General features: G+C 38.4%; 4 protein-coding genes and 1 pseudogene across 5 annotated transcripts; 4 read left to right on the forward strand and 1 right to left on the reverse strand.

Moving 5' to 3' along the window:
- Positions 1–6697: 6697 nt before the first annotated feature.
- On the forward strand, positions 6698–11902 carry LOC119787318 (patched domain-containing protein 3-like). The gene is made up of 4 exons (XM_038291112.1): positions 6698–7427; positions 8329–8450; positions 9998–10143; positions 10224–11902. The coding sequence occupies exons 1-4, from the start codon at positions 6708–6710 to the stop codon at positions 11792–11794; spliced, it is 2559 nt and encodes an 852-aa protein (XP_038147040.1). The 5' UTR covers positions 6698–6707; the 3' UTR covers positions 11795–11902.
- An 18038-nt stretch (positions 11903–29940) lies between these two features.
- gpr158a (G protein-coupled receptor 158a) lies at positions 29941–136386 on the forward strand. 2 transcript variants are annotated; one of them, XM_038291105.1, is made up of 12 exons: positions 30154–30983; positions 49695–49800; positions 80940–81042; positions 90227–90453; positions 92609–92677; positions 115237–115346; positions 116326–116564; positions 124595–124733; positions 130511–130616; positions 132751–132897; positions 132995–133078; positions 133525–136386. In XM_038291105.1, the coding sequence occupies exons 1-12, from the start codon at positions 30154–30156 to the stop codon at positions 135373–135375; spliced, it is 4011 nt and encodes a 1336-aa protein (XP_038147033.1). In that variant the 3' UTR covers positions 135376–136386. The 2 variants fall into 2 exon arrangements, with proteins under 2 accessions (XP_038147034.1, XP_038147033.1); XM_038291106.1 differs by lacking the exon at positions 132995–133078 and having other exon boundaries at positions 29941–30983.
- Positions 136387–166365: 29979 nt separating this feature from the next.
- anxa13 (annexin A13) lies at positions 166366–178611 on the forward strand. Its single transcript, XM_038291130.1, has 11 exons — positions 166366–166522; positions 169225–169300; positions 171426–171520; positions 171633–171803; positions 172889–172922; positions 174892–174971; positions 175115–175183; positions 175254–175355; positions 176887–176962; positions 177054–177166; positions 177530–178611. Exons 1-11 carry the CDS (start codon positions 166508–166510, stop codon positions 177647–177649), a joined length of 951 nt encoding a protein of 316 aa, XP_038147058.1. The 5' UTR covers positions 166366–166507; the 3' UTR covers positions 177650–178611.
- Positions 178612–185868: 7257 nt separating this feature from the next.
- On the forward strand, positions 185869–194855 carry LOC119787312 (annotated as a pseudogene).
- A 6260-nt stretch (positions 194856–201115) lies between these two features.
- LOC119787313 (toll-like receptor 13) lies at positions 201116–205735 on the reverse strand. Its single transcript, XM_038291103.1, has 3 exons — positions 203209–205735; positions 202297–202414; positions 201116–202054 (listed from the first exon to the last, which is right to left on the reverse strand). The coding sequence occupies exons 1-3, from the start codon at positions 205709–205711 to the stop codon at positions 201817–201819; spliced, it is 2859 nt and encodes a 952-aa protein (XP_038147031.1). The 5' UTR covers positions 205712–205735; the 3' UTR covers positions 201116–201816.
- Positions 205736–221089: the final 15354 nt, after the last annotated feature.

The following is a 221089-nucleotide window of genomic DNA, read 5'->3' on the forward strand; positions in this document are numbered from 1 at the left end:
ATAAGTATTCATTAATAATTTAACTGAGATGTTGAGCATTCTTCGCCCCATCAGGGATCTCCGGTCTGCTGATCAAATGGTTCTGGATGTCCCTAAGTCTCGGTATAAACAGTGGGCCGATCGTTCCTTTGTGGTTACTGCTCTTAAACTGTGGAACAACCGGCCCCACGGTCTGCAGGTTCTCACTGATCTGCACCTTTTTATGTCCAGATTAAAGACTCTTTTAAAAAAAACAAAAATGGCTTTTAATACTTAGGACACATTGTTTTATTCTTATGACTTGTTTTTTTTGCAATGTTTTTAATCTTTCTGTGAATTACTTTCGTCCTCCTGGTGTTGTAAATTTTTATTTGATTTGATGTGAAGTACAGTAAATAAACTGAAACATTGGGGAATGTAAAACAGAACTAGAACTCATTATATAAAGTCCTGTTTGAATAAAGCTCTATTCACACAGGATAAACATTTAAAGTGGACCCCATGTACACTGCAAAAACAATCCAGAAATAAGTAAAAAATGGCTTAAATTAAGTATATTTAGCCTTAATTTGAGCAGGTAAATAAGATGATTTGCCAATGGAATGAGTATTTTCACTCTTAAAATAAGATAGTTAGATAATATTTACTTGAAATAAGACGATAAAATATTTTTTTCTTATTTTAAAAGGAAATTGTCTTGTTCCATTGGCAAAGTGTCTTACTTATCTCCTCAAATCAAGGAAAAACACACTTATTTTAAGAAAAAATAACTTATTGAGATTTATATTTTTTGCAGTGTAACAAATAAAGCACTCCTCTATGTCTGCTTTGTATGTGTTGGATTGCTTTGGAATAATACAAGCCTGAATTATTTTTAAAGATTCTGGGACATTTCCTGGAGATGATGTCAACATGCTGCATATTCAATTATAAACCACAAGGCTTTAAATCCCGTATTTCAGTGGAAAGGGGGCTAATGTTGGTAAAAGAGCAGCAGCCTGCAATGCAGGAAGCCTGTAGAGGGAGCCAACAGGATATAAGGAGATTCAGCATCCTTTAAAAGTATTAGAAAAACCTAGTATGGATAAATCGTCTTTACATGCCGTCTGTTTTTGTTGTTTTTCTGATTTAAAACACAAGGTGTCATTGTTACTTACTGCTCCTTTAACAAGCTAAACAGTGTTTTAACATGCTACATACTGTACATAACATGACATACAGACGGATGGACGGACAGACACAGATTTCTGAAAGACATAGAAGATAATCCAGGAAATGTAAACATAATGTGCACTAAAGGCTGCCATAACTAATCAGCTCGGCAAAATACGAGGAAGATGCAAAGAAGCAGGAGGAAACTAAGCCTTTAGTTTTTCTGTCTTGTTGAAGAAATTTGTTAGTTAATTGAAATCAAGTAATTTATCAGTTGCCAGTTCACAAAACGTCATCTCAAGGCATCTTACAGTGACAATTCATTCAGCCAGATGGTAAATTTTCTTACACACTTATCCCAAGTGGGGTCGCAAGGGGTGCTGGTGCCTATCTCCCGCTGTCTACAGGCAAGAGGCAGGGTACACCCTGGACACCATCGCAGGGCAACACAGAGACAAACAACCACCTAAGGGGACTTTAGAGAAGCCAATTAACCTAACAGTGATGTTTTTGGACTGTGGGAGGAAGCCAGAGTACCCAGTGAAAACCCATGCATGCTCAGGGAGAACATGCAAACTCCATGCAGAAAGACCCCAGGCCAGGAATCAAACCCAGAACCTTCTTGCTGCAAGGCAGCAGTGCTACCCACTGCACCACTGAGCAGCCCTTTTAGGCAAACCAATTGCATGAATTAAGTTATGGACTTTTTTAGGACACTCCTTCTGGGTGAGATTGCATGACAGTAGAAATTTGTCTGCATTTTGTTTTTGACTCTACAGCAGTTCATCACTCCTGAGCACACATGCAGCCGCGATAGAGAGGGAAAAATTCCCCTTTAACAGGAAGAAACCTCCTACAGAACCCGAGTGGAAGTGGCCTTTGACCGAGGCTGACTGGGGGTTCAAAGAAAGAGAAGCAGGCATGAAAAAGGAACATAGAAGCGCTGATCCATGAATATTTTCAATGTTGGAAAAGGTATTGGTGTAATACAGTCCATTGCAAAAGTATTCAGTCCCCTTGAACTTTTTGACCTTTTGCTCCATTTCAGGCTTCAAACATAAAAATATAAAATATAACTTTTTTGTGAAGTGAGACACAATCATGGAGTGGAATGGAATTTATTGGATATTTCAATCTTTTTTTAACAACTAAAAAACTGAAAAGGGGGGCCTGCAAAATTAATCAGCCCCTTTCCTTTCAGATCAGTAAACTCTCTCCAGAAGTTCAGCTTTAATCTCTGAATGGTCCAATGTTGACCTAAATGATTGGTGATGATAAATAGAATCCACCTGTGCGCAATCAAGTCTCTGTAAATGCACCTCTTATAGTCTCAGAGGAACACAGCAGAAAGGTCTAAGATACTTTTGTGGTGAAGTTTAAAGCCAGATTAGGATAAAAAAAAGTAGTTTCCCAAGCTTTAAACATCCCAAGGAGCACTGTGTAAGTGATAATATTAAAATGGATAGATAATAAAATCAGACCACTGAAAATCTAGGAAGACCCGACTGTCCCTCTAAATTGTCAGACTGATCAGAAATGCAGCCAGGAGGCCCATGATCACTCTGGATGAACTAGATCTACAGTTAAGAGGGGAGACTGTCCATATGACTACAATCAGTTGTAAACTGGATAAATCTGGCCTTTATTTAAGAAAGCCATTTCTTAAAGATGTCCATACATGTCTTGTTTAAAGTTTGCCACAAGCCACCTTGGAGACAAACAGAACATGTGAAAGAAGGTTCTCTGGTCAGATCAAACCAAAATCTAACTTTCTGGCACAAGGCAAAACTTTATGTTTGGTGTAAAAGCAACACAGCTCATTACCCTGAATACATCATCCTCACTGTCAAACATGGTGGTGGCAGCATCATGGTTTGGGCCTGCTTTTATTCAGCACAGACAGTGAAGATAGGAGCCAAATACAGGAGCATTCTGGAAGAAAACATGTTGGAGTCTGTAAAAGACCTCAGACTGGGATGGAGATTCATCTTCCAACAAGATAATCATCCAAAGTCCAAGTCCAGACCTGCATCTAATCAAAAATCTGTGGAAAGAACTGTTTTTTTTCACAAACGCTCTACATGCAACCTCACCAAGTTCCAGTTTCAGTCTCTTGATGTGGAAAACTGATAGAGACGTACAGCCCGACCGACATGCAGCTGCAATATCAGCAACAGTTGGGTCTACAAAGTATTAACTGAAGGCCGCTGAATGATTTAGCTCAACCAATTTTTCTGTTTTTATTTGTTGAAAAAGTTTAAAATGTCCAAAACTTTTCCTTCCACTCCATGATTTTCTCCCACTTGTTGATTCTTCACAAATAACTAGCATTTTATATCTTTATGTTTGAAGCCTGAAATGTGTCAAAAGGTTAAAAAAAGGGGGCCGAACGCCTTTGCAGGGCACTGTCCCTCCACATGTGTCTCTGTCTATGGGTAAGACAAGCTCTGAGCCAGTTTTCATATCAAAGTCATTAAAGAGAGCACATAAAGTTAGTCACAGTAAAGTAAGTCTGTAATTAAATCTAGCAGAGAAACAGGACTACTGCGATGGCAAAACCTATGGCCACACCTTAAAAGTCTGCACCATACATGCCCCTTCACCTTTATTTATTTATAAGTAGACATGTACTTTAGTTAGCAATAAAATTTTATTGTTAGTTACGAATGTTGTATTTGTAAGCACGCACATTTAGTTCACTATATTTGTACCCACTTATTCATATTTTCTTTATGTTTTTTTTCATCACTAATCTTTGTTTTCTACCTCCCATGGTTCCTAGGAGTTAAACCAGACAAATGGTGGCAGTAAGGGCTCAGATCAGCTAAATTCAGGGAGGGGAAAGTGGACTGTTCCACAGGCTGCTGCTAGAAAGGGGAATTTACATTTTTCTTTATTTTACTTTTTTGCATTTTTTTTGCACTTTTTTGCATTTCACTTAGGATTTATAGATGTAGATTAGTTTATTGCCAAACCTGACTGTACTGATTGTTTGATTAGTTTTGATTACCTCTATTGTGTTATACATGTAGGTCTAATCAGCCAGTGTATATATACCCTGTTGTGTCATTTTTTTGTTAGGTCAGTTATGTTTGCTTTAGCAGTCAGTTAGTTCGGGTTCAGTTTGCTTGAGTTAAATTTTGTTTTTCTATTTTTACTTCTTTTATGACTCCGGAAAATATGTTGCTTTTAAGTTTGGCCTTTTGGGTTAAAAACAACACCCAACCTTTGAATGAATCCCTGTAACTCTTCATGCTCCTTACATTGGTCCTTCACTACTGGACTGCAAAACAGGCCCAACTCAATCGTCTGTAATGAAAAGTGTTGATGGCAGCTGCCTGCCTGATAGTTCTCTCCAGAATGGTGTCACCGCCAGAGAGGAACAGAACAAAAGAAGCTACTATGACAAGACAAAGCAGAGAGAATAAACAACTTAGGTGTTAAACTAACAAATACTGCAGAATAAGAGAATAGAGATGGAATGAAGCAGAATAATGAAAAGTAGTCTCCATGTCCTCCAGCAGTCTAACGTTACAGCAGCATAACTATAGAGATGCTCAGGATATCACGAACCACTCTTAACTATGAACTTTTTCAAAAAGGACAGTTTTAAGCCTTGCCTTACAAGTAGACAGGGTGTCTGCCTCACGTACTAAAACTGGGAGTTGGTTTCACAGGAGAGGAGACTGATAAAGACTAAATTTCCTTTTTAACTTTTTAACATTTGGCCTCAAGTTTATATGTGATTTCGCAAGCTTTAATAAACGTGAAAAATCCACATCCAAACTTGAGGCCAGATGTTAAAAAGGTAAAAATCGAAATGTATACCCGTAGGACAGATTATCCTGGATTTACAGCCTTCCAGTAACTGATTCTCTACTGTGTCACATGCCACAGTTTTACATGTTTATATTGCTTTAATCAGAGAGATGATTGACTCACCGTTCAGCAATTTAGCGATTTGCACAGCCCAGAATCCTTTTAACGACAGAACAAGCAAGAAACTTTAAACTATATTAAAGTGACCAAATCCACTTTAACTTATGGAAGTAAAGTTCGGGTAAGTCTTCAAAAAAACAAGCAAACAAATTCAAATAAAACGAAATAGGTTTTCTGTCTAGAAGGAGTCTAGATTTATTCTTTGATATATAATGAAAATAGGGGCAAAGGTCAGATTAGATTAAATGCCTCAACATGTATAGTTCAGAGTAATAAAAATGGTTTGAACTGATAAGACAGCTTCTAAGGTTTGACATGGCAAACAGGGTGGAGAAATTCACACCAATATTTGTTGGGAAATTATGTTTCCCAAGGATATTAGCAGATATCAGAATTTGGAGGGTGGTGTGAAGCATAGGCATAAACAACTTCCTTTAAAGTAACACAATCAGTTGCTTAAACATTTGTTTCCTCCTTAATTTCTGTTATATTGTTTGTTGTTGTTAAAACCTTTGAACATGGTTAAGAGAAAGCATACTGTAAGATAAAGCTTAGAAAAAAAATTAGAATGTGCAACATAAGCATATTTTCAATTTCAGGGAACTAGTAATATTCCTTCATTGTGGATTTTCAGTTTAAAAAATTTAAATCTAGACATTTTTTGGAAATATTTGTGCTAATACCAAATACACCTCTAGGTAGGAACTTTTGCGAAAACAGTGTTACACCTGTGTGAAACTATTCCGGAAAGAATAATGTACATTTTTTCTTTATCTTGTTGAAAAAAATAAAATCAAAAGTTACAGAAAAAGGAGTAACATTTGGTTTGTATTTTTAGGTACTTTATATACCATTTTTAGTTTTTATTACAAAAAAATAAATAAAGACAACACTATATATATTCAGCTGTTTCAGTTAAAAGAAGGTAAAACAAAAATTGCTTATATGAATTGAATATGTAGTAATAATTAAAACTATTGCATGCAAAGCATTTAAACTTGATGTAAAAATGTGTCATAAATGCATTTATGTATAATAAAGCAGTAGCTCCTTACTTTAACAAATTTGAAAGTGCTCAATCTCCAAGATTTCCCTTTATTTCTAACTCCAAGAAAGCCTGAGTCATGTGGTACAAGGAATCACATTAAAAAAGTACATTTTCTGTTAAATATGTAAATACAGCCTTTAAAATGTGTAACTTGTAAACTCATATACAGTAAATGCATTGCTCAAGAACTTTTGAAATTCTTTTACAGCTTTCTCTACATTAATCATCATCTCTAACAGCAAATTTCACATCACAGTAGAACAACCACTGCACACTAATTTCTGAAAACAACACAATGATACCACTCCTCTATGTGTTTACATTGTAAAATTAAAAAATTGGATGTAGGTCAGATACAACTTGTCATAATAGGTTTAGCATGTGCTTTGGGTATTGTCTTGGTGCTGTTTAATCTTTTTATGGTGCTTTTTTATTATTTTTACGATTAGAGGCATAATCCAGGGCAATACGCTCCCTATCTTTTGACTTCCTGGAAAGATAGTTAAATGAACTGCTGGCTCTTACGAATCAGCTGTCAGACTATAAAAGGGATGATGTTCCTTCCTGTTTGAGTCCAGTCAGGTTAAGGATGGGTTGCAGACGCACAGACTGCCTCTCTCGGCCTCTGTCAAACTTCTTTGAAAAACTCGGATCAACAGTTGGCTCCTATCCATTTTACTTTTTTGTTATTCCAATTTTGATCACAGCGTCACTTAGCGGGGGCTTTTTTTTCCTCAAAGATAGAGAAGATAATGATCTTGAACGCCAGTTTACCCCCAAAAAAGGACCCTCGAAGGCAACTAGAGCTTTTGTTAGGGAGAACTTTCCTTACAATGCTTCCATGTTTTCTGAGAAAAGATTGTATGACAGTGGGAACTTTGCATCTCTCATTGCTGTGTCAAAGAACAGCAACAATATTCTGGAAAGCCCTGCCTTGGAGGACATCATCAGACTCAATGAGAAGATTCAGAACATCACTGTGAACAGCAAGAGGCTGGGATTCAGTCAGGCCTGTGCCAAAGCCAATGAGAAGTGTGTCTCAAACGTCATCCTGGAAATCCTCAGCTACAATGAGACCAGCAGAAACAGCATCACCTACCCAGAGCATCGACATGGGTCCAGCTTGGTCTTCCTTGGCTCTGCGCTCGGTGGAGTTCTAACAGATGCAAACGGCAACATCCAGAGGGCTCAAGCTTTGAAGTTATTCTACTACTTAAACAACCAAGAATCTGCAGCCGAGACTTCCAAGTTGTGGCTAAGAGGATTTAAAGCGCTGCTGTCAGATGAGACAGACAGGAAACACATTGACGTATGTAATCCCTTTGTTTTATTCTTTGACAATAAATCTAGCACACACACACAGTGAGGATGTGAACTGAAATCTAACTGCCCTTCTGTAAGTTACTTAAAATGTTGAAGCAGATGCATTGGTTTAGTCATAAAACTAATTTTGCTTAATCAATAAATCTGAAACCTTTACAATGGTATGGTTTTCATATAAAAAATTATCAAGGGGGGGAAAAACAGTCTAAACTTACCTGCTGCTAAGTAAAAAAGTTATCCAATCCTCATCAGATCGGGTTATTAAGGAACCGTGACAAGCCACATTTTTCCAGACCTCTGGCCTAAATTTAAAAAATGCTACACCTGTCAAGAATTACAGGCTCAAAAAGCAATACCTTATCTAAAAAGTACCATAATCAGAGGAATTCAAGCATCTCTGCACCTGACAGCAGTTTAAAAAATATTTTAAAGCTATAATGTTAAAACAATTATTAATAATTTGAGAAAAAGTGGGACATTGGCAAAGCATCCCAATATGGCGGCCAACCAAAACTACTGCAAAATATCAGCATTAGTTCACAGTAATTACATGTAGTTTAATATTGCTGGTATTTATCTACTGTTGGTTGGGGTTAAAGGCAGTAGCAGATTTGATTTTTTTTTCTTCTTTGGTCTCCTAGCTGTTCACTATTTTAATTTCTTTAGGCTCAAACTGGACAATATGCTTTGATGAGTAAAAATGAGACAACCTTCAGGAAGCCTGGCGAGCCACTAAAAGGGACTTCTTTTTTAATTGCTCAAAGGAAACCTGCAGCCAATTCCTTGTTAGAGAAAATCTACAGTCCATCCCATGTTCTCATTCTGCTGCAGATTAAATCGTAAGACTCATTAAAAGCATGATTTTTTTCTGCTGTGCTGCTTTGCAGGTCTCTTACTACACCTCTAAATCCAAGCAGGAGGAGATCGACAGCCACACCATAGATGGATTCCCTTTGTTCCTCATCACTTATGCCTGTGCTATAAGCTTCTCTGTGATTTCCTGCCTAAGGTAAGAAGTCATCAGCGAATGTCACACAGAGCGCTTGACATCAATTCATGTAGAGGATACAGAGAGATATTATTCATCCGTTTGAGCGATGTTAAAATGACAGACCACACAGAAAACATTAAATAATTTTGAAACAAAATTAATACAGAAATAAAAGTTGTAGCTTTCAGAAACTTAATATACATTTCTCACACCGAATTAATGTAGTTTCAAATTATATGCATTGGTTAGAAAATTTATTTCACTGTGGAAATAAAAGAAGAAAAAAAGAAAGAAAACGAATTTAACTAAAATTCCTCCGCTCACATGCGGCAACAGAAGTTTAACCTGTTTTGAAATGTAAATCTGTCAATCTGAGTTTTTTTACTCTGTGGATAAAGGGTGTATGTCTATGATATAAAAAAATAGCTTTATTATTTGCTTCATTTGAGATGTGTTTAATATTTTTTAACCTGTTATTTTCGATGTTTTGTAATGTGCATGAGAAGTCAAAATGTCTCAAGCATTTGAGTCAAAATGTCTCAAGCTCTTTACAATCTTTCTCAACTTGAAAAAAGTCAAATCTCTGGCTTAATGAGTCATGTGACCTACACCGCCGCTTTAAATCAGTCTGAGCTCCATTTAAACATGAGCTAAAAAAGCAAAACGTTGTTGTTTGGCATCAAAACAGATATGACAATTAGCTGATCACCTATTTTATTTTCTTATTTTTTATTTTTGGTTCTCTGATGTAGAATTTAACACTTGAAAAACGATCTAGACATAAGTAAAATTTCTTAAATTAAGTGTATTTACCCTTAATTTGAGTGGGAAAATGAGATAATTTGCCAATGGAATGAGTATTTTTACCCTTAAAATAAGATAATTAGATAATATGCTCTTGAAATAAGACAATGCAATTGTATTTTCTTATTTTAAATGTACATAGTCTTTTTCCATTATGAAAATGTCTCTTTAACCTCCCAATCCAAGAGCAAATGCACTTATTTTAAGAAAAAATGACTTCTCTCGATTTTTTCCAGTGAATCTAGAGGGGTGAATGTAGCTTTGTCTTAACTGACTTTTAACTTGTTGGGAAAAAATGGTCTGCAATCAGATTCCAAAACACGACGGGAGCCTGTTTAGTTGTGTGACTATTCAGTGTTTACATTGTCTTTCAGGGGCACCAAACCTGGTGGTTACAGGTCAAGCACCCCTAAGGGCTAAAAGTTACACACTGATGCCACTCTAATTGATTTACAACTTACAGTGAATTAATTTACAAATTCTTGTCTATAGAGGACTTACACACAGGAATGCATAAATCTATGATTAATGTACTTTAAAGCATTTGTGCTTAGGGCACTCAAATGGTTGCACCGCCCTTGAACTTGCCACAGTTGCTTTTAATTCTTAACCAAGCGTGTTTCATTAACAATATTTTTCATAAGCAGAAGTTATCTTACATCTTGTATTCTTGAATGGCACCATGTTTGTTCTTATTGGCCATTTTGTGTGTTAATAGTCTGAAATAAACATGCATATATATTTTTTCACCTCCTTTCCAGATCCGACCATGTCAGAAATAAAATTTGGGTGGCTGTATTTGGTGTTTTATCCTCTGGGCTGGCAGTTATCTCCTCCTTTGGCTTACTGCTTTACATTGGGGTGCCATTTGTCATAACTGTTGCCAACTCTCCTTTTTTAATATTAGGTAAGAAAAAAATCAAACATTTTAAAATGCAACATAAAATCAGCAGATGCTAATGAAACCATTTTTTTTTCTCCTTTCAGGAATTGGTCTGAACAACATGTTTATAATAGTTTCCGACTGGCAGCACACCCATGTAATGGACCCTGTACCGAAGCGGATGGCTCACACTTACAAAGAGGCAGTGATGTCTATCACCATCACCGCCTTAACAGATGTCCTGAAGTTCTCCATCGGCGTCATGTCTGATTTCCCGTCAGTGCAGTCTTTCTGTCTGTACACCGCCATCTCCATCATATTCTGTTATGTCTACACCATCACCTTCTTCGGTGCGTTTGTGGCTTTGAACGGCCGGCGGGAGGCTAGCAACAGGCACTGGTTGACCTGCATGAAAATACCATCAGAGAAATCAATTGACCAGACTCAGATATATGACTTCTGCTGCATGGGAGGCAGTTATGATGAGCAGACAGGAGCAGAGAAAAAAACAGTTGTAAGTAATTTCTTCAAGGATTACTACGGACCGTTCTTGATGAAACCATGGGTCAAATGTGTTGTACTTATTATTTATCTGGCGTATTTAGCAACAAGCATCTTTGGATGTTTCCATATTCGGCAGGGAACTGAACTGTATGATCTGGCTGCTGATAAGTCTCATGTTACGAGATTCAACATTAAGGAGAGGCAGTATTTCTATGAATATGGCCCATCCGTCATGGTCATTGTAAAAGATGATATGGCGTATTGGGATAAGAGCAAAAGATCTCAACTTCAGGGATGTCTAGAAGATTTTAAGGAGCTCCACTTTGTTGACAGGGAGTTTTATACATCCTGGCTTGACTCTTACATATCCTACAGTCAAGAAAAAAACCTAAACATTGACGATAAGAATGTTTTTCTCTCAAATCTGCCTCCATTTTTTGAACGTTATCCTTATTTTAAGCAAGATTTGAACCTAAGTGGGGATGCTGTCCATGCATCCCGGTTTTTCATACAGATTGTTAATACCACTAATGCCAGTGAGGAAATTGAAATGCTGAAAGTCCTTAAATCTGTTGCAGGCAGATGCAAGGTAGCTTCATTATTGTTCTACCACCACGAGTTTATTTACTTTGATCAGTACGACGTTGTGGTGAAGAGCACCATTAAAAACGTCTTAGTTATTACCGCCGTGATGTTCGTTGTCTCTCTCCTGCTGATTCCCCACCCGGTTTGCTCCTTGATGGTCACTTGTTCGATTGGTTCGGTGACTGCTGGAGTCAATGGTTTCATGGCTCTTTGGGACATCAGTCTGGACTCCATTTCAATGATCATTTTCACTGTCTGCATAGGATTCACTGTGGACTTCTCTGCTCATGTGTCCTATGCCTTTGTCTCAAGTGAGAAGCCCCATCCAAACAACAAGGCAATAGACGCTCTGTCCAGTCTGGGTTACCCCATCATTCAAGGTGCCTTGTCCACCATATTAGGGGTGTCAGTGTTAGCCATGTCAGAATTCTACACCTTTAGGACCTTTTTCAGGATTTTTCTCCTGGTCATGTTGATTGGGATGGTCCATGGTCTCGTTTTCATGCCAGTCTTCCTGACAGCCTCTGGATGCGGCACAGATAAAAAGAAAAGTCGAGATAAGGAATTGAAAACTACAAAACTTTGACATTTGCAGGAATACTTGAACATTTTAGGCACACCTTTCTACTTTTATGTATTAAAATGTATAAAAAAAACAATGTTTCTAATAAAAGTTTATTGTGTAAAACCTATATACTACATATTTGAAGTTATTTTTATGTATTAACTCTTTTCCACTGAAAACCCTGCGATTTAAAGCTGCAAGATTTGTATTATCAAGGTAACAGAAAGTCTGGGTTACTTTTTCCTATTACTCTGTCTGCCCTGTTACAATCAACCTGAGAAAAACTATACTACATATTTAGTCCTTCGTTTGTGGTTATACGAGCATTAAAGGTGTTCTTGCTTTACATCCAGTGCTGACTAACTATAAGTAAATCCCTAAGCTTAAAAACTTTAAAATTTAGTATTTTATCAACTCACATTTGGCCAAAACTGATTTTTTTATGATTGAAAATAACCACTTATTCTCTTTTGTAATAACTAGGTAAATTTAAAAAATCTGTAGCACAAACATTAAATGTTTTTAGTCAAAAGGTTTGTTTTTTTAAGTTAAAGTCCAATGTCTACATAAGTATATATATATATTTATATCAACTAAAAGCTCTAAACAGTGAATTTGATGATAGGACCCCCACAAGCCAACAGAGAGCATACAACTGGAGATCTCTCTTGCAGCCCTGTCAGCATAGAACAGTGACGAAAAAGAAATATAAATGAGTGTTTCTAAATGTGTATACCTGGTTACACTTTCCTATATTTGGCTTATAGTATCTTTTTAATTTTTACTGTGGCAAAACAGTGTAGAATTAATACCTGCATTAACCTACAATTTCAAAACATTGCAAAACAAAGTAAAACCTTAGCAAACTGAATCCACTTAGGTAAAAGTATATGGAAATCTACCTGGGCTTTCAAAAGCAACTGGCTTTTGTGTGGCAATGGGGAAGGGGTTTACTGATAATCAATTTCCACTGCTCTAAATATTTTAATACTATTTCATTTATTTGTGTCAGTCAGTGTTTCTAAGGTATATATATACTGTATTAAATATAAATAAAATATTTATTTTACACATACAGTACATCCATATTGCATGCATGCTTAACCAAGGGGGTGATTGTTGGATGCACCTAATATCAGGTCATTACAAGTACTTCCAACAGACAATAATAACCAAATGTAAACCTACTGAATTTCAAGCCTTTAATATCAGATGAAGGCTGAGTACATAGAAAAATACTGTACCGTTGATACATGCTTTATAAAGAAAACAAATAAATAATTATAATATGAATCCAGCCACCCTTTTAGTGTTTGTTAACTAGCCCTAACCTTTTATACACATGTTTTTAATTTCTAAAAGAATTTCAACTTACCCTTGGTCAAGGGGATCATCAAGAAATACGTATGTCGGGGTCCTTATATTCTTTTCGGTAAGCTATGTTTTAACCCAGAATCTTTACCATGGATGCAATTTTGCCCAGTCTGTTGTTGTTCAGTCATGGACACTGACTTGAGCTGAGAGATGTGAGGCCATCTGTACTAAAATGTCAGTTAGGGTGTTTCTAAATTGAAAAACAGAGTAGAAGAAAATGTGATTAATTTGTTGAGGAATGCAGCAACGTTATGCAGTACTACTGTCCTGAAGCAAACAGAAAGACAACATCGTCATCCTACCTGTAGGTAGCTAAAAGCTGCTGAATTTGAAATATTAATTCAGGATATAGTAAATAACTATTACAGTAGTGGATTATAAACAGTACAAGAGTAGCCTGCGATGCGGCTTGCTATTAATTGGCAAAACAACAGCCAAAAAGAAATCTGTTGGTGCTGACTTGCAAAACATGTCCTCCTTTGACACAGCTCACAGGTCAGGTCCAAACTCTGTCATCCCCCGTCATGCCTGTCTTCTCTCACCTCTGGAAGAAATGCTTTTGGTCCAGACAACACGATGTGACAGGCCCAAACACCCCGGAGGAAAAAGGCAAGATAGATAAGATATACGTAAGAGCTGAACCTTGGCAGCAAATATAAGGCTGATAAAGTGCAGAATCTTCTTTATTCGGCTTCTTAATAATTTATTCATAATTAATAATTATCACAAAACATTAAAATTATGATTTAGCTTTCTGTCTTGTGAATTAGATTAAAATGGGTTATTTGATTTAAACAAATATAATTGACGGGCAACTTCATCAAGAATTGCAACACAAATTTAAATGCATGTTACTTAGCTTACATTAGCAGCACTATTAATCAGCTCAGATGTTCTTCTTTTTACTATACTTGAACTAAATGGCTGGGATGGACTTGCATCCTGTCCATGGCGTACCCCACCTATAAAGGTACAAGCCTCAAGTGACTCTGACTGATGAAGCAGGAGAAGTTGAATGGAAGTACTTAATGGCCAAACTATAAAATAGACCTGATAAGTATTTGCTCACTTTTCGCAGTAATGAAAAAAATGGCCTGGGTGCACAGGGTTGAGGCTCCCAAACGATGTACTTTAGATTACTTATTACTGGTGGACCATGCTCATAGAGCTCTGCGAAGGCACAAAACACAGAGCTGCATTTAACAGAGCTAGGGCATCGTTTCAGAGCCCCTATAAACTAATAGTGACCTTCAGAGGAAGATCTGTTTATTTGCACTAACCTAAAAAACAGTTCTCAGGCACAATTCTGTTTTTGAACAGTTTAAGTGTTATTTTTATGCTTGGATTACATGTTTTTGTGGTAAGAGAAGAGATGTAAGGGTGTGTTTGTTATGCAATTGTTTTTGCTTTTAGTTTTGTTCTTTTTAAAGCTTTTTTCCTAAGATTGGCTCTTGCACATTTTTATTAGTATAGGTGAGACATCAAGGTTTTGTGTGTAAGTGTAGTTAAAGCTTGATATGATATAAAGTTGAGTCTTACACACTTATGGAGGTTTCTATGGCCTTATATACTTATGAAGGATAGGACACTTAACCAGTAACCCATTAAAACCCACCTTAAAATGGATAAATGTGTGAAAAATGGATGCAGTTGAACAGGTTGAGCCTATCTTGCCATTAGTGCAAATAGAGCCAGAGGAGTGGTCATACTATTCAAGAAGGGCATGCCTTTTGCCCATAAATCATACATATCAGACAGGGAGGTTTGATATACAAGTAAGGTAATTGTATTTTATGCCTGTTACACTTGTTGACATAGACTTTATACTACAATCGTGTTATGACTGAAGTCCCTGACATTTCCTGACCTAAATAACTGTTTAGATAGATCTAATCTTTGACCAGTCACCTCATAGTTTATGGTTCCATTTTAGTTAACAAATTAATAAGCCCTATGAATTTAAATCTGCTTTTACCCCTGACCAGCAGAAACCAAGTGGAGAATTTTTTCAAAAAAGCCAAATTTACAAAACTGTAAAGAAAATTGTTTTGTATTCAAGGTGTATTCAAGGTAAAATATTTTTTAAAACAAAAACAGACAGAACAGAAGTGCACAATTGTGGTACTGTGACCGCAGCGACTGCAGGTGCGGGCGCAAGCCATCACTGATTCTGTAGAGGGAAACACAGGTAAGTGACCACGATCATCTAAACAGAAGATTCAATCCTTGAATCCAGTCTGTGTGGGATTATCCAGAGAATAAGGGACATGTTGGAGAGTGGACAGGTAGACAAACGTTGTACCCGGAGGAGTAATGGAGTGGATTGTCACTCGGATTTCAAATGGGAACTTGAACGGATCATGTGTAGGTTTTCCCCTGCTCAGTGTGAACTCAGTCTTTCCTTCCAGGGGGAGAAGGTTCAGGTATCCAGTTATACAAAAGGCCTCCTTCCGAAGAACAAAGACAAAAGGAACATAAGTCTCAGAGACGCAAAACTCAGTTTGACTCAGCTAAACCCAGCTTGGCTAGAGTACCCCAAACTGTCAAATTCTCTGGCGTCGAGGTAGTGACAGCCCACTGCTCAAATACTCCTCCAGATAATGATCCAGTCAGCTGCAGGTGTGCAGGGAGGCCCAACGAGAAGGAAACACACAAACAGACCACACAAACTGGATTCCTAACACAAATTTACCTTTGTGTTGACATGCTGGAAGCTATAAGCGACAAAAAATTATAAAACTAAAAAATTATATAAAACGACTAAATGCACATATAGATAAATAAATTGACATTTAATTGTATCAATGAATAAATTTATATGGAATAAATAAATACATATATAAATGTATAAACCCTTAATCAATAATACATGCATTTGCCATGAAAAAGGCTAATTATTTGGGGGGGGGTTCTTGATTCTCTCTATTTATCTATTTGTTTATGTTCTTCTTTGTGTTTTTATACCTGTATCAACAAATTCATTTATTTGTTCATGCATTTTTTTTTCCTACATTTATTTATTTCTGGATTTATTTCTGTATTTCTACATTTTTGTCTCCCTATCTTAATGAGGTGGGTGGTTTCTAACATTGGTCTTCAGCAAGATTGGTTTATTGGGGGAAATACACAGAAGTAAAGTACCAGTTTCATCATTCTAAACTTTATTTAATCTTTTAGGTGATGATCCGGATCACCATCTAGATCCAGGATTATTTTGAATGATATTGTGAATACTGGTATTAACTTAAGGTAGAAGTCATAAAATGTCAGGGGAAATGACCTACTTTTTACATATAACAACATTTCTAAAGTAGTGGAAAGTAACAAAGTACATTTAATTGATAACTCTATTTAAGTACCTCTTTTTGGGTATCTTTACTTGAGTTATTTTGTGGTGGGGTACATAGAACTTTCACTTCACAACATTTCCAACATTTCTCACTGATGTTATGGGTGCTAATAACTTTTCCGAGGAGTTTCAACAGCAGTCCCCACACTGCAGATATATCAAACTCTTTCCTTAAATGACAGCCAGACCTATTTAAACAGGGAAAGATAAAAAGCTTTCAATAAACCAAACATCATCTGCCACATATTTGACTAAATAACAATTTAAAAAACAATTTTCATTCATTTCATTCAGATGGAACTGTTCACATGCTTGGATTATATTAAACTGCACTTCCAATATTCACCACTGTTCCACGCCAAGTACCTTTTTCCTCTGAGCACGGAGCAGCTGGCTTGCTTGGACTCTCAATGAATCATGGGATACCTAAGGCTACATAGAATACAAGGGACTCGTCCTTCAAAATGGGCAAAAAAATGCTTGAAGTCAGACCTGTCCAGTCGGTCGCATAATGAGGAGTCTTGGAATCTGAACAGACCTTGGTGCTGCTCTTTGACGTAATCAGACAGCAAATCTAACCTTTTACGGACACAGCCCCTGAATTCGAACTCAGTTATTATGTCATTTACTCTTAGCAGACGACTTGATGTCATCCATGTAAAGGAGTTGGCTGATAGTGGCCCCAGTTCTGAGTCGGTATCCATGGCCAGTCTTTTTGATTATCCGGCTGAGGGTGTTCATGCCTGTGCAAAACAGCGGGGGCATCTCCATGGTATATTCCAGATTTGATGGAGATTTTTGCGAGTGGCTTTAAGTTGGCCTCAAGTGTGGTTTTCCACGACCCTATGGAGCATGCAATGAAGGCTCTTAGAGTGCTGTTGATCTTGTTGAGCTTCAGGCATTGAGTGATCCATGTGTGTGGCATTAACAGAACAGTTGCCAGAGACTGCAAAACAATACAAACAAACATGTGCAATATATACATCCAGTTCCTGGATTGTATGTATAACACTGTATATACACTCAGCAGCCACTTTATTAGGTACCCCATGCTAGTGACGGGTTGGACCCCCTTTTGCCTTCAGAACTGCCTCAATTCTTCGTGGCATAGATTCAACAAGGTGCTGGAAGCATTCCTCAGGGAGTTTGGTCCATATTGACATGATGGCATCACACAGTTGCCGCAGATTTGTCGGCTGCACATCCATGATGCGAATCTCCCGTTCCACCACATCCCAAAGATGCTCTATTGGATTGAGATCTGGTGACTGTGGAGGCCATTTGAGTACAGGGAACTCATTGTCATGTTCAAGAAACCAGTCTGAGATGATTCCAGCTTTATGACATGGCGCATTATCCTGCTGAAAGTAGCCATCAGAAGTTGGGTACATTGTGGTCATAAAGGGATGGACATGGTCAGCAACAATACTCAGGTAGGCTGTGGCGTTACAACGATGCTCAATTGGTACCAAGGGGCCCAAAGAGTGCCAAGAAAATATTCCCCACACCATGACACCACCACCACCAGCCTGAACCGTTGATACAAGGCAGGATGGATCCATGCTTTCATGTTGTATACGCCAAATTCTGACCCTACCATCCGAATGTCGCAGCAGAAATCGAGACTCATCAGACCAGGCAACGTTTTTCCAATCTTCTATTGTCCAATTTTGATGAGCTTGTGCAAATTGTAGCCTCAGTTTCCTGTTCTTAGCTGAAAGGAGTGGCACCCAGTGTGGTCTTCTGCTGCTGTAGCCCATCTGCCTCAAAGTTCGACGTACTGTGTGTTCAGAGATGCTCTTCTGCCCACCTTGGTTGTAACGGGTGGTTATTTGAGTCGCTGTTGCCCTTCTATCAGCTCGAACCAGTCTGGCCATTCTTCTCTGACCTCTGGCATCAACAAGGCATTTCCGCCCACAGAACTGCTGCTCACTGGATGTTTTTTCTTTTTTCGGACCATTCTCTGTAAACCCTAGAGATGGTTGTGCGTGAAAATCCCAGTAGATCAGCAGTTTCTGAAATACTCAGACCAGCCCTTCTGGCACCAACAATCATGCCACGTTCAAAGTCACTCAAATCACCTTTCTTCCCCATACTGATGCTCGGTTTGAACTGCAGGAGATTGTCTTGACCATGTCTGCATGCCTAAATGCACTGAGTTGCCGCCATGTGATTGGTTGCTTAGAAATTAAGTGTTAACGAGCAGTTGGACAGGTGTACCTAATAAAGTGGCCGGTGAGTGTATATCTTTTGTTTTTTAAGGTTGAGAGACTAGCTTTTCCTCTTCTATATCTGTTATTTTCAAAGCAGGATGAGCAAATGCTGCATTAGCTGTTGTTATGAGCATAAATAAAATTAAAATATTATACAGAGGTGCACATATTTATGCGTTGTAGCTATTCTCTTCTGTCATCAAGAGTACTGCTCCATGCTAGTCTTTTTTTTCCATCAGTTTTTCTTTTCTTTCTGAAAGCCAATTGAAATAATAATTTGGGAAACATTTTTGCTCACTTAAGCTTCGCAGAATATTAGCCCAGGCACTGATTTTCACCTTATGTGCCTCCACAAAGAAAGATACAGAGGAATGGGAGGGGGTAATGAAGGTGTTAGTAGGAGCTTCTTAACTTAAGATGATTACTGTTGGTGTTAGGATTGAATTCATTTACATTTTGATACACACTCAAGGCTATTAAGTCTTAATGAGTCTGCAGGCAGTAATTTAAGACAATGATTCAATTAAAGGTGTGCTGAATAAAGTTGTGATCTTAAAAGAAAATGCATTAACCCAATGTCTTCATCAAGATTCTTGCCAGACTCCTGATTTGCTCCCTTTGATAGAAGTTGGAGATGCTATTTAAATGTGACAGAATAATAAATCAATGACCCTGACAAAGATCATATACTGTATATGTGTGAACTAAGACAAAAATGTCACCTAGGGGGACTTGGGATGCCTGAAAATAACCAAGGACCGAAAAGCATTCCAACCTTCCAGGGCTGGAAAATCGTTAACATCTTTAATATTCATTGTAAATAATCAGCTGTGAAGCTAAATGGTAAAATGACAAATATTAGGTTGATAACTTATTGTAACCTACTGGTGTATTCCTGAATTTACAACATCTTCCAAGATCTGATTCCTTATTGAGTAGCATATCCCATTAGCTTTATGACATATTTATATTGCTTTACTTTGCAGTTTAAGCAATGGGACAGCCGTGAATAATTTTAAAGACCGACTCTATATAAACCTATGGTAGTGAACTTAGGGTTACCCTACAAAAGAGCAAGTTTTGAAATTTGAAACATTAAAAGTGCATTTTCTTGTAAGATGCCCAGATTTATTTTCTGATAATGTGTGATTCTGTCAGAATATATAATAATAATAATAATAATAAAAAAAAAAAAAAACAACATCTCAAACCAGTAAACAGTGGTTTGTGTCAAGGCTCAGAACAGAGGACCCAGAATTGGGAGTAAACTGACATTTATTTAGAAACATCGGAACTATAATTCAGCAGCTAGGGTGCCAAAGGCAGGAATCTCTGTAGAGGGAAAACTGAGGTTAGTGACCACGTAAATCCGAAGGACGATGACGAGTGCGTGAGTCACTAACCTGGTCTTAGAGTTCAGTCTGTGCCCAGAAGAAGGAGTGGAATATAGCCGAATGGCTACAAGCAGCATATGGCGAACACTTAAAGAGTTCCTGGAGCTGACGCCTTAAAGACTGTTGAACTGGCTGATGAGCAGATCCAAGCAGACGAAGGAAGGCAGGACTTTCCAGAATGCAAAGCCAAATCCGATTTCGAAGAGGTTCACAGGAGTCCAGCCCAGAAGATCAGAGATTGGAAGCAATTCCAAGGGGATATCGAAATTCGAAGTCAGGAGGTAGATCCAGGTTTCAGTCCACAGGCAGAAACCTGTAAAGACAGGTCAGGAAAACAGAACAGGTAGGCTCAAAGGTCTGCAGACAAAACGGGTAGGGATTAGGCAATCAAAAACACAAACAGGTACGCTAGAGAACTCTCACCGAAGGCTCAAATAATCTGGCACTGATGACTGGGAGCAAGCAATGTAAAGTCGTAGGGAATTCATATTCAAATGTCAAATAATTCTGCCTTGAACACGTATATAAATGTACGCTTTATCAGACTATATTGTCCCAAAAGTTACAAAATTTCTATTTAAAAAAAATCCAGTCTTAAAATCTGTTTTTTTTCTCTCGTTATTTTATGCAGGCCAGTTAGTCGTTAGTCAGCTTGTACACCTAAATTCAGCCAATCATATATCATATAATTGAGAGAAAAAGCATGAACTGCTGTTATTAGAACAAATAATATAATCATTAACTGACTGTAACACCAACTCAAACATGTCTCGATAAAAGTATCAAAATGGTATTTATTCAAGTTTATTTGCCAACATAAACCCACAGTTTTAGGGTAGTAATGGGTAACATGCTAATATTACAGATAGTTTATCACTACATGTGCTTCTTTGCATAACACCAACTTGCCCGGTGGCTGCGGTTACCTACAGCACCAGTCATGTCAGTCGTGAGTCTCATTTCCTCATTCTGCCTGTAGTTCCTTTAAACCAGAACAGATAGATGATTTAAATATATTAAACATATTATAGGAAATATGTTTAAAGAAAAATAAAATGGCAATAAAGCCTTGGGAATGGTTTATGAAAGTACTGGGTGAAGTAGTGAGAGGTGATTCTGGGAGAGCAATCTGTGGATTTTTTCTTTATTTTTTTCTTATTTTCTTTATTGACAGGGGCATGTGAAAGGCTGCACATGTGTCCTGCACTGTCCCTCATTGTTTAGTTTTTTTAAAAGGCTCAAAGAGGATCATTGTGTTATTTGATCTGTTTCTATCCCTCTGAACTCCTATTATAGGGAAGGTATTATCTTTTTGAAAAAGTTTTATTGATTGTTTGTTTGCCGGTCTGCCCCGCCTGTGTGCTGTGATTTTAAAAAGGGCAAACCTGGCTGTGTCTTTCTTCCTGTCACACCCATGAAATTGCTGCTAAACTGCTGCAGAGTCACCCTAAAATAGACCTGGGTCTATCTCCGTCGGAGCTCCCTGCAGAAAATCGTGTCAGTATGTTTCCATCCCCTTTGACTATCAATGAACGCTAAACACTGTGATCTCATTCCCACACGATTTTTTGTTGGATAATGTTGGGTGTGTTCAGGGCTTAACTTTTGTTGAGATGTCAGGATTGCAATGCAAAATGGGATTGGAATGTATGAGCAATGGATCTTTCCCATGGATGCAACTTTTCCCGTCTCGTTTGTATATTTGAATCATAAACACTGACATTGCTGAGATGGGACCTGCAGTGTTTTGGTTAATGTTCTGACTGTCTTTGTGTTTTTCTGGATAGTTCATTAAGTTTTGTATTAAGCTGCCTCTGGGAAAGTTTGGTTGCACTGACTTTGTTTTACATTGTGAGTCATCAAAATATAAAATCTTCCTACGTGTGGCTCGTTACCCTCTTTCAGCCAACTTCATTCTACAGGTTGGTAGTGACCAACTCTGATTGTCGTGGCCTGAAAGTTTACTTAAAAAATGTGCTTTTCATAGTTAATTTATGTTTAACAAAGAGCTAACTGGTGGAGTGATGGATTATTATCTTTATTTTCTTTTTAAGTTATTACATTATCAACATTAGTTTGAAGATCTAAACCACAGAACTAACCTTTAGGTTTCTGTTAGTCTGTATTGTGAAGTGTAAGGGCCCCTAATTATAAGATGTATAGCTTTAAAACGGCCCTTTTACAAACAGTTCATTCCTAATTGTACAATATAAATATTTAAATAACCCATGTTTGTAAAAAAAATAAGAGAAGAAGAAATTAAAAGCGAAGAGCGTATATAAAAAAAAACTGTATTTTATATAGTCTTAAAATAAACTGATTTAAAATCAAAATGTCTGCGCCTATGTGATATATAAGGAGCTGGCTGTTGATCATTCTTCATCTGAGTCTCAACCTAAGTGGTACTGTGAGATCCCTTAACTTCAGAGTATTTTTATTTGTTTTTTTACCCGGTGCTTACAGTTATTGATCATCTCTGTGTTTTCTTCTAGTGCTCCCTTGGGGGATATTTCCCTTGTGTCAAGACCCTTCTCTCCCTCAAAGCCATTTCAGTACAAGAATATATTTCCTATCATCTGAATTAAGGACTTCATGTCCATCTGCCCTCCAACACTACCAACTGCCACCCTTCATTGTCTCCTCCCTGTCCTTCCAAGTAAGAAGTTTTCTGCTTTCTATATCTACGATAATTTTCCCTGAACCACTTCCTGACTAATATTCTCCCTGCAGTGAGTCGCCCCGATTCTGTGAATCTTTTGCATCTTCTTTTTGCAATGATGTTTTTCAAACTGGTTCTGGTCTCCTGTGTGATTTCCTGCATATGGACCATAATGACCCTCGCAACATGACAGTCGGATCTTAAATACTGATATTAATCCAAATTTGACAAGTGCTTGTCTTCTATGTTAATAATGGGACTTAACTTTATATGTGTCATCCATACAGAACCTAAACAAAGACAGCAAAAGTCCAGCTTGGTTAGTCGAGTTAATTACCCTCAACATCTTTCAGCAAGATTTGGACGTATAAGGTAATTTTGTTTTAGCCTCCTTTACAGTTCTTGACACCTTTATTCCTTTTTCATATCTGCTCCTTAATGTTTTCATGCATGTTTTGCTTGTGAGGAAACAAGAAGCAACACAAGAGAGAGCATAATGGGAGGTATAAAAAACAATGAACTAGTATTCCAGTGGCTGAAGGGAAAGGGGAAAATATTGCGGAGCAGAAAACTAGAACTAGAATACTAGAACAACGACTAGAGTATTTTGACTAATGTGAAGCAGATGCAGAGATAAGGTACTGGAGGGCAACTGAGGGTAGAGAGATAGTGGCAGTAGGGGCAGACAGATAGCAACAGGGAAATAAAAAAGGTATTAAATAAGAACAAACTGAGATAGAATTAAAGAAAGCAGACGAGAAAAGGACAATACAAATGATAAAAATCAGCAGAGACACAGAATGACAAAGGTAAAACTGGACATAAAGGGAAAAGAACAAATATAAAGCCATAATCTAAAGATAACTGTAAACACCAAAGAGGCAAAAGAAACATAAAAGCTGACTCTAAATTAATAAACTTTAAAATAAACTTAAAACGATAAGTGAAAAACACAAAGGAAAAGGTACACTACTGTAGGTTATCAATCAAAGTAAGATAAATCATAAATAAAAACATAGATTAACATAAATATAAGAGTAATTGAAAAGCACAAATTAAAAACAGAACAAAAAAATCCAAAACAACGGACCGTGACACAATCCATTAACGTTAACTATTGACTATTGTCCTGATTCTGAACGTTTTTGTGTAATTGAAATAAAAAAGGAAACTACGGAGCCCCTCTGATGACATGGTCAAAAACATTTTTTAATTGTGGCCACGAAGTAATATTTCGTGGCCACGCAATAAGTATAACGTGCGCACGAAATACTACTTCGTGGCCACGCAATAAGTTTAATGTGCGCACAAAATACTATTTCGTGGCCACGCAATAAGTTTAATATGCGCACAAAATACTTATTAATAATATTAACATCATTCCTGGACAACTGGGTAAGCAAATCGAGCGCGCCTTCTCTAAGGTCTAAGGCGCGCTCGATTTGCTTACCCAGTCGGTCTCCGCCAGTCACGTGACATTTGTTGCTAAGACGCCATTTTAGGTGGAAAAGGCGTAATGTAAACAACCGCAGCATAGCTAAACGAAGGACTAAAGGCCCGTTTACATAGCAGCCTGTCCAACATAAGTCATTACAGTTAACATAAGCCTGAAAACAGGGGCTGATTTATTGATATTATTGATAAGTATTTCGTGCGCATGTTAAACTTATTGCATGGCCACGAAGTAGTATTTCGTGCGCACGTTATACTTATTGCGTGGCCGCGAAATACTACTTCGTGCGCACGAAATACTACTTCGTGGTCACAATAAAAAATTTTTTTTGACCATGTCATCAGAGGGGCTCCGTAGGAAACAAATCCACACTACAGTAAAACCTTTCTCACTTGTAGGAGACGTTTTCCTGGTGCTAGTTTGAGGTCACACTTCCTCCCCATTTTATGGACACTACTGTAGTTGCCCTCTTGCTAGTTTCTATACAAAAAACAAAAACAAATGAAAAGTTCAAAAGAGAGGGGGAAAGAGTCATTTTTGGTATGAATTGAAGATGAACTTTGCAATATCCAGAACCTGAGAGGCTAAGGAACACAGAAACTATATCAGCCTGATTCTATTGGTGATTAAAAACAGTGGCCCAACAGCTATACTTGAAGAAACTATAAAAATAAATATGAGAGAAGCCAAATGTTGTTCGAGAAAGAAAAGCTAAGAGAAAACTGTTCAGACTTTCAGAATCTTTCATCCTTCAGCCCAGCTCTAAGGTTGGCTCTAAACTCTGTCACCCTCTGCCACACCTGTCTTCTCTTACCACTGGAAAATATGTAATGCCACATGATGTGAAAGCTCCAAACACCCTGGATGTACACGGAAAGACAGATACAATTCAAGAATGGAACCTTAAAAGCAAATAAGTTTATGATAAAATGAACAAAACTGCTTCATTAAGCTCCTGATAGATTAATTTATAAAGCATATGAATTAATTTGGGTAAGAAATTGAATTAACAGACTGATTAGCATTTTATTTTTATTTATTCCATGCTAAGCAAAGGTAAAAATAAACAATCTCACATTTCTATTATCTTACTTTTAAATTAATTTCTAAAGTTTCTAACTGTTGATCTGCTGACCTACTATATGGCAGCTACTAGTAAGATCTAGTTTGTACTTTGAAAAAATGTTGCATTTTGATTAATTTTTTTATTTTTTTTTGTATTTCGATACAAGTGCGTACCAAACTCTGTAAGTCATTTAATCTTTTTTAAAATAAAGTCTAGAGGGATTTTTACTACCTCATATACTTCTAACCCCTTGTGAAAGCTGGCAGTATCCCAGAACTGAAGTCAGCTTTCACATAAACAAAACCAACTTGTAACTGTGTTGAGAAGCGACATGCTCTTTTTTTTTACTGCATTAGTGTTCTGCTGATAACATTTTTGTTAAAGAACTGTTTCCTGTCTGCATTTGTATATCTAATAGCCCCTGGTCCCAGTCCTCAAGGCCTACTCACGCATGTTTGTAATGTTTCTCTAATTAAACTACATCATGGTATTATTTCCATAGAACTTGATGGTATGCTGAGAAGTTAATGCAGTTATTTGAATCAGTTATGCTGGATCGAGGGCCCAATTGATGGGATTTAGGTGTTTAAATGTGTGTGTGAGAATAGGTGGATGACGGAATGTTGCGTAAAGTGCTGATTCCCCTGACTTGAAAAGGTGCTATATACTGTAAGTATAGGCCATTTACCATGTTTGCAAATTCAATTTCTTATTGCAAACAAGTGTATGGTTACCACAAATTCTCTAAAGAAAAGAGATTGCTGCAGGGTCAGTAAATCGATACAATCAAGCATGCACTGCTGCCACATGCACAATTAGGAGGAGGAACTGATGAAAAATCATGAAATCAATTCAACCAATTGTATACTATGAGCATTGTCTTGTTGTCTGAGGAGGGATTTATAATTAATAATATGTCATTGTTTAGATGCATTAAGTAATTAAAAGCTGCCTCTAACTTACCCAGAATAGAGATTGCTGCAAACTAAACTACTGGATGCAACAGTGCCTATTGTTTTTTATATGCTCACTTAGGGGGGGAGAGACTGCTGCAAGGTTACCAACTCAATGAAGTCACTGTTCACTATTGCCATATGCTTGCTCAGGTAGAGGGATTGTTGCAAAGTCAACCAGTCGATGTAACCGTCTGTCCACTTTTAACAACATGCCAAGGAAGAGAGATTAGTAAGTGAAAGGATAGAGAAATTTAATCGTCCAGTGTTGTCACATGTTTACTCATGTAAGGGATTGCTGCAAGTCAACAACTTGTTGCAATCACTAAAGCAGCAGCAGTTGAATGCAATGACTTGATATAGTCAATAAGCCACTGTCATAATATTCTTATTCTGGTAAGGGATTGCTGAAAAGTTAGCACCTCAATGCAATCATTAAAGACTGGTCAGTTGATTGCAATGACTTGATAAATTATTAATTAGCCACTGTTGCCATGTTTTCATTCGAAAGGGGAATGTTTTCAAGTCAGAGACTTCATGCTATGGCCACTAACTTCTAAATCTTATGGTGTTTTATCGGAACTAAGGACATATTTGGATGATTGTAAATGAATTACAATAATTAAATGTGCCTATATAACAGATTTCAATGCAATTTCCTCCACTAAGGAGGTCATTAATTGGCAGCATTGGTTGGTTTGTCAGTTTTGCAAGATTCTGTAAAAAAAAATGAAGTCATTGGCGAACTGCTTAGAAATTTCTACCACGTCTATCTTACCTTACTTTAAATGCATTACATTGTTGTGGTGATCTGGATCACAATCGCAATGAATGATTCTTTTCAGAGTAAAGGCTTTTTATAGTGTAAGGCATGTCTCTCTAGGGGCACCAGGGCACTATAAAAGGTAACTTAAATTTTGGATAATGTTGACAAATGGCCATACTGATTTATAAATTGACCAGGATTGAAGATGATGAAGCTGGCTCTGCATAATTGTACTTCCTATAGTAATTTTAAGAAATTACATTTTTGGAAATTTTTATATTTGTAACTGTTTTTTTCTGTATGTTTTTAATGTGGACCCCAGGAAGACTAGCTGTTTGCCATGGCAACAGCTAATGGGGATCCTTAATAAAATTACAAAATTACAAATTATAACCAAACTTCAACTTCTGCAAACCTCTTCTCACCTGACACTCCGACAGGGGACATGTGCTCCTTCCCCATGGTGCTTTAGGACAACACAATCAACACAAAGATGCTTTAAAGGAAGTTTAAGGTGCCAAAAACAGGAGAAGTTAAACATTTCAGAACAAAAAAAACATGCTTTGGGCCTGACATGCTGCTGAATACTAGAGACAACTGTGATTTACTGCACAGGAAGTGTTGCATTTCTTTCTTTCTTTTTTATTTTTTGCTAGAGATCAGCAGAGGTTTGGCTTTTTGATGATTTTTGAACGTTTCATGTGTTTACTGTTGTGTAACACAGATTAAGAATTTGGGTCACATGGTACGCTATGCTCACATAGTTTAAACACTAATATAACATTTATGTTTTTTCTCATATGCTCATTAAACCAGAATATGACCAAAGAGTCCTTTAAGAGGAGTCCCTCCATGTCTAGCGGCTGCTAGTGTCATAGTTCTGGTTCTGTTATGTTTTCTTTTGAGTTTTCACTTTTACTTTTCTCCATATTTTCTTGTTTTAGTGGTTTAAATCTTATTTTGTTGTGTTTTCTGGTTGTTTTCAGGGTTTTTTTCCCCCTCTGCTGCCCTCTTGTGTTCTTCTCTTTCTCTAGCTCTTTTTCTGTCTGCTCTCTTCACACCTGCTCCTAATTTGCTTGTTACTCCTTTCTTTGTTTCAGTCTCCCATAAATACACTCTCTGTTCAGTTCCTCTGTGCTGGTTCCTTATCAAACTTCCTCCAACTCCATCTCCCTGAGTCTTCCTCCTCGTGATAGTCTTCCCCCTGATGTCTCCACGGTTCCTGGTTTGTTTGAATTTGTTTTTCATGTTTTGATTTTTGGATTCTTGGATTTCCTGCCTCCATGTTAAGTTGTTTGTTTATTCATCATTAAATCATCAAGAAACTCACCTCTGCCTCCCTGCCTCTGCATTTGGGTCCACAAACCTCAACCAAATCCTGACAGCTAGCTCAATCACAGAAGTTTAAGAATAATTTAACTAAAGGTTATTGGTTTCTGATAAATCATATTATTTAAACATTATCTTGCCAAATGTTTATTTGCCTCTTGTATTTGCATTGTGAATTAATTTAACCACATTGCAAACTCTTTGAGATAAACTTTGGTTCTCTGACATAAAATCCATGATTAAATGTGATATCATCGCCTTACTTTATTGATTATGGTTTTTAGCCACATGTTTTTCTTCTTCTTTGTGCACATAGTAAATTAGTTTAAGTTTTATAACATGAACATGTTTGACTTGAGGCTCCATGATTTTTTTTGATAAACTGTTACATTTTGAATAGAAGTCATGGTAAAATTATTCAACACGTGCAGAGTTATTCATTTGACCATAATTTGTGCTTGATTTACTCTTTCAAATGTGTTCAAAGAAGAAATGTGATACCCTAAATATATTTTGATTTAATAAAATATTTGCCGATAAACATTATTACATAACACGACCTTCATCTACATATGAGTTTAAATATTCTTCTCTAATAGCCCATTATTAATTACACCAAGAACGTAATTTATTTTTTTCCTTTCATGGCTCACAAGTTGGTGATCCGGATTATGATCCGGAGAAAGCCTTTCTGAAAAATATTTGTAACATTGTGAGATACTAAGTTAATTGGTTGAGGTCTGTGAGTGCTTTTTACCTAGCCTATATCCACAAATCTTATCCTTGAGATGACATTTGTTGTGCATATCGTTACATACTTTAGGTAAGTTAGGTTAAGTTACCTAGAAAAAAATTCTAGATTTTTTTGGCACTATTATTTCCAAGATATCCCATAACAGGTTTCTATAGAGACTTTCCGAATTGTACCGTCAGTTTCAGGTTCCTTGGCAACCTTAGATGTGAGCCCCGCCATCTAAAATGAACAGAAATAAATGTTTGGGATGTCACGATGCGTGTAATAAACCTTAATAATCTCTTCAATGAATCAAGCATCTAAATTGATAAAAATGTGCCTTATTTTGTCCTGTATTTCCTTGGTTATATCTAAATAGTCTGTTTTATCAGAAGCCATTTAGATAAAAAAAAAAAAAAAAAAAAAAATAGAGGTTTCCTGGTGAATTTCACCGAACCGTCTCTGCCATGGAGCTGTCCATGGTCCTGAAGCGTCTGCTTCAGGACCATGGACAGCTCCTTCTCCCCGCTCCACCGAACGCGGCTGGTTGATTGACAGAAGAGGCGACCAAAGGCGGATCGATGCCGCTCCCGGAGCCCCCTATGAGGGGCTGGGGAAGACGGGTCTTGGAGGGGGCGCTCCGATCCTTACGCGTCTCTCCCTGGTTTCTATAGGTCCGCTCGGTATTTGCCGCGGTCGGAAGAGGGCGGAGTGCGTTTTGTTCACCCAAGTGAGGAGCTCCCTGACTCTTGAAAAAATATATAAATATAATAACTACAAGGCTCTTTTCCCCTCCCTTCCGCGTCGTTTTGATTCAGTGTATGTAGCCCACACGCAGGGGGAGAACATCCACCGCACAGCAGAACGAAGACTGAACAAGCTGTAGGAGGTACCTGTGAAAAGAAAAACAAGGAATATCTCTCTGATTTCATCAACAGAAGTGTGTGGGTTTCCGAAATATCCTACAAGTGGTGATGCGATGGTTTAGAGGAGCAGTTTTGGTTGATTCTTCACATCACGCCCGCCTGACGACGCTGTAATATCCTCCGCGCCTCATCTTCAGACAGCTGTGGACGCTTTCTGCAGGGGAGATGGCTGTTTTCCGGCTCTCGTTGCTGCTGCATGTGGGCTTTGTGATCGGGTCGAACCGCTTAGACGCTGACCGGTCAACCATCGGGGCATCACCGGCGGAAAAGATCCCAGGCGCTCGGCTGGCGCGTCTCCGCGCACCTCGCCTTGCTCCCGGAGAGAAATCAGAAGATCATCTGCCCCGGGTGGTCACGGCTTTCTTACATACGGGGGATTCGACCACCTTAAAGCACGCCAACTGCTCAAGAAAGTACGAGCTCACCTCTCTGATGCGGGGAAGGTCACACGAAACCCCGCATTACTCCATGAGCGGCGTGCTGGAGACGGTGCTGCACGCCACTAACTTCCTTAACATGATCCTACAAGCCAACAGGTCCAAGGAGCACAACCTGCGGAGGGACATCGAGTGGTACCATGCACTGGTGAGGAGCATCCTGGAAGGGGACGCTAAGATCCACCGGGCGGTGGTCACTTTTGGTGGGGAAGCGTCGCTCGCGGGGCCCCCGGTGCTTCTCCAAGCCACCAGGGCCGACGGGGAGATTGTGCTCCAAGACCTCTCCCGCATGGCGCACCGTCATCTGCACAACCGCACCGCAGATACGGAGTGGTACCACGGGATGAAGGAAAAGAAGGAGCCTATGTTCCACAGAAGGGTTCTGAACAAGCGAGGCAGATCTCCAGAAATTGCAGAGAGTTTCATCCCGGACAGAACGCACGTCAAGTGGTCTGCGCCTTTTCTGGAGTGCGAGAATGGGAATTTTGTTCCCCGCTGGCTTCTGACCTTATCAGCTGCTTTTTACGGTCTAAAGTCCAACTTGGATCCAGAGTTCAGGTAGGAACGCAGGAAAAAAGACTCAATGTTGGTTGTTTATTGTCAAAATCTAACACATCATTTGTAGGTAACACACAACATCAACAGGTCCAATTTATATAGACATGGTTTAATCAATTTATCCCAGTCAGCTTTCTACTCATTTTGAAAAAAGTCAGGGCTTGTATTTATTGTTAAAGTTAGATATATGTGTTTCTAGACCCATCCATCCATCATCCTGAATATAATCCAATCATATAGTTAGTCAGATCGAAGCACATAATGGCCATTTCACACAAAATTATATAAAGAATAACTGAATATGTAATTTAGACTGGTATGAAGAGGCCCTGATGATTAAAGAAATCACAAAATTAGTCTTTTTTATGTAACAGGTATAAATACAAAGCTTCACCATTGTCCATTGAAAAAAAATAATAATATGAACCAAAATATTAATTCAGGTCCACTATCCGGCTGTTCATATCCAAATGTGTACACTCTTCTCTAGGCCAAACATGTAGCCTCTCGCTAACTTCCCTCTTCCTACAAAAGGGGGTTTCTCCTCTTCTCCTGTCTGACAAGGCATGCTAAAAATAACCCTGATGTTACTGGATGTAGCTGCGGTGGAAAACCTCTGGCTGCAGGCCCTGATTCATTTTTCAGACTCAGTCGTCTAGATGCTTTACTGCACAGGAAGTGTTGCGTGTCATTTCTTTTTTTCTTTCTCCTCGATGAAAAACGGCTTCTAAAATCTGCTTCATGACAAGTATAGATGAGGCAACACTAAAAATGTAAAGCTGTCTGGCTTCCTTTGCTGCACCTTTTTTATTAGTAAGATGCTTTTTTTTAAGCAACCGTATGTCTCTGTGATTTGCAAACATTGAGACTCCATAGGATGAGTTATAGTTGTGTTTACTTCCCTTACGTGATATTATTTAAACACTCTAGTTGCTCACATGCAACCATTAACAGCAAATACCTGTAGTGATTATGCTGTAATAGGCTATCAAAGAAGCTCCGCGTGTTAAGACTAAGACAATTTGACATTGATATGCAGCATTTGAGGTAATGAATATTATCCCATCCTTTTTGTTTGGATCTTTGTCTATAACTTAAATTTACCCAGTAAAAAACAAGTTTTTCTTTTTGTGTCCAACTACATTCAAACATTAATTAGCACTGGAATGTTGTAGGTTGAAGGCTAAGAAAGAAAACTGGCTTAGAAAGGTTGCACTTACCTGGTGTTCCTAATTGCTCTGCAGAGGCACCAGCCATGTCTAACCACACAAAGATGGTATTTAAAACAATTAAACAGGAGCTTAATGTTGGAGTTCTACAGTGGATCATCTAAATTAGCAGAGTTTTACCATAAAAGTGAATTTACCTTTGGAGCTTTACGCAGGTTAATGCTACCAACAAGGATATTATACAATATTCATTTCAAAAATTACAAAATATTCAAATTTTTTTGCAAGTTTTAAGACATAAATACAGAACGCAGCTAAGAAGATACGGTAGGTCTATATATGGATGGATTGATCGGTGAATGGCTTACATGTGTATAAAGTATATTTAGAAATGCACAGTTGGTGTAAGAAATATTCAAAACTCAATAAACTTAATCTTACAGTATTATATTGAGAAAATTCAAGACCACTATTTCTATTGCTGGTATTAAATAGTATGCATTGCCCCCTTCCATGTCCGATGGAGCTGATGCATGTGTTGGCATTTTCCTGCACTGAAACCCTTCACAGCTTGGTGTAATGCTCAGCTTTGTAATTTAAATCACAGCTTCTTCAAATTGGTTTCAATTCTTCCCTTAATAATAGTGCAGGATTTGAGGCCACAAAGAAAGCCTTTGTTCTGTCCTGTCACATCTCATTTTTCTGTCTGCTTGTCAGCCATCCTTCAGATGCATCAGTCTTCCAGATAAGACGCCATGCAGGGAGGGAAAGCTGGTTGTTGTAGCCTATAGCTTCCTCAGACACCCCCCTCCCCCTTAGATAAATACACAATCGATATGAAGAATTAATTAATAATGAATGATGTAGAACAACAGCTCTGCACGAGCGATGTGTATTTCCAGCCTTTTAATGCTTCCTGTTTCAGGTGATGAAGTCGTAACAACCAAGGTGACTTTTTCAGGGTATTTGACCTTTTACCCTGATTGCATGTCTTTTTTTTTGACTATTTCTATCTGTCTGTACTGCTAGGATGCCATTGGGATTCTTGAATCAATGCACTCATTTAAGAGGAAGAAACTTTCACAGGCTCCATCCTCAGGATAGATGTTAATCTTCATTGATCCCTTAGGACAGAGACATTAGGCCAGAAAACCCGCAACAAGAAATAAAAAAAAACCCATATTACTGAAAAGACAAAGGCTCAATAAACTGAAGAAAAAAATTGTCTTTGTTCTGCTGGTCTTATGCTTGAAACAGATTTAAGAATCTACTTCAAATTTAAAAAGTGATCATAATCATTTGTTTTTCAGTCTTTCCTAAGCATTTCCAATTTTTAATGTATAATAACAAGTCAAAGTTTCTCAGAACAATTTAAAAACTAGAAAGTTCGAATATAATGAATATATGTGGGACATAGAGAGACCAATTATTTCATTATTGTCAAGTTAAAGATGGAGGATTTTCGTTTTTCCGGGTGGATCACCAATAAGTTAATCCTCCTAATTGTCAATCATCCTGGCGATATGATGATATAAGGTTGTCCCATGTGCTCGTCCCCATTTTCACATATCGGTGGTGAGTTTGACATAGTGGAAAAATGGCAAATCTTCTTTCTTGTTTGAGCGAAACAGCAGCTTTTAAACAGAGGATGCACGAGGAGAATTGGCCTTGTGCACACTCTCGCACGCTCTGTACGTCCAAGCTTATAGAGCGTACCCTCTGGGGAGCGGGCACAGGGTTGTGCTTGTGCATTCTTTTTAAAAGGGGAGAGGGTTGGTCTTTTCAAAAATTTGCGAAAATCCTCCACTATATCTTTAACAAAAGGTAAAGTAAAAAAATCCAATGAAATCCTGTCCAGAGGTCATGGGTTAGCTTACCGTGTAACTGTTCTTTAGGTGATGGTCTGCTATATGGAAGCTTGAGCTTTTTTGCTCTTTTTGGGGCGACTTTCCAGTCATGTAAGAACTTTTCGATCGGCCCGACTTTCAGCCTGACCGTGGGTCATGTAGTGTACAGGGGGTAACGAGTGGCGATCGGCCTCTCATGACCACCTCCCAATCAGGAATCATAAGGTCCAGAGAAAATCAAACATGTCTGATTTTCTCTGGACCTTATGATTCCAGTTGATTGTCTTGGGCAAATCGCTCAGTCGGCATGAACAAACAAGGACTCTTCTTCTTCCTCTCAGATGAAAACACAGAAGCATGGCGGCGGTGTGAGGGAAATGGAGTTCTTTCTGTAAAATGACAGACCGTAGTAGCTAGTAGAGTATGTTTGCTCATCCATGTCTTTGTCCAAATACGTTGTCGGCTTTTCTTTTTAGGGCTTTCAGCACAAAATTGCCAAGGCAGAGCGTTTCACTCTAGTGAGCTTCATATTCCACTTCTACTGGTTTGGCTTCCAGATAGATGAGTCCCAGTAGTGCCATTCTTCTCCGGGGCTGAGTCCAATGTGGTTTTTAGACGTGCGCTGTGAGCAGGTAGATCGGATCAGAGCGTCGGGCCACACACAAGCTGTGAACTCACACTGTATGTTGAAACCCTCGTCGTACAGTGTGAGCTGCAGCTGCGTGCAATGACTGAAAAAAATCGTACACTGTACGCCTGGCTTTATACAACATATTGTTGACGCTGAACAGTCGTTTCCTAAAACTTCCTTCAACACAAAAATCCCACAAAAAGGTTGATGTGAGGCTGGTCTTTCGTCACCTGCAACAAGTCTTCACCAAAGGAAACTTATATCCCTTTTCTTAGCAGAAATGCATTAAGCAAAGCCAAATGGATGTTTTCAGTATTTTCTGGTAGAGAGCAGAATTCATTGTACCTTTAATCGTGAAAAGTTGCCCGGTTCCTGAAACATCAGACAATCATAGCCCCACACCCACAAAGTTTGGCTGATGAAGTAGTTCTTCTATGAAAAAGCCCACTGGATCATCATGATCATCATGCTCTTTAGAAAATGTGGGGCAGTCGTTCTTTATGGCTGTGAACTCAACCTGTTATTGATGAATCACAAGGACTGACCTTAACTGATGAAAGTGAGACCTGTGGAGCTTTAGATGCTGTTTTGTGTTGTATTTTTCCTAAATGAAACTATGATGTCTTGGAATTACCTTTGTTAGGCCATCAGCTCATCAGTTTCAGAGTTGTCAAGTAATGAAGTACAAATACTTTGTTACTGAACTTAAGTACACTTTTTAGGTATCTATACTTTACTCCATTACTTATTTTTCTTCCTATTTCTGACGTCTATTCATTACATTTTCACACAACTATCTGTACTTTCTATTTCTTACATTTCTAAAACAAATGTTACTCGTTACTCTTGGCTTCAGTTTAATGTTTATAAATATTTATTTTACATCATGTGCGCCATCCAATGCAGATCATAGGGTATGAAATATGTTGAAATGTCTGAAAGGTCGGACACAGGCGAGAGCGTATTGGGAGATGGAGACCAACAAGACCTCCCTCATCCTTTGGCCCTATCTCAAAGAATTTTTCAAAATAGTCGAAAATTGTAGCTTTCAATTCATATATTGGCATCTGCTTGTTTTTTTTTTAAAGGTTACTTTATAATTTTATACTTTAAGTAGTTTTTGGAGCAAATACTTTTTATTTTTACTTGAGTAAAGAGGTCAAGTTGATACTTCAACTTTTACCAGAGTGTTTTTAAACTGCAGTATCTATACTTCTACTTAACTAACAAATGTGTGAACTTTTGACACCACTGCTCAGTTTATAGTAGCTCTCACTCTAAATTTCTTCAGTTCCCAATCTTAAAAAAATGGACTTGCAGAACTTTTCAGGGTAATAGATGTCAATGATTATACTTCCCATCTGATCTTGAACTTCTAGTACATAATGTGATGCGTTTTAGGATCTTTTAGCCTACATCTTTTTGTCAGACAGGGTTGTGTTGAACTCATTTTTTTGCCCAAAATCAATATACACTATATTGCCAAAAGTATTTGCTCACCCGCCTTGACTCACATATGAGCTTAAGTGACATCCCGTTCCTAATCCATAGGGTTCAATATGACGTCGGTCCACCCTTTGCAGCTAGAACAGCTTCAACTCTTCTGGGAAGGCTGTCCACAAGGTTTAGGAGTGTGTTTATGGGAATTTTTGACCATTCTTCCAGAAGCGCATTTGTGAGGTCGCACACTGATGTTGGACGAGAAGGCCTGGCTCTCAGTCTCCGCTCTAATTCATCCCAAAGGTGTTCTATCGGGTTGAGGTCAGGACTCTGTGCAGGCCAGTCAAGTTCATCCACACCAGACTCTGTCATCCATGTCTTTATGGACCTTGCTTTGTGCACTGGTGCACAGTCATGTTGGAAGAGGAAGGGGCCAGCTCCAAACTGTTCCCACAAAGTTGGGAGCATGGAATTGTCCAAAATGTCTTGGTATGCTGAAGCATTCAGAGTTCCTTTCACTGGAACTAAGGGGCCAAGCCCAGCTCCTGAAAAACAACCCCACACCATAATCCCCCCTCCACCAAACTTTACACTTGGCACAATGCAGTCAGACAAGTACCGTTCTCCTGGCAACCGCCAAACCCAGACCCGTCCATCAGATTGCCAGATGGAGAAGCGCGATTCGTCACTCCAGAGAACGCGTCTCCACTGCTCTAGAGTCCAGTGGCGGCGTGCTTTACACCACCGCATCCGACGCTTTGCATTGCACTTGGTGATGTATGGCTTGGATGCAGCTGCTCGACCATGGAAACCCATTCCATGAAGCTCTCTGCGCACTGTTCTTGAGCTAATCTGAAGGCCACATGAAGTTTGGAGGTCTGTAGTGATTGACTCTGCAGAAAGTTGGCGACCTCTTCGCACTATGCGCGTCAGCATCCGCTGACCCCGCTCCGTCAGTTTACGTGGCCTACCACTTCGTGGCTGAGTTGCTGTCGTTCCCAAACACTTCCATTTTCTTATAATACAGCTGACAGTTGACTGTGGAATATTTAGGAGCGAGGAAATTTCACGACTGGATTTGTTGCACAGGTGGCATCCTATCACAGTTCCACGCTGGAATTCACTGAGCTCCTGAGAGCGACCCATTCTTTCACAAATGTTTGTAAAAACAGTCTGCATGCCTAGGTGCTTGAATTTATACACCTGTGGCCATGGAAGTGATTGGAACACCTGATTCCAATAATTTGGATGGGTGAGCAAATACTTTTGGCAATATAGTGTATTTCAGTCTTTAATGTCTATATTAAGCTGTGTGGGAAAGAGATGAGTTTGAAAGGATGGGCGTTGTCAGAGAAGTCTGTTTTGTGGTGAGTGGCGACAGTAGAAAGAGGGCCGTGTCTGGGGTCACTGCAGGTTCAGTCTTTTAGTTTTAGGGAATTTATATTTAATGACTCACATATCAGAATGCAGTGACTGAAATTATTTGGGAGCAGAGAGACGAAAGATAATCCTTCTCAAAGAACTGTTGATCAGGTCCACATTAAAAGAACAGAATGTGAAACATAAAGAAGTAAGCACTGCATGTTTTTTCTATAGTTTAGATCAACCTGCTGTTTCTGAAGTTGTAAGATATCACACTGCTCATGCTTCATCTCTTCTTCTCGCTAACCTCCCACAAAACTGCTTCTGTTATCAAGCTGTAAGTGCATATGTGTGCTGATGGCATTGTTGGAGTTTCAGACATTCTGTAGGAACCGAATTGGCAGATCCCTCTTAGCTCAGATGTAATGCAGACGACACAAAGTGAAGATGCACAGGCAGAAAAATGAGTCAGCGGGTGGTGAACAGGCTTCAAACTCACCTTTCAAAGCAGAAGCGGTAATTGCTTTAGAGGGGAAGCTCAAACAGAGGCAACAGCAGAGGGAAAATAAAAGAAACTCATCGATTTCAACTGAGAAATGCACACATTTGGTGGAGATTTTTCAAAAAGGCCAAATGTGCTCTAATCAGAGAACAGATTTCTCATTATTAGGGCTTCACTTTGCTTGTAAATGTGTCTGTGAAACCAGCTGTAGTGTTGGACGCCTTGACTTCGATGGGAGGCCATGAGCTCCATGAGGACCTGGCAGCATCTGCTTCCATGGACACCATCCAGAAACAAATAGGAAGAAACTCCCAGCAGTTCCCGAGGCTAAACGTGATCATGCTTGATGCTAAACTGAGCTGAAACAGCGTAGGCGTTAAAAATAAAAACTCATTCAGGATGAGGACCAGTGAATATCTACAGCTAATCTATAGCAACAAGAGCCTGTCTGAAATACTTTACTGAGGCTTTCTGACTCAATGAGGACATAAGGAAATAAGAAGAGAAGTTGAAATGAGTGTAACCTCAGAGCAAGCGGGGGTTGCAGATCCCCAAGGTGATCCTCCTGACGTCAGTGGGGCTCCACGGCGCAGTCAGGTGGCCTGTCAATACGATGCTCTCAGCCTGTAAATGTCAAACTTACAGAAAATAGAAGCACTCAGGCTTTCTGCTGCGCTGCAAATACAAAGATCACACATGCTTGATGATGCTGGAGTCATTTGAGATATTTTTAGATTTATTATGACACATCTGTGAATTATCAGCAGTTTTCTTAAGTGATTGACATTACTTTCTGTAAGGTAGCTCAGCTCAGTCAAACTGGTTGAATAAAATCTGCAAAAACATTTAAAATGTTCCCAGTGTTTCTCATTTGACCTTAGGTCTGCACCAGAGCTGAAACAGCTGATTGGATTAATTGTGATTAATCGATTATTGTTATAATTGTCAACTAATTTAGCAATGAATTAATAGTTAACTGTGGTATAGAGACTCTTAAACATGCATTTAGCTGACAGAACAACCCACTTAGAGCAGCAATTATATCAAAATTGTAAAAAAAAATATATATAAACATTTTGCATTTATGATTTTTCGTCTGTGAATAAGCTCTATCCAGAAGTCCTCGGGTGGAAACGTTTTAGTTTCACATTGTTTAATTTTCTAAAAAGTCTTCTTTAAGGAACTGTTTGCTTTCCGATTATTATTCGATTAATCAACAGATTAATCAATTTGCAAAATAATCGTTAGCTGCAGCCCTAGTCTTTACTTACTTAACACACTGACATGACTATACTGTAGGTTTTGAGAAGGACCCAAGTGTACTGTAGACTGGAAAGAGTTAACTACTGTAACAGTAAAAATGGAGACTTAGTAAATGATGTGTCAAAAACAAAAAACAAAACAGACTAACAAAAAATAGCAAGGCACTGTGGAATTTATCAGCGAACAAGGAAAAATCAGGAGCTTAAATAATGAGGCAGGCTGGAGGATAAGGTAAGGCTTATGGTAAAAGCTGGGTGTAAATAAGGAGATATTAAGGCAGGAGAGTACGGTGCTGACAGAGGTAGACTAATTAACCCAGGGAAATGAAGAAAACAGAGAAACACAACACATCACAACAGAAACTCAGTTGGTCTTTTTCAGCCTCTAAAAATGTACACTCAGCTTTGACCCCCTTTTGCTCCATCCATCTCTGGTCAGCTTCTCTGTCCCTAATGAAGGAAACTAATCCCCACAGCATGATGCTGCCACCCACATCCCTCCCCATCGGCTTGGTGTGTTAAAGTAGACTTGGGTGTACATTTTGCATCTTGGCCAAAAAAACCCTCCATTCTGGAGTCATCTGATGAGTTCACCTTCTTCCACACTTTAGGTGACATATATAATTCTTCCCACCACCCTTCCATGAATCCCAGACTTGTGTATAAAACCCTAACAGCTGTTCTCTTATCAAATTTGGTTACCCGAATGTCAGTTTCTTCTTCCAGAGTTACCTCGTACATCTTTATTGATTCTTCGACTAATTCCCCAGCCTGTCAGTCAGGGGACAGCCGTTTCTTTTCTAGTTATCAGGTACTTTACAATACTGGTTCCATTTTGGATTATTGAAATTTCATGAAAGATATTTAAACCTTAGGGTATTGTTTAACCTAAGTCTGATTTAAAGTTTTGTTGTCTGTATGCTTCTGTTTACACTTTACTCTGAAATCTCTGTGTATTCAGAGGTATCAAAGTAAATGGGGCTGAATGCAAATATATGCAACACTTTGTAGATCTTTTGGAACAACAAATCATTTTCCTTTTACTACACAAAGTGTGCTCAAGTATTGTAGGTATATCACATAAAATCCTAATAATACATTAAAGATTGTGGCTGTAATGTTTTTGAGTACTTTTGCATTTTCCTGTAGAGTCTCAGTCTTTTCCGATCAACAAACCAGTGTGAAGAAGGGTGTAAACATAGACACTTTGCTAAAGCCGTACGTACCTCCTTTTTATTCAAATATTGAACATATCACATAAAAAAAAAAAAAAAAAAAACAAGCTTCTCACTAACTTAAATCACCACTTTGTTGCCTTTTTGATACCAGGAGTGCAAGAAAGTGGGATGCAAAAAAAACCGCAAAACAAAATGGATTTTTTAAATTTTTCATCCAGTCACAGCTCCTTCCCCACGGGGGCCGCATCAATTTTGACGCTCGGCGACAAAACTCAATAAAATGACCCGGACTGCACTGAAATGCTCGTAGACAAGCAGCAGTGTGCCCAGCGGCTTGACTTTGCATTAGCTTCATCGCGTCCTGCCGGCTTAATGCATATCCATCACTGAGATGACGGAGAAGACGTTTTCATTGGGAAGGCCCAGCCGGCTCTCGCATTTTGAATGTTGCGTGACATAATCTAGAAAGCGGCCATTTCCCAAAGGGCAGACGTGTTTTCCTATTAGGATATAGAGTGGGTTTCAGGTTCATGTGGGTTTGCAACTTTTTCACAGACATGCAGGTTTAAATAAGGTGATCTTGGGGATCATTTTCGGCTTATATTTTTTCTTATTAAAACTTCATAAAAATTTACTTTTTTGCACCAGCATTACTTGGAAATATTGTCCCAATACAGGTCTCTAATTAAAAGATATATTTTTTAGATATCTTCTGCAACTTTCTATGTATAACAATAGGATCTCAGTGTTGTTACACATAGAATAGATTAAAATATAAAACATAGATTGTCTATCAGTAGCTCACGTTTTCCTTGAAATACATATAGTTTTTCCTCGGTTCTTGGGTTAGATAATATAACCTTGTTATATTTACTAAAAGTTTGAGCTTTTAGCCTTTATCAAATTAGTCTTGATCAATTGTCTGGCTTTCTTAAGGGCTTTCCAAGTTTTTCCTTGAACTTTCTTTGCTTTTTTCTACTATTTGTTTGTGAAAATCTACAAAATAATTGAGATTTTGTTTTTGAAGCGATAAATCTATCTGGTTCTGAGTCAGACCTTAGCTGGATTTCTTTCAGCTTTTTTTCCCCCTTCCATGACTTTCAGATACTGGTTGTCTGTGGACCGCTGGCTATTGCTTCCAATTTAAAGTTGCTCATCGGTTTTAAGCACAATTATACAATATGCTGTTGGTCTGGAGTTAGAAAGAAAATCATCCAAAAAGCAGCAAATCTCTGAAGATAAGCATTGGAAGACCTTTAGGACCTTGTGGCATTAACAATAAACAAAGAAACCAGAATAGTTTTCTATAGAGTAATTACCTCCCTGCATTGCTATTAAATTTACCTTTAAAACTATCATTATTTGATGTTGAATTGGATTCAAATGCAAAGATAAAGACAGGAAAAAAATCTATGAATAATAGTTCAAATGAATCAAGACTTGGGGAAATCAGTAAAGGTTGGATTAACGAGATAATATAACAAGATGGAGATGCAGTGTCTGAAACAGTTAACTTTTACCTTACAAAAAAGATATGCAAATATCTCCTTGCGATCCTGTTCACCTCTCAATATATATATTTTTGAATTAAACGGTTAATTTAAGACTTTATTTTCGCACAGTTAGAGACACTGTTGCCTTGCAGGAAGAAAATTCCTGGGTTCAGATCTTGAACTGCGCTGTTTATATTCACACCATGAGTAGATGTTTGTCTTTCGTGTCTGAGTTGCCTTTTGATGGACCATTCAGGTGATCCATCAAATGGTGATCCATTCAGGGTTTGTGCCACCTTTTTAACATTTACCTCTGCAGAAAAACCACGGATGGGTGCATATTGTTATCCATTTATATTTGTAAAGTTATATAACACCACACTAAGGGAAAATTCTGCTGTTTTCTGACCTGCAACCAGAAAACTCACCAGGGAGGCGACTTTAATCTGACTTCTCTCACCTTGAAAGTGTGATTACAAGGACATCCTTGTCACTCTATACTGGTTCTAAAGTCTAATTACTGACCTAATAATTTCCTGAAGAATTGTTTTACTAAATTCTGCTATTAATTTACCCCGTCCTATGTCAGCTTCTTAGTAAGACCTGAGACCATCCACTAACATCTGCTGTGCTCCTCATTGGAAATACAAACATCTGTCTGAGTAAATGAAAGTCTTGAGAAGTTTAAAGCTTCTTCTATGACAACAGTGTATATTTATAGATGTAGCTAGATTATAAATTAGTTCTAGTAGAGACAAGTACAGACACAAAGCTCGTTGGTTAGACACATTTATTTATTAAAGATAAACAGGAAATATGTTTTTATGAATATGTATTTGCAGCCTGGATATATCCACCGTTAAGTACAGATGTCAGTTGAAGCATCTGGACACAAAGTGAGAAAAACCAGAGCCCCCGCAGGCGGGATGCCCCTCTCTCTTAACCAGGCTGGCCTTTAAATTCACAAAGAATGGTGGATAAAAGGAGTGAGCTCTCTGTTTCCTGGGGCACCTCTATCTCTTACTCTCTGTGGTAATGCCACCTTTATGTCTATGGGCCTGAATGGCTAGCATGATGCCGCTGCTCGTACTCCTCATCGCCACTCTCAAATTACGTCCCGGCTCCTTTGCCACACACTCTCAGCCATTATCCTCGTGTTCTGCCCGGCAGACATTCTCTTTTATTTTTCTCCTCTCTCTCAGAAGCTATTTTACACGCTGTATGTATTTATTGGCTGAGAAGTGGAAGAAGAGTAGGAGACTGCAGAAACAAGAGAGAAAGACATAAGGTTGTTGACCATAATACTGAGCCCGGAAATCACATTTTGAAAAGTTTTTTATAGTTTAAAAAATTTAAATAGTCCTGCACTGAGTTTGTGTTTATTATACAGCAGGAAAATTGGAGGTAATTTCTTAGCCAAACCATCAGCGAAGCAGAAAATACTGAGGTCAGTTTGCCCCAAGGAAGGACCAAACCAGCACTTATTATGAAGAGAAGTACAGGCAGAAAGAGTCTTGCACTCGCCTAGTGCGTCCACTGGGAGCTGCACACAGTAAACCGACTCCTTGATACCTGGAGAACATGCAACAGCAGCATTATTTGTGGAAGTGTGTGTTTGTGTGTGTGTGTGTCTGTATGCATGAAAAGGAAAAGAATCCAAAGCCGTACTGGATTAATTTCATTTCATATAAATGAATATGTTTGTATTTCTACTCAAGACCAGGATCAGGCTGAGATAAGAGGCACTTGTTTATGTGTTTAAAGACATTTAAATATTACAGGGTCATGGGAACTCTAATTGAATTTAATGTAAACAAATAAACATTTTTACAAAATCTGCTAGGATGGATGCATGTTGGATGGATGGATGGATGGATGGATGGATGGATGGATGGATGGATGGATGGATGGATGGATTGGATAGGTGGAGAGACGATGTATGGATTGAAATATGGATATATGCATGGATGGATGGGTGGATGGATGGATGGAAAGATGGGTGGGTGGAAGGATGGAAGGATGGAACGATGGATGGATGGATGGATGGATGGATGGATGGATGGATGGATGGATGGATGGATGGATGGATGGATGGATGGATGGAAGGTTGGAAGGATGGATATATGAATGGATGGATGGATGGATGGATGGATGGAAGGATGGAAGGATGGAACGATGAATGGATGGAAGGATGGAACGATGGATGGATGGATGGATGGATGGATGGATGGAAAGATGGAACGATGGATGGATGGATGGATGGATGGAAAGATGGAACGATGGATGGATGGATGGATGGATGGAAGGATGGATGGATGGATGGATGGATGGATGGAAGGATGGAACGATGGATGGATCGATGGATGGATGGATGGATGGATGGAAGGATGGAACGATGGATGGATGGATGGATGGATGGATGGATGGAAAGATGGGTGGGTGGAAGGATGGGAGGATGGAACGATGGATGGATGGATATATGAATGGATGGATGGATGGATGGATGGATGGATGGATGGATGGATGGATGGATGGATTGATGGACGGATGGATGGATGGATGGATGGATGGATGGATTGATGGATGGATAGATGGATGGATGGATGGATGGATTGATGGAAGGATGGAGAGATGATGTATGTATGGATGGATATATGAATGGATGGATGGATGGATGGATGGATGGATATATGAATGGATGGATGGATGGATGGATGGATGGATATATGAATGGATGGATGGATGGATGGATGGAAGGATTGATGGATGGATGGGTGGATGGATGGATGGATGGATGGAAGGATGGATGGATGGGTGGATGGATGAATGCATGGATGGATGGATGTGTGGGTGGAAAGATGGATGGATGGAAGGATGGATGGATGGATGGATGGATTGATGGAAGGATGGAGAGATGATGGATGGATGGATGGATATATGAATGGATGGATGGATGGATGGATGGATGGATGGATGGATATATGAATGGATGGATGGATGGATGGATGGATTGATGGATGGATAGATGAATTGATGGATGGCTGGATGGGTGGATGGATGGATGGCTGGATGGAAGGATGGATGGATGGAAGGATGGATGGATGGATGGATGGGTGATGGATGGAAGGGTGGGTGGAAGGATGGATGGATGGAAGGATGGATATATGAATGGATGGATGGATGGATGGAAGGATGGATGGATGGATGGATGAAGGGATGGATGTATGGCTAGATGGATGGGTGGATGGATGGAGAGAAGATGGATGGATGGGAGGATGGAAGGATGGATGGATGGACTGTTGGATGGATGAAGGGATGGATGTATGGCAGAATGGATGGGTGGATGGATGGAGAGAAGATTGATGGAAGGAAGGATGGATGGATTGATGGACGGGTGGATGGATGAAGGGATGGATGGATGAAGGGATGGATGGAAGGATGAACAAAATAGCACTGCTAGAAGTGAACAAGAGTAGCTGTTTGTTGAACAGTTGTGAGGATGAGTCTTTCACATGCTGGTTCTTTATGCATGGGTGCTGGCTGCAAAACATATATCAAAGTGCTTGGAGCAATAATGAAAATGTAAATTCAACTGAAACCAAAGCTTAATCTGTTTCTGTCATTTAAATGCTAGATACCACAGAAAATTTGAAAAGCAGTTTTAAAACAGACAGCAGTCATAACTTCAAACTTCACTGAGAAAATTCATTTTATTCATTTTTTATTCATTTTAAAGTTCTTTCTTTTTGACACTGTAGGAAAATAATAAGTTAATTTCCACTTTTATTGACAGCTATATGAATTTTACTATCAGTCTGCTCTGAAGAAAACATTGCGCGGGATTGTTGTTTATGTAATTATGTACTGATTTTATTTAATATTTAATGTGTATCTGTTTTAACAGGCTGTTTTTTTTTAATTAAAACATTTGAATATAAGCCACAAACATTACAAAAGCTGAGATTCTGAGGTGAAACAGTCACATTCATTCTCTTCTCCAAAGCGTTTTGCTCGTCTTTATTGGTGGGTAATAGAGGGCTATGTTGCTGATTCAGCAAATGGTGCTTAATGGTCCTCGAAGGAGTACAAGCAATTGGTGCAGATGAACAAAGAAACATGACAGTACAATATTATATGAGATATAATACAGGGCCTATACAGATAAATGTAATCACTATTAGCTCTAAGAGTACCTTGGTGAAAACTACCAATCATCTTTCTTTTTATGAGTTTTAGTTTCTGTAAGTAACTTGGAAAATTTCACCTGTCATGACACCGTGACTCCTGGTAGTTTTATATCCTCTAAGTTTGCCAAAGCTTTGAGTTTCTAGATATTTTATATCTACATTCGCCTCCAGCTGTGCTTTATTTCAAAGTTTACCATAAAGGGTACTAGTGTGCGTGGGCTGAGGTTATAGGGTTACATTATGCAGCCTCTGCTTGTATCTAAATTAAATCTAGTGAAAAAAAAGGCAAAATAAAGTAGCTTTTTCTTTTACTTAACTTACAGCTAGAGGATAACAGTTTAATAGAGAGATTGCACAAAAAGGTTTATCAGATATAAATGGTTTACCTCTTTTACAGAAGGAGGTTTAGGTCAGCAGAAAGTCTGGTTTAATCTCCCTTCTAATGGTGACCATGTTTTTATTTGGTCTAATTAGAAATGTATGTTGGTCTTATGCAGGGATGAAAGTAGTTTTCATTTCTTGCCAGTGCTATTGCTTTAGACATCACTGCCTCATGTTGCCCCCTCTCGATCCTTATTCATTTAAATAAAGATTAAAACAGTTTTGTATTTATTATTCCTCTTGTAACAGCTGTGTTTTTTTTCAGACAGTGAATTCAATGAAACACGCTGATTCTCTTAGTCACATATATTGTGGAGTAGGTTGGCATGCTCACGCCAGTACTACTAAGGGTAGTTTGTCCTTTTGCTCCTGAGAAGATTTTTCAAGGTGTTCCTTATTTCTTAAACGTAAAAAAAGACAGCACGAGAGACAACTATTAATTTTTCTAATGGTTGTAGATGAAAAGTGAATGCGATGACTGGAAAGAGATCAAATATGGAGGTCCACATTTGGAAGACTGACCTCTGTTAAGATTCCCTTACTCTGAAAGCAGGAGAAAGAAAGAAAATACTAATTAGGCTCCAAAAATATAGCCCTGATAGTTCAGAGACTATTTTTTAATGAGTGTAAAAAGCATATTATAAACAAACAGAGTAGTTTTTCAGACTGCATGTTACTTACACATCTATTTGCTGACCTAACGTGCAGAAATAACTGATTATCTCAGACAGCCACTGTCTTCCCAGTACTGTGTACCTTGGCTGATTCTCTCAGAGGTTAGTGATTAACAGTACTGGATCATACTGGTCCAATCCTTGTCTTGTCCTTCTTGGTCTGAAAAAGAAATCTCCAACAGCTTTTGTTCTGTTTATTTAAACTTATAAACCACACATATGACTTGCTTTTATGGAACATCCATCCATCCATTTTCTGTCACATTTATCCCTGCTTGGGTTGGAAGGGGTTCCTATCTCCAGCTTTCTATGGCGAGAGGATAACACCCTGGACAGGTCGCCAGTCTTATCACAGGACAACATAAAGACAAACAAGACAAACAACCATCCACAAACACAATCACTCTTATGGAGAATTTAGAGAAGCCATTTAACAAAACAGTCATGTTTTTAAACTGTGGGAGTTTCTATGGACACTCTAGGGGAGAAACACAGGTAAGTGACCACGATCATCTGACTGAAGATGATGTTCCCAGTGAGTCACTTACCTGGTTTAACAGTCCAGACCAAGAATGTCCCCAAGTGCTGCAGTCCCAGAGGTCATGCTGGAAGCCGATCCTGGTCAGGGATGCAGAACAGGCAGGAACAGACAGAACAGGTTGCAGATCAGGCAGGAACAGAAACAGGTGGTAGGATCCAGACTTCCAGGCATCCACAGGCTCCCAGGAGGGTTCAGAGTCTGACTGGGACCAGAAGCATGACCAGGTGGTCACGCACAGGATCAGACGGGATCAGGTGCAGACAGGCAGGCTCAGTGGAAGAGTGTAGCCGAGACAGGACGTAGAACCGGAACTTGAAGCAGGACTTTAAACTGGTCTCCTCCCTGGAGCCAGGCTTACTGAATAAAAACTGAACATCCCCACATATTGAGCCAAAAACCCAGAGGACTCCGCAGGGGAGGAACAGTGGACGAGCAGGAGACGAGACAAACACAAAAACCCTCTTTCCACTGGCTGCCAGTATCCAGGACACGAACCACGGAACAAAACTAACAGACAGGCTAACAGAAAGACAAGCAATGATCTGGCCCTGAATGCTCAGGCTGAACTGAATATAAACCACATGAAACAGGTGAGAGGAATAAATTATAATTGAGGCAGGGAGAGAAAACCACAGGTGAAAGGGATTACTAATTAAGGAGCAAACAGGCCAGATCATGACACAAACAACAATTCAAGCACACACTTTTCTATCAAACATGTAAGATAAAAAATGTCTCAATAATCCAATAATATTGAATGTTCTAAAATGAAGATACTCACTGTCTGTGTCTGTCCTGAGGAGTAATTGAATCAGTCTGTGTGTCATCACCATCATTAGTGTTAGGACTGTCCTGATACAATATTGATAGTGGAAATCAGTTGGATATCAGCCAAAATATGAATATTGCAATATAGTAGCCTAAACCTAAAATCTTCGACATTAGAAAGCTCATAAAAACACTTTGCTTCTGTTTCTGTGCAGAGTATTTAGCTTCTGTCTAGCTAGTGGCTGGCTAGCTCAAGTGGTAAGTCACCCGTCATGCAAACAGGAAGCGTGGGTTCCCTAACCCTCTCCCATGGACAGCCACTCTGGGTCCCTGACCAAAAGACCCCACACTGCTCTCCGGGCGCTGCACAATGGCAGCCCACTGCTCCCCAAGGGAGGAGGAAGTGACTTTCATTGCACTGTACTTGTGACGTCTAATAACAAGAAAACGCTGGGAAAAAAAAAAAAAGCTAATTAACTCTTTGGTGGATAACAAAATGGGCCACTGTTCTCATACCTGTTGTTGTTGATTATTGTTCTCTGTTTGAGATTAATCACTTGACCAAGCCTCATGTCACAATATAAAATAGGCAATAAAAGATTGTATGATTCCGGCTGATATGATATTGAGAAATTAAAAGTTGTATACGGATTTCTCTCATTTGTTCATGTTGTGGTGTCTCTTTAAAGTCCCCAGACTTGAACATGGGCTGTATAAGCACATGCCAATTAACATATTTCACTCACCTCAGCATGCTTAATGCTTAGAGCAGTTCCCACATGAGGGGATGGGATCCATTCATTGTCTTATTTAATAATTACTGATTTCATATCTCTGTGTACTTAATTTGGCTATTCTGATCATGAAAATGAGTTTCATGTAAAGCATGCTAAAGTGGTTGCATTTTGGCCTAAAGACTCCACATTTAAAGGACGTTGTCCGTCTCCATACAGAAAGAAAAAACACATTTTAAATAATTTGGTGTTGTTACATTGTGGTACTTTGTTCTTGAATATATGTTACCCCAGCTGCAGCATAGCGGGATGGTATATGGGAGCTGGAAGAGTAAATAAGAGTATCCTCTTCTTATTCAGAACCACTATAGAAACAAGAGTTTGGACCCTACACCTCAGCTGCCCTGAATCATTACTCATTTGAATCTTTTAAAAATTCTGGGAAAATTGTGTCTGGTTATGTTACTAATATTTATCCTGTGAAATGAAAATGAACAGCTCACCAGCTGCATCTCTAAGCCTCATGTCCTCCTGGCTTTTAGGGGTGTGGTGCGGGTGGACGTTAATCTACAGGATGTTGATATCGACCAGTGCTCCACTGACGGTTGGTTTGCTGGAACCCATCGATGCAACCTGACCACTATGGAGGTAAGTGTGCCGGACGTGAGGCTCAGACAGGGATCGATTGACTTTGGAAAAATGAACTGTAATATACCCCCTGCCTCCCCATTTCCCTACCCCATTGCCATGAAGCTCTGAAAGAAAAATCAGTACTCAGCATGACTTGTGACAAAATGGACGGTGTTCTGACTGCTACTAGTGCTGCTGGCCGACACTGTTTTTTAAAATGTATCAACATTAAAGTACCTTGATCCGCGTTTTCCATGCAGACTGCAGCATTCACCTGCAAAGCACCAGGAATACAGAGAAGAGAGACGTCATGTTCCCACATGAAGTTTTATTAAAGGCACCTACCACATGTCTTGGTTATTACCTCCATCAAGGCTGCTCTGAGATGAAAAATACTGTGTTTTTATCTGTTGACACTTAGTCCACCACCACCTGGTATGAAACAAGGTCTGAAAGACAGGTATTGTAAGTTTGGTTAGCCAACAAAAAGAGGTGCACCACATAGAGGGTCAGCTCAAGTCTGGAGAGTCTGTTTCCAGGGTCAGAACAAACACATTTAGCAAATAGGGACTGAGATATAAGGTTAGAAGGAATATGTTTTACACCAGCAGAGAGAAAACAGATGGTTGTTTTTCTTCTGACTAAATTGCCCTGTCTCAGTGCGCCTGAGCATGAAGCTCTTACGAGCTCTTAGAGAGGGTAATAAAACTATAAGCAGATATTTCTAGGTGGATGTCAGACATCCAGTCCAGTATGATGCTGAAAATCCTTCACATTAATTTGATTTTAATTTGAATTAATCAGTTTATTTATATAGTAGCAATTCACAACACATGTCATCTCAAGGCACATTATAGAGAGAATTCAACCACATCATAGTCAGATTGGTTCAGTTTTATATCGAAGGAAATCCAGTCAGAGAAACAGGATAACACTGAAAAACAGGTCAAGCTAAAACATCTATAAACAAATATTCTGCTGGCAGAAGCAAAGCTGATATTTCTCTCCAGAATGGTGTCACAGACAAACAGGAACAGGCCAGATGAAGCTACTACTACTACAAGCAAAGCCAAGGATGTTGATTATGTTATAATCATATGTACTGCTTTTACTTGTCCATTTATCGTAGCATGAAACAAAACTACAGTTTAAATTTGGTACCTGGTGACTGGTAGAATATTATAATAGCAATACAAATAAAAAACAAATAATTTATTTAGACTACGACTGTAAAGTTGAACATATATACATGGGGAAAAAGATCAGGCAGCTACTTTAAACATATAGGTCCACAAATTTCCTTCAATTTCTAGTCCCGTTTTGTACTTATCATTTGAAAGTGAAGGGATTTATTACATTGCCACCCTCAGGCTGCCAAGGGTTTCAGGTCAGGATTTTTTTAGTATAACACAGTAAATCCAACAGCTCCCAGTGGTTAGACATATTTATGTTTATTAAAACTTTAAGTTGAGGTGAACCAATGTAAGATATCACAGACATGCTGCAAATGAAACTGTTCCATAATGCATGCGATGTAATGTATGGCGGTGAGCCTCTTTAAATAATTAAACACTCTTTGTCTGAGTACTACCACCCCTCCCTTTGAGAGTGCCAGCGACTTTTGACCGCGTCTGTGTGTGTAAAGATGAAAACCTATGGCAGCAACGTTCGCTTGTTCCATGAGTGCAGCAGTGTATCCGAACTTTGCTTTGACTGATGAGACGCCGTTGAGGTTGTAGCTTGTTGCAGCATGTGTTCGTCCTTGTATGACAGCTTTTTTGTGTGCAAGTGCTAATTAGTGTCCTGCCTCTTTGATAAACAGATAAATTACACATCTCTGCAAATAGGAATTACAGTAAGCTATAGCCATATCTGTTGCAGCATTGTGGTTGGTAGAAATTTAGCTATATAGGTTAGAAAGATTAAGGAATGCTTCACCTACTTGAAAAAAATGCCATTTAGATTTGTTTTTTTTCCCCACTAATTCAAATCTCCAGCCTCTAATAAACTGCTATAGGAGTCTTAATCATACAACTGATGTTACGTACTTTTGTCAACATAAAAAGTAGCTGGAGAGTTATTCCTGCAGCTGAATTTGAGCCAAAGCAGCTGCTCTGCCATTTGACCGACTTTACCTACAATTCAGCAAGACTCAGGCAGAGGCTAATGCTATGGCTCATCAAAGAGTTACTTGTAGGATCTATTTGAGAACCCACGTATTATGTGTGGTTTTATTTTTTGTCCATTTCTTTCAACTTACCGTATTTTCTGGACTATAGGGTGCACCTTAATATAAGCCATGCCAACTAAATTTGAAATTAAAAACTGGAAACCTACATATATAAGTCGCACCAGGCTATAAACTGCTGATAGCTATTGAACTGTTTCCCACCAAACCTGAAGGGGGAGATCTATATATAGCCCCTGGAGAATGGTGGGAGAAGAATGTTAGCTCCAGTTAACTTGTTGGCTCGCAGCAATATTACTCTTTAAATTGTACCAATAGTACCATCAGCTCATTTGCACTTGCACATAAAAAATAGTAAGCGTACTAAACTCTAATGTTTTAAAGGTTATTAATGTATTACTGAGAAAATAAATGCCTTAAAATCCTTCCTGTGTTATCACTCGTCTGTGCCTGATCTGCACCGGAGTTAAACATAAATCTAGTCTTTTTGAGTTTTATGTTTTCCTTTCGTGTTACCATTATTGTATATAGTGCATAACCTAAAGAAAGAAACAACTATAATGCAGATAAACATGGTTAATTATATTTTGCCAGACTACTCTGAGCATGTCCCATGATGACCTCAGGCAAGCAGTTTAAGGGAGAAAATGTAGAAAGCATTTAAATTGTCTCAGAAAAGTCATAAAAAAAATTTAAGATATGTATTAGCATTCTTTAGTGAGTTTAGGATAAAAATAAGTAATTCTAGTACCATAATTATATTATTTATGGATACCCAAATGTGTATCTGGTTGCACACGTGCAAATGGGCTTATGGTATGGATCATGCTTAAAGGACGGATCGGGTAGTGACAAAGCAAAAGCTGTTGCACTCATCTTTTAGCCGACCGACTGGCAGTGCAAAGCGACATGAAGGGAAGGGTCACACTTTTTCTTGCATCATAGTGAAAAGATTTTTAAGCTGTAAGAATAACATTAACATAAAAAACGCATATGTTGATGCTGGTGTGTTTATTTATCATCTTAAATTTTTTTTTTTTTATTCTAGGATAAGATAGGATGGAAGTTATTTTAAATGAAATAGGTTTGATTTGTCTAGGAAGCTGGGGTTTGTCCTGCTCTAGTTTTGAAATCAGAACTCAATTGCTTTGGTGCGACTATAATTAATAAAACAAGTAACAAAGTACAAAATTTAGTCTTAATTGTAGAGTTTTACATTGTTAAAACTATATGCTCAACGTCACAACTGTCCTCAATGCTAATAAATATAGATTACAATCGTTATTTAAATTGGATGTTGAATTTGTGGTTGCCCCTTTGCCGTTTCATATGAAATTTGGACTTTAGGAGGCATTCAAGTTGTATTACCATCTGGAAAATTAAGAAAAGATAGTCTTACTTGGTTATGTAGAATTATTGCTTCTTCCTTTAAAGCTCATAACATGAATTTGATGCAATAATCAGGGCTTTATCACTTGACTGGAAATAAGTCGAAAAAATTACAAAAGTTCAGGGAAAACTTTTAAAGGCATTCAAGCTATTGATCAACAAACTTTAATGTTCCAAATATTTCTGATTTTCTTTAAATTAAACGAAACTGGAGTGGTTTATATTTTTTTTCTTGGTGCTGCATGTTATGGTTTTCATACAGAGGTTTCCAAACTTTAGCTTCAGACCGACAAAATAGTGTCAGCATGGACTCCTTACCCAAACTATAAGTTGGATCACGAACAATATAAAAAAAATGTGCTGGTGAAGCTTCTTAGTCATCCAGGTCAAAGTCATTCCGAAAAAGTAAAAAAAAAATCAATCCAATGGACTTGGTTTTCAAGACGTTTTGAAGACGTTTGGCTTCCCATCCAGGAAGCTTTTTTGCAGCAATAGAGTTCATTCCTCCGTGCTATCATTTCAACCCCCCCGCCCCCCACCCCCATGCAGTGACAAAACATTTCGCCTGGGCAGCCAAGCCAACAATTCCCCCTAAAGACTCCCCTTTCAGAGGCATAGATCATTATCGGGTATTGCAGGCTAACAAAGAGCCCAAATGACTTCCCATTCCTAAAGGGGGAGACCAGTTCAATTTAAATGTTTTCTAAGCCAAAACAAGTTTTTGAGTTACTATATAAAGCTTTGAACTCAATGCTAATTCTGACATTTTGAATTGAAACCAAGTCCAGTGGATTCTTTTTTAACATGTTTGTAATAAAAACAGCATGAAAACCTAGTCTGCATGTATTTGGTTTTGTCTATGTTTAATGTTGTCATATATTTTCACATATAAAATGCTTTATCATTATTATATTTGTTGTTTAGTTTAATTTCTGTAGAGAATCCCAAGACCTCAGACCGTAAGTGGGGTCACAACCCCAACAGGGAATCAATGCTTTAGCATCACCTCCATCATTGGAAATAAATGATAAATCATGTTTGATTTACAGAAATGTACAAGTCAAGATTCTGCTGTCAAAAGCAATATATTGTAATTAATTTAGCTTGGCTGACTACATTTATTTAGTCAAGTGCAAACATGGCAATCCCTTTGATTACGGTTGTAAGTCTGTGTCATAGTGGCTTGCATAAAACTACTGAATCATGTAGCAAACCAATAAAGATGGTCAGCTGCAACTACAAATTAATTTCCTGTTTGAGAAGCGAACATGTGCCGTTGAAGATAAATATTTCCCCCATCTTTCAACGATGGCCCTTTCATTAGTGCTTTTTGTCGTTCTTTGGGACATCATCCCCCCCTTGGGGCAGGTCTCATGGCAGAACGTGGTGCTGGATGATGATGAATGTTTCAATCAATTAGCTTATTGCTCAGAACAAGTGGTGAGGCCCTGGGGACCGCAGCCAGTGAAAGGCAGTGACACATAACTTAAATGATTACTGCGGCCTGCAAAAAAAACAACTGCCAAATGAAAAGAGCAGAAACCACCAAAATGATTGACTATTTAAGCCTACAAAGGAAATTAACATTAGATTTCCGTTTTTCACCAGCAAAGTTTTTTTTCCACAAATGCATTTTCTCACACATTTAAAAAAATATATTTATTCTGACTATTTTTAAATCAGACTACTGTAAACTCTTTCACTGTTGCCGGTCTGTTACTGTATATTGCCAAGAGATGTTTCAATGCTTAAATGCTCTTGAAGGAATTTCAATCAGTTTCCACGCTTTGTAAAATGTATTCTAAAAAATCTTTAAAAAATACAGATTTTGATACAAGAATTTTATAAGCACCTTGGAAATAAGTCTAAAAGATTTTTAGAAAAATAAAGGCACACTTCTGGATGTAAGGCACAGTTCTACTGTAACCTGAAAACCTGAGGATTAGCCAGACTTGAGAGTGAGTTTAAAAAGGCTTAATTTAGACCGTTTTTTATAAAGGTTCGTGAATGCAGGGAGATAAACACAAGAAAAGGCAAATAAACCAGAAACGCAGGCTGAACTGACTGATTGCAGACCTGAGGAGGCAGACGATGATGGAAAGAGTGGAGGCGGGTAGAATAAAATGGAGACTGGCAGAAACAGTCCAGATGAGAGAATCCAGTGAGAGCAGGCCGAGCACAGGAGGGCTGGCAATGCACAATTACACTGAAAAGAGTCTTATGTAGTATAGGAGGAGACATTCTGGCAGAGACTGGCACAGAGAGTCACATAGAAGTAGGCACAATGACAACTGTGTGGGTTAAGGGTACTTAGGAGACTTTCAGATGCATCTGCTAACTTTTTTTTTTGCAGGGCAGAGGGTAGAGTAAGGCAGGAAGAGGCACAAACACACACACTAAAAAATATCGGTAAGAGAATTAATGACCTCCAGAAGTCTGGTTGGCCCTAGCCTATCCAGACACTTTAAGGTGCTGCATACATCTATTAATACAATTTAAACAAGCATAAAAGTCATGGTAAAGTTCAGCAATATTACAGTTCTTTTAGGAGATGCGTTCTGTATCCCAGAGATGTCTGTGGTTTGGGTTGAAATGTGCCTACCCACCTCAGAGCAAAAGTAAAACACCTAGTGTTGATGCTGCCCAAAGCTGATAAGAGGGCATTGTTACCCATAGGGAAATGAGTCTTAAATGAGCTGAAAGGCCACTTAATGAGAAGAAGTTACTCAGGAAAAAACATGAATGAAGAGCTTGAATGCAATTTCCCAATTCACCGAGAGACACACTTTTAAATTAAAAGTGCTTTGCTTTAGTATAAAACTGGTGGCATTTGGAAGAAGATGCCACTTGTGAAGTATGAAGCTGGCAGTATCATGTATTGGGATCTATTGAGTAAAGATATTTAAGCAACTTTCAAAACATCATCTGGGGAGGTAAAGCTTGGGTGTAAATTGGTTAGCTGACATTGAGATCAAAATTCGGCCAAATTAATTAGATTGGTTGTGAGTGTTTTGATTCGAAATCCCTAATGAAATATGTTGTCAAACCTAAAATGATATGTTTGAACAAGACAAATTATAAACTTGTTCTGTTAGGAGGAATGGGCCAAACTCCCCTCAAACTACTGTTAAATAGCTTATGACTAGTGTAGTTTTAAAGGCACACTATGCAACATTTTTCAGTTAATTAATGTGTTCCATAACGGTATGGATGATTAAATGAGTCATTTCAGGTTGAACAAAGGTATTCTCGGCCGCCCTGGTGGTCTGTAGGGGAAATACCGCACCTGCAATTGCAGGAGCACCGACCCGCACCCACAGGCTCAGAAGTCTCGCGAGAGTCAGTCTTGCTTTACGGCGAGAACTGCTAGACGCCCCCAGTTAAAAGCATTCTCGTTACTAGCACAGTGGCGATCTTTGTGCAGTTATGCTACGTTCACATCGGACGCAGCAAAATCGTGTCTGCTGCTTCATTTTTGCTGCTTGTACCAGTTAGTTCTGATGCGTGGCTGAAGCAGCTTTGCTGCTCTGGCTGTGCGGTGCAAAAGTGGGTCTGACGCGCGATGGGCGGAGCTTCACTATCCTTTCTCTGCCTTGCAGCTATATTTGCTGTGATCAGTGGGAATAAAGTAGTTTTAATATGAGTTAAAGTGAGAAAATACACCTGAAAACATAATCAGTGCCGTCAGTTCATTCAGATTATTATCCTGCCTTCAATATTTTTTCTGTCGGAGCCGCTCAGACCCCCACATACCACCGGTGCGCCGACAGTAGGGATCCCTTCATCAGCAGCCTCTGCCCTGGTCGCCTCCTCGCGGTTCACCGCGGCAGCTGGTAGGCGTTTTTCATCTAAATAATCCAAACTGCATATTCTGCCGGCAGATTTCTGCATTTTAAGTTAATTTAGGCGTCAATAAACTGTTTAAGAGGAGTGATCATCAGCGCTGTGTCTCTCTCCCTGCGTCAGATGCTTAAACGCGCCCGACGCACTGCTTCAGCTGCTCAGACGTGCTGCGCCTGCTGCTCAAAACGCGCCGCGGGACCTTTTGCTGCGCCTTGACGTTACGTTGCATGTAAACTCGCTGCTTCTGTCGCCCCAGCTGCGGTGTGAACGCAGCATTAGTCATTCGTTGCGTTCGCCTGTCTGCTAAACTCAAAACAACAGCGCCTGGCTTGACGGAGAAACCAGGAGAACGGCTGTGCATATTTACGACAGTGCACTTTTACTTTCGCCCTCTGGGGGGAGCCTCGCTGGAAAATCAACACCGGTTGCATAGTGTACCTTTAAACAAGGTCCTTTAACGGAGCCTTACAGTTTTATTCTGGTCACAGTATTGGTCAACTGGATACTGAGAAACGTCAAATATACACATTAATGTATCAGTTTACAGCACAGACCCCTCACATCATGCACTACATCTGTGATTAACTGTACTTTTCATTGTGCTCCAATCTCTACCTGCAGGCTCCCCATGTCCTACAGGATCAAACGCATCACACAATGGCCTTGTGTTGTATGGGCCACTGTGATAACAAAACCTTTGTCTGCATTGCCAGAGCTGCAAGAGGACATGTGGAACACTTCAATAAAAGCATAAAGATACTGCCTGCTCATCGCTCAGATAACCTGACAAGAAAAAAAAAATGACCTAAGTGATCATATTTAGTTAATTTGGAAGCTTAAATAAGTACCATTAACAACAATTAAAATTGACTGCTCTTCTTGTAATATATAAGAGTATTTCCCATTCTCTGATAAAGAGCCTGTTAAAAACATTAACAAAGATTAATCAAATTTCAAATCTATTCTATGTGGTTTTAAAGCTGGTCCCCATTTACAGTACAGAACATAAGATGCTCTCTGGGCCCTAAGCATCCTTCCAAAAAACTTTAGATGCTTTCATTTAAGTTTCAAATGAAAAACCTATTATACAAATGTTTACAAGTTTTCCAAACTACATCTTTTTTGTTTTTTTTAAATGACCAAATTTGTCCAAATAAGAGATGTCTATTTACCGATTGTTAGCTTCAACTGACAATACATGCGAACTGTATATTTATATAATTATTAAGCAATCAATGTGCTTCTTTATGCACGGCTTCTCTCACAGCTTCTCTGTCCCTGGTTTTCCCTCTTTCAATTCTGAAACATTCAGAATAAAAAAAATACTCACCACTTCATCTGTAGACGAGATCCAGTTTTTTTAGAATAAAAATAGCATCTGCTTTGGTGTCTTGAGAGTTCCCTTGCATCAGAAACACAGCTCGGTTATGGGGCAGGGCCCTTCTTAAGGGACCCTTGTGGATCAGAGGGTCACAGCAGGACAGGGCCTTTTTAACCTCCTGATCTCATCGTTAGAGTTTGTGTGAAAAGAGATGACTTGAAGCATCCTAATTAGATACATCCTTGCTCTTCCTCCAGGACCCTTTAAGTAGGGTAATTGCTTATCATCAACTGTGATCCAAGCAGAGCTGTGATTACGTGCCAGAGCTGATAACAGTATTTGATATAAAGGCAGCAAAACATTGCCCAAACAGAACCACCCATTAACTTGAGTAAATCCAGATGTATTATTTTGGTCTGAAGAAACAGCAACAGTTTCAGTATATATTTTCAAAGAGGCACAACTTGGAATAGCCTTTGTTTTAAGCTGTAGATCTTTGCTGATATTGGTTTGGTTTGAACTTGTTCAGTTGAGAAAGAGGTCTTCATCTGTTTTGCAGAGATGGATTTTCAGAGATGTTAAAAGTGGAGAAATACTTTAAAAATAAACCAAAGCAGGGTGAGGGTAATTTGCAACCTGAAGAGACGGCGTCAGGAGCATTTAGAAGTTTAGAGAGTCACATTAGTTTCCTAAGGATTTATTTTAAATCTTGTTTTCTGAGGATGGAAAGATTGGTTTTACAATCCAAATTTATTGAGTTTTATTTTAAATTATGCGTATAAGCTCAAATAAATGGTTGCATTCACCTTTGAAAAGAATGACAGCATCACATTTCCGGTCAAACAATTCCCTGAAAGTCTTCTGTAAACTGAACAGAACATTGTGGCTTTATTTTGATGTTCTAGATGTGCTTTTGCTTCTTTAGAACCAGGAAAACCCGCCTTAAACACGGAAATCTGGCCTTAAGGAGAGAATCCTGGAAGCGAACATCCACATCCGTTTTTGACCTTCTGTGCCTTTAGGTTACTCTCTAAGCGAGCAGCACTATCACTGACTGACCCAACAAGCAAGCAAATGAAAGAATTTCATGCGAATTTCAATTTAAAGCCTAAATTATCCTCTTAAAGGTGGTCATAAACTCACCTTGGTGGTTTTGTTCAACAAGGTGAGCATAACTAGTAAATTTTTTTGGGTACAACTGTTTTTTTTTAACTTAGTGACACAATTACAAGAAGAAAAAAAAATGCCTCTCATGCTCACCCACAGAACAGAACCAGCTCCACTCATTCAAACCTCCTCCACATTCCCAGAACCAGACTCAGGGCATTTTGTGCTGCTGCCCCACATCTGTGGAATGCCCTCCCTGACACCTTGAGGGCCCCTCAATCCACCAAGTGTTTTAAAAAAGGCCTGAAAACATTTCTTTTTGGCAAAGCTTTTTGTCCCCTTTAAATGTTTTTCTCTCTTTAAGAATAGCCTTTTTAAGCTTTTATCTTTTTTACCTTTTGTAATTTGAGATGTTTTGATGGGAAGTCTAGTATAAATTAACATATTATTATTATTTTTTTAAATCGGTTAATGTAATAATTACAGAGATTTACTGACAGTAATGTAATATATTATCCATACCTATGTCATTTGTTATCATCTATGAACTGAAAATCTCAATCTAAATGTTTGCATTGCCTTAGAAACTACTATTTATAATAACAGGAGCAGGTCACACATATAAGGAGGCAAACATCCTTTTTGCTTCAGCAGCACAGCTGACAAACTATTGATTGTAGAGATCGCCATTAGTCCTATGCTCACTATTCCAATACTATTTTTAAAATAACCTATTTAAACAACCTTGTAATACCTTGAATAGAAAATTGATATAACAATGTGGGGGCCATTTCACACCATGACAGCCTCCGTATCGTTGGCGGGGGACAAACGGTGTAGGGAGTGGTTCATGCCGCTGCAGTCTGACCATTAGATCCAAATTACACATTATGGCTTTCAGGATGAAAAACCCCTTAGAGAGCAGAAACAGAGAAAAATCAGAACTGTTAAAAAAAGAGAGATTCATAATAGACACAAACTTAATCATCCCAGCTCAAAAAGTAGATTTCAAGTTCAAAATGATCGAAGCTTTGTTTGTTAGAGAACTTAAAGAGTTAAGTTGGCGTTACAACCCAGAATCCAGTCTAAATAGTTATTATAAGGAATGTGTCTTTAGTTGAAAACCATCCAGGTAATTTCTAATTGCCAATCAACAGAAATAAGACATCATGCTAAACATCATGATAAAAAAAAATCAGCCTGAATCTGCCTTTTTTAGGCACCTTTAAGATCCTTTTTTTTATCCAATAATTCATCCATCCAGCATTAATGGTGCTTATCTCCTTGGAGTCCATCCCAGACAGGTCACCAGTCCATCTATTTTTATTCCTAACAATTAACTTCTATGCTATATACTTTATAACATTTTATCTCTGCTGACAGTAGAATAATGTGTGTGTGTATATTTGAAGGAACTCTTTGCCGTTTCACTGTGAAACTGCCTGATCGGTTCACTGTGACACTTCCTTAAGCTGTGAACGTGATTATGAAAGCGATGTCCCACAGAGTGTGTTGTGTGCACGGAGGAGCTGTTTGTGCGTTTTCTCACCTCAGCCTGATGGCAGCGTTAAGCTCTCTTGGCCGGAGAGCTTATCTTGCTGGTGTTTGGGATTTGCTATTTGGACTGCGCCCAAAGCGAAGCCCCCATGCCTCTCTGTTCGGGGTAACCTCTGTTAGTTGACCTCTTTTAAAGGCCTGGATGGCTGCTAGCTATCCCTCTGAACCACATTCATCCAACCCTCTGAAATGTCTCAGAGAACTTCATGCATGTGTGTTTGTACATCTGAGGTGCAAACACACAAAACTGGAGCAAATAATTTAGCCTTATGAGGAAAAAAATGGAAATTTGATACAATCCCAGCCTCAAGCAAACATTTTGACGTCAAAACATTCTCTGTTTGCCCTCTCTGTCTCATTTACTATCTATCAACACACACACACAAAATCCCTGCTGTATAAAAATAAAAATCCACTTCAGTTTCTTATCTATATAGAAAACTGCCTTGCAAAAGTATTCATACTGTTAAGAGTTTTTTAGATGTGCAATTAGGAATTTATGTAATGATCCAGCAGAAATTAGGTGCGCAAAAATGAAGGATTTTAAACCTTATTACCAAACAGAAATCAGAAAATAAACATACATTTACATTCAGCAACCCCCTAAGTTAATAGGTAGGCAGTGTTGCCAAGGAAACAGCCCTTTGGCTCTACAGAGATATAGAAAGGTGAACAATAAAAAAATGTCCCAGCATTCCTGCAGTGTTTAAAGGATTATTACCAATTTTTCATGCAGGTGAAAGATTTGGGTATCATCATTGGAAATGTTTGGTGTTACCCTTATATTGCTTGTTGAAAAATGCAAACAGAACCTCATGTGTGTTTTTTGCTACTCACCTTTCAAGATCTGATGTTTACGTTAAATATACATTAATATATTATATTTTGAACAATTTAAACATTGCTTTTATGTGGGGCATCAAAGGAAGGGAGGCTGTGCTACAATTTGATGCCAGACTTCTGTTATTTTATTTTTTTTATTGTAATGCTTTTATAAACCATGAAAGGTTTTTGTTTTTCTAACCAGCTTTGTTCTACTTTTTACTGTTTAATCAAATTTGATCTCAAATGAACACCCTGAATTTTATGATCTTAACCATGACAAATGTTTTTTTAGAGTCAGGGGGGATGAGAATTTTGCATATCAACATTTTCCAAGATTTTTCTTCCAAATTTTCTTTTAAAGGGTTCATAGAATGATTATATAGGGTATTTGGTGCTGGTCCTTAAGGTCTCTGAATAGGGTGTGTAACATTGGTTGTTTGGGCTGAAAATGGCAAATTTGCTGTTCTATGAGCCCTAATGTAAGTCTGGTTGAAAGCCCTAGAAGGAAACGACAGGTTTTCTTCCTTTTATGGTATGCTCATGAATATTTAGATGAGCTGTGCGCTGATTGGTTGGTTTACAACGATTGAAGCTTCTCAGCAAAGACGCATCGTTGCAACAAGCACTCACTCACTGAAACATCAAATTGTTGATATGGTTGGGTGACCAGACGTCCTCTTTCTCCGGACATGTCCTACTTTTCATACCTAACAAAATATCCGGGGGGAATTTTCAAAATCATTCAGGATTTTGGTCGACTACAGTGCAGCACGGAGTCAAAACACACCGGGCACCGAACCAAGCCATCAGCTCCGGGGCTGGTCCGGGAACCCCGGCGGACGTTGGCAGGGAGCCAGCGGGGCACAGAGCGACCGAACCCAACCTGGTGACGGTTGCCTGGACACGGGCAGCCCCATGCTTTCCCCCGCCATCCTTACCGGCCCCCAGCCCCCCTCCTGTGGTCCAGTCAGCGTCCCAGCAGTCAACTCTTCATACCCCCCCTCCCTTGGGCCAGTGAACCAGTGGGCTGGCCTGTATGTCAGTTTCTGGGTGTGACAAAAGTACCGGCCAGAACCAAATAAGGCAGCATCCCCGAGTTTGGACCCGTAAATTTGGTGCTTCGTTTGAATTCACCCGTTTTATGGTGGACGTTTAGAATTGTGAGATATGCAAAGAAAGGAGGTGTAGATGGGGTTTGAACTTCTCTGTACATTCATTTCATCCACTGAACTAAACTCGGTTTTGCATTCTATGACCCCTTTAAAATCTATGAAAGGTGTCAAACTTAATAGATTCATGAGGCGTCTTAGAGGTATTTCAAAGCTTTCTTATTGCTTTTGTTACTTTTCCTATTATTTTCTGTCCAGTCAGTGTATTTGACCAGGACAACATAACGGGTAGTGGAGGACAAAACAAGAAATAGATATTTGCAGCAGATCAACAACCCCTTGTAAACATTTCATGTCCTACAATGTAACTCCTAAACTCCTATACCCTCCTCTGTATGTTTGCACACATTTCACTCTGCAACTCATTTAGTATGTACACATTTATGATTATGGAAATTAGTCTCAATCCCCAACCCTATTTGTGTTTCTAGCCTGCAGAAGTTTCATCTCAACTTCACTCAGACATCATAAACCCCCTATATGCTACAAAATGGAAAATATTAAGGTGAATTACTCATACAAGAAAATATTAATATTTTCCTCTCTATTCTGTGAATATAAACATTCATTTTTTTCATTCTGCAGCATCTGTAACTAGAAAGAGTGTGGAAATGTTCTTAGGTTCAGGGATATGCAAATATGAAGATGTTTGGACCAAAGTTTCATACCCTCCATTGGTCGAGAACTTTTGTGCAGATGTGAATACAAACAAACCAACCCTGGATCAAAACACCAAAAACACTTAATGTGGTGATCTCAGTTTGCTTCCAAATGAGCTCTGATTGATTCAAGAAAGCAATAGTCTTTATTCTCATTCAGTAAGAATAATACATTTTTGGTGAGATACCTGCTCAAAAGGCATATGTAATACACACACACCAGTTTGAATCACTTTTTTTAAGAAATTAAGATTAGCCTTACATGTAACTCTTAAAAATGTAAAATAAATAAATAAATAAGCTCAAAACCACCAACAACTATTTAAAAACCCTTTGAATAATAATAATATATAATAGTAAAGATAAATGAAAGTCTTGATGATGTAGTGGCAATGAGAAAAATTAATGTACTATTGTTTTTTTTTTCTTTCTTGTTTTCTGTGTTAACATTGGGTGATATTTTGTATGTGGTGGAATTATCTTGAGTTTTAAATAATACTTTTTCTTTCTTTTCCTTGTTTATTAATGTAGACAGACATCTTTTTTACTCCTTACTGCTCTCTTTTATTTAGGATTTTACATGGATGAGTTATGTTCAGTTTTAATGAATACAATAAAAAAGATAAACTATAATGAAGATTACAACCTGGGGAGAAAAAATATGTTCACAGAAATTTGGCATTTAGCATTTACATGGAGAACAGCTTGGACCTGAAAATGTATGAAATCAGCATGTTTGATGGTCAGCAGGGATGTTTATGTATAAATGTGGTCCTATGATGTGTGTCTGAGGATGGGTATGAGTGCCTCTGTGTAAAGGTGTGATGAGATGTGTGTCTCATTGCAAAGGAATTGTTGCCTTCACAGCTTTAGAAAAGAAACAGTTTCTGAGTATTGTTTTAGATTTAATGTTCCTGTATTGTTTAAATGATAGAAGCGAGACATCCGGTACATTCATCCGGTCGGTTGGGATCTGTAGCAATGAATCTGTCCCTTTGCTGGACTCATGCAGCATAAACCGAGTCCAGATCTGGTTTACAGTATCCCACAATCCCCTGTGCTCTTCTTAGCACCTTACCTCTTAGTTCATTTATTCAGTTATTTTATTTAAATGATTAAAGTTTGTAAGCAGGTGAATTAAGAGTTCAGTCCCTTGCAGCTTTCTGAAAAATGGTGGACCTTGTTCACCAGGAGGTAGGTGCTCTCAGTCCTGGAAAAGGTTAGAGAAAATATGAACACACAGTAGTGAATGCCATCTTAAAGCTCCACCCTCTTTCTAAGCAGAGATGAATGTGTTAAACCTCCTGCTGTTCACTTCTTCTCTGAATATAAAGTGATTTGAACCCAACTAAGGCAACAAACCTCTCTTTGGACTTAAGAAACCAGCATAGCATTGAACTAAGTAGTGAAATCCCACCTGATCCGCCATCTTGTTGCTTAGCAACAATGCTGCCAGCATCCCCTGGGTCTTACAACTTGCCAGATCTATTGTCTGATATTCTAAAACTGCTCCATTTCTGGTTCTGCAGAAATGTCTCTGTCCTACCAGAGTCATTTCCCTCAAGGAAAGCAAATATCATCACATACTTTGCTACAACTTGAAGGTCAACTACAAAAAGTGCTGTGTGAAAATAAATTGCAGCAAACAAGAAAATAAAATTATGTCCACTTATGATCAAGACCAAGCATAGGAACAAACTACTTTGTGGAGTGAAACGAAGAAAGACAAATGTTGATGCTAATTGTCATACATGTATTAACACACATAGTTAGCGCTAAAGGCCTGGAACCCTAAGTAGGGAACAACCATGTGGTTCCATGGAGGGTATCTAGTGATTGAGATTTGTAAAATTTATGGTAACTGAAACAATGCTGAGTAAAAACTGATTGCCATAATGATAGCTTCAGTCATAATATGGACTTCTGTCTCCTGCTACATCTTCCATTTTATGAAGTTACTGTATGCTATTAAAACCATAAGAAACTATTTTGCACATTTCTAGGTTAGCTTTGCTTTACAAGACAAGTTGCAAGGATTTAAAAAGCTTTTCTCTCAAAATCAATCAAAAAATTTTAGAGAAAGTGTTCTCCAAACAAATAAAACCTTAAATAATACACTTTTTCCAACACCTTTTGCTGCTAGAAATCAGTCACCTGTGTACCTTACAATCCCTACATGGTTTTCCTCCAGTTAACAGAAAAAGGTCGATTTTAGTTTTCTTTATACATTTTTGTGACTCTGAACCGACTGTTTTAATCAAAATTAATATGTTATATATATATATATATATATATATATATATATATATATATATATATATATATATATATATATATATATATATATATATATATATATATATATATATATATATATATATATATATATATATATATATATATATATATATATATATATATAATAACTACAATAAAATATTAAATAACCATTAATAATCCAAACACTGTAAACACATATTAAATAAATAATCAACACTAGTACATGTGTATTAGATTTTCATACATTGAAAACCTTACAACAAAAGTTAGAAATATTACAAGGATAATTGTAAGGATAATTATGACCAATATTTTTCATTTATATATAAAAATCATTCTTCACATTTTTATTTATAACACAGCCATGAAATAGGAATCTATGTTTATTATCATTTAACAAACGAATTACAGGTTACCTCTTTTTTCTTGATGTTTGAATCAAAGCCTCATATAAAAAATCACAAGCGTGTATTTTCAAGTTTAACAGACTAACCCTGCCTCTTTATTTACTCTGCTTTCTAAACGAGAACAAGATATGCCTATCTTCTTATTTCCCTCGTGCCTAAATAAACACGCTGTGCTGAGCTGGTAATTTGCAGCATACCTGCGAGCATTCCTGCAAACCACCACTGAACTCTACGTGCAGAATGGATTGCCCTTTTTCCTCCTATTACCTTCCTGTCTCTGTATTCTATAGTTTGGTCTGTAATCACTTCATGATAAGCTTTCTGCAGGCTTCATGTTGTACTCTGCAGGGTCATTACAAATATCTGCCGAGTCCTATTAGTGCTTGATTAGACGCTGTGCAGAGCGTGGGCTTCTTTTAAAGAGAGAGGAAGAGGATTCAGCCGGCTCCAATTAGGCGGCAGAATTATAAGCAAGTTTCTGGTTTCCTGATCAGGTGGAAGATCCCTGGCCTTAGCAGCAATTAGTGCTCCACTTTAAGTTGTTTCACTTTTTCATTTTACTTCATTCCCCTGATTTATGTCATATCAAGGCGAAGGAGGAGAAATGTGTTTGATTTATGTGAACATTTAGGTGGAGAAAATGGAGCAAATAGACATACTGTATGACAAATAATCTAAAAAGTTATTTTGCTGTAATGAGCAGCGCTTTCTTTTTTTTCCTACTGAAATTTCAAAACATAAAATTAAAAAGAGCATCATGTTGTTTATATCTATGAGGACTTTTTCCTATGTTAATACCATCCAAATAGTTTGATTGATAAAAAAGTAGCCTTTGAAAAGTAGGCTAATGTATGTAGGCACCACCATCGCTAGAGTTTATGGATTTAAATTTTTTGGGGGGGAGAACCATAAGTGCAAGAATGCTATCCATCAATTAAAGTGTGTTATTGTTATTAAAGGTCTTTCATACCTTTAATAACAGTTTCTATTCAGTAAAAAACACCCATCGGCTTTATCCGGGGCCGGATAGCGGAGGTAGCAGTCTAAGTAGAGATGCCCAGACTTCCCGATCCACACACACCACCTCCAGCTGCTCTGGGGGGACCCCGAGGCAACACTCAGCCAGCTTAGAGATATAGGCCCTCCAGCATGTCCTGGGCCTTCCACGAGGGCTCCTCGGAAAACCTCCCGAAGGAGGCGACCAGGAGGCATCCGGAATAGATAATAATAATTATTGATGCCCGAGTCTCCTCAGATGGCTCCTGTCGACGTAGAGGAGCAACGACTCTACTCCGAGCTCCTACGGGTTAACTAAGCTCCTCAACCAATCCCGAAGCGTGCGCCCAGCCACCCTGCGCAGGAAACTCATTTTGGGTTGGAGCTCACATGCGAGTGCCTGGTGGCCGGGTCTATGCCCATGGGGCCCGATTGGAAAACCTGAATGGATAACAATACCCTCCTGTGGACCCACCACCCGCAGAAGCACCAGTAGGGGTCAGGTGCAGAGAGGGCTGGGTGGCGGTCAAGACGGGGTGCCTCGACAACCCGGTCAATGCATGCTTTTCTGGCTTTTATCAGTTTAATTTATGACTCAATTAATTAGAGGGCATTTTATTTACATTGCAGCACATTGAATTTGGCTTTTAAGCTTTCACAGTGTTGGTCTTTGTCCCTTTCTTCCAACATTAAGAAAGAGAAAACATCAGTGTTATCCGCAATTAAGAAGATTTAAGTAGCAGAACAAGTAAAACAATATGAGGATGAATATGGAGCAAAAGCTAATTTAGAATGGTATCCTTGTGTATCCTGAGAAAGAATGCAAAATGAATTACATGTTGCATTGATTTCTTGAAAACCTTTATTCTGCACCAAGTGATAAAAATAGATGAGTGAAATATTGGTTCTCCAACACATATGGCCTTTGTCATTGTGTTTCTCCTTTACCTACTCAAGCTTTGTCATTTTTTTTCCCCTGATTCATCTGTAAATTGTGGTATTTAATTCCTGAATAACATTTTATCATCTCTTTTACTTAGTATTTAGATTTGATTTATTTTTTAAAGAGATTACATTAGGTTCAATTAAGAAAAAGTAAATGCATAAATCCGATATGCCTGTGTTTAAAGTACAGCAAGTTTATTTATAAAACACAATTCATTATAAAGAAATTCAAACAATAAAATATTGAATTAAACAATAAAATAGAAGAAAAATAAAAGCATAAAAAAGGAGGTAAAGATAAAAACATGATAAAATCAGGTAGTAAAAGAAATAAAACAGTTAAAATAGTTGGACCACAAACGTAAACTAATAATATCTCAACAGTCAAAGGCAGCTCTAAACAAATGGGTTTCTAACTTTGACTTCAAAGAACTCAGGCTTTCAGTACTTTTACAGTCTTCGGAGAGTTTGTTTCCGATAATTGGAGCAAAGGAACTAAATGCTGCTTCTCCATGTTTGGTTCTAGTTCTGGGTGAACAGAGTAGGTCTGAACTATAGGATCTGAGTTGTCTGGGAGGTTGACACACTGAAAACAGTTCTGTTATGTATCGAGGTGCGGATCCATTCAGTGATTTATAGACTAACAGAAGGATTTTAAAGTCTATTCTCTGAGATATAGGGAGCCAGTGTAAGGACTTTAGAACTGAGCTGATGTGCTCTACTTTCTTAGTTCTAGTGAGAACACAGGCAGTGGCGTTTTGTATCAGCTGCAGCTGTCTGATGGATGGTTTAGGCAAACCTATGAAGAGACTGTTGCAGTAATCAATTCTACTAAAGGTAAATGCATGAATGAGTTTTTCTAGATCCTTCTTAGACATTAGTCCTTTAATCCTGGAGCCTATAGAAAGCTGACTCATCTTGACATCTGACTGACCCGTATTTCTGCTCCTTGTCTGGGTCAGCTGACTAAAATATGACAGAATATACAGAAAACGTATAAAAGTCATACCATTATCTTACTTTGGAAAACAAAGCAGCTTTACTTCATTGCAGACAACATTGGGTCAAAATATGGATGAACTTAAAATGTAATTGAAGTTAATGAATACAAGCCTAAAAATAAAACTAATTTTAATTTACTTTTGTTTAGATATATTGTTTCAAAGAAAGGTCAACCACCTCTGAACAAAAGCAGGATCTATTTGACTTGTATATTTTGTTATAACAACTAATACGCATCTAATTTACAAAAGGGAAACCTGTTTTATCAAATAAAAAGCTAAAGCTTATCTAAACAGTGCTCTAAATAAATTAAATCAAGTTTATGATAAACTTTACCAAAAACAACATGTTTTCTAGATAAATGCTTCAGTTTAATTTATTTTATTGTAAGAATTGTACAACCAGGGATTTTGGTCCAAACAGGTATTTCTCTTACCGGACCTTTTTGTAACAGTGCTGCAGAAAAATCAACTTTTCTATTAATAAAATGGTATGGTCTTTTAAACTAGAAGCAGCTTTGTTATAACACAGGTACAGCTTAGTAGTGCTGTGCTGGATGCAGCCACTTCCCTTCTCATCAACACAAGCAAAACATATGCTGATTGAAGAAATATAACCTATATTTTGATTGCATGTTTGCAATGCACTCTAAAATGCAGCTTTCTTTTTTTTTGCTTTTTTTCCCTCACGGTTAATCATGAAGCGAGTGTTGATATCGCACAGACCTAACCAGAGAAAATGCAAAATATATTTTTTTAATTTGATGATGTTATTTTTTAAGCACCATATATGAGGAGAAGTCACCCTCCAAACAAATTAACCTTCAGATTCTGAAGCATCAAAGCAGCCCATAACTATAACATGGAGGAAGTATAATGTTGGTCTTTGAAATGCTTTGTTAGGTGTACAAGGTTTAAAGAGATGCACAAACAATGCCTCTTTTTAAAAATATGTTTTGGCAAAGTTGAGACTTTTTAGTGTTTGGCTTCCATAAACTCTATCCTGGATTAGTGGTCAGTTTGCTACTAGCGGCTAAACCATCCTGGGAAGGTTCGCTATTCCTCTGTTTCCTCAGTTTTTGGATAGTGGCACTCTTTGTGTTTCACTTATTGCTCAGTCTTAAAATGATCCAGTAACTCTCTATACTCTGGTAGATGTAATTTAAAATGGGACTTATCCTCTGATTTTGTTTAGGAACTTAGATGCATGGAAGATACATGAAGTACAAACCAACATACACGTTTACATTAACACTTAAAGGAATAGTACACCCAAAACATGATTAGCCTTCATTTTCTACTCACCCCCATGCTGAACAACACCCTGGAGTACTTTTTTGATATCTCAAATGCATCTGGAGATCTGGGAGGCTTCTTGCTGTCTGCTGACATTCAAATAATGGAGGTCTATGGTGCCTGAGACAGAAAGGTCCATAAAAGTCCACAAAAAACGTGTCAATATTCCTCCATACTGGTCGTCCAATGTATTCCAAGTGTCCTGAGTGGGTAGCATCCAGAATTTACTCGAAACGAAGTCATTTAAAAATGTTTTTAGAGCATAAACAGTAGTGTATAGGATTTCCTGAAAGCGCGCACATGCGCGATCACGACGCTACGGAAGCCGGCAGACCAAACCAGATGAAAGTGCGCATTCAGCGTCTGCTCTTCCAATAATGCAAGCGTAGAAGAAGAAATGTGCCGTTTACCTGTGCAAAGAAAGAAACAATGAAAGAAAAATGTCTGAGGACTTCAGTGTTGAGGAAGAGCATGAGTTCTTTGCCGAGCTGAATGCGCTGGTTTGGTCTGCCGGCTTCCGTAGCGTCGTGATCGCGCATGTGCGCGCTTTCAGGAAATCCTATACACTACTGTTTATGCTCTAAAAACATTCTAAATGACTTTGTTTCGAGTAGTAGTATTAAATTAAAAGTTCTCTTTTCTGTTGCCGTTGTTCTATAAAAGTACGTTTTAAGATCATTTGATTGGAGAAAATGACGCTTATACTTTTAAGCGTCACTATATGGCCCATTTACTGATTTAGTGTGTTATTTAAAAAAAGTTCCGATGCTGAGAGGACTGTGGCAACCAGCAGACCTCCGAGACTAACTGCAGCCAGGGCTAACCTTAGCCCGTCTGCAGCCCTCTCTCGACATAGCTCTGGCTCTGATGGTGTTTTTTTTTTGTTTAATTTGGCAAAATGTTCATTTGATTTGTGTTTATCTGACTGTGTTCATTGTTATTCCCCCACTAAATGAAAAAAGTAAGAATTTATTATTATCTAGAGACTATTAATAACAGGCGGTGAAATGTAGCTCCATACGAGCCGAGCGTGTGGTGACGTCACAAATATGCTTCAGCTCCATTTGACCCATATTTATGCTGGGTGCTCCCATTATCCCTCAGTCCACACTTTCTTGCGTTCTTCTCAAGAACATAGTAAGTAAGGACACAAGTTCGTACTCGCGTTCTTGTGAATTGACAGCCCCAGACTCACCATCAGATTTCCAGATGAATAAGCGTGATTTGTTACTCCTCAGAACACCTCTTCACTGCTCTGCATGCCAGTGGAGGCGTGCTGTACACCACTGCATCAAATATTTGCATTGCACTTGATGATGTATGTTTGGAGGTGTGTAGTTATCAGCTCTGAAGGAAGTCAGTGACCTCTTTGCACTATGCGCTTCAGCATCTGCTGACCCCACTCAGTTAATATGGCCTAACACTTGGGGGATGAGTTTCTGTCAGTCCCAATCACTTCCATTTTCTTATCATATGGGTAAAGGAATACTTAGCAGCGAGGAAATTTGATTACTGGATTTGTTGCATAGGTGGCATGCTTCCAGTTCCAGTGCGGGAATTCAATATACTCCTGAAAGCGACTCATTCTTTCTCAAAGGTTTGTAACAGCAGTTTGCATGCCTACTGTAGGTGCTTGATTTTATTCAGCTGTTGCCATGGAAGTAGTTGGAACACCTGATTCCTATCCTTTCGGCAGGTGAGCAAATACTTACGGCAATATAGTGTATCTAAAGATATCTCACAGTAGGTAAGATTCTGACTGCTTACAGTATAAACTGTGCTTTTGAATTCAGTTCAGTGACTGTAAAGCTCTGGGTGTGTTTTTCATGTTTCTGAATGCTGTTATGAGAGCTTTGTCGTTGGCTGGTCTGACAGCATGATGCATCCCAGTAAAAAGGTCCTCCCCGGTGGCCATGCACACATCCCTATGGCAATTAGCTTGTCACAGTATGGGTGATTGACAGCTGCCACAGCTGGGATGCTAACTGCTATGAGCATAGCCACGGGGGGAGCCTGAGGTTCAACCACACAACATGCAACAATCTGTGGGTGTTTCTCAGACATGTGACTTTCACGCAGAGTTAATGAGATGGGTTGTATTTGCTTATCTCTGCAGGTAATGAAGATGTCAGCTCTGTAACAGACACTGTTTTGTTTTTTTATCATTAGAAAAGCTGTCAGCGACTCACAAAGTAAGCGCCTTATCACAAACAGCAGAAGATTCAGTAACCATATACTGCAGACCTCATTATTTCAAGCATTGTTTTTGCCTTCAGCTTTTTGTGAAAAAAAAAAAAACAATTTGATTTAATTTCACTAACATTAAGAGTGCCATCCCTGCACATACAGCTGAGCCTGTGCTCTGTTTTAATAAGTGTACCAGTATTATGAATGTTCTACTACAAGTTTAGATTTTATATGGTTTAAGAATTATAAAATAAAAATACTAATATAATGTTTTTAAATTATATTCTTCTTATTTAAATTATAGTAGATTTACATACAGAGTAACATTGAAAATTTAAATTTTTTTCTTTTTGTCATATTAAATAATAGGATAGGCATTCCTCAACATGGGATTGTAATGATGTGATAACACCCTCGACAGTCAAGCTGCATTGATACTCCTTCATGCATTTCAGTTTGAAGTTTGATTTAAATTTCGTTTATTAACCTCTGCATATAAAAACCTCTTTGAAGTTTCAACTTCCATCAGGATCAGATTCTGCATTTGTGAAAGTTGGATATAAAGGATAATCCATATGATTAATTTGAAAGTTGCAGCATCCCCATTGTGTTATTAAATCCAGAAATACAGCTTCTCACTTAGAACCCCTGACCCCATAACCCTTAGGTTTCAGCAGAGGTTTTTTTTTTCCCTGCAGTCTGCTATAGCAAATGATCTATGGTTTTGAAGTGCTACCTGGTTCTGGCGTTTACCTAATCACAAATACAGTCTTGGAAAAAAAATCCTTGTTAACCATTTCCTTTAAGTGTGGTCTAATAATGTTTTCCATGATGTGAGAGGTTACTTCCAGATACTTCAGGAACAGTTCATTTTTAGAGATAATAATCTTTATTAGAAGGAAACATACTTTTTTTTTATAAGAGTTCAGTCTGAGTAAACTCATTTCAGCTAGGAAGCAGTAACAAAGGAACAGTAGATATAGATTTAGAGCAGAGTTTCTAAATGAATTTATTTATATCAATATAACTTGTAGTTTGTGCATTTTCAATTAGTGATACAAATTATTTGGATATTTAGCCATTGTCTTAAAATTAAGCTTTTTTTTTTTTTACTGTTCCTTGTATCCTTGCGTAGCATCCGTTTCTGATGCCTTTAGCTGTTATCAGTCCTATAGAATGGCTTCAAACTGTGTCAGACTATATTTGGGCTAAAGGTAGAGCTACCTTTAGCTTATTTTCACATGAGAGTAAAATACAGGAAGGTTAACAAAAGCCATTGAAGGGCTTAAAAAGTGGTAACCTCTATATAAATGTATAAATCTTTATCTGTCAATGCTTATGATATGAAGGTACATAGTTTCAGAAAGTAAGCTTAAAAGGAGATGCCATAAGGGAAAAGACAGGCAGTCTAAGGTAAAGGTTTTCAATTGTTTTTGAACTGATTTGTAAGAGCTCAGCAAAGAATGAGGTTCCATACTTTAGAGCCTCGGTATAAAATACCAAACCTTCTAGTAGGTTTTGTATGGCTGATAATATGCGCCTTATAGATAACAGCCGATTCAGCTGTGTCTAAAACAGGAAGGTTTAGTTACAATTGGCCTACTTTATACTTTTAATCTATGTTTTAAAGCCGCATTTTAAAGCTTTGCTTTGGATGAATTCCACTTTTCAATTCAATTCAATTCAATTCAGTTTATTTATATAGCACCAAATTCACAACACATGTCATCTCAAGGCACTTTACAGTTCAACCAGATCATACAGTCAAATTGATACAAAGTTTTCTATCTAAGGAAAACCAGTTGATTGCATCGACTCAATGACTCAAATACAATCCCCCACACTAAGCATGGTTGTGGCGACAGTGGAGAGGAAAAACTCCCTTTTAACAGGAAGAAACCTCCAGCAGAACCAGGCTCAGTGTGAGCGGCCATCTGCCGAGGCCGACTGGGGTTCAAGGAGACAGACTTTTCACTCAAACAGATTTAATCTGGTGAATAAAAATTTGTTGATGAGGGACATTGGGGTCATTTTATATACAATGGATGAAGAACTACTAAAATCATGCACAGTTTACACATATATACATCAGTTAATTACATGGGCATAACCTACTGAGCCTACTTGAAGGTGGGAGGCACAGTCTGAAGCCGTTCTATAGGACTGATACCCGCAAATAACAGCTGTTTAATGGGCTGAACATGAGTCTATAAAATAGATGTAAAAGTCATAACAAACACTGTAATATTAAGCGAATGTTGACCAGTTTGTTTGCAAGCAGAACGACTAAAGCTGAACAACTAAGGTTTGTTTGAAAGGGATAAAAGAGGAAGCCTCTTTTTTGCACCAACATAATTATAAATATTGTAAATTGAAGAAATACAAGAATTAAAGGGGTAGGAGCACATAAGTTTTACTTCTTCCTACTCCTTTTCGCACATGTAATAGAGGTATATTAACTCAGGAAAGAAGGGTAGCCTACCTTGTTTGTTGTTTTTCTCTTGCAAGTTCAAAATAAAGAATAAAAAAAAAAAGCTGCATTATACTGTATCAAAGGACTGGTGGAACGATAGATTTGGGGTTGAGGATACCAGATATAGAGTTATATCACCACATTGAACAGGATCTGAAACACAGAACAAACACATGTTAAAGGTATAGAGGACAATCTTTTATTTCAGAGTGGATCATCAAAATAAGTGGTCCTCCATATTGTCAATCATTCTGGTGATATGTTTATGTAAGGCCGTCCTACGTGTTCACCTCGTTAGCTATCTTTTTCAACACATGCGCATTTTCGGCCACATATCTGTGGTGAGCTACGGTTTCATCCAATCATTGAAGCTCACCTTTCTCACTGCGGTTCTTTGAAAATGGCTGAGGGTCTTAAGAGAAAGCGTCTACAAAGTGTATGAGAAGGAAAGAAAGGCCTCATAAGAGGCAGATACTGCATATCCCGGGACGATTTACCTGGAGAGCTCTTCTCGCAAAGCATTATGGGATTTGCTGTCATTGCGGCCCGCTGTCGCCATAGGGCGACTAATAACAAAGATGGCACATGCACTGTGTGGTGGAGGAGGAGTCATGGGACCAATGGAGCAAAAAGCAGTGATCATCTGTCCAAATGGTCAGTTAACTGAGTTTGCTATACCTAAAATCCACTATATAGTCCCCGCTGTATGTGGACACAGTAAGCTTGTATGAGCTATAAGAACAGCACATTTTAAACAGAGTGTGCACGAGGAAAAATTGGCTTTTTTTTCAAATTGGAGAGTCTTTTAAAAAATCCTTCACAATACCTTTAATAGCTATAAAGCACAGAGATGTAGCGGTCTTATTTGGGCTTTGTTTTGCAGCCCCTGTGATCTAAGCAACTGGCTGTTAGTCAATCATGAGCTTCACTGTTTTATAAAATAGTGAAGTGTGATGCAATTTTTCTGTTGATTGAAGCATATCAATTGACAGAAATGTCATTGCCATCTTGAAGCAAACATACAATTTAATGATCCCCTAAGCATCTGCAAACATAAAGGAGAATGAGTTATGCTTTATAGCCTGTTTATTCTCACCTGAAACAAATAGAATTGTCAAAACATAAATATGCAGTAGGTGTTTTTATTAATGACAGAGGAAAAACATAGATCCTGTCAAAATATCTCTGGTTCATGGTTGAGATCACATGTGACTGATGGCAGGTGGCTAGAAGGTGGGCTTCTTTCCCATTGAGCAAACTCCACATCCCAACCCTTCATCTGTCTCTGTGGCAGGCAGGACTGCGATGTACTGCCAGAGCTATTCCTGGCTCTCCTGTCACACATACTACAAATATGCAAAGTCACACAAACACACACAAATACACCTGTCTCTGGTCATTTCCTCTCATGTCTTCATGAGCTGGGTACACTAACAATGTCAGGCAGTTGCTGTAGCATGCACCAGCTGTCCCAAGGAGACGGCTTCAGGGCAATCAAAGATAAAATCAGGTTCCTGACTGATGTTACACCGGAGCTACACCAGGAGGATTTTAATGAAGGTATCTGCAGCTCCACAGACAAAATAAGGATGAAACACTCTGAGCTGGTGCATCATCTATTGGCACATCTTCTAACTGTGATACCCACAGGATGTGCAACCACCAAAAAATCAAACCCTTTCCTTAGCAGTGACTAAGCACTTCATTAAAGCGCTCCTTCAATCCACCTCCGCTTGGTTTAATTAAACATATAGAACCTTAGTGTCACTGTTTCCCCCAGCTTCTATTAGAAAACCAAAAAAAAAAAGAATTTTTCTGTAGAAATGTTGAAGCTGCACTTAATTCTGCCTTAAATTGTGGGGAAATGAAACCCAGCATATCCTCTGGAGTTTAAAGATCAAAATCTTTATTTCTTTATTTTGATCAAGATTTTGATCTTGATCAAAATAAAGAAATAAAGATTTTGAGAGTAAACAGTACGAACATTTTATTTCTATCAACTGGGTTCCAAAAAGTATGAATTTCCCACTTCAATTTAAACTAAAAAGTACTGAAAACCCTTTTTTTTAAACTCCATCCATCCATCCATCCATCCATCCATCCATCCATCCATCCATCCATCCATCCATCCATCCATCCATCCATCCATCCATCCATCCATCCATCCATCCATCCATCCATTACCCTTGGAACTGATAGACCACCTCTCATGCTGATAATAAAGATGTTGCAGTATCTCATGAAATTGAGAAAAAACAAGAAACAAAAAATCAGCTCTCACAGCTTCTATTCAACAAATATATTTCCACTTGTTAATTGACTGAAACAATATTTTAGGCTGATATTGGCTATTAGTTATCATTATCGAAGCTTGGTGTCAATGGTGAAAAGTTATTGTTCAGTCATTATTCATTGATTGCAACCTAATAAATGATCAATAAGTCTTTTGTTATATTTTGTTATAAATATGATGTGAAATTGGAAAGTTTCGTACTAAACAGCTTTTATGGGGCTGAATAACCCTATACTCAAGGGATCTTGATCAGCAGTTCTCTGGATCACTGAAACATATTAAGAGTTTTTTTTTTCTTCTGGTACTGAAAACAACATGGCTTGGGAGAGCACTATTTTTTGTTTGAACTAATAAATCTTGTTGAATCACTTTATTGATGATAAAAAATAAAAAAATAAACTTTCCTCTGTTTCTCAAGCAAGACATTTTCTTGCTTACCAAGAAGCCCAAATATAGAAAATTTGGCTGGTCTTCTGCTGTCTGTTGCAATCAGACTCAGTATATTTCTATATTTAAGATTTATTTAGGTTATTCGGGTTAATTGTTTAGATTTACTGAAGTAAATGATAATTTTTTTTTTTAATATGGCCAGATACTGAACAGAATAATCTAACCAGAAAAGCCTCTGCCAATCTGCACATTTTGCCCCATATTGAGACATAGCTAAAACCTGAACATGATCTGGATCATTACTAAATTCTAATGAATTCTTTCTTGGCATGAAGCAAAATCATAAAACATCATAAACATCAATCTGATAAGTACTTTTCAAGAAGTCCTGCTTACAAACAAGAACTCTATTTTGTTCTTTGATCAGCAGATTGAGACTTCAAGCAAGGCATGAATCTCTTTTCTTGTGTCTTTTTGTATTTCTTTCTTCAGTACAACGCTTCCAGACTTTCTATCCTTTGCTGAAGCTATCAATAGTGCTGTCATCCTCTGGTTTAGGGGGAGATGCTTGTTCCAAGAAAATATCCCTATCTCACAATGTTAAAGAATTCTTAAAAAAAAAATCCTGTATCTAGATTATGATCTGGATCATCACTAACATAATTGTCTCTTGGCTTGAGGTGCACTTCTGGTAATATTTTCATTGAAATCTGTTCATAACCTTTCAAGAAATCCTGCTAACAAACCAACAAACACATGGCTACGTTCACACTGCAGGCCTTAATGCTCAATTCCGATTTTTTTGTGAAATCGGATTTTTTTGCGTGTCCGTTCACACTTCCAAGTATATGCGACTTGTATGTGATCTACTGTGTGAACTGAATGCGTCCAACCGAAGTGTCCCGCATGCGCACTCGAGGACGCGATGACGTCACACGTAGCAAGCGTCCTCAGTGTTTGCGGAAGTAAACATGACTCGTAATACCGCAGCGTATATTGCGTTCTTTAAGTTCTTCTCCAACAGGAGCAGGCACATTACGAACGAAATCTTTTTAAGAAGATCAAAAAGAAAGACCCTCCCCCGGTTCCGGTAAGACCCTTCGAGTTTGGTCTGAATCGAGCTTTCTAAATATGAATTAAGTCAGCAACCTCACTTTCTCTCCATTGACTGCTCTCTGTGTTATCTTCCGCCATGGTTGTTAGTTTTTCCCGCCTCCGCTTAGTAGGACGCAGATTAGTAACGTTTAGTAATATTTGTCAAGTATCAATGACGTGTAGGTCGGATGAATGCGACCTGGCCGTACAGACACAGGTCGCATTTGAAAAGATCAGATACGTATCGGATTCAGGACCACATATCCAAGTGGCCTGGGTCGCATTTGAAAAAATCCGATCTGTGTCGTTCAGACTGTCATAAAAAGATCAGATACAGGTCACATATGGGCAAAAAAATCGGAATTGGGTCACTTCAGGCTGCGGTGTGAACGTAGCATAATCTCCTCGGTAGAGGTACCGGTAATTATGGCTAACTTAAGATCTTTATATACTACCTCATAACTGTATTGCGTTCACATAACACAAAATCACCTTTAACATTTAGGAGCCAACTTTACCATCTTCAGTGGAGTTTATTCACTTAATACTGACCTAGTAATAATTCTGTCTTTCTGTCTCAGCCGACCACTCAGAGAGACCTAAACACTGAGAAACCACTGGGGAGCTTGATCAACTATTAGAAATAGCTGCAGCTTCAGACATGCAGAGCTTGGTCCAAAGTGATGCTGCATTTAGACACCAGAGATGGTGTTTTTTCCAAGTACAGTACTAGAGCTATTTGATTCATCCATTTTGAAGGATTATACTATTTTTATTGCTTTTTAATGAAAATCTTTTGAAAATGAGGGCTGAGGGATGGAACTAAATGTGAGTAACTCCCTGCAATTTACAATTGTTGGTACAAAAATCTTATCTTTAAACTCTACCCTCTAACAGTAATTTTCCACAGCATTCACTCTCTTTGTGTTTGTGAAGATAAAGGTATATCTATGACCAGTGGCGGCTGGTGGAATTTTCTCCAGGGGGGGCTATAACTTCAAAATATACCAAAACCCAATGAAATGTAAATGAAGGTATCAAACCCGTATATATACATTAATGCAACAACAAAACTGCTTCAACACATTCATACCTGTCATGCTGTGTCAGATCCTGACATTTGAAAGAAGAGCTAGGAAAACAGTATAAAGCATTAGCCTTGCTGCATGCAGTTAGCCAAGCCTTGTAGCTAAATAATTATATAAACCTGTTAGTTACCCACACTTTATGAAAGATAAATGTTATGTCAGCTGTGGTGCGAGGTGGTGTGCAAATAGATATGCTTTCAGCTCTGGGCACAGGAGAGCTGCGCCCCAGGATGGTCCTATCTGTTGCATTGCAGAGGAGCTACTGCGCATGTACAACTTTTAGTCTATGGGTAACTCATCATTAAAGATTAAATGTTGAGCTTGCACGTCTAAAAAATAGACAAATATATTTCTAAATACTATAATTTTATAACTTAATAATTTTTTTTTATTTATTTCTTAATCAAGGTTATTGGGTAAGTGGGACGTCGCCCTCTGTTGGTCAGCTTTACACTGTCTATCACTCAAACTTTAGAAAAACTAAGTTGGAAAGAACGAGGAAAAGTACATTTTAAAAATTTGGATTCCTGCCCTTACTGCAGGATCTTTGGTCTCCGAGTATTCACCAAAAAATAACGCATAAAGCCTTGGATAGAGCTGACATGTTATAAACATAGAGACTGAGTGCATGTGCTCTTCTCTTCACAGTGTCTGCCCCTCCGTGGTCATGGGTTCGTCCTGGACAAGTACCAGTGTCAGTGTAAGAGAGGATTCTACCACCCCAACAGAGTGGCAGTCAATGGTTTCACAAGTAAGTTGTGATAAATATAACTATCAATAAAATAAATATTTTGCACATAAAGATTTTTTTTCTATTTTAATGGAGGCAACCAGATGGATTTGATATATTACATTGCATTTTTAGAGAGATTAGTGATAACCTAGAACAGCTACAACATCTTTGGTAGTACAAAGTATGTGCCACTACTCAAATGTTACCTCTACATTACTTTGGTAATTTTTCGGTTAAGATAATTTAGTGTTGATTTAGTTTAGAGGCCAATTTTGCCATACTCCCCTTTCTCGTAAAAATGTATATCATCACAAGATTCTGTATAAAAGTATACATTTTCTAGTCTCCTTGCTAAGTGGTTATTTGTCATATGTGTGAAACAATGTTTCATAACATTTAAACAAAGACCGTCATGTTTTGAGAGTTGCATGCAGGACCAGAATGCAGAAGGGACAATTGAAGCAGTGTTACAAGCATTAAATGAGCACTTTTAATGATAAGCTATGCTACAAGATTCTTGAGGGAAAGGACATAACGCTTAGAGAGAAGTCCAGCAAGTGTACCATAAGGATCCAGAGGAGAAACAATGAGAACAGGAAGGCTTATATACTGAACCAGTGAAGGGAGAAAGACAAAATAAACTAATTAGAGGCAATGTGGATCAGCTAAGGCAAAGTCAAGGAAAGCCACTCAGGTGAGATGTGGAGCATCTGCTAGAATAACCTCCTGAATTTTCTTTCCCTAGAGCAGGCATCCCCAGCCTTGGTCCTCGAGACCCGCTGTCCTGCAGGTTTTAGAGGTGTTACTGCTTTAGCACAGCTGATTATAACGATTGCAGTAGACCAAAAGCCTGTCAATCAGCTTTCAATTAAAATCAGCTGTGCTGGAGCAAGGAAACCTCTAAAACAGGCATCCCCAAAGTCGGTCCTTGAGGGCCGCTGTCCTGCAGGTTTCAAATGTTTCCATGCTCCAGCACAGCTGATTTTAATTGAAAGCTGATTAACAGGCTTTTCCTTAACTGCAATCATCATAATCAACTGTGCTAAAGAAGGGAAACCTCTAAAACCTGCAGGACAGTGGGCCTCGAGGACCGAGGTTGGGGAGGCCTGCCCTAGAGGACATTCTAGTCGCCATAGTAATGGCCACTGGTTTTCTGGCACTGCAGTTTGACAGAAAGCCATCCTTAGCATAGCAAAACTCATCGATCTCTAAAAATCTCATGAACCAGACAGGAATTCAGAAACAGGATGAGTAAAGTGGTTCTAATAATTCCTAATTCAGATGAGAGGTTGTGTGGATGGTGGAATAGATCCAAGTGCTCAATGCTGCACATCACGTTTTGCCTCAGATGACTGAGAAACATTTGCATATACTCAAGCTATTAACTCTAAAGAGTGTGCAGCAATAGCACAATCACAGCAATAGCACAATCACAGTTACAAAGCCCAAAGTTTACTAAACAAATAATTCCATGCAACAAGCAATTATTCTATTCTATAATAAAACAAGATTACACTTATCTACCAGAAGAAGAAACACAAAATATAAGAAAATCATCAAAAATGATTCATCTGGATAGCAGCAATTTAAACAGTTAATTAAGCCTTGCTTAAAGACTCCATAAAGTGGATATAAATATATGTTCCCAGACCCCAAGGTAACAAAACTAGCAGCAACTACCTGTTGTAAACCACAGAGTTGTCAAGTAACAAAGTACAATTACTTTGTTAACTTATGTAGAAATTTTGGCTATCTATACTTTACTGAAGTAATTATTTTTTAAACAACTTTTTACTTCTTCTCCTTACTTTTTTTTTTGGGCAATTTTTTACACTTTCTTCCCCTAACATTTTAAAACAGACTTCTTAGTTTTATTTCATTTCAGCTGATTTTCTTCATGGCATATTGGTATTTAAAAAAGAAAAAAACTCATTAAAATAATTTGTTTTTTCCAGACAATTAATGTCTATGTGGTTGAAATCGTTGCTGAACCAACTTATTCGCCATGTACAAAAATAAATAGTTTTTCCCAGATGAAAATCTTCCTTTAATAGGGTAGTGCAGTATAAGGTTTAAAGCATCTGTCCTTTTACTCCTGCATTACTTTTACTTTTATTCTTGAAGTTGTTTTAGAAAAGGAACTTTTACATATTTCCTTGGGTAATAAGCTTTAGTTGATACTCTAACTTCTACACAAGTGTTTTTAAACAGCAGGATTTATACCTCTACTTGAGTAAAAATCATTAATACTTTTGACACCTCTGGTAAGCCCATGCACAGAGTAAAACATATGAGGAGAAGACAAAGTAAACATTGGGATTGGTAGAGAGGAAAAAGACAAAAGTAGAGAGAAAGAGTGTGAAATGGTAACAAATAGCTTACTGGTGACACAGTTTTTCAACTAGCTGAACAACAGCTGTATGCTTATCACACGACTTAATTTACACGATCCAACAGAAAGTTTAAGAAAACCCTTCTAGAGCAAATATCAGTATTAAAACCTTTTTCTAACTAGTCTGCCCAGAACAGATCATCTACTTTAAACGGCCCTTATGGTGTTTTTAAGGATTGGACACAAAAATGTTTTTGAATCTCCAACTTACTAGACCAGGGATATTAAAGCTAAAGGGTTTTTTATTGTATTCGTAATGCATTTTAATGAGGTATAAGATATTATTAACTTACAACTTAAAACTGATATCTGAAAAAGATCAGCAGCAAATGCATGTTCAAAACCTTTACAGAAATGTACTGATGTTAAAAAAAACTCTTTAGTAGAGCTTTTGTTAAACAGTAAATTCTGATGGGAAAATAAATCTCTTTAAAAATTATTTTGAGCCGTTTTTAGCTTCTCACATTTTACAGACTCAGAAGATTTTGAAGATTGAGCTCCTGTTTAGTTGGGGTTTACCTGATTTGTACAGATCTTCACTTCCTTTTGTGCAAATTGGATCTGTTTATGATATACCGTACCCTTGTCTTTTTGTTGCAAAAATATAGTTAAACATTAAACACGAAGCACATTTTCCCTTTCATTGGAGTTTATGATGGGTGTTTATCTGTCTTGTCTGAAAATGGATGCAGCCTCACCACCTTGGAAGCCTAATCCAGTTTGAGATGGGAAATGTCTTTTTAATGATAGTTTCTATCTTCAGTTTATTCTGTCTGTGGTGAGTTAATTAAAAAGGAGGCTTTTTGCAAACACAGACCCCTGGTGATTTCCACCTGCCCTCTTTCAATTTCACTGCCATGCTTGAATTTTAGTCATACTTCTGTTCTGCTTCATCTCACTTAAATTCCCTCCAGGCACCTTTATTGCCATATTTTTCACCAACTTTTTGCAAAGAGTTTATGAACTCATAATTACCTTAAGATGTCTTATTTCATACCTGAGAAAAGGCAAAAACATGTAATTTTGATGTCTGTTGCGTGTTGTTATGGATGTGTTGAATTCTGCTTGAGCGTTGCTACAATAGAGGAAAGGAGAACCTTTTGGAGAGCTATAATGTGCACTATGGCCCAACATAGAGGGAACATGAAGCCTTTTAATCCACAAAGGAACATCCTTGACACTAATTTGAAGTGCAAGTCATTCCTACTCAATTCAGTGTATATAAAGTTATTGTATTCAAGCTTCCTATGACCATTACTCAAGCATAGTAGCATCAAATCAATGATGCAATGGGTGAGTCATTGCTATGGAGATAAGTAGTCCCTTTGAAGCGATCAGTGATGGGCTTTGAAAAAAAATAGGACAGTTCTTTTTAAAGGCAAAATCCCTCCAAATCTTTAAGACAATAGATTCTTCAAACAAAGCCCCCATCAAAGCTCCATAAGTCTAAAATCTGTTATCTATCCAACCATATGGGCATCTCAAGGGATTTTTATACAAACCAAACTGTTCTCTTTTTTTTACTTCAGTTTATTTTTAAACAATTTCTTCTATTTCCTATAGTGTTAGCAGTTATAATCAGGCATTCCAGCTTCCAGTTGCATTCTGTCTAAGTTCTACCTATCTGGAACTGATAAATACAAAAACTTGGGGCCATTTATTTAACCAGGTAAAGTAGTTTTGACTAAAGGGCAGATTATACTTCTGCAACCGTACACATCAAATGTCGCTTGGGTCTGGTCGCAAACCAGTTTTGCTGGTATGCTTCTGAACCGGGGGTCTGGAATTTCTAGGGACACACAGCAGTTTCCCACCAAAGCGCAAGGGGGACCCTATTCGAAAACTCTAAGGAACTTTGGCAGATGGTCACGAGAACTTTGTTTTGGCACACACCATGTAATTTGTCTGAGGCATCGTACAAGTGGTTGTACTTCCAAACCTCCTTAATGAATCTTTTCGTCGTAGTTGTTCATTGTAATTGTTCATCGGTTTTTATAAATGGCACGTCCCGGCACCGAATCAAGAACGATGACCACACAGATAGCGGGAAAGGCATACCAAGGACCAATCACAGCTGCTATTTGTCTGCACAGTTCCGCATGAGGTCTGACACATAGAGATAGATTTGATGGCTGCAGAGGCTATGCGTCAAAAGCATAAATTTGGCCTTTAGGGTTATCTAGAGAAACATATTTTTACAAGGCTTGTTGCTTTCGTCAAGGCATACCAAAGTTGCAAATACACTGTCTCCATAGTGTATCAGCCAAAAAGATAACAAAGAAATCCACACATTAGTCTTATGAAGTCACATTAAAACAACAGTAGATAAGCTAAGAGGAGCAGACAATTACAGGATGGCTGCAAATGTGAACAGTGGGGTGAAGAAATGTTTTATCTCTTACAAATTATTGCTTTATAAAGAGTTTCATTGTTAAATCATTTACAAATCTGGCTTACTTTTGATGGCCACACCAAGGCCTGATCACACATCTTTAATCAAGAAACTGTTAACATAATCTCTAAAAGAAAAACATTACAACACTTTAGAGCGATTCAAGAAAAGACGAGAACCAAATACCCGGAACCAATCTGACTTAAAGTAGGGTGACCAAACGTCCGTATTTCCCGGGACATATCCGTATTTCACGTCCTGTCCCGGGCGTCCCGGGTTTTTTTTAGAAAGTGAGGAAATGTCCTGATTTCACTGCGCACGACGCTCCGTGTGACGTAATCCCTGAGCCGCGTCAGTGCGGGCAGCCCTGCTCTTAATCAGAGGCTCTGTTCGAAAACCTAGGACGCATCCTCCAAGGACGCGGTCTACCTGGACTGAATCCTTCGAAGTCTTTGAAAATAAGGAGGCCGGAAGAGTTTTGGCTGTAAATTCGAACCGGTCCTCCCTTCGGCGGGTTTTACCAGCGTATGCTCTGTTGCTTAGCAACCGTGAAAGGTGACACACAAAGCAGGAAAAGAATGAATACCGAGGTTTTCAAAACTGTTTGTTTATTTATTTATTTTTTAAAAAGTTAAAGCAAACAAAGACTACACTCACAAGAATCCAGAGTGGAATAAATGTTCCAACCACCGGCAGCAGGAACAAATAAAATCAAATGTAAATATCCATTACTGTAAAAATGTCCATATCTGCATATTGGTTATTAATTCTCCAGTTTTATATTGTTAAAACACTTTACAGTATTTTATTGTTTATATTTTAACTCTTAACTTCTTATACATTTTTCTAAGGTCCTCATTTGTGTGACTATTTTCAATAATCTTTCTGCTGCTGTAAATTTGCCCATTGTGGGACAATAAAGGGATTTTCTATACTATAAAAGGGTTAGAAATACATAAGTAAATCTAAACAATGTATGTATAAAAATATATCTGCAAAATCTCTAATATTCAACAACAAAAAATACTTAGTTAAGCATATTGTGCAAAACAGCAATAAAAAGATAAAAATCCTATCAGATTTATAGTTCCCACTCTGCAGATCTATTAGAATCTGTCCTTAAATTACAGCCAAACCCATTTACACAGTAACAGATAAAAACCTTTAGATAAATCAAACATTACCGCCACATTTCTGACTCAGTAACCATTAAAACTATTTTCATTAATCTCAGACGGAACTATTCACAGAGTTGTATTATATTAAAGTGAACTTCCAATTTTCACCACTGTTCTGCGCCAAGTAACATTTCCTCTGATCACGGAGCAAATCCCGATGATGAGACATTTGTTCTTTCAATCAACCAACCCCCCCCCCAAAATAAAAAAAAAAACTGGTGTCCTGGTTTTCCCAAATGAAAATATGGTCACCCTACTTAAAACATTTAAAGCACCTTTTTAGTATTGAGCTTTCCAGGTGCAGCCATACTGTCAAAATAACTGCAAGAGTGCTTTCAGTGATATAGACTGAAGGTCAATGGAAAACCGAAAAAAACATCTATATTATCGACGGCCTCACCTGCTTCACTTTGGGTCAGAGTTTATGATTAAACCATGGCAAAGACACCAGGCAGAAAAAAACATTTATGGGAGACTCCAAGGTCTTAGACTTTAGACTTGGACAGCTTTTATTGGCCTTTTTGTATACACAGAGTGTACATTTCGTTTTGTATACGCTCAGAACAAGAACCAAATTACCTTCTCTAAACTTTGACTTAGAATGTCTCATCGATCCTCAATACCTTTAGGAACACAACTCTAGTCTTTTTGAAGCCAATGTGGCGCGTGTGAAAAATGTAGCATTTTACATATTGAACAGTATTTGGACCCATGCAGGATACAAAGCAAGATAGTGGTAAAGAGCCATTTTAAAAGTGCTCCACTTCAGGATCTGGTTTTAAAAATGATTGTCTATGGTCTCCCACAATGCTGGATCACTGCGGACACACTACCTTAACAACAAAATAAATATGCAGATACCTCTAATCTCACATCTGTGTAGACTGGGCCTGAGGCTCAACTAAACCTAATTTTGCAGCTATATAATCGTTGAAAGGATATAACACTAGAGGGCCAAAACAAAAGAAATCTAACATACTATTTCCACTGCATATTACTTTAGCAGCAGCAGGATATTTCTTTTCTGTTCTAAATAACGGCAATTTGATCATTTTCAATGTATCCATATCAAGCCCCCATATAGTCTCCAAAAAATTAACCCTTTGTCCCCAAATCTCACTGTGGAAACCTCATAAAGGAGCTTATCATATTGTGCAACTGCATGTTAACTGCTCATGTTCACGCATATGGATCAGCTTCTCCTGTGTTGACATATTGTCAATGACTCCTTCTAAGGTCGAAGAAGGATAATCGTATTTATTCAGTGATGCTTTGCTAGTCTACAGCAGGAGAGTCAATAAATAACAAGGGGAAATTAAAAACAGCTGTTGCCCCAGTTTGTATTCCCTGGGAAAAAATCCAAAAGAAATACAAGCAGTTAAACTCTGGCAATACTGTACATAACTTTAAAATATTTTTTAAAGGAATAAGCACTTTTTGCTAAGGTGATACAAATCAAATTTTGGACAGGTAGCAAAAAATGGGGGAGGCTGTGTCTGAACGTACGCCTTACCCCTGACCCCTATTCCCTCAATCACTATCTATAGTGGTGACTATATAGTAGACTTTATAATGACTTTATAGTGTCATTTACCATTTGGAAGGATGGTCACTATTTTTCTCCCATTGGTTACAGAACTCCTAAACGTCCCTTGAAAAACGGAATCGTTCGGTATTTAGAAAGAGAAGTCCCGTATTTAGTGGAAAAGGAACACACTTTGTCCCATGTAACTCTGAGAGTAACACAACAGTCAGTAAAAAGCTAATGGAAAATGAAGAAGAAGGGCACGTTAGATACAAAACATATTGTAAACTTAAAATAAAAGGAGCACAGCTATAAGCCACGTATTTCTGTCCATGCTAGTGATAGTAATGAAGCACAATAGGCTATGTAAAACATGAGTGTGCACTTGATGTGTCCTAATTTAGAGGCTGGACCGTTTGAAGGCCATATTTATAGTCCAAATATGTCACAACACTTCCCCAAATGCCATTCAAATACACAACTTCTCCTAAGACTCCTTCAAATACACCAAGTTAATTTAGAGTTTCTTTCTTGGCCCACAATTTCCAATGATTCAGTGTGGGTATAGTGGATTAATCAAACTTGGGCAGCAATGGGGGGTATCTATAGCATTTTTATTTGTTTGCAATGGAAATTACAATGGTAGGCACTAACCTTTGTGTGACCCCAAAAATAATCATTTAGGATTCTTTTTCTTGAGACTGCAGGTGTTAAACTCAAATATCTACTTGGATTTAAACACTCCAATTCAGCTTTCAAAATGTGGGTGTTTCTCAATGCCAGCTTGTTCAGGCATCTGTCAGCCAACAAGGCAGTCATCCTTCACTCTCCTGCTGAAGCCATTTCACTGCGTTGAACCTACCGCTGGGATTAACTACTGGGTGGAAGTTAAACATGCATCTCATTGAGATAATATTGAAATGTTCCTGCTTGGCATATTGTAGTCTTTTTGTTTGTGCTCAGTTAATCTTGGCCTACCAAGGCTATTATCTTTAAATGGTGACCTTAACCAATTAACCTCTTTAGAATGCATATTCTAATTTATTGAATATCACCCTTTTTGGTAAATAGTTTTCCGGTGATGAAGCTGTATGAAGACAAATTGCCACAGCTGATGCTATCAGTAACATAACCTTAGTAGAGTGTCTTCCATATTTTTTCATCAAACCTCATTTGAGTACTGAAAGTATAAGACTGAGAGGTAAAAATTTGTTTTCTATGTCTGCATTAAGATGTGGTCAGCTCTGATGCTTTATGACATTAAGGTATTAGGTCGGATCCTTGCGTGGCGATTCTATGTACTTGATGTACATGCATTGGTTTGCTCTGTTCATTCAGTCTAGAACATGAATTTTAGGTTCATCCAAAGGTTTATCTTGCAGTGGAGGAGTCTACATGCATGATTTATTAGTCTCTACTGTCTCTGTGTAGACCTTACTATAAACTGTCAACCTGTCAAAGCACATACTCCGCTCCTCATTTTTCACCACTGGAAATTGGCCCAAGACACTCACAAGCTTTAGTATGATTCAAAGAGCAAACATTTTCACCTAAAAGTTTTACAAGTTTCCTACTTTATATACATTTCCTAAGGCAACTGTGACTATTCTAGTAAATGGACACTTCATAAATACGTGAAAAAAAATGGTGTTGTTACTTTTTGGATTTACTTCTTATTGTTTGTGCAAATGTTATCTTTCCTTCTCCTTTGTTAGAGCCTAGGAGAAAAGGAAAAGCTGAAGATGGTGGTCCTGGTGAAGATGAAGGATCCCCTAGTGACTGCTTGCCTTGCCAGCAGGGCTGTACCTTCTGTAAAGACAACTCTCCCTGTGTGGCATTAGAGGACGGTGCTCTTCGCTTGGCTGTGCTGTCCTTTCAGTGTCTCTGCATGCTGATTGTCTTCATCAGCATGGTCCTCGTGTACCACTTTCGCAGGAATAAGGTAGGCGTTATACTCTGGGCACAGCCAAGTACATTTCTCTTTAATATTCCTTTGCTGTACTGTCTATTCTTAACTTTTTGTTCCTTTTATATTTTATAGTCTTGTGTGTACCCGTATGCTTCCTTTGCCTATTTACTTTGTTTCTAACACACCTAAATTCAAAGTTGGACAATAAAGGAGATTTCTATTCTCTTCTAAGAGAAAAACACACCACGTGTTCTAGCAAAATAAAAAATAAAAAAGACCTACCGGTACATTGAGTAAGCCTTCTTCCCACAATGATGCCTTCTACTATAAAAAGTGTTGTTTTCTTTTGTAGTCTGTTTTAATTTAAGTTTAGTATTAAACTAAAAACTTTGAACCTCACCTTCAAAGATTCTAAATAAGAGGCACTAAATCACATGTACAATTTCCTTTGGTATGTGCAATACTATTACAATTAAATACGGATGGACATTTTACAATGTAATGTTAAACCTCCTTACAGACTATGAAATTAAGATCTTTGTATTTTTTATTTTGATTTAACATCATACAAACATCCCTAATCTGTTTCAATTTCTTTAGTATATATTTTCAATTTAGTTGCATGGCCGTTTGTTACTTCCTGGAAAACCCCTAAGGCGTCCTGTCAATTAGAGGATGCAGTGTTGCAAAAAGTAAGAAATGGTGACCCCGGCAATGACAAAAAAAATAAATGAAATAAAAGAAGAGATCTTTCTAAACTTTGTTTTTATTCATGAAAAAAATCAAAAAGGCATAAAGTCAATTTTTCCTATCTTTTATCTTACTTTTGCAAATGAACATTCCAGCATATGTTAGAAGAAATTGTTTTTTTAAATCTTGCTTGCAGTTTTTGTTTAATGCAAAACACATTTCTTATTGAAGATTAATTGTATACTTGGATTTGGAATCAATTTTCTAGTCTGAATTGGCAGTTTGTCCATATTTCAGAGAACTTTATCTTTTAGAGATTTCTAAGAAGTTGAATAGAACACAAACATTTTTTATAATGACTTTTCAGTCTAATTTGACAAACTTTACCTGATGTCTTGTGGTTCTAAAGGTGGTTAATCTTTTTATATAAACCATGGGTTCAGATATTTTCAAAATGAGCTGAGAGGAATCTTTTTTTTTTTTATTAGTGCTTCACTGCTACAGTAGCTTTTGGTTGACTTTTAGCCATTTTTATGTCAATGTTATTCATCAGTGTGAAATCACATCTATGGAGTACAAACATCCACCTCATTTTGGGAAATTGTCGCCCATTTTGCATACCCAAATGGAAAAGCAAATAATTTAGGAACTGTAAGCCCAAATTACATGTGTGATACATTATTTGAAAGCTAAGACTTTCTAGTTTCTGAATATATATGTAAATATGTTTTTTTAATCGTGAAAATAACTGGTCCTTTTTAAACAGCAGTAGTAAAGACATGCTTGCTTGTTGTGGCTGCTTTGTCATGTTTACATTTTGACATGCTGCTATATCTGTGTTAATTGTGCCTCGATGCTTGTGTGCCCATAAAATTAACTTGGTGGTTGAATTGTGGAGAATCTAAGCTTTCCAACCATGTGTAACATGTCTATATTTGTAAAATTTTACCAGTGTAATTTTCATGCATTCTGAATTATTAGATGTAAATGCTTTAAAACGTGTCACAGACGACCCAGTGGGTTCAAAAACCACAGTGACTAGCAACAATGTGATAACACTGAATAACAAAGCCCATCATTTATAGAAATGGAGATGATTTTTGGATTTACAGTGAATCCTGAAAGAATTCACTCCATTAAAAAAAGCACAGTGTAGTGAACACTGTCCAGATGCAATGTAATTTGTATATATTATAATAGCACTGCTCTACATGACTTATCTGATTCCACAATACTACAGATTGTTACCAAACCAAACATCTAGTTTTTATCAATCTAATAATGTTTTGTTGCTGCATTCTCAAAGTAAAACGTGGTATATATGTTTTTCCTGATCTGTTTAAATTAAAATTAATATCAAACTCCATCGGAGAGAAGTGTCCCAACAGATTTTTCCTTTTCACTGTAGTTCCACGGGTACAGCCAAATAAATGCTGTTGCTTAAGTATTTTTATTGTACTTACTTTCAAAAACCTGCATCATCTTTTTGTTTTGGCAGAGCATCAGAGCGTCAGGTCTCGTCCTGCTGGAGGCAATTCTCTGTGGAGCCATCCTTCTCTACTTCCCGGTAAGTTACTCTGTGCTGATAAGTTGTATTTTGAATTCAGCTAATTGATGTTTGTATTAATTTTTAATCAAGATTATTAACATGTGGATAGCTGCAATGGTGGTACCTGAAAACAATTTAAATTGAACAGAGATTTACAAAATAAACCAATGAGCATAACAGAATGGTGTTATGGATGCCAGAATAAAAACATTTTATACCAGAATACTGAGCAATTGTGTTTTATGATTAGATTCCGTTTACAGCTTTCTGCCTTCCTCCCATCTGTGTTTGAATCCTGCAGCATACCACATTATGAACGGCATTTGCCATTAGTGTGCCACGTAATTACCACAACAAAGTTAATTCATAAATGCTATTAGGAAATTAATCCACAATTTTATTTTTTACCACTGTTTAATGTAATGTTTGAATTTAATTCTGACTGGAATCAAAATTACAAATTCGGGGAGGCTTCGATTTGGAAACCAGGTATGAATGTGATATACAGTCTGTGAAGGGAGCTAAATGTTAGGATGATGGTAAGGACTTCTTAAAAAGTTTTGGTTGTAATGCCAACTAAGACTTTTCCAATAGTTATAGAGAAGGACATACAAGATTTTCACCATATCACTAAAAAGTACATTACTTTCTATGCACTTTTTTGTTGTATTCAGAGAGTTGTCTGTTTGATATTCGATAAAGAACAAAGAGACTTTTTTGGAGGTCACTGCAACCTCAGCAACACAAACTATTTCTGACTTTTCTGACCACTTGTACAGTGTGATTCATCTTATAACTCAGGTTTTTAATTCATGTCTGATTCTATTTACAAGCGGCGACAGAGTATGAGAAAACAGAAGAGTCAAAAGCAAACATCCTGCAGCTTGTTGGTGACCCCCTGCCAAATTTACACCATTAAGTCGCCATCTGTCCGAGAGCCTCACATGCTGCTCCGCAGTTAATCACACTGTTTCTTTCCCTCTGTGTATTTTGATACATTAGAAACTCTTTAATCCAGGAGGTGTTTTAATTATTTAAGTATAGCCACAGCATGTCAGCCACACCCAATTATTCTCTCTCGCTATTCTAGAAGGTCAGCAATGGGTGTAACCCAAGGAGAAACAAGTATTTGGTAAAAAAGAATCTGCTTTTTCCCAGCTTTATATGTTTTCTAGTTCATGCTGAGGGGTTGTTGGTTGCATTGCATTGATAAAACACCAATGATTTTAAAAGCATCTTTTGCAAATTCTTCAGCTTTAATTCAGATTATTTACATGGTACCAGTTTTTACAGGACATTGACCCCAAAACATCAAAATGGAGGAAGGAGGCCAATGTTAAACTTATGGAGTAAAACTGCTAAAGGCCTGATTAAACCTAAGCAAAATGTAATAGTTCATGTTTTAAAACCTGATCTATGGATAGGCTGTCTGTTGCATATCAGTCACCGCACAGACTCAAATCAATTTGTGTTAGTCAGTTATATTTCCAGCTGAAGTTCTGTGTAACTTTATCACTCCTTTAGATGATTAGGCTCCCCCAGAACACCCACGAACCCATTGATTTACCTTGAGCCACCAATATATCCTCCTCTTTGGTGCTCAGGGAAATGGATAATTGCAATTTAGTTGCAATCATGCAGAGCTGTACGCCTTGTGAAGCGATACAAAGTAAACTTAATTAAAGCCAGCTGATTTAGAGCTAATCAATGCAATTTGCTGCGACAAGGTCCTGGAAAGTAATAATGTTTTAAGATTTGCAGGATGAAAGTGAGCCTAGAAACCAGGTTATTGCTCAGCAAATGAATGAAAAGTAGATATTTCTGTACCCAGCTGGTGTAGTGATGGCAGCAGCTGCTAAAAATAGAAAGCTTGTAAAGGGTTGTGCTTGACTTTGTAGATTAAGTCAGATCTGTGGAGTGAGCACGTCGGGATTCGGTTTGATCTGTTCTGCAGTAATGGTCTCCATGACTGATCTCGTTTTGATAATTTAATGTCTCTGCTCGATGATGCAGGAGAGAAAGCATCTTCTTGCACGGTGCTATGCAGCAACACCAGACTGATCTCCACCCTGGTACATTTGCATGCATCCCCTGTGCATCGCACACAAGCCGAGGCTGTTAGGTTGAGGAGCTTCACTCTGGGGTCTAAATATAGATCCTGAAATATTCCTCCAACCCTGCTGCTGCTTCTACTTTGAATAATTTGGCTGTTATTAAGCAGCTGGACATGCACCATACTATGGTCCCATGGCATCTTTGGTGGAGGAATAATGCATTTCCTCACGGAATAGGTTTCAGAGAAAACCTTCGGACCTTGTAGGCATAGTTCAGACTGAAGCCCTTAAGAAGCATAAGGCCCCATTGTCGAGACTTTACACATAACCTGGAATTTTGTAAAGTTCTGGGTGTATCTAATTATTACTGAGCATATTCAACGTTAAGGTCCACACTCCTGTAAATGAAAGGTCCTGCTGTGGGTGAAGGTGAAAGTCATATTTTTTCTTTATGTCAGTGTTTCATTTGTCACTGAGCTAATTGGTTTGGCTGAGATTGAGTATAAGCTTTATAAAGGGATAATCTTATTTAACCCAAATGCCTTACAAGACAGCCGGAGCCTATATTCGGAAATGAATGATCCACTAATGTTTCACGTATGATGGCGGGGCAACTGTTAGAGGTCCTCAAGAAATAAAATCAATAATAATCAAATGGCCTAAGAGTTTTACTGTCTATTTGCATAGGTTAAGAGCCCAGTGTTTCACACTGTCGTGGTTCCTAGGACGTAATGATGCCGGGGCAAGAGAGGAAACAGCTAGTGATACATTAGGTTTCCTTTTTACCATCACCCACCAGACTAGAGGTGTAATGCATTTTTTATTCACAACTTCAAATTTTATCATTTGACTTAAGTATTCCTTTGTAACTCAGAACTATGGAAACAGAAGGCTTTATATGGCATAGAAATCCAATCTATAATCATGAAATATTGTCACTCTCCTGATTTTGCTGATTTTTTATCTAGACCTATGATTGTTGAGGCATTTAAATGGAGACTTGTGAAGGTCAAAATGCCAAACATGTATATATACATAGAATTAAGAAATATTAACTAATTTAGCTTTGTAGTAAGCTCTTATATTCATGCATTATAAATATAATGTATATGGTATATCCCAGAGTTATTCATACTTCTGGCAGAAACATATTGAACTGCTCTGTGCACATTTTCCGTCATGTGGGTCATGGCAACCACAAAACAGGCTTCAATTGGTTGCTTACAGTAAATGCAGATTGCTCTGGTGCGAGGTGACAGAATAGAATAAATACTCCTGGATAGGAGTCGAAAAGTCTTTAAAAACACTGAGGGGAATGTCTGGCTGCCATCCATTTTAAGCCTCGTTTGCTGTTGCACTTGTCTTCCCTGACCACAGGTCATGTTTTGGTGATTAATACCAACTTTAATACTTTAATCTTTTAAAGTAAAACGATGAAGCCATAAGTAGATATAAAAAACACATAATCATAAAATATTTTCAAGTAAATTGTGAAAAACAGTTCAAAATGAATTGAAATACTGAAATTAATGCTTTAAATATAACTGTGTGGAATCAGTTTATAGACATTTTGCTGGCTTTGAGAATATTTGTGCAGTTGCTATGCTGAGGTTGTCAAATATTTTGCATGGTCTTTTTGAAACCACCAGCTAGAGCTGGGTGATTAATGTATCAATAAATGTATTTTTCCATTTATGTGGATTTAGATTTTTGGAAAATCTAGATTCTTTTCCACCTATGCAATTCTTTCAGCTTCCATAGCTCTTAGTGGAATCCGTTCAACACTCTTTGTTCTTAAACATGAACTCAGATTTGGTAGTAAAAAGAAATCACAGATTAGGTTTTTAAGCCGTATTGCTCAGCCTTATAGTCAGCCTTGCATTAAATTCTGATTTTAATCAGACAATTCTTGTCAGTGTGGTTATGTCAAGTACTCATGTTTATTTGTACCAATACACACAGTCCGCAGATCAGTAGGACTGCAGCAATGACTGCCATTTTGGGATCACTGTGACTACCTTATCTATAAGCCAACTAGGTTTTTGTGTACAGCATTACAAATATAAGTTCAATGATATTGTTAAACTCTACTGGGACTGTCCCTGGAAGCAAATAGTTTGATTTGATAAGTTACGCTTTAGTCATTAAACTCTAAGAGAATATAAAATAAGGACATGTGGAAAGTCTTAGGAACATAGTTAAGAGTACACAGTGTCATAAAATAAAGAAATTCAAGATAGAAATTTTATGTATTTTTCCAAAAGTCTGAAATTGGGTGTTCTGTTGGTCCTCCAGCAGGGTAGCGCTCAAAACCATGTGAAAATCAATGTAGGAAAAGTTGAAGAGACATATAACAAACGTTTTTTAGTAATCACAACTTCCAGACAATCTCTCCAAACAAAGATAATGTCCTTTTAAAATCAACCAGTCCATGTCTTTATTACAGTAAGCCAAGAGAAATAGATAGAAAATTATCCATATTTGTCAAGGTTTGGTGGAAGTTGTTTGAGGACCCAAATGCAGAGATGAGTTTTGCTAATTTAATGAAAGATCAAAAGGCAAAAAGGAGCAAGAATAAAAAATACTGAAAGACAAAAAATCAGAAGATGCCAGGGAGAAACACACACAGGGAGCCAAGTAACAACAAAGCAACAAAAAAACAAGAAACCAGCAATGAGGAACTGCAGAGGTGGTGTATATATGGGGAACAGAGGAAAGAATGGAATAATGAGCTGATATGGAGCAGATGTGGAAAGAAGTAACTAGAAGGGTGCCAAGGAGAAAGGAAACCGGCACAAGGGGGAAACAGAGAGTAACCAGAAAACACAACACTGCCAGAAAACAACTACAAAGACACGGAATTACAAAGAGACTAAAAATAAACCTAAACAGAGGGCAGAACCCTGACAATATTAACCTACAGGTCCAAACAATAAAAGCTGGCCATTGTTGGCCCATTTGATCAGCCCTAGCCAACTAATTACATAGAAAAAACAAAACAGTTGCATTTAACCAGCCTTAATATGGAAGTCTTTTAGCTTTCACTATTCAATGAAAGAGTTTTGCCAACCTTATCATTGTTCATTTTTATGTCTATACAGCTTAATATTAGTATTACTCAGGAAGATGTTGGGAATTTTTTTCATGCCACACTTGTACAAATGGTCAGCTTAGCCTTAATAAAAGGGCTTCCCATTAGTGGCATGTTGCAGGGTTCTCCAGCTCATCAGGGGGGCTGATGAGCAACAGTGTGGGCAGAAGATAATGTATCCTGATGTGATAGGCCATGAAACAGACTGTCAACTGTTCCTCCAGCTTTCATTCAAGCTGCTCTGATGCTTTCAATCTGATATACTGTAAGTAGTAAGAACAGTGCATTTTTTAGTCTCCACTTTCTCCTTCACCTCTCCCCAGAGAGCCAAAAAACACAGTAACTACTTGGAAGGTGAAGCTGCATGGTTATTTTAACTTGAACAGAGCAATTGAAGATATAGGAGATTAGAAGAAAAAAACAAAGATAGCAATGGCGAACGTAGGCCTGCTGCTCCGCCTTAGATGTCTTTCTGTGTCCTGGCATGATGGAAATATCTCAGAATCTAAGCAGTGATGAGGAGTGAGGGGAATTGTGAGAGGCGGGTGTGACTCGGCTCCAGTCTTGCCTTGAGCAGAGGCCAAGCTGGATGTAATTTACACTCAGCCCACCTCAGGGAACAGCAGGAGAAGAAACCATTACCTCCCTCCAGAAAGGCCTTCCCATGCGGCAGGGAGTGTCAGCTTTCATATAAAAATGGATCCATTGCTATTACAAAATCCCACCTATCCTTAGTGACATTCCTTCCCTCTCAATCACACTGGTGGTGCTTAGGGAAAGAAAAGTAATGAGTGGGAGATGATGACCACTTAAACCGGGTCCATCTGGTTCCAGGAGCAAGGGTGAACCAGAAAGCAGTCTTCTTCATGTCAAAACATCAAACTAGCATGAAATCTTTGTTATGACAGAATAATTCCCAGGGCTGCAGTATCCCATTTTTATTGTCAGAAGGAGACAGACACTATAAATGTCTTGGAGTAATACCCCCCTCGTTTAGCTGGTAACAGTTTTGAAAGGAGCTGTCGTCACAGAAGGCTGAAATTCAGCACTTTTGACTGGTGCTGGCTAATCTATTTTAGCTGTTATTGCAAACAAAAGCAATGTGTTTACATGCATCACCGACAGATGACTCATGGATACATTTTTTTTTTATTTTGACATTTTTATTTCAATAAGTGCTTTATTGTGAAGTTGCTCTTCTGCTCATCATACTCAACTGCCAAGAGAGACAATAACTCCATTCAGGCCGTAATTTTCAATATTCACACTGATTGACTGGCTGAATTTGGTTTACCAAAGTTAGACGCTATTACACTAGAAATAATAAACATCCAGACTGAGGACAGAGGAGTATTTTTACCTTCATGTAAGAGGTATATGATTACATGGCATGGAGATAGAGGCCTGACATCTTTGAGATCAATATTGTGAGACAATGACCTTCACAGGAAGCTAAATGGGTCTCAGAACCTTTCGTATGTCATGCTCATGTACATAAACATTTTTAACTTCTACATCTTGCAACTCTATTAGACACTTATACTTATTTTATTCTCTGTTCCTAATAGCATGATTATGCTAAAAGAATCCACCAGCTTCCTTCCTGAAGTGCTATATTTTTAAATATCTCTTTTTTTTTCCTTGCCTGACAGCAAAAGCTAATTATCTAAAGAGTCCTGGCACAAAACACTTGGTGATATTCTCTGAGGTGTTTTCGGTCATGTCTGGGTGTTTTACCATTTTTACATGAAACCCTTCAGGCTTTGTTTCTGTTTGGCTCTAACCCTGGTTCTGTTTATATTATTGCTTTAATTATGGCCTTAGTTGAGGGTCGCACTTACAGTAAGGTCACTGTTCCCTGGAGGACTGGTAAATTTCTAACCCAGTAAAGACAGTGAGAGGCAGTAATTAAGATACTAAGTATATAGGGATTTTATGTTATTTAATATCTAATTAAGTAACTCTTGGACTCAAATGTGTTGTTCTATAAATACATATCAAACAGAATTCATCATAAATGAAATTGTCATTGGTCAAACTTTCAAGACAAATTTAATTCAAAATGTCATATTTTGGGCTTGTACAGTAGGTGGCGCTGTGGTTAGCGCGCACAAGCCATGTACGGAGGCCTTAGTGCTCGACATGGCCGACCCGGATTTGAGTCCGACCTGTGGTCCTTTGCTGCATGTTTCTCCCTCTTTCCTGTCAGCCTACTGTCAAAATAACGGACCACTAGTGCGGAAAAAATAAATACAGTTTAATCCGCTTATAGTGGTCACAGATATGGTAATCAACCGCTTATACAGATCAAAAGGCTTGGGACAGAGTAATTTCTATACAAATGCGGTTTAAATAATTTGTATATAGTAATCAAGAAATCTGCTTATAATGTTAATTTTTGGCCATTTTATGAATGTAAAATATATGCCAAAATAATTAATAAGTGGATCGAAAGTGATGACAGCACTCCGTCGTCAGAGCCCGTGACTGATGAGGACATCATGGCGGAGGTACAAGAGCGCTTTGGTGCGAGTACCAGTGCTGCGCGCAGCAAGGAGAGGATGATGATGAAGAAGAGGAGACTGTATTACATTCCAGAGCTGAGATAAGGAATGCAGTTTGCATTTCAAAGACTGATCTCCTGCATGTTGGTTTAAAAAACTCTGACAGCAGATCCGCAACATAAAACAGACATAGGCTAGCTTTAATTTTCTGTAGCCTATGCAGTTATCTTCCATGTTGTTCTATGAAACCGTTCAAACTTTATTTTCAGACTTGTTAAAATAAATGCACCGGCGGCACAGCAGAGCCGACGCTCAGCACATGATAAGTTACGTAGGCTACCGGAGTTATGTTTGCGCACAGCGCAGTATACTGTACTTAAACTTGCATGGTACTGTAATAAAATTCAATAAATGAGGAAGCTATCTGTTTCATTCCATTTTTCTCATTGAAAAACAATACACATGGCATTTAGATGATATTCTGCATAAAAGATAAGTGAAATAACGGTAAATTCAGTTTTAGTAATCAACCGCTTATAGTGTTGAAATTGGCTCTGGACCAGTGTGACCACTATAAGCGGATTCCACTGTAAATAAAAAAATATATATATATTTTTATATATATATAATAGTTTATTAAGAAAAACATTAAACTCCAGGTCAAACAATTTTGGTTAAAACTCTTAACTAATTAAGAGAACTCAACTTAAACTAAGTAGCTGCTATGTGTGCATCAAGGGCGTAGGTTTGATTTGAACTTTGGTAGGGACACTATTGGTCTGGTGTCATTGGTGCTATGCAATATGCATGCCCTTTTTTATGCTCGATGTGAGTATCCGTACTGATAAGAGGAATTCATTGTTAAAAGAGAAAAGCAACATTTTGCTCCATTAATAAAAATGTTATAAGCTCTACCCTCATTAGATGCTGTTTATAAATGTTTGAAGTATCACCGGCTCTGATGAATGTGGAATTAGGACTGTTTTCCACTTTGAAAACGGTTTCCTTTGAACGACTAAGAGAGAAGGTAAATACAGTATTTTCTTTTGAAGATACAGAATTGTGCAGAGTTAAACCCCACTCTAGTATTTGTACCTACTATTCTCTCTCTGTATCAAGCAAAATAATACATTCATTAAGATATTAACTTCACTATAAAAGTTGAACATCTGGGCTGTAGTTACTCTGTGTAGCCAATTTCATGTATTTCATCAGGGGAAAAAAATGAATCATATTGATTATTTCAATAATCGTCAACTAATTTAGTAAGTGATTCATCATTAAGTGGAGTATAGAGACTTTAAAACACACAGTAATATAAATGTAAAATGTGCCTTTCCCCACAGAGCAACCCACTTAGATCAGTTATTATATCAAAATTGTAAAAATAAAAACAAAAAAATTAAAACAGTAATATCAACTTAATATCGGTAAAAAGGAAACCCTCACATTTTCTTTCTTAATTGGCTGTGGCTAAGAATCAGAAATGTTGATGGCTTACAGCCTTTATTTGCCCATTTTTCCAGCAGTCATCAGAACTCCTGGCTGACTCAGAATATTTTGTTTTATAAAAAAAAAAAAAAAAAGGTTTTTGTTTTTTAGTGTACATGATATTAATTTTTTTTTTTTATCGGGACTAGTTTTGCAGCCTAATATTAGTAGTATAGTATAGTAGTAACCGCTTCATTCTAGTGTGAATAAATTTTCAATGTTGCGCTCCAAGCACACGCGTATGAGGTGCCCCCAGGGACATAAATCAGAATTAACTTGCATATACACATATTAAATTACACTCTTCCATATAATATACTGAAAACCTCACACAAACACTAGTAAAAAGCTCTCACATAAACTAGTGAAAACATTGACCTCTTATATAATCTACTCAAAAGCTCTCATACAAAGTAGTGAGAACTGTTCATATAAACTGGTGAAAAGCTTTACCTTTCATACACACTACTAGAAAGCTTTCATATACACTATTAAAAAGCTCTCATATACACTACTAGAACGCTCTCATATACACTATTAGAAAGCTCTCATATACACTATTAGAACGCTCTCATAAACACTAATAGAAAGCTCTCATATACACTATTAGAACGCTCTCATATACACTATTAGAAAGCTCTCATATACACTATTAGAACGCTCTCATAAACACTATTAGAAAGCTCTCATATACACTATTAGAAAGCTCTCATAAACACTATTAGAAAGCTCTCATATACACTATTAGAATGCTCTCATATACACTATTAGAACGCTCTCATAAACACTATTAGAACGCTCTCATATACACTATTAGAACGCTCTCATATACACTATTAGAACGCTCTCATAAACACTATTAGAACGCTCTCATAAACACTATTAGAACGCTCTCATATACACTATTAGAACGCTCTCATACACACTATTAGAAAGCTCTCATATACACTATTAGAACGCTCTCATATACAATATTAGAAAGCTCTCATATACACTACTAGAACGCTCTCATATACACTATTAGAACGCTCTCATAAACACTATTAGAACGCTCTCATAAACACTATTAGAACGCTCTCATAAACACTATTAGAATGCTCTCATAAACACTATTAGAACGCTCTCATATACACTATTAGAACGCTCTCATACACACTATTAGAAAGCTCTCATAAACACTATTAGAAAGCTCTCATAAACACTATTAGAACGCTCTCATAAACACTATTAGAACGCTCTCATAAACACTTTTAGAACGCTCTCATATACACTATTAGAACGCTCTCATACACACTATTAGAAAGCTCTCATATACACTATTAGAACGCTCTCATATACACTATTAGAAAGCTCTCATATACACTACTAGAACGCTCTCATATACACTATTAGAACGCTCTCATAAACACTATTAGAACGCTCTCATAAACACTATTAGAACGCTCTCATAAACACTATTAGAATGCTCTCATAAACACTATTAGAACGCTCTCATATACACTATTAGAACGCTCTCATACACACTATTAGAACGCTCTCATAAACACTATTAGAACGCTCTCATATACACTATTAGAAAGCTCTCATATACACTACTAGAACGCTCTCATAAACACTACTAGAACGCTCTCATAAACACTATTAGAAAGCTCTCATAAACACTATTAGAACGCTCTCATATACACTATTAGAAAGCTCTCATATACACTACTAGAACGCTCTCATAAACACTATTAGAACGCTCTCATAAACACTATTAGAACGCTCTCATATACACTATTAGAACGCTCTCATATACACTATTAGAAAGCTCTCATATACACTACTAGAACGCTCTCATAAACACTATTAGAACGCTCTCATATACACTATTAGAACGCTCTCATACACGCTACTAGAAAGCTCTCATACACACTACTGAAAAGCTATTAGCGGATTTCAGTTGAAACGGAAGGTGTTTCAGTTGAAACGGAAGGCGTTTCAGTGAAACAGGAAGGACCGTCATTACACCAGAAGTTGTTTTAAACGGATGTCATTCTGGCTAGCTCCGTACATTTTGTGCTATCTCCGGCCGAAATTGTATCAAATAAAATTATTGATTCATGCTCAGCTATCCGCTAAACAACTCACAGAAGCATGGGCATTACTCGACTTTATTTTTTATGTTTTTGCTTCAACAGAGATCCTTTTCCGGTGTTGTGCGAAATTCTGTTCCCATGTGAAAATCTGTTCCACCTGTGTCGGGAGTGCGCCGCGCGTTGAAGCCACATAAGCGGATCTGATCATTTCCCAGGCCTTTCGGATCATTTCTTGGTTAAATAAAAAGTCGTAAAATTATACAAGGTGAGAAATTTAGTTTAATCAGCCGCTGTTGTTTACAAAATTGTAAAATAAAAAAAATAAATGCGGTTTTCTTATGCTGTTTTGTGTTGTTATTTTAAACGCCAAGAGAATCAGTCTCTTTCCAAGTTTTTTCACTTCAGCCTGACAGAAATAAAAGTCAAGTCACCAAATACCAAATTTGTATTTATAATTTTTTATTACTGATATAAGATGATGGGAAGTGCCTGATAGCAGTTCCATAATATAGAAACAAATTAATTTAGCTGCAAATCTTAAACTGTGTTTATTCCTCTCTTCATCAACAACAAACCATCTGGATTCGGTGATATTTGAGCAATGTTTGCCTAAATTAAAGGAGGGGGACCATATATTTTAGCTTTCTAATAGTGTGTATGAAAGCTTTCTAGTAGCGTGTATGAGAGCGTTCTAATAGTGTATATGAGAGCGTTCTAATAGTGTTTATGAGAGCGTTCTAATAGTGTTTATGAGAGCGTTCTAGTAGTGTATATGAGAGCTTTCTAATAGTGTATATGAGAGCGTTCTAATAGTGTTTATGAGAGCTTTCTAATAGTGTATATGAGAGCGTTCTAATAGTGTATATGAGAGCATTCTAATAGTGTATATGAGAGCGTTCTAATAGTGTTTATGAGAGCGTTCTAATAGTGTTTATGAGAGCGTTCTAATAGTGTTTATGAGAGCGTTCTAATAGTGTTTATGAGAGCGTTCTAATAGTGTTTATGAGAGCGTTCTAATAGTGTATATGAGAGCGTTCTAATAGTGTTAATGAGAGCGTTCTAATAGTGTATATGAGAGCGTTCTAATAGTGTTTATGAGAGTGTTCTAATAGTGTATATGAGAGCTTTCTAATAGTGTATATGAGAGCGTTCTAATAGTGTTAATGAGAGCGTTCTAATAGTGTATATGAGAGCGTTCTAATAGTGTTTATGAGAGCGTTCTAATAGTGTATATGAGAGCGTTCTAATAGTGTATATGAGAGCTTTCTAATAGTGTATATGAGAGCGTTGTAGTAGTGTATATGAGAGCTTTTTAATAGTGTATATGAGAGCTTTCTAATAGTGTATATGAGAGCGTTGTAGTAGTGTATATGAGAGCTTTTTAATAGTGTATATGAAAGCTTTCTAGTAGTGTGTATGAAAGGTAAAGCTTTTCACCAGTTTATATGAACAGTTCTCACTACTTTGTATGAGAGCTTTTGAGTAGATTATATAAGAGGACAATGTTTTCACTAGTTTATGTGAGAGCTTTTTACTAGTGTTTGTGTGAGGTTTTCAGTATATTATATGCAAGAGTGTAATTTAATATGTGTATATGCAAGTTAATTCTGATTTATGTCCCTGGGGGCACCTCATACACGCGGACTAGAAAACAGCCAATCAGAGAGAGAGAAGGCGGAACTTAAGGCATAACAACCAATGAGAGTTGAGTTAAACAGCGCAGCACAGTTCCATGCGCTGCTACATGAAAGGGACAGGAGAGACCAGGCAGAGGAGCTGCGAGAGGAAAAGAAGCCACTGCTGCAACAACTACTGCTGGAAATTATAAACATGTTGCTCACATCCAATTATTGGTAGGGACAATTAGGTCGGTTCAAAATGTTGGTAGGGACATGTCCCTATGGTCCCTATGCAAACCTACGCCCATGGTGTGCATAGAAGAAAAAGGCAAAAGAAAACTTTTGAAAACTGTTAATAAAATTATACATGGATATTATTGTTTAGCATGAATTTAATGCTTGAGAATCAAATTTTATCCTGAAGAGTTTTGAATGAGGTAATATGAATTGATAAAGTAAATTGAAGCAATTGGAATGTTTTCAAATCAATAAAAAAGTGCAAATTTTAGAGGTAAATAAATCTTTTGTGCAAGCATATTTTATTTAAGTATTTGCCTACTAAAATCACAAACCATTTCAATTATTAATTCTTAACCTTCTGTGATTGTTCCCCAGGGAATAACCGTGGGTGGATCCCTTTAGGTTCATCAAGACAAAGGAGCTAATAGCTAGCAGACAAAAGGGGACACATTTAAAAGGACTCTTCAGTCATATTTTAGCAATCAAATGTAATAAGCGGTTCAGGAAATGCATATATGTTAACATCATACCAATCCTTAAGGCCTTATTGATATAAAGTTTGTTATATTGTTTGATAGACAATAGCTCAAAACATTTTAGCATCGGGTCACAGAAGTAGCATGTGGTCACCATTAATTTTTTCTGGTTCAATTTTCAAACATATTAATGAACTAAATGATCATAAATCATAAAAAACCCAAATTGTTTAGCGGGAAATGCTTGCCCTGTGTTTTGTCTGACTTGATGCCTTTGTTGATGTTTGGTTTGGTAAGCTGAGGCATCTCTGAGTTCAGGTAAATTCAGCATTTCCATACAGTGTTCTCTGTGATTGGATAACCTTGAATGGGAGGTTAGTTGTGGCCTTTTTAAACATTTTTTCTTTGAGTTTTTATGCACTAGGGGCTCCTTTTTACGGCCTCCGTACATGGGTTGTGCACACTAACCGCTGCTCCTTCTGCATGCCCAGTTGTGTCCTTTTTTTTGAGGCCTCATGATTCCTCTAGTAGGGACCCTTTAGGCCTCTTATTCAGATGGTTCTTTATGTCAGAGAATGTTGAAGAGAGTCTGTTTTACGGCAAGTTAGGTCTTTAAGTAGCCTGCAGCTCTACTTCACTTTTAACAGTCTGAAGAGTGTAGTTCCCAGTCTGCAGGGACAACCATTCAGGAGAGCTCCCAAATATGGCTTCCTCTGCTGAGTCCAAAGAAAGGGGGTGACTGGTGGTGGACCTAAAGCTTTGCACCAAGCACGACATGGATCACATATTTCTGAGAGGGGGCTTTAGACCTTATAATTTGCAAAGAAAACCTTCATGAACCTGGTTCCACTAATGTTTCAAATAATCATACTTCCTTAAGACACTTACAAGAACAATTTGATAAGTCATGCAACTGGTGATAATGCAGTGTGAAAACTAAATTGTTGGGAGCTGGAGAAGTACCACCTTTCTCCAGCAGAGTCCGCCGTGGGTCCTCCTGAGTTGAGCCTCCTGCACAGCTGCAGCCCATCCCATCATCAGAGGATCCACAGTACTTAAGCTGTCTTCAGACCTTGCCTCAACGCCGCAGTGTTGATCCAGTTGGAAACCAGTTTTTCCCCTGTGAAGCTCAGGAAGAGCTTAACCTGCCGAGCCTGCCCTCTGAGCCAAACCTGAAGCCTCTCTCTGGACTTCCATGCAGCTCTGGACCAAGAGCTGGAAACTCTAAGCCAAGGTCTGCTCATTCTTAAGAAGTAAGACGCTGAAGCAGCTTACTGACTCTGCTGATCAAATCCTCTCCAGATCCAACAGTTTCCCTCTCAAGGCTTTCATCCAGAACCCTCAAGGTATAACTCAGAGACTGTCAAGAATCAAACTCCTATGCGCAACGCTAACTGAACTGTTTCTCACGCAGACTCCGGTGAACCAGTTTCCCAGGCCTGAACCAGAACCAGTCATAATCTCAGTGCTTGTGAAAATAAACTCTGTTAAACCTTTTACTCCTGTTTCCGTCTCAGTGGTGTTCTGCATAATTGGATCACACCAATGAACCCATCATGACATAAATAAGAAGCCGTCAGCAATGATAAGACAGAACCTGACGTACTGTAGTCTACCAGAATAGTGACATTTCTTGAAATATCTGGACTTGGAAACAGATATTTTTTTCCTAAAGTCTGTTAAAAAAAAAAAAAAAAAAAGGGTAAAAATGCTTTTGATTGTTTTCTTGTGTCTATTGATTATGTCATTAAGAGAAATTGTGTTAGCTAACAACAGTGCTGGAAAGAAAACACTTTAATACAAAAATGATTATTTGAACCTTTGCTGTCTGCTATTTAGCTATTTACCAAATATAGACCTGAAATCTTTAAACTCACAACCCACTCAACTGATTGTACGGCCTTCTTATAGCTGCAGAGGACCGCTAATCATGCATTTATTTAAGTCAGGTGGAGTTTTTAATCTTTTAAAAATTTCAATGAATGTACCCAATCTATCAAATTTTGAGAACATTTGAGAAAATTCATGCCTCCATGCCAGTTTTTGATTTTTGTTTTTATCAAAGAGAAGAAGGTGCTGAGCTAAAACAACATTTTTTTTTAAAAATCCTAAACAAGAGGGGACTCTACCAGCCCCTGAAACTATAAAGTATGTAAGCCAGCTGGTGGGTGTTGAAATTAAATGTGATTTTGGTGAAAAGATTATCACAAGTAAGTAAAGGAGCAAATCAGAAACCCTGTTTCTTGTCCTATCATGCCTTATTTAGCAACACCCAATTAACAGCTGGAGATAAATTTGTGTATGATAATTTAAATTCTGTGAAACTTGACTCACTCTGTATTCTCATCATTCAGTGTTTTACATTTTATTCACTTTTATGTAATCATATATTTAATTGGTGTGTCTTGATACATTTTGTCAGCCATTAAGTTTCAAATATGTGTATGGTTTGCTCTTTACAAGAAAATAGCATTGCTGTTGTGTTTTTTTTTGTTGTTGTTTTTTTAAACATAAATGCAAAAATGTAATATTGAGCTAATTAAAATGTACTGTTTAATATTTTTATTTTTATCTTGCAAGCCAGATGAATCTTGTGAGCGTTTTGCATTTTATTTCAGGAGCAGATGCTTTAGCCCCGCTACAGAAATGTTTGTGACCAATGAAATTCAGTGACTTTTTAGATGTCAACCAGAGGTGGATAGCTGAAAGAAAAAAAAACATGGCTTAGTGTGTTTTAGCTGTGATACTCTTTTATTTCTTTGTGGAAAATGAGCGCAAAGACGCATTCTTTGCCGTTCTAGATTGGGGAGATGTTTACTCCTTCCTCTCAACCGGATTTGGTAAGAGTTTAATTTCTCCGCTAGTTGTGAAACAAATCAAGCTGCTTCTGTGATTGGTTGAAACTCCTCCTGGGAGGCAGGTACCCATCTGCTAGAAGAAATGTACTGAATGTCCCTCCCATCTGGGAACACTTTCAACATGAGGCTTTTCGGATTGATACCATGTAGTTCCATTTGAATTCTACACAATCAATCTTGCTTATGCCAGGTATGTTTTATTTAGCTATCTAAATCCCCAAAAATATATATATATATTTGGCTGTTATAAGTTTTTACTGGTGTTATACCAGAAATTAAGGAGATTGAATGAAGAAAGAATTAATGGAAGTAAACAAAAAAAAGTATTTTACGTGTACATATTATTAAACATGGTAGGAATTAAAATAATTAATAAAATATAGAGTAAAGAAAATGGGGTATTTGACTTTAGAAGAGATTACAGCAACATAGCAATGCACTTCCAACCTGTTTTTGACAGACCATCACTTTTTGGAAAAGCGATTGCCATATTTCGGTGGGTAGCCTGCAGAAATCGATAAATCCTTCACACACTGGCATTTAAACCATGATTGCACAACTTTATGAAAGTGCAAAAACCCAATACGTCCGTGCTTTGCCTCATTATGGAACTCCACATTTCTTTGTTCATAAGGTTTTGCATGTAGCACAACTTACAAAGAAGCAACCCTCTGCAATGTTTACAACATTTAGTGCATGCTTTTACTTTGAAGCCCAGATATGAGGTGAACACTCTGTGGTTACCAGGGTAACGACAGCTGGAAACCAGAGAGGGCACTGATTGCAGCACAGAATTTAATACATTTAACATTGAAACAGATATATATATGTATATGTATATATATATATATATATATATATATATATATATATATATATATATATATATATATATATATATATATATATATATATATATATATATATATATATATATATACATATATATATTGTATCTACAAGATCTTTTAAATACGACAAACATCTATGGTGAGACAGTCGCCTTTTTTAGCAGATTCAGATCATGATTTCTGGTTCCACTAGAAGATATAAAAAGGTCCATGTCCAAAATATGCAGCATGTCTTTCTTATCTTTTTTTATTATAGGCATTGGTTGTTTATAATTCAATTTTAATACAAAGAAACAACAATGTTACCTATTGTCTAAAGTAGAAATTTTATTGCATTCACAAAAGAGGTACTGTAACTGGTCAGATAAAACACCCTAATATGCAAACCTGTTCAGGTTTCAGTAAAAGATTCAAAGCTAATTGTCTTCTAAGGGTGTATGTTAATAAGATCTTTCACTTTTACAGCCTCATATACATAGACACAGTCTGAGTACTGTTTGATCCCTTTGCTTAGACGCTCCTGCACCCTTTATGCCCAGCACTTAGCATCGATTTTTAATGGGAGGTTTAAGAAGTGAAGGGGGGCAGAAACTGATCTCACTCTTTATGCAAGCTGACGTTAGGAGAAACCTATCTAAAGATCGAGGGCCAGCTGTTTCCCAGAAAGTCTCCTAATGCAAAGGGCATCACTAGAAAAGCTTGGGTAATGAATTTCTAAGCAGCATGGGGAGACCTCAGGACCAAGATGAAGTTTGAGGACAAAGACTGTGCTCATATTCTATGAAATGATTTATTATTTCAGTGCCTTTTTTCACTTATGTTAGACCTAATGGATTTTTTTATATTTGATGTGTAGCTCATTTGGTTTAATCAATCTCTGAGATCGAAGAATATCTCTTCTTTTTTTTGGAATTTGCTGTTTTGCATCTCCCTACAGTCTTGTTAAATTTTTTTCAAAGGGGAATGCACATTGTGTTTTTTTTTAGGTCACATAATTGATAGAATTTGCTGGGTTTTACACTCATTGATAAAAACCAGACCAGAAATAGCATAAAAAGCCTTATAATTTCCATGGAGTTGGACTTAATCTTAATTTTTACTTTTTTTCACACTAAATTATCTCAGATCATCAAAAATAATTTTAATATGAAGTGAGTGAAAAAGTGAAAGTGAAAAACAAAACAAAAAAATCCAAACCAACTTGGCCCTTAATGAAAATGCAACCCTCCAACTATTAACTGTGTTTAACTATATTATTTCTTCTTATTCCAACAGGCACAACCAGTCCGATTAATGCCACTCAGATTCAATAAACCTTTTAAATAGAACCTGACTGTTGACATGAAGTAGACAAAAAGCAACTCATTGTTGCCTGAATTTTTCAGTTTCATAGACATCATTGTGCTATTCAAACATAAACTCCCGACTGAAGATGAGCAAAACACATATTTTCTTTATTTAGATAAACCTTGTTTTTCAGGGAGAATTGTATTCAATGTCCCCTTAACTCACCAATAATAATACCTACCTTAAATAACACGCAGCTTCTGTTTGGAAGGTAACTTAAAGGAGTCATCACCTCTCTCCTATTTTCCCAGTTGCATTTTTACTCAGTTTTCCTGCAACCTCTTGTGTCCCAGTGGGCTCAAATGTGCGTCAGCATGTTGCACAGTACCTGTCCAGGTTGCAATCCGTTAATCAGCTTTTGATCTCTGTTTTAAAAAGGAGCCAAAAGGTTTATATACATTAGAATATGAATTAAAGCACCTGGTAAGTAAAATTAAAACGTCAGCATTCATTATTTGCCAAATGCCCCCATCCCTCTAGAGAAGCTGAGTCAACCATGAGGCACTCGGATTGAGTCAGAGGTTTCCGTTCTGTTGGCTGGAGGGTGAAGATCCACGCTCTTCTGTTGGTTCCTCCGTGTCCCTCTACTGACTCAAACTCAGTGAGCGCTAATATTCGCATGCCTGCGTCTTTGCCACTGCCAGAGGGAACGTATTAATGCCTCAGCTAATCCGATTACCATTAACAATCCCACAGGGGAAATCACTGCACATCTGCAGCGGACAGATAATTATGTCGCCTCAGATGTTTGTTTCTTTCTTTCTTCATTCTCGCTCTTTTAATGTCGCTGGAAGACCATCGGTGTTTAGTTTTCTCTTTTAATTTTTTTTTTATTTGGCAGCATGAATTGGCCAAATTCCAGAGTGTTTGTGGGCCTTGTGCAGAACATATGGGTTGATGCCCTCCTCTGGGTCTCAAAGGTAAAGTTTTGTGTGATATCGAAACCCTTCAGATGTTCTGTTCAAATAATGCCAAGAACCACGGCTGGGCCAAGACTACTTGAAACCCTTAGCAAAATGTAGTTTCTGCTGTTTATTTTAACCAATGATATCCATTGTTTTCCATTGATCTGAACATCATGCCATAATAGTCAGATCATTCACACACCTTAGTAATTTTAAGTTGTATACAATGCCAGCCCATGGAACAGCGTGATAATCTATTTTATGCATTTATGTGGTATAATATTTGATCAAATAACCTTTGGAATGTCATGTATTGTATTATGGACACACGTTCATCTGGCTGAGTTAGGATAAAAGAAGAAGGTGTTATTCAAGCTAAAATGCCAGACGGTTTACGCTGCACACATTAAAAAATATAAGAAATAAACAACACAACTAATTAATCTCCAGGTCAAGAATATTTTTGATAGAACCTCTTAGCTAAGTTAGTGAAACTCAACTTTAATTAATAACTGCTTTATACACATAGAAGAAAAAGGCAAATTAAAATAAAAAGGCTGCAATTATATCACAGTTAATTGGGTTCATGTTTTAAAGTCTATCTTTAAGAATTTCCAATTAGGTTAAATTAGCTTTGAATTCTAATTTAAAGCAACTGTTGTTTTTTAACCAATTCACAAAGCAAATCCCAGGGGTCAATTAAACAATATATGGTTAAATAATATTTTACTAAATGATTTGTTTGATCAGAAACAGTTAGATCTGATTCTTAACCATTGCTTATTCCTGAGGAAATAACAAAACAAAATGGCTGTGTCCGAACATCCGCCCTAACCCCTAGATCCCTCAATCACTATGTAGAGTGAGGACTATATAGTGGACTTTATACAACAACAACAATTACAGTACATTTATAAAAGTAACAAATCTAATTATACGAAATCAGACGTAGTTAAATCTGACAAATATTGAAATATTAGGCATGTTAGTTAACTGTGGTAATAAAATAGTTATCTGAAACCAGATAGAAAAATAATTAGCTCTATGTTAATTTGCCACAAGACCAATATCCTTTTTATCTATGTAAGAGTAATGGTTTCTGCATTTTAAAGTTATACTAATGTAAAAATGAATAGTTTTATAGACTTGTTTAGTTAACTGTATTTATATAGTATTTCAGGGTGACTTTCCAGTCGTGTGAAATGTTTTAGATAGGGCCAAGTTTCAGCCTCATCATGCGTCCTGCTTCATGTAGTATACAGTGGCTAACAAGGAGCAATTAGCCTCTCATGACCACCTCCCAATCAGGAATCAGGAATCATAATGCTGGGAAAAAAAAACATGTTTGAAATTCAGTCAGCCTTCATAAGCTGTCGTGAGAAAATCCTGCTGTTGGAGCAGAGCTACGGGCATCTACGAGCCGATTCACCAGAACCTCATGCAGTGCACTTGTGCAAACAAGTGAATTCTACTTCTAATGTCCACATTTGACTTCCATATTGACGAGTCCGACCAGCGCCATCACTCGGTACTGAGCCTGACGTGTGGTTTTTGGACATACAATGTGAGCAGTTAGATCGTATCAGAGCGTCGGGCTTTTCAGTGTAAGAACATACATTGTGAGCTGTAAACTTTTACGGACAATCCTGCGGTTTAGTTGCAACGTTTGAGCTGTAGCTGAGTAGAACGATTGAAAATATTGTACATTGTATGCCCGCCTTAGCAGTCACTTAGTATCCTTATGCCTTGGGCCATTCCTGCCATGAATGGTTATGAATTGCCAGTGAATGTTTTAACTGAGTAGGGCCAATTATGAACTTCTCTTTAGGAACACCCTGCTTGACTTCTTGTTTCACTGATCCTATCAAAAGTTGTGACATAGACATTTTAGTTGCATTATTAATAATATGCATTTCTTTAAATGGGAGTAATGAGTGGCATTCTTGTACAAAAAATAGGAAAAAGTGTTAAGTCAACTGAGTGTCAACTGACTCTAAGAATTAGGGAGAGATTCAAAGACCTTGGAGGATATTGAGAATGGCTGTCCAAAGAAGAGTCTGGGGCCATTTTGTGGCCTCTGATTTATTGTTTGTGGCTCCTGCAAACAGTTCAATCCTTCATGGGGAGATTGTCACTTTTTTGGAGCAAGGTTCGCCGATTAAAACATCTTACATTGGCAGTGGTCCGGTAAAACATAAAGTTACTTGATTTTATAAAGAAAAGTTTGGGTTTTATTTGGTTTTATTTCAGCTACATCGTTAATAGGACCATAAGCATTCAATCTTGTTTACTCAATAGAAAGTTTAAAATAAAATAAAAAGCTTCCTTGGGTTTAAACTTTAAAATCTCAGTGTAAATACCACTGATCTAAAGTGATTGGGGAAAGAAGAATGGTGAAAGATGTCTCTCGTCAGGCTGTAACTATGTGAAATACCATAGAAAAACACTGAGTGTTGTCTGTCTCACTGGCACAGGGATGGGTGGGGGGGTAGAGAGTATTTATAGCGGGGGTGTCAATAATTGTGGCCGGTGCTGCGTTTCTTATTAGAGCAGAGAAATAAGCTTTGGTTGAGTTAGATGCTACATCTGCCTTCCCTGCATGATAGCTGAAGCATGAACAGATTCCATCTGCTGGTTTGTCTGAAAAAGTCTGAATCTCAGGAGGCTATTCAACTTCATGATAAAAGTTTTATTCTCCTTGTTTATCGAGTCAGAGATGATTAATTTTACAGCCCTACAACTTTAGCTTTGATAGCATAGGAGTGTAAGAATGAATGCAATCTGTTTTGAATGATGTGGGAGAACATGCAACCAGCAAAAAGGGTGTTAATGAGCAGCAAGGTCAGGCAGTAAATGAAACTGCCAGAAACCCTGCAGTGTTGCATGTGATGCTACATCAGAACGGTTTGAACAAACATTTGAATAAAATTATCTGTGTTTATAGAGTGGTTTACTGAGATTGCAGTGAAGCTCCAGCTTCCTGTGAGAGAATTTAATTTCCCAACAACAGAGCGTCCTTTATCTTTCACATGGTAACCCTCAATCATTTTCATTTCTTTTAAGGTTGGGATTCTCTACTTCCATCCGAGTATTTTCCGCTGCATCCTGCTGCGTTGGGTTCGACTTCTGGGCTTTGCCACCGTCTACGGAACACTCACTCTCAAGCTCTACAGGTATTGTCCATTATTCACCGCTACAATCACCTCCCGGACAATATTGACTTTATCCAGAGCAATTACCTTGAATCTTACATTTTAAATTCCGAGAAAAGCGAGAGTCAAGAGATTGGGTATTTCTCAGCCACTTCATCACCAGACTTTACAGTGGATCCTCTGCCAAGATAAAACAATTAGGAAAATGCAGGACTCTCTGGATCTGGCTGACCTCTAAGAAATATAGAGGACTTACCGGTAGAGATGAACATGTGAGAGAAAAAAGGAACTAGCTGTGCTATTCGGCAGTGATTAGCAGTATAAAACAAAAGGAAAAAAAACAAACATCAGCATTTGAGTTGTGTTTAAAGAGGAAAACCTGTTGTCTGGGTCTTTTTTTCTTTGAAATATGGATTTGTCAAAAGTGGAAATGGAGATTAAGGGAATGAGGGTAAGTGATGCCTTATAAGTGGACACTAACGTACTGTGTGGATCAATTTTTGATGGGGGGCTCATTAGTGGGGAGCGCTGTGGAAATTACATCAATGTTGCTTTGAAGGGCAGAGTCTAAGAATAGCAGGGTGGTCATGTGTTTTAATGTATCTTGCACAATCATGTGTTTGTACTTAGAGACCCTTTTCAGTGCAACTCAGTGAATATGCTGGATCAAAATGTGTTTCTGGAAGCTGGGAGCATAGGTGCAACATTCTCTAATTGGGATTTTCTAAGGCTTTTCCCAATCTTCCCTTAGGAAACAATAAGCATGAAAAGGGTTCAATAAAATAAGAGATGTTTAAATCTCAGTATTTTACTGGGAAATGTGGGAAATTGAAATAAACCAAAACAAAAAAGGAAAATAAGAAATAAGGAAAGAATTAAACCATATTATGTAAATAATCATCAAGTATTAGATTAGACATGGGAAAATTGACATTCTGGCGCCACACATGGTTATCCTTTTTTTCTGCAGAATCTTTAATGTGAGTCTCCTCCTCCGCAGGGTGCTGAAGGTTTTCCTATCCCGGACAGCTCAGAGGATCCCCTATATGACCAGCTGGCGAGTGATGCGCCTGCTGGCCATCATCCTGCTCATCGTCTGTTGGTTCCTGGTGGCTTGGACATCTGCCGTCTGTCAGAACCCAGACAGGAAGTTGGCCCTCATTGATGTAGGCTACACGCCCGATGGTAGTCAGTTCGGCATGTGCCTCCTGGACCGCTGGGACTACATGATGGCTGTTGGTAAGTCTGTAGTCCGCCCTCTGCGTTTGCAGGGTGCATGAGTACAGTACAGGTGCTGGTCATAAAATTAGAATATCATGAAAAAGTAGATTGATTTCAGTAATTCCATTTAAAAAGTGAAACTTGTATATTATATTCATACATTACATACAAACTCATATATTTCAGATGTTTATTTTGTTTAATTTTGATGATTACAAATGACAACAAATGAAAATCTCAAATTCATCATATCAGAAAATTAGAATATTGTGAAAAGGTTCAAAATTGATGGCCCCTGGTGCCACACTCTAATCAGCTAATTAACTCAAACCACCTGCAAAAGCCTTTAAATGGTCTTTCAGTCTAGTTCTATAGGCTACACAATCATGGGGAAGACTGCTGACTTGACAGTTGTCCAAAAGACGACCATCGACACCTTGCACAAGGAGGGCAAGACACAAAAGGTCATCGCTAAAGAGGCTGGCTGTTCACAGAGCTCAGTGTCCAAGCACATTAATAGAGAGGCGAAGGGAAGGAAAAGATGTGGTCGAAAAAAGTGTACAAGCAAGAGAGATAACCGCACCCTGGAGAGGATTGTGAAACAAAACCCATTCAAAAATGTGGGGGAGATTCACAAAGAGTGGACTGCAGCTGGAGTGAGTGCTTCAAGAACCACCACACACAGACGTATGAAAGACATGGGTTTCTGCTGTCGCATTCCTTGTGTCAAGCCACTCTTGAACCACAGACAGCGTCAGAAGCGTCTTGCCTGGGCTAAAGAGAAACAGGACTGGACTGCTGGTGAGTGGTCCAAAGTCATGTTCTCTGATGAAAGTAAATTTTTGCATTTCCTTTGGAAATCAAGGTCCCAGAGTCTGGAGGAAAAGAAGAGAGGCACTTCATCCACGTTGCTTGAAGTCCAGTGTAAAGTTTCCACAGTCAGTGATGGTTTGGGGTGCCATGTCATCTGCTGGTGTTGGTCCATTGTGTTTTCTGAGGTCCAGGGTCAACGCAGCCACATACCAGGAAGTTTTAGAGCACTTCATGCTTCCTGCAGCTGACCAACTTTTTGGAGATGCAGATTTCATTTTCCAACAGGACTTGGCACCTGCACACAGTGCCAAAGCTACCAGTACCTGGTTGAAGGACCATGGTATCCCTGTTCTTAATTGGCCAGCAAACTCTCCTGACCTTAACCCCATAGAAAATCTATGGGGTATTGTGAAGAAGAAGATGCAATACACCAGACCCAACAATTCAAAAGAGCTAAAAGCCACTATTAGAGCAACCTGGGCTATCATAACACCTGAGCAGTGCCACAGACTGATCGACTCCATGCCACGCCGCATTGCTGCAGTAATACAGGCCAAAGGAGGCCCAACTAAATACTGAGTGCTGTACATGCTCATACTTTTCATGTTCATACTTTTCAGTTTGCCAACATTTCTATAAATCCTTTGTTTTTATTGGTCTTCAGTAATATTCTAATTTTCTGATATGATGAATTTGAGATTTTCATTGGTTGTCATTTGTAATCATCAAAATTAAACAAAATAAACATCTGAAATATATGAGTTTGTATGTAATGTATGAATATAATATACAAGTTTCACTTTTTAAATGGAATTACTGAAATCAATCTACTTTTTCATGATATTCTAATTTTATGACCAGCACCTGTAGAACATGAGTTCTCAGAGATTTGGCCTTTAGAGTCATGTTATTAAGTCTGGGTATTTTTGCCTGGTCATCAAGGAATATCTTATATCAGAGATTGCCTCTTAAACCTAATAGCTGTTTGAGCAAGACTTGGTGACAATAACTGCCTGTCAATTAATCTGGGAGACATATTGGCCAAATATATTTTGCAGAACTGTTTTTACTCTGATTTAAATATATAACTCAAGAATTTGGAGATGTACTTGCTGGTGTTGGATTGATGACTTGTGGCATGACCCAAGTGAACTCTTTCTTGAGGTCATGAACTAATGGATGGACATTCTCTTGCAGGTCCTTAAAGGCACACTGTTGGTTTTGTGATCTAAAGAGTTAAAGCATATCAGGTCAATATAAAGCACTTCACACTATCGATGCTAACAGCGGGGCTCTCGTCTTGAATTACCGACTATGTTAGTTGGGAGATGATGGAACGTCATTGACCAGGTCATGTGACTTAGAAGAACGTATGGCTTTACTTCTATCGTCATGGAGCTCATGTTTTTGCCCTATTATTTTTCCGCCTGCTTGACTACTAGTCATGGCTGGAGCAAGGAAAATTTTAAACCTTCCGAGGAGCCTCAAAATAGAAAACATGAAAGGGGTCATGGCTGAGTATAAATAAGAGTCGATTATGGAAAAGAGTTTCTTCGTTGGCACAGGCTGAAAGAAGAAGCTGGATGTAAAACTATTTTCTCAATTTTATTATTAGACTTTGCTCCTATAATACAGTCCTATATCTTTGTTATTATTTTCGATTTTTAGTAGAAGCAAAATACGGGCAGATAAAGCAGGCAGGGCATAAACTAAATCTAAGCGACCCAGGGGCTCTTCACTTTACCTGCACCGCTATTCTTCCCTACATCACAGTCTGATCTGCCTCGACGGTGCTCTCCAGAGAGCAGCAGCATTTCTCACGCCCTTCTTGCTGAACGCAGATGCCTAACGCGGCCCCCAATCAAAAGACTTGGGAGGTTGGCTGATTGTTTGTTGCATTTTGTGACAGTGCTGCGGCACTTGTGGCCACTAGGGGGCGCTAGACATGAAGGTTAAAGGGTCTATTGCCCCTAGTGGCCAAAGGTTACACAACGTACCTTTAAGAAAAAAAACGAAAAACAGCCACGGACCATCACACCACAAACACCATGTAAGAGGGCTGGAATGTAGTTTTAGTTTTGTGATGATGATCAGTGATACACAGATGTACAGTAAGACAAAATCTTTCAAAGAAGTTAGTCTTTGGTTGCATGATGTTTTTGGCAAACATGGGTTAAAATTTTTTTATCCTTGTTTTTTTTTTTACTTGATTTATTCTCCCATTATGTTCAGTCCTTGTCTTATAGCTCAATCTTAAACTCTGGCCTTAAAGGGATAGTTCGGGATTTTTGACATGAATCTGTATGGCATCCCCATCACCAGTGTCATGCAATCACACTGACTTACCCCTGGCAGCATCCTGTGAGCAGAGTTCTCGTCCAGTTTTGGTCAAGCCGAAAGTAGTCCGGCAGGTTTGCTAGACTCAGCGAAATAAAACGTTTCTCTTCCCAAAACATTATGTGTTCAAAAGAGTGATATTTTTGCATCCCAAAAACATTGTAGTGGAAAAAGTCACACGTCGTTATCACTTGGTCCTATTTTCTCTCTGTTCGTATCAGTGCGCGCCGTCATTCTGACAGCGAGCTCAACTTCTAGGAGGGCAGGGAAGTCGCTGTTGTTTGTGATGCAGACAGCAGCTGCTGCAACTCCGACATCCTCATCAATGGAAAGGTTCTGTATCTCGGGCATTACTAAATCCCACTCGTGGCAACAGTAGCATCCACCTCTGTCTGCATTAATTCGCACTTGAAACAAGTGCACCATGATTTGTCGGCCACCCTGGATATCGCAGCTCCAGCTGAGGCTCCTGCGGCTCCGGCTTCAGCTTCCATCACTTCTCTGTCCACCCTCTCTCTTTCTGCCCGATCTAACTCCATTTGTCGAAGTTCATCGTCAGTGTACTCGGGTTCATAAAGATATCCCTTTGGCTCTAAGTGGAAGTCGATGTTTTCCTCGTCGCTCTCGTAGTCAGACATCTTCCCCAGTAGTAAACAATCGCGAATCAAACAGGTAGGCCCTTAACCTGACAACAGCCAGATGCATGCCTCGCTCCGCCTAGCTCTGGCTGTTGTCAGGTTAGTAGGCCCTAGCTGTCAGGTCATGGTGTCGGGCGCACTGATACGAACAGAGAGAAAATAGGACCAAGTGATAACGACGTGTGACTTTTTCCACTACAATGTTTTTGGGATGCAAAAATATCACTCTTTTGAACACATAATGTTTTGGGATGAGAAACGTTTTATTTCGCTGGGTCTAGCAAACCTGCCGGACTACTTTCGGCTTGACCAAAGCTGGACGAGAACTCTGCTCACAGGACGCTGCCAGGGGTAAGTCAGTGTGATTGCATGACACTGGTGATGGGGATGCCATACAGATTCATGTCAAAAATCCCGAACTATCCCTTTAAGTGACACAGTCAACGTCTGCACTTTTTTTTGGTAATCGGTCTTTAATGCTTGCATGGACTAATCTTTTTCACATGACCATCTTTGGACCATCTTTCTGCAATTAGTTTAACTTGGGGTGTGATGTTTACTTTTTGAGATATTATAGCCTGCTTCAGCTCATCAGACTGGCTCTGTTTTGAGGGATTCCAAAAGTTTGTTAATAATTAAAGTCTTGACCTGGATAGTAACGTTGGAAGCAGATGTCCAAAGATGTTTTATTGTCATAATAAATGGAGTCATCCTTTACAATTTTTTTTTTATTAGGGCTCTCTTTGATATTTAAATCTATTTAATGATGTGAACCACTTAAGACAAATAATTAGAAAAAGAGGAGACGTAATTTTGTGCTATGTACGAAAATCCAGCTGCAAAGTATCAAGATATGTGTTATTTTTGCAACGCTGAGTTGCAAACTTTTTATACAGGTACAAAATATCTATAACCGCAACTTTTTTCACTGCTTTGGTTGAGAGGAAGACAGCAGAGGAAGGAATATGAGAAATCAAATACCCTCATCTGTTGTCTCCCGTGCTTCATGCCTGCTAGCCAAGTCTTTATATGACAGAAAAGTAGCTTCTCACAAACAGATGGGCCACAAGCAGAGACACCATGCTGTGCTACTGTATACTGAGCATGCACTCTCATTCTGTTCATTAGGCGGTAAAAATAGGATTTGCAAGTCAGCTCTGTCTCTGCCTGAACACCAGCGCAAACACACAGGGAAACAATAAATCTTTCAGATTTTATGAAATACACCTGCTATGGCTCACAGTCTAAAGTCTAATACTGCTGCAGTGCTGTGGGTTTAATTTTCTGTCTTGCTTTGAAATAATAGGGTAAATTTAAGGGAGCCTACAGCAAAGGGAAACTAACTGAGTGGGCTAACAAATACAGCAGAAAACTGCTCTTTCAGCAATAATATTCTTTGAGTACAGAAAAAAGAACTACATGGAATACTGCTGACCTTTCGGAAACGGTTAGAATTTAGTGTTTTGGCATTATCAATAATTTAAACATGCTCTATGACACTACAAAGAAATAAAATCACTCCCTTAAATCTAAAAAAGAACCTATGGCTTTCATCAGTTCTCAATTTATCTGTTTTCTTCAAGTGGACTCAGCTCTAACCCCCAGGTGATTTGATAAGTGATATTCTTTTTTTTTTTTTTTGAAATTAAATTTTTTTATTTAAGGAATCAAACAAATACGGAACAAAGCTTACATGGTATAATATGCAGAAAATAAAAGCTTACAACACACGGTCAGCCAATTTAGGTAAAAATACAAGGTAAAAAAGTACCCGTTTCTTTTTTACACTTCCAGACAACATTGCTATTTAATAATCTTATTCTAAACAGTCTGCATGGGGTCCTGTAGAACCTATGTAGAATTTTGTATTGAATAAATTTACACCGTACTTCTTTGATGTATTTACCATTATTGACCAATATTTGTTCCCAAGTGTCCTTGTCTATATCACATTCAATGTCTCTTTGCCAGATAACTCTTAGGTTTTCACATGAGCTACGGGTTCAAAAAGCTGTTTTATTGTAAAACACTGAAGCCCTGTGATTAACTGGCCATTGCAGAAGCTGCACAATTACATTGTCTTCTTCTGTTGTTAGATTTATTTTCAATATGCACTGTCTAATCTGCAAGTACTTCCAGAAGTCACTGTTTTCTTGCAGATTATACTCCTGAACAAGATCAGCAAATTATTAGATAATACCCTCACTGAAAAAAATCGCCAATTGTGTGGATTCCATTTTCTAACCACTTTCTCCAAAACACAGTGCGTTTACCTTAATTGCATTTATTTTAATTTTGGGATTGAGCCACAGAGAGAAATACTGCTGTTTGTAATGTTAGAGTTTGTGTAGCTTGTGGATCCTTGCCCACACTTCCTTAGAGTGTTGGATGACTGGATTTCTGTCCTCTTCTAAGCCAGTTACCTGTTGGAATAACAGCTGTCTGTGGTGAAATGGTGTGGCAAGAGTCTGTTCTATAATAATTTACAGATTTAAAAGATCGATTTTATTGCAATATTGTGGGACCAACTAACTGTTCAAATTATAAATGAAGTTTAAAAAATATTCAAACAATAAACTGAGTTTTTCATATCTCATAAGTTATCAGTGTCTTGAAGCTAGTGCCTTAGTGAAACAGCATTCGCTCAAAAGATTATATGTATAACAGAATCCGACAAAAAAAGAAAAAACTTTTCTTTCAGAGTCCACTCAGTGTGTTCGAGTGTTAAATATTTGCAAACCTAACTCTGTGTTATCTCTTTTAAACTAGATGGAAGTGCAAATTTTGAGATAGCCTTAGCAAGTAAAAATTTAAGAGGGCTTCTGCTTCCTGTTTGTATAAAAATCTTTGTGTTGTCTCTTCTTTTTTGAATGATGCAATCTCCATGCATTAGAGGGCAGTCAACCCTTTTATATTTCTGCAAATTACAGAAAAACACAATAAATTTGGGGACGCAAAGAACAAAGCTTTATGTATGACACAGATTTACAGGAAGAAAAAAAAAAGCACCTGCTTAAAGTTTGTGGTAATATTTGCCACATGATGAGACAACAATAAAATGGATCAGGGGTATTATAAAAGATATAGCTAAACTTTCATCTAAGCTGGACTTGCCTGGCAGTTGTTTAAAATATCAATTCTATTTCAAATTGTGTTTACAAAAAAAAAACTGAATACAAAATTTTGATTAGAAAACAGACAAAAATATGCTTACTATGCAATAATTAACGATAATGATTAACCTTTCGTTAGGAAACATAGTTCTGATCAGCTGTTGAGCTAAGTGTAAAAATATTTACAGCAGGGGGTTTTAACATCAAATTATATTGTAAAAGTTGCAGCGGCATGTGTTATCCTGCTTCTAGGGATTGAAATCCTACTCTTTAGTTATTAGTTATTATTATTATTACTATTTTGTTGGCCGTTCAATCTGCCCTAGAGCTGTTAGTATATGCTAAAAGTTGTTTTAAAGCGCTTTTTTGTTTTAGAAAGTTTACAAAATTATTCATCAGTTTTTGTTTGCTGCGTCTCAACTTGGAACTGAAGGTCAAATGCTCAAGATGGATGGGCGTGGGCCCTGCAGCGGATAGTGAGGGCAGCTGAAAGGATCTTTGGTTTCTTAATTTTCTTGGTTTCAGCGCTGCTGCAGATGACAATAATCAATAATCAAGCAAAGACACAAGCAAAATGCTGTCTTATTTCATTTTTTGCCATTATGCAGTTAAACCCCAATAACTAGGTGTAACTCTGAACAGGTTTGCATTAAAAACCTCCCAACAATGTGTTAATGTGAGTCAAATGGTTCCAAATGGATAGTTTAAAAAAAAAACTTTTTTCTCTAACTGTGTTCTACCGCTCTATATTGGCAACTAATGCGCCTCTTTAATAAGAAAGAAAATCAATTTGAGCAATTCCAGCTAAATGAAGCTGTGTGTAGTGACGCTGTGCCTCACAAGTGGTTCAGCTGCACAGTTGAAACAGGTCGCAGCAGGTTGTTTACCTCAGTTGGGCTTTGGTATCTTAGAAACATATAAACTGCGCCATAACGAAGGAGCTCAGGGATTTATTTATTGTCAAGAGAATAAAACCACAGCTGCAACCAAAAGGTTTGTTGAGCATGTGTGTGTGTGTGTAGTCTGTGGAGTATGGGGATTGAACTGGGAAAGTCTCTGGTTGTTGAACTTTGATAAGGATTGATGGCTAGCCTGTTGACGATGCTTATGATGACTTTTATTTTCCTTTTATGCTTTCCTTTTACAGCTGAATTCCTCTTCCTGCTGTGGGGCGTGTACCTTTGTTACGCCGTGAGGACCGTGCCCTCGGCGTTCCATGAGCCTCGATACATGGCCATTGCTATTCACAACGAACTTGTGCTTTCATCTATCTTCCACGTAATCAGGTAACTACACCCAATCATCTGGCCACATTAGCTCATATGGTTAAAATAAGTTACTTGCATACCCCACACAAGAAGACACATTATAATTTAGGGGTTGCGTCCTTTGAAGTTAGTTACATAGCCCTGTTTGCCTAGAAAACAAAAAAAACATGAAGCAAAGCGATCATCTGTGAACTGAGACCACCTAACTTTCCCCGACTGTCTCCACCCTCATGTCAGTGTCACTCCTGTTGCCTAGCAACATTCTTTGGTTTAATGATTTGCAGAAAAACTATTTTCTTTTTCATAATATAAAAACTTCCGGGAATCTAGAGGAACTGCATGGAGTTTGCATGTTCTCCTTGAGCATGTGTGGGTTCCCTCTGGGTACTCCGGCTTCCTCCCACAGGCCAAAAACATGACTGTTAGGTTAATTGGTTTCTCTAAATTGTCCTTAGGTGTGAGTCTGTGTGAATGGTTGTTTGTCTCTGTGTTGCCCAGCCGGGCTGGCAACCTGTCCAGGGTGGACCCCACCTCTCACCCGTAGACAGCTGGAGATAGGCACCAGCACCCCTCGACGCAAAATGGATGGCAAAAACCATCAGGCTGTTAATGATAAAGTCAAATTTCAAATCTTCAAAATTGAGGAACATCTTTAAATTGCTTTCTAGATCCAAAGTTTTTGCACCAATATTTGTGAACAGCACAAAATATCAAAAGTTAAAACAATATGTGCAAACATTAAAGCATTGTCAAATTAAAAATTGGGGACAAATAGATTGTCTAAATAAACAATGATCCTAATTACATCCCATTATAGGTAAAAAAAAAAAAAAAGGATTATGGAGAAAAGATAGTGTTTGGTAGTGGCCCTCATGAAACTCTAAAATCATACAAGGTTTGTATCAGCAAGTTAATCAGCCAAAAGGAATGGACAAAAAAGTAAAAAAAAAAATAACTGTGAAAGGTTTGTGAAAACCCATATAACTCTTTTTAAAATACAACTTTATGAAACTAAGAATATTTGTTTTTTTACAGAAATTTAGTAAATCTAAATAATTCTGGGATATTTTAACTGGCTCTAAAACCCTTTTTACCTCTAAATATTTTTTTATTTTGCTGCCAAACTGTACAAACAGATTTTGTATATCATTATCTACATATGCAAGATATTATTATGAGGATTTACAGCACATTTGTTGAATTGCTGCTTATGCGTCTAAAAACCATCTGTTTGGCGTCCTCTCCAGGTATATTTCTTTAGCCTGAGGTGTGACCTCACCAAGGGAGAACTGATGTACGCAGCTGCTCTCTGCTGACTCATGCCTGAGTTTTTAATTATAAAAAATTAATATAAATCATGATGTTCTTGAATATAGCGCAAGAGTTCATAAAAGAAAAATAAATGCTTTCAAATTGTATAAAAAGAAGTTTGTATTATCTATAGATTCTATACCAGGAGTGGTTAATTCCAGTTCCTGAGGGCCGGTACCCTGCAACTTTTAGAAGTGTGCTAAGTCCAACTCACCTGAAACAAGTATTAAGATGATTAACAGAACACTGCAGAAATTGACTCCATATTGACGGAGTATTTCAGCCATTTGATTCTGGTATGTTAGACTAAATACAGAGCTAAATCTTGTTAGATATGGGTCCTCCAGCACTACAGGTGTGATCTATCCAGTCTAATATTATGATTTAACCCTGGTTTTGTGAGTGAATGTCACATTACCTTAAAGTGATTGGAAATAAAATCAATGTTAAAGAAAATGTTTTTAAAACATTAAAAAAAAGCACGTTCAATACTTTAAACGTGTTGTTTAAAGTATTGATTTGGCTTTTATTTTTTATCAACTGATCACAAAACATGAAAGTTATTCATTTTTAGTTTATCTAGAATGATTGGTTTATTATTGATTTCCCTTCAAGAACCACCATATGAGGCAGGAGAGAACAGCTATGCAGAATCTCTGAGCCACTGGCTCAAACCGCTACAGTTCAGGGCTGCTTGTCTCTTCCACAGACCCTTCCTCCAGTTCCTCTTTCTCTGTTTAAGATGGCGGAGGGGAATCCGACCACTCTGTCATAAAACTATGATCGTTTGGATTGCTCTGTTTGTCATGTTTGTGCTGCTGTAAGTGCCAGTGTGCCCCTCTCAATCACAGCTGAGACCGGACCAAGATCTCCCCCCACTGTACGCCCCCTGCACCTTTGGGTTACGCCTTTCAGGCAGCAGGGTTATAAATATTACAAGTGCTACAAGTATGGCTTTGGAGTTAAAATATATTGATCTTATTTGCGCAATCAGCTCCAAAAACAGCAAAATTAGTGTTTACATGGATCCCCAAAGTATAGGGGCTAGACCATATCCAATGAAGCAGTTCTGTATTTTTTCAACCATCCTTCTGTATGTATATATCTTGATTTAACTATATAAACTAACAATGAGACAGTAGGTTTCATTTCTTACTCGTTCAAAACTGCGCTCTAATTTTCTTTTAAAAAATAACTCTTAAGAAATGTTTTGGAGCAACTGTAATTTTTTTACTTGGTGAACCTGAAAAAGATCCAATAAATCCCAGCTCACATATATTACATTAGCTCAGTGAACAGCTTATTAGTATCGACTCTAGATGCAGCCTGTTTCTCCTCTTACCATTTTTTTAGCTGCTGCCCAGAAAGTTAGGAGCCGTGATTACTCACCCAGACATTAAACTTCAAAAGACAGAGACAGAATGGAAAGATAAAAAAATAGAGAAATATTAAGAGGTCAGACATACACAGCTGCAACGTCACGCTCATGCAGGTCTTTAAAACTTTATTTTCTCTCTGATAAAAGAAAATTTGTCAAATACAGTAAAATAAAAACATTTTTAGTTTAAGTATACTCCACCCTCTAATTTGAGCAAGTTTAGTCAATTGATGCTCCCTCTAACCACCCCAGGAAAACAAATATGCCACGATTTGGATAAGGTTTGTTGACCCAACAGCAGAGGCAGGGAGGCAAATTTCTTGTGGATTTAATGATGAGATAACTGAGAACAGAGGCAGGTTATCCAAAAAATCCAAATATGAAAACAAAGTCCAAAAACAAAGAGGAAACCAGGAATCCAAAAATCCCCCCAAAAAACTAAGCCCAAATTAACATGAAACCAGGAGTCCAAAAATCCAAAATCAAAACAAGAAAACGAGTCAAGACAAACCAGAAACCATGGAGACATCAGGGGGATCACAATCACAAAGAGGTAGGCTCAGAGAGACAGAGTTGGTGGAAGTTTGAGGAGGACCCAGCAAAGAAGAACTGAAAAGAGAGGGTATTTAAGGGAGACTGAGACAAATAGAGAGCTAATGAGGAGATTGGGAACAGGTGTGCATAGAGCAGAACAGAAAAGGAGCTAGGGAAAAAGAAGAACATAAGAGGGCAGTACTTGACTGTCGGTACTCGTATTTGTATCGGAAGCACAATCTGTACCATCAGCTTAAACTGCCTAGATGCAACAGCTGTTTTCACAGGTCTCCATTAATAATGTTATCACAGTGTTAAACCATTATCTATATCTTGAAATCATCAAAGAATGTTAAGGTACAACTTTTCTGAGAATTGGATGCATCTTCCATTCTGTCTGGTATGTTGCTTGTCTGACAATATCATCAGACATGCTCAGAGCAGCCCTGCAAAATACTATTGCATTATGTTAATCTTAATTTTTAAATGCATTTATTCTTTAATAAAATAAATTATTTGCCTTTTACAGATTGTGGTTTAGTAACTTGTTATAATTAAGAAAAAAAAGTTATTGCATTCTTTTTTATGAAGCACAATCGAGGGCAACCTGGTTAACGGCAAATAAGTTAACAATATGGATCTGGTAGTGAGGAGCACAAAGGCTTGATCTCTACATATCTCCAGATTTTTGCTCAATACATCACACACATCACAGTGATGAATTGTGGGTAATTTACTTCGGTAAAGTCTGCTCATATGCGATAAGAGGGCAGTGAAAAAACGTTCCGGAGAGTTATGTCATACTACCTGCTTAAACCAACTGACTGGAATGTTTGTTTTAGGAACACCAGGGTTGCAGTATTTGGACTTAACCTCTGACTCGGCTTGTTTTTGCCATTAGAGTACAGGGTTCAAATTTAAACGAGCTCTGAGCAGGATGTGTGGAATCTCCATCTTTTTCAGCCGGTTTAGCTCCAGGTGGTTCTGAGTGCACCATTGGACTGTCTGTGCATTGTAATGAAAACACTGATTAAATAATCTGAAATAAGGTTGATTGCAGCAAAAATGCTAATTTTACAGAGCTTTAGGAGATGAAGTGAAGGGTTCTGAAAAGAAACTCAAACTTCAGAGATTTATATTTGTTGCAAATTCTGAGAATTATGCCTAACCTTTCCTCCCTTTATCATGTAAAATCAGAAAGCATAACTGGGAAGGTGCAGTTTATTGCATGTAGGCTAAAAGTAATGCAATCTGCTCATCGTTTCACAGTAAAGTTTCTCCGCTCTGCATGTCAAATCCCAGTACAAAGCCGTTTTATATGAGCTACCATCACAGCAGCTATTTTTAGCCCCTAACTGACAGATCAGCCCCATCACATTACTTACTGATGAAGAGCGCTGCAAAGATTTATTTTCTATGATGGTATTACAGGTAAAGTTACTGACAGCCATACTTTAAGCCTAAGTTGCTCATGAAGAAATGCTCTTTCTATGAGGTTTTTGAGATCCTAATCATGACCAGGCCTCTAAAGCCTTGTTTTGTTGTAGTTCTTTGCAGTAAGCAGCCAGATGACACCTTTAATAAATTACACAGTTCCCTGGTTAGGTGCGTGGATTCTGAGCGGTGGCCATCTGGGGCCAGAATCTTCTCCGCTGTTTGTTAGATGCATCTATCGTGTTTGTCTCACCAACCGGCTATTTGATCCCACGACGGCCAGTTAAAGCTCAGGCTTCCAAGTAGGTTATTCATCAGGGGTTTATTCAGGTGAAGGGGAAAAGAAAGAAAATGAGTGGAGATGACATGACTTTGAATCCTTTGGGCGAGCAATTCAAGCTGAGCAGAGACAACCAGAGCTATTAAATTGTCATCTGCACAAAAACTCATAACCAAGCATGAAGGAGGAGAGACTTTAAAGCTTTTGGGACATTTTGCATGCAGGACCTTTGCCTTCATTCATGCCTTCAAGCTGTTACCACAGTAACTGTTCATTAATTACCCATTTGCTGACTTTAATGAGACTGCTATATGACATTTGCTTGCATTGTAGTTCTCTGCTGCTTGAATTAGCTTCAGAGAGGACATGCCTTCAAATGCTCAGCACACACTGAGCTGAAATTTGGATAGTTCATTTAAAAAAAAGACTGGAGTTACTCCTCACACCACTGTTGTTTCAGCTCCTAATTATCTCATTTCCCGCCGACTGCTGCGCCACAGCCTACCCAGCGTATTCCTTACTGATGTAAAAATAGACCAAATCCTAACACCAGATTGAGGTCACATCTCCTATATTCTTTTTTTTTCTTTTTTTGCAAATCCTTGTGAAGGCTTGAAGAAAAATATTCTGTCATAGCTGCCAAAAGGATCACCCAAGTGGAACAATATATGAAACAGTGGAACTGACAAGAAGACCGTCTACTCTGTCCTGGAGGTCTCCCTTTTAAAAGGTTTAAAGCAGACACAGCAGAGTGCATCAAAAGTCCCAGTCTACTTAAAATTTGCAGCAGTGGTTCTGTAACTTAGGTTGCCGCCTCTTAATTTATATTTCCTTTGTATTTCTTTGTTTACTTCACAGGTTCACTCTTGCTCATGAACTCCATCCAGACTGGATGCTGCTGCTGTTCTTCACTCATACCCACCTGACTGTGACAGTTACTCTGGGTCTGCTGCTTATTCCCAAGGTAGGCATAACAGAGTTTTTATGCACTGTATAGTATTCAAATCTGTAATGTTTTGTCATTTTTGTCCCATTAAAACACGTATATAGTAATTTATATAGTAATAATATATAGTAAGTAATTTGGATTTGAGACATAGCGACTCAAGGTGGTGAATGAGTTTAAATAGAAGGAGAAATATTATGTGCAGTATTTTAATTCTTTGCAAAATATCTAAGGACTTATTTTGGAGTGAATTGATTGATTGATTGATTGATTGATTGATTGATTGATTGATTGATTGATTGATTGATTGATTGATTGATTGATTGATTCAATAGACTCATTGTCCATAAAGAGATGATACACAATACAAAGAGTTATTGCAGAACATGACACACACACACACACACACAAAAAAAAATCAATCTTAAAAGACTCTTGCATACCAATGATTCCAATGATAGCGCACAGAGAGAGGGATGTGAAAATATTATATAAGACTGTTCAATGAGCTGCTGAAATTACAAATAATCTTGTATATCAGATTTCTCTCAAGTGCCTGGAATGTTCTGACATGTGCATTATAAAACACTTCTAAGGAGTTGTTATGTATAATAAATTTTAAATTTTTCTAAAGAGGTTTGTAAGTTGAAAATAAAAAATTATGGTAATCAGTTTAATTAACAAAGAACATCCATGGTAATCTATTGAACTGGCACTTAAATTCAAGACTGTAGAAACTACAGTCACACCAGTGTCTTGCACTGCATGGTTCCGATTTCAATGGTTTTACTAACAGATAAATAGGTTTTGTCATTGCTGATGTTGTCCCTACAAGACAGTTATATTAGTAAGAAATAAACATACCTTGAGCATCAGATGTCTAAAGGGGTCCGCAGATTTGAAGCTGCCAGCCTATCTATCGGGAGGAGTTATCTTCCCAGAGAAAAACAAAACCCACTTATCTGAGGAACGCCACAGACTTTCAGGCATCTTTTAGTGTTGCATCTGCTGAGTAGATGAACACTTTCAAGGCCAACAAGTTGATTTATGGCACACATATAAAAACATGATATCCTGAGGTGACCTAAAATCTACGATCCTGACTCAGCTTTAACATTGATAATTCACAGATGCAATGTGTCGTTTTTTTTTTCCAAAAAGCCTGTAACTTTGACTAGACCATTTCAAAGTCTGCACTAATCTAAACCATTCAGTTGTAGCTCTGGATTAATATTAAAGGTCATTTTAAAACTGGTAAGTTAACCTCCAATCAGGTCACTAGTTTTACAGAGTTTAACAGATTTTATCTCTGCTTAATTTAATTCAGTTTATTTATATAGCAACTTATAACACACATTTGAAGGCACTTAAAAATGCAATTTCAATTGAATTAAATGTGAATTACAGACACTCCAAAACTGATACTATTTACCAAACAATGCAGTTTAGTTTATTACTTAGGTTGGTTAAACACTACTTCAAACTAAAGGCAAAGTAAGTTTATTTATATAGCCCATTTCAGTAACAAGACAATTCGAAGTGCTGAACATAAATAAAGAAAAGTACATTGCAGTGCCATAAAGGAGAGAATAAAAGTTAATACTTACAATGACTATATTATATATTGAAAATTATTATAATGAAAATTATAAAAGGATTGAATAAAACTAACAACCTAAACATATTTAGATAGCACAGTCACAGGCCAAATTTTTTTTTTCACTCTGATCTTCAGAAAAGTCATCAGGTACTCCACTGTTGTTCTTTTTGTCTTACTGCAAACTTTTTGAGAATGTGGGTCTGTCTTCCAATTACAAATTCTCTCCACATTAAGATGTTTCTCAATTGTTGAGAGAAATTCGCTAAACAATGTAGACTAGAGCCAATCTGTGTGGGAAGTGCATTAAACTACCATGTGGTAAAATGAGTATTTCCTCGGACTGCCTATTGACTTTCCAGCAATCTATCATACTGGGCATACGCAACAGCGAAAAGGAGATTCTTAGTTTGTGTTCAGTATGTATCAACAGGCAATAGAGTACACATAGGCCACTTTTACTGTGTTTCAGTTTGAGGGAAATCCCTTACAGAAGTGTACAAGAGGTTGTTAAAGATTTACAGTCTATTAACAAATGTTTTAAATGTTCACCAGTTTCTGTTTGCTGGGACCCACATGAGAGATGATATAGCCTCTGAAGCCTACGAGGATGAGCTGGACATGGGTCGGTCTGGGTCCTACCTCAACAGCAGCATTACTTCAGCATGGAGCGAGCACAGTCTGGACCCTGAGGACATTCGGGTAAGCAGTGTTTTCATTTGCCTTTCTTGTAATTTGCATAACCTGGCGATACCTTTGAACCCTCTACAAATTGAGCCATGGCAGTTTTTTATTGCAGACACCAGAAGAAATGGGCCCTCTCAGTTCTATTAATGGCTGTGGCGTAAGGTCTTGCGACAGCCTTTGGGAAAAACGTACTAACGTGAGCAGAGATATCTGTTTGTCTGTTAGAGCTGAAGAAGTCTCTCTACCAAAAGATTTGGGTGCCTTCAGAGCTTTTCATTGAGGAAGTGGAATTATGATCATTTCCAGGTTTCTTGTCTCAGATGAAGATACAGATGGAACCAATCAAGGACCCGAGATTAGAGGCTGTTTCAGAACTAACGTTAAAATAAGCTGTTTCCTTATTTGATGCTGTCCAGAACAGTCCTGTCTTTGCTTTTCTTTCAGCAAGCATGCGATTTTTGAGTAGTCGGTCTTTTAGAGATGTTTGTAGTCATCTGTCATGAAGTTGTACTGCATGGTTCAAGTGGAGTAGATTGTCTGTTTTACCATAGAACATGTCTTGTACCTGCATTTGAATACTCTTTAGCAGAAGCTCAACATAGCTTCACTACTCTGCATTTGTGTTTTGTTTTCTATTCTTAGGAGGAGTTGAAGAAATTATACTCCCAGCTGGAAATTTACAAAAGAAAGAAGATGCTTGCAAATAATCCTCATCTGCAGAAGAAACGAAGCTCCAAGAAAGGTTTGGGGCGCTCACTGATGAGGCGCATCACTGAGATTCCCGAATCCGTTCATCGGCAGTGCAGCCGGGAAGACAAAGAGTTGGGGGACCATGGGAGTAATCGTAACAGCATCTGCATGCTGAAAAAGAACCCCTTGGATCAAAGTCATCAAATGAAACCAACCAAGGACGAGACATTAAAGAACAAGGTCTTCTCCTTGAAGAAGTCCCACAGCAGCTACGACCATGTTCGGGACCAGAATGAGGATGGTGATAGAACTGCGACAGAGAAGATGGAGATGGCTACAACCGAAGGATCATTACTGGACACACTCATGGGCAAAAAGCTGGTCAAAAAGAAGTCCAGTGACAATATAAATGCACCAAGTGAATCTACAGAGTCTGTTCCATTAGTTTGCAAGTCAGCCAGTGCCCATAATCTTACTGCTGATAAGAAACCAATTCATCCAAGAGCATCCATGCTACAAAAGTCTTTGAGTGTTATTGCCAGTGCAAAAGAGAAAACGTTGGGCTTGACTGGAAAGACGCAAAGCTCCGAGGACAGCAATAAAAAGAGTCAGCCAAAGAGCAAAGACACGAAGATAAGCACAGAGACAGAAGAGGACTGTCAAACAAAGATGATTATCAGCCAGTCGGTTGAGTACAAACAGAGTGCATCAAAAGGCACTATCATGAAGCAGCCGGTGACCAGTAGCCAGCCAACAATCTGCTCCGATCCAGGGAGGGGAAAAGACCTTTACGATGTCTCAGAAGTGTGTCCCTGGGAGTTGGAAGATCTGCCAACTCCATCAGAAAACAAGGTCCAAAAGCATGTCTCAATAGCACCCAAGGAAACTACAACTATTCATGGAGGCAGCACCAAAGGAAGCAAACATCACAAGCAGAAGGCTTCTGATCAGTCTCCATCAAGTGGCAGGCATTCAAAGGAGAGTCAGAAAACAACCGCTGTACGAGCTGAGGTGTGTCCTTGGGAGGAAGGAAGTGAGAGTCTCTCAGAAGGATCAAGGCAACAATTGTCTAGTCAGTCAAAGTCAAACAGGCCACATTCTACTTTAGAAAGCTCCAAAACAAAGCGTACAGACATTTGTCCATGGGACTTTGAAGAGCAGCAAAAGACATCAGAAATGGCACTGTCTAAAGAAACAGCAAAGCAGAAAAAGACCACATCCCCTGTCGATGTTCGAGGGAGAACCTCCCTTTCAGATACATCCAAAAGGGCAGCATCTTTGCACCTACCAACAACAAAAGCTGAAATCTGTCCCTGGGACTATGACAGTGCTGCAGTTTCACCAAACACTGACAGGACACCTAGTCCAGCACAAGCCCCCAAATCTAAAGAATACACCTCAATAAAGAAAGGTACCACATCCGACAGGACAGTTGAGAAAGAAAAGTCAAAAGACGCTGAAGACGAAAAAAGTTTAACAAAGGCTCAGGACAGAAATAAATCAGACAAACGTTTGAGCCAACAGAAATTGTCTGAGGTTTGCCCATGGGATGCAGAGAGTCCACAGGAGGGTCTGCAGATAGAAAAAAGGAAAAGTGCTAATGTTGGAGCCGTCAAACCAAAGAAGGCTGAAGTTTGTCCATGGGATTTTGAGGACACTTCAAGTAAGATGGGCTCTGATAAAAGCTCTCCTTTAGAAAAGCAGAGCAATCCAAATCCAAAAGGTGCAGCTGCAAGTTCAGCTAAGAAAGAGGATGTTTGCCCCTGGGATTTTGATGAGAGCATATCAAGCAAGAAGGCATGACACTGAACATAAATGGACCACTTCAATTATAGTTAATTTTTTTCTTTTTTTCACCTACAAAGAGTTATATATTACCTTTTACTATTTGTATGGTAACTTGGAAGCAAAGTTAATCCACAAGTTGCCTTCCTTTCAAAGGTTTTGTTCCAGTTTTACATATTTGGAATATGTACAAAATGACAAAACTAAGTCAAAAAAGAGCATTCCAGAATATTACAGGGAAATTCCTGGATATAAATTGTATACCAATTATGCAATCGTTTCACTTTATAAGCAATGTCAGACATCAGCTTTTGCCATCTCTGCTCTCCTTACTTTCATTTTGCTGTCTCTTACGTGGGCTTACCCAGATGTGACAACATTTAGAAGATATTTTACATTAGTTTACACGCAATATTTTCTCTCTGTTGTCACACGGATGCAATTTAGGTTGAAGTTTGAAACGAGGATTTCAAAGCCAAAGAATAGGGCAACCATTGCAAAGGGTATTGTTGGTCTTCAATCTGTGCTTGGTTATGAGTTTATTTGTTGGACAAAAAAGGAGGAAAATCCATCTTTAGCACTTTAGCCAACATCACCAATTTACAGCTAAGTAACAAAAATTGTCTTTCATATACATTTTATTATTGATTTATTTCTTTATTATTGATCTTGATTTACAATTTGATCACAAGCAATCATACATACAGCATATATAAATATATATTTTTAGATCTATTTAATTGTAGTTCTTTACAGATTAAAATGCTTCCAAGTCTGTAAAGATGTACTTTATGTGCCTAACTATTAGCATCGTCTTGTACCAGTCTGAAGGGAGAAAAAAAAATTGCTTTTTTGTCTGGATTTTGTCACAGTGATCTATATTAACAGCATGCACAGCCAGGTGCAGAGTAGCTGGACTCTACTTGTTTATCAACTGACCAGTGCTGATGTTTTAGCTAGCTCCCCCCATTCAACAATATTTGTGCTCCTGTTTGCATATCCCTTAAAAGCTAAAAAAAAAAAATGGTTGAACAGAACTGGATTTGCCTGGATGTGTGTCTAAATTGCTTTTATATTTTTAGCATGTTTACACAGGGAACGGAAACAGTACAGAGTGAGGTCATTTGCACGGGTCATACCTACATGCACATCACCCCTTTGCCATTCCTCAGATTTTTTTATTTTGGCTTTTTTGTACAGGATTCCACGTGTCTTCTACTAAAGGGGCATTTTGTCCCAACCAGATGTCGATTCAATTTATACCCAACATGGGGTCATTTTATACAACGACCTGCCATAATTAGGAAAATTTTTGTATTATTTTTATTTTACTCTGTCTATTATATGATTAAACATATGATTCCAGTCAATATCGGTACACCAGAGGACACCTAGCCATTGCAGTTAAGTTCCTTTGAATTGACTGAATGTCTTATCCTTGTTCGTGTTTGTTTGTTTATTACAGCTACAAATAACAACCACTAAATGTAGCTTTAAAAACAGGTGATATGATGATCATCGCATGTTGATTTTCCCATGATGGTTTGCAGAACAGCCCGCTATCACAATCAGCTGGTCCAAATAGGATTACAACCCAGACAAATAGGTATATGGAGGTATATGCAGTTTTCCAATAATGATATATACTTATTCACAGCTGAAAGGTTTTGTAACTTCCATGAAGGTATTTACCTTCAAAGCGAAATAATCTGATAGGCAAAGGTTCAAGTAGATGAAAATAAAAATGCATTTTATTTCAGGTATCAAATAGAGGCAGGAGCCATCAGTAGCAGGATAAATTCTATCAATCATTGCAAATTCATTTATGACTTGAAGATGTTTTATACCCATTTTGACAACTAAGATTTGAAATAGCTTAATTTAACTTACCCCATTTTCTAGTATATTTAAGGTAGGCGGCTTTTTGATTTTAATAAATATGTATCAGGAATACATTGCCTAGAGTTATTCTGGTTTTCTGAGTGATCTAATCTCTAAAATATTGATTTATTATTTGATTTATCTTTGGGATTAATAAAGTTTTTTTTTTTATTAAATTGAAATGAGTTGAATGAAGGCTAAAAGTACAGTTAATTGAATATTTTTTTTATTTAATTATTTTTTAGTGGTGCAGTGGGTAGCACTTCTGCCTTGCAGCTAGAAGGTTCTAGGTTCAATTCTTTCTTTCTGCATGGAGTTTGCATGTTCTCCCTGAGCATGCATGGGTTCTCTTCGGGTACTCTGGCTTCCTCCCACAGTACAAAAACATGACTGTTAGGTTAATTGGCTTCTCTACATTCTCCTTAGGTGTGAATGGTTGTTTGTCCTGTTTGTCTCTGTGTTGCCCTGCAATAGACTGGCGAACCGTCCAGGGTGTACCCCGCCTCTCGCCCATAGAAAGCTGGAGATAGTCACCAGCATCCCTTGCGACCCCACTTGGGGTTAAGCGTATCAGAATAATAAAAAATTAAAATGGATGGATAACTATTTTTGAGTTTAAAAAATTTTGACGATTATTTTTCTTCATAGTTCATACACATAACTACATGGAACTGAATTGAAGTGATACCTAATTGTACATAGGTACTAAAAAAAGTGGTTTTAGAATTAGAATGAAAATACGATGTGAGAAAATGCTTAAACAGTGATGAATTTGTTAAGTTAATATGTATGAAAAGACTTGTTCATGGGTACAAAACATAAGTACTTAGGGATGAAATGACTACGCCAGGAGTATAATTTAGTTAATTTGTCCCCGCATTGTTTTTGATGCCAGCACAAATATTTGTGGTGCACCAAATATGACTGCAGATGTCCCACAAGTCTGGCCCTCTCTTCTTTTTTCATTCACTGAGTCAGAATAAAGGTTAACTAAAACAAAGAGTTTGAAAGCCAGTTAAATGCTTATTCTCAACATTTCTGTTTTATATTTACCAGTATGTGGCTCATCTGGTTTTGTTAGACAATCAAAAGTCAGAGTTAGGTTGCTTCAACAGGAGGAAACACAACTTTTTCTGGCCCTTTTCTTCCTGCATGTCTGTAACTTTCTATTAATCTTCCATTATTAACTTGGGAAATAAAAATATATATATTTTTAAAGAATTTATGTAAATGTTGCATTCCAACAGAAAGAGGACCAAGGAATTTTTTACAGAGAATGAGACTAACCTGCTCCAACCAAACCCCAAAACAGTTTGTACAAACTAACATTAATGTCTCTGATCACTTTTTGAGATCAGAACAGGAAAAACTTGCCCCGCTTTTATCAAGGTTAAAGGTGTAATTACCTCTTGTTGGCATGCATAGATTATGCACCTACATCCCCACTTCTAATTGTCTTTTTCAAAAATGTCCACTTTGAAAAGGTTTGAATTCTTATATATATATATATATATATATATATATATATATATATTATTATTATTATTTTTTTTTTTTTTTCATTAAAATCCAAGTTTAAATTTCAGAAAATCCAAGTTTAAATTTCAGAAATTGTTTTAGCAAATTGCAGCAATTGTTTGTCTGCATGGAAAGTAATAATTCAAATTTATATCTAAAATAATAGTCTGATAACTACTGAAGAAATGTTTGCCTTTTATTACTGTATAAATTAGATTATCGTGGGGATTATACTGAATGTAACCATAAAACAAAGACACAATTCTTTTAAGACATCCTTTCTGAAAGTCTGAACAAGTCAACAACCAAAATTACAAAAATAAAAATTCTACATGAAACATTGCAATAAAATAGTTATTGCAATGGATATGATGAGATAAAGCAGGTGCTATTTGTTCAGGCACTCTCGTGGTTCACTGCCAGTTAGGCATGGCCCCTTCTCTTACTTAAATTACATTTAAGTGCAAAGTATTCACACAGCAATTATATTTTCTCCCCTGGTAAATCAGTGGACAACAAAAAAGATCCCATGCTTACCACAGGATACCTTAAAAAGAGTGGAAAGTCCATACAGGCCAGTTTAGTATGTAACTGTTCATTTTTACCAAACCATGTGATAATCCTCAGTATTTTACCAGGATAAGCAACATTGGCAGGATTGATAGTTCTCTCTTAATATAGTGTAATACAAAAAAAAACACAAAGATGTAATTGGCAATGCAGAAAAGAGAATCATCATTCTACACGATTGGACTATTCATCAGGTCATACCTCTTGCTTACAAAACCACTGCACTGCAGCCACCTCTGCTTTGGTCCAGCTGATTATCCATTACAGTGAAAAGTCTGGTTTCTTTTTACGACTGGCAGGTACGGTTATTATTGGGTTGTTGGATGCTTCGACACAGAAACCAATAATCCCTTTCTAATAGTCACTCCTTATTGTGTTGCAAAATTCACTCTGTGTTTTGGTGACCTAATGTAGAAACTGGTTTCTCAACAGTGCAGTCTACTGTTAAATACCACAAATGACAATAAAACCATATAAACCAAATGCAATCCCTATTAAACTCATACAGAGGTCCTTAAAAATGGATTACCTTTGACAGGTAACTTTCACTTTCAAAAAAAGTGAAACAAAAAAGCTAGAAATTACACTGGGCTAAAACAAAAACCATTAAAGTCTGTTCAGGGCTGCAAAAAATTCGGCAAGGTTTTCATTTTTACTGGACGCCACAGCGGTCCCATGTCAAATGCAAGGGAAAAAATGAGCCAAGATGTAAAACTTTGGCACCAGACAGGAAATAGTTTTGGTGAATTTCAGAATAAAATCAACTCATCAATTTATGCTTACTTAAATAGCTAGTGTAAACATCACAGCGAAAGACAATAAGGGGTCTGAGGTTTCCCCATGGGATGTAGACCAGCTCTCAATAACAAAACGTAGCATAAGAGTTGGCTGGCCAATTTGAGTTTTAAAGACACATTCAATTCTGGCGCTTCAAATTAGCCACTCATCTGTGCCTACACCACGAAAAACTTCATTGAAATAAGGCAGTATTTTTCAATAATGTTCTTGTTTGGAAAAATGTCTAGGTTTTACGAGGTGTACATGTTTTACACGTTTCAGTTTTATTACTTTAATTGATCTGTGTTAGAGCTGCAACTAACAATTATTTTACAAATCGATGAATCTGTCTATTATTTTTTCGATCAATAATTGGATAGCCAAAGGTTCCTTAAAGAAGACTTTAGCATAATTAATCCAGGTGAAACTAAAACATTTCCACTTGAAGAATTCTAGATAGAGCATATTGACAGAGGAAAACGTTTTTTTAATCTGAAAAGCAAAATTTACATATTTGATCTTTTTTTTTAACAAATTTGGTATAGTTACTGCACTACGTAGGTTGATCTGTCAGTTGAAGACACATTTTAGAGTCTGTATTCTCCATTTAAAGATTAATTAATTACTAAATAAGTTGACGATTATTTCAATCATTGATTAATCATGATTAATCCAATTAATTGTTTCAGGCCTAATTTGTATATTGTTTACAGTGAGATTATCCAATACCTTTTAGTGATCTACATGCTGCTTTGACAAAAAGGGGACTTCTAAACTTACAGACATGTCCTGGGAGCACATCAGATTTACTGCCAAGAGGGATGAAAGACCTGGTACCATTTATTGTGCTTTTAGAGGAGTTGTTGCACATGTTTAGATGTTGTTGTTTTTTTGGGTGGGGGGGGAAATACCATCTCAGATTTTTTTTAGAAATGATAAAAATAAATAAAGCAATATTTAAAAGGCTATTTCAAATAACAGACCAAATATATTTTTGCGTTTAAGTTGATTTTAGGAGGATGAAAATACTGAGAGTGCAATATCCCATCTTGAAACTAAATAAATCACTTTTTTTTGTTACAGTAAACCCAGTTTGTTGTTTGATTTGAATAATCTATGATTATGAGCTTGCTGTATGATTTTCCTTACCTCAGTTCATTTTTTGGTGTGTGTATTTAACTCTGTGAAACATAAGCGATGTCTCTTAACTGTCAGTTGCTCTGGAAATGATCACTGTATTTTATAATCATCATCAATGAATTGGTGCAAGTCTGAACCTGAACCATCGTTCTTGTGCCATCCTGACATAGACAATGGCGTGTCTTGTAGCTTTATGTCCATTAACCATGCTGTTTCCATTTGGCTAGCGGTTTTTATTTAAACTGGACTTCATATTCTTGTGACCACACAGTGTCACCATATGGCAAGTGCGCCTACTAGCAATTCTACTACTACTATTCAATGCTGTAACGTCGTAATTCTTGCTCTTGTGGCTTCTGCATGAATTCAAGAACTTAGTAGGACTGATGTTTCACTGCCCTTGATAGAACAAAAAAAAAAGAAAAGTTGTTATATTTTATGGACTGTTACAAGTTGTAAAGTGAGTGACACTGTCCCTAACCCACTGTATTTTGTGCTTGTTATGACTATTGCTCTATGACAAGCTTATAGCATCAATATATGGGAATATTTGGTAGGTTTATATTGTGTTATATTGTGTTAGCATGTACATAAAAGATACCTCCTCTGCAATAAATATTTGTATAAAAAATGTAACTGTTTGTGCTCAGTGGTTTTGAAGATTTGCGTTTGTGAAAATTAGCCTTTTGAAAAGAACTCCTTGAGATGCTATGGGATTTTTATGCTCTATTTCTACTACAATGGCTCTAATCCCATGTGCAGCTGATACAAGATGCTCTCAGGATGCATTTATGCCTCATATACCTTCTCAGGTTTGCTTGCTTTTTGCTTGCGCAGACATGCAGCTGCAGGAAACCTGGTCTTTAATGGCCTTTTACATGGTAACCACAGCTTGGCTGCTGTCCTAAAAGGCTTTTATGGCTCACTGTGGTAAGATCAATGGACTTAGGAAGAGGTAGTCAATGTATGAAATGCTGACTTCTTGCAGAAATGCAAAATCTGGTATGGTGTTTTTTTTTCTTCCATATATGTTGGTTATATATAGTTGGAAGTCATAAATTGCTTTATTCATTTCATCTATACTGTCCATCTGTGAAGAGATGATGTGTGTCATTAAATAAAAGCTATAAACAGCTCTACATTTCCAGATATGGGCACAGATGCAGCTGAATAATAATGCTGAGGGTAATGTGTGAAGCAAACTGGTTAGCATTGATCCCAGTTTATTGGGCACTTTAGGGCCTTTCTGATTAAATATAGGACCAGTGCAGCCTTTGGCAAGGATTAAAATTACAGCAACATTACACTGGACGATCTCTGGGAATAAAATGTGATTCGCTCAACACCTGATCCCTTTTACGGGCCTAAGAGTAATACTGAAGTTTGGTTCAATTAATGTCCGATTCTTTTGGTTTTAGGATCAAATCATCAGCAAAAGTTTTTTGCTGATCTGAAGAAGGTTTTTTTTTTTTGTCTTAATATGAACCTTTCCTTTTCAACATCATTTTTTTTTAATTAATAAATAAAAAACATAATTTAAAGCTTTTTCTTTTGCATTTAGTCTGATTATCTAGGTAAATAAAGCATATTCAATAATCTGAAACATTACAATATGACAAAAAAACAGCAAAAACAAACTAAATATGTGAGAGGACACAGATTTTTTCGCAGTACTGCAAACAATAACCTTTGATAGAAATTATATTTGCAATTCTTAACATCAGAGCTCAGACAGCAACGAGATCCGGCTGCAAAAGACACAAAGTCATGCAGCAAACTGAGCACTAGCTCTCCTGTTGTGTGTGTGAGAATCACAGTTGGATGCTGCTGGGTTGCCTCTCTGTTGACTTTGCAGAACAGCAGGAGGAACGGGGTCCAGCATGGCAGGACTTATTTTTAAAGCCCAGACAGTGATTGGTGCGTGAATCACAGTCTTTTGAGCCACAGTAATGTGGGCAGTGATGGACGGCTGCTCGAAAGACAAACAGGAGATGAGAGGAAGCTGATCGCTTGGTCCAAGCCGGCGTGCTCCGCCACTGACTCATCCGTCTCTCGGATACATGTAAGGCTGGGGGAGAGAGGTGGGAGGAGGGGGAAGATTGTGAGGACATCTCATGTTCAGCAGTGTGGATCCATGACTCATATGGAGGGGGCTGGATATGTGGGGGAACCACGGGGGAGATGTGATGGAAACATCTAGAAACATGCAACCGGCACAATATGACTTAAAGTGCTGAGATCTCCCCTTTTTTTTACTGTCTTTGACAATGATCTACATTTACATATGGTAAAGTATTGACTAAATTTCAGTACCTTTCTCTGTTGTGGCCATAAATATTTACAGGCATACTGTTCTGTTATTAAAATATCAAACAATGATCAATCATTTTAAAAGGTTTGTCCAGCTTTGATAAAACAATGATCTCATAAAATTCAACCGAAAACCAAACAAATGTTTTTGAGGGAAGGTTTTAAGAAGGAGAACCATTTTTTGCATGAATTTTACCCCAATAGACAAAACGTTTGTGGTTTTATATACCTTCTGACCCAGTTTCAGTATATCTGTCCGCTGATTTGCAGGTAAGTATCAAATATAAAGCCTGGCTGTAGGTGTATTTTCCATGAACTCATTGGGAATTTAAATGTCTACTTTTGAAAAAGGGTTTAAAAGTAGATATAGCACTGAATTTTTTCAAATGTATCAACTATGACATGAAATATAGGTAGAAACCCAGAATCTAAAAAAGGCTTGGTTCGACAATTCAATTCAGTTTATCATTTCACAACGCATGACAACCCAAGGCACTTTACAGAGACAATTCATCCAGATCATACAGTTAGATTTGACCCGTTGACTCTAATCCCTCACACCAAGCATGCTTGTAGCGACAGTGAAGAGGAAAACTCCCCTTAACAGGAGGAAACCTCCAGCAGAATCAGACTCGGTGAGCGGCAATCTACCGAGGCCTACTGGGGCTCAAGGAGACAGAAGCAGACATAGAAAAAGATGCTGAGATACAAAAGGCAATAGTTAACCAGCTCCATAGGCGGCCCCGTGCAGAAAAGACACAGCTAGGCAGATGAGCTCCAAGCCGGCCCCCATGTCAGATGATGAAAGAGAGCACATCCAGTTAGTCACAGTCAGAGAAACAGGACTACATTGAAAAACAAGCCATTCTCCAACATCTACAATCAAAGGTGTGATGCAGCAACACAGCTGATATTTCTATCCAGGATGGTATCACAGACCAGATGAAGATACTATGATGAGAAAAAGCAAAGAGAGCATAAAGTTAGAGATTGAACTAACACATACTCTAGAATGGGAAAATAGAAACAGGATGAAGCAGAATGATGAAAAGGGGTCCCTATCTCCTCCAGTAGTCTAAGCTTCTAGCAGTATATTTATAGAGATAGTTCAGAATAACCTGAGCGACTCTAACTATAAGCATTATCAAAAAGGTAAGTTTTAAGCCTTGCCTTAAAAATAGAAAGGGTATCTGCCTCATGGACTAAAACTGGTAGAGGAGAGGAGCCTGATAACTAAAAGATCTGGCTTCCATTAAACTTTTAGAAATTCTTGGAACCACTAGTAAACCTGCAGTGTCTTAAACCGGAGAGATGGACCTAGAATTCAGCTGGTCAGACAATGGGAAGTTTCAAAACTTTTAACGACAAAGATTATAAAACAGAACAGTCACGCAGGCTGCTGAGGATAAGTGAACCTGTAGCAACTCTAGGAGTAAGGCAGCGCATCGCTCATCCCTGGCACTCTGAAAGTGGGAGAAACACAGGTAAGTGAACATAATAATCTTACACAAGATGTGAGTCATTCACCTGGTTCGACAGTTCAGTCCTGTTGTGTGATTCAAAGTAAACGTTGAAAGAAAACACGGGACAACCAGCGTACGTTTCTGTTCAACTGTATTGAATAACAGACGTTCTGATACAATGCTCTGCCTTACATACCAAGGGACTCAGGTTCCCTCCAGTGGTCACATTTGGTATTACACATGCAGGTCTTATCACATAAACACTGGTTAACATCACATCCCTCTTACTGGAAGTTAAAGAGACCTTATTGGAAGTTAAAGATGATTACTCTTTTTTAAGTTTGCTGTTAACCTGAGAACATTGTAACCAACATATTCGTACAACTTATAGGATTTTCTTTCCTCTAACATTTCAAGATAAAAGATTCATTTCATTTCTAACGTCTCATAACACCAGACATTTAGCATTCAGCCACGTAACTGACATAACATAAACAGAGTTTTAAACCAAACACAATCATCATTTTAATTCATTTTCACCTGGAAACAGTTTTCTCTTTTTTTTTTCTTTTTTTTTGTAACAGGTAAGTGTCTCTCTCTCTTTTTTTTTTTTTTTTTTTGATTGTTATATACAGGTAAGCATCTCACATTCTCTTTTCATTTCACAGGTAAGTATATGTTTCTTTCTCTTATTATTTTCACAGGTCAAGTCTGTCCGGTCTCTTTATTTTCCTGCCAGACCTGGTTCTTGTGATATGAGGTGAGCTCACAGTCGGTCTGACTGCTGAAGGAGTCTCTTCACCTCTGTCCACCTTGAGTGGCTGCTGCTCGCACTCTGACCTCTGCTCTGGCATAGGAATCAGGTGAGAACGGTTCCGCCGCAGTGTCCCCTGTGATCCAGCGATCAGGTAAGATCGTGGGGTGCCGTGTGCGGATGTTACCGTACCTGGCTCAGCTGTGTCTGTGATCCAGACGTCGTCACCTGGTGACAGCTTACCCAGGTCTCGTGCTCTGTGTCTGCTGTTGTAGTGTTGTGCGCCTGCTCGCCTCTTCTCCCTCTCTTTCCGCTGAAGGTCGCGAAGGTCTGGAAGTGCTGGCTGTAACCTCTCTGGCAGGACCGGCAGAGTGGTGCGCAGGCGCCGTCCCATGAGCAGCTCGGCAGGGCTGTAGCCGTTGCTCAGGGGTGTCGCTCTGTAGGCCAACAGAGCGCGGTAGGGGTCGCCGGCTTTCTTAAGCAGGCTCTTTATGGTTTGGACGGCACGCTCGGCCTCACCGTTGCTCTGGGGGTGTTTTGGGCTGCTGGTTACATGCTCAAAACAATAGTCACTGGCAAAGGCTTTCATTTCATGCCCAGAAAATTGTGGCCCATTGTCACTAATTAGAGTCTCTGGAATGCCGTGACGTGCAAACATTGATTTGAGGTGTGTGATCACGTTAGTAGATCGTGTGGGGCTGAGCTGGGCAATCTCAATATAGCGGGAGAAATAATCAACTACTAACAGGTAAGTTTTGTCCTTCAGCACGAAAAGGTCTGCACCTACTTTCTGCCATGGCCTATCAGGTAGGGGCTCTTTTGGGTTGGCCCTCTCCTTGATGCATTCTCTGCATTTGAGTACCAGCTCTTTGATCTGGTTGCTCAGCCCAGGCCACCATACTGTTTGGGTAGCCCTCTCCCTACACTTCACTATTCCCTGGTGTCCCTCGTGTATTTTGTCTAACACAGTGTCTCTCATTGTTGCAGGAATGACTAACCTTGTGCCCTTCAGGAGTAGTCCGTTTTGCACAGTCAGGAACGCCCTCTCGTGCCAGTAGTGCTTGGCGGGCCCCTGTAGCTGGTTCCTGTCCGGCCAGCCCTCCACGCAGTATTTCATCACCTGCGCGCAGACGCTGTCGCCCTGCAGCTGTTTGCGAAGCTCTGTGAGGTACCTGTCGCTGGTCGGGAGGTGCTCCAGCACCGCTTCGACGTAGATGTTGGTGTCCTCCATCAGGTCGTTGTCGCTGCTTGTCACTGCATTTGTCAGTGGGGCGCGTGAGAGTGTGTCAGCTGAGGTAAGGCTTTTCCCAGGTGTGTGGAAGATTGTGTAGGAGTACCTCATCAGACGCATCCTGAATCTCTGGATTCGTGGTGGCAGTGCGTCCAGAGCCTGGCCTCCCAGCAGGCTCACTAGAGGTTTGTGGTCTGTTTCGAGTTCAAAGTGCACTCCAAGGATAAAATCACTGAACCTCTCACAGGCCCATGTCAGTGCCAGTGCCTCTTTCTCCAGCTGGGCGTATCGCTGTTCTGTGTCGGTCAGCGACCTGGAAGCATACGCGACCGGTAGCCACGCTTCTGCCTTCTTCTGTAGCAGCACGGCTCCCAGCCCATAAGATGAGGCGTCCGCCGAGATCTTCAGTGGGCTGTTTGGGTCGTACAACTGGAGTACTGGCGCTGTGGAGAGTTCATGTTTGAGGCTGCGGAAAGCACGTTGCTGGTCGTGCCCCCAGCACCACATGTTCTTCTTTGAGAGCAGGGCTCTCAGTGGCTTGTCCTTCTCAGAGAGGTTGGGGATGAACTTCCCGAGCTGGTTTACCATCCCCAGGAAGCTGCGGAGCTCGCTGATGTTCGTCGGCTCCCTCATGTCTTGAACTGCCTTTGTCTTCTCTGGGTCTGGTTTCACCCCCTCAGCTGAGATGATGTGCCCCAGGAACTTTACCTCTTCTCTCCCGAACTCACACTTTGCCATGTTCAGCGTCACACCGGCCTTCTCTGCCCGCTCCAGGACTGCATGCACCCTGCTGTCGTGCTGCTCCTTCGTGTCTCCCCAGATGAGGATGTCGTCGACGTGGCAGACGACGCCTTCCAGGCCTGCTGTGACCTCAGATGTCATCCTGTTCTGGAAGTGCTCCGATGCTGAGCTGATCCCGAAGGGTAGCCTGTTGAAGTGGTACCGCCCGAATGGCGTGATGAAGGTGGTGTACAGTGCTGAGTCTTTTGAGAGCGGTATCTGCCAAAAGCCCATGTTTGCGTCGAGTTTGGAGAAATATTTGGCCCCTGTCAGCATGCCCAGGGTGTGTTCCACCGATGGCAAGATGAACTTTTCCCTGCACACTGACTCATTCACTGGTGACATGTCCACACATATCCTCACCTCATTGTTTTTCTTGGGAGCCACCACCATGCCGCAGCACCACTCAGTTGGCGCCTCAATGCGGCTGATGACGCCCAGGCTCTCCATCCTCTCCAGCTCCCGCTTCACCTTGCCCATGAGAGGTAGTGGTACTCGCCGTGGGACTTTGAGAGAGAAGGGTTTGGCGTCCGGCTTGAGTTTGATGGTGTAGGGCTTCTGCACCAGCCCCAGTCCATCGCAGAGTTTTGGGTACGTCGTCCTCACCGTCTCCTGGTCGATCATGTCTATCCGAGCAACCAGTTTGAGCCTCACTGAAGCTGGCCTGCTCAGTAGCCCGACGTGTAGGTCTCTGACGATGTAGATCCTCTCTGTGGTGCTCCTGTCCTTGTAGGTGAGTGTTTCGGTGACTGATCCTAGCACATTCAACTTTGCACCACCAGGGCCATACAGCTGTTTCATGGCGGCTTTAACGTCTTTGGCACCGGGCATGGTATTTTTGTATACTGTCTCTGGTATGGCTGTTACATCGGCGCCCGTGTCTATTTTAAAAGTCACTTTTCTGCCCTGTAAGCCTATGTCAGCCATCCATGGATCTTCACCCGAGGACACCTCACCTAGAAACAGTCCATCTGTGTCCTCGGCTAACTCATTCACAGAGCTGATGAGTCTGCATACCTTGCCGTATTGCCCTCTTTTGCCGCAGCTGTGGCATTCAGCGTTCCGAGCCGGACACTGAACCGCAGGATGAGATGGTGATTTTCCACATTTGTGGCATGCCTTGTTTCCCGTCGCCGTGTGAGTCGCTGCTTTTGCTTTTGCATGTCCCGGTTTAAGCCCTTTAGCTTTTAATTGCGTCGCGTTCCACTGCTTTCCTTTTGCTTTGTGCAGTGCATCCACAGCTACTTTGCTAGCAGTGCTCATTTCCCCCCTCAGGTCCGTCTGCTGGCGCCGAACTTCTTCCGACTGCCTGGCCATGGTGATCGCCTTGGTGAGAGTGAGTTGGCTATCCAGCTGCATTTTCTGAGACAGTGCTGTGTCTCTAATGCCCACCACCAATCTGTCTCGTAGCAGTTCATCATGTAGGGAACCATAGTTGCAGCTTTCTGCTAGGGCATAAAGTGCTGTGAGGAATGCGACGACTGATTCGGTAGGTTGCTGTACTCGTTGGTTAAACTTAGCACGTTCATAAATAACGTTTTTCTTCGGGACGAAGTAACCGTCAAATCCCTCCTTCACTGCATTGTACTGCAAACGCTGCTGCTGGGTTAGCACTAGCCCTCTTAGCACGTCGTCCGCCTCATCACCCATGCAGTAAATTAGCGTGTTAACTTGGTTAGCCTCTGAAGAACAGTTCAAATTACTTGCCAGCCGGAATATCTCGAAGCGACGAATCCATTTCTCCCATTCGTGCGGTTTAGAAAAGTCAAACGGTTCCGGTGGCTTTATGGTAAACGTTGCACACGGTATGCTAGCCGCTCCTTGGCTTTCCGTTACAGCGTTAGCCATATAACGGTCTGTAACGTTAGCATCTTCGTGGTGGTCCCCCGACGCTTCAACGTTCCCCTGCTGCTGCTCTCGCTCACTCATACTCGCTTGATGTCTCCTCTGTCGCCGTCTGGCACTAGATCCTGGCATTCACGCTGTCTCTTGTCCGCAGGTCGTGAAGTCTACACTTCTGACACCATGTTGTGTGATTCAAAGTAAACGTTGAAAGAAAACACGGGACAACCAGCGTACGTTTCTGTTCAACTGTATTGAATAACAGACGTTCTGATACAATGCTCTGCCTTACATACCAAGGGACTTAGGTTCCCTCCAGTGGTCACATTTGGTATTACACATGCAGGTCTTATCACATAAACACTGGTTAACATCACAAGTCCATCCTCTGATCATAGGCAGGATCAGCCGATGCACCGCCAAGGAGATGCGGTGCTGAGCTATCCAGACCATATCGATGCAGCAGCCCAAGTCAGCAGGCAGGAGACTGATCCAGTTCTGGGAAAACAGATCAGACAGTACAGTTCTGGGATCCAGGAGTCCATAGCCCAACCAGGGGTTCAGATCCAAACAGCAACAGACAGATCCAGGGTTTAGGAATCTTCACAGCGTAAAGGTAGCAAGCTCAGACAGTCATTCTAAGATGCAGATAGGTGGGCTCAGTGGTAGAGAGGAACAGATACAAGACTTGGTACCAGGATAAATGCAGAACTTTAAACTGTACTCCACTTTGGAGCCAGGATTACTGGAGTTAAAACTGGCCTCCCCCGCTTTCCAAGCCAAAACCCTGAGGGCTCTGTGGAGAAGAGCCTGAACCCACACTTCCCCCCACACGGCGGTTCAAAACCCTGAGGACTCAGCGGAGAAGAGATCAGGAGACAAACAATAAACTTTCTAAATCCATTGGCCTCCAAGAGTCAGGACATGAACTAGGAACTTAAAAAAGAACTCCAAAACAAACATGAAAAACTGACAGAAATACATAACACACAAAAAAAAAATGATCTCACCCTGATAGCTGGGCTGAACCAAATGTATAGCAGAGGATGCAGGTGAATAAGATGAAAGATAATTAGAGAGCACGGGAGGGAATGGCAGGTGAATGAAGTGAGTAATCAGATCAGCAACGGGGCTGGGATCATGACATGCAGATGGAGAGCAAACTGCTCTGTTAGGAACGTAAGGAACTTTATCATATTATATTGCATATCTCTGATATAAGAGATATGCTATAGAGCTTAAGATAGATATCAGAGATATAAGATGGGGGGGGGTAAATTCTATTCTGGATATAACAGGAGGCCAATGATGAATAAATAACCTGGAAGTAGCCAGGTTGATATGTGTAGAACTGAGTCGAGTTCTATGTTATCAATCTGGGATGGCTGCCATTCAATCTGTCTGTGAAAAGGAGGGACGTTTACAATATTTCAATCTGATTGGGTGACATGCCAGCTAGTACTCACCTTCCATAATACGCTTTCAGCCAATCATGGCAGCAAATCATGACCTTCCAGTGGAGTAAGCTGATAAATCAAACTTTTTCCAAATCCTGTCTGAAAGAAAGCACAGACATCTTTCCCATACACAAATGCTCAAAGTGCTTCTCTTTGCTCCTATTTTAGCTAAACCCGAGTCGATTTGGGTATCGACTGGTAAGTCCTCCAGCGTAACCAAGTTTGTAACGCCCCAGCAAGGCTTTTGTGACTGTCGTTATTCTAAAATGTCTCACCCCAAAAAATGCTGCTGGCATGTCCTTGGCCCAACTCGCTAGTTGTTATGAAACGGGCGTATTAGCGTGAGTCTTTCAAGATGGATTTCAGATATAGCGACAATCCAGCTTGCAGTGCAAGGTAAATGAAGTGCAGCTAGGATAGAGGAAATGAAGGAGACACTTAAAAACATCCATACTCATACGACAATATGGTGGCATTAAAATCCCAGGGGTACCCTCAATGTTTTTGAACAGAGAGATGACTCCATCAACTTACACAAATTCCAACCACGTCTCAGTTAAAGCCAAAGTACTTTTTTGTTCATTTTCATATTTAGCCAAAACATGCATCAAAATCAATCATAGAAAAGTTTTAATACAGGGCAATATCAAACTAATATCCACAATGGAGTTAGGAAGAAAATCTCAATAACAGAATGTGACAGACCTGTTTGGTAGTGATTTCTTGCAAACTAACTTCACCATAGTCAGACTGAATGGGAAGTGTGATTCAACATCAATTTTCATGTCTTGTCGAGACCATGTTTCACTATGGGGATAAAGTGCGTCCAGTATGCTGAGTAATGTTAGTTTTCCTCAGAGCACAATTTATGTAAGCCAGATTTGATTTTCTTTTATTTTTATGAGATTTTTCCATATCAGTATCCTAATTTATAACTTTATTCTCCTCTCAAAAGGGAAGCGACTGTTCCAACGGTTGCATTTCCGAATTCTACCGACTGGCGCCCGTCTTTACATGAGTGAATAAAGGAAAGTGAAGTTAATAAATGGAAAATTACATTGGACCAAGTAGCAATTAGTAACAAGACTGTCAAGGAACGCTATGGACTGCGGCTAAAGCGGCTTACAGCCGTACATGTTTGAGCCCTTGCCTCGCAACTCTGCAAGTTTTGTTAGCTCTACGCCTGCCGAAGACAGAGACGTCCATCCCTGTGAACACTGGGACGTAACTCAATGTTAAAGTAAATTGATCCTTATTTTATATTTCAACCGTTGCATGTATTATCTGCGACATAAGAATCAAGATGCTATGACCAAAAACATTTAATTGACAGATGACTGTTGATATATGATTGGCCGAATTTAGGTTTACAAGCTGATATATAACTAACTGGCCTGCATAAAATAAAATAAAAAACACAGATTGTTAAGACAGGATTTTTTTTTTATAGAAATTTTCTAACTTTTTGGGCAATATGGTCTGATAAAGAGTACATTTGTATACATATTTAAACCAAAATGATCTGAAATTTATTACCTTAATTTCTCTATTTTTGTTTATTTATTTATTTTTACCAATTTCTTCCTCACATGTTGCTATTCTTTTCCAGATTACCTTCATCTTATACCATCAATGAACTTTTTCATTTCAGCTTATTATACCACTACATATCTGCAACATGGTGGATTCCCACACAGTGTTTCCTGCCTTCTAGTGGGACTGGAAGAGGCCCTGGTGGTGGGAGCAACCATTACTCACAGAGTTCCCTGTTATCCACCAGCGCTGCCTCCACATGCAGAGGGAGGACGGGTGAAAGGCAATGTACAGCTTAGCAATTTTACTATGGATTCAAACACACATCAATTTCATTTAATGACTACCTCAGTCAGACATGTGCCCAGTTATGCACAGGTCATTTAGTAAGGTAATAAAAAAGGCATGATTTTACCGTTGCTTAGCTGTGAAACAAAAAAACAAAACTCAGCCAACCTTGAAGCTTTTCATTAGACTGTTTCCTTGTTTTCAGGAGGATTGCCTTTATACTGACGTGTGAGAATGACGTCATGTGGCATCAATAGAAATTCTGTTTTGTAGTTTGTAGAAAAAAGAAGGCTTTAAACTTTGGAATGTATTGAAAGCTGCTGTATAACCATGATATTTCTAGAAAGTTTTAGAGTATTAAAAGCTGGATCAGGCTAATTAGGCTTTGAGCTGTATATCTGGTATTTACATTTAATTACCTTTATTGAATTACTTACTGTAGATATGTATCAGGAGGGCCACCTTACAGTTTTTCAATTTATAATTTTTGGTTCTGTATATTTCCTAGAATTATTCATGGACACATTTATTAGATATATTCGTTAAAATTGCTTTGTACTATAACAATGAAGAAGTCAATCAAACTGAAACAACTCTGTATTTAGAACCATGATTAAGACAACTTGTTGAAGGGGAAACCAGTCAATTCCTACTGCTGTTATAGCAATCAGTCAAACATGTTGGAATTGTGCCAAAACATTTTATTTTGGTTTCATCTGACCACATGATATTCTCCCAATGCTCCTCTAGATTTTTTATTAACTCTCTGTCAAGCCGCGACATGGACTGGCGTATGCAGGGGGACATGCCGAGCATTACAGGATTAAAATCCCTCTGGCTCACAGCGTGTTACTGGTGATAGCCTTTGTATTTTTGGCCTCTGCTCTCCGGAAGTCCTTCATCAGGTTACTCTGTAGCTCAAGAATTTTTGCTCAGAATATTTCAGAATATTCAGTCACATTCATTCATACCACCAAGATTCGGTCATATGAATGTTTACTGTTTTCTCCAACACATATATACATTTACAAACGTTAGTGTTACTTTTTCATAACTGCAAAGATATATTGTCAATAAAACCGGAGTACAACTTTCTCGGCCCATGTATGACCTTTGGTGTAACTGGCATATGCTGCTTCCCAACTAGAATTTATCACTTTTCAACTGGTATATATATATGCCACTTTTCAGTTGCCATTTTGGCAGCTTTTCTTTTGGCTATGCTTTTAGATTGAGGGAGGTTATAAATTATATTTTAAATATTTCTATCTAAGGAAAACCAGCTGATTGCAGGGCTCATTGACTCACTGCAATCCCTCACACTGAGCATGCATGCAGCAACAGTGGAGAGGAAAAACTCCCTAAAAAACAGGAAGAAACCTCCATCAGAACCAGGCTCAATGTGAGCGGCTATCTGTCGGCTGGGATTCAAGGAGACATGGGCAACTGAGGACATAAACGAAATAAGTTCTTTGGCGCTTGGGCCACGGCAGAAGACTTCAATGCTGTGAATCAACCTATGCTTGGATGATTAACCTATAAAAGGATCAGAGTAGTCTTCCCCTAAGGCCTAGACACTAGTGGTAAAGTAAGCCACACGATGACTGGGACTGAGAATAGTCTGAGAATGTGGGAGGAGATGGGGTGGAGGTGGGTGAAAGTTCACCTGTGTGCAGCAGAGAGAAGCTAGATCAGGAGCTAAATCAAGGAGAGCTTGCTAGATGATTGGCTTCAGAGACAGGGTGGCCCCCGAGTTGATTGGCTGGAGCTGAATGAGGGACATCGCAGGTGGTTCAGTTGAAGCTGGTAAGAGTCTCCCAGATTGAATTTACGCATAAGCTTCATTAAATCAATGCAACGTAATATGCTTATTGGTTCATGTTTGTTTCTTTTTGTAATAATCCTGTGGCAATAAAAAAATTAGTGCTGCATTTTTTTTCTGCTGCATATCTGTTGCTGAATGTCATCCTTTAAAAGTCTTTACATATTCATGATAAACACCACCGGACGATGTTTAAACACATCTCACAACACATTTCGCAAGGCTTTTATTATTCCAAATGAGAAGAGCCCCCAGTTGGCATCTATTCATGCTCAGTGATTGATTGCACCAAATTATCATAAACCCAAAGGGCTAATAGGCAATTTATCTCAGTGGCTGACAGGACAGGGCCATTTCTGGCTCTTCTCTAATGTCTACTGTCTAACATAATAGATTTGGCCCAAAATGAGATGTGATATTTCTGGAGATGAACTTCACAAATATGGCCCATCAGTGTGAATGCTACTGCCAGTGAACCCCAACATGTCGGTCACTGAACTTCTCCTTTCACCGCTGGGCTGGGTTTGTAGAACAGCTCCAAGTTTAAGCATACTAGCACCAAGGTTACAAGGATGACTTAAAAGACTGACAGTAATTATCTATCTCACTAACTGCTGGAATATAAAATCAGTATCTTGGACAAGGAGCTGTGAATTATCTGGGCATAATGCACAAAAGAAAAGTGTTATTTGGTGAAAAGCTGGTTCTGGTGTGACTTGAATTGTCTGCTCACACATTCTTGATTAACTGCGCCGAGCGATGACACTTCTCTTCCAATTAAGGAATGCCTTTGGCCCCATGTGAGGACAGCCACTTGTCTGAAAAATTCCCTTCTTCTTTTTATCAAACTGCCATTTGAAGACAAAAACACATACACATAATGACTCTCTATAAAGTTTAAGTTTTTTGCATTGTCTGTTCCTCACATTCAAATTCTATCTATATTGTAAATCTCTAATGTCAATTTTTTGGATTTCATCCCAAATTACTACATATGATTATTATTTATACTATTATTGCTGTTATTGTCCTTTCTGTATAAAAAAAAAATTCAATAATCTTTAAACAATTCCTTCTCTAGTTCATTTAGAATTTGTCAAATAGATATAATCTTCATCTTCTGCTTACTCTGGACCAGGTTGCTGAGACTGCAGTCTCAGCATAGACTCCCAGACTTCCCTCTCTCAAGAAACCTCCTCCAGCTGTTAAGGAAAGCCAGAGGTGCTCCCAGTCCAGCTGTGTCCTGAGCCATCCCCTAGGTGCTGATGAAGATTCTCAGTATTCCAGGTCATAGTCATTCCGTAAAAGTTCAAAAAATATCCACTGGACTTGGTTTCCTAGATTTGAAGACGCTTCGCCCCCTCTCCAGGAAGCATTCTCAATTCGAAAGTCATTTGAATTGAGATGAATGCGATATTTCATTATATATATACATATATATATATATATATATATATATATATATATATATATATATATATATATATATATATATATATATATATATATATATACATACACACACTTCTCAAAAACATTTAAAGGAACACTTGGAAAACACATCAGATCTCAAAGGGGGAAAAATCATGCTGTTTATTTATACTGATTGACTGGGTGATGTGTGACGTCGGGGTATGCTCCTAATGAGACAACGGATGGCGTCCTGGGGTATCTCCTCCCAGATTTGGACCAGGGCATCACTAAGCTCCTGGACAGTCTGAGGCAACGTCGGATGGATCAAAACATAATGTCCCAAAGGTGTTCTATTGGCAAGCATGGGGGGGGCCAATTAATGGTATCAATTCCTTCATCCTCCAGGAACTGCCTGCATACTCTCGCCACATGAGGCCGGGCATTGTCGTGCACTAGGAGGAACCCAGGACCCACTGCACCAGCATAGGGTCTGATAATGGGTGCAAGGATTTCATCCCGATACCTAATGGCAGTCAGGGTGATGTTGTCTAGCCTGTATAGGTCTGTATGTCACTCCATAGATATGCCTCCCCAGACCATCACTGACCCACCACCAAACCGGTCATGCTGAACGATGTTACAGGCAGCATAACATTCTCCACAGCTTCGCCAGACCCTTTCACGTCTGTCACATGTGCTCAGGGTGAAACTGCTCTCATCTGTGAAAAGCACAGGGCGCCAGTGACAGACTTGTCAATTCCAGTGTTCTGTGCCAATCGAGCTCCACGGTGCCGGGCAGTGAGTACAGGGCCCACTAGAGGACGTCGGGCCTTCAGGCCACCCTCGTGAAGTATGTTTCTGATTGTTTGGTCAGTGACTCTCACACCAGTGGCCTGCTGGAGGTCATTTTGTAGGGCTCTGGCAGTGCTCCTCCTGCTCCTCCTTGCACAAAGGAGCAGATACCGGACCTGCTGATGGGTTGTAGACCTTCTACGGCCCTGTCCAGCTCTCCTGGAGTAACTGCCTGTCTCCTGGAATCTCCTCCATGCTCTTGAGATTGTGCTGGGAGACACAGCAAACCTTCCAGCAATGGCATGTATTGATGTGCCATCCTGGAGGAGTTGGACTGCCTGTGCAACCTCTGTAGGGTCCAGGTAGCGCCTCATGCTAACAGTAGTGACAGTGACCCTAGCCAAATGCAAAACTGGTGAAAAAGAGTCAGAAAAGATGAGGAGGGGGAAAAATGCCAGTGGCTTACACCTGTAAAACCATTCCTGTTTAGATGGTCATCTTGTTATTGCCCCTCTAGTGCACCTGTTTTTAATTTCATTAACACCAAAGCAGCTGAAACTGATTAACAACCCCCTCTGCTACTTACCTGACCAAATCAATAGCGTAGAAGTTTAATTAACTTGATGCTATACTCCGATTACAAAATGCTTTAAAGTTTTTGAGTAGTGTATATACACACACTCTTTTGGCCAGTATATTATTGCAATTATTAGGATACCTACCTACCATCCATCTGTTCATTCTCTTTGTCAGGACTTCCCTTTTAAACATGCAGAGTATAAAGTTTAAACATTCCTATCTCAAGCGTTCATATAATCCTAAATCTGACATCTATCAGATTAAGTATAATAGATGTTAGATGCAAGCTCCAAGAAGAATGATTGCTGGCATGGGACTGAATGGTATAGAAAACTATAAGCATTTAGCTGTGTACATTTATGGAATCGGGTTTCTGGGATGATTTCAGGGCTCATCGTCGTCATGATGCGTATGCGTTCTACGTAAGAGGGGAGGACATGCAGGGTGAAGAAGACAAAGGCAGGTTTATTGTTCCGAGCACAGATTTTGATTTAATTCCAGGCGACTCTCTAACGCTCCGTCACCGTTCTGTCTTCCAGTGGAGACTGCTGCTGCTGCACAGATGCCTAAAACAAAGCCCAAGGCCAGGATGCAGGTGAGTCACAGCAACACCAATATGTGTGTGAACCAAGTTGATTATAATCAAAAGAAAAAATTGGGAGAATTCTCTTCTTTGACGTCATTGCTGTTAATCACTCAAGGACAACAATATAACGGAGCTAAAGTTTGCAGTGCATTGGTTGTGTTTTCCTCGAGGTGGCCCATGGGCAGCTGAGTGATTGCGACGAGGCGGCGTCACTGAGGAACCAAAGTAAGATCATTTATGCTCTGTTAGTCACTCACTCTCATTCAGCTGCACTGGAAACACCTGAATCATGAAGCTAGTGCAATCATCCATACCCATGAACTACAGTGTCATTCAGAAACAATCGTAACCTTTTAAATCATCCATACTTTCTCCAGTTAGAATAATGTTACAAACCAACACAACATAGAGCATCATTTTAAAGTTAGAAAAGGATACATGGTTTTAATTATATCAAATAATGCATTGATACCCAGAAATAAAAACCACACAGAGTCAACCTGTGTATCATTTAATTTATAGTAAGTTTCAGCTGTCTTATGGAAGCCTTCAAAGTTTTATTAGTGAGCATTAGTTAACAAGCGGCATCATGAGAGGCTTTAATTAGGATTACATCAACAAAACAGCATCTACATGGAGGACCAATCCTGAAATAAGTAATGATAATAAATAATAAATAAATAAAGTTGAAGAATATAACTGACAATAAATAAATAAGGTAATTATTACAAAGGAAAATAAACAAAGAAGCTAATAAAACAAAATAATATATATATATATATATACATATATATATTATATATATAAATACATATATATATATATATATATATATATATATATATATATATATATATATATATATATATATATATATATATATATATATATATATATATATTAGTGCTGTCAATCGATTAAATTTTTTTAATCGCGATTAATCGCATCAATGCCTGAGTTAACTCGCGATTAATCGCATTTTAATCGCACATTTTTTTTCCTGATTGATCATTTAAATACTCTCGATGACATACAAAAAAATACATACAGGCTAGGTTTGTGCCAATGTTCTTTTTTTAAAATGAAAACAGGTCACAGATACTGATTTATGCCAAAAATAACAAATATGTAGCCAAAAAAAGGCCCTGAAAACAGGCTGATGTAAAAGACAGTCTTTACAGTTAATACAGTCTTTTGAACAAAGACAAGCATTTTACCCTACTGCTATAAAATGTAGTAGAGTTAACATTAGATGTTAATTAACCAAGATAATAATGAACAATTTTCAATCAATACATCAAAATCAATAGACCGACATCACTAGATGGAGGTAGTCTAGGCCCTAGAAAGTTACTTTCCGGCCGCTTAACAAAAATGAGAACACACACACACACACCCACCCACCCACCCACCCACCCACACACACACACAATACCGACCTGTGGCGTACACATACGGCAAGAGTGTCGTAGCAGATTCCATTTCACCTCAGTAATCTGTTTTCTCAGCGTATTTCAGGTTGCTACTAGTTACCAGACACTCAACTTGTTTGTTGGTGGTGGGGCTTAAAGAAAAGGCACTAGCGTCACCCAGTGTATGAGTGTCTTTTTCCCTTGAGGAGCTCCGCTCTCGAAGCCTATGAGAAATGCATACACTGGGAAAAAATAGCCCCGCCTTCCCGCAGGCTGCAGCGGGATGTACTTGGAAAATTGTACCATAAAACCACATAGCGTTAATCTCACGTTAAAAAAATTATCGCCGTTAAAATGGCCTCGCGTTAACGCGATAATAACGCGATAATTTTGACAGCACTAATATATATATATAAACACATCTATTTGCTTATTTATTTATGGAGCATTTATTTATTTATGTATTTATTTTTAATTATGGCAGGATTGGTGCTCCATATATCTTAAGCTCTGATCATCTCAGACTTTTGGAATCTCTTGTACAAGGGTGTCTTAGCCAAGATGGACAAAAAAAAAACAACAAGGTGAAAACAACGCCTTACATGAGCATCAACATCTTTTTATAAAAGTAACTGTAGAAGCCAATTATACTTTGTTAATAACTAAGTTCAGTTTAATGTCAAAGGAACCTCTCCGCCACGCTGTCCAATCTAAGCTTGAGATATTTTGAAGAAAAGAGTTGAGAAATTATTTTAGTTTCTTGGACGTCTAAAGATGATTTAGACCAGAAGTCTTCAACAGGCGGTCTTCAACCCCTAGGGGGTCCATGGAGGTACTGGATGGGAGTCGCGAAGGCTTGGTTGATTAGACTTTTTTTATATATTTCCCCCTGCAAATTTTTCCACTTATTGGAGTGTCTTTAAATACACATTAACGTGATTTCAATACACTGTAGTAAACAGATACATGGAGGCAGAAGATGTCTTTCAGTCATCAATGCACACATTCAGCGACACACAGGAGCTCTTTCAAACTGGACACTGTTTCATTCACAACACCTGTCCCATCAACCAGGAATCAGAATCAGAAATACTTTAATAATCCCAGGGAGGAATTACTTTCGTTACATGACTCCATATGTAATAGAGTGACTATAGGCCAGTTTGAACACAATTTCATACAATATATATAATTAGGGGGTCCCCGCTCCACCTCGACATCAGTTTGGGGGTCATTGGCCTGGAAAATGCTAAGAATTCCTAAAAAACTGCATAGTGATGCAGGGAGACTAAAAAAAAACAAAACACACGCTCTGTAAAATTTAAACAATTAGATTTGGTGTTTAGGGAATAGTGGGATTACAATACATTAAAAACAAAAGGATATTAATGTAATCTAAAAAGACTGTCATCAGACTTGAGTTGGTAGAAAAGTCTGTGGCTTCATGCCGATGCATCCTCCTCTCAGATATGCATGAATCCCCTGATTGGAGGCCTGAGGGAAGACTGTGTTATTGTGAGCGGGCTCTACTACAGCAGGGGCTAAATGGATAGCAGCGGCTCCCACAGAAAGGCTCCTTTTTCACTGTTGGTTGAGGAGACTGTCTGTGTTGCAGAACAGATCTATTGATTTCTCTTTCTCTTGGAGCTAAAGAGGAACCTCACCCACAGCACACACTGAAATAATCTGTCCTAACTAAAACGACCGTAGGCTTCAAACGACTTGTTTTCATTTGTAAAGGTGCCGATTTACAGAATCCTTAAAGAAAAGGAGATCAAATAAATTTTTACACTGTGGAGGTTTTTGCCACATGAGAAAGATGTCACACTTTTGCTTTTAGGTTTTCAGCAAAGTGATGATGAATCTAGGAGGTTTTGATAGCTTCTGTACCATATTATATTCATAAACACAATGATGTAAGCATCTAAAGCTGTGTGAACACACAAAATTCAAAAGGATAACCACTCAACATCACTTTTTTGAGTGTTTGTGATAAAAAATGACGTATAGGATGTGAGGGATTGCGTTTGGTGAACGAGTCAATGCAGTCAGCTGGCTTTCTTTAGAAAACTTTGAACCAATCTGACTGTATGATCTGGTTGATTTGTCTCTATAAAGTGCCTTGAGGTGATGTCTGTGAATTGGCTCTATATGAATAAACTGAGTTGAATTCAATATTTAATTTTTATGGTCAGACTTCATTTAAAACTAGTAAAATAATAAAATGTTTATGTTTGGTTACATGTATATTATATAATAAGAACTCTATGGTATATTGCGAGACTTATTAGTAATATTCTTACCATAAGACTTTAAATCAAAATCTTGTCGATAATAATATGAACATTAAACAATGTAAATAAGAGTATTTAAACATTACGTTACATTTATCACAGTGTAACAGGCCTTAAAGGTATAGTGGAGGATTTTCAGGAATAAAAAAAAAAGAATGCTTATTAAAGCGCTTATTAAACGCGTTTAAGAGCATGCATGAGCCCATTTCTCCTCGTGCACGCTCTGTTTAAAAGTTGCCTTTTGCATCACTCATACAAGCTTAGTTTCTAAAAGAAGATTTGCGATTTTTCCACCATGTCAGACTCACTACTGGTACGTGAAAATGGGGACGAACACGTAGGACGGCCTTACGTAAACATATCCCCAAAATGATTGACAATTAGGAGGACCACTTATTTTCATGATCCACGAGGGAAAAAAACATCCTCCACTCTACTTTTAAGTACCTAAATTATATATGGTTAATCCTAACTAAGCGCATAAAAAACATTTCCATTAATGATAATGATAATTAATGGTAAGAATAAGAATAAATCAGGTTTCTTACCTTAATTTCTAATGTAATTTTCTTTAAATTTAAGCATATTATTTCCGTTCCTGTAACAAATATACTTTCCTGTTAGATCTCATGCCTTCAGTAAAAGTGACCACATCTGTAAGTTGGACCGACCCCAGAGGGACCTCCAACCATCAGGCTACAACCTCAGTGAGTCTCACTCCAGCTATGTATTAAGGTTGTCTTTAATTTCAATGATTTTACTGTTTGCTTCTGTGACAATATTTGTTTGCTTTAAATGTGAACATATGGAATAAAAAGTGAGAAAGAAGGAAAAAAAACTGAACCTCACTCAACATAAAGATCAAAAGAGTCCAGGAAAGGGCGCTGAAAAGCAGAGGTGTTTCTGTACAGGCTTTTCTTTCTTAGACTTTAACATAAATATCTCTCATTGTCCGACTGGGATAATTTTGGATCTCTCAAATAAAGATATAAGCAAAGCTATGAAAAGAACCAACATTTGCAAAGTTAGAGTATTGTAAAGTAAAGGAAAACCAGAGCACTAATAAAAAGAAATAATGCAGTTATTGAAATTGGCATTGAGTTTTCCTCAATATCTTATTATTTTGCTTAAAATAATTGTGATTTTTTTCAAGTCTTGCTACAATGTTAGAATTCCTTCAACATAGGAAGTAAGCATAGAGAAATAAAAAATAAAACAAAATATTATGTTTTTTCTTTCAAGTGTCACTGTAAGGGCAGGGAATGAAAAAAGACTTTAAAGAAAAATGATGATAGCCGAAAAATTCACCTAAATTCAATACATTTTACTGACACACTGTATGATTGACCTAAAAGAAACATAAAGAAACAGATTTTATATGATAAATAAATCTTTTTATTGAGAACAATAAAAATATGTATATTCCATTAGGTTAATAAGAACTGAATGGATTAGAGTAATTCAGTTTGTAATTTATAACCAATGGGTGGTTTGCCCAGATGGCCAAAGGAATAACTGGGGATGTTGTTGTTCAAAATGTATACAACTGTAAAATAGCATTGGGGTTAAAATGTAATTTAAGCGGTGTGTTAAATTGATAACTGAATAAATGCATTTTTAAAATAACATTTCATTATTTAATTTATTAAGGGCACTTTTTAAAAATGCTTTTAGATATTTGATTGTGCATTTCATATTTCATAATATATTAAATATTTAAGTCATATTTTAGATTAATAAAAAAATAAACATCATATTTATAATTTTAACTTTATTTAAATTATTTAGTAGGACATTTATTTGACCCTGCATCTTATAATTTTATGGCATATGTAATATTTCAAATCTTCTTTTTTCATAAATAGTCACATCTCCATCTAATGATTTTATGTTGTATTCAATTCAGGATAAAATAACTTTTTTTAAATTTTAAATTGTATTTTGGCCCTCATATGGGGATGACAGCACAATGAATGTGAAAAGCATCTTGCTACCCCATACAGTATCTAGTGTGCTTTGTTCCCCTTCTACGGAATGAAGAGGCTGTCATTCATTTAAGCTGTAGTAACTGTCTTTAACCGCTAGATGGTGCTGTTACTCTCCAAAAGCTACAGTTTTAATGAAGGTCATTGGTTCTGTTATGTTTTTTCTTGTTCAATAAACTTTTAAGACCACCCTTCCTTCCTTCCTTCCTTCCTTCCTTCCTTCCTTCCTTCCTTCCTTCCTTCCTTCCTTCCTTCCTTCCTTCCTTCCTTCCTTCCTTCCTTCCTTCCTTCCTTCCTTCCTTCCTTCCTTCCTTCCTAAATCTCAACTGAACAGCCTCAGAAGTTAACTTTATTCTTTCTGTTTGCAGGAAAGAACACGGCAGAACAAGGATAGAAATAAAAATACCAGGGATATGCATGAGGTTGCTACCTAATAATAACACTAAAGGTAAGTTTTACATTTTTTTTATCATACCTGTATGCCTAATTTTAATGTCTTTGATCTGGAGGAAAGTGAAAGCAACCCTGGTTGCATCTTGGGGCTCCCAAGAAGCAGAGGCCCAAACTGTAACCTTGGTACGGTGAGAAGGACCAAATCCCTATTCACAGCTGGGATTTTTCCACAAGAGCAGGTAGCCAGTAGACACCTGACAAGCATTATTATAATCTTGTAATTGAGTTGAGATTGTTAGCAGCCTTGATATGTGCAAACATCTAAAATTTGTGATTTTGTATTTTTTGAAATAAAAAATTTTCAGCACTAGTGGGGAGAAAATGTAAAAAAATAAAACCTCTTACAAACATTTCAAATATTTCTACAGAGGTTTGTAAATTCAGTATTTGCAGCCTCCATTGCAGTTTCTTTATGAATTTAGCTCCTGACTTCTGTTAAATATGGAAGTATGTCCCCCTGAAAGCAGCTGCGCCTCAGAACTTCCCTACCGGTTCTTTACCTGGGAGCAAGGTATTTACTACTCTTAACTCAAACTGAGTATAACCATATAAAAAAAGGACTAGGACAGGTCAGGTCATTACAGGACAGAGAAATGGCTTGGAGTCGGCACAGCTTTGGGCTCAAAAACGTCAGCAGGCGTCCTGCAAAGATTGAGCAAAGATTGAGGCCCGAACAAGGTCATCTTCTCCTTCTTATACCTCATGAGTCCATGTTTTGCATCAGGTGGATGCTTAACTGTCCGTTACATCCATGCCCTGACCTTTATGCATCTTGCCTCTTTACCCCGGGATTACACATAGCTCTCCTTTATCAGTCCGGCTCCAATATGTGCCCATATCCTTTGTATTTGTAAAGACACGAAGGCTTTCCTGATTACCGTAGATCACCTCCGAACACACAGTGACATCCACCATGTGAAGGAAGGCCTTCTACTCTGTCTAATCTGGCTAACAAAGTAACAATGCACATGCTGTATAAAGATTAAACCTAACACTTCCTTTCTCCACACATCGCAGTGGATCAGCTGACTGTTTAGAGTAGGAGGATGTCAGGCTCCAAACAAACGTGTTTGAGGTCCTAACAGGGGCCTGGGTGCTTTGTCAGCGTGACATTATAGTCTGCAGATTCTCAATACGTCCTTTGTTCTCTCCACAGATCCGGGTAAAAGGCTTCAGTGGGACCCCATTCCACCTCCCATAAACCAAGGAATGCATATTCAGTGTGAAACTGGAGCGCATTCTGAGAAATGGCTCCTCATTAATGAAGAGAAAGCTCCACGAAGACCTGGCTTATTAGTTAATTCAATAAAAAATAAATAGAAAAAACACAATTAAATGCCTGTTTTTACCAGGGATTACTTCATAGTCAATGACAAAATGCAAGCAGAGGTGGGTAGAAAATCCAAAGATTTTACTCTCGTAAAAATTATAATTTTTGGTAATGGTAAAAAACATTTTCTTTACCCAGGTAAAATGAGATTAGCAGAGGAAGTTATGGCTCTATCGTTGTTTTTCCATATATCTTATGCATACAAGGATTTTTCTGTAATTTGCATTCTTTAGCCTGCAGATAAGCCCCCCTCCAAAAAAAAAAAAAAAAAAAAACACCTCTTCCTACTGTGTAAAGGTTACTGCACTTTTGAAGGGTTACAGAAATAATGTTAATATATGATACAACAGGGACAGAAATTTGACATTTCCTCCTCAAAGCAACAGCAAATGTATAATTGTGTTTGCTCCCAAAATAATGTTAGAAAATTGACTGATTACGATAGATAAAAAAATGAATTTGATCCTAAACTTGATTGATCTTAAAGGCAAATTAATTAAAATCAGGTTTACAATATTTGGTGCAGCTGATCTGATGTAATTAAATATTAGATATATCACTAATGGGTGGTTACTGTGGTTCCATACTCTATCGACTTTATTATTATTATGAATTAGAATTAAACTTATTTGTTTTGGTGCAAAAACAAGGCATTTTGGATTTGGATTGCTTTCATGATATCATTGTTGTTTAAATATGAAAAAATACATAGTAGATAATTCAAACTATTGTGGAAAAAAAAGGTCATGCCCCCTGGTCGCCGTACAGTTCCGGGTAAAAAACGTCAGAGGGGAACGTAACAACTGTCCGCGGTGACGTCACGCTCCGGCTCCCTCTGCTTTAGGGCACTTTGGACTGAAGAGGTGGACGAGTTCTCCCGAAAATCCCACGACGCGGACCGCTTCATTCCCTTTACAGCAGCCGGATAAAACGCAGGAAAATGGGCAACTGTCAAGTAGGCGCTTTTTATTCTGTTTTACTCTCTGAAAATGTTCTTATTTATCTCAGTTTTAATCTAAAATAAACGTTCACTCCTCAGCTTTTTTTCTTCTGGTACGTAACCTAGAGTGAGGGAGCTGATGTTAATGTAGAGAATGTGTATGTTACGTTTTTTACGTAAGTGCCTCGTCGCTCTGAGTGAGAAAAGAGGCATTTTCAGATTTAAAAGGACAGATTTGTCTTTAAGAATGAAACGTATCGAGCTACGCAGAGGAAATGGCCACTCCTCTGCGCAAAGCTTCAGGCACCGTTAGATGAGTCTGGGACAGTTTGAATTTATCCTCCATTTCCGTTTCTTCAAAAATATCTGTTAAAAATAAATACTGCACGTGCTATGACGCTATTATATAACATACAGGTGGTTAAATGTTGATAATTACCATATAAATCTTTATTTTGTGTATGTATAGTATTTATATATATCTGTTATTATGAAACTTAAACTTACTATGAGTTTTAAAATCATACTACGAAAGAGGATTAGGGCCACTGAAAAGATTTTTAAAAAGTTAACTGATTTTTACATTTTATTTCAGTGTAATATGAAAAAAAACTCAGAATTCTCACTTTAATCTTAGAATTCAGACTTTTTTCTTAGAATTCTGACTTTTTTCCCCATATATTAATTTGAAATAAAATTTAAAAATCAGTTAAATTTTTTAATGTCAGAATTCTGATATTAAAGTCTTAATTCAGACTTTTTTCTCAGAATTCTGACTTTAATTTCAGAATTCCGACTTTAATCTCAGAATCCTGACTTTTTCCCCATATTAAACTGAAATAAAATGTAAAAATCATTTAACTATTTATTATTTTTTCATTGGCTCTAATCCTCTTCCGTATCATACAAAGGCGGTTCTAGACGCATTTATCAGTGGAGCCAGGTTGGGTCAGTCTTCTTTTTTTAAAGGGGACACAGAGCAAAAGAGTATAATTATAGTTCACTAATTAATGTATAATGTGAGCCTAAAACCCTCTTAGGCTCTAGAAAAATAGATCTATCAGATAAAGATTGTGATCCTATCTCAATACATCTGAAGCTATTATCAATTAAACCTTTAAATGAAACCTTTAAAAAAAAAAAAAAAACATAAAATACATTAATTACAGGTTGTATGTTAATGTACAGTCATATAAAACTGGTTTGCTGTTGTGCCTTGAGTAGAGAGGCTAAAACAGGGGCCAGGACCAGTTCTACTGGGGCCCCTGTTGGCCCCTGTCTAGAACCATCCATGGAATAGTATATGTTGGTAATAATGTTTTACTTTTAGAGCAATGAATGATGAATATAAACCATAATAGTCATGACATGTGAAGTAATGATAATGATACATTGTCAAATTCAGGACAGTTATGAGAAATAAAGTTATAACTCAAGAATGAAAATATGAAATAATATTATGCTGTTGTAATCAGGAAAAATATCCAACAGACAAAAAGTCATGATTAGCAGGAGAAAGGACATCCATCTTCTGTTTATCTGTCTGGGTCACAGCGCCCTGGTCCCTATCTCCAGCAGTCTATGAGCTGATAGACGCAGATCACTCTGGACTGGTTGCTAGTCCATCACAGGGCAAAAATTGAATTACCAAAATCAAGCTAACAGTCATGATTGTTGGACTTTGAGGCAGCCAGAGTACCAAGAAAGAACCCATGCATGCACAGGGAGAACATTTAAACTGCATGCAGAAACCTAGACCAAGATTTTAACTCAGGACCCTCTTGTTGCATAGCAACAATTCTACAAACTATGGCACAATGCAGCCCAGAGAAAATTTTATCTTATATTTATCAAATACAGTTAAGCTTTGGAGAACGTTTTTGGATAGTCAGTTAGAATCATAACATAGAATATCACAATTATTGAGAATCTAATTCATAATTTTGTCACTTTTAACCATCATTTAGATGATTAAAAGTCTCAAAATGAAATCCAATAAGTTTAAAATAAGTACATATTGGTAACTGAGTTATTATTATGCGATGAAAGCAGAGTTCCAGGAAATTACCTTTTCCTCATAGAGTAATATTTAAAAGCAGCCTTTAGAGTTAAAATTAACTTAATAATATAAATACACGTGTTTAAATTTTACCAGCATAATAATTGTATCGTTGTTCATCTTATTATATATTTTTTCCACTTGAATTCTCCATTTACTTCCTCTGCCCCCAAGCCACTGTGGTGTTCTTTTCTCTGTGCTTTCCTATTACGTTTTTTAATTTACAGCTACTAAAGCGTGTGATATAAATCTACTCTCCTTACCCTGCCAAACTGAAAATTAAGTATCGATTAAAAATATCCCCTTATGAGATATCAGTTTTCATTTTTACAAACCTTATTAATTATTAAATCTTTTTTTTTAAAGCTAAAATTTCATCCTCTATTTTCAGTTTGGAGAAGAAAAAGGAAACCCTTCAGCATTTCTGTCTGCAGCCTTTAATTTGAAAAGCTCTTTGCCCCTGGTTGGCCTTTAAACTGCCTTTGTCACCTAGTGAGGTTTGGTTTAGGACTTTTGAACCTGATTTCCTCAAAGCAGAGCCTTAAACAAACCCCTCCTTCATCCAGCTGATTCATTCAGTCATAGATCTCCGCTTATCTGATGATTACTTTGATACAATCAGCATCTGTTGCATAACATCCTTATCATCTTCCTGCAGCCCACAGTTTTTCCCTATGAGGATTTCGACGTGGTGGCAGACATCAAGGCCATCCGGAAAGCCTGCAAAGGGTTGGGTAGGTTGGAGATATAAGAAATGTTTCTCTGAGCGATATTTTCTCACGTTCTGCTCCGTCACACAAACCTCAGCAGTGCTGCATCCCGCAGATGGGAGATTCTGTTCACAGGACAACTACTTCACAAAATTATAGTTTTAATTGAAAGACGGCAAGAAGAAAACCAATAGAGGTAGAAAAGGAATAAGCTGCATACATTTTATGGAAAGATGTTTTAGTCAGTGAGACCAAACCTTACAGAGACTTCCTGTGAAATTTACTACATTGCTGAAAAGTAAGACTACACATCATCCAGAACAGAAATCATCCTCACAGTGAAACATGGTGGTGGCAGAATCATGCTGTGAAGATTCCCTTTCTTTAACGGGCCCTGGAACACTCGTTTTGGTTAATAGTTGGAGCTTAAATGTATAGTGGAGGAGTTTCCCTAATTTTTGAAAAGGAACGCCCTCTCCGCTTTAAACAAAAAAAGCACATGCACAAACCTGTACCTGCTTGCGACACGGAACGCCTATCAAACGTGTGCGAGAGCATTCACGAGCCCATTTCTCCTCATTTACGCTCTGTTTAAAAGTTTATTTTTTTTCATCGCTCACACAAACTTACTTTCCAAAAGAAGATTTGCAAATTTTCCACTATGTCAGCCTCACCACCTGTAAGTGAAAATGTATTTACGGCAAGCAAACGTGTGAAAAAATATGCATAAAGCCAATCGTAATACAGATATTGTGAATGCAAATATGTCTGTGTCTCTGTAGCTAAAAGTATCTTTATAGCTCAATTTAGCATGCTACAGTCCAATAAACAAGCTTTTGTGTTTTATTTTTGCCTGTGAATTTAGAGCTTTCAAGAGGAAAGTCTCTTTGGATCTTATATGGACTTCTTTTAGGGTATGCCATCGCGTTAAAGATTCTCCCAAAAACACCTTGGTCTTGTTTTCTCTCCTCTGAGGCCTTTCTTTTCTTCTCATACACGTTGTAGACACTCTTTCTCTTATGACCCTCTGCCATTTTCAAAGAACCACAGTGAGAAAGGTGATTTTCAATGATTGACCGAAACCGTAGCTCACCACAGATATACGCCTGAAAGTGCGCCTACGCAGAAAAATATAGCTAACGGGACGAACGCATAGGACTGCCTTACGTAAACATATCTCCAGAATGATTGACAATTAGGAGGACCTCTTATAGAGAAAACGGACATCCCCCCTACACCTTTAATGCAGGTTTTTCCTGGAACGATTGGTCTGAGATGGATTTTAACTGTCCAGCAGGAGAATAGAGCAAAACATGCAGCCAGAGCCACAGTAGAATGCTTTAAATAAACGTAGGTATTAGAACGGCCCAATCAAAAGCCTTGGATTTCAAACTGACAAAGGATCCGTGACAATAATTAGAGATGTAGTCGCAGGCGCCCTGTGGGATGGTTATACTCCCACAGCAGTGTGTCGTAGTGAGGTTGTCGGAGATATTTTAGATTTATGCCCAATTTTGAATCGTGGTCTGCGTTATGTTATTCCACGCCACAATGCAAAAGGGACAATCACAAACTAGCTGTGGGTCTAGATACGGCTAAGGCGGTGAGGACGTGGGGGCAAGAGCGGGGATGCAGGCGGAAAAAGGCTCCCAGCGTTCTCACGCACCTCGCTCTACTAGCTGGTCCATCTTTACGAGTTGTTTTCCACAATGGCCGGTAAGGGTACCAAACAGGAGATACCCATGAGTAGAGCGGCTCTAGAGTTAACCAATCAGAGGCCTCCTGTCTGTGGCACTGTCTGCGGGCACCTACAATTTGGGAGAGGTGCAGCAGAGTGTCTGCGGAAGTGGCGGGGGCATATTTGCGTTCACTGCAACACACAAGCAGACAACCTGGGTTCTGAGTATAAATCAGCCTTTAACTAGTAGATTTATTTATTCCCCACTAGGCCTGCAGCTGTAACTGCTGCAGATGAATTTCTGTACAATGTTAACCTAAAAGGGCTGCATTCAAACGCACGCCGCAATGCAGGTTTTTTATTCTCAAAAGAAATGGAAATAAACCCTTCACCTCACCTTTGTGCAGTACTTGGTCTGTACTATAAAATGGAAACTAAACAACTGTTTTGTTTTTTTAAATCTTTTTGCAGGAACCGATGAGCAGGCCATCATCGACATCCTGGCAAACCGCAGCTCAGCCCAGCGTCAGGAAATCAAAGCGGCCTATTTTGAAAAATATGACGACGTGAGTGCCGCCCTGTGTTGTTCCACAGCCTGCCTTAAATAGACAAAGACAATCCACCTGGTTTCTCTGTATTTCCTCAAAGTGAAGGATGGTTTTTGTTTTTGTGTGGCAGGAACTGGTCGATGTGTTGAAGAAAGAACTCTCGGGGAACTTTGAGAATGCCATCCTTGCCATGCTGGACCCACCCATCGTCTACGCCGTGAAGGAGCTCAGGAAGGCCATGAAAGGACCAGGAACTGATGAGGACATCCTGGTGGAAATCCTCTGCACCGCCACCAACGCTGTAAGTTACCAGGTCTAATTTCACAACAAACCGTCATCAAGATGGATGATTTATCAGGCAGAATTGTTTTAAACATTTTCTGCCTTCATTGTGTCCCATTTTGCTCAAGTAGAAATCTAAAGAATAAGAGCCCACATTTAATTTTGTTTCCTTTGTTTTATCAAAAATCATTTTCCCCACTTGGCTTAGATAGATGCAGAGGTTTTCTTTAAAATGAAAGTTGGTACAGCTTTTGTTTGTCTGGACATTTTGAGAGTTATTGCAACAGTTTGAATAGAATAATCATCACTGATTCAGTAAAACTGAGCTCACTCTCCTCCCATTCTGCAATAGAGAGCACAATCAGGTAAGTTTCCCTCCTCTCTTTTCGTCAGTTCAGGAGAAATGCCAGATTTCTTTCTACAATCTGTTTTTACGATCTGTTAACCTTTCTCCTGACTGATACTTTGGTGAGAAGCAGATTTTTTGGATCCCTTTTCAACCTCTCTGCAAACTCTTGGATGACCACAGCCAAGAGGTGCAGATCAGGAGAATGAAACATGAACAGCTGAGTTGTATTTCTGGTTCATCAGATTTACCCTAATTAATATCAAATGTCAGCTGAAGAAGGTTCAATACTGTAACTACATCAACAGATCCTTCAATAGACCTATAAACATTTCCACAGTTACAGTAGCAGCCATTGAAAATGGCCCTTCCCAGTCAAACGGCAGCCGGATGGCAGCCCACTTCCCTGCAACACCCAGAAGAATCACCTCCAACTTCCAGCCATTGGAATGACCCCCATGCATTACAGGGTCTGACCAGGAGATCAGCCAAGGGCCCATCAAGGAAATCGGGGACATTTTTAATGGCTACTACTGTATACAACCATGTTATTACTGGTGTAGTTTTTGGGTGGCATTGTATTTCCCCTTCTACGAGATTTATTTATTTATTCTTGTTAGACTTTGAAGGATATATTACATTTTTTAAGGTGAAACCTGCATTTTGACAGCTGATTTTGAACCTATAAGAACTGCAGTATTTAATGCCTGCAGGATAATACTTTGTTGAGCTGATCAGTTGTTCTTTACTGCCAACAGGACGTCGCCATGTTTAAGGAATGCTACTTTCAGGGTAAGTTTTGCTTTCTTATAAGTCACCATAATGATTTAATGCAGGTCAGGATTTCCAGTGACTGTATTGTGAGTTTAAAGAGGAAATGAGCTGGAGCGACTGATTTTGGCTGATCCTCAGCCTATTGTTGGGTTATACTCTGTTTATTCAAGGCCCATTCGGCTCCAGCTTCCCCTCTGACGTTAAAAAAAAACAAAACAAAAAAAACTGTTTAGGCTGAAGAAATAGCCTTTTTTGGAGGGGTTGGGACAGAAAGTTACTTGTTTATAGAAGTCATCTAATGATAAGGTGCAAAGCATCAACATCCCATAGCAGCCAGATAATTATAAGGATTTGCTTTGAAGAGCCTCTATTCCTCCATAGTCTCTCACTGTTCTCTTTTATTTCACAAAATGATAGAAGTTCCTCCTGAAACACTAGAAACTATATAATGAATGAAAATATTTGTCATTAATGATTAAGCTTTGCATGTTTATTATAGGTTTTAATACTTAGTGTTAGTTATGAGCCCTGCTTGGCCTGATTCCTTTTTACTCGTCCAGGTGACTTCATTCTTCATGTCTAATGCTTCTTGGGATACTTTTGTGTTTCAAACCTCTTTTTCATAAATGTCCGTTCTGAGTCACACCTTCTTTAGGTTGGAATTTTGGTTGAAATCAACCAATTTCTTCATTTTTCATTTAATCTTAAATTGGTCTTTGGTATAAATTCAAGTCTTAAACCCATCAAGGAGATTTCTGTAGCCACATCTGACCTGTGATGGTGATTTAAACTCATTGCTTGTCCTGCTAATGAACAGTAATACTAGATTAGATTGGAAACTCAGGTCCATGTCATGTAGTGTGACTTCATGCGCCATTTAATGACAGAGCAGACTACCCTGTGTTTTAAACAATCTTTAGTTCTTAAATTATAGGTTAGCGTAGCTAGCATTACAAAAACAGCATTCTTCCTCTGTATTTCCTAAACAATGCAGATCAATTCCTTATCCCAGAATTTATTTAAAGGATGCTAACATTTTTAAATGTGTCCCTTGACTTAAAATCTGAAAGCTCAAACTGGAAAAAAATGTAATAGCTTTAACTGTTCTATCTGATAAAAGGCTTTTTCATTCTCTGGAGAAACCACAGACATGTCCTGATATGTTGCAATAATAATAATAATACATTTTATTTAACAGCGCCTTTCTTGACACTCAAGGTCACTTTACAAATAATACAAAAAATAAATAAAAAGAGATGAAAATACAAAATACAGATACAGGAACATAAAAAACAGAGAACAAAAAACAATTATGGATAGGGAAAAGAGCAGTGTATTCACAGATAAGCGAGCTGGAACAGATGGGTTTTGAGTCTGGCTTTGAATAAGGGGAGAGAGTCAATACTGCGGAGGTCGGGAGGAAGTGAGTTCCAGAGCTGGGGAGCAGAGCGGCTGAAGGCTCTGCTCCCCATGGTGACAAGTCGAGCTGGAGGTACAGTGAGGTGGATGGAGGAGGAAGTACTATCTTACTTTTACGCTTCCTCAGACCCAATTGGTGTTTATTTAACACCTCACTGATGCTAGAAATAGCTAAGTCTGAGTCTTCTGTCCTTAGTTACAGCGTCTACACCAAGGAGGGTTGTAACTATGATCCAGCAATAGTTTGGCCTGGTGTCCAATGATGCAAGAAAGAGTTTCCAGTTTTTGATGTTTTACAATAATCAACTTTTCTCACAAACTAAAGGTTTTTCTCATCTCTAAGCCACAATCTTTATCAAAGTTACAGGAAATACACCCTAAATAGTCATCCAAACAAAATATATTTTACTTTTGCATGGGTTTAGTTTCTAAATTAGAGCTGGTTATTAATTATATATATAAAAAAAAAACATCAGGAAAACTTAATGACATAAAATACTACGTGTGTTTTTTAAGTGTTTATGTAACTCCTAGTGAAACCGTCAACTGTGTTGTGATATGTTTTTAGTGCATGAGCGCGATCTGGAGGCAGACATAGAGAGCGACACCAGCGGGGACGTTAGAAACCTTCTCATGGCTCTGCTGCAGGTAACTGCATGTAACTTAAATCCTTCCATCTGCCCTAGCAGTGAAAGTGAGCTCCCGCTGCCTGGGCCCCATCGTAACACACACACTGGCTCCTGTCCAGACACCCTCTGATTACTCTAACTGCAGAGCTCCTCTTCTTACAGGGAAACAGAGACGAAAGTTACGAGGTGGACGAGGAGCTGGCGGAACAAGATGCCACCGCCCTGTTCGAGGTGTTGCTTTCAACCTTTATGCTAACAGTTTTAACCCAGGTCAGCTCTAATAACCACTTGTCTTATGCAGGCCGGTGAAGGGTGCTTTGGAACGGATGAATCCACCTTCAGCTACGTCCTGGCCACCAGGAACTATCTGCAGCTTCAGGCCACCTTCAAGATATACGAGCAGGTGCTGGCAGCTGCAGGAACACGTCACAGATTATAAATCAGTTGCAGCGTCTCTTCCGTTAACCCATCAGTTCATTACTTCTTTTTGTGAAGGGTGTTCATAAATCCCTAAATAGATCTTTTTATACAGTAGCAGAAGCTCTCCCTAATGACACCAAAAAAACCCAGCGGTCAACGTGTTGATTTGATTAAATCGCTGGTTGCAGAAATTCTTGCACCTGGTTTAACCAGCAGGACAACATAAAGACTTTATATCAGAAATTCCCTTTTATGCTCACCAGATTTTTAATTGAACTATACCCTGGATTTCCTGGAAAGTCAGGGTACCCATGGCCTTTTTTAAGAGAATCAAACCCACAGGATGACAGCCTCAACCGTACTTTACAGTTGGCATTAGAGGCAGAAGTTTCTGCTTAGCCAGACCCACCTACATTACTTTAAGTCCAAAACCTATATACTGATTTTAGTTGAACAAAGCACACTGCTTCAAATGTGTGTTTAAATTTTATCAGCTCGGTTATAATTCCAGTAACGTTAGTCATGTTTGTGACTGGAGACAGCTCACACCTTTTTTTACTGGTGTGCCTTCTAAATAGCCTGTTACCTCTAGATGGCATTTAAACGTTGTTAGGGAGACTTGCTAACATCAAGATACCAAACTTTGCTTTCATATCCCCCAAAAATAGCTTTTATAGATTTTATTTTGCCTTCCTTACCATCCACCTCCCTGTGTGATTCTTGCATTCGCTATAAATTTAAGAAAATTAATGAGAGAAACTTTTCTTTTTGTATCCATAACTTATTTATCATCTTATCTAAATTAACTAATTTATTAACGTATCTAAAGATTAGCTAAATTAAAATTACATTTAGATACTCTTCGCTTTATTTAGAGAAGAGTAGCTTTGCTCTACTGAAAGGAAAGCTCAAGGCTGCATCCTAATTGCTTAAATAACTTTATTGAATCAAGACTGGATCCAGCATCCAAGAAGGCAGGCCATATTTATGAAATAGTAAACTTTGTTTGTGTGACCTCAATTATTTGGATTGTTTAATCAAATTAAATAAACTAGCTGTTGTATGTCAGCTAGTTTTTCAATGCAATGCGCAGTTGTTTGACTGGTGAGAACATTAGAAAAGCAACGGGCTTCAGGCCAAAGAGACACAGGGTGAAAGGAAGGCCAAGAGATCCCAACACTGGCATATTGTTCCTCTGCCTCACCTCATATTTACAGGAAGAAAAAACATTGATCGCTTTTATGAAATACATTCATTTTATTGGAATTTGTAGAGGTTAAAATATGTTAATCAGAAAAAACATTGTTTTTCCAACTAAATAGGTACACTTAGTGGGAGACTTTAAAATATTTACCATAACTTTAACACAGGTAGGAATAATTGGGATCAACATTGTTTGTTACTTTTTTTTTAACCAAACTGACTGAATTTTACACTATTTTCATTGTGTTGAAGCATACTGTAAACAGAAAGAGACTCTTTTGGTTCTGACAGATACAGTTTTCCCCTCATAGCTCTCCGGAACTGAAATTCTGGATGCTATTGAAAGCGAGACGTCTGGAACACTGAAAAAATGTTATATTGCTCTTGGTAAGAAAGAAACATCAGGGTTTGAATATGAAAAAAGTTCAGCAAAAGGTAAACCCGGTGGTAAACTAAGAATTTCTTTATCGTCTTGCAGTCAGAGTGGCTAAAAACCCACAGCTCTACTTCGCCAGACGTCTGCACAAAGCCATGAAAGGAGCAGGAACAGATGAAGACACGCTGATTCGGATCATTGTGTGCCGCTCTGAGGTAAATACTCTGATGACCAGCAGGTGGAGCCAAAGCTTCAGAGATGAAAGAAAAATCCTCTTCTTATTTTGGCCCCACAGAATAACCCTGTTTGTTTAAATTACAAGCAACCTTTTATTTGTTGGCAACAGATCTATTGGTGCTTTCTTAAAACAAATCATGGATCAGTTGAAATTGTTTCACCAAATTAAAGGTTTAAATGATGATTTGTGATCCCTACTTTTAAAACTAATACTTTAATGTAAAATAACTTGAAAATTAACTGGTAAATTGCCAAACCTCTTTAGAATGGCGAGGCTTTGCTGTTTTTAAATGGCAAAATGTAAAGGGAATAGAGATAATAACCCTCTGTTTTCTCAACAGTATGATTTGGAGACCATCAAAGACATGTACCTGGAGAAGTACGACGTGTCTCTGAAGGACGCCATTCGGGACGAGTGCAGTGGGGACTTCAAGCGCCTCCTGCTGGCCATTTGCCACTAGAGGCTGGAAATGTTTTCCACCTACCAGACTAAGTTTCCCCAGTCTGTTTAAGGCATTACAGGAGGAGCAGGAGGGTGCAGAGGTGATGGAGATCTTATCAATCCCTGCTAAATCCATAGTCCATGTTTCTGTTCATATGTCCCATCAGTATGTAGCACTCAATCTGATAAGAACCATTTCTTAGTCCAGAGTTTTAGTCCTATGTCCTAACCTTTGTAACAAATCTAAGATTTCTGTGTGTTTGACATAGATTTAAAAAAAACACTAACAAAACAGAAGGGTTTATGCCTTGATCATTTTGTAGCCTCATTGTGACCCCTTCTAAAACATAATTACATCTAGAAACAACTCTGCTAAATCTCCCCCCTGCTTTTTCACCCTCCTCCCCTGAAAGAGCTGTTATGCTCCTCTGCTGCTACAACTTATGCAATCAGTCTATGAGGAACAAAGTTAGTGGTTTTAGGTGAAGGATTGTGAAGGTTTGGTTGGATAATGAAGGAGTTTAATGGAAGAAGTCACTGAAATGCTTCCCCAGATTTTGTGTTTTTTAATGGTTGCTTGCTGAAAGAAATGACCATAATTTCCTCAACGCTTCATTTTTATTTTCCACGCTGAACTACGGTGCCCTGACAAATCTGAGTATGCCTCACTGAATTACACCTGATTATATCATTGTTTTAGATTGTATTACTAACAGAGAAAAGTATTAATATATATAGATATAATGGCAGAGGTGATTGTTTTAGGCAGTCCAGAGGTTATATATAGAGGTTATGTACTATGTTTAGATAATCTGAACTTTTAACACCAGACGTTTTTTTTTTATTGGTGTCTGTTTATGGCAGCTTAAAATTGTTAAACCAGTTTTTAACATTAATACACACTAAACATGTGAGATATTGATTACATAAACAATCTGTAGCCAAAGAATTTTAATCTAATAAAGCTTACTGTAGAGTCGTCCTGACTGCGTTTATTTTCTTTGTCAGTCTAGATTTCTGTGGTTTGTATGCATATGTGTCTCTATGAATAAGATAATTAAAAAATGTATTCAACTCTGTTTATTTATATAGCGCAAATTCACAACACATCATCTCAAGGCAAATTACAATTCACCCAGATCATACAGTCAAACTGATTCAGGTTTTTTATCTAAGGAAAATCAGTTGATTGCATCGACTCATTGACTCAAAAGCAATCCCTCACATCAAACATGCTTATAGCGACAGTTTTAACAGGAAGAAACATCCTGCAGATCCAGGCTCAGTGAGCGGCCATCTGCTGAGGACGACTGGAGTTCAAGGAGACAGAAGCAGAGATACAGAAAGAAGAAGAGATACAAAAGGCAACTGTAAACCAGCCCCACTGGTGGCCCTGTGCAGGAAACAGCCAGGCAGACGAGCTCCGAGCCAGCTCCCACATCAGAGTACAAAGAGAGCACATCCAGCCAGTCACAGTCAGGGAAACAGGACTACACTGAAAAATAGGCCTAGCTGAAACATCTATAAACAAAGGTGTTGATGGCAACAGCACAGCTGATATTTCTCTCCAGGATGGTGTCACAGCCAAACAGGAGCAGGCCAGATGAAGCTACCATAGAGATCGCTCAGAATAACCTGAGCCACTCTAACTATAAGCTTTATCAAAAAGGAAAGTTTTAGGCCTACCCTTAATTGAGATTTAAAAAAAAAGTGATTTATTGGGGGTGTTTGTGTTAATTTTGATCATTATTGCTTAGATCTTAAAAAAAGCCCTTTAAATAAATTTTTTTTTTATGAACGCGGATTTCCAGTACTGCATGCAGTAAGTAATGCAATTCTACCAGCAGATTATTAATCTATTAATAACTAGAACTATAAGTTATAGTTAAGTAATATGTCATGCATACCAAGGATAACACCAAGTCATGATTGTTAGTTTAATGATTAAAACTGACAATTTGCTCAATTAACAGACGTTATTAACGGCTTAACTAGAGGTTTTGGATTGGCTGTTTAAATTTAAGATGTCTTTTCCATCTTTATATGTCAATAAATTAGTTTATAATTCTAGCAGATTTACTGATCATTAACCACAAGAAAAATATTTTGTTGATTAAACGGAAATATCATGTTTAATAAACCATGCAAACACTACAAGCTATTAAAGTAGGCACAGAATACATGAAAGAATCAGTAAACATAAATAATTCAAATGATTTCTTGAGGTAGAGTCTTTGATAATATTCAGTTCATTAGTTCAGCTATTGTGATGCACTGGGGGGATGTCCATCAGATTAGCTATATAGATGATCTCTAACAAACACATTGGTAACAGTTTATGTACACTCACTGGCCACTTTGTTAGGTACACCTGTCCAACTGCTCGTTAACACTTAATTTCTAAGCAGCCAATCACATGGCGGCAACTCAGTGCATTTAGGCATGTAGACATGGTCAAGACAATCTCCTGCAGTTCAAACTGAGCATCAGTATGGGGAAGAAAGGTGATTTGAGTGACTTTGAACGTGGCATGATTGTTGGTGCCAGAAGGGCTGGTCTAAGTATTTCAGAAACTGCTGATCTACTGGGATTTTAACGCACGACCATCTCTAGGGTTTACAGAGAATGGTCCGAAAAAGAAAAAACATCCAGTGAGCGGCAGTTCTGTGGGCGGAAATGCCTTGTTGACGCCAGAGGTCAGAGGAGAATGGCCAGACTGGTTCGAGCTGATAGAAGGGCAACAGTGACTCAAATAACCACCCGTTACAACCAAGGTGGGCAGAAGAGCATCTCTGAACGCACAGTACGTCGAACTTTGAGGCAGATGGGCTACAGCAGCAGAAGACCACACCGGGTGCCACTCCTTTCAGCTAAGAACAGGAAACTGAGGCTACAATTTGCACAAGCTCATCGAAATTGAACAATAGAAGATTGGAAAAACGTTGCCTGGTCTGATGAGTCTCGATTTCTGCTGCGACATTCGGATGGTAGGGTCAGAATTTGGCGTCTACAACATGAAAGCATGGATCCATCCTGCCTTGTATCAACGGTTCAGGCTGGTGGTGGTGGTGTCATGGTGTGGGGAATATTTTCTTGGCACTCTTTGGGCCCCTTGGTACCAATTGAGCATCGTTGCAACGCCACAGCCTACCTGAGTATTGTTGCTGACCATGTCCATCCCTTTATGACCACAATGTACCCAACTTCTGATGGCTACTTTCAGCAGGATAATGCGCCATGTCATAAAGCTGGAATCATCTCAGACTGGTTTCTTGAACATGACAATGAGTTCACTGTACTCAAATGCCCTCCACAGTCACCAGATCTCAATCCAATAGAGCATCTTTGGGATGTGGTGGAACGGGAGATTCGCATCATGGATGTGCAGCCGACAAATCTGCGGCAACTGTGTGATGCCATCATGTCAATATGGACCAAACTCCCTGAGGAATGCTTCCAGCACCTTGTTGAATCTATGCCACGAAGAATTGAGGCAGTTCTGAAGGCAAAAGGGGGTCCAACCCGTTACTAGCATGGGGTAGCTAATAAAGTGACCAGTGAGTGTATTTTCAGAGCTATAGAGCTTGGTCACGTAACTCCGCCTCCATTGCACTGTGCCTGTGCCATCTTTCTTATTAGTACATATTGACAGTGGTCCGCTGTAACAACAAATCCCATAATGCTTTGTGAGGAGAGCTCTCCTCACAAAGGAGACCATGGATGACTACCTGCTCGTGACCATGGATGACCACTACTTTTCACAGTGCATTGTGGGAAATTTCTAAAACTACTTTTTCATCCACTAAATGATCAGACAGTCTTTTGAAATGGCGTAACCACTATATACTACCTTATATAGTGGTTAGGGCAGACTTCCTCACACGGACATTGTTTCCTTTTTTTCGAAGTACTCTGCTCTTCGTTCAGGATCAGCATACCTCCACTCACTGTAAAGAAGCTGCTTCCCAGTTAATTCATCTAACAATACAACTTTTGTTTTCTTTTATGAAAGAAAAAAAAACTCAATTAAAAATTTATCCACATGTCTAGAGTCACTGCTACTGTTGATTGTCACTGGCGCAACACTAGTGACAGCTTTAAAGAAAATCTATTTAACAAAATGGTCTCTACCTAAGCATGAAATAACATGTTCTTCTGTTATAATCTAGTTAATAAATTATGTAAATTAATTAATTAACTATTAAAATAAAACTATTTTGATAAAACCGTAATCAATCATCAATTTATGTAGACATTAGTACTTGTAAATATCAATTTTATGCAGAATGATTATTGATAAAAGTTAGTAAGTAATGATGACAATGGAAAAGATGTTCACCCCAAACTCAAACCTAAAAAATTTTTTATCCACTATACCTTTTATTTATTTTATTCATATTTATTTTATTTTGAATACATTTGTCTATTTGTTAGCAAAGGCTGTGGGAAAGTATAGTTTTTCTTTATTTAGAAAATATGGATGTTTTGCTTAAAGGTACACTATGCAACCGGTGTTGATTTTCCAGGGAGGCTCCCCCCAGAGGGCGAAAGTAAAAGTGCACTGTCGTAAATATGCACAGCTGTTCTCCTGGTTTCTCCGTCAAGCCAGGTGCGGTTGTTTTGAGCTTAGCAGCGAATGACTAACGCTGCATTCACACTGGACGTAGCTGGCGCGACAGAAGCAGCGAGTTTACATGCAAAGTCAATGGTTGACGCGCGTCAAGGCGCAGCAAAAGGTCCCGCGGCGCGTTTTGAGCACCAGGCGCAGCACGTCTGAGCAGCTGAAGCAGCGCGTCGGGTGCGTTTAACGCAGGGAGAGAGACACAGCGCTGATGATCACTCCTCTTAAACAGTTTATTGACGCCTAAATTAACTTAAAATGCAGAAATCTGCCGGCAGAATATGCAGTTTGGATTATTTAGATGAAAAACACCTACCAGCTGCCGCGGTGAACCGCTGCTGATGAAGGGATCCATACTGTCGGCGCACCGCTGGTATGTGGGGGTCTGAGCGGCTCCGATCGAAATAATATTGAAGGCAGGATAATAATCTGAATGAACTGACTGCACTGATTACGTTTTCAGGTGTATTTTCTCACTTAAACACATATTAAAACTACTTTATTCCCACTGATCACAGCAAATATAGCTGCAAGGCAGAGAAAGGATAGTGAAGCTCCGCCCAACGCGCCTCAGACACACTTTTGCAGCCAGAGCAGCAAAGCTGCTTCAGCCGCTCGTCAGAACTAACTGGTACAAGCAGCAAAAAGGAAGCAGCAGATGCGATTTTGCTGCTTTTGCTGCGTGAACGTAGCATAACTGCACAAAGATCGCCACTGTGCTAGCAACGAGAATGCTTTTAACTGGGGGGTGTAGCAGTTCTCGCCGTAAAGCAAGACTGACTCTCACGAGACTTCTGAGCCTGTGGGTGCGGGTCGGTGCTCCTGCAGTTGCAAGTGCGGTATTTCCCCCACAGACCACCAGGGCGGCCGAGAATACCTTTGTTCAACCTGAAATGACTCATTTAGTCATCCATAACGTTATGGAACACATTAATTAACTGAAAAATGTTGCATAGTGTCCCTTTAATTTTGCTGTTGGAACAGATGTCTATCCACTTTCGGCCACCCTTCAGTGTACATTGGTCATTGCCTGCCCACCCTTATAAAGAATTTCTGGCTACGCCTCTGTATAGAACTACAGTAAAAAATACAATACAGCAACACCTTATAAAATAATAATAATTTAACTTTATAGATCTCAAATTGGCAACATTTATCTCTGCATTTAACCCATCCCTGAGGCTGTGGGAATCAAATTGGGTACTAGCAACCTTCCCACAGCACAATTGCATTGCTCTAACCACAAGGCCAACGCTACCCTTGATACCTGATCACTGAAGTATATACAGTATCAATCAATACGAAATGCATAAAGTGGTAATTGAAGATAAAAATTGGTGAGTATGTTAGTAACCAGATCCAAGCTCCTGTAGGTGTTTGTTCCTTCCTCTTTTCTGATATTTGGTATGTACTGAAAACTATGCTTTGCTTAACCATCTGCATCAAACAGGCTTTTAGTCAACATGAAATACCACCGCAAGCTTTATATAAGAAAATAAAACTACAATAAATTCTGCTTTATATTAAAAATACCCAACAATTTCTAAGGAGGATATGTCTACCACCATGGTAGTTACAGCAGCCGAGTGGATATGTGATGTCACATTATGTAAAAACTGGACTTAAACTGGAAGCACTACAAATGCTTGTGCATGTGTGTGGGTGGCCATGATGTTTCAACATCTTGGGGACATTTTCCCAGAAATATACTACATTTGGGGGGACTTACTTTATTTATGGGGACCAAAATCTGGTCGCCATGAGGAAACGTTCCCTTCTTGGGATGAGGGAAAGGTTCAGGATTTAGGTGTGAATTGAGCTTAGGTTTGGTTTAGAGTTAGATATCTGTTGGTAATGGTTAGGCTTAGGGTAAGGGTTAGAAATAATTGGCAAATGAATATGTCATGATGAGCTTTAAGGATCTGACCCACATGCAGAAACACACTCAGAGGCCAGGTTTATTGTGGTTCACAAAACACAGACTGAGAGATATACAGCTGGGTAACACTGTTGGACCTCTGCGGACTGGTGAAACAGAACCAGAAACTCTGAAAGGGAGATCACAATGATCAGTTCAGGGACCATAGAAAAAATGACTGAGGCTGTGAATTTGCTGGAGAGGCACTCACGCTTGAGGAACTCTTGGTTAATCTTTGGATCCAGTTTGTGTGGTCTTATCCAGAGAGGAAGAACTCGTTGGAGGGTGGACAGGCAGACTAACGTTGGGTCCAGAGGATCAATGGAGCGGACTGTCACCGGGTTTTCCTGAAGAGGACTTGAACGGATCATGTGGAGGTTTCCCCTTGCTCAATTGTGAAAAGTTTATCCTTCCAGGGGGGTAGAAGGTCCAGGTTTATCCAGTGTATCAGGAATGCTTCCTGCCGGAGAACAAAGACAAAGCAAGCTTAGACTCAGAGAGACAAGGCTAAAGGTTTGACTCAGCTCATCTCAGTTTGGCTAGAGTACCCAATACTGGCAAACACTCTGGCGTCGAGGTAGTGACAGCCCGCTGCTCAAATACTCCTATGGTGATGACCCAACAAGCCGCAGGTGTGTGAGGAGGCCCAAATGAGGACAGAGAACCATCTAGTGGTGGAAAAACCCCCACAAAAACAACCCACACAAACTGGATTCCTAACAGAATAGTCAGTGGAAAGTTCTCATAAGGATAGTGTGGCATAACATGGGGTTGTGTGTATTTGTGTCAATTCAGGCATGTATCTTATTAAAACATGCTTATACTGACAGCAGACGGAAGACATTGAGATTACAATTGTTGTCTCCCAACTCTGTGGTATGAACATATAATTAACTTATTACATGTAACTTACTGTTGTATGAACACAACAGTAAGTTACATGTCAGAATTCATTTTCATAGGATAGTGATAGCTCTAAAATAGGTAAAATCTAATTTATTATTATTATTTATTTGCTTTATTGGCTTTATTCGCCACATCAAAATCTGAATCGCCAATTTCTCCTGTCTTCACAATTTCCTCTGTGCATTCAGGCAAACCAGACATATAACATTGTCTTCCACTTTTGTAAAAACATTGAGTATATGCTTTTTACATTAAAACAGAGCAATAAATTGTAGTTTTATCAACTTTTTAATATATTTATATTTAGGATGACTCAACTGACAACAAAACAATGCAGAAGTCAAGTTTTTTTTTTTTTTTGTTCGGTGCCCAAATACAGTGAATGGAACATAGTCTGACACTGAAACAGAACAGTAATCACAGGAACAGGCCTAATAAAGAATGCAACAAATAGAACGGAAGGTGTTATGTGCTAGTTCTGTATTCTGTTGAAGTTGATTTAAAAACAGACCTGAAATGCAAAGCCAACTAAAAACAGAAAACTGGTCATTTAAATTTCACTGAAAGCAGTATTATTTAAACAGCCTATTACATCTACTCTCACAAATATCTAATGTCTTTTGAAAATCCCAACATTATTATTTTTAATAAGAAACAGCTATACATTTCTGAAGGCAACTTTCACTTCCTAAGAGATTCACAGAAAACCAGCTAAGGCTGCAGGAAGATGGTCTGCCCCTAATCTTAGCCAGTGTTTGTCATCTTCACTTAGTGTGCAAGAACACACGCAATATTAGCTTTTACAGAACAGAACTTTACCACAGATGAGGAGGCATACCCTTTTGTGAAGATCACACATTTGTACCCATTTCTAAAAAGTAATTATAAATTTATTTTCTTTCGTTTCTTAAAAACGTTCTGACATATTCAGCATTCCTAATTCCCAATATTGAATAGCATTTATGGAAATCTTCTAGAAATATTGTAAACGTGCACATTTTCTACTGCATTTTCAGGCCTCCTGGATACAGATACACAAAGGTTGTTTGCAAATAGGATTTGACAAAGATTATAAAATGGGATCCAATGACAAAACAAGACCAAAAGGACAATTGAGATTTTGCAAGCTCAACATGTTCTTTCTCTTGATGTTCATGATCTATTTCCCTGTTCCTGTGAGTGGATTTTCCCTGCAAAGTTGCACAGTGAGCATCAATACAGCCGTATGTGTAAAGAAGAGACTGACTGCAATACCTAAGGATGTTCCTCCAACAGTAACTGGCTTTGACCTATCTGTAAACAGGCTGACGAGAATACAACAGTCAGATTTTCCACCATTACCTCTTCTGCTTTTTATGGATCTGAATCGTAACAAAATTTCGGAAATAGACCCCGGTGCTTTTCGTACGCTGACTTCCCTCCGACGGTTAAATCTCAACAACAACAAAGTTATTAAACTGGGGGAAAGAGTTTTTGATGGATTGAACAACCTCACTGTGTTAAGAATTAATTATAACCAGATTAAAGTGCTATCATCCACATCTTTTCAGTCGCTGACAAAATTAGAAGTTTTGGATATTTCTCACAACAAGCTGCAGAAGAGTGCAGATCTGGAGCTAATATTGCATCATATGCCACAGCTGCAAGAGTTGGTGCTAAGAGGAAATAGTTTAAAAGCTTTTAATTCCTGGGAAATTACGAACCGCTCACTTGCTCTTCACATTCTTGACTTGACTTTTAATCCGCTGAAGGACTTTAAGGTTACTTCTGATATCTTCCAAAACCTCACCCGCCTGAAGCTTGGCAATCCTTATGGCAACGAACAAACGATGTGGGATGTGAAAAACCACACTTTCCTGAGCAGAGTGTCCAATCTTGATATCAGTGGGCTCATTATGACTCTTGATGATATGAAATCATTACTTGAAGCAGTAACTAGCTCACTAACTTCTCTACGGATGAACAGGATGAAATTAAATCATACCCAACTCATCAACATGTCTTGCTCCCTCCCGACAATGTTCATATTGCAGTTTCAATTCAATAAGCTTAAGAATAAAATTGATTCTTATTTCTTTAAATCCTGCGTTCATCTGACTGAGTTAGATTTAGCAAATAATTATATAGAACATATCCCAGAAAATGCCTTTATGACTCGGAAAGATTTAAAGGTTTTGATTCTAAGCAACAACAAGCTTTCATCAGTTCCAAATGCAACAAGAACTCTACAAAATCTTATAGAGCTCGATCTCAGCAGCAACAACATCGGTTCGGTCACTTGTATGGATTTCTCCAATAATGTGAAGCTAAAGGAGCTAGCTCTGAAGAATAACTCATCCAAACTCTGAGTGACTGCGTTTTCAAGAATTTGCTACAACTCCAAGTTCTCCGATTACAATCCAATCAGCTAATACAACTAAATAAAGCTTTTGAAAAAAATCTCCCCAACCTTAAACGTCTATATTTGAATGGAAACAAACTAAAAAAAATTTCAGCAAAGGAATTTGCAGGCTTGCGTTCTCTCCAGAATCTAACATTACATCAAAATCAAATAAAGGACGTTGTTGAAGACAGCTTTGTTGGACTCACAAATCTCACTGATATTAACTTGCAGACAAATTGCCTCACCATGAAGGCCTTAAAGACAGGTGCCTTCAATGCTCTTATTAATCTTAGAAGTTTAGATCTAACTTCTAATCATATTAAATTTGAGCCACCGTCGCATCCTCCATTTTCTAATCTGTCCCGTTTAGAGAGGTTGTTCTTTATGGGCCAACATCTTAATGGGAATCAACATCTTAGCGTCAACTTTCTCCAAGGTTTAAACAACCTGTTATATTTTAATGCCAGAAAAAATCATCTTACTAACCTTGATAACGACACGTTTACATATACTCCGAAGTTAGAGTATCTTGACATTGGCTCAAATGACTTGAGGACCCTTTCTTCACAGCTGTTTGCCCCAATTAAAAACCTTAAAAACCTCTATATACACCGAACAGCTCTGCATTCATTAGATTTCTTTATAGAGGCCAACCTGACTAAGCTGGAGTTCCTTGAGGGAAGACACAACCAGTACTCAGTAATCACTGAGAAAGTAATCAAGTCCCTTCCATCTCTTTTGTTTGTAGACTTTACATATATTAGTTTCTCTTGTGACTGTGATAATGTCTGGTTTATAAATTGGACCAGAGCTAACAAACAAACACAGGTCAACGATGCATATAACTATTCTTGCAACTATCCAGATAACTTCAAAGGCAAAAAACTTTGGGACTTTGACATCACATCCTGCTTGCCGGACAAGGGTTTTATCCATTTTGCGTCCACAACGGGCGTCATTCTTTTTTTTTTGGTCATCTCCTTCACTTACCATTTTATGAGGTCTCAGCTTTACTATGCCTACCACCTCATCTGGGCTTGGCTTTTTGACTCAAGGTATAAGAATAAGCAAGCTTCTCATCGGTACGATGCCTTTATATCCTACAACTCCAATGATGAGCCTTGGGTGATTGAACAGCTGTTACCCCGGCTGGAGGGAGAGCAGGGCTGGAGGTTATGTCTGCACCATCGAGACTTTGAACCAGGTAAGAGCATCCTCTCATTAGATTCTTCAGTAGAAAGCTTTTAAATTTGCATAAACCTTTTTATTTGTATTTTAACTACTATAAAGGAGAGAGTTTTGTTTTTGTCCACTCGGTTCATATTTGAAAATACTTCATTTGGCAAGTAAGTGTACCAAAAATGTTTAACTATTATTACTTTGCTAAGTGCTATTGCAGCTGCATGGTATGTTTTTGAAGCATCCTCTGTCACCATTTGGTATTTTGGTAACTGAGATAACTGGTGGTGTTACAACATGGGCCCCTTGCTCCTGTTTTAGTCCCAGATCCTTGCAAACTGAATCGTTTACCTACGCACTGCTGGTCTTTATTTGAATTTAATAGTTCCAAACCAGATCATTACTTCACTTTGTAATGAGCAGAAAACAAAAGTAAATGGCATATAGCGCCTTTATTCAAGTCAGGAGACTTGACCAAAGCACTTTACACTACATTCATTCAACCATTCACGCACACACTCACGGTGGCAAGCTACATTGTAGCCACAGCTGCCCTGGGGCTCACTGACAGAAGCGGGGCTGCTGTACACTGGCGCCACCGGGCCCTCTGACCACCATCAGTAGACAATGCAGGTGAGGTGTCTTGCCAAAGGGCACAACGACACTGAGAGTTGAAGTCTGGGCTTGAACCGTCCATCCTTCGATCTCAGGGCAAACTCCTACATCCAACGCCACTGTCGCCCTCAAAAGGCCCAAATTTCAACCAGGGCGTTTTAACAATTTATTGAAACTGGACCCCAATGGGTTGGGAGGGATTCACAGTCTGGAACCAGAACTTCTGAAAGGAGATTGAACAGTTGAGTGACCAGACAGACACAGAGGGAGATTTCTAAAATGTTCAATTCTGGCTAACTAACCTTCTCGGTATTTGTGAACTGTCAGGTGTATTAATGATGAATATGACCAGTACTAATGCCAGGAATCACAACAAATCTCTTCCAGTGTATTGGCGTAATATGATTGGAGTACCAATTAATCCTGAAAGCATTACTGTGCTTGACTGCAGAACTAGAATGGGGATCTAGTCAAAGATCTTAATCTGGCTACCTCTGTAGATGTGGGAGAATTCATTACTTTGGCTAAGGTGTGAAAAATTTAGGCAAAGAACCTAAACTTTTCAGAGGTGGCATTTCTTGAATTTGATACTTTTTATTTGTTAAAAAGGACCAAAATACAAAGACATACGATACAAAAATTTTGAAAGAGGAAAACTAAAATAAGAAAGGACTGGTGTAATAAAAAAAAACATTGGAACTGAAAATTAGAAAAACAGAAATTAAATTATGCAAATCTAAATGCAAGGAGAAATACCACCTAAAAGAACAAGCAAGGTTTACAATTTAATTATGCCTTTTATGTGAAATGGCTTTATACTGTTTCACAAATTTAATAGCACTTTCTGTTAATACTCTGTTTTTAAGGGGACACTTTTACACATTAATAAACCTGAAGCGTCAACTTCAGTTGCAGACTCATTTTGTTCTTTTGTCAAACAAGCTTTAGAGTCATCACCAAACTATTCTTGTAAACAATGTCACATCCTCTTTTTAGCTCCGTGTAAAGGATATGTGGTTTCCTGCTTTTTTTTTTTTTTTTTTGCCGAAGCAAAAAATAAGAAGCTTGAGCGTTTTGCACTTCAAGACCTGTGTAGGGTGTTCAGATCTCTTGCCAAAACAGGAATAAGATAAGGCCTGACTTCCTCTTTTGATTAGATTTTATTAACACATTGTTCAAGATGTATTGTTTCTGCGACCAAAGTTTCAACCGATCCACCCAGCTTCTCCTTTTTTTCTCACTACAGCTTTGTAGACCAGATGTCCATCTATTAGCTTCAGGTTTTTCATGGTGGACCTTAACAGCATTTTTGCTTTTACTGTTTGTTCATAAACCATCACACATATCTTGTTATTGTTTTGTCACAAATCGCAGGCTGGATATGATGCCACTGGAAATTGTTTCATCAACATCACTGACAATTATTCAAGCAAACAATTGTGATCTTTATAGTCTTGTTTATATACATTTGGTATAATTCCCCAGTCTAAAGAGTGGAAAATGGTTTTGCCGGCTCAGCTGCAAAATCGCTGGCGGTCTGGAAGTAGTCATGATGCAGCATTTAAATCCTCTGTGGTTTTGTTGTTCTTTTCTGCAGGGAGGTCCATTATAGACAACATCACAGATGCTATCTATAGCAGTAGGAAGACCATCTGTGTGATCAGCCAGAGATACCTCAGGAGTGAGTGGTGCTCCAGAGAGGTCCAGACAGCCAGGTAATATCGATGGTGAAACACTAATTTACTGTAATTGTCTTTACCCCCCTTACAGATTTCTTCTTATTTTGCATTTTTGTAAAGACAATAGGATTATTTATATTGAAATATGAGATTAGGACTCCTTATTGGATCAGGCACTCAGTACAAGATCAATAGAGGCCAGGGTCTACCACACCAGGCAGGACCCCCGATGCAGACTGTGCAAAGATGCCTCTGAAACAATACAGCACATAACAGCAGGGTGTAAAATGCAGGCAGGAAGTGCATACATGGAACGCCACAACCAGGTAGCAGTCATAGTGTACAGGAACATCTGCCATGAGTATGGGCTGGAAGTCCCAAGGTCAAAATGGAAGACACCTCCTAAGGTAGTTGAGAATGACCGAGCTAAGATCCTATGGGACTTCAAGATCCAGACTGACAGACAGGTGATGGCTAACCAACCAGACATCGTGCTGATCGACAAACAGCAGAAGAAGGCAGTAGTGATAGATGTGGCAATCCCAAGCGACAGCAACATCAAGAAGAAAGAACACGAGAAGCTTGAGAAATACCAAGGACTGAAGGAGGAGCTAGAAAAGATGTGGAAAGTAAGAGCAGCAGTGGTGCCAGTGGTAATTGGAGCACTGGGAGCTGTGACCCCCAAACTGGGAGAGTGGCTACAGCAGATTCCAGGTAAAATATCAGAGGTCTCTGTCCAGAAGAGCGCAGTCCTAGGAACAGCTAAGATACTGCGCAGAACCCTCAAACTCCTGTATATATATATATATATATATATATATATATATATATATATATATATATATATATATATATATATATACACTCACCGGCCACTTTATTAGGTACCCCATGCTAGTAACGGGTTGGACCCCCTTTTGCCTTCAGAACTGCCTAAATTCTTCATGGCATAGATTCAACAAGGTGCTGGAAGCATTCCTCAGGGAGTTTGGTCCATATTGACATGATGGCATCACACAGTTGCCGCAGATTTGTCGGCTGCACATCCATGATGCGAATCTCCCGTTCCACCACATCCCAAAGATGCTCTATCGGATTGAGATCTGGTGACTGTGGAGGCCATTTGAGTGCAGTGAACTCATTGTCATGTTCAAGAAACCAGTCTGAGATGATTCCAGCTTTATGACATGGCGCATTATCCTGCTGAAAGTAGCCATCAGAAGTTAGGTACATTGTGGTCATAAAGGGATGGACATGGTCAGCAACAATACTCAGGTAGGCTGTGGCGTTACAACGATGCTCAATTGGTACCAAGGGGCCCAAAGAGTGCCAAGAAAATATTCCCCACACCATGACACCACCACCACCAGCCTGAACCGTTGATACAAGGCAGGATGGATCCATGCTTTCATGTTGTAGACGCCAAATTCTGACCCTACCATCCGAATGTCGCAGCAGAAATCGAGACTCATCAGACCAGGCAACATTTTTCCAATCTTCTATTGTCCAATTTCGATGAGCTTGTGCAAATTGTAGCCTCAGTTTCCTGTTCTTAGCTGAAAGGAGTGGCACCCGGTGTGGTCTTCTGCTGCTGTAGCCCATCTGCCTCAAAGTTCGACATACTGTGCGTTCAGAGATGCTCTTCTGCCCACCTTGGTTGTAACGGGTGGTTATTTGAGTCACTGTTGCCCTTCTATCAGCTCGAACCAGTCTGGCCATTCTCCTCTGACCTCTGGCATCAACAAGGCATTTCCGCCCACAGAACTGCCGCTCACTGGATGTTTTTTCTTATTCGGACCATTCTCTGTAAACCCTAGAGATGGTTGTGCGTGAAAATCCCAGTAGATCAGCAGTTTCTGAAATACTCAGACCAGCCCTTCTGGCACCAACAATCATGCCACGTTCAAAGTCACTCAAATCACCTTTCTTCCCCATACTGATGCTCGGTTTGAACTGCAGGAGATTGTCTTGACCATGTCTACATGCCTAAATGCACTGAGTTGCCGCCATGTGATTGGCTGCTTAGAAATTAAGTGTTAACGAGCAGTTGGACAGGTGTACCTAATAAAGTGGCCGGTGAGTGTATATGCTACCTTTGCTGTTGGAACCATCGAAGATGCTGTCTCAGAAATCTAAGCCAAACTCCCTTTTTATACACTAACCAAATTATTTTAAACCAGGTTATTCATCAAATTTTTTAATGCTGTTGTTTTATATATTACCATTTACTTTATGGATGAATCTTAATATGGAAAGCTTTATTCCTGGTTAAATTATGTTTACAGTTGTAGTTTTGGAAGATGTTTTACAGCTGCCTGTAACAATTTTTGTCTTTGTACTAATATCTTTAGAGGTTATTGTATATACATATAAAGATGTATATTTTGTTTGTCACTTTGGTTAGGTTTACCTGCACAAAGCCAAAAAATGTTAAATGTCAAGTTCAGTCATAAGTAGAATGCCTTAAGGTAGTGAAAGTCGGGATTCAACTCAGTTTTAGTGTATTTATATAGCACAATTCACAAAAACGTTTATCTTAAAGCAGATAACAGACAATACAGTCTGATTGGCTAAAAGTTTCTCTTAGGGAAAACCAGTTGATTGCATTGAGTCATTGACTTGCAGGACATGATCATTGTGGATGAGCTTGTTTTGACAATATATGCTTACATTCAGTTGTTGACTCTTCAGCAATCAATCACACCAAGTATGCATGCAGCGACAGTGGAGAGGAAAACCTCTCTTTTAACAGAAAAAAAAAACAAACTCCGGCAGAACCAGGGTCATTGTGAGCGGCCTTCTGTCGAGGCCACCTGGGGTTCAAGAAGATAGAGGCATACATAAAAAAAAAAAACAGATATATAAAAGGTAGGCCAAACAGTTAACTAACTCCGCAACTGGTTCTGTCGAGGAAAGACACTCTCAGGCAGACGAGCTCTGAGCCAATTCTCATGTCAAAGGGTGATGGAGAGTACATTCAGTTAGTCACAGTAAAAATTAAACAGGACTCTTAAGTTCCTTAATTTCAATTACACAAAGTGAAAGCTTCTTAGGCCAGGGGTCCTCAGTGGTTCCTCCATAGCAGGGCCTGGCCCTCAGGCTTAGTAAACCCACTTCAACTTACATGGGGGTGAAATATAAAACTAATGTATTTGATGTACATGTTAAGCACTTTGATAATTGTTCTTTTTAAAGAGTCTATAGATCAAGTTTGTGTAGCTTGACTAGACAAATCTACACAAACCAGCGATACACAGAGATTCAAATTCAATTCCCTTCAGCCCTACCCAGTTGTTTGTATAATACAATGAATTCAGTTCTTTTCTTAAAACCCCTCTCTTCCCTTTTGATCTCCACAGCTTCCGTCTCTTTGATGAGCAGGAGGACGTGCTCATCCTGATCTTCTTGGAGGACATTCCCACCTACATGCTGTCTCCTTACCACCGCATGAGGAAGCTCCTGAAGAAGCAGACCTACCTGAACTGGTCGCGAGCCGCGGACCAGCCTGACGTGTTCTGGGAGAATCTGAGGAAGGCTCTGCAGACCGGAAACAAACCAGATGGGGAGAAGTTATTGCTCACAGTGATCGAAACACAGTGATGAGACTTGTGATATTAGTGTTTTCATTCCAGATGTTTTGGGCCATTTATCTAAAAGGTATAGATAAAGGGCAGTTATTTTTTTAACACAACTGTTGTTTTTCAATCTTAATTCAGGATCATTTATTAGAACCCTGCCCAACACATCTCATCCCAAAGGACTGTACAGAGACATTATAATCAAATCATATAGTAAGATTGGTTAAAAGTTTACTGAATGATAAAAAACCCAACTGACTGCCTGAAGTCATTGACTTTGCAGGATCCACTCCTATGTAGCAACAGTAGACATTCATTTTTTTTTATTTTTTTTGTTTCATAGCTAGCCTTAAAATGACAGTGGGAAAAAAAACACCCTTTAAACAGGAATGCACCTCCAGCTGAACCAGCCTTAGTATGAGCGGCCTTCTGCTGAGGCAGACTGGACAGAACATGCAAAAGGTACATGGAAGCTATGTTTGAAAATGTAATGATAAAATAGCTCCATATGTGGCTCTGGCAAAGGAGCTTTTTACGACGGAGTATTAGGGCCACACATGAAGAGAAAAAATATTTTTGCCATGACGAGATTAAACTCGACAGGTTGACTTTAAAGTCGCCCTGTCGAGTTTAAACTCGCCATTTCGAGAATAAAGTTGAAATGACTGACATGTTCTCAAATTCAGAACTGCGAACCTGGGTAAGCATAGGGAAAGACGTTACGTTATTATTGGTAGGCCACCTCTTCCTGTGATGATTATACAGTTGCAGCACGTCAAAGACTACCTTCACTCTTAAAACGCAGACTGCAGCTGTGGAGCGCGGTTGCTCTTTTCTCCAAACTTTGGAATGTCGAGATTAAAGTCGCCACGATATATCAACTTTATTCTCGAAATGGCGAGTTTAAACTCGACAGGGCGAGTTTAAAGTCGACACGTCGAGATTAAACTCAACATGACATTTCAACTTTATTCTCGAAATGTTGAGTTTAATGTCGACATGTCGACTTTAAAGTCGACATGTCGAGTTTTAATCTCGTCATGGCAAAAATATTTTTTCTCTTCATGTGTGGCCCTAATACTCCGTCGTAGCTTTTAGACCAGTTTTGGTTTAAAAATTATGAAAGAAAACATTTAGTCATTTTAAAAGCTAAGCCTATATTTATGACCAGGAGAGAAACTTGACAATACAAACATACCAAGTTTTATTAACTTTAATGCTTAAAATTGTTGACAGCATCAGCCCACCTGTTGGTCCCATCCAGGAGCAAATGTCAATGTCAAAAAGAACCAGGCCAGATGAAGCTACTATGCGGTAATCTAAAACGAGAAAATATAAGTTGGAGTTTGAACTCACAAATGAAGCAAAATTGGGGAATAGAGGCAGAATGTAGTAGAATGATGAAAAGTGGTCCCTATGTCCCCCAGGAGTCTAAGCCTATAGCAGCATAACTATAGAGATAGCTCACAACAACCTGAGCCAAGCTAACAATACGCTTTATCAAAGATAACTGTTTTAAGCCTTGTCTAGACAGGATGTCTGTCTACTAAAACTGGTAATTGGTTCCAAAGGCGGGGAGCCTGATAATCAAAAGATCTGCCTCCCGTTTATACTTCAAGAAATTCTAGGAACCATTATTAAACTTTGCAGATTGAAAGTTAAGTGCACAGTTAGGAACAAAATGTACAACCAATCCTTTGATATAAGATGGGGATCAGTTATGCCTACAGACCTATCTATGGGCTTCCTGATAGTAATGAGTCACAATGGTCCAGCCTTTAAGAGCAAATTAATGGACTAGGTTTTCAGAATCACACTATGACAAGTTATTACACATTTAAAAGATTGAAATTCAAGAAGCATTTTAATATGAGATTTAAATGACAAGCCCTGGTTAAAAAATAAAACCAAGTATATCTAAAGGTATCGACCAATTTAATCCCATCCAAATGAAATTACTTACTAATCAGCACAATTTCAAAGATTCTGGTCCAAAGATAATAACTTATGTCTTGTTTGAATTCATAAGCAGAAAATTTGAGCTTATTCAGATCTCTCAGAAGTTCTTTAGACATGCCTGTAGCCCATGTAAAAAGTTAATTTCATCAGGTTTTATGGATAAGCTGAGTGTCATCAGCATAACAATGAACATGAATCTCTAGCTGTCTGATAATTCTATCTATTGGAAGCTTGGAAGAATATACTGTATATAGTAAGGAGAACTGGACCTAGCACTGATCCCTGTGGTACTCCACCGGTAATACTGGAGCTTAAAGAAGATTTATCATGAACATAAACATGCTTCAGCACTATAAGGCATGTTCTTAATCAACTAAAATATCTTGAAGTGGGAGCTGAGCGAATATTTAGGCCCTTTAAGATCTAAAAGGAAAAAAAGTAGGAACAATTTATGCAGGTTTTTACTTGTTTATTCAAAATATCTTTGTCATTATTATAATTTTGTTTTAGAAACTTTTGCTACAGCTGTCCATTTGAGATCATAAGTTTGAACACAGTATTTAGAGGGAATACATTGAAATGACCACCGGCATTGTTACCATTATTGAAAAAGATTACTTTAGTTAACAAGGAAGGCTGAAAAACAAGAGATGTAGTATGTTGAGGTGTCAACAGATAAATCCCACTCCTGCACAATTCAATTCCAAATAATCCTGTGATATACCTTGAAGCAAACAGTAAATGTCATTAGTATTTGACACCAAACTGGATCAGTTTGTGGTGTAGTCAAAAGCAGACTCTGCAAGAATTAAGTTGGGTCTAGTTTGTGTACAAAGAATTCAACTCCCTTTTCTTAGCCTTGCAGGCCTCATCCTGCACTGAATCCAGCCAGGTGTTAACCTGGGAGAAACCCATCTCTATTTATAGCTTTTTTGGAAGTGAAAATGTGAAAACATCATATGCTGGAACTTGGCCCACCTGTTTTGGCTGTGCACCAGATTACTTAAGCCGTGGAGGTTCTAATAAGTTAGACTTTATGAGACCTTTCAGATCAACCCTGGAGACATAGACACCCAAAATAAAATAAAACCCTCTATTCCCTCTTTTTTGACATTTGTCAAGATAATTTTTTTCCACAATAATATAGTTTTTCATGAAGGTTTTTCACCATGAGTCACAGACTAAAGGCACGATTAGCTTACCCCATAGTCATCCTAAACTCACCGGCCACTTTATTAGGTACACCTTTCCAACTGCTCGTTAACACTTAATTTCTATGCAGCCAATCACATGGCGGCAACTCAGTATATTTAGGCATGTAGACATGGTCAGGACAATCTCCTGCAGTTCAAACCGAGCATCAGTATGGGGAAGAAAGGTGATTTGAGTGACTTTGAACGTGGCATGATTGTTGGTGCCAGAAGGGCTGGTCTGAGTATTTCAGAAACTGCTGATCTACTGGGATTTTCACGCACAACCATCTCTAGGGTTTACAGAGAATGGTCCGAAAAAGAAAAAACATCCAGTGAGCGGCAGTTCTGTGGGTGGAAATGCCTTGTTGACGCCAGAGGTCAGAGGAGAATGGCCAGACTGGTTCGAGCTGATAGAAGGGCAACAGTGACTCAAATAACCACCCATTACAACCGAGGTGGGCAGAAGAGCATCTCTGAACGCACAGTACATCAAACTTTGAGGCAGATGGGCTACAGCAGCAGAAGACCACACCGGGTGCCACTCCTTTCAGCTAAGAACAGGAAACTGAGGCTACAATTTGCACAAGCTCATCGAAATTGGACAATAGAAGATTGGAAAAACGTTGCCTGGTCTGATGAGTCTCGATTTCTGCTGCGACATTCGGATGGTAGGGTCAGAATTTGGCGTCTACAACATGAAAGCATGGATCCATCCTGCCTTGTATCAACGGTTCAGGCTGGTGGTGGTGGTGTCATGGTGTGGGGAATATTTTCTTGGCACTCTTTGGGCCCCTTGGTACCAATTGAGCATCGTTGCAACGCCACAGCCTACCTGAGTATTGTTGCTGACCATGTCCATCCCTTTATGACCACAATGTACCCAACTTCTGATGGCTACTTTCAGCAGGATAATGCGCCCTGTCATAAAGCTGGAATCCTCTCAGACTGGTTTCTTGAACATGACAATGAGTTCACTGTACTCAAATGGCCTCCACAGTCACCAGATATCAATCCAATAGACTATCTTTGGGATGTGGTTGAACGGGAGATTCGCATCATGGATGTGCAGCCGACAAATCTGCGGCAACTGTGTGATGCCATCATGTCAATATGGACCAAACTCCCTGAGGAATGGTTCCAGCACCTTGTTGAATCTATGCAACGAAGAATTGAGGCAGTTCTGAAGGCAAAAGGGGGTCCAACCCGTTACTAGCATGGGGTACCTAATAAAGTGGCCGGTGAGTGTATATTCTGTTCTTGCATCTGTCTCAACTGGCCAGATTGTGATGTCGTGTACCCCTCTGACCTAATGTTGCAACCCACATAGCTCCGCCTGGGGAACCACTGCCCCCCATATGGAGCTCCACATTCGTAATGGCATATGTAGATGTCATATCACCGCCAGGGCAAAGGATCCGCCCTGCCATCTATGATGTCACAAAGATAAAACTGAAAAGTTACTAAACTTGCAATGGAGTAATTTAACTCCACACCTCCATATTCCCTGATACAGGGATCAGAGATTACATTACTTCTGTTCTATTTACAGCAGCACCAGCATTCCCTGAGGTCACATTTTACCCTAAGAAGAGAGGGGCCAGGGTCTTGTCCACTTAGCCAGAAGAACAGCAGCTTTTAGATAAGGCTTTATTCAGAAATACCTGGTAGGGCCCCCTGGCAGGATGTGTTCAGCTGTATTTTTAGACATGCAAGCAACCTGGGGCTGCACTTTGCTTTGTTTTTAACAGATATAAATAAATCTTTTAAAGTTAAAGGGATTGCCCAAGTTTTATCAGGGATTTATTAAATCATGTGCCATATTTTTTTAAGATCATTGCAAAGGTCTAACTCACTGGCTTTTAAAATAGCCTTTAATCTCTGGGTCAAGGTTGGATGTGTGTGGTTGTGAGGGACCAGGGATGTCAAGGCGCTGCACCATTCCAAGATGACCACAATGAGACAGCTGGTGGAGACTGCAGGACCGTCCCTCTCTAACATTGGAGGACACGGGTTCAGGGATAGGGGTACCGTGTGCGAGGATGGCATGGTGCTTCCTGGACCTTTTTGGGGACATGTTCTTGGTCAAGGAGAGGAGCCTCCTTCGTATGTACTGTCAGGGTCAGAACCAACGGGATCCAACAGACCGCTTTCCTGGCCTGATCCAGGGTCCTCGCTTCCCCTTGCAAAGTGGACCTCTACTGTCCAGCCTGGACCCACAGAAAGTGGTTCTTTTAAATATGGACCGCAAAGCCCTTTAGCACAGTTGCACAAAAGTCACTATTCAAAGACAGCTCTATAACCAGGCAGTCTGCATCCGGACAGAAACACTTGTGGGAAAAAAATTCCCAATGGAGGACTTTATACAAGCTTCCAATTAAATAATGAATTGGTTATCTCCTGTGGAGGACCTTACATGATTCTATGGACACAAACTTGTTTTTATCTATTATCAATCGTGGTATTTTACAAGTGAGTGTCCTTTCTCCGGTCTGTTTGAAAATGTATTTCATATTTTAAGGGAATGCACAAGACCTGAAGACCTTTTTGAGCCTTTAAATAATTATTTTTAGTCTTTTTGGAACAGTTTTTTACAAATTCTCTATCTATTGGAGGAGTTTCCCAATGCTAAAGGAATAAGCCAAAGCCCTGACTTTAATTTTTTTTTTAAATCAGCAACGCAAAGAGGGTAGAGACAGACTACAGGAAGGACCTCAGCTTGATGCTGTGGCTCTGTGTATGTGCAACGTTAAAGCCGGAAGGAGGCTTTAGTTTCACTTCCACAGAGCCACACAGATGTTTTTATGCTGTTGTGGGGTTTTAACCAAATTTGATGTACTGTGTCAGATGATGGAGTACTACAATATAAGACTCCTCATGTCATTCTTGTTTTACAGAAATAGGTGTTTATATCGCTTGATTTTTAAAATAAAATGGTGTCAAAAGTAAAGTGGTTTTTTGGTGGTGGGCAAAAAGCTTTAATTGTGCATTACTACCAACTGGTTTTGAGTGTGTCAAGTGATGTATTAATGTTTTAATTATTACATAATCAAATTCTATTAAACAATTTGGTCCTTTTTAAAAATCTTAAAATTATTTGTATCTGCCTGCTTACTACATTTTTTGTGACATATCTATTATTTTAAAAGTGCTTAATTTTGTCAAATTCTTTCCTCTTGTATTCTATTTCTATTTGATACTTTTGATCTTCTAATATAACATCTTCTATTGTTTCATTTCCCTTACAACAATCACATTTTCCTGTAATATGTTTTTGCATCTTAAAAAGTGAACTATGTAGTCCTTTGTGTCCAAATCTTAATCTTATTATCCTCCTTTCCTGCTTTCTGTTCTTTCTTCCATTTTTTATTTCCCCAATTTACTTTTTGTTAGTATAAAACTATTGGCCCCTCCCATCACCGAATGTGAGAACTTGGGAGAATAGAAACACATCTTATTTTTGTTTTACTCTTTTCTAATTATTTTTGTCCAATAAATGGGATGTTCATAACAAAACAGCTTTCCATTAAAATATAAAATATATGACCAAACATCTGCCTTACATCAGAATGAGAATTACTACATTATTGCTTTGCAGGAAATTTTTTCTTGCAGTGCAACCGTTTACAGAAGAGAGAAAAATAAGATTGTGATACAGCAAAACAAAATATAGTATAATAAGACAGAATAAAAAAAGTAAAATTAGTCAAATTAAAACTCATAAAGTCAAATTACACCCTTCCCATATAAACAATGTAAAATAAGATATTAGGATAAAATGAGATAAGTATAAGAATAAGATAAGGATCACATTATATACAATTGACAATATTTACAGTTTACAGTACTGCTCAGTACCAAATTAAAATTGTTGCTCTTGACTGTGTTATTGGGCATAGTGAGGTAGTGAAGTACAGAGTGACAGACTCACATCAGAGTATAATAATACCGAACTCATACCAAATAGTTAAACCTTAACAATAAGCTTTTAATTTTGTAAATGTTATTGTTTTCTTTGGTTTAACACTTCTAAGTTAACAAAAATGTGGTAAAAATACTTGCTAAATGTACTTTAGTTTCATTTTTTTTCTTTGCCTAATAATTTACTGAAAAACTAGACAGTATTTCTCTGGAGGAACGGAATTTTCCGTCTCATCCCTACGTCCCTGTGAGGGTCAGCAGGACATTTTCCTCGCTCGGATCATTTCCAGTCTGCAAAGCCTTTCTCAGCTTCTCCCAGAACACTCCTGGCTGTCCTGCTGCTCTCGGCCAGCTCAGGTAGGTTTGCCTCTTCAGTAGCTTCCTCATGCGGTGGAAAGGAGACAGCATGTATGTGGGAATGTCTTCAAGAAACACCAGGATCAGTACATCCTTTTTCTTGTCAAAGAGACGGTAGCTGTAGCAGAAAAGCAGGAGTGAATGAAGGACATTAAATACATTAAGTGCTATATGTCTGGTATACTAATAGCCTAGAAAGATCCACTCAATGAATAATGAAAAAAGCAGAAATAAGAACAACAAATCTACATTGTGTTCTACTGTTATTTTAAAATTCTAATATACATCCCACAAAAATGGAGACTGAGCCAAGCTGCAATACCTATAAAGGTAATAAGAATACAAGTTTAACTTCAATACCTGGCTGCTTGGATCTCTGTGGAGCACCACTCGCTCTCCAGGTATCTGCGACTGATGACACAGATGGTCTTCCGGCTTCCATAAATGGCATCTGTGATGTTATCTAAGATTGAACGTCCTAGAAAATTCATGCAGAAATAATTGGTCTTTATTGACAGGAGCAGTGTAGTAGCACCATCTGTAGTACAGCTGTCTTCACAACATTGACTGCATTCGAGCTGAAATGCTTTAATGCCACTAATGCCACTTTAATGTGGGCACACATTTGTTTTTTCACATTGAATCTCTACTAAATATATTCTTTAAAGACAGACACCTAAAACAAAATATAAATTTTACCCCCGATTTTGGGGGCTTAATCCGCAGCCAAAGATGTCTGACAGAGGAGTAAAAAAAATCAGAAGAGAAGCCCAAGAGCCAGACTAGAATGGCTCGATAGATGCTGCCTATACTGAATTAGCCGGGGCGACAGTGGCGTTGGATATAGGAGTTTGCCCTGAAATCGAAGGATTGACGACTGTCATTGTCGTTTTGTCCTTGGGCAAGACACTTCACCTGGATTGTCTACTGATGGTGGTCAGAGGGCCCAGTGGCGCCAGTGTATGGCAGCCCCGCTTCTGTCAGTGAGCCCCAGGGCAGCTGTTGCTACAATGTAGCTTGCCACCATCAGTGTGTGCGTGAATGAGTGAATGACTGTAGTGTGAAGTGCTTTTGGTCAAGTCTCCTGACTTGAATAAAGATGCTAATAAAATAACTTTGCTGCTGTTTTATGCAATAAGATCTAAAGTGGTGATTGGAAAAACTTTTTCTGAGTTTCTGTAAAATGTTTTTCAACTTTACAAGAAAACTTCAAGGTGTTTTACAGTTGAACCACAAACACCATAACTACACGTTGAGTATAAGAGGTCTTACCTGGTTGAAAATCTCGATGGTGCAGACATAACCTCCAGCCTTGCTCTCCTTCAAGTTTTGGTAGCAGTTCACCCATCACCCAGGGCTCATCGTGGTAGTTGTAGGATATAAAGGCATCATATTGGTGAGGAGCTTGGTTATTTTTATACTTTGAGTCAAAGAGCCAAGAAAGTAACAAGTAGTATGCACAGTACAGCTGCAACCTCATTAAATGGTAAGCGAAGGATCCAACCATGACAAAGCAAATGATACATGAGGTGGACACAAAGCTGATGAAGTTGACATCATATAAACAAGGCTTCAAGTCTAGGTCCAAAAGCTTTTTGCCTTTGAAATTATCTGGATAGTTGCATGAATAGTTATATGCACCATTAACCAGTGTTTGTTTACTGTTTCTTGTCCAGTTTATGAACCAGGCATTGTCGCAGGCACAATAGAAACTGATGTATTTTAAGTCTAAATACATGAGAGATGGAAGCGACTTGATTACATCCTCAGTGATGACTGAGTATTGATTGTGTCTTCCCTGCAGGAACTTCAGCTTTGTCAGCTTGGCATCTCTCAGGAAATCCAACGACTGAAGAGCAATCCTGGATATGTAGAGACTTTTAAGATTTCGAATTGGGGCAAAATGTTCTGGAGACAGAGTCTGCAAATCATTTGAGCTTATATCAAGTCTTTCCAGTTTAGGTGTATATGTAAATGTGTCTTTGTCAAGATAGATAAGCTGACAATTCCTAGCGCTAAAACGTAAAAGATTTTTCAACCCTTGGAGGAAATTGGAAGGTAGAGTAGACTTCCCCCTGTGGTGCTGGGCATTAATAGACAACTCTTCCAAATAGGAAAGGTTAGAAAATGGTAATTCTGTTAGAGTTGCATTTTCAGGATATTGGATGCGATTATCACTTAAATCCAATCGTCTCAGGTTAGCAAGAAGATTAAAGGTGATTTTTTTCAGAGCATTTGATTGAAGCTGAATATCAGTGAGTTTAATCAATCCAACGAAAGAGTATTTATCAAGGGTCTCTATTTGATTTTGATGCAGTGACAGATTCAACAGAGATTTCAGTCCATTAAATTCCCCATTTCGAATAGCTTTTAGTTTATTTCCATTCAAATGCAGCCATTTCAGATTGGACAGAGAGCTCTTAAAAGCTCCTTTTAAATCTGTAATTTGATTCGACTGTAATCTCAGAACCTGGAGTCGTACCAAGTCTTTGAAAACGCAGTCCTTTAGGGTTATTGAATTATTCTTCAGGTTTAGTTCCTTAAGCTTTGTCTGATTGGAGAAATCATGACAATTAACGGTGCCGATTAAGTTGTTGCTGAGGTCAAGCTCGGACAGATTCTGCAGCGTCTGTATGGCAGAAGGAACCACTGAAAGTTTATTCTGACTCAGCCTCAATACAGTTAATTTTTCCATAGATTTGAAGGCATTCTCGTTGATAGTTTTGATATGATTCTCGGATAAATCTAATTCAGTTACGTGAACACATGGTTTCAAAAAGTCTGAAGTGATGATTCTAAGATTGCCTCTGCGAAACTGAAATTTGGACAACGTTGGAATGGAGCAAGCAAGGTTGATTAATTTGGTCCGATTGTGTTTTATTCCATTCGCTGCCAGAGATGTTAGCGATGTGTTCACTGTTTCAAGCAATTCTTCCATGACTTGAAGAGTTGTATGAAGCCCACTGATATCCATGCTGGACATTTGTCTTAGGAAGGTCTTGTTTTTCACGTCCCATTCCATTTTTATGACACTGAAAGGGTCTCCAATGGAAAGGCCAGTCAAGTTTGGAAAGATATTATTGGTAATTCTGAAGTCCCTAATTGGATTATTAGACAAATCAAGGACCTGTAGATCAAGTGAGCGGTTTGTAAATTCCCATGAATAAAAATGTTTCAATTTATTTCGTCTTACTGTAAACTGTTGCAGCTGTGGCATATGCTGCAGCATCATATAAAGATTTTTCATTGTTCCAAGGTGGTTCTGAGAAATATCCAAAAGTTTTAACCTTATCAAGGACTGGAAAGCGGTGGATGACACTGCAGCAATATTATTAGTATTAAGTCGTAACTCTAGGAGGTTGCTCAACCCATCAAAAGTCCCTTGCCCTAGTTTAACAAGTCTATTGTTGTTTAGAGTCAGCTTCTGAAGGGAGATCAAATTGGAGAAACTTCCATTGTCAATCTTTAAAATTTGGTTTTGATGAAGATTCAAATCTTTCAGAACCAGTAGATTTGTGAAAGTACCAGCTTGAATTCTTGAGATTTGGTTTTTAGATAAATCAAAACTTATCACTGTAGGTGGAATGTCTTTAGGAACAAGTTTAAGATGTCTGTCGCTACAAATGGCTGCGTTATGGCTCAGGTGGCAACTCTCCAGGAAAAATCCGCCGACAGGAGCAGAAACACAGGTAATGTAAAGTAGGAGAAAAGTAATGCAAGGATCGGAACAGTTTAACACTCCTTTTTGTTTTGATTTGTTATCTTCAAATCCCATTTTAGCTGTGGTAAGAACATTCAGGAGCAGATTATCCTGAAAAGTAAATAGAAAAAAGAAAAAAAAAAGCATATTAAACAAAAGCAGATCATTTACATTTTTCTTATGCTTCTGATATAAAGCTCTAAACACCTCTGATTAATTCAGAGTAAAGCAATGCTAGATATTTTTAAAGCTTTTGTTTGTGTGGGGATGTGTGTGAGTACGGTCATTCTAAACCTGTTTATTTCAATTAAATGTATCTATAAAGCGGCAATTCAATGCCAATCAATTAGACAGATTGGTCATTTTAGGTTTATTTTATTTTTCACTGTTTAGGTTATTTTTGTAGAAGTTTGTGAGCTTGTCTATGTACACATTTTAACATTTTTACCAAGGATGCACCTTAGTCCAAACAACAATCAATAACAAATTTTGTGGTGATCCACATCATGATCTGGATGCAGGATTTTTTTAAAAATCTTTTTTTTATTCTTGAACATTGTTTGGCTGTATAATTTGTTTCCCTCTAAACCAAAGAGTAGCAGCAGTGACTATTGACAGCTTCAGGATCAAACTCAAAAAAGTCCAGAAGGATTATACTGAAGAGAGACATACAGGAAAGTTGAGCCATGTCTTGCTCTAAGTCTCAATCTATTGATTAAATAAGAAAGAGCGCATAGTGAATAAAAATGGTGAGAGCAGAACATCTGGTAATGATCCAGATCATGTGCGAATCTCACCTGTAGGTGTAAGTCACTTTATGGGGCAAAATCTGCTGCTGCAGAGTCCGACTTAAAAGTCATACAGGTTTAAAATAGAAACATAAGGAACCTACAAATATTAAAGCAAAAACAATACAGTATTGAATCAGTGAATAAGTGATTTGAAATATAACTTTCAGTACCTAAACTTTGGCTGTCAAAGATGTGAGACAAAATAGTAAATTAATACAGCCCAAAAGGAAACCATCCATTTATGTCATTCTGGGACCCCTCTTATTCAATTTTTACATCCTCCATTTAGCTCAGATTATAGCAAACAACCAGATCAGTTACCATAACTATGCAGACAACACACAGCTATTCATCCCAATATCACCAGGTGACTATGAACACATCTGAGTGTTGTTTAGAGGCTTAAAACAGACCAATGTGTGGATGCTGAATAAAGAAAACCTCAGGTAATGTATTTTTTGGACCAAAGAAGGAGAGATCCAGAGTTAGATCACAGCTTCAGCGACTACAGCTAGAAACCACTGATTATGGCTGAAATCTTGGTGTCATGATGATCTCAGACCTGACCCTTCAGATGCACATAAAGGCACTTACCAGGTCAACGTTTTATCACCCGAAGAACATCTCAAGGATTAAAGGACTAATTTCCAAGCAGGATCTTGAAAAACTCATTCATGTGGTGATTTTCAGTAGAATTGATTACTGCAACAGTTTCTTCATAGGTTTGCCTAAAAAGTCCTTTAGACAGCTTGAGATGATCCAAAACGCTGCTGCTCGTGTTCTCACTAGAACTAAGACGGTAGAACGTAAAAGCCCGCTTCTGAAGTCCTCCCACTGGCTCCCTGTAGCTCAGAGAATAGATTTTAAAATAATTCTGCTAGTTTATAAATCAACATGGAGGAGCAGCATTTAGTTCCTATGCTCCACTGACAAACTCCCAGAAAGACTATAAAAGTGCTGAAACCCTGTGCTCGTTCAAGTATAAAACCCATTTGTTTAGCAGAACTGTCTTTGGTTAAACTGTTAACTGAGGTATTATTTGTTTAAGTTTGTGGTCCAACTGTTTTATTGGTTGAACTACCTGCTTTTTGTTGGGATCTGGAGAAGTACCACCTTTCTCCAGCAGAGTGCGCCGTGGGTCTCCTGGGCTGGAGCCCTCCTGCACACCTGGATCTCGTCAGCCCATCAAGGAGACCTTCTCTACTTAAGCAGCTGCCAGACCTTCCTTCAACGCTGCAGTGTTGACCAAGTTTGGTTAGCAAACCTGAGCCTCTGTGATTACTAGAATCTTTGTCTCACAAGAGAAACCCAATTCTAACCTGCCTCTGTCTTCTCACTCACAGGAAACCTGTCTCTTGTCTGAAGCTCTGGATGAGCTTAGCCTGTTACCTGCCTGCCTGCCCTAGAGAGCCAAACCTGAAGATCTCACTCTGGAATCCATCTGCTGCTCTCAGGGAAAGAGCTAATCAGCTAAACCAAGGTCTGTCACTGGAAAGGCAGAAGCTAGATGCTGCTGCTGCTGAGCACTCTGCTGAACCAACAGTCTCTGGACCCAACCGGTTCCCTCTCTCAAAGGAGAAAGCCTGAACCTCTTCAAGGTATTTCCAGAAACATCTGAAACTCAACAAATCACCTGTTAAACTGGCTAATCAAACTATCCGTCTCTGCAGACGCCAGAGAATCCTGCCCGGACCAGTTTCCTGAATCCAGTCCATGTTATTATTTGTGAAAGTTTTCAATAAACTCTGTTGAACTTTTTATCAGTCTCCAGTGGTGTTCTGCATGTGGGTTTAATCCCTAAACCAACCATGACACTTTTATCATATATATTTTTTTTTTTTGTTATTTGCTTCTAATCGGCTTTTATTTGTTTTTTCTATTTTATTGTTTAATTCATGTAAAGCACCTTACATTGTCCTTGTAATGAATTTTGCTTTATAAATAAACTTGCCTTGTCTTTTGCTTTGTCCGGGGTAATTTCAAAATAGTCCTTCTTCTGAAAAAAAAACAAACAAAATATATATATATATATATATATATATATATATATATATATATATATATGTTACAACTTAGTTCAGGTAACAGGACTTTGATCTAATGTTAAACTCTTTTTTTTGTAATACTACAATCGTATTATAACATTATCGTGACACTCTAAATATAACAACTTTAAAAATAAAACTTTATTTTCATAATCTTAAAAACTTTGTCTTATCAGTATGTCTTTATTCATGGTCACTTAATCTCAGTCCAGGATTCCCTCAGCCACAGCTCTAAAAAAGGAGGTAGAAGTAAATTGTGAAAAAGCTCTGAAAGATTGAATGGGCCAAGGCAAGAGAGGACTTTAAGATAAGATTTTTTATTTCAATAAATTCAGTTTTAAAATCTGAGAAATGTCCTTAAGCTTCTTAGCCCCTTGAACCCTACGGACCCACCGGCGGGTCCAGCTGCTACGTGACCTCGTAATTTTACCAAACCCCCAGTATTGATGTAAAAAACATATTTGGCACAGTTTGGTGACATTTATGGATAAATGTGCCAAAATGGCCCCTCCGCCTAAGAAATTTCTCCCTAATACCATTCTAAAATAAATATGATTCATCTGATTGAGTCCAAATTTGGTATACTTTTACACAACATTTAGATTTGAAAGTCTGTACTACTTTTTTGTGCTATAAATAATATTTTGGTAGTGTTTTGCAATGTTTATTTCAAAGAAAATTTTGGCGAGGTTCAAAAAATGCAAAATATTTTGTCCCTAATATTTCAGGCAGGGTCAAAGCTACAATGGTGCTGACACCAGAAAACCATTCTATGACATCTTACCTTTACAGACGTACCAAAAGTTTCTTCTTAAATCTAATAGCTTTGAGGCTATAAGTTATTTACTTTTGTGTGTTTTTGTCAGGCAGAAATTTATTTATACCCCCTTAGGGTGTAAGAGGTTAGACATGCATCACGTAATCATGCCAAATATATTTGACAACCAGCTTATCACATTGGAAAAGGTTCTTTAAAAAAATGATTGTTTCAGTGGGGACATAAAAAAAAAAAAAAATCCAATGCAAGACACATTGCATTAGAAGATCATTCTTCTCCACAACCTTTCAAATCACAGCTAAGAAGCTTTGACAGTACCAATATGTCAAACTGTGGTGTTTATACAGATAGAGATATCATGGATCACCCTGTTTGTCTACTCTTTTATTGGTCATTTTATTTTCCCTACAACTAAAGATTTGTAACAGTTCATTCTGATAAATATAATACAAAATAAAAGTTTAATTTAAGAGCTGATATCTTACCAGTTTCCTTTTTTTCATGTTAATGACCAAAATAACTTAGTCAAAATAAGCTAGGACAATGTACTGCCATAGGCAGTGCTGTTATGTATTTCATGTCTACGTTGCTCTATTTTAGTGACATGATGCACACTTGGATTATTTAATTGCATAACCATTGGTTGTTGTTTTTTTTTGTTTTTGTTTTTTATGGCACTAGTGGTATCATATACTTATTTTCTATTTCTATATATATATATTGCAGTTGACATTAGATTTGAAGCTCTCTCTTGCTTATTTAGCTCTATCATGTTGCCTTATACAGAGATCTTTTATTCTTCTGCTAGTTTTTATTATTAAGCTTTCCTATTGTTTTATTGTATTTTATTACTTTGAAAAAAGGTTCTGGATTTTGTGCACCACAGAAGTTATACATATTAACAGGGGTGGGTAGACTTTTAATGTCCACCAAATCTTGGTGTCACCATTATGGATTTAGTTTAAAGCAGCCCCAACTCATCTGATCATAATTTTTAACTAAGTATTTGCAAATATTAATTAAACAAAAAAGGTTTTAATACGTACTGTGAAGCACATCCAATGGCTTTTTCCAGTTGTAAGGAAAATATATTCTCTATAGAGCCAAAAACAGAGTATTCCTTAAAGTATATTGTACAAAAAAAGTTTAAGTACAGTAATGTCTTGATGCAGTCAAAAATTTTTCATTTATCTCACATGTCTGTCCTTCCTCTATAAATACGGCAGAGAAGTGAAACCGGCAAGGAGGGCATTATTTTGTTGATGTCTTTCCAGTTCAAAGCAGAGAATGCCTATCTTTTCAGTAAAGCAAGAAAAGTTTCAAATAATCTAAGAGATAGTGATATTTCTGTTCTTTTTCTCATGTTTTAGTCACTGTTAACCTTCTAAGTTAAAATAATATTTCATAAAAAACAGACCATTTTCAGTTTTACACAGGCCAGCCAGAAGTGCTCTGGGGGAAGCTGAGAAACCTCTGGAGTGGTTTATTTCTGCGGCTTCCATGTCTAGTCAGTCCATTTCCATTGGTTAAAGTTACACAATCAGAAAGTTTGATGATGTTCAAACATGTCAAAAGTTGCTGTTCTCATAGCTCATACAAGCTTATTGTGTCCAAATGTCCACCCTAACCCCTAAATCCCTCAATCACTATATAGAGTGGGGACTATATAGTGGACTCAGTTAACTGACCGTTCAAACAGATGATCACTGCTTTTAGCTCCCCGTTGGTCACATAACTGCTCCTCCACTGTGAGGTGCCTGCAACATCTTTGCTATTAGTCACCCCTGTCGGGTAATGTGACTACCCGATCCGTCCCAGAAGCATGAACCGTTCCGCGCATGCGCCATCAGCTCATCTGTGCATGCGTATCCAGATATACATCCCGGTAGTCCTAGATTTTATTTTGTTAAAAATACCTAAACTACGTTTTCCCTCTCCCAAATTAGTAAACGTACTAAAATATAATGTGTTAAAGGTTAATAATGTATTTCCTGACAAAAAAGATGCCTTAATATCCTTTCTGTTTTATCACTCGTCTCTTCCCGACCTGCACCGTAAATGGGATCCTACGCTACTTCCGTTCGCAAACTTGTTTAGATTTGGATTTAAACATAATTCTAGTCTTTTTGAGCTTTATGTTTTCGTTTCGTTTTAACCTTATGCTATATAGTGCGTCATCTAAAGAAGGAAGCAACTAAAAGGCAGATAAACATGGTTTAATCAGATATTGCCGGACTGCTCAGAGCATGTCTGATGATGACATCAGAGAAGCAATTTAACGAAGAAAATGTATAAACAATGTCTCACAAAAGTCATAAAAACATTTTTTACAGATGTGTATTAGTATTTTTTTAGTTAGTTAAGGATAGAGATAAGTAGTTTTAGAACCATAAACCATAATGTATATCTATTCACGCATGCATAGAACAGATCGTTTTTCGGGGACGAATCAGGTAGTGACACGTAGCGACAGCCAATTGCGACAGCGGGCCACTGTGACAGCAAATCCCATAATGCATAAATCTACCACTGCTGGTAGAACTATTGCTGTAGTCTAGTTTGTCTAATATTGTGGCGTTCACTTCCTACTCTGGAACTGCAACCAGCATTCACAAAGTAAACTGCACTATTTTTTATGCACTGGACACATGAGTCCTGTTTTGTTATTAGTAGCCAGTAATTCAGGAGGAATATTTTTTGTAGCAAAATCAGTGACAAGACTTAAACATAAACCTTTGTAGTTTAAGAAATGAACAAATGCATATAAAGAGGAAGCAAAGTACAGCTGAAATAAAATTGCCAAATATCCACTCTGTATTGTAAATGTTTTTGTTTTTAACATCATTCTATAATGAAAATCAGTGACTAAAATAGTCAAATGACTAAAACAACTAAAACAATATTACATGTAGCCCAGCTATTTCTTTTTTTTTTTTAAACAAAGAAGACCCCAAGGAAGCTTAGACAACCTTATGCTTTCTAAAAATGGATGTTATATATTTCCTGGAGCCTGATTTTTATCTCTTCTTAATTCCAGACAGTTAGATGTCAATTAAACAGATTTTAGAAATGGTTTTACTGTAAGACATCGATCTGCATATTATCTAGACTTCATGGTACAAATTTTGTTCAGCTAAATTTCATAGCGATATTAAAGATGAAATAAGGACGGATACTGAACTTTATTCGTTTACAATTTACGATGGATATTTTAGGTCTGTAATGCAACAATCCAATCATATTTCCAGCACTTATCTCCTTTGGAATACCTTCTTCCTTGGAAACACCTATTTACATAACCAACCATCTCTGGACACTCGCAGTAACAGTTTGCATCCCAAGAAAATTTCTTCTTCTCCTTGGAAAAAATTTATCATGTATAAAAATAAGTTTAAAAACTTTTAAACTACTGGGGCAATAGTGATTTAAGAGGATTTCTTTATGTACCAATCAGATTTCTTTATGTATGAAGTTTGATTTAGGGGTTAATGTTTTTGCAGAAAATCAAAATTGCGTTTTTTTTCAACCAAAATTGCAATTGTGATTTAATTTTAATTTTCTTTGCATTAACCACAAGTATGGAAATAATTTTCTCAAGGGTTTCACTGTTATAATGAAGTACTCACATCCATGGATATGTGTTATAGCTGCAATGTGGCAGCAAAACAATTGGTAGCGCATTATTAAAAGGATGGAATCAGAAAAATAGTGTTGGAAATTTTATTGCAAATGCAATTAAATGTTCAGCCTTAGTTTAGTTCCGCGGTTCTCAAAGTGTGTGGCGCGACCCACTGGTGGGGAATTGAGACGTGACAGGTGGGGCGCGCCAAGTTCCGGTGTGTGTGTGTGTGTGTGTGTGTGACTATAAATGTAGAATGTGTGAGAGCAAACTGTCCTTATAGCTGTATGTTGCCGCTTTTTAGACCAATCAAACCCACAAAGTAATCATTACTAGCCTACATGCAGTCTAATTAAAAGAACATTAGATATGAGAAAAATTTCACCTGGAACTGAAGTGCCAAAATAATGATTGACGTGACGTCGGCATATTATTTGTAACAGAATAAACTTTCGCGCCCCAGTGTTGCCAACTCAGCGACTTTGTCGCTATATTTCAGACCCCTCCAGCGACTCTTTTTCAAAAAAACAAATCTAGCGCCTTTTGGAGACTCTTACGTGAAAGCACGTATCGTTCCTTTTCTTGTCCTCCAGCGGCAGGTGCTGCCGTGGGGCGCCTCCCCCGTCCCAACCCCGTTCTCCCCCGCTATTGCAGGAGTCCCTATCAGCGCTGCAGTCAGAGCAGAGACACAGCATGTTTAACTTTTGCGTCCAGACTGCAAATAAAGCGCACATGCGCCGGGATTGACGGCGCAGGTTGATCATAAATAACTGAATTTGAAATATTTTATCTTAAATAAATAACGGCGTTTGATTCACACAGCCACATGTTCATGTTTCTGGTTAGGAGTGGAGAGCGAGTATCCACTCATCGGGCAGAGAGCTGTGTGCATTCTTCTTCCCTTTGCCACATCATATCTCTGTGAGATGGGCTTTTCAGCTGCTGCTTCAATGAAAACAAAATACAGATCTCAGCAGAACATTGAGCATGACTTGAGAGTGGCAGTATCAAGCCTGCAACCCCGTTTTGAGAAACTGCAATGCAAAACAGGCTCATTGCAGCCACTAATGCAGGGATAAATAGACCTGTCTTGCCAGATGGATTTCACTTCTTTTCTTTTATTAACAGATTGCAGAGTGGCACTTTAATTTTTTCTATCTTTGAGCTTGATACAAATTTTGACACAGCTGCATTTTTATTTTCTTTATTTTTGAGCTTGCTGTTATTTGATGTAGATTTGTATTTAGATACTACTTGTTACTTCAATAAAATTGGAACATTTTAAGATTGTTGAATATTTCATTAGCATTGTGTTGGGGCGATGGGGACAGGCGGGGCTTGAAAATTCCCCCTTGTCCAAAGTGGGGAATTACAGAAAAAGTTTGAGAACCACTGGTTTAGTTATACTTTAAGCTTGAGTAGCCATTAGTTTAAGTTGCTGTTACATTGTATTGCTTTTAGTAATGTAGGCTTTATAACTCATTGTTATGAGAATTTGTAAGTCTGAGTAGCAGTAAACTTGTGTATTCATACATTTACATTTAAATCTTTTTTTTGTGTGTGTTTTTTCTCTGTTCTTTGCCATGTTTTCTCACGCATCTGTTCAGTCTTCACGAGGTTTCTGTTTCACAGGAAGTGCCCAGCAGAGATTTTCTGTGGGAAGCGTTGACCATCTTCTACACTGTCATCATTAAAACTTTCTGCACCTCTACTCTGAAAGAAGTTGTTTATACCCAATATATGCTTTGCCCCATGATGCTTGCGGCTAGCCCTCTCTATATTAATTTATGTACTATGATAACATTTAGCAATCACTTAAAAACAGGGTAATTCCTAACCACAAAAATATAAGCCTTTGGTTTACTCTCAGTTCCATACATTGAGGAAATGAAACGCTAACTGCCTCTGTGGTGTGGTGTGTTTGAACCAGTAAAACCACTGCTTCTTCCTCATGTTAAGAGTGATTACATGGGTTTTAAGCTGTAGTCCCACGTCCAGGCAGGATAAAAGCAGAAGCTGGGAGCATTTCAAGGAAGGTGTTTGTTTCTGTCGGAGGACAGGATGATTGCTGGTCCCACGTGTTTTAAGAATTGGCTAAGATGAGTGGGACAATTTTTAAAGAATGGGAGTTATACAGATTTTTATTAATGTGAATGCTCATTTATTTGTGTGTTTCTCTGTTAGGAGGCCACACATTTAGTTTTGTTTTTATGGCGGGCTGTGTACGCAAGGTGATGAGCGTGTAGAAGAGTGTGTATTTTAGAGGTTTTAAGTTGGTTATTAAAATATATATTGATATTAGCTTGTTTACAGCAATGGTTTTTATTGATCCTGCTGTTCTAAGGTTTATGTTTTGTTTTATGTTAGTCCATCCCTGTTTTGGTGTCACTGGTCCCATTGTTCCCTTGTGAGGGCAGGCTGTTTTATTTTTGTTTTTTTTATTTGTTGTTTTCCTTGGACACTCTCCAAAGCTGGAAGGCAATATTGTTTTGGATCGTTTGCAGTGTTCAGTGGTGATTGTATGTAATGTTGGTTTTCACCTGAAGCCTTATGTGTGTGGTTTGCTTCCTCTGGTTATGCAGGTTTGTCCGCTATCCACCTTCATATCAGAGTTTAGATATCATATGGTCTACCTTAAGCTATCTGTTTTGGGGATAGAGGAAAAGCATCTGTTTGTTTAATAAAGAACATCCTGTTTACAACTGAGCCTGATTCATCTTTATTTGGGTTACCACACTCATATCGGGTATTTAAATATGTAGTGGAGGATGTTCTTTTTCAGGGCGGATCATCAAAATAAGTGGTCCTCCTAATTGTCAATCATTCTGGTGATATGTTAACATAAGGCCGTCCTATGTGCTGGTCCCCATTTTCACTTACTGGTGGTGAGTCTGACATAGTGGAAAAATTGCAAATCTTCTTTTGAAAAGTAAGCTTGTATGAGCGATGTCAACAGCAACTTTTAAACAGAGCGTTCACGAGGAGAAATGGGTTTGTGCATGCTCTTGCACGCGTATGATAGGCGTTCCCTCTCAGGAGCAGGTACAGGGTTGAGCAACTGCACTTTTTTTCAAAGTGGAGAGGGAGGGTCTTTTAAAAAATTAGCAAAAATCCTCCACTACACCTTTAAACAATTAGCACTTCCCTTATATAGCAGAAGTGGATTCAGACTATAGGTAGTTTTTAGTGTGGGAGATCTTTTGCCACACTAGTGATTTTAGTGCTAGACCAGGACTGAAACTAAAACTGGATGGTTCAAAAGAATCCACTGTTTGGAATCACATTGCAATGTCATTGAAACCTGATCTTTGAGTAAATTTCAGAATTTATATCTTTTTAAATCTATATTTCAATAAAACTGCTTGTCCTGGTTGAACACATACACTATATTGCCAAAAGTATTTGCTCACCCATCCAAATTATTGGAATCAGGTGTTCCAATCACTTCCATGGCCACAGGTGTATAAATTCAAGCACCTAGGCATGCAGACTGTTTTTACAAACATTTGTGAAAGAATGGGTCGCTCTCAGGAGCTCAGTGAATTTCAGCGTGGAACTGTGATAGGATGCCACCTGTGCAACAAATCCAGTCGTGAAATTTCCTCGCTCCTGAATATTCCACAGTCAACTGTCAGCTGTATTATAAGAAAGTGGAAGTGTTTGGGAACGACAGCAACTCAGCCACGAAGTGGTAGGCCACGTAAACTGACGGAGCGGGGTCAGCGGATGCTGACGCGCATAGTGCGAAGAGGTCGCCAACTTTCTGCAGAGTCAATCACTACAGACCTCCAAACTTCATGTAGCTCAAGAACAGTGCGCAGAGAGCTTCATGGAATGGGTTTCCATGGTCGAGCAGCTGCATCCAAGCCATACATCACCAAGTGCAATGCAAAGCGTCGGATGCGGTGGTGTAAAGCACGCCGCCACTGGACTCTAGAGCAGTGGAGACGCGTTCTCTGGAGTGACGAATCGCGCTTCTCCATCTGGCAATCTGATGGACGGGTCTGGGTTTGGCGGTTGCCAGGAGAACGGTACTTGTCTGACTGCATTGTGCCAAGTGTAAAGTTTGGTGGAGGGGGGATTATGGTGTGGGGTTGTTTTTCAGGAGCTGGGCTTGGCCCCTTAGTTCCAGTGAAAGGAACTCTGAATGCTTCAGCATACCAAGACATTTTGGACAATTCCATGCTCCCAACTTTGTGGGAACAGTTTGGAGCTGGCCCCTTCCTCTTCCAACATGACTGTGCACCAGTGCACAAAGCAAGGTCCATAAAGACATGGATGACAGAGTCTGGTGTGGATGAACTTGACTGGCCTGCACAGAGTCCTGACCTCAACCCGATAGAACACCTTTGGGATGAATTAGAGCGGAGACTGAGAGCCAGGCCTTCTCGTCCAACATCAGTGTGCGACCTCACAAATGCGCTTCTGGAAGAATGGTCAAAAATTCCCATAAACACACTCCTAAACCTTGTGGACAGCCTTCCCAGAAGAGTTGAAGCTGTTCTAGCTGCAAAGGGTGGACCGACGTCATATTGAACCCTATGGATTAGGAACGGGATGTCACTTAAGCTCATATGTGAGTCAAGGCAGGTGAGCAAATACTTTTGGCAATATAGTGTATATAGAAAACTAAACACAGGAGTCATACTTTTTTGCAATCAGATTGACTATGAAGGTGCTTTAAGATTTTGAAGACTAATGCCTACTTTCTATCTGATATTAAAATAAGGATGTAGTCCAATACAGTAAAAGTGGTTTCTGTGACAATCTCCCTGAAGTATGTTCTCTTGTATTAGCTTGTTTAAAAAAAACATCACTAAACCACTTTTTAGTTTCATAAAATTTTATATTTTATTATTTCGTCTCACAACTGAGGGCATAAAACGAATACATAATTTCTGCTTTATTGCACTAATGTTATATTAAAAATTAAGTAGTATAAATTCTTAATTTATTTCTAACCTGAGACGAAAAGGAAAAGGAAATTGATTCAATTTTCTATTTTCTTTTGCCAAATGACAGTATATAACTCTTCCTAATTTTAAACCTCTATAGGCTTAAGCAATATAACTGAAGAAACATTGAACTCAATGTATTTTGTTTTGATAATGTGGCCATACTGCATCATAAAGACCAAGGAACACATCAGAAACGTCTGTAACTAAGATCAGGAGAGGTTAAACAAAATTTGAACCACTCACAGTTTAATCCACAGTATCATTTGAATTAGGAAAGATTATGGAACAACCGCAAACCTACCAATACCTTAAATAAAGCAGCTAAGAAGCAACCAGAGACTAATCTTAACTCTGGAGGAGCTGCACAAATCCAAAGCTTAGGTGGGCAGAATTTTTTGACAGGACACTATTAGATGTGTATTTCATCAAACTGGCATTTATGGAACAGAAGAAGATAGATATCTTTGAAGGAATCATGAGAAGTCTGATATAGATTTTGCTGACAGCTGTGAAGAAATAACACAAGTGGAAAAAATAGGCTTTGTTCCTGTGAGATTAAAATTATTGCAGCTGATTGCATGATAGATGGAGCTATAGATTCCAGCCTTGGTCAAAGGTTCATCTTCTAGCAGAACAACTTTATACAGCCATAAATAAAATGTGTTTGCATACCTCAGTGAGTCTATTCCTTAATTCAATAGAGAAATAAATGAGAAGACTTGACAGACTACGTTCCTAAATGCTAAATGCGACTACATGTGCAATTTAGATCCTTATTATTTGCACACCTGAAAAACTCCTTGTCTATGTTTTTAAGTTTGATTTTTAATTTTTTTATTATTATTGTTATTGTGAAGTTGTTATTAATTATCATGATAACAATATATATATATATATATTTTTTTTTGCTATAACTTTAGAACTGTATTTTTGTATCTTGTATTTTGTATCTGTGGGATATGTAGAATTTAATTTTGTTACAAGTTTACAAATTTCATTGTTTCTTCTGGCTTACATTTGTTTTGTTGTTCTTAATGTGGTCAAAGTATTTTTTTTTAGGGATTTATGAGCTATGGAGCAATTGTTTTTGTGTGTGTGATTCTTGATGGGCCTGTATAATACTGTGTTGTGCTATCTATAACCTGTGTTTTGTTTTATGGACCCCTATGAACATGAGATGGTACAGCTCAAGGGGCATTCCATTAATAAACTAAGTTATGTGCAACATGAATGGAGACGCATTAAAAGATCTATAGCTCTATTTGCATTAAAGGTTGTTCTAGAAAGCACAAAGTGCTGAATATACCCTATTTTCTGTTTGTCTGCTTTTTAAATTACCAATGAAATACAGCTTAGTGTGTGGTTGGAATGTTTAAAATGTGAAAAATAACTCTTAGATGTTACAGGCAAGGTGCCCATTTTCACTTTGTCATTGTCAGTTACAATAGTAACCAGCAGAGGTCTCTGTTTGGAAGGAAAACTGTCTGTGTTCTCCAGCAGAAGCAATATACTGTATTCATAATATCCATCTAAAGTGAAAATAGCTGATTGTTGTGGCACTTATGTAAAGCTAAAGGAAACTAGATCTGCACTAGATCTAAAATTGTTAATATTGATTTAAAACAGCTTCCCTTGTTCTGATGTAACTCAGTGGGATACAGGCGTCCAATTGACTTTTATCTTGTCATATTTAACTCAGGTTTTTAAAGTTTGAATTGAGATATTTTCTTACATTTATTACTTTAATAAACACCTGCATCCTCAGCTACTCCTCATAATGTTTGTAGTAGCTGCGAACTTAATGGATCGGTGAATTGAGTTTGAGAATGTTGGAGAAAGGGTTGTGTTTGCTTTAAATTAACAGAACAAATTTTAGTCCAGGGATGTCAGACCCATTTTCATATTGGGTTGATTCAGCATTATCAGGTCCTTAAAATGGCTGGTTACAGCTGCATGAGTTAAATTTAATCTTCGTTTACAAAAAGCACACTGCTCTTTTATTATAACTTTACTACTATTTATTTATTCCCCCACTTTGTTTAATTTGAAATAACCTATGCCTCTGTTAATGAGATGATATAGCTCTTTTTATAGAGTTTCTTTATAGAGATATCATGCATGAGTTTGTACAGCAAATACATGTTTGATCCTGAATAAAATTTCTGTCATTGATCTGAAGAAAGTGTGGCTCTACAATGACAGCAACTCTGTGGCTTTTAGAGGCAGTCGCTATGGCAACAAAACCTCCTGTTGCTCCATGTCAAACAGAAACGTTCAGCATCTCAATGCTCTGCTGTTTATGAACCATGCCCCGAATAACATTACAGGAAAAAGAAAGTGCTGGAAGAAAAAAACAAATATGGCAGATTTCACTGTTGATTGGACAGATTTTAGCATTTTATTTTCTCTTTCCTTCATCAGTGACAAAAAGTGAGGCATTTAAATCGATAGTGGAGTGTCAATAGAATAGAATAGAAGTGTCCTAGCCTGCTCGTACAAAATGCTTTTTTTTTTTTTTTACTTTTGTTGAATTTAATTTGTTTCATCACGCAGTAATGTTTCTTACAATCATATACATTTTAATATTAAACAAAGATAACTCAGTGAATTTCATAATGCATATTTCAAAGGAATTTTAATAAGGAACAAAAGCTATCCAACCCAACCTGGTTCTATTTAAGAATATATTTATTTGGATTACATTTCATGATCCACATCCAGAACTGTAGAATAAATACATTTCTTCACCAGAAGCTATCTGAAAACACAAAGCAGACTAACATCTATCAGTGTAGAGAGATTACTTGGTGGCAGTAATCAAGTCTGTGTGTTGCAAATGAAGCAGAAAAAATGAAAATGTGTTACATAAATGCATGACTTCTTCCCAGACAGTTAGGTTTATTTGGAAAGCTTTGTTTCTGAATAAATGTAATAGTCATCTTAAAACTGCTGATTGGAAACATTTAAATCCATCCATCCTTGAGGGGTTGCACCCTGTAGCTTATTCTGGGTGAATAAGCTACAGAAATCAGCATTTCCAGCACCACAACACAGACCGGGGGCCACTCACCTCACTAAGTGAAGAGGATGAAGGAAGATTGGGCAGAGTTTTTAAATTCTGGACCCGGATTGGAGCTCTGCTTTTGGCTCTGCCAGAGAACAGAGAAGTGCCCACATGACTGCAGACTAATTTGTAGTACATCTGTTAAGCTCCCATTTAATCAAACTGTCACTCGCAAACAAAACAAATACTTAACAGAAA

The sequence above is a fragment of the Cyprinodon tularosa genome, unplaced genomic scaffold (assembly GCF_016077235.1).
Source record: "Cyprinodon tularosa strain WSP-4 unplaced genomic scaffold, ASM1607723v1 ctg294, whole genome shotgun sequence".
NCBI classification, from domain to species: Eukaryota; Metazoa; Chordata; class Actinopteri; order Cyprinodontiformes; family Cyprinodontidae; genus Cyprinodon; species Cyprinodon tularosa.

What these genes read in the sequence shown, in the direction of transcription:
- LOC119787318 (XM_038291112.1), top strand. Translation starts at nt 6,708, where the DNA reads ATGGGTTGCAGACGCACAGACTGCCTCTCTCGGCCTCTGTCAAACTTC. An exon ending in TCTGTGATTTCCTGCCTAAG is followed by an intron (nt 8,451 to 9,997) that starts GTAAGAAGTCAT and finishes CCTCCTTTCCAG; the next exon opens with ATCCGACCATGTCAGAAATA. An exon ending in CTCTCCTTTTTTAATATTAG is followed by an intron (nt 10,144 to 10,223) that starts GTAAGAAAAAAA and finishes TTCTCCTTTCAG; the next exon opens with GAATTGGTCTGAACAACATG.
- anxa13 (XM_038291130.1), top strand. An exon ending in ATGCCACCGCCCTGTTCGAG is followed by an intron (nt 175,184 to 175,253) that starts GTGTTGCTTTCA and finishes TGTCTTATGCAG; the next exon opens with GCCGGTGAAGGGTGCTTTGG. An exon ending in AAAATGTTATATTGCTCTTG is followed by an intron (nt 176,963 to 177,053) that starts GTAAGAAAGAAA and finishes ATCGTCTTGCAG; the next exon opens with TCAGAGTGGCTAAAAACCCA.
- gpr158a (XM_038291105.1), top strand. Translation starts at nt 30,154, where the DNA reads ATGGCTGTTTTCCGGCTCTCGTTGCTGCTGCATGTGGGCTTTGTGATC. An exon ending in GCAACCTGACCACTATGGAG is followed by an intron (nt 49,801 to 80,939) that starts GTAAGTGTGCCG and finishes TTCTCTTCACAG; the next exon opens with TGTCTGCCCCTCCGTGGTCA. An exon ending in CTCACTCTCAAGCTCTACAG is followed by an intron (nt 115,347 to 116,325) that starts GTATTGTCCATT and finishes CCTCCTCCGCAG; the next exon opens with GGTGCTGAAGGTTTTCCTAT.
- LOC119787313 (XM_038291103.1), bottom strand. Translation starts at nt 205,711, where the DNA reads ATGGGATTTGAAGATAACAAATCAAAACAAAAAGGAGTGTTAAACTGT. An exon ending in CCATCGAGATTTTCAACCAG is followed by an intron (nt 202,415 to 203,208) that starts GTAAGACCTCTT and finishes TGAATTTTCTAG; the next exon opens with GACGTTCAATCTTAGATAAC. An exon ending in ACAGAGATCCAAGCAGCCAG is followed by an intron (nt 202,055 to 202,296) that starts GTATTGAAGTTA and finishes TTTCTGCTACAG; the next exon opens with CTACCGTCTCTTTGACAAGA.